The sequence below is a fragment of the Micromys minutus genome, assembly GCF_963924665.1.
Source record: "Micromys minutus genome assembly, chromosome: 28".
Classification (NCBI taxonomy): Eukaryota; Metazoa; Chordata; class Mammalia; order Rodentia; family Muridae; genus Micromys; species Micromys minutus.
The window spans coordinates 37,970,432-38,258,789 of NC_137963.1; the positions used below are offsets into that span (position 1 = coordinate 37,970,432).

General features: G+C 42.2%; 4 protein-coding genes across 12 annotated transcripts in view; 2 read left to right on the plus strand and 2 right to left on the minus strand.

The window, feature by feature from the left end:
- ZBTB5 (zinc finger and BTB domain containing 5) overlaps positions 1 to 14,079 on the plus strand; it is a 20,290-nt gene extending 6,211 nt beyond the window's left edge. Inside the window, exon 2 of the mRNA XM_080940131.1 lies at positions 9,611 to 14,079. Coding sequence (XP_080796257.1) covers positions 9,615 to 11,627 — 2,013 coding nt within the window. The 5' untranslated portion in view covers positions 9,611 to 9,614 and the 3' untranslated portion in view covers positions 11,628 to 14,079. The remainder of the gene's footprint in view (positions 1 to 9,610) is intronic.
- Positions 14,080 to 14,244: 165 nt separating this feature from the next.
- GRHPR (glyoxylate and hydroxypyruvate reductase) lies at positions 14,245 to 22,425 on the minus strand. 2 transcript variants are annotated; one of them, XM_080940132.1, is made up of 10 exons: positions 22,302 to 22,425; positions 20,945 to 21,075; positions 20,422 to 20,494; positions 19,825 to 19,941; positions 19,085 to 19,173; positions 18,439 to 18,516; positions 18,140 to 18,244; positions 17,140 to 17,275; positions 15,768 to 15,898; positions 14,245 to 14,545 (listed from the first exon to the last, which is right to left on the minus strand). In XM_080940132.1, exons 1-10 carry the CDS (start codon positions 22,382 to 22,384, stop codon positions 14,424 to 14,426), a joined length of 1,065 nt encoding a protein of 354 aa, XP_080796258.1. In that variant the 5' UTR covers positions 22,385 to 22,425; the 3' UTR covers positions 14,245 to 14,423. The 2 variants fall into 2 exon arrangements, with proteins under 2 accessions (XP_080796258.1, XP_080796259.1); XM_080940133.1 differs by lacking the exon at positions 18,439 to 18,516 and having other exon boundaries at positions 14,255 to 14,545.
- A 45,944-nt stretch (positions 22,426 to 68,369) lies between these two features.
- ZCCHC7 (zinc finger CCHC-type containing 7) lies at positions 68,370 to 241,117 on the minus strand. Of its 2 annotated transcripts, none has more exons than XM_080940365.1 (9): positions 241,068 to 241,117; positions 235,555 to 236,179; positions 109,541 to 109,584; positions 108,117 to 108,242; positions 107,251 to 107,421; positions 93,955 to 93,990; positions 76,729 to 76,824; positions 73,721 to 73,838; positions 68,370 to 70,110 (listed from the first exon to the last, which is right to left on the minus strand). In XM_080940365.1, the coding sequence occupies exons 2-9, from the start codon at positions 236,153 to 236,155 to the stop codon at positions 69,674 to 69,676; spliced, it is 1,629 nt and encodes a 542-aa protein (XP_080796491.1). In that variant the 5' UTR covers positions 236,156 to 236,179; positions 241,068 to 241,117; the 3' UTR covers positions 68,370 to 69,673. The 2 variants fall into 2 exon arrangements, with proteins under 2 accessions (XP_080796491.1, XP_080796492.1); XM_080940366.1 differs by lacking the exon at positions 241,068 to 241,117 and adding an exon at positions 240,931 to 241,027.
- A 43,070-nt stretch (positions 241,118 to 284,187) lies between these two features.
- The window catches only part of PAX5 (paired box 5), a gene marked incomplete at both ends in the record, with an annotated part of 170,199 nt that continues 166,028 nt past the window's right edge, over positions 284,188 to 288,358 (plus strand). For all 7 annotated transcript variants that reach the window (XM_080940037.1, XM_080940039.1, XM_080940040.1 and 4 more), the window contains one exon: positions 284,188 to 284,233. In XM_080940037.1, coding sequence (XP_080796163.1) covers positions 284,188 to 284,233 — 46 coding nt within the window. The remainder of the gene's footprint in view (positions 284,234 to 288,358) is intronic.

The following is a 288,358-nucleotide window of genomic DNA, read 5'->3' on the forward strand; positions in this document are numbered from 1 at the left end:
TTAACTAGTGTGGCTTGGGTCATTATAACTGTCCTCTGTGGTAGCATCAAATTGGTCAGGCCACTCTAAATCAGCTGTCAGGACCTTGGGCATGTGACCTTTACTACATGGATCAAGAATGGGTAGGAAAGGGCTGGATGTACCTCAGTTGGTAGAATGCTTACATATCCACAAAGCCCCAGGTTTGATTCCTGGTATATACCTTAATCCCAGCATTCTGGAGGTAGAGGCAGGAGTGGTTACAGTTTGAGGTCATTGTTGGGGAGGAGGTAGCTACACGAGACTGTCTCAAAAGGGGAGAAGGATAGGAAGCAGTTTCTTCCAAAGACATAGTAGACAGACAGACAGACAGATCAAAGAGCCTTTCCTGCCATTTGGGATACTCACCTCAGAACTTCATTTAGTTATTTCTTACAGTTTTAGAGGATTTGTGATTGTCAGTGTCAGACAGCTGCTGAGTCTGAAATCGTCTTGAAGTCAAGCTTACAGTCTAGAAGGATTCTGAAAGCTGACCTTCAGCTGGGCTGGCTTCCTTGCAGCTCATGTATACAGTGGCCTGCCTGCTTGTATGCCTGTAGGCTAGAAGAGGGCATCAGATCCCATTACAGATGGTTGTGAGCTACCATGTGGGTGCTGGGAATTGAACTCAGGTCCTCTGGAAGAGCAGTCGATGCTCTTAACTGCTGAGCCATCTCTCCAGCCCCCACCCCACCCCCTTTTAAATACTTCATAGCTCTGCTGCTAGAAAAGGCCAAGGCTGAATTTGCCATAGAGTTGGACCCTAGCTTGGCTGCAGTTGATTTCCTCTTCTGCATCTTGGTGTCAGCTTCTCCAAGCAGCATAAATCTTTTGCACTTGAGTCCCAGTGTGGTCTGCTGTCGGGATTATAGACAAAGGCAGCATGAATCAAAGCCTCCTCCATATTCATACTCTTGGCTTGCTGCTGAAAGTCACAGTCATTCATTACTCTTTCCTCTTGCATTTGCAATATCGACTGGTACTCAGAGACAGTGAAAACGTAGATTACCTGCAGGCTTGTTTGGTTTAGCTCATGGCTCTGTTTCTACCTTTATGAGTGCCAATGTAAAACACAGCTGTTGTTCTGAATAGTGTAAGAAATGGTTTATTCTAAGTCAAAGCAGTGAGCATAGATTATTTACCCTGAGTAACATACCCTGCTGAACTTTGTGGTCACAGAACAAAAGAAAGTCATGAGTTAGTGTATTTATCCTACACACCCGTGGGGACATAAGCAGAGCAGGACATGTCTTCTGTACACTTTAGATCTTTGTCACTCTTGACTGTGGGGTTAGTAGAAATCGAAGGGCTGTTAAATATGACAAAACATAGGAGTTGAGGGCATAGTGGTACATACCTTTAATCCCAACATCCAGGAGGTGGATCTGAGTTTGAGGCCATCCTGGGTCTACACAGTGAGTTTCAAGACATCCAGAACTACTTAGTGAGACCTTGTCTTAAAAATAACAGCAAAACCACTCTAGATGTTTTATTTGTCTATTGTGGGTAGGTGCTGCATGTACCATGATGCATGTATGGAGGTGAGAGGACAGCTTTGTGGAGTTGGGGCTTCCCACCTTTGTGTGGCTTCTGGGCACTGGACTCGGGGCCTCAGGCTTATGTGGCAAATGCCTACCCTCATATGACAAGTTGTACCTAATAGTCAGAAGAATGCTAGGTTAGATACAGAAATTGTTAGTAGATGCCTATTGAAAGGGACTGATGGCAGGGACTAGAGAGAGCTCAGTGCCTAGGAGCATTTTCTCCTCTTGTAGAGGACTGGCCTGTGTTAGGTTCCTAGCACCCACGTGGTGGCATATACTGGTTCATAACTCCAGTTCAGGGGATTTAGCGCCCCCCTCTGGCTTCTGAGGGTACCAGGCCCATATGCAGACAAGACAATCATATGCAGAAAATATAAATAAATCTTTTTCAAAATGGGGGGCGGGCATTAATTCAAGTAGCCCAAAAATCTCTTTTTGGAACAGTCCATTTCTTCATAGTCTAGATGACCTTCAGTGCAGATGTAGCTTCTCTTGCTGCTGTTATCGTGGGAGGGTGGTTATTTAGATTCATGAGACCACTGCTTCTTGAAGAAATTGGGAAGCAGAGTAATAAAATTAGTGGTTGAATAATAAAATTAGAATAAAATAAAATAGAATAATTAAATTAGCAGAATAATTAAATTAGTTAAAATTAATGCTTATTAATGGTTGAGGCAAATTCTTACTTTCACCTTTTCTGAAGAGTGCTACCCGTTTACAGGAAGCTGACACCACGACAGGGACACACCTATGTTAGTATAAATTGTCAGTACTGTGAAGTTTTCTAGGGAGACAGGTGGCTCTTCTAGCTGATAGCACAGGGTTGGCCCTTTCTCCCATCGTAGCATTCTTGAAGACAGTTTAACTTCTTTGGGGTCTGTTTAACAGCACTTGATAGCCAAGTGGAAGCACACAGTGTGTCCCTTTTTAAAAACATACACAAACAGGTATTTTATGTGCGTGGGTGTTTTCCCTGCGTGTGTATCTGTCTATCATGTTCATTCCTGGTGCCCTCACAGGCCTGTAGAGGGCGTCAGGTCTCTTGGAACTGAAGTTCTAGTTTTGGTGCTGGGAATTGAACCTGGGTCTTCTAGAAGGGCACTAAGCCCCTACCTTGTCCCTTTCTTTTCAGTCTCTCAAACTGATGGCCTCTTTTTCTTTTATTATTACTACTACTACTACTACTACTATTATTTAGATGTACAAATATATTAATACAACCTGCTGAGACTTTTGTTGTTGTTTGTGTGTGTATTAAGGTCTGAACATCTGTATTAGCTAACCAGTTAGGGTCAGCCCTGGGAAAGGATATTCCCCCTCTCTCTGTGGTCGTTAATTGCCTGTGGATCTTTGTCTGGGAGTGGGATGCTGAGATGTTCAAGTAGCTCCTGAACATCCTCTCCTACCAGAGTGATTCCAGTTCCCGCTCTTCTTGGATTTTAAACCTTAAACTTGAGGAATTGGAGTGCTGTGCTGGGTTTGGTGTGAAAGCTCCTGGTGTATGCCCAAGACACATCATACACAGAATACGAGTGGGAGCCGTCAGAGGGTGTTGAGTTAGTGTCAGGACAGTACTGAGAAGCATCTCCCTGTAGCCTCTTAGCAGTTCTGGGACAATGACAGGCTCTCCATGCGCAACACTCGCTGGCTTCAAGCCCACAGGGACTTAGTGCAGGTGCTGAGATTGCTGGCAAGCACCACCATGCCCAGAGTGAGTTTGGTTTATCGGCCAATCCCCCTTTTGCCATAGTATAGTTCTGTCTGAAAACACGTCACTGACTCACTGAAGGATGACGCTGGATTCTGGAGCGCGAAGCATTCTACCGTCGACCTACACCTCCAGCTCATCTACTTCAGTCAGGCCGTACGTTCTCAGGGACGCTGAGGTGGGAAGACAGCTTTGAGACCTGCCTGGGCTATGTAGGGAAACTTCTTTTTGGTTTTGTTTTTGTTGGTTTTGGAGACAGGGTCTCTCTGGCCCTGGAATTGGCCTGTTTCTGCTTCCGAGTGCTGGGATTTGAAAGGTGTGCTCTCATACCTGGCCCCAGTTTCTCTTTTTAAAGTGTGCCGTGTTTTATCTTCCACTATTACTTAATCCTTCATTGTGGGTCACCTCAGCCTCATCAGTGGCCTCCTGTTTAAGTCTGTGGACCATGGGAAATTTTCTCCAAACAGTGCTCTTGGGATCCCGGTTTTGGTTTGTATGTGCTCTGCAGAAAGCGGGGTTGGCAATAGCCCTTGACATTTTAGCGAGTGACCTTTTATAAAAGTGGTGTTTTCTTCTCAAAATTCTACTGACATTTGAAAAAGTAAGCAAATTTTCCTCACAACTGCTGCTTGTTGAAAAGGCACCGACTGTCCCTTTTTCATGGTCTGGGCTGATGCGCTGTAGTGACACAAACCTTTCTTTAATCCCAGCACTCAGTAGGCAGAAGCAGGTTCAGAGTAAGTTCCAGGACAGCCAGGGCTGTTATACAGAGAAACCATGTCTCAAGAACCGAGCCAAACCAGAACAGAACAAAAAGTTTGGGTTGAAATACAGTTTAGTTGAGCAGCAGTGATTCCTGCCTGTAGGCTGCAGAGGATTATGGGTAATGTGGAAGCACTTAGTGCTGGGGAGAGGGCCCCGGTGTAAAGTGCTCCCTGTGCGAACAGGAAGACCTGAGTTCAGATCCTCAGCTTCCTAATGCACAAGCACTCCTGAGGCACGGTGGGAGGTGAGACAGGGATCCCCTGGCGCCTGAGTCGGGAACGAGACACCATTGTTGAAGTGATGACCAATCCTCAGCGTTGCTCTCTGACATCCCATGTGAGCTGGGGTTCCTGTCATCAGTCTCGCACAGGAACACACAGATTAGAAAATAGTACTTGGCACAAGGGCGGGCAGATATGCCAGCACGGGGCTGGAGTGTAACTGTTACTCCAGTCCGTCTGGAGACTGATACATCACTGCTGCTGTGGTCTATAGGATCCAGATTTACACTTTCTCTTAGTCCGTCCCTCCCTTTTTAAAATTGATTCTTTGTGAATTTTATATCAGGCATCCCAAACCCACTCTTTCCCCTGTCCCTCCATGTCTACCCTTCACCCTTGCAGCCTCCCCCTCTTACAGACAAACAGAACCTTGCTGTGGAAGCTGCAGAGTGTGTTGATGTGTCACACAGTGTGCCTTTTTGTCCAAATAGCTGCTCTTAGTTCTTTCTGCAGTGTGTATCCATTTTCTCTGGGTGGCGGGGACGCCTTACCTGTGCTCAGTAACTACATTGTTGGCTTACTTTAGTTTTGGTTTTGGTCTTTTGAGAAAGGATCTCACTGTGTAGCCTTGGCTAGCCAGGGATTTCCTATGTAGATCAGGCTGGAGCTCATAGATATTCACCTGCCTTTGTCTCGCTAAATGCTGAGATTAAAGTACTGGCCACCACTTCTGGACCAGTAATTACATTTTATTTACTCTCTCCAAATCCTTACTCTTGGCCCTTGGTAAGTGGGTACAGGTCTGGGGTGGTATGTGCTAGCTACAGCCTGGCACTCTTGGTCTTGGTGGTGCACATAGAGGCATCGCAGTGACTGCCTTTCCGGGACCGGAGAAGTGTGTATGTAGATAGAGTTCTCTGTTGGAAAGTCCGCAAAGGTTAAAAACAAAGGGGGTTAGGGTTAGGGTTAGAGGGTGTGTGTGTGTGTGTGTGTGTGTGTGTGGACACAGGATCTCTGTAGTTCTGGCTGCCCTGGAATTCCCTATGTAGAGCAGGCTTCCTCAAACTCAGCGGAAGCCTCCTGCTTCTGCCTAAAGAGTGCTGGAACTAGAAGCATGAATGTGATCACGGGTGTGTGTGGTTTAGTCCCGTGGCTCCTTCAGGCTCACAGCTGTGAGACCGAATACCAGCAGGGCCTTTGGTCTGCCCTTCTTCCTCCAAAAGTCTTACTCCTCAGAGGCAGCCCTTTTCAGATATTTGAGTTGTCTCTCCCCATTGACTTCTGAACATAATTTCAGTGATTTTGAAACAGGCTATCACATGGCGTTCTTACAGGGAAGACCTTTATCCCAGCGTTTCTCTGCCCTGCCTCCCTGCACATTGCTCCCTCCCAGTGTCTCAGATACGACCAGTGTTCCTAATGTCCGGACTATAGATACTGTCTGCATTTGAACAGCACCGTGTGATACACTGAGCAGCTGCTTCTCTCCCAGAATACTGCCTCATTTTACTCTTATTTCCTTTAAAATGTGTGTGTGTGAGAGTGTGTGCGTGCTTGTCTTAAGTCGTCAACAGACAACGTCAGATTCTCTGGAGCTAGTTTCAGGCAGTTGTGAGCTGCAGAAACTGAATTTGGGCCCCCTGGAAGAGCAGCAAATGCTCTGAGCAGAGTCAGCTCTGCAGCCGGCTGCCCCCGTACCTTGTGTTTTCAGTGATGCATCTTCATTGGTGAAACTGTTCAATCCTTGACGTTAGCTACATCAGAGCTGTCCATTCCATTACCTCTTAGAAGGATTACTTAACAGTTGACCGCTTGTCCCCAACAAGCCAGTTAAAGAGAAGAGTAATACAGAAAAAGACAGAAGATGTATTTGATGTGGCCACAGTGGAAGAGGAACACATAGAGGTTCAGTGACTTCCAAGTCCATGTGAGGGTCAGGTTTACACACAGCACGGGTGGCATCCAAAGTGAACAGCCCTAGGTCTAAGTGTAGTTGTCCACACCATTGGCCCATCTCTGTCGGGCTCTGTCCGTAGTTCTCTGGGTCTGTGGTTTCAGTAGTGTGACGGCAGCGCCTCCCTGTCTTCTCTTCTGCCAGGCTAACACGCGCTCTTGTTTCCTGTACTGCTCCTTTGTTATTGGTTGGCTTCGTTTTCTTAGCTTCCGTACATCCTTTAGGAAGGTTCTGAGCCGGGAGAGGTAGAGAGTTCCTGCTTCTCTGAAATGCCTTAGTATCACCATAATTGATTAGTGGGCTAGGAGCGGAGCTCTGTTGGAGATAATTTTATTGGAGAATTTTCTCCCAGTTCTTGCTCCCAGACTCACTCTTTTTTATGTAAGGTTTCATAATCTTGGTGATCTGTGTGTTTGTGCACACACAGTCCAGAGGACAACTTGCAGTCGTCATTGCTGTCCCCGGACTGAGCCCAGTGGCAGGAAGTGCCTGCCTTCCATGCCGGGCATTTCCCGAATCACTTTCTCCTCCATCTTCTGTCTTTGAGTTCCTGAGGTTAGAGTTAGGCTTCATCAGCTAATCTTCTGTTTGCTCTTCAATTTTGTTTCTCCTCAGTCATTTTCTTCTGGTTTTATTAACTTAATATTCTTTGCCATTTTGAACTTCCAGTTCTTTTTCTTTCTCTGCCTTCCCCGCTTCTGCCCTTCTTTCCTCTTTTCCTTCTCTCCCCTCCCCCACAGGCGAGCTTTGTCTCAGAATGCCTGATTCAGGTTCCCTAGTGCTAGGGTCACAATCACTGGCCTCCACCGGCATTAAGTGGGTAAGAGCACTAGCTGGTCTTCGAGAAGATCCGGGCTCAGTGCCCAGAGCCCATATGCAGCTCACTTCCGGCTACAACTTCAGTCCAGGCACCAGTGACTTCTGCCTCCACAAGCACCAGGCACGCCTACAGTTCACAGATATGCATGTAGACAAAACATCCTTACACATAAGACAGATCGCTTTTTAAAAAAGAAAAATACTTTTATTTCATGGATGTGCTGTCTTATCTGAGGATATTGATCATAGGTGCTTTGTTTTGACCTCAGTTTCCCCCAAAATCACGTTTGTTCCAAACATTCCCCGACACTCCTCTGTTTATTGGGTACTCAGCTATCATCAATTATTATTCCATCTTATGTGTTATGAGAATGTATGTCTCTGTGCATCACGTGTGCCTGGCGCCAATGGCGTCCAGAAAACTGTCAGGTCCCCTAGAGTTGTTTGTTTTCCTTTCCCGTGTGTGCTGTTCCTTCACATTGACTGGTGGGAAGCAGAGTGGGTGGGTTGTCTTTGAGGATGAATGTGTTCTGCCCTACAGTTTGCTTATTGGCTTTCCAGTTGCCCTGCACACACAGGCCAGTCTCCCCGGGAACAGAGAGCCTGGCCACTCACACCCAGTGAGAGTGCTGCAGGAGGGACTGCAGACATATCCGACCTCCTCCTCCACTCCTTGCTCTCCGTGCCCTCTGGAGAGTCTGCTTCAGCACTCCAACCCTGGAAGAGTTTCCCCAGCAGGCCTTTAGCACCCCTTTCCCGGCTGTCAGAAGCAAGAGCCCCGTGTTTGTTCCTGTCTTCCTAACCATGGTGTCTATTAGACTTTTCTCCCCGAGGCTCCTTTTCTCTATAGTACTAGACATGCTAGTGTTCTGCACACGTCTGTCTCAGGATTTGTGCGCTGGATGGACTGTTTCTGTGTGGGGCCTCTAGGAGAACACAGGAGCGCCTCACTGGGGTCACTGACCCTGTCTTTTTACTACGGGGGGGGGGGCAGGGCTCACACCCTAGTCCGAGGTAGACTTGAAATGAGTGGGTAGCTACAAAGTCCCTAGATGAAAATAAGCATGTTTTCATTTCAAATAATTTCAAGATGTAGATATTTACTAGGTCCAGACTCAGCACTAAAAGACCAAGTGGGCCCTTCTTTTTCTCTTTGAATTTGTTATAGTAAAAACTTTCAAATATATTTTAAAATTTAAAGTAAATTTACTGTTCTATATCTTTAAAAAACCCTACTTTTTAATAACACATGCTATCTAAAGGAAGAGTTACTTAATTTTATCAACTATAAGTGAAATTGTAAGCAGTCATTTTGCTTAGTTCTGAAGGTGCCCTGTAATTCCCGAAAGCATGGCTTTGGGTCAAGCTTATTTGTGCCCTCACTTCCTTTTCTATTATTTTCTATCACTTTTAAGGTACAATCGCTTGCTTTTTTGCATTATAAGGCATTCCTGTAAAACATTTTGTCCTGCAGTACATGCGCTTGTGGTAAGTTTGTAAGTCATGACACTAGGGCACAACTGAACTGGATGTTTTTGTCACACACTGGGGTCCCCCATCCCAGCTCCAGTTCATTATTAACCACTGTACCCTGGTTTTGTATTTTAGCTTTTATTTTTATTTCATGCAAATGAGTGTTTACCTCTACATCTGTCTTTGTACCGTGTGTGCAGTAGCCAAAGAGGCCAAAAGAGGTCATCAGTTACCCCTGGAACTGGAGTTACAGAGGCTGCAAGTCACATTGTAGGTGCTGGGAATTGAACTGGGGACCTCTGGAAGAGCAGTCAGTGTTCTTAACTGCTGAGGCATCTCTCCAGCCCTGCTTTATACCTTAAAAAACAAAACACCCAACCCCTCCAAGACAGCGTCTTTGGTGCTGGCTTCAGGCCTGCAGTAAGGGTGTGGGAGGGAAGTTTGCAGTCTGCTCCTGTCTATAGCTAGTAATCTTCTCTGCTGTGGATTTGCCCTTTTCGCTAAGGTTGCTAAGGCTGCTGGGACTCACTGTTCTAGGGAATGCTGAATGCTAACAATTTCACTGGGGATTTTCTAACAGAGACCTCAGTGTTATAAATTACATGAAGGGCTAATGGATCCAGAGCTTGAGCTAAAACTGACTTTTGCTCCTTGGTTGACAAGGTCTTATATGGTGGCCCGCTATCAGACATCACAATTTTACAAGCTCCAAGTGTGGCCGGCCATTCTTTATAATTGTTTCAAATCGCACTTACTTGTGTGAGTACATATGTCTGTGTCCCCTGGTGGGTGTGTAGTGGTCACAGCACAGCTTTTGGGAGTTGGTTCTCCTCTTCCTCCATGTAGGATGGAACTCATCAGGCATATTAACTGGCTGAATCTTCTTGTCAGCCCACCCCCCTCTTTCTGAGACGAGGTTTCTCTGTGTAGCCCTGGCTGTCTTAGACTCACTTTGTAGATCAGGTTGTCTTTGAACTCAGAGCTCTGAGTGCTGGTATTAAAGGCTTGTGCCACCATGGCCTGGCTAACACTCCTAGTGCATCGATGTTCTGGTTCTGGGTTAAGCTTTGTTAGGTCTTAACACTTTTTTCCTTTGTGTCTTCTCTAGGACAATGGATTTTCCTGGTCACTTTGAGCAGATCTTTCAGCAGCTGAACTACCAGAGACTTCACGGGCAGCTGTGTGACTGTGTCATTGTAGTGGGGAACAGGCACTTCAAAGCCCACCGCTCCGTGCTGGCAGCATGCAGTACGCATTTCCGAGCACTGTTCTCAGTGGCCGAAGGGGATCAAACCATGAACATGATCCAGCTAGACAGTGAGGTGGTGACGGCGGAAGCCTTCGCTGCCCTGATGGACATGATGTATACCTCCACCCTCATGCTAGGGGAGAGCAACGTGATGGATGTCTTACTGGCAGCCTCTCACCTGCACTTGAACTCTGTTGTCAAGGCGTGTAAGCATTACCTGACAACGCGGACGCTCCCCATGTCTCCCCCCAGCGAGCGCGTTCAGGAGCAGAGTGTCCGCATGCAACGCTCTTTCATGCTGCAGCAGCTGGGCCTGAGCATTGTGAGCTCGGCTCTCAGTTCCAGCCAGAGTGTTGAGGAGCCGTCGGCCCCCATGAGCTCGTCCATGCGCGGCAGCCTGGACCAGCGCACACCCTTCCCCATGAGACGCCTTCACAAGCGCAAACCGTCCGCAGAGGAACGGGCCCGGCAGCGCCTCCGGTCCTCCATGGATGAATCTGCCATTGCAGATGTTACCCCAGAGAGCGGGCCTTCAGCAGTTCATTCCCGAGAGGAATTCTTCTCACCGGATTCTCTGAAGATTGTGGATAATCCCAAACCCGGTGGCATGGCTGACAACCAGGACGACAGCGCCATGATGTTTGACCGGCCTTTTGGTGCTCAAGAAGATGCCCAAGTGCCCAGCCAGTCCGACGGCAGTGCTGGCAACATGGCCCCCCGTGCCACTCAGGTTGAGACTAGTTTTGAACAAGAAGCTGTAGCCGAGAAAGGCGGTTTCCAGTGTGAAAATCCTGAGGTTGGCCTCGGGGAGAAGGAGCACATGAGAGTGGTGGTGAAGTCCGAGCCCCTCAGCTCTCCCGAGCCGCAGGATGAGGTGAGTGACGTCACCTCCCAAGCCGAGGGCAGCGAGTCCGTGGAGGTGGAAGGAGTGGTCGTCAGTGCCGAGAAGATAGACCTCAGCCCCGAAAGCAGCGACCGGAGCTTCTCAGATCCCCAGTCGAGCACTGACAGGGTTGGGGACATCCACATCTTGGAAGTCACAAATAATCTCGAACATAAGACTTCTTTCAGTATTTCTAATTTTCTCAGTAAGAGCAGGGGGAGTAACTTCAGCGCAAGTCAGAGCACCGACGACAACCTCCCAAACACCACCAGTGACTGTAGGCTCGAGGGCGAGGCCCCTTACTTGTTGAGTCCAGAGGCGGGGCCAGCAGGTGGGCCTTCCTCTGCCCCTGGTGCCCATGTAGAGAACCCGTTCAGTGAGCCCGCAGACTCCCACTTCGTCAGGCCTGTGCAGGAGGTGATGGGCCTGCCCTGTGTGCAGACCTCAGGCTACCAGGGAGAGCAATTTGGGCTGGACTTTCCCAGGTCTGGCTTGGGTCTCCACTCTTCCTTCTCCAGAGCCATGATGGGTTCCCCAAGAGGAGGAGCCAGTAACTTTCCATACTACCGACGAATAGCTCCAAAAATGCCAGTTGTAACTTCGGTCAGGAGCTCACAGATCTCTGAAAACTCAGCCAGTTCCCAGCTAATGATGAACGGGGCCAGCTCCTTTGAAAACGGCCACTCTTCCCAGCCTGGCCCTCCGCAGTTGACCAGGGCGTCTGCTGACGTCTTGTCGAAGTGCAAGAAAGCCTTATCGGAGCACAATGTCTTGGTTGTGGAGGGAGCTCGAAAGTATGCCTGCAAAATCTGCTGTAAAACCTTCCTGACTCTGACGGACTGCAAGAAGCACATCCGAGTGCACACGGGAGAGAAGCCGTACGCCTGCCTCAAGTGCGGCAAAAGGTTCAGTCAGTCCAGCCACCTCTACAAGCACTCGAAGACGACCTGCCTGCGCTGGCAGACCAGCAACCTCCCCAGCGGTCTGCTCTGATCTCTCTCCTCGGGACGGCACACGGGCCAGTTCTGCACCGACATTAAAATTGCTGTTGGCAGGCAGCTATGGCCACTGGACGCGAGGCCTCACTGTCCGGTGGCTCCCGTGAATTTCACCCAGTAGTAAGCAGAGAACCGTTAGGCGTAGCGCTTACCCTGCGCATTTCTTAGGGTGGAGGAATGCCGTCATAAAGTAGTTTGTCATTGTTGTTAAAGAGTGTCACATTTAAAAATGGAAGTGCAAAAAACATTTGAACACTATTTTAAAGCTCTGTGAAGCATTTAATTACGTTTCCTGTGTCTTGCGATGGGAGTATTCCAGCTCTATACAGCAACGCAAAACACGCTTCTGTGTAACCAGGTGACTTGGTGCTATCTGAGAAAGGGCCCTGGAGGACAAGCCTGTCTGGACAGATGCTTAAAGTGTATCCTGAGCTAGTCCCAGGCCTCAGAAAGTACTGTTTGTTTAATTTTTGTCTGAGCTGCCGTCGCAGGCCCTCTGATGGTGCTTACACTGGGTCCAGGTACTTGTGCCCTTGGACTAACAGGTGTACATACTTTTGAATACATCTCTATGGCATAGATGTTTTTAGTGATTTTTTTATTTGTTTTAAAAACTAAAGCTGTAAGTGGAGTATGTACTTGTAGGGAGTGACAGTGAGCTGTTTCTGTACGTGCCGTGCTAGCAGTGTTCTAACCAACGTGTATTTCTGATGCTGTATTTGTTTGATGTAAGTGGGAAGCTGGTGTTTGTCTGTGTTCTGGTGATATGGGGTCCTGTGTATGGGTTCTCACGGTGCATTTGCCTTTCACTCCATCCGGATGCCCAAGGCCACCCAAGGTCAGCTGCTCACGACCTTGTCCCTTCTCACTCCCAGGCCCCAGTGAGCACCTCTGCCCGGGTAAGCAGGCTGACCAAGCACAGCGGCCCTGCCGCGCTGTTGTTCCCGCTCTCTGCTAGGCTCAGAGCTGCGCCTCAGCTTTCGGTGGTGCTGCTCCTTGAACTCGGCATTGAGTCATTTGAACCTTAAATATAGGAGTGTTCAGTTCTTTCCAGGCTCTGGAAGAGTCGGGCAGCCCGCAGCATAGAATTCACCAGAAATATCCAAGGTTCTCAGTGGCATTCTCTGCCCAGGGCCTCTCTGACCTCTGCCTTCCTGTCCCCTGATAACCGTGCTGGGAGCTGTCGCATCCTGACATGCACCCAGACTAGCACAGGTTCATGCGTATCTGTAAGCTCAAGTTTAACAAGATTCTTTTCACACTTTTTTCAGAGATACCAAACCATTGTACACAATTCAGAGAAACTGATTAACTTTAGAGAGCATATTTCTGTATATTCTAAAACAAAAAACGAGCATGTGTCTCCTCTTAGGCTGGTGTGACCATGAATCTATAATGCTCTGAGGGGGCAAGGCATCTGAACAGATTCCCAGGGACAAAGGCCTGAATGGGAAGCTGGCCTCCTGCTGAGCAGCTGTGGGACAGAGACCATTGAAGGCTATGGGGTCACTTGAGAAATTGCTGTGTGGCTTACTGTCAACAGTCCTGTTGGGTCTCTCCATCTACCTTCATAGGGACCAGTGGGAGTCAGGTGGGTCAGCATGGGGGACCAGAAATGTCCTGCTGGGTGAGGAGCCAATGTCACAGGCACAGAGTAGCAGTAGTCCTTCCTGTCTTAGGACATGGTGCTTCAAGTCCGTTCCTCAGCTCAGCGTCAATACAAGCGGACTCTGCTCTGGGGCCTGCCCCTCTGCTGCTGGGTGGACCTGGAATCTCATCTACCTCGTAGTCAGTCTCTCCATGTGAGAAGCAAAGCTTGAGACCAGTGACCTCCCACAGGCTGTAGCACTTAAAGATGTCCAAGGGTCCCTGGGAAACTAGCCCAGGGTTGCTGTGACCTGGAGCTTCTCTGGGACTCTAACTGGGACTGGGGACCTGACTTTTGAGTTTTTTTTAGCCTTAATTACAGCCCGGCATAATCATGTACAATCTTGTGGAGATGGTATCAAGTGTAGAATCAAACCTGCCGGGTGCTGATGCTGGTCAACACAGATTTTAAAATTAAAAGTTTGTCATATCCATGCCTCTAAGCACACGTTCTCCTTTGCTGTGGTTTGGGCTGAAACAAAATGGAAGTGCCGCTATACTGACCCGCTACTTGGTCGTCTTCAGAATCAGTCAAGCCTCTAAGATAGGAATGTTCCCATCCTTGAGTTACTTGAGTGTTCCTGTGGCTGCCTGCCTGTGTTCTGTGCTTGTAACCTTGGGGAAGGGTGAAGGTGATTTGAAAGGAGCGCCTACATCCCCGGAGCACAGGAGCAACAGGTAAACACGGCGCGGATCAAGACTAGAATCCTGACTTCGCTGCTGCTGGCCAATGGTGCTGACTTGCTCCTCCCTTGCAGCTTTCTCCCCCTTTGCAGTCTGCGCTTTCACCGTGGCCATGGTATTCAGGCCCTACGTTTTTCTGGTTCTGCTTGTTCCTCCTCAGGTAGAGAAAAGGGAGGGAATTTGGTTGAGGGCAGTGTGGGAAGCAGAGCCAAGCAGATCCCAGATGCCCTGAGCAAACACAAAAGATGCTCTTTCTGCTAGTGCCCCACGTCATAGGCCTAGACACCGTCAGGCATCGTTTAATGTTAGAATTACAGGCTTTTGGCAAATATGTGGCAAACCCGCCTGCCCATGTCCTCGGAGAGCACAGTAGAGGAGGCATGCCCCAATCCCGTCTCAGTCCGAAATCCGGCTTGGGTCTGTCCAGCAAGATGTCTCCAGCCCACGAAAGCCCGTCTGGCTACAGCTTCAGTTCACTGGGCATTGGCTCTCCTCTTAGGCCAGCCAGCAAGTTGTTAGCCGCCAGCAGGGACATGGTGTTGCGAGTTTTGTAGGTGGCGCTGCCAATGTGGGGCAGGATCACTGAAGGGAAAAGGAAGCGGCATTCCTACCAATGCACCTTTCCTTTGCCTGTGTCCTACACCTTGGAAAGGCAGATATTCCCCATGAACCCCATTCCTTCAGGTTGGGGGTTCAGAGGGGCAAAGGCTGAAACCCATTTGGGTCTCCCATTCTTTTCCCCCCACATACACACAAAAAAATTGAACCCTTAAAAATATGGTAGGCAACAGGGAGATAGTGAAAGCAGGCGCCAGGTCAGCCTGTCAGCTGCCACATCCTGCACCCTAAAGGGACGGCTTGTGAGTTAGAGGTAACTCCGTGATGGAAGGCTGGGTGACACTACAGATGCCTCTGGTTCCAATGCAAAGCAAACGAAATTGTCTCCCAAGAGCTGCCTGCCTGCCTGCCAAAGCTGTATGGGGATGTGAAATGGGGATATGGCCTGTTTTCCTGGCTGTGGACAGTAGCCCACACGTCACGGCCAACATCCCCTGTAGGCTGGCCACAGCAGTCGGGTCAGGAGGATTGCTAATGGGTGCCTTCACTAAAGAGGCTGCAAGGACATGTCCAGGACGCAGAGGGACAGCCATAGCCGAGGCCTCTCAGGAGGTTGGAGACAGAGGAAAGGCAAGCACTAAGGCCTGCGTCTCAAAATATCGCCAGGGCACCAGCATCCTCAGGACCGGTAAGTGCAGTCTCGGGCTGCGGCCCAGACCTGCAGAAGCCCTTAGGGGACCTGACAGTCAGTGACTATCCCTCCAGGAGACCGTACACAATACTAGAGCACTTGCAATAGGGCACGCTCAGAAGCCTCTAGGTCCCTCAGGGACAGAGGGGGACAGAAGCTCAAAATGCCCAAGGCTGAAGTGGGGTCCAAACTAGGAAGATGTCTGCGGGGTTGATGGCTGGTGAGCCAAGCTGGAAGACCTAAAGCAGGCTTCTCCGGCCACAACGTGAGTGAGCCATTCCCAGAAACTCCGGGTGGTGTCATGACTTCACCATACACTGCCCACAGCCATTGTGTTTTCCCACAAGTCGCTACAGGAGTCTGGTCAGCCTCCCTTTAATAGACCCCTTCACTTCTTGGATCTGTCTGGGGACAGGGACCCAGCCGAGCGTTGCATTCCTGTTAGACAACCCTCACTATTGTACACACTCCCAGGCCCTGGCGGGTTTAGCACTGCCTCGGAGGCCAGGCCTGCTCCACAGGGCAGCTATGGTTCGCACTGGGAACAGCTCTTACCGCAGTTCTTGAGGGTCAGCAGGGGGTGACTTGGAGGCAGTGGTTCTGGGGTGGTCACATCCAGTCCTGCTGCTGCAATCTGACCACTTGCTAATGCCTGGTACAGGTCTTCCTGGTTTACCACATCTCCTCTGGAGGTGACAGTGGGGATGGGGGGAAAGGCTCAGATACTCCCTCCACCCAGGCCACCCTCGGGGCAGAACAACTCACAGAATGCATTTCTCCACACACAGCTGCACTGACTTCTAAGGCAGGAGCACTTCAGGGAGTTGAGAAGCCGTGTCCTGATCAGATCCCTGCCACTCACTAGTTTGTGACAGAGCTGATAATGTCTACCGGTTCCTCAGAAAGCCCTAACTTCCAGGAATTCAGTTGTGCTGGGCTGACACAGGCGCCTCTGATCTAGCTGGACCCTAGACCGTGGCCAAGAACCACAGAATCACACGTTTGGCCAAACAAGGGCATAGATACCTACCTACACCCATATGAGCTACCAGTGAAGTCAGGAACTGGCTTTTGGAAACTTCCCATGGTGCACTCGGTAGTACTTGAGCGATGGACTATCAACAGGTGGAACCCTATACAGCCCGAAGTGCATCCTGGTGCCGGGCATGCGGAAGCGGCGGCAGCCATGGTCGTGGGCCCTGCTCTGCTTTTCAGTCCCGCCATCAGGTCACGTTGTGGCCAAGTGTTAGTAACTTCAGGTAATACTGGGAGTAGGCAGACATTTGTGGAGCACGTGAACCCTTGAGGTGGTTTCACCTAATCTTTCTCAAACCTGGTTCAAAGGGGCTAGATATGGTGGCACACGCCTATTATCCCAGCCCTTGGGAGGCTGAGGCAAAAAGATGACAAGTCCAAGCCACCCTTGGCTGGAGTGAGGCTGTCTCAAAGCAAGGGTCAAAGGGTGCCAACCAGAGAAGTTAGGGGGGTAAGGATGGGGCACTGCTCTACCACAGGGTCACTGCTCTGAAGTCACTCAAGTCACTCAAGCCCACACAGGTTCAAATCATCAATAAAGTCAGGCTCAGTGACTTGGAAGACTGGCCTCTCAAGGATCCTACAAAGGCCCCACCCTTTGTAACAGGGAAGTGGGCCTTTGGGGGCCCCTGGTGAGTTGCTCACAGAATCACACTGCTGCGAGCCAAGGCCTGGGCAAAGCTGGGAACTAGGGAACTGCAGGGAACCAGAATAACCCTGTGCTGACTGATCTTCCTCCCCCATTTCTCAAAAGGCTGTTGGTTTACAGAGGTTGACATGTCACCCTGAGCTCTCTCATCACCAATAGAGACAGAGACTCCCAATCACTGCATTGGGCACACCCCTCTCCAGGAGTGCTTCGGACTCTGGGATGAGGACAATCCTCAGCTACCTGCTGATGTTGATGAAGACAGCCGTGTTCTTCATCTTCTGGAAGAAATCCTTGCTGCAGAGGCCCCTGGTAGCAGGTGTTAAGGAGCAGGCCACAACAATGAAGTCTGACTCTGCCGCCAGCTGAGCAACAGGCACTGAGGGGGAGAGAGCTTCATCAGAGGCTGACCACAGCGAGGGGCGGCAATCTGGAGCAGCTCCCATCTCCCACAAACCAACCTCCCAGGATTCCAGGCATGGTGGCACACACCAGTAATTTCAGGACTCGGGGACTGAGGCAGGAAGGCTACCTTGACTTAAACACCAACCAAAGCTAGCTATATGGTGACACTATCTCAACCAACAACTGTCAAGTGCCCCTTGCACCAACATAAAAACCCAAGTTTGGATTTCCAACACCCACCTAAAAATCGAGGCAAGACTGGAATCCCAACCCAGAGAGATGGAGACCAGTGGTCCCCTGGAGCTCCCGGCCCACCACGCTGGCCACATCAGTGAGTTCCTGGTTCAGTGAGAGACCATGTCTCAAAAACTATGATAGCGGGGCTATAGTGAGGGCCCCACAGTCAAAAGGATCATGAGAGCCAGAGCTGAGTCCAGCACCCATATAACAAGCCATACATAAGTATGCCTGCGGCGCTAACTGAGGTGAGCAGAGACGGATCAGTTACCACCTAGAGGAGAAAACTTCAGGTCCCAAGACAGACGTCTGTGTCTCTGACTGGTCCTTCATGTCTTAAGTAGGTCAACTACATAACACATAAGGATCACAGAAGCCCCCAGACACCTCAAACTCCTGCGTACTGTCTGTAAATCACACACACACACAAACACACGCACACACACACTCACACACACGCTCCTGCATTCTGCCTGCAAATCTCTCTCTCTCTCTCTCTCTCTCTCTCTCTCTCTCTCACACACACACACACACACACACACACACACACAGAGTACACAGCACAGGTGGAATTCAAGAGAAGTCAGGGTTTTCTTCTTACCAAACTCTGCCTGGAACTCTGCTGCTTCCTGAGGCTTAGGCTGGCGCCCCGTGTAGAGAAATCTCTGGACACCAAATGGTTTCAGTCGTCGGGCAATGGCCTGACCTGGAGGCAAGGAATTCATGGCTTCCTTCCACCTTCCAGAGGGCAGGTGCAGGTGACCCGCAGAGGTGGGTCCCTTCCCTGCCCCAATGTGACTGGACCCCAGCCAGTTACACTGCCCTCAGGGATCTAGAGGCAGAGGATTGGCTCACACTGGCTTCACATGGTCCCTGTCATCTTGACAGTCCCTTACTGACCTTCTCCAAGAACTGGATGTGTCATCTCTGAAGATAGGGGTTCAACAGGTCCCCTCACTCCTTCTGAGCCCTCTGCTTCTGTGAATGCAGCCCTACTTCATTTGACTTTTCATGGCACTGCCAGCTGCCGACCTGCCTACAAGACCTACCAGAGCTTTTCATCCACGCACACAGGTGTGGGCACTTGGGTTCTCAGACTTGAACACACCCCAGGTTACTGGACTCCTCCAAGAAGCTCCAAGGATCGCTGGCTGTCCAAACATGTCACCTTCCGTCCCTAGCCCCAGGCTGCCTCTGTGCAGGCAGACAACAGCAGCCTAGCCTCCCGCCAGGCTTCCAAAGGGTCAGCGCTGAGGGAGAGGGGGCCCTCAGCTGCAAAGCCCGCCTTCCAGAATGGGGGTTCAAGGTTGGTGCAGGCTTTCCCACAGTAACCCAAGCCCCACGGCCAGCCCAGCATCTTAGAGCCTTTGCTCAAATGGCTCTCAGCGAGCTGCCCCTGCAAGCCAGAGTTCTGGTGAACTCGAGCTTGCCTTTTTATTCCTTTAGCCGCATGCTCAGCCTCGCCAAAGGACGCCCATTGTCCAGGCCTATGGCTTTAGTGTCTCAACCAAAAGAGAAAAGCCGGGAGCGGGAGCGGGAGCCTCACCGATGCGCCCCAGGCCTACAATGCCCACAGTACTCTGCGAGAGTCCGTATCCACACATCCATAGGGGGTTCCAGGAGCTCCAGCCGCCGCTGTGGGGAGAAGGACGGGGGGCAGCCAGAACTTGGCAAGAGATGAGGGACCACACGCGACCCACACCGGGGCGCTCCTAGTCTTTCTCTAAAGCCAATTCTGCTTCCAGGTCACGGGGCAACAGTGGCTGACAAAAGAATAGATCTTTTGAAGCCAATGGAGACACCGGAAGTGAGGCGACACGGGAGCTGGGAAGCGTAGATGTAGGGCAGATGGAAACAAACTTAGACCTGGGGTTTCCCATGCCGCCGGCGTGGGCCAGACTCGGGCTTCTAACCCAGAACCCTTGCGCCTGATGGGAAAATGCTTTTCCTGTTGTGCCCACGGTGTCCCCCACGTGATGCCCCCCTGGGCATTCTGGAGAAAGATCCCTGTTCCTCACATTGAAGAGCCATGCCAGGGTGGTGTGGGCAGCCCTGACTCTCAGAGCGACTTCTAGTCCTCTAGCTTGTGCGCCCCAGCATCGGGGTGTGCAGCGTTACACCCTAAAACTCCGGGGTCCAGTCCACTGCACCCAGGGCGGCAGAACGTGTTCCTCCCTCAGCCTCATCCTCTCCTTACCCCTGAGACAAAGCCCATCTGGACCGGGCCGCCCCGAGCTCTCAGGCCTCACTGCTGAGCACACCCGACTTTCCCAAGCACCCACTTACTTCTTAACTTCCTCTATGGCCTCCGGCAACCGGCGGCACGTGGTGAGTAGAAGGGAGACGGCGAGTTCCGCAGTGGCGTCTGTCAGGACACCCGGCGTGTAGCCCACCCGGATCCCTCTGGGAAGCAAACATCTGGTTGTAACACTGGCCTCAAACCATTTCACCGCTGTCTCCCAATGGGGTCACTGCTATGATGTTCTGCCGACTGCCAGAAAGCTCAGAACTGTAAATGGTCCCCAATCCCATCAATCCCGCTCTGGGGAGTCTAGGAAAGGAGCCGATCAGGGTTCGCGGTTTGCAGTGAGTGACTACCTAATTGTCCTAAATTACTTCATTGGAAAAAAAAGACAGAACAAACAAACAAACTACTGGCCTTTTCTTCTTCCAGAATATCACAGAGATCAGAAAAGATAGCAACCGTGTCAGGGTATGGTCACAGGTCACCATGCCTTCTAACCTCCTGGGTGTAAGTGGCTCGTGCAGTTGTGGCTACTCTCCAGGAGGCACGGAACGCCGGGCGAGCAGAGAGCTCTTCTTGCCCGCTCTGGTTCAGCCTCGCCCCCAGCAAACCCTGTCCAGAGCCCCGGCTGCACTTACCGCTTCTTGATTTCATCTAAAGCCAAGTGGTCGAACCCCACAGACAGGGTACTGATGACTCTGAGGTTGGCTCCTGTGCAGACAACACGCAGAAATCAAAGCCACGCTCTGGGGTTGATCTTAGGAATCCCTACTTATCCTTTCTCAGATGTAGGGGGAAAGCTGTGATCTCTGTCCCTAGTATTGAGCTGAGCCTTCTCACCCACCAGTGGCTTGGGTCCCTTTAGCTCGGCACAGACTGTCCTGTAGCACATGGGCCCAGAGAGATCTCAAGGTCACAAAGCGAGACTAGAGGCACAGCAGAAAGGTTCAGAGCCCAGGATACCCTCCTCCGCCCCCCAGCCCCCATTCCCACTCAAGTATCACATGATCTTTGCCCTCTTGGAGCCTCCCAGGAACTTACAAGCCAGATCAGGGACGTGTGCCAGGTGGATCAACTGCTAGGGGTGCCCTCAGGGGACAGGGAAAATCCAGCTACAGCAGGCTGGTGAGCTTACCCGGCAAGACCCCCCTCAGCACATACCTGCAGCATCCAGAACTTTCTTGTCCACACGGTCAGTGAGACGGCAGAGCAAGCCATGGGCCCCCACCACACCTTTTTCCAGATCCTTGCTGGGGATGGGATCATCTGAATTCCACTGCTCCACCTCACAGCTGAAGGAAACAGAAGCCACTATAGCATGCAGAGCTGCCAAACACGGCCTTCCACCTGCCAGGGCCTTAGGCTAGTCAGAGTTAAGGCCACTGTGTGGGGAACCCCAGAACTCTCTGAAGTGTAGCTGGAGGAGAGGACTGCCAACATGAGGAAAGCTGACAAGAGCTAAAGGCTCCCCTGGCCATCGGAGCACTTGAGTGGGTTCCTTAGCAACCCAGTGTGAGGTGCTCCTCCAAACCCTTCCACTGAATTCAGAAGTCCTGGTGTGTGCACACAGGAGACACTAGGCTGTGGTTGGCAGGTCCCCAGATACATTTGTTACAGCTCCTCGGGACCAAAAGTCCCAACAAAACAAGTCCTTAGGAAAAACTGTATTGTGCTAGAAAATTTTCAAAACCAAATCACATTCCCCGAACCACCAGAATTTAATTCCAGCACTCTAAAGGCAGTGGCAGGCAGATCTCTGTAAGTTCGAGGGCAGTCTGGTCTACAAGACGAGTTCCAGGACAGGCAGGGCTGTTACAGAGAGATATCCTCTCTTGAAAAACAGAAAACAAACAAACAAAAATTGACTGTTGAGCCCTCTTACCTCCTCCCAAAATGGCACAAGCTGTCAGGACAAAGTGACTAGCCTGCAGTGGTACAGGCCCATCCAGCCTGTGTTTCCAAATCGGTGATACAGAAATTCTAACGCTGACTTCACAATATTGGAAGGACAGAAAGTCTGTGTTCACAGCGCCTGGCAAGGCTACCCACCAGACAAGGTTCAACAGGAAGAGAACAGTCATCAAACGGCCCCATCGAGTATCCAAGGAGGCAAACCAATGACTGTCACAGTCCCTGGACACTCCTGCCTGCCAGCTAACCTCGGAGGGTAAACTTCACGGTCTGGACCTTGCCTCCTAGGCAGTCTCACTGAAGGCTGGAACCCAGAGCAAGCCGCCACCCAGAGAACTTTCTCTGATACGGCCCCAAACTCCAAGCCAGCCCCGTGGGGACACAGCTGGCAACTCCTGAGCAAAGCCCCAAAGCGCCAGCGCCACCCTCTCGGGTCCTGGCTCCACTTTGAGGTGGCCCCCAGCCCTGGGACAGCTCCGGAAGCCCCAGCGGCGTGTCTGGAGACAGCCGACCCTCCCTGCGCGGGTGCAGGGGTGTCCGAGGTTAGGTGGACCGGACAGCGAGCCAGGGGCTCAGCTGCAGTCCCCGTACCGACGCAGGCGCTTACTCGGTGGCCTGGGCGAGCGCAGCCCTGCCCTCGGCCGGCAAAGGGCCAGTGACGAACACCTTCATGAGTCTCGCCGGTTTCATAAGACCCGCAGCAGCAAACAAGAACCAGCCAGACCTTGCAAAAGGCGACGGAAGTGTGGGCGGGGCCTGCGTTGGGGGCGGGACCGGCGCTGGGGGCGGGGCCGACTTCGGGCCCCTTATCCATCCAGTATGGCTGGGGCTAGGGCTCTGCAGACATGAGAAAGAGGCCCTGCGCTCCTGTGGGTTGCTTGTAGGGCTTCGAGAGCCTTCTTGGGGGTGTGTGCTTTCAAGAGTAACATGGCCTCGAGACTGTCAAGCATCCCTAGGAGCCTGGAGTGAGCGGCTATGGATATGTCTGTCCGACTGACAATGCTGTCAGAATGAGGAAAGGGGAAAGTCCTGATAGCCCTGTGAGGCCTGTCTTAGCCACACTACCCCAGGCAGAGGCTTCCGGTTAAACACACAGAATTCTAAGCCAAGCCTGACCTGCATGCTCTCAGGCGGCTGAGGGTAGAGGGTCTGAATCCAGACATTATAGATTTAATACCCGGGATGATTCCCTACACAGACTTTACAATTATTATGATATTTTAATCACTGGCCACCCAGGAAGGCTGGACACCTGCTGACTGTCTGGAAACAGTTCCTGAGCAAGGTAGGAACCAGGTATGCAGGATCATAGGTGGATCCAGGGTTTGCTGGTAGATGGGACAGAGACTGGATCTTGGCTAGAATCGAACCCTTTCGAGATGTTTAAACTTGAGATGACATCCGAGCCCTCATCTGCATTCCCACCCCTACCTCTTCAGGCACAGAATGAGAATAACATTTCCAATGAAGGTTGTTTTCACTACTGAACGGGGTGCTTAGCCGGAGGGTGGGAGAGCTTAAGATGTAGTTCCTAGAGCCAAATGACTACTTCACCACCATGAGCAGTTATTGAACTTTGTGTGCCTCAATTTCCTCATCTGTACAATGGGGGTTGGATTAATATTTTCCTCTTGGCTTGTTGAGAGATGAAGTATGTACTGTGTTTGTAATACAGACTGAGCCAGACTTGGTGATTATGCTTATAATCCAGCCTTCGGGAGGTAGAGGCAGGGTTGCAAGTTCAAGGCCAGCCCAGACTTCACGGCAAGTGATGTAGATCCCGAAAGCAGTGTAGGACTAGCTGAGGGCCTGGGGCCTGTCCTTCAGTTCTGCAGCCTCGTTTCAGTCCGAGGCTGCTCGATGACTTGCTCTCTGGTCTGGAAGGGCCCCAAAGGCAACACAGTGGACTCTTACTGATTTTTGTGGGGACCCATGAGGACTCCAGTAGATAATGCATACAGTGTTGACAGGTGTCACCTGAGCCATTTGGGGAATTTATTTATTTATTCGAAGCATGTAGTTCTCACCGGCCTCCAACCCACTATAGAGCAGAAGTAGCCTTGAACTTGCTGGAACTACATGTAACTTCCTGTGTGCATCTGGGTCCAGGACAAGTCATTACACTACCCTCCCTGTCCTAAGTTATACATTAATCTCTCCCCTACTGACCCTTATGTGTGTTGCTGCAGGGACAGAAAAGATCCTGAGTCAAACATTGACACAAGAAGGTGGTTTTGTGCCCCCAGGTCAGGCCTGCTGGGTTCTGCTCAGCATCCTCCACATACCCAGGACAGGCAAAGACAGTGGGCACGGGATGAGTATGTCAACAAGGGGTCATGGGTCCCTCCTTCAACGCAAAGCATCACCTGACATTCAGAGGGTTTCATAGGTTGGAAGGAATGAAAACCCAAAGCCAGCCGAAGGCCCTGCAGCCTGCTTTCCGCTCAAGAGAGGATAAAGCCAAAGGTCATTGAACAAAGTTTATGAAGGCCTTAGTAAGCTCAGAAGACCGTGCCAAACACTTCTCCTGGGAACGCCCTAGTGGCCATGATTCCCAATCTACAAACCAGAAGCTGAGGAGAGTGGGAGATGCTTACAGTCACACAGACACTTAGAGCTTACAGTCACACACCACTTGGAGCTTACAGTCACACACCACTTACAGCTTACAGTCACACACCACTTAGAGCTTACAGTCACACACCACTTACAGCTTACAGTCACACACCACTTAGAGCTTACAGTCACACAGACACTTAGAGCTTACAGTCACACAGACACTTAGAGCTTACAGTCACACACCACTTGGAGCTTACAGTCACACAGACACTTAGAGCTTACAGTCACACAGACACTTAGAGCTTACAGTCACACACCACTTGGAGCTTACAGTCACACAGACACTTAGAGCTTACAGTCACACACCACTTGGAGCTTACAGTCAAACAGACACTTAGAGCTTACAGTCACATAGGCACTTAGAGCTTACAGTCACACAGTCACTTAGAGCTTACAGTCAAACAGACACTTAGAGCTTACAGTCACACAGCCACTTAGAGCTTACAGTCACACACCACTTGGAGCTTACAGTCACACAGCCACTTAGAGCTTACAGTCACAGACACTTAGAGCTTACAGTCACACGGACACTTAGAGCTTACAGTCACACACCACTTGGAGCTTACAGTCACACAGACACTTAGAGCTTACAGTCACACGGACACTTAGAGCTTACAGTCACACGGACACTTAGAGGCAACACTTGGACTCAAGCCCTCGCCTTGGCTCTATTCCCCACTCTTTGCCACCCAGAAAGTGTTGTAGGAAGAGGGTCCAGGGCTCCAGGGAAGAGCAGCTTTTGCCACTGGCTTGGGAGAGCTCTCAGAGGGGCATCATTGTGATTAATCTAGTATGGCCTCTGTAGCCCTTCCACCCTTTCCTAGCCACCTGTAACTTGCCTAGGTAATGTCGTGCCCTGACATGTGTTAATGTTAGAAAGATCAGGCACCCGGTGTGGTGTCCAGTGTTTGGAACCACAACTCAGACGGCTGAGGCAGAACTTTCATGAGTTTGAGGCCAGCCTGGGAACCTGGGCTGGTTCCTGGCTAGCCTGAGACACAAGGTGAGACCCTGCCTCAAGAAAGAAAGAAGGAAAGATCAGAGTAAAAGAATTTATGATCCCTAGTGGCCAGCTATCTGGCAAAATGGGGGATAATTGGCAACGTGAAGTTGATCAAACTGATGCAGCTCGTGCATTTGTTGTTGATCAGTAAATTCTGACCCTGTAGAAAGACATGGCTCTATGCTCCTGCTTTACCATCCTGGGAATACTCCACCTGGACCATGTTGTGTCTATGGGTCAACATGGGATCTTTCCCAAACAGCTAACAAGTTACTCAACAGCACCTAAGGTTGTGTAAGCACAAAGAGAATGTCTCGGATGTAACTGACCCATGGTGCAGGGCCATGGAGAAACCAGCATTTCCCCACAACCCTCCACCAAGCTCTCTCATACTATGGCCTCTTTTCAGAGGTGGGTACTATTCCTAGTTTCTTCTACAGGTTTTTTTTTTTTTTTTTTTTTTTTTTTTTGCAGTGTTTATGCCAGGCAGTGGCGGTACATGAATTTAATCCCTGCACTCGGGAGGTAGGTGGGTGTCTATGAGTTCAAGACTAGCCTGGTCTACACAGTGAGTTCCAGGAAAGCCAGGGATATGCAGAGAAACCCTGTCTTGAAAATAACCACCAGCACCACCACCGACAAAATAGATAGATAGATAGATAGATAGATAGATAGACAGACAGACAGATAGGTGATAGATAGGTAGATAGATAGATGATAGATAGATAGATAGATAGATACATAGACAGATAGATGATAGATAGATGATAGATAGATAGATAGATAGATAGATAAATGATAGACAGATAGATGATAGGTAGATGATAGATAGATGACAGATAGACAGATGATAGACAGACAGAAAGATAGATGATAGATAGATAGATAGATGACAGATAGATGGATGACAGATAGATAGATGATAGACAGACAGACAAGAAACGAAGCTCCACTTTATGCTAGGCATCCATCTTGGTACCCACTAGCCTCTGACTCCATCCCAGGAAGATGTTTCCAGTAACCCTGACTCAATGACTCCCACCCAGAAATGTGTAGCCTTGACCTTCTACTTGCTGTGATACGTCCAGCTGCTTTTTTTGCTCCTGAAGCCTGTGTGTGCAGAGTCAGGGCTGGTCTGAGGTTGTCTTGTCACCCAGTCACTGCTGAGCGAAACAGCTCCTGGCTTGCTTGTGCTGACACTCAGGGTCTTCTTGTGATTTCTCCTTTAAGAACCCCTTCCCTCGTCCCTTTCTCACAACCATCTTGGGTTTGGCTTGGAGATTGTTGTCCTGCTGGCAGTAACCAATAAATCTTTTCATTATAATTTGATTGAGTCTCTGGTCTTTTCCCAGGGACCAGGAACTCCGTAACAGTCCGAGCTTGCATAACTGTATCTGTTTAAGTTCCTAGAAGTAGAATTGTTGGGTTAAAATGTGCACTGCCGAAAAGGAAGGAAAATTGGGAGCACTAGAATTCCTGATAGATCCTGCCAAATGCTCTTCATGAAAACTGTTCAATTTAATTTCCTCAGAGCAATGAATAAAAGCACCCATTTCCCAGGCTTGGTTCCCAGCACCCACGTGGTGGCTCCCAAATGCAGATTAACTCCAGTTCCGGGCGATCTGATGCTCTCTTGGGGCTGACCATGGTGCACATACATGGGTACAGACAAAGACTTAAATACTTAAATTTTCTCTGTCAAAAGAACCACTTCATGTTCCAGAACCCGTTGATACACGTGGCTTCTTCAGATGGGCAGGCTGTGTCTGTCTCGGGAATTGTAGCGCACTGAGGGAATTAGACGTTTGTCTGCGGTCGGGTTGCCAATATACAACATGTCTCCCAGCTGGCCATTCATCTTGTGATTTTATCACTTCTTGTCTCCCCTCCTTTGGGGGTGGGCTGGGGTGATAGGGATGGACTCCAGGCCCCCACAGACTTTAGGAAAGTACCCTAGCACAGAGCCAGACTCCCCCACGCCTGATTTTATTAATTTGTTTGAGAGGGGTTTTGTGTGGTGCTAGCCAGCTCTACCTTCCCCATTCTGAGGTCACAGTATGGTCCACTACACTTGGCTCTTGTAATGTTTTTCTGTAGTGAAGAATGTTTTTATTTCGATGACTCCCTAGACTTTGTCCCATGGATTCACTATAATTTATCTATGTTGCAAATAAATGATCACCCAAACGTGGTGGCTTAACGCAACAGCCACCATCTTACTGTTGCTTACGGTTTTCGGGGTGTCTGGGACTTAGGCTGCACATAGCTGCAGGCAGGTAGTGGCTGGCTGAGGCAGCTGAAGGCTTTTCACACTCGAGTCTGGCTGCTGATGCCAGTCAGCAGCTGAACTGTTGAACCAACATCTACACAGGACCTCACTGCGTGACTTGGACGTCCTTAGGGCCCAGAGACTGGGGTTCTGAGCATGGGCCATGTTGAGAGTCTGAAAATAGAAGCTTTCAGGTTCTGAGGTGTGAACCTGGGAACTACTAGGCCAGTGCCCACCTCTGAGCATCTCCAGCTTCAGGGCTTTCTTCTGATGGAGGAGGGGCAGAGACCCAGAGTGTGTGCCAACACTGGACTGTACTTCCAAGGCAGACCATACAATTTCTGTTGTTGTTGTTGTTTATTTTGCTTTGTATTGTTTTTCAAGACAGTGATTCTCTGTGTAGCCTGGTTGTCCTGGAACTCATTCTGTAGACCGGGCTGGCCTTGAACTCACAGAGACCCACCTGCCTCTGCCCCCCAAGAGCTGGGATTGAAGGTGTGCTCTGCCCCCAGACTCCTCCCCTCTATCCCCAGGCTGAGTTTAGTTTTGTAAAAACAAACCTAATGTGTTCTTATTCCGGAACTTTTTTTTTTTTTAAATTTTTGTTGTTGTTGTTTTCTGAGACAGCACGGGCTATGTAACTCTGGTTGGTGTAGCACTATATGGACCAGGCAGGCCTTGAACTCACAGACATAACTCTGCCTCCCTGTCAACTTTTATGGCTCTTGGAGTTTTGAAAAACTTGTTTTTATTTTTCAGACAGATAGCATTTGTTTAATATTTATTTTGAAGTATTTTTTTCTGTCTAATTTAAAAATTTGGGGATGGATGTAGCAGGAAAGGTAGAGTGCCGGCCTAGCACGCAAAGTCCCAGATACAACCCTCAGCGTCTTAGAGACTGGGTGTGGTGAACTTGCCTGAAATTTCAGCACTGTGGAGATGGAGCTTGGCGGGACTTTAAAGTCATTTTTAGTGGCATAGCCTGGGCTACCTAATACCCTCTCTCTAAATAAGCATATAATGGAAGCTTACCAGCATGAAAGGAGCCGCATCTCCTGGGATCTATCTCTAAACTTTAGGTTGTCTTCTGCAAAGCTCTCGGTTTGTCGTAGCTGTTGGTGCCACAGCAGGTGAATTATTGTACATTTGTAGTATATTGAAAATATCAAGATGACTTATGGAGTAATCCCCTGCGACTAAATTCTACAGTCTGCTTGCGTTCCCTCTGTTGGACCTGACTCATCTGTCTGCTCAGCCCACTAGCATTTTTTGGCCATAAAATCCATTTGATTGAAAATAGTTTTGCTGTGTAACCCAGGCTGATCCAACTGCCTCACCCTCTGACTTTAGAAGCACTGGTAGGCACCACCATGTCCAGCTTAAAATTCATTTTAATCTCAAGTACAGCAAGTCCCCGGGGAAGAAATGTTAAAAGATGTGAACACCTCCTTCACAGAAAATCCCTGTTTTGTTTCTGGAAGCAGCCTCCTGTGGAGAGAGTCGTGTTGAATTGAAGACCCCTTCTCAGTGCCCACATACCTCTAAGATGCCTGAGGCTGGGAGTTCCTGTACCCCACGCTGGACCATGAGATTCTTGAGTTCAAAATTTTTCTCTTGGTCACCCTCTTTGAAAAGCAACATAGGGGCTGGAGAGATGGCTCAGCGGTTAAGAGCACTGATTGCTCTTCCAGAGGTCCTGAGTTCAATTCCCAGCAACCACATGGTGGCTCACAACCATCTGTAATGAGATCGGATGCCCTCTTCTGGTGTGTCTGAAGACAGCTACAGTGTACTCCCATACATAAAAATAAAAATACATCTTTAAAAAAGAAAAAAAAAGAAAAGCAACATAGTATCCAGCAGAAAGGACCCCGTTTGTCGGTGATGGGAGGGCAAAGGCTCAGATGAAGGGACACAGGACCTGTCACTGCCCAGCCAATGAAGAGTAACAGGAAGAAATCGCTCAGGCAGAGGTTAGGCATGGGTCTTCCAAGGCCTTGTGTGATTCCTCAGAGTTTTAAAGTCCGAGGCACAGGGCAGGTGGCTGTTAGCTGTGGCCGGAGGAGCCATCTTGAAGCCAGAGGCAGGACCACAGGGGTGTGGTAGATCCATGGGGTATGAGTGGGGAGGTGGGATTCCAGGGTGGCCTTGTGTCAGTGATGGGCGGGCATCTAGAGACCGACCGTGGGGGGGGTTTATCTCCAGCAAGCCTACCCTAGCAGTTAGCTTTGAAAGGTGCAGCTTCGGTCGCGCTCCTGCGGACTGTGAGGACATGACCCTCTGTGTGGCCTGTGGAAAGGTGCTGCTGGGGCCTCTACTGAGTCACAAAGTGTGCATTGTGCTGGCAGCGAGCTTCTTCTGGGAGACCCGAGATCCGAATAGACCCAGGCTCCTGACTGAAGGTGAGAGGCAGAGAACTGTCAGTCTAGGGATGCCGCCACAGGATTTAACGATAACCTGGTGGGGTATGTGGGCGTGTGTGCAGGGTGGGGTTGGGGGCGGGGTATGCTGTTCTGTGGAAGCAGCCAGCCTTTGTGACTTGTGTCACAGCTGAGGGAGGCATCGTGAGAAGTTGGCTGCTCAAAGAATTGGGGCCACAGACTGGCTGGGGGACATCTGGCAAAGGCTCTTCTGTCTAATTGGGGGAAATCACTAGAATCTCTTCGTGGGCAGTAGGCGCCAAGCCCTGGCTGCACAGTCTTCAGGCTGCACAGGAGCCGGTGGCACAGTGGGATTGGCTTATACCGCACCCTGCTGGTCAGGCGATGAAATACATCCTTGGCGTGTGCCTAGCCTTGCTGGGCTCTGCCGCCTCCTGGTGTTCACTGTTGTGACACATGCCCCCGCAACCCCTCCTCTGCAGGCAGGCCCTGGATCCCTCTGACTTTTGTCAGAAGTGCGGAGGGATTTGATCACCCAGCTTCTGTTAGAGCCTCGGACTCGTCTCCACCTTCCACTTCTGAAATCCGGAGGCTTGAAGGTTCATAGTAATCCGATAGCCCTCCAGCAGCTGTCCCAGAGTCCCGTGTCACTCTGGTCTCCACTGCCCTCAGCTCGGTCCAGCATCTGTCCCATTGCAAGACCCCAAAGCTGTCCCTGTCACCAGGTTTCTCCTTGCACTCGCCCAGAGCACACTCAGACATAGAGTAGCCGAGCTGAGGCCCTTTGCCTAGAGACAGCTGGAGATCTAGCTCAGCTCAGAGACCATGGTCTGCTTTCTCAGAAAGGCAAGGGGCTGCAGGAGGAGACAAATCGAAGATACGTTTCAATACTAGGCGTGCACAGGCACCTGTACATTCCTTAAGAGGTTAAATCTCAGGTTTAGAATTATGTACTCCCCAACAGTTTATTCAGTACATGGTTAACATGGTTAACAAAAGGACACACTATCCTGATGTATCCTAATGTGCTGTTTGCGGTAACATTTACTACCTGCATGAAAGTCACTCATGCATACTGTGGAGGTTTGAATGAGAATGGCCCCATAGCCTCATAAATCTGAAAGCTAGGTCCCCAACTGTTTGGGGAGGATTAGGAGGCGTGGCCTTGTTGGAGGAGGTGTGTTATTTGGTGTGGGCTTTGAGGTTTCAGCATCCCATGCCAGCCCAATCCCCCCCCTGTGTGTGTGTGTGTGTGTGTGCGTGTGCGTGCAGAAGATGGGAATGGCTTCTGCCGCCTCTGCTGCTAGGTCCGGCTGGGCGCGTGGGCTCAGGCAGAGAGGGAAAGCCTCTGACAGGGAACCGATTCCGCTGTTTCTGCTGCTGGGTTTGGCCTGTCCCTGTTTCCACCGCTGCCACGAGGTGCCGTGCCAGGCTTAACTGAGCAAGCAGGAGGCTCCAGTGTGGGGTGCAAGAAGCTTCGGGAGAGGAAATCTCTTCCTAAACGGCGGTGTTAACAGCTCTTATGACAGGAGCTCTTAGCCAGCAGAATGATTCTTGCACATCTCTATTCTTGAGCAGGCCCCCTCCCCTATATATATACAGTTTTTTGAAATGGTTCAGAGTCTGACAACAGGTGCTTCCTATTGGCTTGGCCTGGGGTCTTGGGAAAATCTTGTCTACATATTTGTGGGTGGTCTTGCTTCTGCCTGGAGCTTATGTGACCTATGGTCACGTCTTTACCTGTGGAGGAAGGTGTGGCCAACGTCACTTTATGGGGGGCAGTGAGGTGCTTATGGCAGCATGAAGGGCCCTGATTTCTCAGGAGACTTGGAAGCTTCCTACCGTCTCACTTAACATTCCTGGGGCTTCACTTATCTTGACTGAGAACCAGGGTTCTCTTCACTGCCCGCCAATTGCCCCATAGCCTTGGTCATGGTGTCTCTTAGCAATAGGACACATGCCGCTCCAGTTAACATTAGCACCTATGTGAATATCTGTTATGCACATGTTAGCAGAAAGAACCCATTTCTTCCAGGTCCCATCCACATCACATTCTGTGATCAAAATTAGCTTTTATTTGAAGTAGAACTTAAAATGAGTTTTTGTTGTTATGGTCATGGTGGCTTTTGTTTTTTTTTTTAAAGAAAGGGTCTCCATATAACCTAGACAGTGCAGTCAACATGGCCTTGAACTCCTGATCCCCCTGCCTGTGCCCATCACGTACTTGATTTACAGACAACTGAATCTGGCTTGCTTTTCTTTTTATGTGTTTTATTTTTAAGGCAGGCTCTATTTTCCCTGGCCTAGGCTGGCCTCAAAAATATTGATTTTTTTTCCTGTATCATCCCCACGAGAGCTGAGGTCATAGGTAGGAACCACCTTGCACATCAAGATGTAAGATCATGCCATAAATGTTTTATCACCACCACCACCGTCATCATCCACTGAGTCAGGTTTTCCTATGTTGTCCTGTCTAGATGGGAATTCACTGTATAGATCAGGCTGGCCTTGAACTCATGGCAATCCTCCTGCCTTTACCTCTGGGGTGGCCATCACTACAAATCTTGGAGTCACTAACCTTTCAACAATGCTCTCTCCAGACACAGAAAAGACAGAGAGCAATTTGAACCAGGGGCTGACTGCAGAACTCAGGGTTCCTTGGGGACTTTGGACAAGACACTGACCGTGCTTCCACAGGACATGTGAAGCAGAAGCCTTGTAGCAGAGATCAGCCCACCTCCTCCTCAGAGGGCTGGATAGTAAATGTTCCCAGCTCGCAGCCCATGTGGTCTCTGCTGCAACTCCTCAGCACTGTGGTTACAGCACAAAGGCCGCCTCAGACAAACCCGATGAGTCCCAATAAAACTTTATTTGTGGCTGCTGAAATGTCCTCACCACCTCTTTCTCGTACCACAAACTGTTTATTAGATTTTTTTTTTCTGAGCATGATCTATTTTTAATATGGTAACTTACAGGTGACCAGAGTTAGCCCACAGGAATCCTTTATCCCCAACGTGCTCCCGACTTCAGCATGCGGATGAGTTATATTGGGATCTTGTTCAAAAGCAGATTCTGAGGCTGGAGAGATGCTTCAGAGGTTAAGAGCACTGACTGCCCTCCCAGAGGTCCTGAGTTCAATTCCTAGCAACCACTCTGTGGCTCACAACCATCTGTAATGGGATCCGATGCCCTCTTCTGGTGTGTCTGAAGACAGCGACTGTGTACTCAAATAAATAAAATAAATAAATCAAAAAAAAAAAAAAGTAGATTCTGATTCAGCCCATTCGAGGAATGGGGAATCTGCTTTTCCTGTGAACTCCACGCAACGTTCTGAGTGGCGAGGAGATGGACGACCATCAGCTTAGCCTCTGGGAGGATGGATTTTGTAATCAGTCCCGTCCCACAGTCAAGTTCCATTCAGGCAACATGGACACGCTGGGCGCCTGCTTCATCTCCTTTCCTTCTCTTTTTGTGTCTCCCTCCAGTTTGCCTCCGCCAACTACAACGTAAGCTCCCGGAGAGCAGGGGCCTCCCTGCCCTGTTTGTCGGTCCTACCCGATAGCCTTGTACCGAGCCTCGGACTAGCAAGCATTTGCTAGCATAACTGATGTGGTTGAGGATGTCATCGTTCTATCGCCACCTAGTGGACACTTTTCCAAACTGCTGGGTTGGGAGGAAGATGCTCGTGGTCGACCAGGCTGGAGGTAGTTGCTATGTGCCTTCGTATCTGCGCATGTCTATTCCTTGGAGCAGAGACTTCCTGGAGGAGCAGGAGCAGAGGAAGGTGCCAAGAAGAAAGAGGACCGGGGACAGCTGAGGTGGTCTGAAAGAGGAGGGAGAAAATGACAAACGGGAGGCGGAGAGGCCCCAGGAAAGGGAATTTCCAGGATAGTCACTGCAAATGCATTAAGGTCATTTAACCCCACAAAGTCCAGTGAGGCATAGAGTAGGGTTCCTGTTTTACACACTTGGAAACTAAGGCGCAGTCAAATGAAGTGGCTTCTCCAGGCCTCAGATCCTCTCGGAAGTGGATCTGAACGAAGACCGTCTTTGCTTGTGCTTGGGGACTGTGGTTTGTTGGTGGGTACTGAGCATGTGCAAAACACCCTCAATGCAAGCATGAGCACGGAAACCCAGGGTTGAGGGCTGGGGTTTACAATGTCCAGCAAACAGCCTGGGTCGGTTGTCGTGAATTCCGTAGTCTCAGGCAAAAAACCTGGCCCCTGACCACAGAGGGTAGCAGATAGCATTGTTGGAACCCAGTAGTGTGCCCAGACCTCTGAGAATCACGTTTGGGTTTCAGTTCTCGGTGATGCTCGTCCCTGGGGGCAGCGTGTGTGTACAGAATGCAGGTGGCGTGGGGGCTAGGCCTCCCAAGAGGGAAGGGAGCCAGCAGGCCCTACCTCCGGGCTCTCCAAGAGAGGTGTGGGGCACCCAGCTCCCCCAGTCCAGCCGCAGAACTGTGCAGCCTCTGACTGCAAACTTGTGCCGACATGTCTCCACAGTGGAAGTCAACTGTCTCGCTCTTCTGAGGAGCTCTGGCCTGAGAAGGTTAGAAAGAGAGTCACATTCTCACAGACAGAGACAGAGCTCTGGACTATGATGTTCACCCCCCGAAAGCTGAGGGTATGCCTGGTTAGAAGTCTCACTTTTTGTTTCTTGGTAGTACCAGGGTTGAACTTCTTGCAAGCTAGGGACGCACTAACCACTGGGCTACACCCCAACTACTCTTCACTTTCTATTTTGAGATAGTCTGGCTCAGTTGCCCAGGCTGGCCCTTGGACTTGTAACTCTCTCTGTTTTGCCTCTTGAGTACCTGGGATTGCAGGCCTATGCCATTAGGCATGGCTGAAGTCCCACTGAGGCTCAGAGAGCCAGAAAGACACTCAAGTTCACCAAGTTTAAGCTGATCTGAAATCCAAGTCTAAAAACCCTGACACATTTGACCACAACTCCAAGGACTTTTCCAGGCCGCTACCTCCCTAAGCCATATCCGAAGCCACCCATCCCTCCCCATCTTCTGGGTATCACTGGAACATACACTTCTGCCCAGGGCCTTTCTGGCTTCCGGTTCCCCCCCAACAAGATCCACACCATGTACATCTGACATCCCTGTCCCACCCTCTCTGTTCCTCCATGTCCCCAGTGTGGAGCTTGGGGTTAGCGATCTGAAGGCAAGGGTGGGAGTGGGCAGGGGAGAGCCGTTTTGAGCACCTGATGTTCTGAGTCCTGTAGGATGTGTACTTGTAAATGCCCTTTTACTTACAAGGGAATTCTTGTAGTGGTGGACCCTGTCCCCTCCCCCACACCTTTTTTCTTTTGGAGACAAGGTTTCTCTTGTATCCCTGGCTGTCCTGGAATTCACCCTGTAGAGCAGGCTGGCCTTGAACTCACAGAGATCCACCTGCCTCTGCTTCCCCTGTGCTGGGCCCTGTCCCTATTTTTAAGTGAGAAAGCTGTGGGGTTAGTAGGGGACAGGGCCTGCTTGAATCCTTGCAAGTTCCAGACAGAACAGCAACCTATACAGTCTCAGCTTCCTTACAGGGGGGAGGGTTAGGGAGGTGGATACTTGATCTGACCCAGTCCCCCTCCCCCTGGCCGTTTCCCAGGGTCCCACACGTGCATCCGATAGCCAGAATCTCTTTCTGCCTGGCAGGGCCACCAGCCCAGCAAGTGTGGCTCAGGGACACCCCAGGAGCTGACTGCAGCGGCTGGATTCTTAGAGCTTCCTAGTGGGAGCGCGTTCCTTCTGCTTGACTTCTGACCCAGCTCAGGGCATGGCTGGGCTGATTCCGGGAGCCGCGACACTGCTGTCATGTCCACACAGATGCCTCTCTTTTCTCCGTGATCCAAAGGAGCCACCACAGGGTGACGATGGGGAGCTAAGACCCAGAATCAGGAGAGCCACCGCTCGCACAGGGCTCAGCTCCTGTTCCTACATACGGAACAATATGGCCCAGGGAGCAAAGGTGGCAGAAAGCGCCTACGCAGGCTTAACCATGGGCCAGGACAGTGGGAGATGCTGTCTTCCAGATCCTAGCTGGGCATGGGTCCAAGAGCAGAGGCTTCCTTGGCCACCAGCATCTCAAGATGGCTTCGCACTAATAAAGGGCCCCATAGGAAAGCCTGGGGAACGAGAGAGATGTTCAGACACCACACAGAAGTCCCATTCCACCTCCGCGCTCCATGGCGCTGCAGAAGGGGCTTCTCCCAGCAGGGAAACCACAGCAGGAAGACCGTACACCTTTCCTCAGCGTTGCCTCTGTCTTGAATTTAGTCTAAATCGGGAGTCCCCAGAGTTGTGCAGGTCTCACCCGACCCCTTCTCTGCCCTAGACCTGCCGAGCTCACCACACGGCTTTTCCCTCCGCTCCAGCGCTGGCCCTGCCCTGCTCCAGACTCTCCGGCTCAGTTCCCCTGTATTTAGCTTTATTTTAGGAGAACTCCAAATAAAACCAGGATGATCTTTCCACAATCCAAAGGCTCGGGGGAGGCTCTTGAAGCTGAGGGGTCATCTGGGAGGCAGAGCTCAGCTCCCCAAAAAGTTCTCTGGGTTCCACCTCTCTGCACACCCAGAAGCCCTCTTGTTCCCCTCCCTCCAATCCCCGCCACCAATTTCCATGCTAGTCCACTGGTCCAAACCACTGTTACCCCATTACCTCTGTAGCTGCCTCTTCCTGTCTCCCTGCTTCTGCCCTGGCTGTAACTGACCCTGGATAGACCTAGTTTCCATTTAGGGCAAACACTTCCTCCTGGAAGCGCTGGAGACTCTTTCAAGCCTCCAGTGAAAGTGTTCCCGCCTTCTTTAGCCTAAGACTTTCTTTCTTGCGGTGTTAGGCCTGTGATAGCCCAGTGGGTCCCTGAGTCACAACCAGAGAACACCTGGGGACTGATTAAGCTCAGCTTCGTGGGGCTCGCAACCACCCCAAGGTAGTTATTGTCACCCCATTTTACAGATGAGCAACTGTGGTTAGAGGCTTCCCCCAGACTCCACGGCTGGCATCACAAAGTGGCTTCTCCTGAGCCCGATGGCTGGCCAGGGTACTTGGAGGCTGCATGGAAGAGAAAATCTGCACGGCTGGGCTGAGCACACAGTAGGTGCAGCTGCAGCTTGTGTGTGTCCGTCCACAGCACGTGAGAGCCCACCTGCAAGTATGTGCCTCTTTAAACCATACCTACAGGCAACCTGGCCATGGCCTGGCCTTTGAAGCTGTGCTGTGGAGAAAGGGAAGGCAGGGGCTTTAGCGGCTTTTTCTGCTCTGCGGCTTTGAGCATACCTGCCTCTCACCCTCTCCTGGGAAATGTGACTGTGGTCTGGTTTTCCATGCCCAGCCCTGTTTTTGCTGTTCTTCACCATAGGTCATATAGCTCCTTTGTGGTGTGTGCCTCAGTTTCCTTGTTAATATGGGGTACCTGTCTGAAAGGTTGAAGGCAAATACTGCAAGAGTTTGGTATAGCCTGACAAATCTCTCTCTCTCTCTCTCTCTCTCTCTCTCTCTCTCTCTGTGTGTGTGTGTGTGTGTGTGTGTGTGTGTCTGCACATGTGCGCACAAGTGTATGTACAGCTCCAGACACCTACACTCAGAGAACTCAGGTGTCTGGGGGTGGAGGATAATGAGTTTGAGACCAACTTGGGTTCTGTAGTGAGGCCTAGGCTACTTAATGAGTTCTCACCACAAAGAAAACAAACCACAATAAAACCCCAAGTCTATGGAAATGCAGACACATGAAGATGTGGATGGCAGTGTGCCTTATGGTCGAGGACACACTCGGTCAATGGGAAGATGCTGAGTAATTTTGTCTGAATCCTCAACAATTCTTCAGCTAATAAGGATCACAACCCCTGTTGTGTTTTATTAAAAAAGAAAGATCCAGGATATGTTTGGTAGAAGCTCAGTATGGTTGGGTGAAGGAGGTACCCCTGCAGGCCCATGCTGAGGCATCTCTTCCCCCTGGGGTACCAGCCATACAGATAAATATGGAATAGGGTTTATTTAGGGCATGGGGAGTTGAGGAGGGAGTAGAGACAGAGAGGGGCAGAGAGAGAGAGACAGAGAGAGACAGAGAGACAGAGAGAGACAGAGAGACACAAACACACAGAGAGAGAGAGAGAGACAGACAGACAGACAAAGACAGACAGAGACAGAGAAGGAAAAAGCCAGCCAGGAATTTGTGGAGGGGGGAATAGGGAGAGAGGGCAGAGAGTAAGAAATTAAGAAAGAGATTATTAGGAGCACAGGAGAGCGGGGGAGGGGGAGCAAATAGCCCCTTTTATGGTAAACCAGGCCTGTTGCCAGGTAACTCTGGGGGGCGCCTAGAAGGAATGCTAACAACCCCGGTTCTCTGTGAAGACTGGTGAGGTTTATGTGAACAGGTCTCATCACAGAAAGAAACATCAGGACCACAGTGACAGGGATCCGCTGTCAGAGCCTTCTTCTCCTTCTCTGCTTGTTTCTCTAGCACTCGTTCCTTTGGTAGGGGGTGGGGGGAAGGGCAGTATTTATTCGTGGTAGAGAGTGGGGTGAAGACTAATCGAGGGGAGACTTCTACAGAGGCTAGGGGTGGGTGAGTCTTCTAAAGTGGAACCCAGGGTGAGGAGCAGCCTTGGGCAGAGAGAAGCAGAGGAAGATTCCTGTTGTGTACAGACTGTGAGACAGACAGACTGCCCTGGTCTGCCCTTTCCACCTACCCAGGGCCTCTGGGATGTCCCTCCTCAGACCCCCTAGGGAGACATGGAAGTACCCAAGCCCGGGCTGCTCTGACTCTGGGAAAGGCCCGCTGCATCCTCGACCCATGAGGCCCTTTGGGAAAACCCTGGGAAACCTAACACCTGGTGCAGGTGTGGGCTGGCAGGTGTGGGCTGGCAGGTGTGGGCTGCTGCCTTTTTTGTTTTTAGTTCCTTTTTAGTTGTAATATGGAAATTTTCTACTATGCAAACTTTGCTGGAAATATAACAAGCAAAATTGCTTCTATTGCTCGGCTTGGGAAATAAAACTTTACAGGGCGGGGTCTCCAGGTGTGCCTACCCCAGCTCTCACCAGGGTTCCCCAAATTCAACTTCAGTGTTTGTCCACCAACTCTACACAGCACTGACTTTCTTTTGCTACTCTCCACTCGAAACTGTCTTTAAAATTACATTGTGTGTGTGTGTGTGTGTGTGTGTGTGTGTGTGTGTGTAGCTGTGAGTGTCTGTGTATGTATATATCTCTCTGTGCATGTACCTCTGTGTGTGTGTGGGGGGGGGGACGTGTACCATGGCATGTGTGTGAGGTTCAGGGAACAACTTCATGGGATAGGGTCCCTCTTTCCACCAGGGGTCAAATTCAGGTCAATGGGTTATGTTGTGTCTCAGTTTTGCTCACTGTCTTAAAACACTGACCGAAAGCACTTGGGGAGGAAAGGGCTCATTTGTCTCCAGCTCACAGCCCCTCATGGAGGGAAATCAAGGCAGGAACTGAGGCGGAGGTCAAGGAGTTACACCGCTTGCTTCCTTGCTCCCGAGCTCACATTCAGCTTCCTACCACCTTCCTTCTTTCCTTCCTTCCGACTTTATCCCACCGTATGACTGCTTCAGTTGATACTTGTATGTGCACCTGGTGCCCAAGGAGGTCAGGGGTCAGAGAGAACTGGAGTTACCGATGGTCATTGAGCCACCATGTGGGGGCTGGGAACTGAACCTGGGTCCTCTGCAAGAGCAGCAGGTGCCTTTAACCACTTATCCATCTCTCCAGCCCTCTTGGCTGCCATTTTAATATACACCCCAGGCCTGCCTGCCCAGAAACACAATCTCTACCCCACAGTGGGTCGAACTCTTGTACATTAATTAGCATCCAAGAAAACACCCCTAGATATGTCCTTGGCCAAAGGTGCCAACTCCTCAGCTGAAGCTTCCTCTTCCCAAGTGTTGTCAAACTGGCATCCATATTAGCCACCACGCGTGTCTCACCAGCCTCTGGACTGCTGTAGTCTCTGGTGGAAAGTCACCCTTCCAGATGCTGGTTCTTTGCTCATCCATCCCAGTGTCTTTGGATGAGGGTACCGCATTTATTCTTCCGATTGTTTTTCTCTTCTTCTGTTCCAACGGCGTTACCCTAGGCAAATATCTTTCTGTGTACATGCTAGCAAACTCCTGAGGCTGAATCCAGACCGTGCTCAGCCAGATTTAGCCAGAAGACGCCAACAGATTCTCTGAAGTCGTTACAACAGTGGCTCCTGGAGGACCTGGGCGTTCCAGTCCCCTCCCCCACATTCATCGCTGTCCGACTTTTAAAAATACTTGCTAATCCATCCTATAGGACACTAGACAATGCTAGGCTTGCTTTTTTTTTTCCCTGCCTGTTGGTCTTATGTCTGGGAATCTTCTTAACCAAATAACTGGTTTGTAGCTCAGGGGACCACCCTGGATACAGCAGGTAAAAACACCCAACCATTTCCTGCCACTCTTCAATTCTAGAAGCTTCATCCAGTCCTCCCCCAACCCGCTTACTCCTGGTCAAGAGACTTCCCAGAACTCTAGGGAGAAGCCGGCCTGCTCGAGTACAGTGCCTCCCCTGTAGATAAGGTTGAAGACGTCTCCTCGATTGAAGAAATGCAGCAGAAATTCAAAGAACAAAACACAAACCGAAAGAGGACACTGACTTCTGAGAAACAGAAATTCCAGGAAAGCAGAAGGAAGAAAGTAGTTAATTTCTTTTTTCATGTTTCTTAGAATTGAAGCACATGATTACTAAGACCAGTGAGAGAAATAGACTCACACAAAGAGATGTCAGGGCACTGGGGACGTAGACCATGCCCTCCAAGTGTGCAGAGAAAATGGTGACTCGAAGAGTAATGGATGGGAATGGATAATTTTAGTGCACCAATGGAACCAGGGTACAAGGGAGAAATGTGTTCGAGGTCTGAATAAAGAGGTTTGGTTAAATCTGTGGCAAAGATCAGATCAGGCCAATGAGAAGCTGGAGTCAGTTAAGTTGTGCCAGAGAAGAAAGCCATGGTCTCCCGAAGACTCACTGGACAAGAGAGTTAGCGGAGATCGACTTCAAACTCAGAAACTGTAAAAGCAAAGCCATCTGTTGGGGATCTAGGAGTGGCAATTAGGGGTCACGGGTTTAGACAGGGCTGGCCACTCGGGACAGCAACAGAGGACGCAGGAAATCCAAGTCACATGGGAAGGGCGGTGGGTGCAAAGCTTACCCGATCGGCAGGTGCCTTACAGAGCCCGAACCCACCGTGGCACCCACCTTATCCCGCCAGGCTTTGCCAACTCCATCACGGGCTCTCTCGGGTCTACCCATTGGAGGGGTTAAACGGCTTTTCAGGGTTTTGTGTGTGTGTGTGTGTATGTAAGAGTGTGTGTGTGTGTGTGTGTGTGTGTGTGTGGTTTTGTTTTTCCAAGAGAGGGTCTCACTGTGTAGCTAATCTGGCCTTGATCTCACACTGTTCTGCCCCCCAGCTTCTGTGGCTCCCTATTTTTACTGCTTAGTTCCCATACTTTGCGGCCTCCACCTCTCCTGTGAGTTTATTGTTGTCTCGTGCCCATATCTGCATGGCAGCTTCTTTAAATAGCACCCACTGTGCACCCCACAAATCCTGTCCATGGGGGACTTCTCCTTTCATCCTTTCAGTGGCTCTCTTAGTATAAGGGGGTTTTCATTCTTTTTTTTTTTTTTTTAAAGAAGTACTATTTGTTTAATGTACACTGTCGCTGTTTTCAGACACACCAGAAGAGGGTGTCAGATCCCATTACAGATGGCTGTGAGTCACCTTGTAAATGCTGGGAACTGAACTCAGGACCTCTGGAAGAGCAGTCAGTGCTCTTGACTGCTGAGCCATCTCCCCAGCCCCCTGGGTTTCATTCTTATGTAGCTGGTCTCACTTCTGAGCGTGTTTTGCCTTTGAGTTCTTACCCATGATTCTTCACCGGTGCCTTCCAATGATACCACCCAACCACATTTCCCATGTCTCATCTCTGAGATTCCATGGTATGTAGGCCGCAGCTGTTGCCTGGGTACCACTTATCATGATGGGTGGAATGTATCAGTGACCCAAACAAAGAAAAAAATCAAGAGGTCATAGTAGCGCACATAAGTACCTGTCTTGTTTGTTTTTTCCCTTCCTGGGTCAGATGTCATTTTCAGCTTACCTTGTAAGATGGGGCCATGGTGTATGTGTGATAGAGCCCTAGATTCCCTGTGAGATCTTCTCTCGGCTCCTGTCCAATGTGGAGGAGCTGCTGAGTATGTGACAGGTGTTGGCAAAGACGGAGACAAGGCACTTCCTCCTGCAGTGACCAGACGGGAGGTAGCAGCTAGCTGGGATCCCCATTGCTCCATGTGGAAGTACTGCACGTTTATCGAGGTAACCCTTCTGGAGACGTTGGGTGACGTTTGTTACAGCAGCTCGAGTTATTACCGAAAGCCTCTCTGCTCACTGGGGCGGCTGTTTCGAGTCCTGCGAGCTGGAAATCCGTATAGTTTTGTTGGTGTGATATCAGCTCTTGATTTCATAGATGCACCTTTCTCTCGTGATCTTTCTAAGAGTCAGATCTTGGTGTTGGAGCTATGTGAGGTATGTAGAGTTAGCTGGGAAAACTTGAGCTTTTGGCTAAGTTCCAGGAAAGGCTGACGGCACTGGGCTAGCTGACAAAGCCCTTCCTTAGATCGGCTGCCTGTGGCTCTTTACAACAGGTGCTTTAAGGAGCCGCACTTTCTTCTTCACATTAAGTTTTGTCATAGACTGAAGTGCATTTTCTCCGAATTCACAGAGGAAGCTCCAACAGCTCGGGGGACCATGTGTGAGGATAGGGGCTACAAGGAAGTCATTCAGGTAAACTGAGTCATGAGGGTGAGGCTGATGTGTGGTGAGGTTCTCATGAGTAGAGCTATACCAGGGGCTTGGGCTGTGGCTCAGTGGTAGAGCACCTGCCTAGTATGTGCAGGCTTTGTGTTCTGTTAGGTGGGGAAGGAGGAGAGATAGATACAGAAAGAGAAAGAAAGAAGCAGAGAGAAAGAGAGAGACAGAGAGAGGGAGGGAGAGGATATGTTCATAAGGAAGAAGACCGTGAAAGCTGGCTATCTGCAAGGCAAGAATAGAACCTTCTGGAGACCATCAACCCTGCTGACCCCTTGAACTTTGCTTTCTAGTCTCTAAAGCTATAATAAAATAATTTTCTGTTGCTTACAATATCCTGACTGTGGTGTTCTGTTACAATGTCCCCAAAACAATAATGTAGTCTTTATGTAGTCTTTTTTATAGTGATACAATGTAAACAATAAACAAGAAATCCACTCATAATTTCACTTCTTAGGAATAAGCACTGGAAAAGTTTTAACTGGATGTGGTGGCACACACCTTTAACCCCAGCACTCAGGAGACAGAGGCAGGAGGATCTCTGTGAGTTCCGGGCCAGCCAGAGCTGCACAGTGAGACCCTGTCTCAGGGAAAGACAAACAACGAAAAGCATGAAAAGGTGTTGCGGGTGTTTCCAAATGTGGGGGCCATTCTCTGTGTTCACATCTGAAATCTGCTTAACGTCCTTTCCACATTCTATTTGCAAATATTTATTTTTCAGATCCTCACAGTAATAAATGTTCATCCGAAAATATTCAAATACCATAATATAGAAAGCAAAAACCTTCACATTTCCTCTATGATGACTGGTTTTTTTTCTATTGTGTTTGAGTCAATCTATTAAAACGTTATTATTGTTGTTTCTGTTTTTGTTCGTTTGTTTGATCCTTTTTTGTTTGTTGAGACATGTTTTTCTTCTATATAGCTCTGGCTGTTCTGGAACTTCCTATGTAGACCAGGCTGGCCCTAAACTTATCGAATTGGTTACAGTCAATCTTGTAGGTAGTCTTCCCTGCCCCCACCCCGAAACAGGGTCGCTCTGTGTAGCCCTGGCTGTCCTGGGACTCACTCTGTAGACCAGGCTGGCCTTGAACTCAGAGATCCGCCAGCTATTGTCTCCCCATCCCAAGCCAGGACTAAAGGCATGTGCCGCTGCAAAAGGGAGGACTCCCTTTCTCAGCAGAGACTCCCTTCTCTGAGCACAGACAAAATAAAAATAAATCTTAGGGCATGATGGCTCACACTTTTAATCCTAGCACTTGGGAAGCAGAGGCAGGTGGGCTTCTAGAAGTGAGTTCTGGGTCCATCTGGTCTACATGGGGAGTTCCAGGCCAGCCAGGATGATGTAGTAAGATCTTGTCTCAAAAAAAAAAATCTTTAAAAATATTAATCATAGAATTGTGTTATGATTCATAATTCCTGGAATTCCCTGGGATAGTCAGAGGCAAAGTTTCCAAGAGATATTTTGATTCAAAACACTGTTTCACAATAGTACAGATGAAAGCCAAGTGCCCATTAGCAAAGGCATAGATGAACTGTGTCATATCAACAGACAAGGGGATATTATTTGGTCTTAAAAGGAGGGAAATTCCAGAAGGCTCCACAACATAGGCTGACTGTGAGGACAACCTTCCTAACGAGATAAGCCAGCCACAAAAAGACAAACACAAAAAAGACAAACACAGACTCCATTCCGTGGGGCCCCAGGAGTAGGAGCTTCACAGTAGGGCGGTTGCTGGAGGAAAATCTGAAGGTGTTAACTGTGAGGTGAAGGGGCTTTGGAGGTGGGATGTGGCCGTGCTAGCCTAACAGAGGGCTGTGTTCACTGCTGCAGCCAGGACCCTCGAATGCAGTAACGTGGTAAGGGTTTGTCGGATCTTCCCCAACGACTAAGAGAAAACCTGATTCTGGGCTTTCTCATTGTCCAGGCTGGGGAGTTGTAAGCACCACACCTGGACTCATGGGCAGAGAGGAGGGCAGAGATGATCTCTGAACTGCCCACCCTGCCTACTGCCTCAATTCCAGACCTGAGCTGTTTCCCAGGAAGTGAAACAGACCACCCACAGCTCCTTCCCAGCACCGAGAAGCTCAGATGAGGGTGAAAGTGGAAACAGGTACTTTTTATAAAAAGTAGAGAATTAAAAAATTCAATCGAAAATCACACTCAGTATTCCAAGATTAAAAACATTCTTTAGAATCTGGCTTATTAGAAGACACGTGTCCTGCATCGTGACCGCAGGAGGGGGGCAGGTCAGCAGGGCTCTCGGTAGGGGGCAAGCAGGTGAAATGATTATAAAATATGTCAAATAAATGGTCCTTTTTCTCTTGCCAGGAGATAAGAAAAGGTAATTTGGTCTGTCAGTTGCACACACAGAAGACGTCATGGTCAACTGCATTAATACTGAATACTTTGTCCAGAGTCATAGAGCTAAAAGAAATTACAGCATCTCGCTGCTGTGAATTCTGGCATGACTCTCAGCAGGCCTTCCCCACCTGAATTCACAAGAGACACTAGGAATGAAAGGCGTCTGAGACTTCATTTCCCATCCACAGCTAGTCCCTTCTCCATCCTTCTGGGTCTGATTCCGGCTGGACACACTCCCAGCTGTTTCTCAGGACTCCCCGGGGACCACCCGTGCCCCTGGCCTCAGACTTTGCTGGGTCTTTTCCTGCCTGTTTGTTCTTCCTTAATGCATCCCCTGTCGAAGCGACTTCTTCGGGGTACTGTGCAGCCCCCTCCATCCCCTACCACCTTTCCTTCTGTCCCTGTGCACCCCACATGAACACCCAGGGTTTGCTCGGATGAGAGACTCCCCGGGGCGGCCCAGAACCTAGCAATGCAAGGGTCAAAGAGGTCTCTAGAAATCGCATTTTAGAAAACGGCTTGTAGCAAGATGTGTTAGGAGTTTTAGCTTCCAGGAATTGGGGTTGGGTGGGGGTGGGGTGGGGTCGGCCCAAAGATTAGTTTGATTGATTGTGAGGGTGGGGGGTGGGGTGGGAGGAGCCACATTCAAAAATGAAGTAGGTGCTGGTGTGAAGCTGTAGCAGAGGATACCACCTCTGGACCACCTGACTCTAAACTCCTTGGAAGCCAGCCCTCAAATCTCTAGTCTACACCCGAGGCACTGGCCAAGAGGTTGGCTGTTCTAATTCTAGGACCCATAGTCAGGAAGATGTCCAGCTCGGCCTGGGGTGAAGATGCCCAGAGGCCATAGACGCTCATAGTCAGTGCCTTAGGGGTCATCAATTAAATTTGGCTGGTGCCAATTTTGAAACTGTTTTTAACTAAGAATTTTTTTTTCCTTTTAACATTTCTAATGGTTACAAAAATCAAAAGGAGAAAAACCATTCTGTGACTCATGAGGATCATAAGGGCTCAGGTTTTGCTGGACAGTGGTGGCACATGCCTTTAACCCCAGCGCTCAGGAGGCAGAGGAAGGCAGATTTCCTAGATTGAGGCCAGCCTGGTCTACAGGGAGTTTCAGGACATTGGGGCTACACTAAGAAACCCTGTCTCGAGAAAACCAAAACCAAACCCAAACCAAAACAAAAACTAGAAATCAAGTTGTGTCGGAACATGGCGTATCTGCCTTACGCACACAACTCTGTGTGTGGTTACGAGGGCTCCAGAGCAGCTGTGAGAACTTGTACCCAGAGAAGGGTCAGCATCGGTGACCCAGCCAGTTACCCGCGCTCTGCACACACTGGGCTTCAGAACCTCTCTGTGGAAGTCTCAGAGGATTTTAGAGATTTAATTCTAACTGTGTGTGTGTGTGAGGGAGGGAGGGAGGGAGGGAGGGAGGGAGGGGAGGGAGGGAGGGGAGGGAGGGAGGGAGGGAGGGAGGGAGGGAGGGAGAGAGAGAGAGAGAGAGAGAGAGAGAGAGAGAGAGAAGCTCATGGACACCAGAGGCATCTTTCCCTGGGAACTGGAGGCAGAGGCAGCTTCCAGCCTCCCAGACTAGGGCGCTGGAGAGTAGTAAACACCTTTCCAGCCCACAAGGGAGCTTTCTCAGTGGCGATCTGAATGGGACATCCCAAATTATTTTGAGACCTTTGGTTAGATTCACACTGAAGCACTTTCTTATTTGGGTACTGGGGAAACAGGGAATTCAGAACCAGTCTCCTTCTCGTTGATGAGGAGCACATAAACCACCGCACAGCGGGTGTGTGAAACGAAGAAGAGAAAAGAGCTGTGGGGGTCTACGTTTCAGAGGTCTCAGACCAGGGTCAGTTTGTCCTGTTGCTTTGGGTCCTATGAGAGGACAGCATATCATGACAGGGAATAAGAAAAAGGAAAGAGAAATAATGTATGTCCTACAATCCTTTCCAAGGGCAGGCCCCAATTAGGTAAAGACTTCCCAACTGGCCCAACCTCCTAAAGGGTCCCTGCCAAGAGTCCTTTGGGTGTTCCTTAAGAGCTATTCTTTCAGGGCACAAGCAAGGCCCTGGGTTCGAGACCAAGTACTATAGAAACAAATGTAAAGATTCTAACTATAGCTGAGGGTCTAGGCCTATGGTAAATGTTAGCAAACAGTAGGAGGTATAGAAAGTGTAAGGTTGGGGAGGTTGGCTCTGCCTTGAGAAATCTGAGGATGGCAGTCCTCTGGCAAGACTGTGTACCATGCCAGAGGGGCATCCCTCTGTTACATGGTGCAGTGCTGCAAAAGTTCATGGGAGCCCTGTTAAGTGGGCCTTGGAGAAGTCTGGTTGTGAGGGAGAGGCCATACCTCTGCAGATCGTAGGCGACCAAGGAATCTATTGGCTTCAGGGAGGCAGAAGTCTGTCAACCAGGCCTGGCTGGTGACAGGGCACAGGCACTGTCTGTGAGCCTCAGAGCCCACCCAAAGGGAATCGGGGCTGGAGGGCAGAGCCTCCGTGGAGGGAAAGAACAGCTCTCCAGGAAACTTCCAAACAGTATGCATATCTACTCCAGAGAGTAAGAAAGACCCTTCTAGGCAGAGAGGACAGAAATCCATGACCTGGACATTGCTCAGAACTCTGGTCTCAGGCCTTTGGGGGTGCGGGATGCTGCTCTGAGCTGGGCTGCTGGCTGCCCTTGCCCAGGCAGCAGGAACTGCTGACCTCTGAACTCAGAAGTGGAAGAGAAGGCAGCAGCCCCTTCCCCGGCTCCTACTGCACTTGGAGCCCCAGGCTGATCTTTACAAGTTAGGCTTCCTAGTGCCTTGCTGCTCAGGTGACACTGCCCGCTTCCAACCACAGGAATTAAATTTGTGCAGTGCATCTAACGGACAACGAACATTGTCCAAGGTCACAGATACAAGACAAGACGCCGAGCAGAGACCAGCAGCTCCACAGCCCGTGATGGCCGCACACACCACAGCCCGTGATGGCCGCACACACTGTCTGCACCTGGAGGCGCAGAGCTGACACGGCCCTGCGTGCCATCGGACACGGTCCTGCGTGCCATCGGACACGGCCCTGCGTGCCATCGGACACGGGCCTGCGTGCCATCGGACAGCCCGTCTCGATGCGCCCTGCTTGTTCTGTACGCGGTGCCGCATCTTTGTGTTTTGATATTTTAATTAATTCTTTAAGAATTTCATACAGTGGGGTTTGATCATATTTATCATACATCCTGTTCCTCCCTGAAGCTCCTCCCAGATCATCTACTAGCTTCTGTACCCTAAGTTTACTTCTTCTCTTCTTTCTCCCCCTCATCTCTCTTCTCCCCCTCCCTTGTCCTGCCCTCTTCCTCTCCTTTTCCCTCTCCTCTCCCCTCTTCCTCCCTTTCTCCCTCTTCTTCTTATTTAAAAATTTTATTTATTGTATTTATGTGAGCACACTGTTGCTGTCTTCAGACACACAGAAGAGGGCATCAGACCCCATTACAGATGGCTGTGAGCCACCATGTGGGTGCTGGGACTTGAACTCAGGACCTCTGGAAGAGCAGTCAGTGCTCTAACCACTGAACTATCTCACCCGCCACCCCTCCTCCTTCTCAACCTTATAGATTTCCAGTTATGCCGTTTATACAGCCGTGGGTGTGCTGTCACCCACTGGAGTTTGTTCGACCTACCAGGGACAACACTGTCAAAAGAAAACCGAATCTCCCTCCCACCGAAGCCACCAAGAGTCAGTAGTTAGAGGTGGGCGCTCACATCAGTCACTTTTCTATCGCTATGATAAAACACCGTGACCAAGGCAACTTACAAAGCAAAGAGTTTGATCCGATGTATGGCTCCAGAGGGTTAGTCCACCCACCCAGGCTGGTGGAGCAAGAGTGCAGCAGCAGGAGCAGCTGGGGGCTCACATCTCAGCCCACAAGCCGGGGGCAGAGAGCACAGCGAGGATGAGCCCGCACAGTGCCACACTTCCTCACTCCAAACACCTCTCGGTCTTTCCCAAACAGTTCCACCCACAGGGGACAAAGTATCCAAACGTTTGAACCACAACAGGCTCGTGAGCCTTCCACCCCCACGCTGGACTTCTGCCTGGCTTGCTCTTGCGCAGGTCTTATGCGTAGCTGTTGTGAGTTCCTGAGTGCAGTGGTCCAGACATGTCTGCTCTGCTGCGCCCCAAACTCTGGCTCTTGCAGTCTTCTCTCTCTTCTGAAACGGTCCCTGAGCCTTGGGGAGGGGGTGACACCCAGTCCCATTTGCAGTCACGTGCTGCATTGTGCCGCTCTGGTCAGCTGTCAGTCTCTGTTAACCGCCATTCGCCATTCGCTACACTGGGAGCTGCACTGACTTATGGGTAGAGAATCGGACTTAGAGGCAGGTTGATGCTGTGTGACTGAACTTCTGAGAGGTGGGCCTTGGCGGGACCAGCATGCTCCTTTCCTCACACAGTTAAAACACGCATAAGGAGACCGCCTGGCACATTTGTTTTTCAGATCTAAACAGCACAACCCGAGAAAACCAGAGAGCCAGTCCATCCAGTCCTTTGATTTGATGGATGGGGAAGCTCAGGCCCAGAGAAGACTCCAGGTCGTTAATCCAGATGCCAGGACTCCAAGGCGGCCTGAGAATCCAGCCTGCTGCAGTTGAGTTCCCAGGAGAAGCACTTAGGGGCTCTGTATGGGGTACTGCTTCTGAGGGGTCTTAGGGATCCCCCCCTTTAAAATTCAGAGTGGGAAACACTGCTTTTCTTGACCTCAAGATTAGGGCTACTAAGTTGTTCACTTCTGTGCTATTAGAGACGAATTTTAAGTAAATTAAATGTAACCTACATTTAGGAGTAATCTATAAATTGGCAAACTCAACAGCTATATAAAAAACTGTTGGCTATGGGAATATGAGCTATGGGCTATCACGTGTCCCTTTCCTGCTTCCAGCCTGGCTTTGAGACTCCCTGGCTAAGGGTCTGGCTAAGGGAGGCAGGCTCAGACTTTTCCGTGGTCTCTGCTGCCCTGGCTAAGGGAGGCAGGCTCAGACTTCCCTGTGGTCTCTGCTGCCCTGGCTAAGGGAGGCAGGCTCAGACTTCCCCATGGTCTCTGCTGCCCTGGCTAAGGGAGGCAGGCTCAGACTTCCCCGTGGTCTCTGCTACCCTGGCTAAGGGAGGCAGGCTCAGACTTCCCCGTGGTCTCTGCTGCCCTGGCTAAGGGAGGCAGGCTCAGACTTCCCCGTGGTCTCTGCTGCCCTGGCTAAGGGAGGCAGCTCAACTGTTCCATCAGCATTCTTGGCCCCATCTAAGCCAGCTCAAATCCATTCTCCCAAACTCCTCCTCCCCCGTGGGAACCAGGTGAGGAGGGTCTTCCTACGCTGACTGAGACTCTGGTCTCCTTCCTATAACGCTGCCTTCACCTACGTTCATCTCTTTGTTTAAACTCTGAGGTCAGGGTCCGGCGTCACACAGAATGCATTTGGTTTCCCCGGTCTTGCCTCAGGGACAGTAACAGAGCTAGAAATAAAAGGGAAAGTTATACAGAGAGAAGCTAGAAACCGTCACTGCTCATCTCGATAATGTGCGGATGAAGAGTTTGTGTGTGGTGGAGATTTGGTCCTTTGTCTGTTGACAGAACAACTGCTTGATAACGTGAATGACTCGTAAGGAGGCTTTTGTTTTGTTTTAAGTGAGGGTCTCATAGACCCCAGAAGGGCCTCACTGTTGATATGTAGCCGAGACTAACCTTGAACTCCTGACCTTCCTGCGTCACCTCCTAAATCCTGGGATCACAGGTACTTATGAAGAGAGGTTTGATCAGCTCCTGATTCTGGTTGGCAAGTCTGACGACACAAATCCAGACCTTGCAGGAGTAGGCTCGGCCGGCATGAATGTCCTCTCTGTCCCCTGGACCAGCTGGCTTGGCCACACTCTAGCTATACAGGAAGAATACAGTGAGGAACCACCAGAGCTGTGTGGAAATGTGGCAAAGAGATGGGATGAGAGACAGAAAAGGGAACCAAGTGGCCGGCCTTGTTTTACAATACCCTGCTCAGTTACTAGACTTCCAGCCTGTTCCTGAGGACAGTAATCCACACGTGGAAATGGAGCTCAGAGATGCTTTTACCTTCTCTTACTCAGTTCCTTTCTAAAGATTTTACTTCCTCAACACGGATTGCCACGCTGGGCTCTGAGCTTCCAGCACATTGAGGCAACAACTCACGTCTGTAGCCGGCAACAAAGCCAGATGGGACCTTGTCTACAGACACATTCCCATATTCTTCTTGTGGAGCTAGAGAGTGACCAGGCTGGGGACAGAGGGGACACCCATGCTGGCTGAGCCTATTTCTGCAAGGTCCGGATGGTGATTGCTTCTCTGGCCTGTGGCAGTTGTGTGACGGTCGCTCTGGGTCACCATCTTGAGGACCCTTTCAGCATCCTCCCAGTACTGCTTTGGGATGCCGCCTGATCTGTCATGCTCTGGGAGAACCGCTAGGAGAGGCGGTCAGAGGAGTAGGAGAGCCCCAAAGGACGGTCACCACTCAGTGGCCACTGAAGAGCCAATTAACTGTCTTCTGTTCATTTGGGGGTGTTGGCAATGAGCCCCATCTCTCCACATATTCCATCCGGCTGGGGTGGATTTAGTAGCTGAAAATGGCTCAGGAACAATAAAGTTTGGAAACTCAAGAATGGCAAAGAGAGATAAGAGTCTTGCTCCTTTGAAACTTTATTTTAAGCTCGGCCTGGTGTTTCATGGCAATTCAGAGTCCCCTTAGAGGCCCTGTAGCCTCTAGGCCTCCCTATGGGCTTAGTCTAAGCAGCCACTGCCCTGTGAGTCAGCTAGCCTGTCTCTGACTAGCCAGCCACAAGCATCCACACAGCAACCTTACATCCAAACACCGGGGGCGGGGCAGGTTCAAAGACCTGGTTAAGCATTCTTGGTGACTCCGGACCCCAAAGGCCAGCCGGACTGCAGAGCCTCTGCTTCCGTTATCACCCTCCCTCTTCAGCAGTTAACAACACTCCGTCCAGCCGCCAGCCGCCCTTCTTGGCCTCCTAGATGTTTAAATTGGACACAGTCCTTTGGGAAATGTAATTTTATTCATGGAGACTGCCCTGTCTAATTTGAATACAGAATTCTGTACTGGCAAGATATGGTAGCACCACTGGCTTCTTCTTTTTTTTCCCCCGCTTATGTGCCCAGCCTGCTTGAGGGCACAGAGTCAGAGGGAAAGGGACACTCCATCGGGTAAGGAGGAACATGAATGACAAAAGTCAGCATGGCTGCAATCCTAGTGGACTTATACAGCCTCTCGGTACGGTTTTCCCATCCATAAGTGGCAAGAGCTCCAGGCACGTGGGGCTGAGGGACTCAGATGGCATGGGAACTCGGAGCAAACGCTGCACAGAATACGCTCATATCAAGCCTTGGAAGTGTTGGAGACAGGAATTTAAAGCAGTATTGGTTTGGGTCCCCTCCTCTCCCCTCCCTCCTCCCCTCCCCCTACTCCTTTTTGAATTGCAAATATCAAGTCTGGAGCCTTATGCAGGCTAAGCAACAGCCCTATCATGGACCCACACTCCGACTCCCAGACCTGTATTGTAAAAAAAAAAAAAAATTTAAGACAGGTTTTATGTAGCTCAGGATAGCCTTAAACTGTCTATTTAGCTGAGGATGATCTAGACTTTCTGATCCACCTAACTCCTTCTTCTGAGTGCTGGGATTACAGGCTAACCATGCCTGCAAATGAACCTTACCAACTGAGCTACTTTTCCAGCCTCTAGATAAGTGGCTGGACAAGGCTGCTTCTGGGCTGTGTGCTCTGAGTTGGAGAATCAACCAAGTTTGAATAGGACCAAGAGGAATCTTCATAGTGGTTCTGTTTGGGAAGCAAGGATGTGCCAGCCCTCCAAGCCAGTGGAAATGGAGCACTAGCAAGGACAGGCAGCCTTTGGGGTGGGCGCTTCCGGGGTATGTGTCAACACTGAAGACATCAGAGTTCCAATCAGGGCAGGCCGTATAAAGACACTGTAATCCTGTGAGGATTGCCACATGTGGTTCTATGATGGGATGTGATGGGATATGACATGTGCCAATCAATGCTGGGGGAAAAGACCAGCCAGAAAGAAACAGCTTCATCTGTGAGCTTCAGCTGCCCTGCCAGGCACTGGGGGGCTCAGAGCAGGGTGTCAGGCACTGGGGGGCACAGAGCAGGGTGTCAGGCACAGGGGGGGCTCAGAGCAGGGTGTCAGGCACTGGGGGGCACAGAGCAGGGTGTCAGGCACTGGGGGGCATAGAGCAGGGTGTCAGGCACTGGGGGGCTCAGAGCAGGGTGCCAGGCACTGGGGGTCTCAGAGCAGGGTGTCAGGCACTGGGGGGCTCAGAGCAGGGTGTCAGGCACTGGGGGGCACAGGGCAGGGTCTCAGGCACTGGGGGGCATAGAGCAGGGTGTCAGGCACTGGGGGGCACAGAGCAGGGTGTCAGGCACTGGGGGGCTCAGAGCAGGGTGTCAGGCACTGGGGGTCTCAGAGCAGGGTGTCAGGCACTGGGGGGCTCAGAGCAGGGTGTCAGGCACTGGGGGGTTCAGAGCAGGGTGTCAGGCACTGGGGGGCTCAGAGCAGGGTGTCAGGCACTGGGGGGCTCAGAGCAGGGTGTCAGGCACTGGGGGGCTCAGAGCAGGGTGTCAGGCATAGTGGGGTTGGGGGAGATGCAGAGCCAGATTAGTAATGTGTTCCTTTCTCAAAGTGTGTCTGGCAGGGTTGGGGCAGGGGCTGGAGGAGGTCAAAGGGCAAGTCAGAGGTCCAGCCTAGTCTACTGGATCAAAGCCCACCATGTTCTCGTTCCTCCAGCCTGCTGAGCAAGTATCCCTTTCACAGCCTCCTTGTTTCTTAGATGGAATAAACTGATTTTGGGGTAAGTTTTTCCGCCCACAAAATAATGTTACTTTCACTTAATTAAAAAGCGTTGTTCAGTGTAAGTAGGGCCTGATTAGTCCAGTTGGGGAGTGAGCATTTTGGCCAGCCTCACTACGGTAAGTCTTAGTACTCATTCGCAAAGGGAAACACAAAACTGGGGACGTTGTCCCTCCTATGGGTTGGAGGGCTGGGTCACTTCATGGTCCAAAAGAAAGGGCATCATAATGGGTCTGTCCTGGAGAATTTCAGACCTGGTTGGAGGCTCCTGGGAGCTCTGAGTGGCAGGAAGACCAGCCTGCCTCCCGTGGGGCTTGACCTGCAGACACAGGGCCCTGGCTCCTTGGGAACAGCAGGAAGAAACCTCGAAGGGAGGGGGAGTCCGCAGCAGGCACCCATCTGACAGGGAAGGCTGCCTGCTTTCCTCCTGTGTTCTCTGTTCCAGGAACCCTCTTCCAGACCCTAAATCAAATTTAGTTTCCCAAGGCTCCGCCTCACCCGCTGACCACCGTTTTTGCTGAGTGCTCCTGGTTTGGTTCACGCCTTTGCATCCTCACCAAGTCGCTACACTCGGAGCTGCATCTCAGCACCTGGTAGCAGAGCCGCTGGAGCAGCTCTGACCCTGGTCTCATCCTGCCCGGGCTCCTGAGCAGGCGATGCTCACATCGAGAGTGCGAACTAGGAAGGGCTCTAAAGGGCGAGTCTCCCACTGGTAACCGTTGATCCTGACACCTTGGCCAAATTAAGTTACCAGACCGACAGTGAAGTCTAGGGAGTTACAGAACACCCCTTCTGGGAGGAGGGCCCGCAGCCAGCATGGGGACGCGGGGAGGGGCTGACCTAAGCCTCCTACTTCCACACACCACCTCAGCTCTGCTGCAGCCCTGGCTCTCCCATCAGCGTGCCCACCCTGCGCTCTGCTTCCTTCATCAGCACAGTGTAGTCTGCGCCTCTAGGGGGATAAACTATGTCACTATGTAGCTTAAAGGTCTCACCTTCCTCAGAGCGGTGGCCTTCCTCTTCACTGGGAGCACAGTCATGTGAAACTGGGTCCCTAGCCGAGTTCATCATGAAAGTGAGTGATTTCGTCACTGGCTGTAGAGTCTTACGGCAGTGCTGTCTTATACAGGCCTATTTTCATCAAAAAAGTCATTATGAGGCACATGACTAATTGAAATCTAACCATTAACGAACGAATTGAAACTCGGGCTTGCGGTCTTGCTCTGTACAGATCAGGCTGGCCTTCATAGACCTAGTTTCCTTTGTTGTATATTGGAGTGTCTCTGGGGTATATGCCCAGAAGTGAAATAACTGGGTTCTCAGGTAGTACTATGTCCAATTTTCTGAGGAACCGCCAGACTGATTTCCAGAGTGGTTGTATCAGTATACAACCCCACCAACAGTGGAGAAGTGTTCCTCTTTCTCCGCATCCTCGCCAGCATCTGCTGTCATCTGAGTTTTGGATCATGGCCAATCTGACTGGTGTGAGGTGGAATCTCAGGGTTGTTTTGATTTGCATTTCCCTGATGGCTAAGGATGTGGAGCACTTCCTCAGATGTTTCCCAGCCATTCCATATTCCTCAATTGAGAATGTTTTGTTTAGCTCTGTACCCCATTTTTTAATAGGGTTGTTTGATTCTCTGGTGTCTAGCTTTTTGAGTTCTTTGTATACCTTGGATATTAGGCCTCTCTCTGATGTGGAGTTGGTAAAGATCTTTTCCCCATTCTGTTGGCTGCTGTTTTGTTTTCTTGACAGTGTCCTTAGCCTTACAGAAACTTTGCAATCTCATTAAGTCCCATTTGTTAATCTTTGACCTTAGAGCTTGAGCCATTGGTGTTTTGTTCAGAACAATTTTCCACAGTATAATGTGGATATTGGTCTTGAAACTGAGTGACACTGGTCCTCCTTGTTAGTAGAGTCATTCCTGGGTGTTCTTGCTTAGGAATGGCAGCAGAGGAACTCTACAAACCTTAGCACCAGCCACAGCCTCCTAGAAAGAACCCTGAGCAGTAGGAGGGGCCGTCCTCGAGTGTAATGCGGTGGCTGGCCCATGTAGGGTGAACGGCTGGCCCATGTAGGGTGAACGGCTGGCCCATGTAGGGTGAACGGCTGGCCAGTGTTGGGTGAGCAGTACCTTCCGCATGCTGAGTCAGTACCCTCTGCTTGCTGAGTCAGTACCCTCCGCATGCTGAGTCAGTACCCTTCACTCTAGTGTCCCGCCGTGGCTACACATTTCATGGACTGAGATACTACAAAGTCGGCCACAGCACTTCAGAATTTCCGTCCCTCACACTGGGCTCAGCAAACTCAGACCAAGAGTCTCCAGTGCTAGCCCAGGCGCAGAGCCTTGTGACTGACCATTGCCCACGTCTGGGCTTCACTGGGGTGCCGGGCTTACCCTTGCCCGTTTCTAACGCATATGTGTTCTCGTCCCTCTCCTCCCTTCCCTCTGGCTGTGGCCAGTGGAACAGAAGCACACGTTAAGGAGTGAGGACCGAAACCGGGGAAACTTCAGAACACCCTGTTAAAAGGCTACCAGTGCAAAAGCACGTCTGTAACCAAGCCAAGCCAGACTCCATAAGAGTATGAGTTGCTTCCCAGACACAGGCAAGAGGAAGGGGCCAGGGAGTCGTGGGGTCAAGCCAGAGAGCTTTCCAGAAACACGCAGAGCCTCTTGGCACCAACATTTGTGTTTCTTGTTTTTCTCTTTTCTTTTATCGCCCGGCCCATGCTTCTCTCTCCCTTCCTCCTTTTTCTCTCTTCCTGTTGGGGCTGAGCCCAGTGCTATGTCCCTGCCGGGCTCTCTCACTGAGCTCCTGACAAATTCCCAGCCCTGGTGTCAGTACGTCTTTATGTCCCTTTATGCTTCTCCCTCTAGTCACTCTTTATAACACAGTCCCGTATCTGTGCTGACCATAACCGCACAGTTTTACTCCCACTTTTACTAAATGCGATTCTAGAGTTCATTTTGCTATCCTGACACCCACTGTTTGGAGCCCGGTGAACAGCTGGGGACCATAGAGGATGAGGTGGCTCCCAGTGACTATGGAAATCCCATGGAGCCCTTGCAAACCCCCATGCTGCAGACCCTAGGTACAGGACTGAGGCAGTGCACAGCCCTGCGTCTTGGTCACGGGTTTGCACTGGGGAAATGGTTAAGGGGCTCGGCATTCATATGGAAGCAGACAGTGGAGAATGGTGGTGTTTAGTCGGCGAGGGGTCAACCCTTGAGCAGGTGAGGGTGGGCTTAGAACCTGGCTGGTGTTGCTGTCCCCTGTTTAACACACCATGAGGGGCAGGTCATTGGTACACTCACTTCCATTTTGACAGCTGTTGCTATAGAAAACGAGAAGCCCTCTGCATGGGAATTCACCTAGAGCTAATCTGGATAGTTGAAAATACCCCACTGAAACTCAGAGGGAAGCCCTGCTGATCCCCAGGCTCAGCTCTGTGATGCTCAGTTGGCACTCAGGCTGTTGCTGGCCTAGGGCCTTCCGGGAAGGGCTGCTAGATGGCAGAGCAGGGTTCCTTCTGAGGTTCTGATCCTGGCAGCTCCGGTGAGCTGGGCCGCTGGCATCAGCCAAACCTGGAGAAACTCTTGCCCTTGCCTGTTGGGTCCTGTGAATTTAGCTTACCAGATTTACTAAAGACTTTTCTCCCCCTCCCCTCCCCTCCCCTCCCCTCCCCTCCCCTCCCCTCTCCTCCCCTCCCTTCTCTTCTCTTCTCTGGGCCTGAGTGTTGCCCTCTCTGTAAATTGGGATCAAGGGGCAAAGGGAAGATATAAAACGAAGCGAGGTGTTATCTCAAATGGTCCTCCCAACTGAATCTTATTAAGACACAAAGCAAACAACCCCTTGATGGTGGCACATGATTTTATTCCAGCACCCTGAAGGCAAAGAGGCAGGCAGGTCTCTGAATCTGAGGCCAGCCTGGTCTACAGAGGGAGTTCCAGAACAACCAGGGCTGCACAGAGAAACCCTGTCTCAAACAAACAAAACTAGGACCAAAGCCAGGCAGCAGAAGGAGAAACAGATCGACCCGAGGCCTTGCGTTCCCTGGCCTCCACTGAGGTCTCAGCCCCAGACCCTGTTCTGAGGCCTCCTTACTTCATCCCAAATCTACCTTCATATGGCCCCAAGGTTGAAGGGCCCAGCGGCTCACCTCCATGCACAGACGTGAGACTCACGGCCTCGAAGCCTGTTCTGTGTCTCACTTATCCATCTGTGTCTTCAAGTACAGAGACCTGGGACCTCGGCTTCCTCACTCAGATCTGAATATGACAGCATTTCATTATCTTTCCTTACACAGCATGAAGCTTGACCCTCCTTTGGGTTAATCAATAATAACCCAGGCCACCCTTGGTCAGCCATGCCAGGGGTGGGGGAGGGAGGGCGGTTCCTGCAGCCAGACGGCTCCATCTGCAGTCAGGTGGCCCTGTCTCTTCTCTTGCTTCTCCCAGAATGCCTCACACCACAGTCCCATCAGGACTTCTAAGCTTCCTATCCCTCTTCTAAGGATCCGGGATGACCACGGGTGAGGCGCTACCTTCTCATTCTGTGCGCCTTCATCTGTGAGCTGCCTCCCCGATTCCATTCTGTCTGCTGGTGGCTCCCATCCTGTACTAACCATAGTCACACGCAGACTGCAGTGACTGTTGTCTGAGTGTATATCAACTTCCACGCCTTTTACGCTGCCGTTTAAAGCGGTTATTAAAATAAGCACATGATGAACAGAGTACTCCCATATTTTCATAACCAGTGCTCAGGGATAACTAGGCCAAGTGTCATGGTGGGGAGTGATCTGCATGTAGGTAACCCAGAGGTTGGGGCCCAGTGGTTGGAAACAAATGGCCAGCATTTGGGGGTGCAACTGGCGAGCTCAGGATAAGGTCTTTCATCCCCAGCAGGTCTCTGAGATGTAGAATATTTCCAGCAACCCAAAGGCTCCTCACACCCCATCCCAGTCAGTCTCTCTCCAAAGGAAGTGCTGACCGCACGGATAGCCTTGGCTACCTTAAATTTGGCAGAAGGGCAACCTAGTGTGTCTGCCTTCCTTTTCTCGCACATCCCGTGGGAGCGCCCTCCATGCAGTTCCGTTTTGCTGTGAGCGTTCCATCTCACGGATGTGCCAGGACCTATTCGGCCATCGTCTGACTGAAGGGCATTCTCACTGTGCACAGAGGACAGAGCATGCACAGCTTCGATGATCTAGGTAACTTAATGGCTTCTTCTTGCTCTACTGAGTCAGTTACTCCCATTCATTTCTCTATTCTCTCACAGGCAAACATTCTCATACTTTCAATTACGGAACTACTCTACAAACATGGCAGGTAATTCTTTAAGGACTCCTGGTTAACCTTTTGGGCCAAAGAGTCACTCTTTCCACACACTGTAAATGGAACTGCCAGGCTGCCTCAGGAACCCACCACAACTTGAGTGGTTCCAACCACAGAAACTTAAGGTCGGGGTGACAGTGTGTGTGAGGGGTGAGCTTACCTCTTTCTTGCAGATGGTGACCCTCTTGGTTCCTCTTCATGTGGAAATCCCTTTGTGCTCCCAAGTATCCTGTGTTCCGTCTCCTGGTCTCCCAAGGATGCTATTCAGAGTAGGCTGAAGTTCCCTCTACCTGTTCCTGCCCCATTAAAACTTAATCCCGATTTTAAAGGTACTCTTCAAGCACACCCCAACACCCCCTCCCCCGTTCTGAAGTACCAGGGAGGAGAACATCAACACAGGCATCTTCAGGAGCACAGTTTACCTCATAACAAAGCAAGTCCTGAGAGCCCAAGCCCGTGCAGCCCTCTCGGCTTCTCCTAATTCTAGAACACACCATGGTGCCAGGACTTTTGTCTCTTGTGCCCACTCATGCCCCCTTTTCTGTTTTCATCCCCTCAACCAACCTACCGCCCACTGATTGGCATCATGGTGTCTGAGACCCAGACTGACGGGTCCTGATGTCTCTGGGCCTGTGTTCAGGCCGGGAGTGGAGCATCACAGTGGATCAGACGCCGCTGGCCACTGACGATGGCTCTGGGCCTCACTCTTTGCAAAGTGTGAGGCAGACAGCACAGGGGCCGTGTAATTATCCTTTCCAAAGTCAATTACAGCTCCATACTCTAAAGCCTGTTTTAAACTTCCCTAAGCAAGTTCATTTTAAGCTTGGTGGTAATTTGGCTCTTTTGTTAAAATTAAGTCCTTAAAGTAAAAATTAAAAGACAAAATGGGAAAACCATTGGGCATAGAAAATCCACCCCGGGTTTAATAGGGCTTCTTAAGCCGAGGACTCAAGTAAGGTTTGGGACGCTTGCTGTACATTGTGGTCCTCGACGCTTATGTTCTGTGTAAGCTTCCTCAAGAAGGGGATAAAAGCTCATTTTCATGAGAAGCCTGCTTCTGTGGTGGGGTGATTAGGAAACTATTGTTAAGTTCGGACTCCTCCGAGTTTAACACCCCAATCTCAATGTTTGCAACAAAGAAAGTTAAAACCCGTTCCATCCATGGGTGGGTTGCAGACACCCACAGCTGAAGAACCCGGAGACAGAAGAGCGCCAGGCAGTGGATGTCACCACCATGATGAAGTCCAAGAACAGTGGGACCAGTCTACAGCGACCCGAACGGCCTCTGATACGCTCATGTCTCCGCAGGAGGGACAGATCCTGAATCAGTATTTCTGGGAGACCTGGAGGAGAGAGGGGTGTAGGCGACTCACCCAGTTCTGAGGATGCTTGAGAGAGTGAATCTGCTTCCCAGCTGTGCCAAGCTGTGCCAAGGTCCCTGCCCGGCCCTTGCTGGCTCTGCCCCTTACTCTCTGCCCAGCCAACTCACTTGCTGCTGTACCCACACGTGACAAAGCCTAGGGACATGGATGGCCTTTCCTGTGTCAGCACAAGCTCTGTTCCCTGCTCCCAGGATGGCATGTGTGAGGCACACACGTTTTTCTCCTGTCTGGTATTGGCGTATCTCTGTCGTGGGTGGTGTATCTGTGTCGGCGATGCCTGGTAAGGCGCTGCTACCGAGATAAGAACTTAAAAAACGTGGTCTCTTACTGTTGTTTAGGGTAGCGAATGGAGACTCGTGAAGAGACATTCTGTTAAAGCCATCTACTTCTAATGACATCTGAGACAAGGGCAGATGGGTGACTTCCAGCGACTCTTTAGGGACTTCTTTGGCTGGCTGGGGTCTGTAAGTACAGTTCCTAGCTCCAGGGAGAGCATCAGGAGGGGTCTATGAAACAGAGGCCAGGATGTTGGAGCTGGTCTAGGTAAAGGAGGTTGTTGAATGAGTGCAAGCCAACAGTTACAAACTAGGCTAAGGCCCAGGTGAGGTAGAACACAGAGGCAGGAGGCGGAGCTGAGAGACGTGGATGCTGTCCAGAGTACCAGGGAAGTTTCCCACACTCAGTTTGCTCCTCCACAAATTTCACGTCACAGCGTTTCTTTCGCCTTATTACCACACTGGATTCCTTTTGGACCCTGTGCTCTCTGATGTTTTGGCGTCACCGGCCTCTAAGCTCCGCTTCTGAGCTTCTAGCAGGGTGTCCGGGAGAGTAAGGGAAGGAGGTATTTCCATCGGGAACTATAGGGACGAGCAAATTGCCACCCAAATGTAGGCTTCTAAAGGCAGAACCCAAGGCAGAGAGGCACGGGGAGAGCAAACGGGACGTGGGAGCTCATGAAGCTTGTGATATTGTCTTAAAGAGGGAATGTTCCTAATAAGGGGTTGTCTTGTTCAGCCCACAGAAGAGGCCTCTGGGAACCCAGCAGCCTTCGGAAGGCCGGAGTCCCTGCAAGTACTGCTCGGTATTTGAGGCTTGCCCACTGTGGAGGGAGATGCTGTTCCTCTCACCTGCCGCACAGCCCCAGTGCAGAGTGTGTGGGAACCCCAGCCCCCGATGGTCTGTGTGTGTGAGCAGTTGCAGGTGCAGACCGGAACACCACGGGTGATTTGCATGGGCTGGAGAACACATTTTCAGTTTCCTCCTCTCACAAATGGCTAATTTCACTTTCACAGCCTTTCTGTCTCTTTACACCGGATTCCTTTTGGTGTCTCGAGCCTGATGTCGCAGTGTAACCCCTACACTGTGACATTTCTGTTGTCACCGGCTTCTAGGCCGGGTTGCAAAAGCTCAACACTTAAGCATCGCTGCGCCTACTCCCACGGCCGATTTCCGGCCACATGGAAAATCCCACACTGAGAATCACCAGCCTGGACCCTGCTTCTGATTCAGTGTGGGATAAGAGGCTGTGTCTGAGTGTTGGGTGGGATTCCCATGTGTACTAAGGAAGTTTCTGGGACTGGTAATCCTGGAGTCCTCCAAGCTACGGGATGCGGTGTTGTGGCAATTTCCTTGGCTCAGAGACCTCAGTAGGTGACAAGTGTCAGAGGTCTTACAGGAACCCTTTCCTTGGTCTGTACCTCTCCCGGCTTGCTTCCCAACGGAGGTCTGGTACCTGTCCCTTGTGCTCACTGGGTCCTTGGTTCGTGTAAAGCAACTCTGGGAATTGTCATTCCAGGGGTGCTCATTACGTCACTGAGAAAGGATGGAGCCCCTTTGTGCCCGGGAGCTGATCCTTCCTCCTTCGTGCCCCTACGCCACCCCCCAGTTCATGTTCATGTAGTCTGTGCTGTGGATGTTACAGGTCGCTGCCACCTGAGCAGGAGTTTGAAGGGATCGAGCCATTGAGGCTCAATACTGAACCTTTTTCGTACTCCTGACCTGTTGAAGTTTTCAGAAAGCATTTTCTGCTGATGAGGTTCAGCAGAGAAAGGCAGAAGGGCTGGTGGGAAGGCCTCCACGCCTGACTTGATGTGTGAACCTGGAGAAGGGGGCGGGGTAGACTGTCTTTTTCAGCTTTGTTAGTGACCAGAATGTCATAAATCCTGATGTGACTGAGAGCTTGCCCATCCTTGTTAAGGTGGTGATGCTTATGGTCTTGTTGGTGGGAGAGAAAGGATTAAGATGGGCCTTGGGCAGCACAGGCAGGCAGGGTTTCAAGCCTGGGGATCCAGAGTCACCCAAGAAGCCAGGGTTAATTGAGGTGAGAAACCAGAAAAAAAATCCTGAGCAGTCAAGTGCAGGAGGGCTGTCATGCAAACCCCCAGGGGAGATGATTAACTGGTTATAGGCACAGAAGACACGTGGCTGGTGACCCATGACTTGTCTAGGATGCCTGTAGGTCCCCAAGTCTCTGAGGCTCCACTGGGTGGGTGGGAAGAAGAGCCTAGGGTATGAAAGGAGGCCAGGTAGAGACGAGTCTGACATCTTCCCAGAGAGTGAACCCGGGCAAGCCTAGCCATGCGATGGCTACTGGGAAGAATAAAAGAACATTCAGACAGCTTCAGTTTTGGGTGGTCCTGCTCCATCCCTCCTCCCCAGGGCACTGTGGTGATGGGGGACTTTTCTGAAATGTTTGGTTAAGTGTGGATAACACTTCTGGTACCCAGGGTTTTGAGTATCCACAGAAGGCTCAGGGGAGCTCCTTCTGGCTTCTGGCCTACTCTCCCTGGAAGCGGGATCTCCTCCACAGACCTTTGCTATCAAGAGAATGACCTCACTGTCCTCTAAGTTTCCTTGTCACTGTGGCTAAGCTAAGGTTGTTCAGTCAAAGTACTGAGGGTGCTGGGCAAGTGCTCTGAGATGTGACTTCATCTGAGGGCAGGGAACCAACCTGACAGGTCACGGCAGGTCATTGGGCTTCTCCCATAAGCCAGTGGATTCTGACTGGGAAGCAGTCTACTGCATCCTCTTTCCCTCTTGCCATTTGTCCCTCCTTCCTTCTGTCCCTCTGTCCCTCCCCACCTCAGCACAGAGCTATATAGACTTGGAGCTTGAAAGCTATGGTGTTTTTTGATGTCTTCCCTGGGGGGATTTTATAGGTACATTCTTATTTCCTTATACAGCCTTTTCAAGTGTATCATTAGTTTTCCTCCAGCCTTCTTTCTGAAAGGCCAATAGCAAACATCTTCATTTGGAAGTCCATCCCCTATTTTAGTAATGTCATACACAGAACAGGGTGGGGCCAGCTAGTTAAATTTGCTTGCTGAAGATTATCCCCTATGATGAGCAAGGGCTAAGAACAGAGGTGGCCTTAACTTTTGAGTCTATGAACAGCTATTTCATCCCCACTCGACACCTAGAACCCTGCTCTTTGAGTATTGGGCTCACTTGTGCAGTGTATCTTTTACACAAGCTACAGCCCCCCATGTTGTGACACCTATAATCTGCCACATCCATGTACTGAGTTCAGGGTAGTGCCTGCCCTCAGCAGATAGTAATGCGATGTACGGCTGTTGCAACCCTGAAGGAGAAAGCCAGAGCTCATCAGTGTGAGATGTGTTACAGGGAGCCCTCCAGAGATGATCACTCAGTTCATAGCCAATTGAAAGTTTACTCCGGCAGGCAGGAACTGCACTCAGGTATTAGGGACCCAAGTGTAGCCCAGTGTGAGGAGGTTTTTGAAGGCAGAAAACCACATCCTGTATCTTGCTGGGCAGCTGCAGTGGGAGGTTTGCACAAGCAGGCAGTTTAACAGAAGCTAAGTTAGCTGTGGCATCTTGACCTTGGGTTTCGAGAATAAAGTTTGGTAATTTTCCATGGGATTCTCCATCAAGTGAATCAAATTTACTTAAACCTGAAAAAGCCTCAGTTAGAGTATTAGGTGGTGCTGCTCAGTGGTGGTAATCTCAGCACTTGAGAGGCTCAGGCAGACAAATCTCTGAATTCAAGGCCAGCCCGGTCTACTGAGTTCCAGGACAGCCAGGACTATACATGGAAATTCTGTCTCAGAAAAACTAACAACACTAAATGAAGCCACGGCGACGATGATGACTACCACAAAATCTCCCAAACCCAAAGTGCCAAAACTAAAACCCAAAAAACCAAAAACCAAGATTTTGGAACTCCTGCACTGTCTCGGCCCGTCACAGACGCTTAAGTGTTGGCTGAATGGCCCTCGGTGCCAGAGAAGCCCAATATAGGTCATTCTAACTGGTGCCCAGGCTGTGGCATACACTTTCAGCTCTTTGTAGCTTCTCTGATGCCTTGGCACCAAGAATTGACGGCTCTTGTTTATTTGACTGTTTTTCTCGTTTGTATGTGTAAGTACGGTGCAGTGAAACCAGCAAAGTAGACTGTTCCATGGGTAGAAGGAAAGTTTTTCAAACAGCCAGGGCTGTCTCTTGGTGTTCAGAGAAGATAGCAAAAATGGCCAAGAGAGTCCTGTCAGAGGTAAAGGGTTGAGGCCAGCGGAAGGTGCATCTGTTGGAGGCTTTAGTTAACAGGGAACGAGAGGTCCTTTCTGGGTATTGTAGGGGCAGATAAGAGAGTAATGGCTTGTCCTGGCAAACAAAACCCACTTCGCAAATTTTCTGAGGAATGCTGAGTGCTTACGGGTGTGTGTGTGTGTGTGTGTGTGTGTGTGTGTCAGTCACTGCTCACTGGCACTGAGCCAAGAGTGTCATTTAAGATATTGTCTGTGGTGCTGTCATTTCATGGGGTTAGGACCTAAACATTAGGTGAATGTTTGAAGAGATTGAAGACAAGATCTACGGAGAGAGCCTGCTGCTGAGGCGTGGGGCCAGTGAACAGCAATCCAGACCCTGGGTGGACACTGGCCTTGTACTCCTAGCTCTGGCTCCACACAGCAAAGTAAGAAACAAAAACAAAGAGGGCTCATGGACCATGGGATGAATCTTGATCTCACTTAGATTTTCCAGATTATTTCCAATTAAGTAAAAAAAAAAAAATGTTTTCAATAGAGTGAATCTTTGAAAGTGACTTTTTAAACTTTGGCTTTTTGAAGCTAACACACACACACACACACACACACACACACACACATATACACACACATGAACACGCACTCGCACCCCCCCCCCCAGCTTATATAATCATTTTTTCTGCCTCTACTAAGCATTCCTGGGTCCTGGAAACTGATGCTGTGCATTCTGCTGCTGTTTAATTAATAGTTTCAGTAGTATTTGGTTGAGTTACTATATTGGTAACTGGTCATGCTGGCTAGTCTCATGTCAGTTTGACATGTTAGAATTATCTAAGAGGATATCAATTGAGAAATGTAGGCAAGCCTGTATGGCATTTTCTTAATTACTGATTGATGTGGAAGCCCATTGTGGGTGGTGCCATCCCTGGGCTGGTGGTCCTGGGTTCTATAAGAAAGCAGGCTGAGCATGGGGAGCAAGCCAGTAAGTAACATCCCTCCATGGTCTGTGTCAGCTCCTGCCTCCAGGTTCCTGCCATTTGTGTTCCTGTCCTGACTTCCTTCAATGATCAACAGTGCAGGCTGGGAAAGTATAATCCAAATAGCCCTTTGCTCTCCAACAGCAAGAGAAATCCTAAGACACGGGTGTCGGTGACTACAACTGTGAAGATCCGACTTGGTTACTTTGCATTGCTCATCAGGGCAACTGCCTCCCACCCCTTTTTGGGACCTTACTGTGTAGACCAATGTCTGGTCTACAGCTCTGCATCCTCCTGCCTTAGCCCCCTGAGTGCTGGGATTATAGTTGTGTACACCATTGTGACTGGATTGAACCCGGGACTTTGTGCATGCCCTCTACCAACTCAGTTACATCCCCAGTCCTCCCAGGTTTTGCTGTTGATCCCCTTTAAAAGCCTTTGTGTACACACACGTACACACACACACACACACACACACACACACACACGCCAGGAGAGGGCATACAATCCCTTAATAGATGGGTGCTGGGAACTGAACTCAGGACCTCTGGAAGAGCAGCCAGTGCTCTAACCACTGAGCCATCTCTCCAGCTCAGTTAGGCTATTCTTAACTGCTGTCTTCCTAGGGGGTCGGTTCTCAGCACTCATGTGGCAGCTCACAACTGTCTAGAACTCCAGTTCCAGGGGGACCTGACACCCGCATACACGCACACCAAACACCAATGCACATACTAATAAAATTTAAGAAGCCTTTTACTTGGTCATGGTGGGCAGAGAATGAAACGTTTGGCCAAAATCACAAACAGCTTTATCACAGGGCTTGGCATGACCAACAAGCCATGTCTTCCAACCAGTGGCTGCTTCTTTAAAACGGCGATAAACGGGCCTGAGCTTTTTTTTCATGGTGATGTTGCCTGTAACTAGTTACTGTTATTGCTTTGGATAGCACCTAGCTGTGTAGCCTAGGTTGGCATCAACCACAATTCTTCCCTTTATGCAGGAGGCTTAAGTGTGCTTTAGATTGTTCCATGGCAGCCGCCTTTCCTTCTTCCGTACTCACTTATCCCTAACACCCGACTGACTTTGCAGTTTGTCTTTCATTCACGCGTGTGCACCATGCACAGGGCTGGTGTGCTCGGAGCTGAGACTGTCAGTCTGGAGTTACAGATGGCTGTGAGCGGACATGCAGACGCTGGGAATTGATCCTTTGCACGAACTCTCCCGGCTCAGCACTTATCTTTAACCCCTCCCACCCCCAGCACCACTGTATCTACTATTCTTGGTCATACCTTTAAACGTCTGAGTGGCACACAGACGTCTACTCTGCAGTTTCATGTCGCAGAACTGGCACTGTTTCAGTTGGATAGGATGTGTTCAGCACATGTCACAAGGCTACATCTGGCCAGACTGTGGGGAGACGGATGTGAGGTAACACTTTTAGATTCTTCTCCCTGGATACCTCTGGCAGCACCCCAACTGAGCACCCTTCGAGGAGGCTATCAAGACTCCTTGTGTGGGGGCTTTTTGTTGACAGATGAGTGGTATTTTCAGCGGTATCCCAGCGTGAGTTACCTTATTTGGTACCAGATATTCTTATCGTCCTTTTAACAGTCTCCAGCTTTCTGGCCGGGGTTGCTTATCTGGAAAGATTTGACTTCCTTTAATTAAGTGCTCATCAGAATAGCTTTCTACTCCCATTTCTCCCCTTTTTGAGATGGGCTCTATCTTCTTCTCAACAGGTGACTGTCATATTGCTAACCCTGTCTAATTACATGGAGTACACAGCAGCCCTAACAAAGCATGTTCCTCAGAGTGGCAAAGCAAGAAAGGAACATGACATACCATGTTAACGACTAGGAGAACGGGCAGGCATTCTGGCAATGTACAGCTAAGCTTCCATGAAATAAATGCATGTTCTCACCTGAAAGTTCCATTTTTATTAAAGGTGAATAGATAGAGAAGGTATGAAAGAGAACTTAAAAATAGTAAAAAATCAGAGACATCCAAAATGCTCAACAGGAAATGAGTAACTAACAAAGCAGGCACAGAGAGAAACCCAAAGGGCTGGTCATTAAGTGTTAACTCCATCTGTGGGTGGAAGAATCATGTCTGTTTTCCTTTACATAATGGTTATGTAATGTCAGTCACTACGCAGACACAAAGGGCTGCATGTTCTGTAAGCATGGCCAGCACTGTGACCCAAGGGCAGGCTTGCCACCAAGGCAGCAGGAGGTGGTGGCTTCAGGCTCTTCAGGCTGCTGTGATCAAAGTGGAGCCAGAGGCAAGAAGAGCTTTGATATCCTAGATGATTATATAGAGCCCTTTTGTTTCAGACTATGGGTTTTCCATTGGGTATTTGTTATGTAAAGCGACCTCTTGAATGTGCATCTGTTTTGACTTCTTCATCCTTGTATGCAAAGAGCCCGTGTGTTAATAAGCTGAGTTAGTGACAAATTTCACCAGACACTCAGGTGTAAAGACCCAGGAAGGAGCTTCTGTTTCTGTTCTTCCTTTGGCAGAAAAAAGGCTTATCTCTATGCCCACCTGTGAAGGTGCTCAGCCTCTTTCCTATCAGAAAAAGAAGGTGTGTCTAGGGCGACCTGTCTAACCCAACTATGCTCTCTGGGAGCCAGGCTCTCACTGTCTTTTGTAACAATAAACACATTTACACATGGTTTCAGGCATTTTATTTTCCTTATTCTAACATCAGGTTTTCACAAGTGTAAAAAAGGCTCGTAAGTACAAAAGATTCTAAATAGCTTTGCAGTGTTTAAAAAGATCTGCGAGAGCAAATTAGGTTGGTAATATTTATTTCTATTTCTTGAACTATGGCTGTTACCCAGTAAGAACAGTGCCCTGCGACTGCACTGGAGTTTGAGGACGCCTCTCACACTTGCGTGCCCACACTGCACACGTTGTTTGTGTGCTTTGATATGGCCTCTCCTCCACCTCCTCCAGGTTTCAATGATGAAAGATTACTTTACGTGCTGTTCTGTACAGAGAAAGATTCCAACAGCCTCTGACGTGAGCAAAGCTGGGCTTGGATTTTCACTGATTTTTCAGTGCTTTTTTTTTTTTTTTTAAAGAATATTTTAAAAAAAGTGGTGACTTTAATAATAATAAACTCTCTTCCAATGAGCTTTTAAGTCCTCAAACATTGTAGATGAATTATATCTGACGAGCTTGCTATTTCTTCAAAGCATTTAAAAAGGTTTTCTTGAAAGAACAATTTTCTACCTCAAGTTTGCCTTCCTACCTAAGGACACCCTTTGGACACAGACCTGAGCTCTCTGTGGCCTCTGTGCAGCAACTCCAGGAACGGTGAGAATTCAGCAATCAGATCTCTAGTCTCCCTTCATTTAGCAGATATGAAAGCATTCCCAGAACTCTGAAGCACGGAGAGCAGGTCAGAAGCCACTTGGCTTAGGTTTCTTCTTCCTTTGCTTAATAAGCAATAAATCATCATGGCCGCCATCCTCTGCGCACTTCCTTTTCTTCGGTTTGCCCCGCTTGCTCTCTCTGAGAAGCTTCTCTTCTCTCAGCCTGTGGTAATGGGATGCATGGTGGAGGGACCGGGAAGGCTTCTGGTTGTTAACACTGCCAGCAGAGTTGAGTTTTGAGCCCCTGGGGAAGTCTTCGTCCTCATCTCGAGCCTGGTGCCTCCTGTGCTTCTTCCCTTCTCTGCCACTGGTCTTCTCTGCCTGCGCCTCCTTACCGTCCCGAGGCCACCCACTGCGCCTTCTGGAGGAGTGGCTCTTTCTCATATCATGGTGGCGCCTCTTATCTGCCTCTTCTATGTGTGGTCTTTTGAACTGCCTTGTGAAATCTCCATTCTTCTTGATATCTGTAAGGTATAAAAGTATTTGTCTATTTAGTCCATGCAGAGTTCTTGCATTCGTAGAAGTGACTCAGCAGACAGAGGAGGAAGGCATTCAGACACGTGAGCAAATGGTATCCCTTACAATCCTGACTGCTAAAAATGGGGACACGTCCTCAAATCCATTACTCTGACTGACAATGCTGGTCAGTGAGGCTCAGAGTAGCAGGACGTCTGGGAAGAGTCAGCCTGGCCATCTTTCTATGACATCTGCGGTGGTGTCTTGTTAGGACCTGATATACTGTCATGAGCATCTGACAGAGGCACTGTGACAGGAGTGAGCGGCAGCTGGGACTGAGGTGAGGAGCAAAGACAAACAGACCCCTGGAACATCACAGAAGTGGTCGGGAGAAACTTAGCCCAAGCTTAGGCATAAAATAAGTTCCAAGGATCATAATAAGCCTCAAAGTGTAAAACTAGCTAACAAGAAAACAACTAATCTTCCCACATTATAACTCATAAGTGCTCACTGCCAGAGTGCAGCCAGGCCTTTAACCTGAGGACATCTCAGGCTTCTCTGGCGATCTCACTACTGAGTCTGCTGGTCATGCACTAATTTCTCTACTGTATGAGTAACGTAAGCCACATAGATGAGTAGGAGCATCATTTAAAAAGGCCTGAACTCAAAAGAAAATAATGCCAAAAGAAAAAAGTTAAAAATGTTAAGAGTCAGTAAAGAATTCGGAGAAAAGCTTAAAAAACGATTTTATCATGAACAGTGAAGGAAACCTGGGAACACATCTTGATTATACCAAGAAAGAGCAAAGGCAAAGAAAACAGATTTGAAATTTAAAAATTATTTATTTATTAGTTTAGGTCATTACTTTTAATTCTGTGTAGGGACGCATGTCTGCAGGGTCTATGCACTTGAGTGTTGGTGCTTGTGGAGGCCACAGGCAGGCATCAGATCCCCTGGAGGTGGCATTACAGACGATGGTGAGCCACCGTGTGGTGTAGCAGCCAGTGCTCCTAACCTCTGAGGTGAGTGCAGGCACAGAGCGGGCAGAGGACCTGGGGCCCTGCTTGGAATGGTGAACTGTGAGAGGCTCGGTGAGGGAAACCCCAGGAGTCACCAGAAACCCATGTTTTATGAAAAATATTTGACATATAAAGGGGAGATAATTATTTGTCAAGTAGAAAAATTTCAAAGGAATCATTATCTCTGCAGAGACAGAAAAAATATTCTTAAAAATATCCTTAAAGGTTTCTGAAGTGTTCTTTCTGAGAAAAATAATAATTGTGACTAGAATAGGAGTTTTGAAGTAGAGGTTTGGTTTCTGGAGCGCGAGAAAGTTTTAGTTTTTATAATTATTAAAACTGTTTTTGGGGCTGGAGAGATGGCTCAGGGGTTAAGAGCTCTGACTGCTCTTCCAGAGGTCCTGTGTTCAATTCTTAGCAACCACGTGGTGGCTCACAACCATCTGTAATGAGATCTGGTGCCCTCTTCTGGACTGCAGGTATATGTGCAGGCAGAATGCTGTATACGAAATAAATAAATCAATCTTTTCTTTCTTCTCAGTGTTTTCTGGCCTTCTAGTTTCCAACCAAAGCTGACCCTGCGCTACAGCTCTCTCAGAGGTTCTCCCAGAACCAGGAGGGTAGAACTGGTCCCCAGAGGTGCTGACACACCTGAGAGCACAGCAGGGTCAGGCCACTGTCAGACTCACAAGACCAGCTAACAGGAGATAAGCAGATGGGGAGAGGTAAGTCCAAGAACCTAAGCAACAGAAAGCAAGGCCACTTGGCATCATCAGTACCAGTTCTCCAAGCACTGCAAGTCCTGAACTCCCTAACACACCAGAAAAATGAAGCTCATGATGATGTTAGAGGATTTTAGGAAGGTCATAAAAATACAGGACAACACAGGTAAACGGATACAAGTCCCTAAAAAGAGGAAACAACCAAACAGGTAAAGGAATCAAACAAAACCATTTAAGATCTAAAAATGGAAATAGACACAATAAGGAAATCACAAAGGGAGACAACCCTGGAGATGGAAAACCTAGGAAAGAGGTCAGGAGTCACAGACACAAGCATCACCAACAGAATACAAGAGATGGAAGAGAGATCTCAGGGGCTGAGGATACCATAGAAATCATTGACACAACAGTAAAAGAAAATGCAAAAATATCCAATACATACAAAGAACTCAAGAAGTTAGACCCCAGAGAATTAAATAACCTTATTTAAAAATGGGGTATAGAGCTAAACAAAGAATTCTCAAGTTAAGAATACTGAATGTCTGAGAAGCACCTAAAGAGATGTTCAACATTCTTAGTCATCAGGGAAATGCAGATCAAAACAACCCTGAGATTCCACCTCACACCAGTCAGAACGGCTAAGGTCAAAAACTCAGGTGACAGCAGTTGCTGGCAAGGATATGGAGAAAGATGAACACTCCTCTATTGTTGGTGGGATTGCAAGCTGGTATTTCCATTTTGGAAATCAGTCTGGAAGTTCCTCAGACATAGTATTACCTGAGGACCCAGCTATACCCCAAAGATGCTCCAACATATAACAAGGACACATTTTCCACCATTTTCATAGCAGCCTTATTTATAATAGCCAGAAGCTGGAAAGAACCCAGATGTCCTTCAACAGAGGGATGGATACAGAAAATGTGGTACAGTTACACAATGGAGTACTACTCAGCTATTAAAAACAATGACTTCATGAAATTCTTAGGCAAATGGATGGAACTAGAAAATATTGTCCTGAGGTAACCTAATCACAAAAACCCACACATGGTATGTACTCACTGTTAAGTGGAAATTAGCCCAAAAGCTCAGATTACCCAAGATACAATTCATAGACCACATGAAGCTCAAGAAGAAGGAACAAAAATATTCACAGGAGGAAATATGGAGACAGAGTTTGGAGCAGAGACTGAAGGAAAGGCCCTACCAGGAGATCCAGCCCATATATAAACCACCAAACCCAGACAATATTGCTGATGCCCAGAAGTGCGTGCTGACAGGAGCCTGATATAGCTGTCTACTGAGAGGCTCTGCCAGAGCATGACCAATACAGAGGCGGACGCTCACAGCCAACCATTGGACTGAGAATGGGATCCCCAATGGAGGGGGTTAGAGAAAGGATTGAAGGAGCTGAAGGGGTTTGTAACCCCATAAGGACAACAGTACCAACCAGCCAGAGCTCCCAGGGACTAAGCCACTATCCAAAGAGGACACATGGAGAGGCCCATGGCTCCAGCTGCACATGTAGCAAAGGATGGACTTTCTGGGCGTCAATGGGAGGAGAAGCCCCCTTGGTCCTGCAAGGCTCAGTGCCCCAGTGTGGGGGAATGTCAGGGCGGGGAGGTGGGAGGGGGTGGGTGGGTGGGGGCCCACCCACAGAAGCAGGGGGAGGAGATATGAGATAGGGGATTTGTGGAGAGAAAACATTTAAAATGTAAATAAAATATATCCAATAAAAAATAATTTCATACCATTAAAAAAAAAAAAAAATAAAGTGTTTTCTGTGCTAACCAATAACTTCCAAAATAGGCAAAGATAGTTTAACAAAAATTTTTTGGAGCTGTTGCAAAAGTGACCTAACCAGAAGTTTATTGACAAACCTTTCAGTTTTCGATTTATTCTCCGATCCCTTTGTTGGATGTCGTATTTGGCATCGTAGCAGTGTATGAATGGAGATGTTGGGAATGTCTGGTTAAACATCCGTCTCTCTGTGCATTCCTGCAATTGCATTTGAAAGAATGACAGCACAAGTTTGCATTATCAACAAACCTTTTCACGAGCTGCTGGTCTACCCTGAGTAGAATTGAGTTAGTCCCACCCCACTAGCATGGCATGCAGTGGCTGCTGAGTAGTCCTTGCTACCGTGGAAAGGGACCAGCTAATCCAAAAGCCCTACTATGCGCCTGAATTTCCTCCCTTTTTAATGAAGGAACTAAGGAACTTAGTTTTCTCTGCCAAGCTCCTTCCCCAGTTTGAGTTAATAGCATTGGGGGGGGGGGCACCAACTCGATTTGTCTTGTCCTTTCTGGAGTTTTTTGCATTATATGAATGATTTGTCTGTTTCTTCCAGTAGCCTTCACATCAAATGCTCCTTCCTGCCCTCCTGCTCCCTAGCCTCAAACTGTCTGGGAACTGTTCTTTTCTCCACACACATATGCCATCTCGTTTTAACTCTACACTCATTAGTTATGGGGCAGTGATTTCTTTACTAAAAATGTCTTATGGTATGTACTGCGTACTGAGCATAATCTTTGCTCCCTCTGCTTTCTTTCTTTGCTTCCCTTCTCCTCCTGTTCCTCCAGTCAGTCTATGGCCTCCCATTTGTCCCCTTTGTCCCGGGCTAAGGGTTCGTAGGGTAGTAGTAGGCCAGATCTACCTGGAAAATGTTCCAGGGTAATAGACCCTCTTTTCTCTGCTCCCTCAGCCACACTGAGATCAGTCCTTCCGCTGTCTCTCCTGTGACTGGTTTCCCGTGTCTATTTCCCAGTCTCTGCCCTTTGGCTTTAACCATTCCCCATACACGAGGTGATACCAATGGATACAGCAAGAGACTTTCCTCTGGGGCCTTCTCATCTGCTGTCTAACATCTTGCATGAGACTTCTTTACTAATGTTCAGCATTTCCTAACTAAGTACTTAAGAAATCAGAATGCTTCTAGGAAGCACATGAAATAACCACACAGAATTTAGCTGGCTCATCAATAAATCATAAGTTACGGTTACATCAGGAGTCCTAGAAATCTTGCTATATACTAAGTTGGTATCCATGACAACAGAACCCTTTCACTCTCCCAGCCCCCTCACCCTTCCCGTCCTCCTGGAACATCCTATTTCTCCCAGTGCCTGCTGCTATCCTTGCCTCTCCAGCTAGAAGGAGTGGAGTCAGGGAAGGCAGGCAATACAGAGAGATTCAATAACCACATCTGAGGGCTGAGTCCCTGAGACCGACAGGGAGGAGCTTGGCCACCTTTCACTACTGGGGCAGTCTCCTATTTGGATACTGTTCTATCTAGACAGATGTAACCACATAGAGCCATATCGTCTCACAAATGTTTCCCAAAGCTACATGTAAATGATATTTTGATTATCCACATCGCTGGTCTCCTCCATTAGCACAGATAATTGATAGCTGGTATATAATTTATCTTCTGTTCTGGATTAGCCACACCAATGATCTTCTTCATTAGTGTTGGATAATCTAGAGTTCCTTCAACTATGGCTGCCAAATTTGTTTTACTATAAATTGAAATTTGTCTAAGTCTAGATTTCAGGAATATATTCTAAATGCTCTCGATATTCCCATCTACATTAACAGCAGTGACCAGTAAGCAGGAAGCATCCAACTGTAACTGTTTTTCTTTAATTGAACACAAATGCTAAAAGTTTACTCTTTTGCTTTAAAGAGATAAGCAAGCATATAAATTAAATACCTGTGTAATGTGTGTGGCAGTGGATTGCTAACATGAGTGTTTCCTAAAAGAAAACTGTTGGCAGTAAGAGGTGTGCACAGAACAACAGAAGTCCCAGGGATGGTGATTTTCTCCAAGACTCTTCTGTACGTAGGTTTTTGGTGCAAGTCTACAAAGGTGATGCCAAGTATCCCAAAGGCTCTCGCTGCCTACAGTGAGTTTTCCTACATGAGAGACAGCATCAGAATGTCGGTGCTATACAACTTCTTTGCCTTGGAGACAAAGACTGAATGCCACAGGGGAAAAGAGTAGTTAAAGCCCCTGGCTGCTGCCCTCTGGTTCCTGAACATGGAAGAGACGCTCAGCACTTTTCCTTCTCTTAGCCTTTCTGTCTCTTCTCATCTGTAGGACTCCTAAGGCACAGCTGTACCAGAAAGGCGCCTCAGCTGGAATCCAGAGCTCGTCTGCAGCACTGCCCACTCTATGGCTTGCCTCTCCCTCTGCTCTGAGACGTCCTGAGCTGCTGCCGGGTTTCTTCCTCCTACCATGGGGTCTGGTTGATGATTACTTGGTTTCTAGGTTGTTAGAGCCTATGTGGGGGACAGAAATCCCTTGCACAAGGATTTCTACTCCCTGGGCCCGTTTTTGCCCTTCATCTTTACAGTTCCCACAGTGCACAGGTCTTAGCTCGCGTGACCCACTGTTTCACGCGTACTGTGGCAGCTGGCTAGCGGACACTCACCGCCTTACAGCTCTTACACCCATCACAGGGCCTGGACTTTCAGTCTGGACTTGCAGTGTTGGCTGGCAGGGGATGTGGGTACTTGGGAAGTAGGTGTGTGAGCCAGTGCTGCACAACCTCTGTTTCTACTCAATGTCACAGCTTGCATGTGAATGACAAAAACACAAGTGAGTGTGGTACCAGGGAACCCAATAAATAGTTTAGTAACAGGCCATGGAAGGTGCAAGAACTCACTCTGCCTCACTAACTTTATGAGCTAAGCTTGTTTTATATAGGAATATGGTTCAGCAGTTCTGTTGTAGGAATACAGGAAGTAAATTAGTTGAAAACACAAGTCTCACTACCGAAGATTACATACAAACAAGTAAGTATTCCGAGTGACATCCATTTGGGAAATCATCCTTTCAGCGACCACTCACTAACAAGATGCATTACGTTCAAATGCTGCTCAAACTTACATGTCCATAATGGCCTTCCTGTGCACAGTTGTAGCAGTACACTAAGGCTGACTGTCCAGAAGGGGTCTTGGGCTTCTTAGGAGGTCCAGGTTTGGTCTGCAAATAAATATTTGTGAGAAATTACTACATGTTAGAGGAGAAGCTAAGAGCCCATCCTTTCTAAAAGAGTTCTTAGGTAAGAAAATCCTTAGGAATATTGCTTCTTAGAGTGTAGCGTGAAGTGAGAGTGGCTCATGATGGAGCCCAGGAAAGAACATGTAAGGGGCAGACAGAGCTCATGAAAGGGACAGAGAAGGGAAGGTTCAAGGCGGAGGAGACACAAGAGGACAGAAGTTCAGACTTAAAGGACACTTCCAAGGAAGGTCTGACCTACACTGCCAAGCACAACAGAAGCCTAGCAACATGAGGCACAGCCATGTCATATGCAACCATCCACAGGGCCTCACTGTGAGAGCCTGGGAGGGCAGAGCAGGGTGAGCACTAAAGGGATACCGAGAGAGTTATGCAGCTATTATCACACAGCTAACTTATTAAACTATACCTCAGGCATTTCCATACGCACACTGTGCTACACAAGAAGAAATGCTAAGAAATTGAATATAAACTGACGAAAGGGAGTAGGCACAGGTTATCATTTTGAGTAGCACCAACAAGAAAGGACAAGGTAATGAGGCAGTGTTTGTGAGGAAGCGTTAGTTGGTGGAGTTTTAAACGGGAGCAGTTGGCTCATGTAGGCTGAGATGGAGAACTGAGAGGAGGGACCAGAACAGAGCACAAAGCCAACCTTTAGAAGGTGGCGGGCTCAGCCGAGAAAAGGAAAAGGCCATCTTTATTTGCCCCCCTTTCTCCATGCAGTTTGGTAAACCCCATCTCTCATGCTATAGGGCTTCTGTAACAGAGTGCCAGTCTGCGGTCACGTGGTTTGAGCTTGCAGGCATAGGGGAGAGAGGAGTCCTTGACACAGAAAAATAGTGTGTGGGTAAGAAAAAACTCTAACACCTCACTGTAGCTCTCATGTCTTAGAATATAGAGCTGTATGGCCAGCTGCTCTGTGTGATGAGCACAGCACAGGGCTCAAGGGAAGACAGTGTACTTCTCTCAGTCTGTCATGGCAGGGAAGGTGCAGAGCAGCTCACAGTGCAGCAGACAGGAAACAGAGTGGGAACAGAGGCCATCAGGGCAAGACAGAACCTCCAGGAGCACACACACCCTATCTAGCTTTGCTGACTTTCTCTATCTCCCAACAGTCTATTCAAATTTGACTCTAGCAACTGATCAGACCCACCTAGAGGTATGCCTTAGTAAGTTACTAGTTGCTATTAATTCAATCAAGTAACAAGACTCATCATTCACCGTTTGAGGAAAATAAAACCTGACCAGTCTTTGCTGCTGAAAATAATCAAGGCACATATAGCAGCATTTACAACCTCAGCTATCACGAAGTGCTAAGTGGACTTTAGCAGGGAAGCATGTGCAGACACGTGTCACTGCAGTGGCACAGACTTTCCTTTAGGTGGTAGAGCTCCAGAAGTTATTAAATTATTATACAGAAACATTTTTCCTCATCTGAAAAAAATGACTGTTGTTTTAACAGGAAATAAAACTGCAGAGCATACAGAAAGAAAACAAAATCAAAGACATATTGTAACTTTTTAAGGACAAAGCTGTTAAAAGCTATTCATGGTTTGTGCTTGGTGACACACACCTGTGATCCTGTACTCGGAGGTAGAGGCAGGAAGATCAGGAATTCAAGGCCAGCTTCAGTTACACAGTAAGCTCCCAGCTACAGGAGACCCATCTCAAAAAACCAGGAAGAAGAAGAAAAAGGTTAATGATGTGCTATCACTTAAGATGGAGCCTATGAAATACACTGGACTTACAAGTCAGGGAATTGTAGGTAATGGAAACTATTGAAAGCAATTTTACCTGAGTGTCTGGGGCAGAATCATTTGCTGTGAGTTTATCCTAAGTACAAAGACAGTGAAGGGGCTTAGCTGTGAATGGAAGGGGAAGGGAGCTTGGAGAACAGAGCACAGTCCACGGATGGCTCTAATGTCTGTCAGAGTCCTGAGCATGTGGCACAAGTACATGCAGACATTTGCAGCAATTCATTACAAACAGTAACTGCAGAATCCATGCAGACATTGTCCTAAGGTCTGATAGTGGAGATGTAGCAACACAATAAAATAGCTGCTTACATTTCTAGTGAGGGGAGAGATAAAGCCACCCCCCCCCAACTCCTTCCCTCCCACACAATACACATTTGTATAAACAAGAAATTGGAATAAGAGGGAGTGAGTCACTGCTGGTGCCTGAGACTGGTTTGCTGATGGGGACCCTAATGCTGAAGAAAATCAGGCATGTACTTGTGCTGACTGACCAGCACTACTCTCTGCAAAGTCCCAAGGCAAGTCCGGGCCTGCCATCTTAGAGGATTAAAACCAACAAAACAACAAACAAACTCCTGTACCTTGAGGTAGAGTAGGCGAAAGAGTGGAAGAGGAGGTGTTAGAAGGTGAGGAGGGTCAGTCACCCAGGATTCTAAACCGAAGATGGAGATGCGCTGCCTCTATTTTAAGTGACCCGGTACGCTAGCAAAGGACTGGAAGCTAATGGTAGGCAGGCAGGTAGGTACTCAGCAACCAGTCGGCAACTTAGCAGGGTGTGTAGCTGATGATAAATGGAACAGCCAATTTCCAGAATAATAAATGTTTTCTTACAAAGGTACACATCTATGCTTGCACATGGGATACAGGATATACTCTATCACTAATGTAGATTGGCTTTATAGTGTATACACACACACACACACACACACACACACACACACACACACACACACACACACACCTTCTGCTCACCCTACCTGTGCTACCGGACCATTCACCTTACACTGCATGATTAATAGAGCCTTATAATTGGTCTGGATGCCTCTTTCTTTGTAGCCAAAATTATTCTGGTTTGTCACTCCTGTAACAGCCTCTCTTTTTACTCACTAAGACCCAGAATCTTACAGAGGGTCACAGCCTTCCTCCCTGTAGCTGCCTGAGTGCCTTGTGTGTCTTATCACCTCACTGGTTTCTTCGGTGCTCGACACTCCACACAAACGTCCTTCTATTGAGAGTTTAGTACCATCCATTCCACATGGGAATGTTCTCCAGACACAGAGAACTCATTATCCTAGTAAGGCCTCCAAGTGGCGCTCCCTATTCCCTTCCCTTTGTCAAACAAATCCCCCAAAACACGCCACACCAGATATACTAAATAGTTTGTTACCTCACCTATCCAGTCCTACCCGACCCAGCAGTGAAGGACAGTTGCTCACTGTGGGCCCAGCTCCTGGAGCAGAGCCAGGCGCACGGTGAGAGTCCGGTCAGCAATGTCTGAAGGATGAGGCACTACAGGTGCGGAGCACACGGCTCACGGAAAACTGGTGAATTGTGGGTATCCTTAGTCACACTTGAGATACTTCGGAAACTATTATTTTTGTACCCCCAAAAGGAAATCTATGAAATCATGCAATGAAACGTTAAAAAGCTTGACTAATAGCATATTCTCCTTGGTGTTTTTCCCACTTCACGTTGAGAGTACGGCACATCCTTGGAAAACCAGGAGGGATTGGTAACGCAGAAGAGGAACTCCGTCTTCAGGGAGACCAAGAGATACTTCTCAATCGAGATTTGAAAGCATGTTTCATATCGACACTTGTTACTTTATTTAGAGAATAATCTGAAACACTGCCTCAGTGTTCATTTATGCCTCTGGATGGAGCACAAATATTTGATGTGCATTCAACTGAATAATGTCACTATTTAAAAACTTCCATTATTACTAATAAAAATAGCAGCAGTATTTATATTGTTATGAAATTCTACACTGTTTCACAATAATTAATTAGTAAATGACTTGACAAACGTTATCTACATGCTCTCATTTTAATAAACTAGCATGTACTAGGACTTAATAGAAATGGAATCAGCCTAGATCTTACCTCGTTAGAGAACTCTGTATTAGAATACAGTAATGGAAACTCAATAATGACTTCCATTGGACATGTTTTTACACTAAGACTAAATACAAATCTTTAGGCTATTTCAAGTATTGGAAATATAAAATTTTGACCCAATACTTATACATTACCTCTTTTTTTTTTTTTTTTCTCTTTTTCTCTCTCTTCGAGACAGGGTTTTACTTTGTGGCCATGATGTCCTGGATCTCACTAGACCAGACCAGCTTCAGGCTTACAGAAACCTGCCTGTCTCTGTCTTCTGAGTGCTGGGATTAAAGATGCACACCACCACTCCTGGTCCACTTGTTTCTCCATTTGTAATTACCAGCAAATGTCCAATTGAAAGTAGGCTATGCCAGCTGGTAAACTCTAGGTCTAGGTGCACCATGTGAGTTGGAGTTACTGACAGAGCTAGGGTGAGCGTGTGAGTACAGCTTTGTCAAGACTTCTGGAAGTAAAAAGTGTATCAAAGACCTTCACCCAATAGATACCAAACAAACTATTTATGAAAGCAGGCTTTTTTTTTTTTTTTGTTACAGACATTTAAATAATCTATATTTGTAGGGTGATATCTTGGAGATTACTTTACTATCAATATATAGAAGTAATAACCTGGTAGACAGCATTACCTATGAAAGGTCCATCCCATCTGCTAGTGTTGCTGAAAGCTTTTCATGCATCAGTAAACTCAGTAAATATCAGAAGATAAGGCATAAGCCTACCACGCCATGGATTTACTCCTAATGTCTCCTCAAAGTGCAGCCTGATGCAACGATTACAAATGATTTTCTCCTAATGTCACTTTACATAACCCTTTTTCTGCATGAACAGTTAGTGCGGAATGAATGAATGAACGCCATTAGAACAGTTAATCATTACCGAGACACTGGCCTTACTCCCTTCACTACTAAGAATCTCCATGACAAAGGCCAGGAGATCATAATGCTAGAGCGGCCTCAGTGTCCTAAATCTAACAGTAGTTTTTATGCTAATGAACCTGCTGGGCATCTCCCCCTGTGACCTTGGGCTGACCTTACCTACACTGACTTTGATCCAATGAGGGCTAACATCTAGTTGAAGCTCATTACTATACAGGATATGCAACTGATCTTACTAATTCGAGGCAATTTCCTACTCTTGTGACTGAAAATGGGTTTATTTTTATAATCACACATATACTCAGAGAAAAGACCGTATGTTTTTACTTATCAAGCCAGTTTTCATACGAGCATATTGTAAAAAGCACATTACATGGCTGGGGTAAATGTATTCATAACCAAACCCAACACCGAGAAACAGACAATAGCCAAAATCTTCCTTCCGTATGAATACTTCTTAAATGGATGGATTTTCATATTTGAGAAACACCTTGTTAATTCCAAGCATTCACAAATAATTTTAATCTTTCAACAAATTAGTATCTGAACCCCTTCCTTAATAATGATATATTTTAACAAACCTAGCCCTCAAAATCAAATAGGCTGTCTCAAGAAAATGTTATCCCAAACCAAAGTGGCACTCTTACTCAAATTCCATTGGCTGATGTGATCTTCTGGCATGTACTTGACATTTGAGCAAAACAAGCTTGAATTTAAAATGCACTTGTTTCCTGGTAGTGCTGCTGAGTTTTGCTGGCTCTCTGTGTTGTCTTTAGCTTATAGCGAGTAGGCATGGAAGAACAGGTGCTTCCCCTTTCCTCTGACACTCAGATCATACACCAGTAGCTAAATCTTCAGCATCCAGACAAGGGAGAACATCACTACTGTCGTCACCATCAGAGGCAGGAATGGAAGAGGGCAAGCCATATACATACATATATATAAATGTAAATTAGAAATAGGAAACCAAGGCAGAGCTTGTGATGAACAGCTGGGACCTCAGGCACTGGCGGTGCGCAGGCTAATACTTTCTGCTCTTGGTGTCTGGAGGCCGATCCTCCACGGTGATGTCCATCATGGTTTTGAAAAGGGCCTTCTCTTGGTCCATGTTCTGATAAATATTTACAGCATTACTTTTCTTTGAGGAACACTGGGAGATATTTTTGCCCCAAGCTAAGACAATGTTTCCTTTATGAAGGTTTTAAGCTTTAATTTTCTTACTGAGAAAAGTAACTCTATTGCATTCCAGAGAACATTACTATTAATTCTTCTAAGTACCATATATAATAATATACATATATTTCTTATGTATTAAAACTATATCATATACCCAACAGACTCCCAATTCGTCAGGTAATTCCTTAATTAGGTGGATTTGTGAAACATGCATTATGTACACAGCAGACCGGAACGTCTGTTTTGGAGCGTTTTCCAGTCTATCAGGTGATTACATCATTAAGCCACACATGCTACGTAGAAAAATCCTTATGAAAATTCATAAAAAATGTACAGCACATCATTAGCACACAGCAGGCATGTATGCTTTTTGATAGTTTTCTGCTTAAAAAAATACATGAAGTAATTAGTTGAGGTCAGGAAAATATGAGAATAGCCCCAGACACTGGCAAAAATGAAATTTACAAAAAAACTGCATCTCTCATGGCTTGGCTGAGAGTAATTTGCTTTCCTGGAAAATGGATCCTTGAACAGTGTTAATTTGAACCGCAGCAGAGTAAGTGTTGCTATATTGATCTGATATTTCCAACATACATCTAGCTTTCTCCCTGCCTCTTTCTTAGACATACTTGAGTTTTACAAACCCATGGGTCAAAAGGTTGCAAATGTCCACTGGTAAATCCAGGAATTATTCAAGGCCTTGCAGTTCCAAATGCTTACATATTTATGCCTTCATTTAACGTAATCAAGAGTTTATTACATGGGCTTTTCATTTCTTGATAAGCAACAAAAAAATGTTAAAGATATGTATGTTACTAGCATATACTTTAATAGTGAAATTACATATTGACTACATTAAAAAAGCAATAGGCTCTCTAAAAGACATATATTTAAAGACTAAGATAAAAGTGTAAGTTCCATAAGAGGGAACTATTAAACTGACCACTTTCTAATCTTTCTGTAAACAACACACTTGCCACTAAAACCCCAGCAACAAAGCAGGAAGAAAAGCGCAGACCTGGAGAACAATGAGCATCTGCACGACAGTGAGGAGCCCACGCTCACTCCAGATGCTCCGTCTTCCAGGCTTAAAAAGCCCCCCATTTCCTCTAAAGGTAGCAGCGTCTACTCACTGGGCCATGGCTAATTTTACATGGAATGCAAAAAATGTTAGTTTAAGTTTAATTTACCACCCTATTTAAATATTTCCAATGTAGCTCTTCAACTGCAGAGCTATCCCTCCGTCTATTTTAATTTTAAAGTAAGTTAGCATAGGGCTTCCTTCTTAATCCCCAGAGACTACCTACATAGTGACACAGATGCACACATTTATGACGGCGACATAAATGCTCTGCTCTTCTGAAGTAACATTAAGTGAAAATCGTTTCCTGGAAAGATATTATAGGTATCTATATTTTATTTGCCATCTTAAACATATCTGGGTCTTTATGGCCTTATTTTAAAAATGTATTTCCTTTTTATATTTCCTGGTGCAAATGGACTGCATAAATAAGCGATGTGCTATGAGGCTTCAGACCAGCCGATAAAACCTTTCAATTTTCATGCCAGCTTCTTCTTTTGTAATTCAAATCTGCCTGGAAACTGGCAGCTCTGAAAACTGAAACAAGCACTGCCACAAATACCTTGTAATGCTATCGACCTTGTCTGCCCATGCAGTGAGAAAGGGGGTGCGTATGTGTCTGCAGCCATCCAGATAACACAACTCATTTTTTTTGGGGGGGGGTGAGGTGGGGATAACAGAAGCCAGCCCCAGACTGCACCAAAAGCAGTCATTACCAGGCAGGCTGGAGAATAAGTCTCTTCAAAATACACAGTGCATTTAAAAACCACATATGAGGCTGAGCCACTGCTGTCATTACCAATTTTAATTTAGCTCCTTCAGTTTGCCAGCCAGATAAACTCTTTAGTGCAGTTTTTTAATCTATTTGCCACATTTATGTTTCAGATTATAGTAATATGGATAGGAGAAGGAATCACTTTTAGAGGAAATAAAGCAATAGATCCGCTTATCGGCACCCATCAGAAAGTTCATTAATCAGCTAGGCTTTGTGCCCTCTAAATTGAAAGGTTAAATAATCCTCTCAGGAGTATTTCTCAGCCCCTCCACCAATTGTCCAGAGAGGAGCTGCCATTCATAGCACATGGGATCAGTGACAGGGTATCTTACCACTGTTTGGACCCCAAACAATGACGGACAAATGGCCTGGTTTACAAAGAAACCTTTTAGTACACAGATGGAGAAGGACCACAAGCTTTGATGTAGGGGAGGGCTGAGGAGGGTGTGGAGACAGGACATAAGGGAAGGGACAGAAAAGAATACACACGTGTGTAACCCACAGACCCTTTATCTGCAGGTTTACTGGGGTAGACTGTAAGGCACGGGAATCACGTTAAATACACATCTTCCAACCATATGAGATGCTTACGGAAAACTCCACTGATAATTATAGATCAGAACCATAGCTCTACTGTATTGATTAGTTAATAAATGGGGACCCAAATAAACCTCAAGCTTTTAATTTTGATTATAACTCCATGTAACTTCCCTCCCAAGCTTGCTTATTTGACTAGAGCACTGTTCATAATTGCAAGGACCTATCTTCAGGGTATGAAGTAAATGGTCTGGTTTTTTTTTTTAAATACAGTAATAGTCTTTTTAAACTTTCATATTTTAAAATTTATTTTATGTGTGTGGGTGTTTTGCCTGCACTTATTCTTGATGCCCACAGAAGCCAGAAGAAGATGGGTGCTGGGAATCAAACCCAGGAGCAGCCAGCGCTCCCCAGCTCTACTCTTTGATTGGATAATACATTCTGTCTTAGCCCTTGCTTATCTTAATATAAGGAACATGAACTTCCCAGGACATGTTCTTCAGAGGGCAAATATTGCACATATCAAGGAAGTGCCTAATTCGATGTTGACTTTTTTTCTGAAGCCACACACAACAGGAGGATTGCAAAGCTCAGCCAGGTCTCACGCTATTCTATTCTATTCTCTCTGGCTCATTTCTGGTACTGGTCGTGTGCAGGCACAACTAGTTTTATCTCAAGTGCAAATCCCTGGTATATTATTTGGTTTCCTTTCCTGTCTTATTAAAACTACCCCTCCCTTGTATAAGGCACTATAATTGCTGTGTGCTATTTGGTTTCATATTATTCTCGTTTTAAAGATGTACATAATTTGCTTGCAGTAACTAGTCATAGGACATTGAAGTATCAGTTAAAATTATGTGCACAATAGCTTAATCCAGGTATTTTAGAGTGATGTCATTCCTTATTCCCATCCTTCCTTGCTTCTCCGCTTCCTTTAATGGTGGAGATTAAACCCAGTGGTAAACATGCACTGCATTCTTACATATGAAATGTACTTCACCCTGTCACTTTCATAGGAAAGGAAGTCACTTAAATCTTTCGTGACACAATCTTAAGTGTTTATGCTGATGTCAAGGTAAATCAAATTAAGAAAATAATTTGTTGCAGTACTTAATTAAGAGTTACTCACCTAAACCGGGCGTGGTGGCGCACGCCTGTAATCTCAGCACTCATGAGGCTGAGGCAGGAGGATCTCGAGTTCCAGGCCAGCTTGGGCTATATAGCGATTCCAGGCCAGCCTGGGCTACATAGCAAGACCCTGTCTTGGGAAAAAAGAAAAAAAAAAAGAAGTTACTCACCTACATTTTTTGAAACAAGTAAGACAAGTATAAAAAAGTATAAGTATTTAACTTCAGTAACTGTAAGGAGGAAACATTGTTAGGAGGCTAAGAGAGGTGATTACAACCTCCTCACCTTGAACAGAGGCACTGCAGCAGTGAGTCTTGGTGCGGGCGCCCACCTTGCTCTGGCAGTGCTTACCTGGTTTAACCTGCTTTATGAGGAGCTCTGAGGCACTGCACAGCTGCAGACTTACAAGTCCTGTGGGCGTCACCACCCGTTTCACACACAGAACTAAGCCTCTTCTGAGTGAAACACTTTAACTACCACCTCTGTGCATATACCACACAGAGGAATCAAACTTGGAACCAGAGCACAACCTTACACTGGCATTCTTTTCCTTCACTGTGATACAGAACATTGGCTCATTGGCAAGCCTGCCCTTCAGTTCAAATCTCAAAGCATCTTTTGCTAAAGAAACACGAGCAATAAAACTGTAAAACAAAGGACACGTTATAGACCCAAGACATAACAAATGGAGACTTATATTTATAAACAAACTTAAAGCACAAAAACTTAGTTCTCCTGACTGCATATTCATATGACGGCATTTAGCTGGGAATGGTAGTTCATGCCTATAATCCTAGCTCCTTGGAGGCTGAAGCAAGACTTTGTAATCCAAGGTCAGCCCAGACTAGTTTCATAAAACCAACAAGTGCAAAAAATGTAAGTGGGTATTTATAAGATCAGACATTACAAAATTATAAAGATGGCTTTATATCTAGTAGTTTCAGTTAAATTTGTGTGCATGTGTATGTGCATGGTATATATGATGTATGATATGATATATATATATATATATATATATATATATATGATGTATATACATACACAGTTTTTTTTTAAAGAAATGAAAATAAAGCTGGGCATGGTAGTCTACGCCTGTAATCACAGCAGTAGGAGGCTGAGGCAGGAGGAACGACCTGTCTCAAAACAAAACCAGAACAGTCTGGTGGCCTTACAAGTAACTGGTGTGTGTGTTTGTATGTATGAACTGTTTTTACCAACATAGATTTCTGACCTCTCACATTAAAATAATTCTTATTTTTGACAAAGAATCTATTTATATGTTGGTAAGCCAGCTAAAGTGAAGGTATAACTTAATCTCATATACATATATGCATGTATGCATGCACGCATATATTCATATATGTACATTTGGTTTATATAATAGCTATTAAACTTTCTTTTAATTGTTCAATATCTTCCAACTTTGTAGCATTTTTCTTCGTGTAAATTAGTAATAAGGGCCAATTCTTAAACAGCTAGAAGAAATATTCACGATGTACAGATCTACACATAATTCTCCTGACTTTCTAATATACAGTTAAACTACCAATGCCTTTCAAGTCTAAACTCAGGTAAATCTGTAAAGTAATTCACGAATTTCTAGTCACTTAAATAATACTATTTTTTGAAGTCTTAGTGCCAGCTTAATTTGTTCATTACAGAAGCATGTGTAAAGTCAAAACCAAGCTCTGGCTCAGACCCTGCTCACGAAGAGGCCTTCCTGAGTCACATCCAATGACTGAGCTGACGCTAAGACTAATTGGTGCGGATCACACTGGTTTGTATACCCTGTTTACATTGATTGCTGCACTGGAATATCCAGAAAAGCACACAGCAGAGTCAGCCACTTAGAAAGTACTTTAAGAGTGGCATAAGCCACCTGTTTATCTAACGTATGAAGAATGTAGTAAATTATACTGCATGCTATCTCTCTGCTCTGAGGTAATCTTACGAGATAGAAGCTGATGAACACCTCAGATGTGAAAACTGTAGTCTCTGGTGTTGGATGGCATATGGCGGTCATCTATAAGTCTGAGAAAGTTTAGTTCACGGGTTTTATTGATTCATATTCACTCTCACTGTAAAGTGGCATCCTTTCCAAGAACAGAGCCATCAGTAAAAAGGATAGAATGGAACTCATACATATGTTTTACTAAGGAGACAAAAGGAAAAAAAATTCAAAGTGTACCACATTTAAAATGTAAACACATAGAAATAGACTTTAACTAATATTTAATTATTAATAACTTTTCCCTACAACGATTAAATATAGTTCATCTGTAACTAAAGTGAACACAACAATGGTGGGAAGAAAAGAATAATAAAATGTCTAAATGTAATTTTCTACCTCTCTGTTATTCTCAGGAAAAATAGACTGGAAAATTAATGAGTGCAAGAATGTCTTTAAAATTTGAAGCAAAACTCAAACTAGAAGTTCAATGGTGAGTGTGTAAACCCTGAGTGTGCTGGCCATTTTCTCCAGCACTGTGAGGCAGGTGAAAAAGTATGGGCACCCCCCTTTGTTTTAAAAAAAAAAAAAGCTCAAATGAAGAAAATAGTTACCAACTCTAGTAGATCTGTGGCTTAAACTAATCTATCACTGAGCAGCACTGCTAGCTAACATGGAGTGGGGCGGGCACACTCAGAAGGTGGAGTGGGCGGGCACACTCAGAAGGTGACAAAGCACAGGCAATGCACACTTCTTGCTTCACAGTCTCAAATGCTTGTGTCTACGTCAGGATCATAAAGTCTTTACAGTATTCAAATATATTTAAGCAAGAACAAGCCTATACAAAAAAATACCATACTGATTTCCTGTCCAGACAAAATTACTTTTGAATTAAAATATTAAAAATCATGTGTGTTGTAAAATCTCTGAAAGAATGGGTAACTCATATTCCTTCAAAAGAAGAAACTTTTATATTATATGCATGTGTATATGGCCTGAAGTAACATGAAAGGAGAAATAACATGTATTAATAATGCACAACTTTGACACTTGTCCACTTTCTTTTGTAGAAAGCACTTTAGCAAACTGCTTTTTGGCAATTTTTCAAATTATATTTTTTAAAAATGAATCTCATTTATTGGGACTGATAATTCCAGGTTTCACCCTCTTTGAAAGTACATTTTCTTATTGCTCTCAATGATTAATTCTGACATGTCGCTGAATTACTATAAAAAATCAGTTAATCTAACTCGTTAAGTATAGTCATCTCTCTTTGTATATTAGGCTAAAAATGATAAGACTGAAGTAAAAAATGATCTATCATAATTTTGACATCAAGGGCAGTACAAATACTAAACCATTTCAGATGAAAATTTCACGTGAAAAATCTTTAAAAATGATGTCATGTTACTGTCCAAATATATTTTCTACTATAGAAGTCATCAATGCTTATCAAAAAGTCTTATTGGTGCGAGGGCACATACTTAGCAGACACAATGCCCTGGGTTTAGACCCAGTACCTAAAACAACCAACCAAACCTTGTTTTTTAGGTATTAAGCAACTTGGAAAGGAAACAAAGCGGCCTGCTACACTTCAGAGCCTATGGAAGAATACATCCCCAAGTGCTGCAGACAAGGTGCGCTCCGCACCAGGTCACAAGCACAGAACTTCAACAGCTTCAGGACTTAAGGGGATTTTAAATCAAGTTGAATTTCTGAAATTTAACAAATATAATGTCTTAATGGCAATATAAAATTCACAACATGGACACAGCAGCACCTTAGAAAAATCCCTATAAGCTATGAATATTCTCGGTTCTTAAGAGTGGATTGCACTTTGAATTTATAAAAATGTTTTTTATGATCATTTCTGTCAGGCCCTTAAAGATGGTACAACATTTTTTTGCTGTTGTTTATTTTTTTTAATAGTGAAAATGAGGCAGGCCTCCCTCATTGTTTTGGAATAGATAGTTCTAATGATAATGCCCAATCAGTTTTATTTTCTTAAATACACACTCGGGGCTGTTTCCCCTGGTAACGTGCAAACAAACACAGGAAAGATGAAGACTTCTCAGCTGGGCAGCATGTAGACAGTGCTCTCTCACGGCTGTCAGGTCTGCCTGGGAAGCTAGCAAGTTCTCAGAAGCTACCCAACACTCTCAACATATACTCCTAACACATTTAAAGGAAGTTTCTTTTTAAAAAAACATGAATAGAAAAATTTCTCCACTGTTTCTGTTAAAAACTTTTTGCTCAGGATACTTTTTTTTTTTTTTTTTTTTAAAGAAAGACATGGGATTTTAGCATTAGGCAGTTAGAAAACTCTATCCTGCCTTACACGTCAATCCCAAGATAAAGATATTTGAATGGCTGCAGCTTCAGCACCTGCTTCCTTTCTCTTCTTCTGGGCTGCAGACAGTAGTTCTAAAGTCTGCTGATGCTTGGGCACCATTCTGTGGCATAGAGCATGGAATGTCTTACATAGTAAAAGTCATTCTGTGAAAACTCAGAGACACACTGCTAGGCAATGTTTCCAGGTTAGGGGAGAATGTGGAGTGGAAAAGGAAACAGAGTACTGTTAGCTGCAGTCTGTAAGGCAGACTCTGCCATTCAGTGGGTTCAGGGTCCCACTCTTGGCCAGAAAGGAAGACAAGAAAACGTATTTCCTCTTCTTTTTCCTAGCTAATAAAAGTTTCCATGTTTGAAGTGTAAATTCTAAGCACATCAAACATTATGACTAAATATATCAAACTTCACCCCCATATAAAAATTACATATACTTTTTTTATTCTGAATTTTTAGTTAAATAAGAAGTAGTAAGGTTGTAATGCATTTTAAGTACAAAAAAATAAAAAATAAAAAAACCAAGCATGAGATTAAACATAAAAGAGGCATTAACTTTCTTGGCTTTTAATATATAGAGCGCTAGAATTGCAATTTTCTGATTCCTTTTTAGGTTGGCAGGTTAAGAATGTCTAACTCATGTTAAATCATAGTTTCTAGTCAAGTATAGAGCTCTATCTGTACCACACCAGCCTCCTTTATTTCTACCGTGACAAGAAGTGAAGGGGTGGAGAAGGGACTCTCTTTTCTCACTGGGACGTAATCTACAAGAGGTATGTGAATGAAAAAAAAGACAGGGCTTTGCTAAGTCTGCAAGAAGAAGTTACAATGTAAAGAATAGGGTTATATGATTAAAACATGTAAAAACTTTTTAACTTTTTTTGGGAGAAAGTAAAAGTATTAGCTATTGGAGGAAATTACATAATTGTTAATTTCTCCCCTCATGTTTGTCTCTAGATCAGCAAAGATATCAAAAGGCTCGATTTTTTTTTTTTTAGGAAAGTGAAAGTATTAACTATTGGAGGAAATTAGGTAATTGTTAAATAATTTTTTCTCACGTATGTCTCTAGATCAGCAAAGATATCAAAAGGCTTGATTTTCTATCAGTCACTGGGATGGATGAGGAGACACAGTAAAGCCACGCGCTCTGCTGGGAATGTGCGTCAGAGCCTCGCTATCGTATATCTTTTTGGATGATACATTTGGCTTTTATAAATGTATCGGAGTGAAATTTGTTAAAAAGCTCTTTGTTTAGATATAATCTATTAGAGGTCTCATTTTAGCTTTGATGATATTACTGAAAATAGCAAAAACTTTTTGTTTGAAATATTATTTCATAATATTTTAAGAAAAATCTGAAACTTCATAAGGCAATGTTAATTAATTTCATCCTTCTTGCATGTTTATAAAAGAGAGGCTTCCTAGGCAGGCTCAGTTTTGTGGCTGCTCACAGTGTACTTGTTCTGGAACTGATCCTGCAGATCTCGCAATTGAGCTGAGAGAAGTCTAACTCCAAAGTGCAGCTCATTTGGGGCTAGATGTAGATATCGTTTGGTGAGAAGAGAAGTGAATATACCACAATGACCCGTACACTGCTTTACAGCCTCAAGCAGGCTGAAACGGGTACAGAGGCGACTCAGACTTCGTTCCTCTGCGGCCACTGCTGTGGCTGACGCCACACTCACATGTGAGGGCTACTCTGAGTCAATAGATGGCAGTCCATCGCCTAGTAAGAGGCTTGAAGATGCTAAAATCAGCACAAGGTTGCTTTCATTCAATATTTAATGCTACTGAATTACAGGCATTCAAATTTTGTCCATATACCAATAAGGCAATTTAAATAACTGGAAAATGATCATATTTTAGATGGATGGATAAAACTATTTACACATTAATAAGCATACTATTGTTATAGTTATTCTTGCATAGTAAGTCATTATTAATTAGCACCTGGTAGTTGTGAATTACAATGATTACTTCAACATTTTCTGAAAGAAAATCAACCAGGTTTCCAGATAAAGAAATTTTCAAATTGAATTTGTTATTCTTACAGATAGAATATAATATATTCTAATAAAGATGAATTTATTTTCTTTTCATTTTTAAAGATCTATATTCTCTTTATAACTTGTTTCCGAATAGCTAAAAAAAAAAAAAAAAAAAAAAAAAAACCTCAAGAAACCTTTAAGTACTTCTGTTACATTTGAAGCTAATTTTTATTGTTCAGTCATAGTCACATAAAATTCTCTAAACTAGTGGAAAAGCCAAAAGAAAAACCAAGTGAAACCCACAGCGACATCACTCAGTGACGCTAACGAGTGCTGCCGCGCCCACACGGAGACTCCGTGACCCTGAGACACACTGTTCTTGTCAGGTTAGGCTGTAGGGGCTTTACCATTATTATGTTACCAAAGAGCTGCCACAGTGCCAAAATATAACCCATCGACTACATTTGTCACACGTAAATATGACACAAAAACTTTAAATCAATCTCCAGATACACCACCCCTGGCCTGACAGACAATGGGGGCTGAGCCCACCTGTTGGCTCACTTCATATTTCTGTGAGAGGAAAGCAGTAAGAAGATATGAAAACTGCCCTTTCTCTTTTCTAAAACGTATTATACAAAGTCTTTTATATACTAAACTTCAACAACTATTAATCATATTACACTGTTACATTAAAAATGACTAGTAGGACAATACTGAACTGCTGACATCATAATATTGAGAATTAATCAATGGATTATATATAACAGCAATAGTTATTTTCTGCTTTCACCAAGAGTAAAATCACAATAAATCAAAATTGAATAATAAATCAGAAACTGATTATTAAGTATATATGTATAAATTCAAACAAGTAAAGAGAGTTTTAAGGATAGGAGAATTAAATTGTCCTATGTGAAGGGTACAGGAAGCTTTTTCTAGCTTCATTTAAGAATGACTAATATTCCAGGAAAAGCAGAAAAATGATAATGGATGACATTGTGGGCTGTATGCTATGAACTGTGGTAACACAACGTTATAAAGACACAGATTATCTCACTGCTTTATAGCTTCTAGAATACCGTCCCCTTTGATTTAATAATATAGTTTAAGCCTGAGACTATCATGATATAATCATTTAATGACATGAGTAATAAAAACCAGTTGAAATCTTTTAAAAACAGGAAAATAAAGAGCAGGCAGTGGGCAGGAGAGAAGGATAGGTGTATTATCGCTCTTGGTACGAACTCTCCAGATGTTTATTATCTTGCTGCAGAAGATGCTTGTCTATATTTTATGGTCAGCAGTTCAGAGAAGGGTAAATAAAGGGTCTTGGGGAAAATAAAAAGGTGTTTTTACTCACCGTTAGGTGATACTGCCTCCAGATTTCTGGGCAAGCCTGGAAAATAAAAATATTGATCAGCTGGGAGCATGAAACAAGGTACTTTACAGCCTGTTGGTTTTGGCATAACCCAGCATCCACCGGTGTCGGTCACAGGAAAATAAGAAGCTTAACAGAAAGGGTCTGCATTTCAGCTTCAAAAACCTGGCTAGACGGTTTAATTGAATTTTACACTGCTTTAACACACTCCCGCCATTGTCAGGAAGCCAGTTACAAAGTTTCTCTCTTTCTTTACAGTTTAAAGTTTGGGGACTGCGGTGTGCAGGGCCATCCTAACTCAGTTAAAGTGGTAAATCAAGAGCAGTGGTCTAGATCTGTAAGGCTAACCCAGCCGTAACTGTCTGTGTCCTTGTCTGTAATGTCTGCTGGTGCTAACATGAAGCTTAATGAAGAAGAGATTAAAAAAAAAAAAAAAAAAAAAAAAAACCAAGCCAAACCAAAGCACAATCCCTAAAGTCCATGGCCTTCCTCTTATACATCAGAATTCTACATGTTCATATTTAAAGAGAAATAATCTAAAAACAAAACAATGAAACCTCAAAAATCCTGACCAAGATGAATTTACTGAAATCATAACAGATAACACCAGGCAGAAACTCTTTCCCTGCGTCCCACCCTGATCTCTTTAGAGGACACTGTCTCTGACAGCTCCGCCTCACTCACCAGTTGACCATCTATCTCTGCAGAAAAAGAATGTTGCCGACAGTAACTATAAACATCAGAATCTCTACTAAAAACCACGGAAGTGATTAGACAAAAGGTCTGTAACAAAGGTGAACAAACTATGCACTGTAAGCTTAACCAGCTCGTGCAACTTTCTATAGAAAAGTACGTAAATTAAAATGTCCAGTGGTCGGTCCCCTTCGAATTTCTAATGGTATATTTGTAAAATATATAGTGTCTGAGAAAAATCACTACTTAAGAAAATGATTTCTGGATTAGTAACACTAACTGAAAAGAAAGATGCTTTTAGAAAATTAAAAGTAGCTTCAGGAGGCAAAGACAATGTCAGTACCACATAAAAAACAGTTACAGAGTGATTGGCTCTCAGGTTCTTAAGGATGACACACTGAGATATACTTACAAGACCTAACGCGTGATATGTCTTCAAGTACTACTTCCTGCCTTCTAGCACAGACCTTCTGCTGTGCACATGTAATTTAAGTTCGATTACTATAGAGATAAGCAAGCAGTTATTTATACATTAGTTATGGATAGTTCTTGATTACCACAGTATCTTCAGAATAATACGGTTGAAAAATCACAATCCCTGAGTTGTCATAGACTGGCAGAATGCCAGTCTACCATGTGACCTTTTCTGGTGTAGTAGCAATTTAGTAATAGAAGAAAGAATTACTTGGTTTTTGAACAGTCATCTGATGCTCTGTATGTGAGAAGGCTGACTAATACATGAGACTTCTTCGATTAGATAACAGTACTACTACAATTAAAACAATCTAGCTATTATGTAAGTACTTTTGTTTAACAGTCTTACGTACAGATTCACATCACTATTTTGTATATAATACTGTGTAAAGTAAGGAAAAAGACTTCAAAGCAGGGGTCAATAGAGAGCATACATGATAATTTTAAATACAAAATGTATCATCAATCAAAAGTTAAAATAACATTTTTTTTCTACACACTAAAGCTTTGGTGGCTTCTTCTTTTTCAACATTCCTTAGTATTATACACACATAGATATTTTAAAAATTCTCACCAAGCAGAATGGCAAAGTATTCAGGTTTATATATGTTTTGCATGGAAAATTTAGACAGAATAAATTTCTAAAGAAAGAAGCTAACTATAGTAAGTAAAAACTTGATCCAATTAAAACATTTACACTGAGCGTAGTCAGCTGTGTGGCTCATCTACAAAGCATCCAAGTGCACTGCACTGCTGCCCCACCTTCCCGGCACTTAGGTAGATGAACCCAAAGGGTACCGTCACGTCACACACCCGAACACACACAGCGCACTCACTCATGCATCTGTCTCGGTAATGTGCTCCGCTGTTTGCCAACTTCTGCCCAACTAGTTTAGCTATCTATTGTACTTTGGATAATAAACATACATGAATAACTGAGTGTTATTATTCATACAATTCAAAGATGAATCAACACACTTTTCCATGCCAGATGAGCTGAGAGTTTATACTGTGCATTCCGACCCATATTGAATTGTATCAGGTGCTAATTATTGTTTTACGAGAACAACGGCTTAGTGCATCTGTTTAATTCCCACTTCCCTATTCTCAAATGCGTACATCAAGGAAAATAAAACACTCAATCTTAAACAGCCCTGACAGCAGACCAAGACTCAAGTGCTCAACAGACAAGGCCCTTGCCACCAGCTCTCATATTTCCACAACAATGAACAAACACAAAACAGCGCTAAGCGGCCTCTCCTCCTCCTCAGCTCCCCTTGGCCAGTTGTCTGCCTTGTACTAGAGAGAGCCCTTGAACGCAGCCCTGCTGGGAACACAGCACAGGAGAAAGGATTAGCCTTACTAACATGCTAGCATTTGCAAAAGGGAAGGAAAAAAAAAAGCCCAGTACTGTATTTGGTATATGAATAACCAAAATGTATGAGCTGACAGGAGAGCAGGACAGGCCTGTGGCTCCCCGGGAGAAAATGTAGCTGTGATGAGTGACAGCGCTTTCAGGAAATATGTTCACAATCACAGACAGTGAAGGCCATGACCTAGATCGTTTAAGAGCTTGTCTTGTCAAATTATCAAAAGCTCCTTCCTCTCTGAATAAAGAGTGACATAAGTGAGTGTCAGGAAGCTGCAGGCTGACAAGCCAAGCATACAATAACAGAATGCACGTCACATACACGCTCAGCACCGCCACTGCTAGCGGCAAATCTTAATGAGCGCGCGGCCAGCCCAGGAGACTTGGGTCCCTGCTGGCACAGCTACTCATCTCACAAAATCCTTCAGCTCCAAGTCAGTTAGGCTCTGACACGACAACTACAATTATGAAACACAACTTTTTAACAGAATCCTCTGGTGCTTTGTCAAAGCTCTGTTGTTAAGAGCTGGCCCCTAAGTCACTGCAGCAAAACAAAAGATTTAATAAAACCAGCAATGCTCATCAATGGTGAATAACTTACAGAGGAAAAATAGAGAGAACCCCGTCTCTGGATCCGAGTGTCAGTGTGAGTCCCCCCACTGCTTTGGGCACCTTCCACTGCGAAGGACACCCCTAGGCTGAAGCCCGGTCAGCAGACTCTTCATACTTCCAAACCCTGGCTGGCCACTGCGAATGCAAGGGATTCTCCACACATTTATGTGAACTGGAACTTATCGTAGGAGGAAATAAAATTAAGTGGATATCCTAATATTTACCCTAAACCAAAATTCTACACAAAGACAGCTCTAAGGTCTAACACTACAGAAATCTACAATTAAAATTCAAAATGTTTAAAGATTGTTTACTATATTTCTATTCTGCATAAAAATGGCTATTCTTGGTAAGGAGATCAACACATAAACACAAATAGGTTCAGATGTATACACAACACCTATATGTGGCAATGTATACAGAATCTATATTTTTTCAGCAATCAGTATGAAAAGCCATTCACTGATCGCTATCTCAAAGCTGCTTCCAAAATGAACCTGACTCCATTGATCCAAGGTCAAATTTTAATCAGTTTTTATACTCAAAATCTTCTGTAATTAGGAAAACTAAAAAGCTATTTTTTATTTTTTGCAGAAAATACTTTTTTTTTGCATTCTAAGTTAAGTGTAGTTATAAGGGCAAAAAGTTTGTTAAATCATATTTCAGATTTATTGGAAAATGCAATTGTCTTATTTTACAGAAAAATATATAAAAGACCCTCAGTACACTCACAGGAACTCAGTTCTCTTAAGTAACATTTTCTTTTGAAAAGTATCTTTTTTTAAATAAGGAATCACAATGTTTCTGGAGATTCTCTGATTCCAGATGACTGACATAAGCTTATTTTACAAAGAGCTGCTGTTAGTTCTAAACACACTGTTTTTAGCTAAGGAAAATGAAACAAAGTAACAGGAGAAAATAAGGACAATGAATCATGTGAGCATATAGCTAAAATTAGACACGTCAGAACCAAATAAAAGGCTAGTTCAAATCCTGGCCCTGGTTCTTACTGTCCTAGGAAATTATATACTGCCCTGGGTCAGCTTTCGTATTAATAAAACAGGGCTCCCAGAATTCTCTCAACATGCTGTGTGATGGTTAGAGCTGATAAGATTAATTCTTAGAACAATGCCCGATAAATAGCAAGGCTCGACTGTTATTAGTTGTGACTACAGCCACGTGAGAGCAGCTCTCTTAACCTTATCGAAGATCAGGACAAATGGATATCAACAAGGCAGCTGAGACTCTCCTGGATAGTGGTCAAGCTTGGTCGGAAAGCAAAGACTCCCAGAGACAAACCCAGAAAGAACAAACTACATTTCATTCAGATGTAGCTGTTTGTGACTCCCTTCTTCATAGTGGGGCGGGGAAAAAAATCAAATTATCACCTGAAAGTTATCCATTTATTTTTACATTCAGATGAGGTCTACTTAATGTTTTTAGTTGTTTAGAATGATAGAAAAGGATACTGGATCAGATAGTATCTGACCTTAAATTTCAGAGTTAACTTCTGACTACAAAAATTTTAAACTATTTTGGCCACTGATGAAAACCAGAAGTGTTTCTACCCCATTCTCAAAGTGACCTGTCGGTGGCTCACTGTACTCAAACTCAGCTCAGTTCTTTTCCCTACAATGTCTACCAATGATGGGCACAGCATTTTCACCAGCATTTCCTTTTTAACGCTAACCAGAAACTTCCTTCCAGGAAACACTTCTTTATATACGTATGTGTGTGTGTAGTTTATAGCTGGTGCCTCATGCCCTGGAGCTGCAGCTGTAGACGGCTTGAACAACCATGTGGGTGCTGGGAACTGAATTTGGGTCTTCTGCCGAGCAAGCACTTTCTTAACCACTGTTCCATTCCTCCATTTCTTTTAAAAACAACCTTTTACACTCATTCATCTTGTGTGTGTGTGCCTGGAAGTGAACATGTATGTGGAGGTCAAAGGGCAACTTGCTGGAATTGGTTTTCCCTTCTACCATGTAGGTTCTGGGGACTGAACTCAAATCTAAGGCTTAGTGGCAATCTTCCTACCTTGCTGAGCCGTTGCACTAGCCGAGAGGCTTCCTTTCTTCAATACTAACCTCCCTACCTCAACAATAACAGATTGAGGTTGACGGTTTCCCTCAATTTTGTCACGAGCACTTTGATAGTGCCCAATAAACAGCGAGTCTCTGAGTGCCGACACCGACAGACACTTGCTATTCTATATTTACGCATATAAAAATAAAAATATGAGCAACCTCTCAAATGACAAATACCTAATGATACAATTTATTCCCTACTTATTAAGCTACTTCTATTCATGACCATGTTTTATCATTCAGTTCCAGTTATGTAAGTATCATGGAATAAATTCTTCCTTGGAATTACCTTATCTTTTTCCCTCAAGATGCTCATAACTTCCAGGGTGTGTTAGATGCATGTGCTATTTGATGCTGTCACAATTATAATTTAAAAGCTCATCTTAAAAAAAAAAACATTATAAGGATTAGGGAGCTGCTCAGTTGGTAAAACACATGAGGACCTCAGTTTGGATCCCTAGAACTCATGTAAAAAGCAGGGTGTGGTGGCACACGCTGTAATTCTAGTGGGGGAGCTGGAGCAAGAGGATCTCTGGAGCTTGTTGGCCATTCAGTCCAGCCAAACCAGGGAGCTTCAGCCAGAGATCCTGTCTCAGAAAATAAGGGGAGAAGTGGTTGAAAAAGACACTTGACATTGGTCATAGATCTCTGGGGCCTACGTGCCCCCCCATTATTATAAAAGTACTCAACATTCATAAGTTAACTATAGTTGTAACACTGGTGAACCACTGCAAATATTTAATATTTTTCTATACATAAGCAATAAATGAAAAGCAATTTGGTAAAAAGAATGGCACAATTCCAATAAAAATGTGTAAATCTAAATATGAAGAACATACACATATTGGGATCGTCAAAATTCTTGTAACATAAAGCAAAAAAAGCTCAGAATAAAGTAGTAAAAAATATTGTATTCTTGGGTTAAAACACTCAATATAGTAGAGTTTAACTGCCCCTATCGTAATCAATATATTAAACACAGTAATCAAAATCCAATCAGGATTTATCTCAGGTAAAAGAGCTAACTTAAAATCATTTGGAAAGAGAAAGGAAATAGAGAAAACAAAGTTTTAAGAAACAACAACTATCTGGATTTATGACTGATTGTGGGACATAGTAAGAGTTGGGTGTCAGTATTGGGGCAAATATATAAAGCAGAACATGGCATAAAGTCTAGGTATTAATCCATTTAAGTGTGACTATGAAATCTTGAACAAAGACGCAAAGAATGGACTTTAATGGATGATGAAAACCAAGTCATCCCTATGTAAAGACCAACTGAAAATGGACCAGCAATCAGTATATGAAACAAAACTACAAGATGCTTGGAAGAATATACAGGACAAAATATTTATACCCCAAGGTTGGGAAGAGTTCTTAGAAATGCAATAAAAAATATAAGCCATAAAAGACTGGCAAGTTGTACTTCAAATTTACAAATGAGCTGTTGATTGAAAAAAAAAACCTTCTGGATCATATAGGTAATAAAAGAATATCTGAAGTAATAATGAGAAACTAAGGACCACAGTTAAAAGTGGGAAGGGATGTAGACACTCACCAACGACGATGACACAAGAACAAAAACGAACACATAAAGGATGTTCAGCAGGTTAGCACTGGGCACACAAGCCAGAGCCACAAAATGAGCAGTTGTATTATGCAGTTACTAGAATAGCTAAAAACCACTCAATAGGACTAAGACCTGGTTACTGACTACACTATTCCCAAAGAATTTAGGACATACAATACTTATAAGTAATAGAATAGGGCACATTACACCTTGAATACATAAAGTAAATAAAATAAATACAAGTCACTCTGACAAAAGGAAATAAAGACCAACAGAAGTACGAATGCAGCTCTGAGTCTTGACATAGCTCCAGTAACATTAACCGCACAGCCTGGTATGTGGCTTACCACAGAGCCACATCAGCAACCCTACCTGGGGCATTTTCCTAGGTTCTCACTAAGCTGCCCAGGATGGCCTTGAACTTGGTGGTCCTTCTGCTTCAGCCTCCTGAGTAGCTGGGTTACAGGCTATAATATCAAGTCTGGCTTAAACTGAAGTTTTCCAGACATAATTATCTTTTTTTCTCTTAAAAAAAAAAACCTGAATTATGGTAAAAAGTAGAGAGAAACTAATTATATCCCTTAGCCTGTCTCTATTCTTAGTGCACAGAGGAAAATGAAAACAATAACCTGGTATGTAACCTTTTATTCTATATACTAGGATAAAATGATACTTATAAATAAGCACATACACCAACCACAGAGAAATGAGCCCATTTTTAACTTGAAATTATTCTGCAGATATTTTAAAGTTCACAGAGAAATCATGTAACACTTTCTGATGTGTTTAGCATGTAGTCTACATGCCCCGTGTGCCCAAAGACAGCAATGAATGTGGGGTAATAGAACACTGTAAAATTCCTTATACACTGAGGGTTTTTTGTTTGTGAACTGGATTTTATAGTTCTGGATGGTGGACTGTAGGGATGACAACGTACCCTTTACATAGGATGGTGGCCCTGGAGGATGGGGTGTGTTGCAATGACAAAAGGCTGGACACAACTGCGTGTTTAAATGCATTAATTAGTACATAAGTGTATGGTGTGAAGATCTGCAAAACGCGCTTCAGAAGCTATCTGGAGTCAATGAAGTTTGGGAAAATTGACCTTGGTTTTCAGTACTTAATTATGTTTGTACCTCACAGGCCATTAGTGTGGATCTGACTTCCTTAATTTCACAGATCAATTGTATCAGAATTTGTCAAAATTAGAGATCTAAGAATGAAATCCAAGTCAACTGAAGTTTAAAAGGTGAGGTGTTCAGTGAGCCTGACAGTGACATTTCTGTGCCAGTCTACTTTGTCACAGCCTCACACAGGACTGAACTAAGAGCAAAGTCAACTTCTAAGGCCCACATACTTCTCAGTGACACCAAAGACTCAGGACACTCTCCCTTCTAGAGAAAGAGAGCTGTCTCTATCTTAAAGAAATCCTTCCATTAAGCTGCTAGGCTCACAGTGGGGCCAAGCCTGCACCGGGAGGCACTGGGAGGCGCGTGCTATAAGGCAGCTTGGGAGGATCGGGATTCTTCAGGTTAGAGATGCTGAGAAAGGAAACCATTTAACACAGTTTCAAGAGAAGTCGTGATTCTCCTCCAAAGTTTAAATGTGTTTAGTTAGGTACATAGCTTCCATTTAAAATGCAGAAAAAATATATGCAATACTAAAACGTTCAGATATTCATTCATTAGTTAAGTGGCTTGGGAACAGTTTCAATGGATGATTAATTCTTAGCTTGAGATTTATTCTCTTAACAATGAACACATAAGAGATTCTCACTAAAGTGAGGAGGACAGAAGTCGGCTGGGCAGATGGCTTCATGTCTAAGGACACAAGTTCAGTTTCTAGGCCTGTCTAAAAAGCAGATGCAATGGCATGTGCCTTCAGCGAGCACGGCTGTGCCCCTCACTCTGTCAACGTGACACATGCTCAGGTCGTCTGCGAAGAGGGGATCTCAACTGAGAAAATGCCCCAAGTCAGTTTCGGTCAGTTTTTTCTCACAACAGAGAATCTAAGTAGGGCAATTACTGTGGCAAGATGCGGGGAGGAGACAGGAGAACCCCCTGAAGCTTAGGGGTCAACCTGGAATGCATACAGCAGTGACTCCCCAGAGCTGTCCTCTGACCTCCTTCCACACAGCATGCACCCACACACACCTCTCATCCCTAAATTAACTGGGACGAATAGAAACAAAGTGCAGGGAGGGGGCTGGAGCAACAGCTCAGTGGTGAAGAGCACTGACTGCTCTTCCAGAGCTCACAACCATCTGTGATGGGATCTGATGCCCTCTTCTGGTGTGTCTGAAAACAGCTACAGTGTGCTCAGACATTAAATAAATAAATAAATCTTAAAAAAAAAAAAAAAAAGGAAAGTGTTGAGGTGAACCTAACTTTCATATTAGTCTCCTGGGCCTCTCCCCTAAAGAAGCACTCATGAGTCCGTCCAATGGTTATCTTTAGGTAAGGAAATCAATCTATCCTAGTCATGCATCTTGGCTCCAATATTATGCTTAAATTAAATTAAACAGATGTGAACAGGAGATAAAAATATATCCATAGGGAGTTCCATTTTTCTCTTTATTCTCCAATTGGTGTGATGATCATCAAGAGGACCACACATTTATTTCAATCAATCAATCAATCAATCAATCAATCAATCAATCATTCTGAAACATTTTGGATAATTTAAATTATTTTATTACATTTATTTATTTATTTATTGTACATGTGTGGTGTACCTATCCCACAAGTGTGGTGTGTGTTTAAGTCATTAGAAAACTTTCAAGAATTGGTTCTCTCCTTCTACCATATGGGAACAGGGAATTGAACTCAGGTTGCCAGGCTTGGTGGCAAATACTTTTACTCATGGGCCCATCTCACCACTCAGAGGTGATTTTATTTTTAAAAATAAGCCCTTTCCTTCCTTATTATTATATATCTAAACTATTTTGTGGCAGCAGAGAAAGAAGGTGCTCTATTTTCATCTGGGAACCCTTGCTAGGAGACGACCACATCTTATGCTGTACTTGTTTTCTTCAATTTGTGATCATCTTTAAATCAGTCAGTCAACATCAGCAGTCAGTCTTATTTTCAAATAAACTAACAGAAAAATGGACACAGCATACACCACAGTGGTTTTGAGTCTTCCGAATGGAACCCAACAGTTGACAGGCCCAAACTGAAGAACTGACAAACAGCTACAGCATTTATTTAAAACACAAGGATTTAGGAAGAGTATGTGGTAACGAGGTAAATGTGTTTGAAAAGAACGCAGACCTAAGATTACCTGGAGAAAGACAGAACGGAATGCCTTTGCCTTAGAGATGTCCCTTTACTTTGGGTATGCTACAGGCACGCTGACTTCTGGAAAGTCTACTGAAATGGTTTAAACTAGAAAAATAACTAGGTTTACCTTGTTACCACCTAAGCTGAAAATGTCCCAGCGGGCATGTTTAGGTGCAGCGTTTGACAGCTCTCCAATTCATTTAACTGGAGGCTGGTTACACAGGATCTAGCATACCCAACCATTACCTCACTATTCAAAGTCCTACTGAGCTCCAGTGGTACAGCACTGTCCTAGAGACTACAATTACCATGACGAGTCTGCTGAAAACACACAGGTAACTCATGTTCAAAGTAAAGGACAGAAAAGTGAATTCAGTGTAAGATGTGAGTGTTAAGGATGAAAAACATAGGGCTGGAGGGATGATGGCTCAGTGGTTAGGAGCACTGACTGATCTTCTAGAGGTTCTAAGTTCAATCCCCAGAAAAATCACATGGTGGCTCACAAACATCTGTAATGGGATCTTATGCCCTCTTCTGGTGTGTCTGAAGACAACTACTGTGGATTTATACACATACATACAAACATACATACATCTTTGAAAAGAAAAGGAGAAAAAATAGAATAAGAGGCAAGGAAAGTTGAAGGTGTAGAGACAGGCTGTTTGGGGAGATGCAATAAAGATGAGGCAGTAAGTTCTTGTGGGTAACTAAATGGAGAAGTAACAGGATACAGAGAAAGTTCATTTAGTCTTTCAAGGAAACCATCTAAATAAAGTCAGCTACAGGGATTACTATGGCCAAGAAGTCGGAGCACACACAGCCAGGTGCAGACTGTATGAGCCTGAGCTTTGGACTGATGTAAGCTGAGACATGTTTAAAAAGGATTACTTCAAGAAAGGCTTGGTGGTACATGCCTAATCCCAGCATTTAGGAGGCAGAAGGCTATGCTGGTATACACAGCCAGCTGCATATCTTGCCAGACACTAACACAGAAATATAAACAACAACAACAACAAACCCAACCAAACAAGAATGACTGCTCTAACTGCCTACTGAAAATAGAGAAAATGGCAAAGTGGGACCTGCTCTCAATAGTCCAGAGTTAATACTCACAGACTGGGCAGGAGAGTGACAAGTGTGATCAAAGTGGTTAAGACTCTGTACTGTGGGGGTTGGGGATTTAGCTCAGTGGTAGAGCGCTTGCCTAGCAAGCGTGAGGCCCTGGGTTCGGTCCTCAGCTCTGGAAAAAAAAAAAAAAAAAAAAAAAAGACTCTGTACTGTGACGGGGTTTTTCACATCGGTGCTAAGACAATTCAGATTCTGATATAACATTATAGCCTTTCAAGACTGGATCAGACAGAGCAAAGAGAAAAACAGTTCAGAACAGCTAAACTTTCTCAAATAGGATTTTGTATCTCTACGTCTACATAGTAAGACCCTATCTAAAAACAAAAGAAGAAAGCTATTAAAACCAGGCATAGAATGTCCAAATGTGCATAAATTATCCCAGTATTCAAAAAGCAGGAGGACTGGGACTCAAGGCCAGCCTGAAATACACAACAGGACTCTTGACTTAAGAGTTTTTGGGAAGAGGACAGTCTGGCAGTGTGAGGATGGGAATCTTTTCCTACTCTACAGTCTTGTCATTTGAAGGCAATAACCCCTGGTGCAGGCTGGCTTAGGTCTTACTGTGTCCCTGTCCTTCCCTTTATAAAGCAGGGATTTAGTCAAACGGCTTCTGCATTGTTGTTACCTAAAGAGGTGTTTCAAATACAGCAAGTCTGAGCACAACTCACCAGTCTCACGGTGAACTTTCTTTGCATGTAGGTATCTGGTTCCCAAGAACGGCCATGGGAAGAGAAGGTTAAACATGGTTCATCTATTTAAATTTAAAAAATATTTATTCAGTGTGTATGTGTGAGTACGTGCTGTGGTATGGAGGTCAGAGGACAACCTGTGAAAGTCTGTTCTCTTTCTCTACCACATCAGTTCTGGGGGTCCGACTTGTGAATCAGGTTTGGTGTGCAAGTGCTTTATTCACTGGCTCCCACTTGACCTTTACGCTCATAAAGTGTTAAAAGGCTCAGTATTCAACGAGGTTCCAGAGCCTTCAGTGGAAGGACAGAAAGTGGAGTCGGTGAGAAGGTGATAGTGGATGGGTGGACAGTCGTCCCTTCAGGTTAAGCGTGTGACCTGAGGCTTCTATAGAGACAGGAGGGAGGCCTGCAAACCGTTCCCAAAAATGAAGAAGAAAGAATTGGATTCCAATAGCTCAGAAGTCCCTGTGGGGCAGTGGGTTGGTGTGGGCTTCTGGCACAAGCCTGGAACCTCAGCACCGAGAAGACAATGAGGACTGACCAGGGTGAGCACCAGCAAAAGCGTGGGACGTCTCAGCAATGATCAACTTAGAAGTACAAAACAGGCACCTGTCACTGTAGGAATAAGTGTGATGAAGCTTAAGTGACAGACCCTTGGTGACACCCATTAGGTAAGGAGCAATCCAGCAGTGGGAGCTCCACATTCCTTATCAACGTCATTAGCCTTCCTGGGCTCTGGAATTGTGGTTAGAACCGACAACCCTTCAATCTAACACATTTACAACAGGAGGGGCAGGTCCAATGCACCGTTTTGATTATGCTGCAAGTAACTGAAATGTTTTCTAAATTACTTATACTTTCTTAATATTAACAAGTACATACTTTTTGAGACAGAATTTTGTTGGTCTCAAAACCTGAAATCCCTCTTGACTAGAACTCCAAGGTGGTGGAATTAGAGGCCACACTACAATGTCTGAGTTACTCTTTAAATATATAAAAAGACCTAATAAAACAAACCTATTTAAAGTACTTCTCAGTCACAGACTATTTATTTTACCACTAGTGAAATCGCCAGTTTTCACATGCACATCTGTATAAAACGTGTTAAGTGTACATTCTTACAGAGCCAGCTGTGGTGGCGCACACGCCTTGAATCCCAGCACTCAGGAGGCAGAGACAGGCGTATCTGTGAGTTTGAGGTCGGCCTATTTCACAGAGCAAGTTCCAGGATAGCCAGGGCTACAGAGAGAAACGCTGTTTCAAAAAACAACAAACACACCTACCAACAAAGGCTCTTTCAAGTAGAATGGCTGAGGGTTATAAATTGCTACACTGCCCCAAGTCTTGACAATTTAGTTGCATTAAAAATACTTACGTCAGCATAGTGGCCTATCATGTCACATCGGTCGCATCGTTTTCTCCAGGAGGATCTTTCAAAACATCTGTGGGCGGAAGACATGGGCAAAGAGCAGTCTAAGCAGTAACGGGCTGGACAGCCATACTGGAGGTGTCCTCTCTCCGAGCAGAGGCAGCAGGGCCGGACTTTCTATATGGCAGACAAACACAAACTCTTTTTAGCAAAGCCTATCAGTCTCAAATGGCAAAACATTGGTTTTCTATCCTATATGAAAAGCTTTTTCTAACTTGAAACTCAGTGGCGGTCCAACCTTCAGCAGAATTATAAAAGCAGACAAATGTCTGGACTCAGAGCTTGAACACAGCTATCAGTACGTGGCTGCCCAGCAGGCACATACTTATCACATCTTATCCCACAGAGAATAGTCACAGAGTAGAGATGGCAAGGATACTAGGATGGGGATGTCTGGAAATCAATTCACAGGAGGGACAGACAGAAGCAGTTGTGTGCCTAGGAAGAGCCGCTCAGAGGTACTAGGTAATGAAAGGACTGTGAGTACAGAGCCGCTACATACCGCAACGCAGAACTTCAGTTCTATTTGTTCCAAACAGATATGCTTGCTCTGCCATTACTACACATACAAATCTCTAACAGTGAGAATTATCCCACAGTGAAAGGTGCTGTTTACAGAGGAGAAGGTTTCCAAAGGAAACCACTGCACTCGGTCTTCTCCTCTTGTGGACGGAATGTGTAGGCACAGAGCGTGCCGGATCTGCACAGTCACCCAGCTCCCGGAGCTTGCAGACCCTGCAGCCATGCCAGGCTCAGGCGAGGCCTGACAGTCTGACTTTAACATAGGAAGGAGCATCATGCATCTCACGTACTTGCGGTAAGGGGCAGTTTTTTGACAAATGTCCACGTTTATCACAATTTCTACATGTGACATTTTTGTTGACTGAATAGTATCGGTTACTCCACCTTCCAGATGATCTGTTATTATCTATCTTGGCCTAAGGGTAGGAGGAAAAAAATCAAGAATTAAAATTATGTCAGTCAGTTTAAGGAAACCTACCTATTCTTCCTCTTAAAACTACCAAGTAAGAAACAGTAAATTTTAAGTTGGTTCCATCACATTGGTATAACAAAAGAAGGAACAGACGTCTATGTTCAACCTAACATCTAGAAGCAGACTCCATTCCCGAGAAAGTGGGCACAAGGACAGCTCTATTCCCTCAGCGCCTGTCCACGTACCCCCTACCTGTCAGTCCCCACCAAGGGCTTAGGTCTAGCAGGAATACTGACATGCTTCATTTAGTTGTCGTTAACTCGTGTATATAAACATACACCAGTTATTTTTGAATGAGAGGCTTGCTAAGCATTTTAGTTAGGAAATGGTATTTTTATGATTTTGTGCTGTAAAGCATTATAAAAGCATGTAACTAACAAGTATAACCTTTTGAAAAGCATGGGGCTACCTCCACTGCCTATAAAGCTCATCATAAGTTCTGAGAGCCCGAGACAGTACCCTCCACTACTGGACACAGTGACCAGTTCTACCTGTCTCTTACTCTAGCCAAATTCCTATTACATATGAGAGAAAACGAGCAAAGCACATCATATGAAACACTTAAAGAGGAAGGTGCAAATTCCAACCTTGCGCTTATCTTGTTTGGCAGAATTCCATCTTTAAAGTTAAGCATGGCGGTTCATGCCTAATAATCCCAAAATCCCAACACTTGGGAGGCCGGGACAGGAGGATCGTGAGTTCAAGGCCAGCCTAGGCTATGTAGGAGACCCTGTCTCAAAAAAAGAAAAATACATAAATAAATAAATTCCATTTTAAAAAAGCTTCATGCCTTTCCAATCTAGTGATATCTTAAAACTTGACTGTCAAGTTGAAAACCACTTTCAGTGTTTTAAGTGTTTGCTACAATAAGGTAAAAACGGACACAATCGCTGCCACGTTCTGAACATAGACGGACATTTCCTTACTCCGAGGAAACAGTCATTTCTGGTGCTGGTCTTAGTGGCTTTAGGCTACAGGGCTAATAGGACTGGTGAGGCAGAGAAGAAACAAACAGAAGGATGATTATAGCTACTCATCAGCTGACAAAAACCACAGTTGAATTACATTTCTGAAAAGTTAAATTAATACATACTAAAAACATCAAACTTTCTTTTCTAAGCTATGGGACTATATCTTTAAAAAAAAACTTATACTTTTCAGAAAAACGGTGAAAAGACAAATGGAGATACACAGACAACACTGACCTACTATTCAGAGTTTTAAAAAAATAATTGATTTTACCTCAATGTCTTTGTCACTGATGAACCAATTTACATCATCTTCTCCTAGAAAGTAAAGTAAATGTTACTTTTAGTGCCACACACAGATAGACAATGGTTCTTCAATTTGTTAGTATCCAAACTGGTATAAATGAGAGGCGTAAGGGAAGGTAGAAATGAAAAGTGCTAAACACCTGAAATTCTCATGCAAGGTTAAAATGTCACTTTTTAGACTGCATTTATTTGAAGTTGTGTGCCCTTGCATATGAGTGCATATGCCCCTGGATGCCACAAGAGAGTGTCAGATCTCCTGGACCTGGAGCCTCTCCATGTGAGTCCTGGGAAATGAATTTTGGACCTCTGCAAGGGCAGCAAGTGTTCTTAACTGATGAGCCTTCTTTCCAGCCCTAAAATTTGATATTTTTTTGTGGTGATGGCTTTGAGCATGCCAAACAAAGCACCGATACCACTGGTTTTGTGTGTCAGGATTTCTATGGGGCAGAGAGGATGTTGGCACCCTACTTGCCAGCACCTACGTTCTTCCTTTGAGACAGCCTCTCTCACTGGCAGCAGACTCTGCTTCTGCTTACTCCAGCGCTAAGGTTACAGGTACGTGTGTGCCCATGTCCTACTCTATACACGGGTGCGGAGGATTTCAGCTCAGGGCCAATGCACCAAGTGCCCCCCCTCCACCCCCCCTGCACCCCCAGCCATCCACTCAACACTGACTTAAAAAGCCTTCGTATCACTTGTGTGACTCTCAACAATTAATGAAATCACCTGTGCCTGTGAAATAGGGATAACAGTATTTATAGTATTTGCCCTGCCTACCTAAAATCTGTACGAATCAAACGAGATTTGTGAAAAATGCTTTGTATCCCAAGCTCTATAAAAAACCCAAACAAACAAACAAACAGCAAAGGACCCAACAGCAGGTGCAGAAATAAATGTTAGTTTCCTTATCTGACCAAACAGAACTTTTCTTAGAGGGAAGGTGTTCCAATGGTCCCAGCCCTTTTATTTTTCTAAACCCCAGACACTGGGACTTTCCAAACCATTTTGTAAACAAGCCTCAGAATTGTGTTTTTGACCCTCTAAACTGGGCTCTTTTGTGAAGTTGGTATATAAACTGTGACCACTATCCATCTAACTCTTCAAGCTGCTAATTAACGAGGCCTCCCAGCAATGTCAGACTTCATCCTATCTTCACTTCCTCTGTTTGGTGCTGCGAAAGTCACATGACCCCATTTACATGGAAGTTGGTAGAAGAGAAATTCTTTATCTCAGCATCAGTATTAACAATGTTAACTGTTCTCTTCTAGATGACTTCTACAACATCAAATACCTTTGAAAGTATTATATATTTACTTGGTTTATGTGCATGTTGACGTCGATGCACATGAGGTTAGACAATTCGAGGGAGGTGGTGGGATCCAGGGCTCACACTTGGGTCATCAAACTTGTAGGCAAGCAACTGTACCTGCTGCTACTCCATCCACTAAAACATTTTAAAAACAGTCTCCTTTGTATGTTAGAACTTTGCATCCTGCGCGGGGTGACAGGCGCAGGAGGCAGAGCAGGCGGCTCAAGTGCAGCTTGGCCTATATAGTGAGCACACAGACTACATAAATGAGCTTAGGCTAGCCACAGATGCAAAACCCTGCCTCAAAACAAAGACAAACCCCAACCCCCAAATATCTATAACCCAGTAAGTAATAATTTAAAACTACAACTGTGAAACTTGAGGACTGGCAGCATTTTTCCTGGGTCAGCTATTTCCTTTTCTTTGCATTGCTCTTTACAAACCTGCAAATGCCTCCTATTCCTTTGGTCCCTCTGCGGACAAGAAGGAAGGGACCTATGACTAATGCAGACGCTAAGGAGGTGTCAACAAAGGGCTAAAAGCCGACTTATGATTTCCTCCTCGTCTAACCTTACCACTTTCACCTATCTCAAAACCACAAATCAAGCTTGACTCGTTTCTCTGAAAAGAATTTTGAAGAGACATGAAGTAATCTACATTTTTTCAGGCCTACCAGGGTAAAGTGTCTAGAAACTTATTTTAAAATAAAATACCTGTACCAAGAAAAAAAAAATGAGTCTGCTCTACACAAAGGTCAATCCACAGGCAGGCAGAGGCGCCGTGCTGCTGCTGCTGTTCTTTGTGGAGTCTGGAGGCTGCACACGCACAGAGAGGGAGGACATATTAAACAGCAGCAGCACATTCCATCCCACCACATTCTTCTTCCATTCAAAAGGTGCAGAACATATGGCCTGTCGTTTTCAGAGCTGCCCTAAGTATCCCAGTGACAGTCATCACTAAAATCTAATGGCTCCTAGTAATCACTTTAATTACAAAACTCAAACTCATTTAATTTTGTGTGTGTGTGTGTGTGTGTGTGTGCACGCAAGTCTGAACATGCCTGTGCAGAAGCCTGAGGTAGACATCTTTTGTCTTCTTCGTTATCTCTCTACAGTACTTTTTGAGACTGGGTTTCTCACTGAGCTGGGCTCATCAATTAGGCTCCAGAAGTTTCAGCATGGAACTGGGGCTCTATCTGCCTGTCTTCACCTCCCAGTGCAGGGACTGTAGGTGCATGCTGCACCTTAGTGTCTGCATGGGTGCTAGGGATTGAGCTCAGGTCCTTGTGCAAGCACTTTGCTGACTAAACCATTCCCAATTCCACAAGCTAACTTAATTCTGTTCTTAAAAAATTAAATGCAGGCGGGGCATAGTGGGGCATGAAATTAATCCCAACACTTGGAAGCAGCCAGATCTTTGTGAGTTTCAGGCTCCAGATTGGACCCGAACCCCAACAACAACAAAAAAAGAGAATGAAATACAGGGCTACACATCCTTGACTTTCATTCTTTTCGAGACTGTTTAGGCTATTCTTTGATTGTGGTATATATTTTAGAATAAACATGCAAATTTCAGTTAAAAAGTCTGTTGGGATTTTGATTGGTATTGTATTGAATCCGCATAGCAAGTTATTATAACACCAAGCCTCAATATACAATTATATATCTCTCAATTTACTTTGGCTTAAGTTTTCATGGTACTACTTTTCCAGTTTTTTATTATTTATAAAATATAAGTGACTTTTATATACTCATATTACATTGTCTAAATTTGTTGTGGTCACTTAGTTTTAGAAGCTTGTGTTGCATGTTTTTGACAATTTTCAATATACATGTTCATATCACCTCTAAGTAAAGACAGTTTTACTTCCCTCTTTTTTAAAATTTTTATTCATTTGCACACACATATACACACACCTGTATGAGGTCGGAGGACAATTTGTGAAACTTGGTTCTTTCCTCCCATCATGTAGGTCCCAGGGGTCTATAGCTCAGGTTCTGTGGCAGGCTTGGCAGCAAGTGCCTCACATCTGGAACATCTTGCTTGCCCTGGCTCTCTCCCTGGCAATTCATACGCTTTCTTTCCTTCTCTTGTGTTACTGATTCTCAGAGGACCTCCTACAGAAGGATGTTGAATATAGGTGGTGACAGCAAACCTTTGTCCAATTGTTGCGGTAAATATTAAAAGGATGGCTTAACCTTTTATTGGCCCCCGTTTACCACAAGTTTCCAATCGTAGGAAATAAAATACATTTTCTTTTACAACTAACTGCATATACTATTTTTTTCCTTTGCCTTCTTAGGTTTCTTCTCTGTTTTTCATAAAAATTTTACAGCCAAAGAAATTTCTTTTCCCAGTTTGCTGAGGTTTTAATACAAACAAGTGGTAAATTTTATCGAATCCCATTTTTTGCAATAAGTTGAGGAGTCTATGATTTTTTCTATTACTTTCTGAATGGCCACAGTAATTTAGTTTCAAATGTCAGGCTGACCTGTATTTTGGAACTAACTGGGTTAATATCTAGTATCTTTAAAGAACAAATACTTGAAATAAGTAAGACTTTTATAACTGCATTCATGAAGAATTGTAGGTTAGATGTAAAATGACCCCTGGAGGCCATGTTTTGAACACTTAGACATCAGCTAGTGGTGCTGTATTGTGAGGCTGTGTGACTTTAGGAAGAGGAGGGAAAAGTAGGTCACTGTGGGCAGGCTTCTGAAAGTTAGGGATATCTCAGTGTCTCTCTCTGCTTCCTGTCTAATGAAAACCTGCCAGGGACAGAACTGTTGGGCCATCACTGTAACTGTGACGGACTGAAAGACCCTAAAACCATGAGCCAAAATAAGGACTTTTTTTCTAAGTTGTTTCTATTCGGCACTTCATGATGCAAAGTAACTAACAAAAGGATATTGATTTGAGTTTTCTTATGATATCTCTGGTTTTGATAGGAGTTTAAAACTGGACTCCTAAGAACTGAGAAAAAACTGTGCCTTTCCTTAAACCTGTGATGGAATTTAGCAGTTATCTGGGTTTGGCTTTGTGGGTCAGGAAGTTCACTTGTAGAAAGTCTTTAAGAAGGAATTCTATTTCTTTAGTAGATATGGATCCATCTATATCTCTTTTCTTAATTGGGCCAATTTTAGTAATTTGTGACTTTTAATACTTTTCTCTTATTCTTTCTTTATCTAACTTGCACTTCAGCTCATCTACTTATCACTTAGCCGTCCCGTTTGCTCTTTGACAGTTTCATATGCATGTAGTACAGCTAACTCTCTCATCTCCTGCCCTTTCTGACAAGTCTCCACAGCCCATTCCCCTCGTCGTTCTTACCTTTTTTGTTTTGTTTGTGACTGAGTTTAGCTAGGACTATCTCTGTGACCAGCAACCACTGGAGCCTAACAGCCTAGATTCACCAGACCACCAGGTAGTTCTAGATCTTGTCAAGTTGACAACTAAGATTAATTAGCACAGCTGGCTTCCAACTTGTCATTCTCCTGTCTCAGCTTCCCACTGATGAAGTCATAGGCAAGTACCACAATAATGGTTGACTAATTTTTTTTTTTTAAGAAGACAAAAAGCCCAACTGGCAGTGGTGATGCATGCCTTTAAATTCCTGTACTTGGGAGGCAGAGGCAGGCAGATCTCTGTGAGTCCAACCTGGTCTACAGAGTGAGTTCTGGGATAGCTAGGGCTGTTTTGAGACAGAGAAACCCTGTCTCAAATAAGCAAACAACGAGAAAAGGTTCAATATTATTTGGAAAAATGGGCCAATTAGCAAAAAGTACTGACTTCTACCAACAAGTAATTTATGACAACACCCAGTCTTTCTTTTGTGAAATAGTTTGTAAATCTCTTCACAACTATGAATTCATATACTACTATATAGAGGGAGCTAGGAAAGAGGAAGGGAGGAGAAAGTCAATGATTAGCATAAACCTACAATCCCCAAAGAACCAAAATCTGAGTCTTTTCCAATATTTATTTTTCATTTGCAGTATAAAGCCAAATTTGACTGCTCTGAAACAGCACAGTTCCACAGTTGAGTTGCCAAGGAAACAAAAAGAACCAGGTGGTAAAGGTCAAGTGTACGGCTGTTAGCCTGTTGGAGGGCACAAGGTAAGATTCTCACCATTATAAAGTAGGAGCTTAAGAGTCTTCACCCATTGCTCCCTGTCTGAAACCCAGTCGTGTTTCCCGACTGTGCTTGCTCATTATCTTCCTGACTTCCAAACTCTCTTGCTCATTCCAATCAAGTTCAAATCTCAGCTCTGTAACTATAGTTCTGATCTCAAAGTCAACAGGAACAGATAAATAGTCAATACTGTCTTACTTCTTTGGTGACTCACTCTCTGGCTCTTGTCTTCCTTTGTAGTCTCTTCCCCTCATCAGTATCCTATATGCTCTGCTTGACTTTTTCCTCCCAGAGTATGCCAACACGCCCATAATGGAAACCAGCAAATCTGTCCTTCTAAGCCAGGTCATTTCTTATATAGTTCCTTATACAGTCCAAATCTTCACGGGAGATTTGAAATCGAACACGTCATAGGTAGTTCAGATCCAAAGCATTAAAAGTTCTTTCTTCCCCCCTCTTGAAAGCTCATGGGTAGAGTGCTTGCTGAGAATCCAGCACTGGGCTTAATCCTCAGTACTATAAACTAATAAACAACTAGACATATAAAACAAAAAGTGCCCTAGTTTTTCTTTTCCTCCTGATATTCGACAACTTGTATCAAGTCAGTTTTTCCTAGTCAGAAACCCCCAACTCTTCTCTCTTACCTAGAGCTTAAGATTACTCACCCAATCCTATAAACTGTTTATCCTAAATAGCCTTAATACTATTATTTTAGCTCTGGACCACTTAATTTCTGACACATTATTAAAATAATGTCACTATCATAATTTCCATCCTGATATCTCCTCAATCAATGAACTAAAGGGGCTGACGACAGTGAGACGATGCTGTGGCTCAGTGTTTTGCGACTCTTCTGGAGTACAGTTCCCAGCACCCACATCGGGTGGTTCATAACTGCCTGTACCAGCACCAAGGGCTCGGTGGCGTACCTACTACGTGTGCACACACCCATACAGACATGTAACTACAGTATAGATAAAATTTCAAAAACCAACCAATAAGTAAACTAAGCAACATTTCTATTCCCACTGATTTCCTTTTGTAAAGTCTTTTTCACCCTCAATGATAGGGTAAAAGCTTATTACCTGCATCTTTTAGGCTACTATGCATTTAAAGCCCTAAATTAAGGGTTCTACTAAGAAATAATTTATTCATTTCTATGTCAAAGCTGTCTGTGGACCGAGACTACATCTGTTTTATCCATGTATCCACTGATGACAGTATCTTGTATAATTAAAGTTAGAAAAAAAATCAAATTTAATCATATGTACTATTGTATGAATAAGCACTATTCTGAATTGAGAAATGTAGCTAATACATAACTTAATTGCCTCTACAATTGTACTGTATTGATGGACAGTAAATGTTTAGTAAGAGTATTTTATGGCTAAGAAAGAATAGAATTTTTAGAGGAAAAACTTTAAAGAACTCAAAAGAACTGAACAAACAATTGCCATTATTGAGTAATAAACCAACAGGCCCAAGACGGAGTTAATTGACAACAGAGCTATCGTGTTTATTGTCACCTCTTGCCCTGAGCTAACTCTAGGGCTCCAGATCCCCTCTGGGAGCTTCTCACCACTAGTAAGCAACGGAAACAGCCTCAAGTGAACTTAGGATTCCAACTTCAGAAGAAGCATCTGTTACTTCAACGGAAACTTCTGAGAAATACAATGCCACACTAAACCCCTGAGGGCACAGCCATTTTATTCACTTGCATTCTTTTCAAACTGTGCACTTGTGTGCAATTTCTATCTTTCCTTTTTTATGATTTTTCATTTTAACTTAAATCATAATTTTGTGCTATATAACTGGCAACTGCTTAAGAAAAACATATTTTAACATAAGAAAAAAATGCTCATCTTATTTTAATCATATTAAATTTACCAGAAACAGCTATACTTAAAATTATGCATAAAAGATAAATGAGAATTTGACTTTTCTTTTTTTAGAGACAGAGGAGGAAGAAGAAAGGGGAAATAAGTGCAGGTGCTTAGCTTGAGTCACAAAGAGCTCCCAGTCTGTACAGAAAAATGCTTTGTATACGAAATACAGAGTCTACTGCCAGAGGGAACAGACATAAAGACAGTTACCAAGTACCCTGATCCCTAAACCCCAATAGTTCAGCATCGAGCTACGGGTTAAGAGATTGTCATTTAGAAATTCAACCTGGGCACGGTCACTTAGGCCTATAATCTTAGTCCTTGGGAGGTAAAGGCAGGAAAATCAGGAGTTCAAGTTCATCCTCAACTACATAGAACGTTTGAAACCAGCGGGAGCTGTTTAAGACCCCATTTAACAAACAAACCCTAAGAACAAGCAACAAAATTAATTCTAAGCAACAGAAGTGGAGTGCACAAACCACCAACAGCCAATGGTACAGTGGAATCAGTCTTTTTCTTCTTGTAAAATGTGAGCAAAATACCCCTCCTACTAGAAAAGGTATTAATGGAGGAATACCTGGTTTCCGCTTCCACGTCCCCCACCTCCCTGCCCAGAATATCTGTGTAAATTTAAGCACAAATAAAATGATTAATCCAGTGGCTCCTTTTGAAAAGGCTTTGGAATGAGGCACAAATGGAGGCTGTGAAAATGTGTCAGCCCTGTGCTGCTGTGGGCACGAGCTACTGGAGACTATTTCGTTCTGTCTCTCTGAACACTTCCTTGTCTTATTCCCACTTCTTTTTTCTTCAGTGTCTGATTCTGTACTCACTCTCTCCTTGGTAGAATAAGTCACTAAATCTCTCTCTAGATGTTAGATCAAATACACCTACACTGACATTTATGATTTTTCCTTTTGCTTTTTTGATAGAACCCCAGGTCTTAAAGCATGTTGATGTAAGCCATTATAAGCATAACATATCCAAAGCCAAAGTCATCTTTACAACTTTATCTTAAAGGGCTCAAATGTAGCTTTCATTCCAACCCAATAATCACTCACTATCCAATCAGCCTGGGTCTTATGTTGCACAGTGTATTTCTTTCCTTGTCTCTGGAGGGCAGTTACATTTTCTGTTTTCTTATATTCTTCAGAAGTTACTCATTCCCTAAGACTGAAGGCTGCATGTTCTGTTGGTATACCTTCAACTTCTTTAGAAACAGAATAGATTATTCTCTAAACTATTTTATATTTCATTGTGAATTTTTATCATGAGTTTTATAAAAAATCCTAACAATACTAAAATAATATATGAAAAACAACAGCAATGAACTTGATATTATACTGACTGTTCATCTAAAGAATCATCTAAAATCTAACCATTGATTTATTCATTCAACAAATATTTAGCTAATTATTTCCACATAGCAGACATCATTTCAGGTGCTCAGAATATGTCAGTCAACAAGATAGACACTGATTCTTTAATAGGACTTAAATTTTAGTAGGGGAGGAAAACAATACACAATAAATGATGCGTGCCACAGGGTCATAAGCGCTTTGGAAAAACCAGTAGAGCATGTGGCAGAAACTGTGTGCTGGGTATGGGTTACAATTTTATGTAGAGCGAAGAATAGGTTTCACCAGCATTTAAGTGAAACTTATGCATTTCTGGGTAAGAGCATTCCGGGCAGGAGCAAGTGCCAGGGCACAGTGCTTGTGAGACAGCTGTGTGCAGTGTGGCTGGAGCAGCGAAGGGAGGCTGTAGGTGAGGTCACAGGTACAGGCACACCTCTGTAAGGGTTAGGGCATCACACATACTTGGGCCTTCATTGTTAGTCAAAGGGTTGTCACTGGGGTATGGTGAGCAGAGATATGATTTGACTTGAAAAGAATTCACTCTGCTGAGAATAAAACATGGAGGCAGGTATGTGAGTAGGGGGACAGTTAAGAAGAAGCAACTGCAATAGTTTAATCAATAAATAATAGGGTCTCTGATCAAGCTAGGTGAATAAGAAGTACAGCGATGCACTTTGAATACACTGAAAGTAAAGCTGGTAAAGTCTTTGGGAGAATTAGATATAAACATAAAAGAAAGGAATCAAGGGTGACTCCTTAGTGTTTGACCTGAAAGGAGAAGTTACTGTAACAAAACCTGCAAATAACATGTCGGGGGAGCTAAATTTAGTTTTGGACAGGTTAGATTTCTGATAGTATTAAAATATTGAAATGAAGAAGCTGCTAATGACTCTATGAAACTTAAATTTAGGAGACAGAGGACTGGAAATTGAAATTTCCCAATTGAGGCATGGGGATCATATTCAGCCTAATTCTGGGTGAAGAATAGCAAGGGTCTGGTTCCAGGTCAAGCAGAAAGCAATGAGCAAACCTGGGAGAAGGACCCATGCACTTGGGCCAATTTGAGACTTAATGAAATAGTCCCTGGTGAGCGAGAGAGGCTGGATGGAATGTGACAAAAACCCAGCTAAAATGAAAAGAGAGCTGAAGGAAGGACTCATGGACAATAGGGACAAGCAGCTGTCTGAGAAAAATGGTCACCAACTCTAAATACTGGCACCCTATCAGCTTAAAGTTTGCATCTTTGTGAGAGGGACTCAGCCAGCTCCATAAGTGACTCATACAGCAATTTAACTCCAGGAAGAAGACATGACTAAAGTGTCCTTCAATCCCCAAAACACAAGCCAGACAGAGGTGGCATATGCCTTTAATCATAGTAGTTGGGAGGCAGAGACGGCTACATAGCAAGTTCCAGGACAGCAGGGTACACACCAAACAAATAAAATTCCAACCACGAGTATCTATTAATGTACCTACAATAGTTATGACGTGTATAAGCTGAGATTTCCAGAAAGAAAGCAAAAGGCATGAGACGAAAATCATATAAGACCGTGTTCAAAGGAGAACTTACATTTTTGATATAAATGTACAAAACTTCAAAGAAAATATTCACTAGACCTAAAGAACACATCTTTTCAAATCCCCAGGTAGAGAGTCAAGACAGAAACAGGACACGGTACATAAAACACATGTTGCTGATAATCACCTCTGCAAGATTGTCTCCTTGATCACACAGTACGTTCAAGTACTAATGGAACTCAGCTCTACTTTTAACACAGAATCACATTCGATAGAGCTGTGAACGGCACGTGAGGGGCAATGCCAGCCTTCTACTGAGGCACCGTTAAGAATAATGCCTCCGATCTGCAGCTGTGACTCCTCAGGGTGAGTCACCATGTTAGACCGCATGAGCAAGTTCCATCTCACTCTTAGGGCTTAGCACTTGTCTAGTGTCCACTGTATAGCAGGGCTTCCACAAATAGTATTTGTAAAACTAAGTGATTCTTAAAAAAGCCATTTTATCAAAATGTTTACTTTTACATATTTTGTTATTTTTGTGTATGCATGAGAGCACACATGTGAGTGCAGGTCAGAGGACAACTTGCAGAAGTTAGTTTTCTCCTTCTATGTAGGTTTTGGGGGCATGTCAGCAAGAGCCTTTACCTGCTAAGCCCTTTAGCTGGCCCTATACTGATCTTTACAGATCATTAGTATCTTTCAGGGTATTGGTTACTCTTGCACTTACATGAGCAGCAACTGACAACTGTGTGATCAGTTTGTAACTTGCTAAAATATCAGGGTAAGTACAATTTTGATTTTGAACAATATTCAAAAAAGAGTACTGTAGGTCTTAATGGAGCACATGGAATAGTCAGACAAATCTCTTACCTACCAGCCTGTTCCTCATAATGCTATAACCTACCAGCAGTAAGAGCAAGATGTCAAAGAAAAGACAAAGCACAAAAAGAGAAAAGAAAATGTCAGAAACAGATTAAGACACTATTTCTAAATATCTCCAGATAAAAGAGTGGCGAAAGTACCATGCAAGGAAAGAGTTGGTGTGGACCGAGACCTAGGCTCCTTATGTGACTGCATGCTAAACATTTTCTTTCTTGAGATTCCAATGTCCTATTTGTGAGCATGAAATCTAGCTATCACATAATCTCTAAAATAAACCCCCCAATCAGTTTTAAGTGTCTGCTGCCTCAAAGTCCCCGACAAAGCCAGTCACTCCAGATCCAGAGAGTTTTCTCTATTAATATTATTATCTTTCAAAATCTCTTTATGTTTTCATTCATACTACAGAAGGTACATAAGAAAATTTTGATAATAGAATCTTCAAATTACAAAGGAAAACATTTTAATTATAATTTAATTTTGTACATAAAAATACAAGTGAAATATTTGTCAGATAGTCAGTCACACCCCGAGAATACATACTAACTTCCACTTCAGAAAAGACAGTGTCTACTTATAATCCATGTGCAGTACGCACTAGTGAGGTCTACTGGCAGGGTTTTAAGGCTATTTTTTCAACAAGACTCACAAGTCCTGAGGTTAAATACACATGAATTAAGGATGTTTAATCCACCTTAAGATACCATCTTTTCATATTTAAAGTAGTTTGCATTAAAGAGAAAAAAAATACAAAATACATGAGCTATCTCCAAAAATAAAGCTTCTACGGGCGATATTAATATAAACTAAAAAAAAAAAAAATCACTTAGACTCATATGGTGTTTACTTTAATTTCTAATATGCACACTTTTATATTAAAAGCAAAATAAGATTTAATCAGAAAGCTGCATAAAGAAAAAAAATTCTCTTACTTGTCATGTTTAGACCCATGCTGAGCTGTAACCACGGCTGACTGTACACCATATGAAAGTGTAGTTTTTGGTGTGTGTGCACACAAAGCTCTAGTATGCACATACACAGAGAAATAAACAGTTAAACAGCTTCTACCTGTTTTGTGTATTCCCTTTCAGATTTTGTCCCCTAGAGCTTTGGCCTCTGTTGCTGTCTAACTTGAATCACAAAACTCAATGGCTCATGGTTTTCAAAGCTCAGAACAAAGTCGCTTTCTCTCTCTCTCTCTCTCTCTCCTTTTTGGTGGGTACAAGTATGGGGACCACAGGAACAGTTAAATTCATGGCATGGCTGGTCTACCACACAGCTGGGGGAGTTCTTTAAATAGAGCCTGTCACTCTCTTGGCCCATCAATGGGATTTCCTCCTCGAACTGCTGATTCGTTCAGGTACACAACAGAGGAAAATTCAGTTAACCTTTGTTTCACCCCAGGGAAAAATCTGTCTGAAAGTATAAAATGAATAGATTAAGAAAAAAAAAAAAAAAAAGCTGCTCAGCCCAGGGCTGTTCTGAGCAAGCACTGCAGCTTAAGTTAAGACAGAAAGGGACAGGGGCGCTGAGTTCCCAATGGAAATGCAAAACACAGGGTATCCAGTAGGCCAGACTTCATTTTGATGACTAAACCAAACCAACCATCTTTTCTGTTAAATAAAGCTGAAATCCTCCTTCTGATAATCTTGCGAGTCAGATTTTTCTCATGTCAGCAAACCACTAAACTGCTGTAATCTAAATGTCTCTAACCAAAACAAACTATCTCCAATCTCCTTACCAAAAAAGAAAGGACTCTTAGGAACAATTTCAAACACCTGTGAAATGTGGGCAGTACCAGGGTGCTGGATGAGAAAAGGGAACCAGCTAACTGAGAATCCTGTTGAACTCTTCTATTATTCCTTTCAAAATAAAAAATTCCAGGGAGAAGGGACACACAGAGAACCCCCTGGAAGCAACAGTTACTGGCGAGGCTGGAGTTGGCTCTATAGATGTAGGAAGTCACAGGTGAAATAAGTTAAGCTACTTTGACCGTCTGATATTAAGATAATTTAGCTCACAGACTATTGAAAACATGAATATAAATTCTGAGGTATGGTGATACTGGATGCCTATTTCTACCAAATTACTCCGGAAGCTAGTGAGACAGAAAAGCTACCGTGCTGCCAATACCCTTTATATGTTTAACCTATTATAATTACAATATGTTGACTATAAGCTGTTGGAGCAGCCATCTAAATAAAAAACAAGACCAATTTTACCTCAGTGACCAATGCCATTTTTCATAAAATAACAACAAAAGTATTCATTGCATTTTGACTTATTTTTCTTACCAGTATATGAACAAATTCTATTTTTAATCGACACGCTGTACACTGATAGAAAGGCCTGATAATTTTATGTCCATCTAAACTGTTAAGGGTCAGATTAGGTCTCTTCATGTTAGGAACCTTCCCTCTACCCAGTTATTTGAGAGAAAACCACCAAAATTCCCCATTCTGTGCTAGGCTTGTTTCACTTAACACAATGCCTCCAATTCTACCCTGCTGCTGTGAATGACCAGATTTCAATCTTTGTGGCCAAATAATATTCTATAGTATATACAGGATACTTTTCCTTTATGCATTCACCTGTCAATGTACATCTTGGCTGGTTACCTTTGTCATTATAAATACTGCTTCAATAAACAGAGAGTACAGATAACTGTCTGACATCCAGATTTTCTTGGACACACACATCTGGCAGTTTTACTACTATCCATTTTTAAATCAAAAAGTCTGTATATATCTAAGTAATAAAATTGTCAGATTTTACTGTTAATCTTCTTAATATGGAAAAAAGATCTATATAATTATATACTATAATAATCTATGACCTAACAGCTTATTTCCCTCCCCATCTTAGATTGTATATCAACCCAGAATTTTATATTTACCTCTCTTAGGTTTCCAACTATGTAACCAAGTAAGGCAGAGGTAGAGTGTGGCCCTATGAAAAGCATATAACTTACAATCTGAGAAATTACATCACTAAAGAAACTGAAAATAATACAGACTAATGTATAACCAGGACACGCTAAAACGCTCTTCCTTTTTTGAGTGACAATCTGAACTAGAGTGTTAAGACAGCTAATGTGGCCTGGCAAGATGGCTCAGTAAGTAAAGATGCTTGCCACCAGGTCTGACCCTGGGACTTGCATGATGGAAAAAATGTCTTCTACCTTTCATATTCCATGGCAAGCATGCCACATCTGTGTGTGCATATACAGCGTACACCCAGGAATCAAAGGTATATAAACAGGTAGCATATGCCATTCTAAGATGTGCATGGTATCTGAGCTTCTCTATAAGCCTGAACAACAGCACTCACAAAACACTTTACAGTTTCATTTACAGTTTTTCTTCCCTCTCCTGTAATCCCAATGGCATGCTAGTTCTTTAAACTCTGTCCAATGGGTTAAGACATTAGAATGTATTCTTTGAAAGTATGCTCTAAATTATTTTTGTTTCTCAGATCAGGTAAATTTGATCTCTCAATTCATTGGGATTTTACACTTACTGTTAAGTGTTTCCAGAGAATCTTTATTTCAGAAAATATGTATTTTAGTTCTAAATGTTCTATTTAGTTCTTTTATAGCTTTTTTTCTATATGGAGATTTATATTTATTTCATTATATGCTTATTTTACATCCCTGAACAAAGTCATAACATTGGCTTTAAAGTCCTTGCCCGCTAGTACCAAGTTTGGTCATCACAGTGTTTACTGAGTGTCTCTTAAGCAAGCATCACATTTTCCAGTTTCTACATATGTTTGGTAATCTTGAATTGTGGCTTAGATATGAACAAGACTTTGTAGAGACTATGTATTCTGTTTCACTCTTCTGAAGAGTGTTGATGATTTGTTAAAGGATCAAACATCTGGCAAACATATACAGGCAGAATTTGGTGTCTCTTTATATTGATTCCCCTTCATTTTTAAGTAAGGAGTTTACTGAGTTCTCAAATTAGTAAAAGTGGAACTTTACTTCTTGGTCCTAATCTTTAATAACTAACTTCATGTAAAAAAAAAAACCTGTATAAAACCATGAAATCTTATCTAATGCAGTTTTTTTTATTGCCAGTGTTGACTTTCTATCAGTTTCTGATAGATCTGTTTCCAGTTCCTTCAGATGTATAAGTATGAAAGTTTTCTTTTTAGTTATGTATTTACATAAAAATAATTGTAATTTATGTTGTAAATGTTTCATATATAGTAATAAATATGCTTTGGCTACTGAATGATTATCTGTGGAAGGTTGGTTTTTCCTATTATTATCAGAAGAGGACTTTGGGATCAAAAGGTGCATGGTGCTAGAATCTTTTACAAAGCCTTCTTTTTACTTAGCTTCACCGAGGTAGGATTGAGTTTATAGTTTTCAGTGTTTTGGTGCTAGCACACTTAAACTGATATATTTTGTACAATTATTGTCAATGAATAATGGAACAAGAGAAAAGGAAAATCAATCAATAAGCACTAGAAAGTTCCAAAGAGTTGAAGAAGGATCTTTGGGCTAGAGTGACTAGCAATTTAAGAAAACTTGCTTTCTTTCTGGAGGCGAAGAGATGTACCCTGGCTTGGTTCAGAATCGGATGCAGTGTGTATAGGTCTAGAATTACTCTAACTGATCCCTTCTTATACCCTAGATAAGATACTCAGGGTTTTTAGTATTCAAGGATCCCGTATTGATTGTAAATTCTTTTCATCAGAGAAATTTTTACATTTTAGTTCTCTCGGCAAATTAATTATGATTTACTATTTTAGGCCACCTTCTAAATTCCTAGGATAATTATATGAGAGTCTAATTTCCAAAACATTCATTTGCAAATAGCTCATGAATACTACGCAATTTCCCAAAAGGCAGGATGAAAATGAGCCCTAAGTGATGGGAGACAATGATCATGTACGGAGGCCGGCTAGTGATGGGTGAGAGGAACAGCTTCATCTTGCTAATGCTCCAGAGGCTATATGGTAAGGACGTCATCACCATCTATCTACAGGTTAGGACAGTGAGGCCCAGAAGCTGGCCAAGGCCACACAGAAGGTCACGTGTGGAGCATCAACTCAAATGTCTATTAGTGTATGTATGTATGCATGTATATATATTTCTGACATTTTCACAATGCATACAATGCACTTTGATTACAGTTATCTGCCATTTGTTGTCCTGCCTCCCCCGATACCCTTCACTTTTCCAAATAGTCTTTTTCTATTTTCAGCTTTGACTATACTGAAATTAAGTAATTATAATCTGTCTTTACCAAAGAAGACAGACAAATGTCATTAAGATGGAGAAAGCAAACTGCAGAATGGGAGATCTCTGTCCAACATGTAAAGGACTCACGCTGAGAACATGAGTCACCCTGTGAGTTTGTGACACAAACAGAAGACGACTGAGCCCAGAGCAGACAGGTCCTTAAGAAGATACTGATGTGACTCAAAAAGTGCACATGGTATTCCACTCCATTTAGTTATCTTGCATATGGATATTAAATCCACAGTAATTAAAATGCTCCTTCTCATCTACCACAAAATAACTAGACACACCCATACCAACTGTTGGCAAAGGTGTTGATGTTGGGAACTCTAACACACCGTCTGTTATAGTGTAAACTGGCACAAACACTTTGGAAAAGCATTATCGTAATGCACTAAAGTTTGAAGATAGACACGAAAAACAATCAATTCTACTCCTCAGTGTGCATCTAAAATAAAAACAAAACATTCATGTTAAGAGAAATTCAAAGTGAAAATGTCCAAACAGAAAGGAGCATAAACTGGTAGTCATAGAAGGAAAGATCCTATATCAGCAAAAGCAGACAACAAAAAGACTATGCAATATTTATATAGAAATATTAGTAATATTTATCTTGGGGTAGGAAGATGGTTCAGTGGGTAAAGTGCTTGTCACTCAAGTGTGAGCATCAGAGTTCAGATCGCTAACACCATGTAAAAAGCCAGGTGTGTGTGCTGGTCATCTGCAACCATAGCACTCAGGAGGCACTGATGTGCAGTGTGGGAGGTGAGCTATCCAGCTAGACTAGCTAGAATTAGCCGGTTCTGGGTTCTTAGAGAGACTATGAACACCTGATGTCCTCATGCATACAGGTGCACCCCTACCACACACATCGACACTCAAAGTTATGAACGATGACATCATTAAGAAATGAATTATGCTTGGTCGTTTATTATGAAGTCATATTAACATAAATGAAGTTGAGACCGATCCTACTGCTATGTAACAGCACATGTACTCACAGTAAATACACCCTAGAACAGCTAAACGTCTGCAGATACCGCCATGGGGAGATGGCTCAGTAAGACAAGGTGCTTTTTCTGCAAACCTGTTTAAAAATCTCAGAATTTATAAAAGATAGATGCAGTAGCCTAAGTGTCTGTAATCCCAGCATGCTCCTATGGATGGGAAATGGAGACAGGACAATCTCCTGAAACTTGCATTTCCTGAATCTCCTAGCTTGTCTAGCCTATAAAGAGGCCCTGCCTCAAACAAGGTGGAAAGGTAAGGACCTACACAAAAGCATTCATTTTTTGAATTCTTACAGAACACACACACACACACACACACACACACACACACACACACACCCAGAGAATACTAAATACATAAAATTTAGTGATTCTGAAGATTATCCTAGAACTTCATAATTCTAACATAGATGTAAATATAACTAAAAGCAGGAAATGAGAATATCGGAATCAGCAAGTTTTTCTTAAATGGCTGGGTAGCACACATTTCAGGCTGGTTCTGCCACTCTAGGCTCAAAGTGCTCCCAGAAAGCATGTGAAACCAGGCATACCTATTCTGTGAAAGTTTTACTTTAATCAAAACAGGGAAACCTGTCTGTGAGCCATGCCCTAGCAAACTTTCTCTATAGATATACCCATAAATGTACACCAAGAACACTTTATCACTGCAAAGCCTAACAACCTAAAGGTCTATCAATAGAGGATTAAATTCATTGACAAAAGGGTCATATATAGAATGCAGCTGTATAGGGGTACATGTTGAGACTGTGGTGTGAACATTCTAGAGTGTACTTATACAAACATAGTTTATATAGGCCATTTGGCTCCTGACATAATCATGAAGTGAACTATGTGACGCTTTACATACATACATACATACATACATACATACATACATACATACATACATACATATATGGAATGATACACACACACACATATATATGGAATGAATCCAGCGCTAGCTAGATGGCTTAGCAGGTAAAAGTGCTGATACCAAGTCTGACAACCTGAGTTCAATCCCTGGAATCAACAAGTTTTCCTCTGACCTCCATATATATTCTATGACATGTGTGGCATACACATGCACGCACACACATGTACGCGCACACACACACATAAAATTAACTAGGACCAAAAATGTGGCTCACTGATAATGTACTTGTCCACCATGTACATAATCCTAGGTTTGATCTCCTACACCCTGTGGTGAGGCATGCTGGTCTGTTCTTGCAGCCAACACTAGTGAGGCAGGACAGGAGGGTCCACTTCATTCTTCACTGTGTAGAACTGGACGACAGCCTTGCATGAAAGAGATCCCACTTTAAAAAAATGAAAAGGAAACAAAAAGAAACCACAGGCACTACGAATAACCTTAATGAGTCTTCCGGATGGGTGCAAACTGAAGAAAACTTCAGAACGTTCACATGGTAGATCAATTTATATAATGTTTGAAAATATGCAAAATTATGCTATACACATTTAAGTGCATAGTGAGAAAAAATGCACAGGAGTAAAAACAAATATATTTTTGAGATGTTAAAAGAGAAACAAGAAAGTGATTTCACAATAGAGATATCTACTGGCAGGGTCAGGAGGAAGGAAAAGGCCTGGGGTATGAAAAGCATGTGCTTCAAGGGAATTTGGGTCTCACTTCTTGGCTTCAGTGATGGTTACATAGATGTCCATAATTGTCCTTATAAATCTTATGTATGTTTTGAGTGATTTTGAATATCTGTGGTAATAACATTCATTGAAAAGATAAACACACGCTACACAAATGACAAGGCAAGGCGAAGTGACCAAGAGAAGGTTACAAAGTAACGCATTTGCTTTAGGAAGAGCCTAAGTAAGTCCTATTTCAGTTAAAACACCAGACTTGGCAGATCCTTATGAAAATCAAGGGGATAAATCATAGAAACAAATATTGAAGTTTGGTTCCCTACTCCTAGAACTTCTGAAGCACGGCCTGTTTCCTCTACAAAGCCGATGCTTACTCTTCTCACTATCTTTTTTATTTGTATTTTTTTAAATTTCAAACATACAAAAGTAGAGAAAAGAGCAAAACAAAACAAAAAAAAAAAAAAAAAAAAAAAAAAAAGAAAGAAAGAAAAGAACTCCCACAGACACAGCCCTAGCAATTATTGACCCACTGACAATCTCTGATCACATCCATTATTCTTATCGGCATCCTCTAGGATATATATTAATTAATATAATTTATATTATATACTTATTATAATATGTATTATACAGATAATTAATATAAAAATTCAGTATGTTATCTCAAAAAGCCAGAACTCTTTTGGATATAAGTAATCATGTTAACTAAGTCATGCTATTAAAATTAATCATATCAGTGGTACACATCTGTATTGAAATGTCTATAATTAACTCAAAAATGTGTAAGATTATAAAAGTTCCACTGTAATAAACTTATATTTATGTCTCTGGATTTATGTATTTTCTCCTTCCATATTTCTTCTCTTCAAACTTCTTCCTCTTGTTCCCTGAAATTCTTTGTTGAAGAGTCTTTATACTCCCCCATTCTGGATTTAGCTAATCATATTTTTATAGTGCACATCCTTGAATTTCTTAGAAACAGTAGTGAAATCAAGTTGCCTGACTCCATTTAGATCTGATTTTTACAACTTTTTAAGAATTAATTCTAGGGACTCATGCACTCTTTGAAAAGCCATGTTGTCTAGGTTAGCCTTTTTGGTTAAGCTAGCAGCCACTGTGAATTCTTTCAAATGTTATTTCATTAGAAGCTATAAAATGTTCTCAAACTAGTCTCTGTTCATCTTTAAACTTTAGTCCTTCCTTGAAGGGGAACCTCCTGACGTAAGGTAACTAATATCTCCTTGTTCCCTAAGGCTGAACAGGATATCTTAAAATTTCAAGCCACACAGTATTATCTTTGCTTCTTCAGAAATTAAGCAGAGATTAAACCAGTAGTTCCTCTTTCAATGAAACTATCTTTAGAGATACTTCCTCAGAAAGGAGATGGGAGAGAAAAATGTCTTACATTTTAAGAGGCTTCTTTCAAGGCTGAAATCTTTAAGTATGCAGTGTCCCAGGTGTTTTAATGAAGATGTCAAGAATTTGACTATTCTGGTAATACAATACAAATAAATATTGAGTTTATGTCAAGGTCTGTCTTGGTCACTGTTCTATAGCTAAGAGAAGAGGCACCATGACTATGGCAACTATAACAAAAGAAAGCATTTAATTGGGGCTGGCTTACAGTTTATGGTGGTAGCATGCTGTCAGACATGGTGTTGGGGAGATAGCTCAGAGTTCTACATCTGGATCCACAGGCAGCAGGAAGGGAGACTATGGACCTGGCTTGAGCTTTTGAAATCCGAGTCCATTTCAAGTGAAATATTTCCTCAAACAAGAGCTATTCCAACTAGGCCACACCTAATCCCTCTCAAGTAGTGAAACTTCCTGATGTCTAAACATCCAAATACATGAGCCTAGGAGACCATTCTAATTCAAACCATCACAACACCCAAATTTAAGTTTTTAATAAAAGCAATGCACAAAAAAAGTATATATAATCTTAAATGTGAGATTGATAATTTTGAAATTTCTAGAAGCAAGGCTAGGGCAATGAATCAACTGTGGTGGAGAGGGTGATTGGGGATGGAAGTGGGGGGGGGGATAACACTTGTAAATACAAAGAATATCCAATTTAAAAAAAAAATAAGAAGAGCTGAGTTCAGATCCTCTAGAACCTACATTTAAAAAACATCACGGTAACAAAAAACCTTGGTATGGCAGCAGGTGTGTGTAACTCCCAAGACTGGGGAGGAGACAGGAAGATTCTGTGGCTTCACAAATGGCTAGCTCCAGATTTAGTGAGAGATTTTGTTTCAAAGCAAACATAGAAAAAGGATTGAGGAAGACATCCTGATATTAATTTCAGTACTATAACTGTGCCTGCATGGATGAGTGCATCCTCATACACACACACACACACACACACACACACACACACACACACACAGCTTTTAGTAGCTCCAATATTTGGTAGTGTATATTATTACACAATGTATCTAAAATGTCATTTAGTGTGTAATAAGGATAAAACTTATTAATGACTTTATATTGTTTCATGCTGCTCTTAGAGTATAGCAGATTTCATTGCAGAGCAGATGAATGAATCCAGTGAATGCCTGCTATATTGAGCAAAACACCTCCACACGAAGAAAATCTAAATGAGACCGCCTATATGTGTTTATGAGGAGAAACCCCTCTTAGGCTGACTAGTCCTATAAACAAAGTCTCTAGGTTCCTCAAACTCAATCTTATAGCACTCACCTTTCTAAACTTTGTCCCCTTCCCATGTTTCCATACATTATGACATTTTAAAATAGGCAATGTATAATAATAAATCTGGAAAATATTGCATTCTTCGTCCTTATCGATTACATAGAAGTTTTACTGACTCCTATTGATTTTACTTTCAAGCATAGCAATGAATTCATTCCCCTCTCGCTGTTACTTCACTACAATAGCACACCAGACTCACAACCGGTCTCAATGTACTATATAGCCACGTGAAATTCTCAATTCTACAGCTTTAATGAAAAATATAAAATGACCATGTAGCTACTATAACACACCTTAATAACTTGCAACTACTCTAAAAATAAAGATGAAAAAAATCTTAACATGGGGCTGGAGAGATGACTCAGAGGTTAAAAGCAATGGATGCTCTTTTAGAGGTCCTGAGTTCAATTCTCAGCAACCACATGGTGGCTCATAACCATCTATAAAGAGATCTAGTGTCTTCTTCTGGCCTACAGGCATACATGCAGACAGAACACTGTATACATAATAAATAAATAAATCTTAAAAAAAGCCTAGCATGGTCTTTAGTGTCTGCAAGTTTTGGCCTTGCCTGTGACATGTGCTGTGAGGTATCATAGAGAACAAAAAGCCAAAAACCATTCTTGCTTTGGGAAACTCATAATGAAGTCAGAGAATAAAATGATACATACAACAAGATAAAGATAAAACTAGTAAATGAAAAAGAAGTTGAATGAAAGCCATTACGCAGGGTTCAAAGAAGAGAAGACCCAGATTAGTGTCATCGGAGATTATGAAATCTGATAAACTGAAAATTATAAAAATAAAAAGGTAGGAATATATCCACCAGGAGGGATGGCAGAGAACAGAGTAGGCTTTGTTCAAGAGCTATGTACCTCATTTTAGCTACTAAGCAAAGAGGTTTTATCTCAACTTAATGATTATGATATCTCTAAGGAACAAACTAGGCCACCAAATTCATCATGTTTGGACACCATTCCAAGAAATGTTGATGATCAATGAAACCTGTTAGCCAGATTCCAAAGCCTAGAAATGAACAAATTAAGTGTAGCAACTCCATGAGCTCTTTTCACAACTTTGCTCCATCTTTCAATGTTTTCTGACAAGTATAGAAACAGGAAAACTATATGCTTAGAATTTATCTCTTAAGAATTCAGTATCCACAAGAAAATCTGTGCACTGCAGAGATGCAGTTCAGTGGCAGAGCAGCCGTCTAGTAAGGAGATGATCCCTAGCAAAGTGTGTGTGTCCGGGGGGAGGGGGAGACAGAGAGAGAGAAAGGGGGAGGGTGGGGTGGGCAAAAAAAGAAACAAAACTTGCAGAGGCAGTTTACAAGTAGCATCTGGAAAACATTTTGAAAATGTGATTTACAACATAATACTGAGTGTCACAGAGTCTGCTACAAATTGCTTTTACCCTAATATATTAAGTTCTTCTGCTGATACTTGATTTCAAAGCCATCCAGTTCAAAACCCTAAAATGTTAAGTTTTCACAGACTGCTCTTAACCATTGGGGTGTTACCATCACTTCCTAAATATGGCAACGAAAGTTTACATGAAAACATCTGCATTTGGTATGTCTTTTGGTTTTCTTGGGTGAACTATAAAAGTATACTGGGTTATTAACCTTTTGAGTTAAAGGGTGGTGATGGTGTTAAAGATTTCTTCTGTTTCTTTCTTTTCTTTCTTTCTTCTTTCTTTCTTTCTTTCTTTCTTCCTTTCTTCCTTTCTTTCTTTCAACTTTTATTAGGATGTTGGAAGTACAGTTAGTTCCTTTTCTTTGAAGTCTGACCTTAAAATCTAAAGGTAGATTTATGATAATATTCTGAAGTCAATGTAGGTAGGTATTCAGTGTGCAGGGAACTGGAGAGGGGATGAGAAATAGAAAAAAAACAGAGCTCCAAGAGAGACCTGATTTGAAGATAAGACAGTAAAAAGTAGAGACTGCACCTGACTCTGCCTGAGAGTGAGCACATAGCATACAGAGGCGAAACAAACAGGGGCTACCATGGGGCTCCAACAGGCTATATTTAACTCTTACAGTCAATGGGCAGTCCTTTAAACAGCAGTCATGACAAAAAGACCTATTGTACAGCAGCAGGAGTGCAGCTGAAAGCATCAAGATGACAAAGTAAACAGTAGGATGCTAACTCCTCTAGGTAAAGAGGCAAGGGTTAACAGTGGGGAAAGATGGAGATGCAGGTTCTTACTTCACCCTTTTTAGAGAAACATATGCAGAACTTGACAATATCACTTTAATCAAAACAATTTATAAACAGAATACTGCACAGAAGAGCATGGCTAGAAATAACTGATGATTTGGGGCTGACTGGTGTCGGAATGCTGATCTTTAAGTAAGCTTATTTACAGTTCTAAAAATAAAATAGTTTAGTTCTAATAGGTCTGACTTAAACATCAGCCTACTTTGCTTTTTTATTTGACGGTATGAGGACAAGTGAAAAGGATTCAGTACCATTCACAGGAACAAAGTCATGTGATTCCTGCTCCTCCTGCTGAAAGACTCCTGTCTCAAGAGTATTATCTAAGACGAGATTCCTAATTGCTAAGTGGATAGCTATAGTGCCCGTTCCTTACCAGGAGGAAGAACATCTGTTTTCCTCCTGAAGGGATACAGGTTTCCTAGGCTACCAAATTTATCCTCTCCCCTCCACTGCCACATAAATACATAAAGGCAGAAACACACTCTCAAATGTAGGAAAACACAAACTATAAAGTAGCCACCAAACATTAGAAGAAACTGCTCTTAAGTCTCACATATGTGGCTTTAGCCTGTCTTTTCAAGGAAAATTTCCAAGGTTCAAGTCTAACTGCCAGGGGAGGATTAGAGAAAACAATGTACAAAATGCAGGGTTTCTAATTAATAAAAAGTGAGACCAAATCTGGCCATTCTAAATTTTTTGGTGCAACCCCTGTATTTATTCAGAAATTTATCCAGAAATATCAGCCAAAAAAACCTGGTGAAATAAATACAAATGTATCAAACACAGACTTTCCTATTCTTTCTATTCTTATCAGAAATAAACCAGGAAAAACAAGGTTTAATGAGGAAAAAAGAGAGAGAAACATTTACATCATGCTATGGTCTTGTTTGCAGGCACACATAATAGAAAATGTAGAAGGGTGGATGAATGTTATACAGTTCTGTTCTCCACCAAAACTGTTCATCAAGATATAGGTTTGACACAGAAAAATAATTGTTATTTTGAGAAGAAAAGTCAGAACTTAAGTCTAACTTAACATCAGTTTAAAAGAATTAAGAACAACTAATTTATAAGTAATACTACTTTATAGTGTATACTATTTGATAGTTTAAAATGCTTTTTATTAATATTTTGATGTAATCTTCACAAGTACTCTGCATGAGAATTAGCATTATTTCCATTTCTTCGGAAAATGAGATTCTTTTTCTTTATTATTACCATCTAATGAGGAAGTGGTACCGGAGGGCTTGATCAGGTATTAAAACACCTCAATTACTTTCCTCACCAAGGGGAGAGATCTTATTATTCCTAAACTTTGTATGTGTTGGGAGTACATTTGATTAAGAAGTCTTCAGCCTTGTTTATTCATGGACAGCAAGTTTAAGTTGGGTCTTGGCTATCCATAAACCTTAAGACAAAAAGCAGACAACTGGGAGGGGGTGAGGGGCACCTGCCCAGTCCCTGCTGCAAAGAGCGCCTTCTCACAATTTTAATGCGTGTTTTTGAAGCTAAGTTTAAAAGTCATACTTTCAGTTTTTTGCTTCACAAATAATTTTCAAGTTTTGAGTTTGGTTTTAAAATTTCTAAGAACAAAGCCAGTTTCTTGTTTTAGGTTGAAACTGAAAAAAAAATTTCTATATAATTCAAAGGGTTGGGGGGGATCCAAATGTCCTTTTTTTTAAAAAAAAATTACATTTATAGAAGTTAATTAAGAAGATACCTACAGGTTTTGACAGAAAACCTTCCTATAAGTGCACCGAAGTAAGCAATGTGACTGGATTCTGGTAGCTGAATTACACAGAGGAAGATGAGTGAAATGGAACCCAAATCAACTTTTAGATACCTGGTCAAAGGATAACCAGTAATTTTTTAATCTTGATTGTTTTAATTTTTATCTGCCAATTTTCTTACAAATATGGTTTTTTTTTCTTTTTTTAAAGCATGCAAACACATTTTTATAAGGTTATAAATAAGTATTTGTGGGTACCTATACATATACATATGTATATATGTAACAATAATATAGGAAAAGAGGTTATTAATCTGAGGAGATAGGAGAGAAACTGGGAGGGGCTGTAGGAAAAAAAAGGAGGATGTGATACAGTTCTATTTTAATTAAAATATATTCTTTTTTTCCCCTTTTTTCTTGATCTTCACACAGTCTGTGGGTTGTTTCTGGGGTGTTCAGGGCTTTCTGGGGTTAGTATCCCATTATCAGTGACTGCATGTTATGTCTGTTCTTTTGTGACTGGGTTACCTCACTCAGGATGATATTCTCTAGATGCATCCATTTTCTTAAGAATTTCATTAGGCCATTGTTTCTGATGGCTGAGTAGTACTCCATTGTGTAAATGTACCACAATTTTTGTATCCATTCATCTACTGAAGGACATTTGGGTTCTTTCCAGCTTCTGGCTATTAATCCTTGTGAGTAGTCTTCTTTAAGTATAATTTGCCAAGTAGAAACAATGAGACAGCTTAGTAGGTGAAGATGTTTGCTGTCTGAATTGAATTCAACCTCCAAGATCTACATGCTGGAAATTGAGAACTGTTATTTTCAGTAACAAAATAAAAATCTAAAGTGAATTTTTACCAATATGCTGGTATTGGTTTTATTAAGTACAATAACTGGTATTAATCTCAGAGGTCCATAAAGCCAGAGTATAAAACAAGCCAAGGACGGGCTTAGAAGAAATAACACAATAATCTAGAATAAAAAAATCCATAGTAATTGGTTTTAAGAAAAATCACCAGTCAACTCATATGCCTCATGAAACTGAAACTTTAATGCCCATGTAAGAAAACATGTAAGAATATCTTCTAAAAAAGAACATCATGGGGAATCCAATCGCCTATAAGGTCTTTTGGAAACTATAACCTCTAGAGACACAGACTCACAAAGGAATGAACCTGAAGAAGTAGATGAAAAAAGATAGCACACGGCACAGTTAAGGCTGATTCAATGGTGAAATTACAAGGAATGATGACCAGCCATGTGCGAGAGAGAAGGCGGTCATCTTTCCTGTCAGCGTCCTTCTAAAGAAGGAAAGGTTGGCATCTAGGACAAATGACACATCTAACAACTTGGCCATATGTCTCATTTCCTTTAGTCCCATTGGGAGTTCTATATGGCACAGACGACCAGGAGAGGGCAGCTCACCACTACAGCTACAAGAGAACTCTTTAAAAATGTGAATCTTTCTTTGCTACCAAGGGGATAGTCTACTTATATTGAATTAATGAGAAAATTTTGCTATTAAAAATTGTAAACATCAGACAAAGTAGTAACAGCACAAGTCATTACAACAATCAGCTAATAAATACTTCTGATATATGAATTGGAACTCATAAAATGATGCTAAAGTTTCTGCTTTCCTCTGACAATTGGAAATATACAAGAGCTACAATTATAGTCATTATGACCAATAATATAAAATTACTATCTTTTCTTACTATTGTATTCTTTTGATAATAAATTATTAACAGCTTATGTAAACATTTACTTATCTAAACTCTTTACTACAATAAATTCAACATTTACAATAAATGTGATCAAACATAGTCTTTCACGTATTAGTGAATTTGTGGAGTTGGGGACACAAGCTCCTTTTATGAATACATTTTAACACTTGGTATTTTTCTTGGACTTTACTTATCACCAATGCAGGTTCTGTGTATAATCTATGTTGTTACTGTAGCCTTAATTAAATATGCAGTTATGTCCTTAATCAGACCAGACTTTCCTAATGCCAGGAGACAGGCCAGTTCCCAATTTACTAACTTCTTTTGTTTTTGAGACAGGGTCTTGTGTAGCTCCAGCTGGCTTCCTAGCTCTGCCCTAGAATGCTGAGGTCACAACTGCACACTGCCATACTTGGGTAGTCATCTGTCTGTAACTGCTCTGGGTCTTACAACAAAGCAACCGGAGCAAACCTATCTGACTCTAAGTCAGTGTTTATCAGTGTGCAGCCTGATAATTAATGCTTATTTTCAATTCAATGACAAGAAAAATACCATAAACATAAAACCAATAATGATTAAATATAGATAAAGGTCGTTGTTTTAACTATATAAAACCTAGTTACTGTTTAAATACAGAATTTCATTTTCTTTTGAGTTTTTAATTTGAGGTGTAAGGCAGTACTTCCAATCCCTTTTCATGTCATAAGGTTTAAACAAAATAAAGTTTGAACAACCTATTAGGATAAAATGATGAGGACATTCCATTCAGAGACAATCAACTCAGAAGCCCAGGATACTCATGACCCTACTGGGCCACCATGAGGATCAAAGTAGGTCATGTCTTGATCACCTGACACATCAGTCACCAAATTCTGATGTGTATCTCTGTCCAAGGGTAACAGGGTAAGAGAGGATGAAAGCAGGATCTTCAACCCTACTTCAGTGATGAGATCATTTTATAACACTGAAGGTGGCCAAGTGTAACCTTGCCTTTCTTTGCCTTCGAATGCACTCCCTGCTTCAAATTCTGTCCATTTTAACAAGGTAACTGCATTCAATTAGAGAAACTTCTACAAAAATTGAGACATTAAAAAAGAAAAAACCGAATAAGAAACATAAGAAACCTATCTTGGTTTGAGTCTTGAAGACTTTCTCTGACAAAGGCACAAGAGTAAGAGAGTGTGTGTGTGTGTGTGTGCACATGCGTGCGAGTTTGGGGGCTATTAGCAATGCACAGAACTTTAGGTGCTAGCACTGGGGACCAGCAGGCTATGAGTGAACATAGTCAGAGGCGTAGGGCAGAGCTAAACAATAATTATAACAATTCAGGGTTGAACCCACTCCTTTAATAACAACCACAGAAGTCAGAGATAATACAACTCAACTCATTTTAAATGAATAAAACATTTAAAAGATAAATATAAAACAACCCAAGTATTTTTAAGTAATTTGAACTTCCCATCAAAGGTCTGCCTCTTCGAATCTCAACCTGACCCTCTGTTACAGTGCTAGGGATTAAAGTGTCCAAAAAGCTCTTTAATAAGCTGTGTGCTTTATTCTGTTGGATAAGCAGGCAGGGCCAGTTTACTAAGCATGCAACTTGAGGGTTTCCTTCCAGCTTGGGATTTTGCTTGACAGAATGCTTTGTTGCTACCATCTTTAATTGTTGATAATTTTATCTCTGAACTTGTTCTTTCTATGTGAAGAACAGAGCAGTGGAACATGACTACAGTTCTGAAGGTGTCTGAATATGGATTAAGCAATTGGCCTGGCTCAAATGTGCACACCTAGAGTGATAAAGGACATCAAGGGCCCTCAAGAGGTACGGTTAAGCCTGGATTAGTGCTAACAATGGTGACAGTGGCCCCAGGAAAGAGGTGTGGCATTTCACTAAGACTATGCAATAGAAAGCCAGCTCTCCTGTCTGTAAAAACCTGAGCACCAAGTCAGGAAGTGCTAGTACAAGTTCATAAAAAGACACGAACTGACACAGCATGCTAGGGACTCAGCAGAATTCAGGAAAGCACTTATAATCTCTGCTCGTTTGTTTTTAAGTTGCACACTGCAAAGTAAATACAGGCATCTCTTAAAGAGAATAGTATTTTATAGAATACTTTCTATATTTAGTTTCAGGTTATCAAGTACTAATTATCAAGTAAGACAATTTTTAAATTATTTTCCACTTAACTGAAAATAGCAATGTAAAATAAATCAAGAGATTATTCTGAACTGCATATAAATCAAGAAATCATTTGACTTCATGCATGGCTTCCAAGCACAGAGGAAGTATTTAAGTTCTACTGTATAATTAAACGTCATCACAAAGAGGCTGGAGACTTGGCTTAGCTGTTAAGAGCACTTGTTGCTCTTGTAGAGGACCTTGTAGAGGTGTGGCTCCTAGCACCCACATGTGACTCATAACCATTCTCCAGGTCCAGAGCATTGCCACCTTATTCTGAGCTCCACAGACACTGGGCACATACACACACACGCAGGTACAACACTCTCACACAAAGTTTAGAAAAAAAAAGAGAGAGAAACAAAGAGAAAACAAATCTAAAGTTACATTAAAATTATAAAAAATATTTGTAAACATACACTTGCTACAAGTGACTATTATTACTTTATACTAACTAAAGTTGTCTAAAGTATAAAGTTTGATGATGTAAGAAATACATTTGCAGAAAGAAAAAGTAGAACATTCACAATTCATCAAAATGTCACAGTTATAAAGTATTTGCTATATTATTTAAAGTTCTAAGACCTTAAATCTTGCTTTTTAAACAAGGGTCCAGCATTTTCATTTTGCTAAACTGTATCTCTTAAGTTGTAATAACCAGCCCCAACCCCATAGTTTCTTCTCAATGGTTGGCTCTTGCTTTGCCAAACTCTTCTGTTTTTCCAGGGCCAACAAACCACCACACCTCAACAACTCTGTCCCTGGTTTACTTCTGGTTACCACGGTCTATCTGACCTTCCATGGTGAAAGTTTTACTACATGTGTAAAGCCTGTAACCCAGATTGTAAATGTCTCCTTTCTTAAGCATTTGTATTTTTTTTTTCTCTCTCTCCAGCCTATAATATCCTCAAGTGAGCTCAGAATAATCTTGAATTAAAGGCTGGCATTCAGCCAGCCACTATCTAATCTAATCTAATCTAATCTAATCTAATCTAATCTAATCTAATCTAATCCAGTCTAGTCTAGTCTAATCTAATCTAATCTGTAACTATCCCAAATAAGTTCCTTGAAACCTTCCATTGACAGGCAGTTTAGCTCACACAGAATCTTCGTAAATTCAGGGTTAAAATTGACTTATTAAAAATATGGAGAGGAGTCCTGATCAGATATCCTCCTTTACGTTCCTATTTGGTCTTTTGCGTCCTTTGAATTTTTCAGAAATTTCTGAATAATTTTTATTAGAAACGACTATTGCCTAGAACATAAACTACAGCCCTCCAATACTTAAAATTTTAGAAGCAGCCACCATCTTACTGCAAACAAAGTTGTAATCTTTAAACACATGTCTTCTGATACCCTGTACTCTCTGCTTCATGACAATGCTAAGAGATCTTACAGCTTTGCTTACCTAGCACATATCTGTCCATACACAAATCTCAACTGATTCATACTGTCTCAGGTAACTTCATTATTCTCAAAGAATCATCCTGTATTACTCTGATATCTATAGAATTTATGTATGTTCTGATAACATACACTGCATTCTGATCTTAGGTCCCATAAAGATCTATATGCATTCCTTTCAGAATATTAGAGATAAGTTTTATAAGAATGGGAAGGAAAGAAACAAACAATAAAATCAGATGTAGGTAACAGAAGCAAATGCCATGGCAGAATATGTAATCACTAGGATAAAAAATAGGAAATCAGGCACGGTGGTTCAATCTCAGAACTCAGGAGGTAGAAATCAGGATATGAATCTGTGAGTTCTAGGTCAGCCTGTTCTAAGTAGTGAGTTGCCTGGTGGGGGGGGAATCATAGAATGACACCCTGTGCTAGTTAATATAGAAGATAAGTAGGTGTTCCAAAAAGATTCAATTAGGGCAACCCTAAAATGTCTGGCCACACTGGAAAGAGATTTAAACAAGAAAAAATAAATTTTGAGTTGATTTGGTTGTAAGCACACAGAAATCAGATTAAATCTCCTACCAACACTTGGAGAGAGAGGGTAGGAATATTCCAGGAGAAAGTCATGCTCCAGTTATTCTACATCACATGCACTGCCATCAGTACATCAACACTGGCTACGCTCAGACTGAAGTAACAATACAATCACATAGCAACCAGTGTCTGCAGGGAGACAGAGCAGAGGAAGATAGGAAGATACACCAAAACTGAGAAGCCAAGAGGTAGTAACAATGGGGAGCACCAGAAGAGCCAGCTAGCAGAGAACCCCACACTGGGGAAAGTGAAAGAAATGGTAGGAAGGAGCAGTAATAACAAAATGGTTTCAAGCTGCATGAAAGTCTAACTTTATAAAAGTCATGTATTGATAACCTTTATTCTCACAGTAAAGATATATCTTATGAACTGGTAATAATGTCAGGTGGCTAAATTCTAGCACTGGGAGGCAGACACAGGAGACAGCACGTTCAAGGCCAGCCAGAGCCATAGGACACTGTCCTGATAAAACAGCAAAAAACCAGCTACAACGCTCAGGATAGAAATTGGCAAAGAGATATGATAGAGACCATGCAATCCCTTTTAACAAGATGTGAGCAGTGGTATGGTTTCCAGGTTCTGGCACTAAGCATCTGTGCGGACGGTGTTAACCAGATCAGCAATGTCAGAGAGAGCAAAGGGTAACCACCGAACACCACCTTAGGTCTCTTCCCAATCAGTCCTCACTAACTGCCACATTTGCTGACCCTTAGGCTCACACCCCTATTCTGTCTTTCGTCAATGTTAGATAGAGGGATTCAGAGCCCGAGCTCAGAGCATCCCCGAGCATCTTCTGTGTCACTCACTAGTCTGTCTCTCATAGGTGTCCATTCCTCATTAGGAACCTCTGAGGGCTGAAGAAAAGATTATTATCTGGAGAGATAGATTAGTCAGTAAAGGGCTTGCTGCTTAAGCACAAGGATCTGAGTCTGATGTAGAACACATAAAAAGCTAACTGCTAGGGAGGCAGAGCCAGGCAGGAGTCTTGTCTGCCAGCCAGTCTTGTCAGGTTCCAGAGGAGACTCTGGGAGCAGGTAAATAAAGGAATAGATGCTATGTTCTTTGATCCTGTGCCAAACTCAAGGTATGGTAGTTTCCTGAAGATTTATGATCATATAAAACTTGACACTTTACACTTTGGATTTTTCACTTGTAAAAATGAAAGAAAAAATCTCAACAAAAACATGATAAAGCAAGGTGCTTTTTAAAATGTTTTCAGGAGGCCCCATGTGAAACAGGACATAGGGAAAATTCTATCTGTGACGTGGAGAAGGAAATGGTGCTTCTAGAGCAGGTGAGGAAATACCAGATTGGGCTGTACAAGGCAACTCAAGATTCAAACCATGAGGTTAATGAGCTGTTCTCTGGACATTCCTACTCTACCAGTATCTGCAAGGCTTGTGACATGTAACTGTAAATAAACTGCCCTCCTGCCTTCCTTAACCCTCCAACCCTCTCTGAAACCGGCCCTTGAACTCCAAGTCTCTTACTTTCCCAGAAACCCTGAGTAGGAATTAACAGACTCATGCATGAAAAATGCTGCTTTACTGAACGTTGGACCTCCATTTCATCGTACAGAATAGTTTAAGAGTATTGAAGTGTTGAGATTTAGTTTCTTCTTAAATTCAATCTGTTGTTGTGCAACAGAGTCTCATGTAGCCCATGCTGGCCTGGAAATTATGTAAGCGAGGCTGGCCTTGAGTACTTGATACTCCTGCCTTGGCCTTCGGAGTTTTAAGATTTCAAAAGTCTAACACCACAACCATTTTTTAAAAACTAGTTTCATCCAAAAAAGGGCTTCTGGGGGGGGGGGAGGTTGGGGGGAATGTGGAGAAATAATGAGCATAGTATTTCTGGTAAGATCTGATGCAATTGTCTTGATTTGGGCCTTGAGCCAGCAGGCTTAATCACTACTGCTTTTGTCAACACAATGAGAAGGCTAATAACTCTTCTTATCATTATGAAATAGATTTGAACTTGAAGAAACAGACTCAAGACACCAAAGGTTCTCACTACCTTAGGCTGCTGGCTCATCTAAGAAGACATAAAACTGACCCATACTTGCCGTGTATTTTTGACAATTTGGAAAGAAATACAAAGACCTCAATCTATGATCAATATTTTAGTGATATATCAACCTGAAAAGAATGGAAGTTTTTCTGTAAAAAAATCTAGTCAGTTAATATGGCATCTGATTACAGTATCCTCATGTAAATGATGAAAACATTGCTGCTTTAAGAAAATGGCAAGACTTATTAGAGAGTCACCGCTCGGTGGCCAGAGAGATGGCTCAGTTGTTAAGAGCACCTTCATGGATGCAATGGGAAGAGGAGGGGAAAGGGATAACATCCAAAATGTAAATACAGAGAATATCCAATAAAAAGAAAGAAAGGAAAGAGTACATATTGTTCTTGAAGAATCCCCCCAACCCAGTTCTATTCCCAGCACCTTTATCAGGTAACTCACAACTGTCTGTAACTTCAGCTCCAGGAAACTCTGAAGGCCACTCTGACTTCCTCCTCCTCCACCCCCACCCCTCTCTCTCTAATGTTTTTTAAAAAGTCACCTATGGGGCTGGAGAGATAGCTCAGTAGTTAAGAGCACTGGGTATTCAGCCGCCTGTCACAAGTTCTATTCCCAGGCCCCACTCAGTGATTAACCCTCTGTGACACTAGTCTCCAGGAATCTGATACCTACCTCACGCATGTAGTGCTCAATTTATATGTAGGCAAAACACTCATTCACATAGAATAAAATTTAATTTGAAAAGGCACTGCTACAGTTGATCAACAGTCATTATCTACTGAAAAGAAATACGTATAATATAGAGAAAAAGAAGAGTAAGGAAATAGCGATACTCATGAATTTAGGAATTTACGAAGATCTTAAGACAATTCACTCTCCACTATTAAGAATATGGCTGACAACTAGATGATAAGACCCTACTGCTGAAAGTACTACATACATTTTGTTTCAGGACACAGAGAAATCAAGCTGGGTTTGGAGACTTCCTCTCTGCTGGCTTTCACTGTGCTAAAGTCAAAGGTGCCATGCAGGCTACCGAGGAGAAAAGACATAAACGGTGTGACTCAGTGCTGAGCGAGAGTTAAGGAAATAACCAACTGCTTTCTGACTGGACCAAGGTCTGCTCCAGAGGAAGAAACTGATGTTTGGTACACTACACTCCATCAAAAGTCAAAGGGAGGGAAATTCGTAGTCCTAGAGGAAAATCTAGTAGTGATGTTTTGCTAGCTGGTCAATATCAACAGCCTTTAATGTTCGTAAGGATACCCACAGATCTTTGCTTGTTCTCAACTTTTGTCAGAGAAATCTCTTTTTTTGCAGAGGGTAATAGTTAATGCAGAGACTCATAACTGATCATAAGTGACTGAGTCCTCTGAGTGTTCTAAATGGGACATCTAAACTATTCCTCTTAGGACTCAGTCTAGAAGTGGAGACAGAAGAAAATGTAAGAGCCAGAAGACAGGGAGGACAGTGTGAAGTGCTGTCTGGTGGATAAAAATGGCTATTGTACTCATGAACTCAAATCAGCTGTAGTTACCTGCCCTGCCCAAGTTCAACCTAATTAAAAGTCCAGGATGCAGGAGGGAGAGCCTCACAGGCCTCACTCCTGACTTTGCTATTGGCAACTAATGGCTGGGTGAAAAGGAGAGACATTATTCTTTGGGGATGATCTGACCTTTAGTAAGTTTCCCAAGTTTCAATGGCTCTGCGAGGAGTAGAAAAGAAAGGGAAGAGTGAATATAATCAAAACTTATAATAAACATATATGAAATTATCACAGAAAAATGTTTTATTTTTAATGTAAACTGTGGCTGGCAAAGAAGTTGAAGTTTTTATTTTTATATTACTTAGATTCCAGACCTAACATGTCATTTAGAGCAGTTTTAATAAAGAGAACTAAGACAAAGGCTAAAACCACATAAGTGGATGTACTCCTAGAATAGGGCACCATAATGCTTACCTATCAACACCTATTCAGCTAGTCATACCTCCTCCAAAGTAACCACTTACCACTTACTAATGCTGGCAAATATGAAAACAGAAGCCTATCAGCAGGATCGCTCTGTAACAGTTATAAGGCATCAACAGTGATTTTTACTTGAATAGTATCACTTATTATTTGAACCATTGTTTTTTGTGAATGCATAATTTAATTTTTTGAAATACTTAACATATCTTAATTTCATGTATGTAGTATTGCTAGAAGTAGTATTTTATGCTTTTATAAATAGTTAATAAACCCCAATGGTTTTGGCTGTTTTATTGTTCTTTCTTGAATTCTAGAAACTGCAACTCTGTAGTCAAGATCACTTCTCACATTGTGTGTGTGTGTGTGTTTTTACTTCTGTAAAAGTTTTTATTATACATGAAAGCTGTCTGATCATTGCCTAATAACAATAGTCAGAATAGAAACAGCTGTTATAAATTATTTACTCAAGTGACTGTGAATTCTCCAGATGCCAGCAAAGTAAAGCAAATTCTTGTCATGTAGTGGTTCAGTATAATAAGGAGAGAAGGGACTAAAATAAAGGTTACTCTAAAGATGACAAAGTCCTTAAACTATACAGATAGGACTGAGGTCAAAGGATATTGACAGATTTGTCCAAAATGGAAAGGTTCTGTGGTCTTTATCAGAACTAAATAATAACCTGCAGGGTCCATCTAAGATAGAATGGTGGTGAGGGTTCCTGTTCAACACTTATTTGGAACTCAGCGTGGTGCTGACAAAGCACACGAAGCTGAACTTTGTACCTCACTGATAATCTGGAGCTGGAGAGAAGGCTCACTGGTTAAGAGCACTTATTTCTGCAAAGGTCTGGGGCTTGGCTTCCAGCACCTGTATGGTGGCTCAGAACCAATTCTAGTTCCAGGGGATTGATGCCCTCTTCTGGCCTCCTCATGCAAGCATGCACATGATACACACAGGGGGAAAAAAACACCAAAAACTAAATATATTTGAAATTTAATTTATATTCATAAGAAATAGCCTGAGCTTTCTAATTTTTCTAGGTAAGTATTAAATCAACAAGGTTTTTGCACATTAAAAATAAAATTTATGCTTAGCAATGGGATAGCATTTGATACATACATTGTATAATCAGGTTAAACATAACTGTCCTCAAGCATTAATCTCTTTATGAGAAAAATATTTGAAGACCCTTTCTGAGTGTTATAGAGTGGAGAGAGTGAGTGAGGAGGCTGCGTCTGGCTCCCACTCTCACAACACTGCAGTAGACTGAGCTCCACAGAGACAGCGCCCGTGCAAGCGAGAGCCAGACGGGCACTGGGCAACTCTGTGCCTAGAGGAGGAAAATCAACTAAACATGGGCAAAGGAGATCCTAAGAAGCCCAGAGGCAAAATGTCCGCATATGCACTCTTTGTGCAAACCTGTCGGGAGGAGCACAAGAAGAAGCACCCGGATGCTTCTGTTAGCGTCTCAGAGTTCTCCAAGAAGTGCTCAGAGAGGTGAAAGACCATGAAAAGAAAAGAGTAAGTCTGAAGATATGGCAAAGTCCGACAAGGTTCTTTATGAAAGAGAAATGAAAACCTACATCCCCCCAAAGGGGAGAACAAAAAGAAGTTGAAGGACCCCAATGCACCCAAGAGGCCTTCTTCTTGTTCTGTTCTGAGTACTGCCCCAAAAATCAGGCGAGCATCCTGGCTTATCCATTGGTGATGTCGAAGAGAAGCTAGGAGAGGTGTGGAACAACACTGCCGCGGGATGACAAGCAGCCCTGTGAGAAGAAGGCCGCCAAGCTGAAGGAGAAGTAGGAGAAGGATATTGCTGCCGACAGAGCTAAAGGAAAACCTGATGCAGCGAAAAAGGGGGTGGTCAAGGCTGAAAAGAGCATGAAAAAGAAGAAAAAGGAAGATGAGGAAGATGAAGAGGATGAGGAAGAGAAGGAAGATGAAGATGATGATGATGATGAATAATTTGGTTCTAGTGCAATTTTTTTCTTATCTATAAAGCATTTAACCTCCCTGTACACAACTAACTCCTTTAAAAAAGCAATTTGAAATGTAAGGCTGTGTAAGATTTGTTTTTAAACTGTACAATGTCTTTTTTTGTGTAGTTAACAAACTACCGAATGTGTCTTTAGATAGCCCTGTCCTGGTGGTATTTTCAGTAGCCACTAACCTTGCCTGGTACAGTCTGGGGTTGTAAATTGGCATGGAGATTTTTAAAGCAGGTTATTGTTTGGTACACAACACAAATTAGTTTTTGGTTGGAGTTCCCCCCCACATCTTCAGTTGTCTCTGATGCAGCTTATAAGAAGATAATTGTTGTTCTGTTAACTGAATACCACTCGGTAATTGCAAAAAAAAAAAATTGTGGTTGTTTTGTTGACAGTCTAGATGCTTCTAAGTAAATACAATTTTTTTTAAAGCAAAGAACTTCCGGTTTTTATTTTAAAAATTATTTAACAAGGAACACAGTCAATCAAGTCTTTAAAAATTAGAATGGATTAATTTACAATACAACAGTCAACTTAAAATATTAGCCCCTTCCTGAGGGCCACAGAGGCCAACAACTCTCCTTTAGACAGCAGGGTTGGATACTTGGCGTTGACCTATATTCAACAGCACAGAAAGACAGCCAGACAACTTCCATCACTCCCCTTCTTTCTCTCCAGAGTTCAAACTCTTGCTTAGAGAAACACTCCTATTTTTAAAAACCAGTTAAAATTTTTTATTTCATTTTTGATACTAGGTCTTACCCTGTAGCCCTTTAGGTTTGAACTTGCAGATCAGGTTGGCCTTGAACTCACAGACATTTGCCTGCCTCTGCTTCCCAAGTGCTGTGATTAAAAAAATGGGCCACCATACCGGGCTAACACAATTTTTTTTTTATTAAAAAAAAAGTAAGACCCTTTCTCCTGGTTTTCTGAGAAAGACAGCACATAATACTGTGTGGTTAACTGCACACTTGACTATATTTTAGAATTTCCTATGTCTTTGTAATTCAAAAATAATACAATAATTTCTTATTCATGAATTTTCTCCATACCAATAAATAACATGATTGTGAACTCACCATGCTTGCTCCAAATCTATTCTATTTTATTTTATATTGGTGACAAAGTCTTTTTTCTTAACTATCAAAGCCAATTCTTAAAATTATCTTAAGCCAAGATATATCTACAAAGGCAGATGAGTCCCTGCTGCACAGATCAGTCAGCATGACAACAGTTAATGAAGAGCCTGCCAGGACTGGCATGATGGTTCCACTGTAACAAGTGAGTTGTAACTATTCTGGTTGTACTTCCTAACTACAAGTTCCAAATACTTAAAATATAGAGATAGATTTGATATTGGCACTATTATTAATAAGTTCTGCCATAAGACTTCAATTACTAATATCCCATTAACAGTCATATATTATGATTACAGAAAAAGGGAATTAAACAAAGAAAGGCTTTGTGCTTCCCATTTTAGTAAAACTCAATCAGCAAGATCTAAATTAGCTTTCTGGTTCCTGATTTTTAATTTAAAGCTAGCAGAGGCCAAATCTACACTATATATATATATATATATATTAGAAGAACTAACTCCTAAAAGTTGGCCTAGGATCTCACACAAGAACTGTAGAATTCAAGTGCCCACATATTCTCTCCCAATGTCTTTCTCCCTGTCTCTCTCACATACAAACATGCAACATATGTATATATAATATTTAACATATATAGTGTGTTTATATTACATGGGGAAAGAAAATGCTTAATTAAAAAAACAGACTATCAGTAAAGTTAATTGAAAGCTATTTTTAAGTAAAGATATTTTTATCTATGAGCTTTAAAGAGTTTGTTCAGTCTTTGTTGAGCTGTTTCCTCTCATACTTATGCTACCTGCAGGCCTTCAACGATCAGAGTGAGAGGGACTCTCAGCTGAAATGTAATGTAACATTTCTATGCCAACCATCCTGGCCCTACTATACAGATGTTTACATCACAGTCAATCTACGTGAATATACATGACATATAAATTTAAACTTGTTTTCTACTATAATTTTAAGCCATTTACCATGAGTTTGGTCAAATATTTGGCATGAACATTAAGATAAAGTAAAAGGCAAGCTAGGTAGAGTGGCACACACGTTTAATTCTAGCACTTGAGGCAGAGGCAGACAAATCTCTGCTTTCAAGGCCAGTCTGATCTACATTATGAGTTTCAGGACAGCCAGGACTATATAGTGAGACCCTGTCTTGAAAACAACAACAAAAACAACAAAAAAGCAAAAGGCAATTAACAATCCAAAAGATTAAAAGCCATAAACTACAGTACTGATCTCTTGGATTTGCCAATGCTCGCTAGTACAGCAATTCAATTAAAATTTGCTTTGACACTCCCATCTCTATTTATAAATCTTGTATTTCCCCCACCAATCTTTTAAGAAGTCATACTTGAATTCTCTCATAGAAAAAAACCTACGATAAAGAATAGCACAACCTGGCGATTTTTACTTGTTTTCTAGGAAATGAGAAGTCACTATCTCTGTCCTTTTTATTAGCATAAAGGGTAATTTCTCCAATAAAGATCTTTGTCATTGTGTCAGCAGACCTCTTTGTAATTGTGGACATCCAGAAGCTGTGCTAAACTTCACCAAATTTCCTCCTCACCTCCCTGTGTGTTTTCCAGTGATATTTTAACTTTATATCAATGGTTATGAATTGTCTAAAATATAAAAACTCACTTATATTTTAATGTGGAGAAAGAGCTAAGTTGCTCTTTTTAATGAGTCTGTTTCCCTGTGAGACTATGAAATTATTGGTATGGTACAATATCCTGTCGTCTTCACTGAACGTGTCTTACCATTGGGTAACAAACATGAGCTACAGGCAGCTCTGTCTAGCACAAAGTTAACTGGGTTGAGTTGACTGCTGATCTAATTTACAGCTAATTTTTGCAAGTCTATTACTACTTTACCTTAACAGTTGTACTTCAAATTTCATATTTATACTATCTTGAAATCGCTTTGCATTTTCCTCTAGTGACTGTAAGAGACTGCTGAGTTTATATTTTATAAGTAACCACAAATAGTTTCTTGAAATACATAAATAAGAGAAAGGCTAAAATTAAAGAATTCTAAAATTGGCTATTAAAATCATATTTAGTATACTAAGAGTAATAAATTGGACTCACTGGGCATGTACATTTTTACTTTTGCTTTGGGTAAAAACTAAAGACAGATTTCCTAAAAGTATGGAATTTCCTGACCCAATTTTTTCATTGTGTTACATACTGTTTTCAGATAATTAGCACTATAATCTTTTATAACCAATAATTACAGGAAAGCATCCAACTATTCAATTTGAGATATACTAGTGAAGCTTCAGAATAATTTCAGAAAATCACTTTCAAGATCTTCCAATATATATTTCATTTTCATAAACCTAAATTCCCTCATAATTTGGTGTAGCTTAGAAAACCTACAATAAATATATTAGTGATTTTTTTTCTCACCAGCAAGTTTTAAATAATTAATTGTAAGTTATACCTAGTTTTTAATGTGTTTTAAAAAGGTAGAGCAAGAACAAAAGGAAGAAAATGGGACAAAAATTAAATTAAAAACACTAATATAGCTAATACTGCTTACACATGAACATCAAGATGCCAAGGGACCCAATACAATCCTCAGTCTAACATTTCCAATGGCACAGCCTAGTGATCACACGATACTGGTGATACTCTCTAGTTACCCCTGGCAACCTTTCTCAACTGTAACGATGCTACCCTACAATAGGTTTCAGTGGGCAGCTTTCTCTTCACTTAGCTGAATGCTCTGGGACCATCTGCGTCGGCAAGCATAAAAGGCCAGCCTGCCTGTGGGCCCGTCACTCTGAACACCACCTCTCTGACCCTGATTAAATACAACTTTCAATCCTTTTTGTCCTCCCTGTTGACTTCTCCTATTAAGGGAGGCCTTTGACAAAGAAAGCGGAAGAGTGGACTAACTGCCCCCAAGAAAGGTGATGTCTGATACTGCTCAACACAAGGATTAGCAAGCCAATACATAACAAAAGCAAGTTTGGGGGGAGGGGAGAAGTAAAAAAAAAAAATGGTTTTAGCTAGAGCTTTGACTAATTCAGTAGGTACACAATTCAACAAATAGCCATACAAGAGGCCTTCTTTGAGAGAAATAGCTATAGCAGAATAACAATTTGGAGAGATGCTTTTCAGTATCTTGACATAAAGCCACGACACTAACAAAAACACACCAAATAGTTATTTTTCAGTTAATTTTTAAATTAATAAATGAACTTATAAGTGAGGACAAAAGATGGTGTAAAACTCAGAAACAAAGATAACTAGAAAGCAATCACAATTATAAACTACTTTCTCATTAGGACACCAGACAGGTGACCTATAAATAAACTAAGCTATTATTTGGATATTGAAGTATTAAAATAAAGCTGTGAAAAGTACCAATACTATTTTTATAACTCATCCTGAAAGTTTAATTTTAAAAGCCAAGTTTACAGACTTAACTGTTTCTGATAGAAAGAGCTTGTTGAACTATGTCTACTCAGACAGCTTGTTCAACATGGCCAGAGCCTTCCCATCAGGCCATGCAGTCAGAATGATCATTTGTAATAATCCACCACTTTCTAAGTAACTCAGTGTCATGCTTCCATTTCAGGACAATTAATAGTTTGGCTGGTCACAAGACAAGTCAATAATACAACTCTATAACATAACCTGAAGCATTAAGTAAGAACACCCTAAAAAGCAAACAAGAACGAGCACCTACATATGACCAGGATCTACCCATGGCTATTTAAAATCTACCTCACAGGACACAAGGGGCAGCTCTGTGGTAGAGCATATCCGAAGTCAGCAGCTGGAAACAGGGTCTAGGCTGAAGTGACTCCGAAGTTAAGAGCACGTGTTGCTCTCTCAGAGGACTCTGGTTTGAGTCACAGCACCCATCTGGTGGCTCACAACCATATGTAATTTCAGTCCCAGGGAATCTGGTGCCCTCTTCTGACCTCTACGGACACCAGGCATGTATGTAGTGCACATGTATACATGTAAGTTGAATATTTACTCATAAATAAATGTAAAAAACAGACTTACAGTAAAATTTGACTATTCTTTATTCAAAGAATGAATGGCTAACACGCCCAGAAAATCAGGTGAACAGAAGAGGAGGTGCCTACGATGCAGAAGTCTTTCAGTGTTAAACCTGGGAAAAGAACCAAGTGGTGCTGATGAGGAAAGAGGGTAGTGAATTTTTGTGGCTGGTTCAATAGATGTAATTTGACATAGGTGCTAGCCTCTGAGGCTTCTGCCTGATACTTGAAAGCACCCTGGTATGTTCTGCTAAGAAGTGTGGCTTGGTGGGAGAAGAGAGTGATCCCTGTGCCTTTCAGCCAACGGAAGAGTAGAGGGCACAAGGATAGCCCTCTTCTCCCAGCTACTGAAGCAGCAACAAAACTCACCGCCCTCTTCCCTCAGCACCATCACTCAGCTCTTTCATGACACAAGCTTTCATGTGCCACAGGACTGCCCTTGGAAAGAAGACACATGGCTCTCTTGTGGAGATAAAGGGAGCGTAACAGTCATGAACATAAAAAGGGAAAAACTTTCAGTGAAGTGAAAAAAGTGGAAAGAGGAGGTCTCTCATAGAACTTGAAAATAATACAAAATGTGGGGAGCAGAAAAAGAAACAGGTGACCTGATTGACAGAGGTGAGTGAGTGAGCAGTTGGTGTGGGAGGAAGAGCGTGTTGTAGAGCAGGGATAATATAACCAAGCGCCATTTTAACACATCAACTTAGCCAAGGACAGAAGCACAGTATAAACAGCAGGCTAAATCTTCACAACATTTCCTCCAAGACTTTAAATATAGTCTTCTTTCGGAAATTCCAGCCTAAACATTCAGATATACTCCAGCTAAAAACTAAAATGGTTCCCTATGTATTAGGTATAGAACCTAAAATAGCTTGAACTCAAAAGGTAACATAATAACTTTGTCATAATATCGTCTGACATTTTTTAAAAATAAAAAGAATAAAAGCAAAAAAAGGAAAAAAAAAGAAAAAAGAAAAAAGAGACCCCTGTCTCTCCCAACATACAGTTAAAATAAAAAGGCACAGAGAATTAGTACTTCTATAGGAAAGGCAATGAAGAAGTGACAACGTGAGACCTGCACGAAAAGACAATAATGAAGGCTGCCCAAGGTAACGTGGAAGCAAATAACTCAAGTAACAGTTACAAATGACATCTGCAGAAAGAACGTTAGGAATGCTCTAAAATCATTACTAGTTTGAGCAGTGTCGAAGCTTTACAAATAACAACCAGTTGAACTGAACCTGAAGGCTCACTGAGTTCCTGCAGATTAAGATGAGATAAAGTAACACAGCCAGGGGCTGGAGAGACGGTTCAGTGGTTAAGAGCACTCACTGCTCTTTCAGAGGTCCTGAGTTCAAATCTCAGCAACCACAGGGTGGCTCACAACAATCTGAAATGGGATCCAGTGCCCTCCTCTGATGTGTCTAAAGACAGCTACAGTGTACTCATATAATTAAAATATATAATTAAAATAAATAAATCTTTTAAAAAGTAGCATGTATGAGCAACAGCAAAAATGGTTAAGGTTGCCAAGTATTTGATATGTGGGTGCAATTTAGCTGATTACAGCAGGCTTTTACTAAGTTATGTTATGCCTGTCGATTCTAACGTGATGGAGTCATGTGAAAGTACCTGCAGTGTCTAGCTAGACATGCCACAGATCCATCTAATATTCTCTCCAAGAAGCTTCTAAGCACTATGTGTGATTCTGTCAACCAGAAACTCCTGGCTCCTGATCACTGTTATAGTGTAGAAAATCTGGATTGTGTATAGCTGCAGAGTCTAAAAGTATATGAAGAAACATTTGGTTTAATTTCCCCAAAAATACAGAAATCCCTGCTTGGAAAATAAAAAGAGGCAGGAAGGCAGGAAGGTAGGGAGGAAGGAAGGAAGGAAGGAAGGAAGGAAGGAAGGAAGGAAGGAAGGAAGGAAACATCCATGATATTATTTGAATTTAAAAATTTAAATTATTTTTTACTTATACACAGATTATATATCTAGAAAATGGGTCATGTAATAGGAAAAACACCAAATCTTAAATAAGTGGCTTCATCTTCCAAATTAATACCTTCAACCTAGAAATTCGATTAATACCCATCCTGACTATCCCTTGGAGACACTGAACTTCTAAGTGAAAGTACCTAAACTGCAAATACATTTTAATACAACTTCTGTTGGCTTACATACACACAACAGCGAAAACAAACTCTAAAAGAGATATCTCTAGAGGAAAGGAAACAACCTAACTACGCCAGCCTTTAGGGTTAGGACTCATTGTCAAGTCAAGCGGCAAGGAGACCATCAGGTATCCCATATTTCTAACTTCACCATGCTAGAGCTGGGACCACGGTTTTAAATCCTAACATTCTTACTGTCATTTTAGAGATCATTCACAGAAGAGGATGGCTTGTGCATCCTAAGGGCTGTACCCAGAACACAACTGGCCCTAGAGCAGAGCAAAGTGAAACAAGGGTTGGGGAGGGAGGGCTGGGTGAGAGTGCACTTGTCTAGCCTGTGTGAAGTCTAGAGTTCAATCGCTAGCTCAGGACAGGGCTATGTGTACATAAGGATTCTTCACTGCAGCCCACACAGCTTCCGGGAAAACGTCTGGACTTCCTGTTGTAAGTCTTCCACTAGCTATCTCTCTCTACCCAGGTCTATCATCAGTTTCCTCCTGAAACTTTCGAGTGGGCAAGGCTTAGGGGACAGTTAACTGATGAGATCACTAACTGTCTTTAAGCACACATGGAGACCCATGGCTCCAGGTGCAGATGCAGCAGAGGACAGCATTGTCTGGCATCAATGGGAGGAGAGGCCTTTGGTCCAGTAAAGGCAGGTTTTTCCAGTGTAGGGGAATGTCAAGGTGCTGAGGTGGAGAGGGTGATGGGGAGAGGGAGCACCTTCATGGAAGCAAGTGGAGGGGGGAAGGGGAAAAGCTAACATTTGAAATGTAAATACAGAGAATATCCAATAAGAAAGAAAGAAAAAGAAAGAAAGAAAGAAAGAAAGAAAAGAAAAGAAAAGAAAAGAAAAGAAAAGAAAAGAAAGGAAAAGAAAAGAAAAGAAAAGAAAAGAAAAGAGGAATCCACAATGTCTACTTGGTATGAAGAACTAAGAACTAACAGAATCTAGAGAATTGGGGGGTAAAATGGTGGTTACTAGGGCATATGGTTCTGTTGGTTGAAAGATACCTTTGTTCTTTTAGTCAGTTTAAGACTATTAAGTTCAAAAAGTACAGTGGGAAGTGAAACATTTACTAGCAGGCTTTGGCAAACCCACAATATACACATTTTACAAAATAAGTCAGATAAAGTAAGTAAACTCTTTTCAAGATGAAAGGTAGTATAAAATATTGAAACATGTGTATATGCAAATACAGTGCCTGATAAAGCTCTTTATCCCTCCCTAGTTATTATTGTATAATCTTGTTTGAGATAGGTTTGCTGTGTAATTCAGGCTAGCCTGGACTCATATATGTAGCCCAGGCTGTCCTTAAACTCAATAGCTATTCTCTTGTAACAGCTTTTCAAGTGTTAAGATGACAGGGGTGAACAATTACTTTTAGCTTACTCATTCTATTCCTAAACTGCAAGCAAAAGAATCAAATAAAAAACTTACTACTAACAAATATTAGTATAACCAAAGGTTCACTGCAACAAGTTGTTTCTCTGTTCCAAGTGACAGCCTGATTCACTACACTAACCTTTTCATGCCAGAGCAATGTGTATATGACATATACTCTCCTGTTTAGTAAGGAGTTCACAGCACAGCCACATCTATCTCTTGTGGCAACACACACACAATGAACTGAGTGACAGAGACTCATGTTGATGCTGGAGATACACATGTGGGGACTCCAGCTACTTCTACGCGCACACTCCTCAACCCTGCCCCTGGCCAGCAGCTTCCCTCCTGCTTAGTCCTGTGCTCACATATCCCTCTGCTGTGTAGGAATCAACAATTACACAGCCCACAGGCACAAACTAATGCTGACAGCCGGGCTTCCTCCACAGCAGTCTCTGTCACGCTCACCTGTTAGCTCACACCAGCTGCTGCTGTTCTCCATTCTTTCACTACAACATTCATTTTGAAAATGTGGCTCTGATCTTAACTCCAGTCTACAAAAATACCATCTTCAAACCCTTACATTTTCTGACCATGCTTCTAAAGACCTTTATAACTTGGTCAACTTATCACTGCACATTAATCTTCAACTCTTCTCCAGTGCTTTTAACACTCCAGGGGCCGGCCAATCACCTTTTTTGATCAAACCAGTATTCTTGGGCTACACATACCTGCTATTTCCTACAAAACACTCTGCACATTCTGCCTGTTTACATAGTTTTCCAAAACTGAGTTAGGCCTTCCTATGTGTACCCATCAAGATACACATGTCTGTTTGCATTGTAAATAGTGTGTGTCTCACTCCCTGCTGAATTGACTTAAAGGCAATACTGTGTTTCCACTTCCTAATATCATCCACCACACAGCTACACAGTCAGTAACAATTGTTAAATGACAGGTTTATTTAATGCCTGCCAAGAAACTAGTTATAAATAATTTATGCTGGTGTTTTAAATTATAATTTTAACTGCTTACATGTCAAATCCTTGCTCCTACTTATTTCAATCATTTGCTTGTTTATTGTGGTTCTGGATTTGAATCCAGGACATTTCAAAAAGTAGATGAGGACCCTACCACCAAGATAAATACCCTACCCACAATCTGTAGAAATCACTACCTCTGAAACACTGTAGAAGGAAAAATGCCGAAAGTAAAGAAAGCTACCCACTCAGCTGGAGTATCTAAGGACAGAATAAGCATCCAAAAAATACTCTCACTGTACTGTAGTTATTATTTAGGACAGGCAGATAGGAGTATCTATACTGTCTGCACAATCTGACAAATTAATTTACCTAAAAATGATTCATCTAAAAAGTTAAACATTTTTTGTCTTAAAACTGAAGTCATTTTGTAGAAGAATGAATCGCCAATTTTACACTTTAAAAATCATGAGAAAATAGAAATTAATGAGGCCATACAATAAAATATATTATTATATATTATAAAATATGTTATCTATTACTTCATAGATAACATCCCTGCTAAGTGATTTATAAATATATAAATATATATGATGTTTTAGTGAGCTTCCTTCAGAGAAATTAGATATTATAAGTTAATCAATGCAATAAATGTTCTTCCTTATTCTACACTATTCAATATGAAAAATAGAAAAATTCAGCACTGGTGTCTCTTCTACAGTGACGCACGCACGCACGCACGCACGCACGCACGCACGCACGCACGCACGCACGCAGTGGCCCTCAGATCAATCATGGTAGAATAGTCTAGGCATAAGCACAGTAGACAATCAGAGCAAAGCATCAGCTCACCTAGTGTTTTAACCAATAGGATTAGCTGGGTTTAAAAGGAGGAGATGTCGGTAACAGTAACTCTCTGTCACATCTCCTTCATTCACCACATTTACTACAAATCAAATGTTTAAAACACCAAGATGTCTTTTAAAGAACTAATGGGCATTTTGTTTTAAAATCTTTTTATTAAATAAATTTGTGCTCATATTTTTGCAGTAAATTGAGCCATTTAAAAAGGCTATTCTATCTAAACAAAACCTAAGTGCTATACTCCAACACGCCTTGCTGTAGAGCGGCTTGTTTACATCAGAAACATTCTTGTTGGAGAAGTAGGGACTGGGGCAGCAGATTGTGTTTTGCTGTGTTCGCTGTTTATTTTTAAAGCCAACCCAGCACAGTGGACCCCTGGCCTCGTTCTTCACTCCATAAGGATTAGTCGGACAAAGAGGCTAGGGCTGTATATGGGCTAGAACAGGGAACAGGAAGACTGAGGTTCTAAGCTAAGCCAAGCAGGAACCTTAAGAGGCTACAAAGCAGTCTTGGTAAACAATAGGCATACCTAAAATGCTTAGGTTAAGGTAGCCTCTTACTGATGAACACACAATAGAACAGAGTCACAATGTACAGGACTGAAAGTTCAGATGCACAGCAGACACATGAAAGGCCATGCCACACATCACAGCAATTTGTTTCTACCACACAAACATGAAGTGCATACTTTTCTCTGCGAACTAACTGCTGAGGAGACTGAAGGGAAGCTAGAATGGGAATGTCTGCATCGGACTCTGGCCAGCATTCTGCTGCTACAGTTCTGCGTAGACTGAAAGGGTTTCAGGGGACTGCCTGGATCATTTTTGCTGTTATTTCCAATCAACCTGAAAAGAAAGCTCACAAACTATCCTAGCACAACCCACACTTTGGTTTAAATGGCTGTTCAGATATTTATAAATGTGTCTAGAAATGCAGAAGAATTTCAGCATAAATGTAGATCTTGACAGTGCTTTTTGTGGTACTTATAATTTACTAATAAAGTACAAATGGCGGCTTTCAGAACAGAATAAAGGATCAAGCCACATGTTCCCTTCTGAAGCAGGTTCTTCTCAAAGGATGGGTAACACTTTAGGGAGCACACCATCGGGGGCAGGGGCACATAGTGATGAAGTGACTTCAGCATTAGAGCACTCACGGCACTGATCGCTCACTCTGTAATCACATGCTCAGATCTTAGAGCACACTTATGAAACCAAGATAAAACACACACACAGTTTAAATTATCCCTTAGAATGTATTACTCACCAACGCCTTAAAGATGAACAATATTTTATGTTAGAAACCTTGCTAAAAAATCATCCTAAGATTCCAACCCTAACTCTTCTCCCTACTTTGGCTCAAAACTTATATTTTTATCATAATAATTTGAGCATTTGGTATCTCTGAATATGCTGCCTTCCTTCATCCTAATTTGTAAATGTGAGGGTCAAACTTCTCAATGAGCCTGGCCTTCCTTACTGTAGAACGCGTGTTCAGTTTGCTGACAGAATTCATTCGTTTATGGAGCTCACATGTAATTTCATGCTTTTGTTTAAACATATGTAAATCTTTTAATTTGAAGGCAATTTTAATAGATAAAATTAGTATGTAAATGTAAACTGTAAATATAAAATACATAATTTGAAATAACTGGAGGCAGTAGGCTCTAGCTTTCCATTAATATCTCTGCAACAATTAGAACACGTTTTTAATAAGAGCTTTACTCTGTCATCCTGTCATCTTGGCTTTTTTGTATTAATACACGGAAACGCACTGTCTGGAGGACATGCAAGAGCACTGCCTATAGAGAACACAAAATTGGATAAAGACAGATGGCAGCACGGAGCAGTAACGGTATAAATGTAGCATGAGAAATATACTGTCCAAGATCACGAACACGCTTTGTATGTTCCACTGAGAGCATGGAAAAGTACTATGGAAGCAAGGACATGCTTCGTACACAAAGCACAGAAATGAAACACCCGGTACACAATGAATCCATGCACAGCCCTCTGGCCAAGGCCAGACATCACATACACATTTCTATCTTCCAGAGAAACTAAAAACTATGCTTGGAGCACAATTTAGCAGAAATCTAAACAAAGAACTTAGCCTTTGTTTGAAAATTTAAGTAGACTGTATACAGACTGTGCCCAGACTTATTTTCCAAATGCTTGTAAATTTTCTTACGATACTTTCCACATGTGGCAGCCAGACAGGAAGGACACGAAGAGCAGCAGCTCCGTGCCCACCTCACTGTTTAATCAAACAGTGCAATGCTTAAAGACTAGACTGCCGGGACAGAGGTAGAGGCGAGGTGAGAGCGGGCTGAGGGAGAGCTCCACCGACATCAGCCATCTTCATCCTACAGATGAATGTTTTATAGCAGTAGTCAATTTGGAAGATGTAAAATTCGTGTTATTTGGGTTTGGGGTAGGAAGGTAGCTAAGAAAATGAGTGAAACCTTCAGAACAAGCAGCCTGCACTTCAGGATCTCACTGGACACCAGGAAAGCAATACTGCAAAGAGCGGGCCACCGCGGAGGATAGTTGTATTTTCTGTGTTATCTAGAGAAAAACAGGTTCATCCATGCAAAATGGACTGTTTTAGAAGATACTGCTGCTAAGAGGAAAGACTTTTCAAAGGGAAAGTGATTATTCCAGATGAAATGAGAAGCTGCAGTGTCAACCGTCCTTCCTGAATCAGCAGAAATCAAAGCTTTCCTCAGAATAGGAAATTGGAGATTTTCTTTTAATTTACATATCTTTTTTGCTGAGTATGTTTTAGCTGAAATATGAGAGAACTTCCAGGAGACAGCACTTCTCGCTCCCAGCCATGCTTTGCTGTGGCATTATAAATACTTCTACTGGGAACTAGGAAGACATCAATTATACACTAGTATAGAACACCAACGTGGAAGAGGCAGAAACAGTGTTCCATCTGGGGCACTTTGTTATACACTCGCTAACCAGCTAGTAGCAACCCACAGGCCAGCTGCAGCACAGAGTCCGACTCTCACTGGAACTATCTGAGCTGCTTACTGTTTGACACGTCAGACCAAACTCCTACGCAGGCCTTACAATAATAACAAGAGAAAGATTTGACTCCTTTACCTTATTGTCATGCATACATAAATGTATACATACTATTATATGTCTGAATTCCTTGATAAACAAAGGAAAACTGTGCTACGGTAAGCTTTACAAATTATTCTGTTAAATGAACTATATTTTTAAATGTGAAAATTTATCTAATATATCATAACCCTATCTGTAACAATATCTTTATTAAGATCAGTAAGTGTATCTAAATTGTATGATTTACAATTATCTACATAATTGAAACAAATATAAATTTCCTTTGCATCAACATTTGATTTTTATTAAATTGATTTTTAATCCTATTTGGGTGAAAATTGTGTCTTAACAATAAATATGCAAAAATGCTATTTATTGGCTAAAAGAACAAGTTTTGTCCGTTTCTTTTTACTGTCTACAAAATGTCTCCAGTAATACAAAGCTATAAAACTATATAAAATTTGTAAACTGAAACAAAAATACACTGGCTTCTCTCACTGTGGTGACAGTAAGAAGCCTAGCACTGGTTTTCACAACCCAATCGTGGACAAGGGTGGTCGAGATTCCTGTTTGTTTCCTTTACATAAAAGGTCACAAAAACACTGACAGGCTCAAATGTATAATGTAAGATATATTAATGATCTTTAGGTCCTGACCCCTACACAGCAATTTATCTTCCACTGATGCATAAACCAGGTTTTCATGTAGCTCACCATGGTGATAATTACCTTGTAATACATGATTTACCCTATGACGCCTGAATACTTCCTGGGCTCCCACCCCAGGTGCTGGCCACACTGAGCTGTCCTAGAGCGTCTCTCCTGTGGCACAGGTGTTGGTGCTTACATTTACGTCTCCTGGCCACATCTGAATGGCTCCAATACATTTTTTCTTCAATATTGAAATAAAAAAAGAATATTTAAAAAAAAAAAGTCTGTTTCAAGGACATAAAAACCAGTGTCACTGCAGACAAGGTTGAAGCACGAGCAGCCGAGAGGCAGGCTGCTCCCAGACCGATGCACGGCTACACGATGCAGAAACCTGACAGGCCTGGCGGAGCAGTGGCCTAACCTTACAGCACTGCTTCCTGCGCGGAGCTGGAACATAGGCTGCTGCTTTCTATGCCCTTCCTTCTTGCCTTTGTTCAGCTCTCTCGCTGGGTTCAGCCTACTAAAAAGTCAGAGGACTAGAACATGGGGTCACCAAGAAAGATGAACAAGCCAACAAAGCAACATCGCAGGGGAAAATTAAGGCATTACAATAAGAATCTCATTTCAACAAAAGGACCGTCTATATAAAGTATAGACTTTTATTTTGGTAAATGTATTGATAATACTCTGAATATGAAATGAAACGATATCCATTACTAATTTTCAAATTCAAGTTCTATAAATACAAGGAGACAACCTCTTGACTAGGAAGCAGTACACCTAAATCTACCTTTGAGTGACAGCATGCTTTAATCTGGGCTCTAGCTCATTAATAATACACTCCTTTCAATCTATATACAGCACTGACTCCTCTTATCCACTGTGCTGTTTCAAAGTTTAAAATGAAGTTATAAGAACCTGGAGCATAAGCACTTCCATTGGAAACCCATGGAGGAAAATGAAAATAATTTCATAATTATTTATAAAATGTAGCCTTTTCTGGTTTTATTTCCAGGATAATGCAAAGAGGATAAAATTTGATTTTAACAAAATCAAACCCAAGATTTACTTTCCGGGGACAGTTTAAAGGAAGGCGGACATCAGGTGGGTGGAAAAGACGACTCTCAGGCAGTTCTTTTGGTAACATAGAAATCTATTCGTTCAGTAAGATTTTTTCTATCACACCAATACCTATCTGAACATAATGAAAACAAAGATTCAAAATAGTAAGATACAATTCTGTTAAAGAGAAAAATTATTTATTAAAACAGTACAATAGTTTCATATACTTTAGCAGGTATCCTGTCCCCAAAGCCAAAATCACTTTATAGAAACATTTAACAGATATAAATGATAAGAAATCCAGAAATAGTCAAAACTCACAAATTTTCCTTTTTTTTTTTTTTTTTTTTTTTTTGGTGGGAGGGGGCAGAAGGAGTCCTGTAATAGTATTATAAAAAGCCATTAACAAATCTGGTCAAGCAGGGTAGGATCAGTGCTGACCTGTCAGGGCAGCTGCCAGAAACAAGAAATCTCTCCTTTCTTCTGGAGTGTTAATCTCAATACAAAAGACCACAGCAGAAAAGTCAAGATTGATAATTCTGTTTTCTGATCATCAAGGAAACCAGAAAACAGAACAGGACTTTGAAAGCAGCACAGGAGACTTTCACATACCCACAATAAATATAATCTCTACTGATTCCTAGGTTTAGAAGCAAATGAGATAGAACAAAACACCTCTTAGACAACAGTTTTTCCCACCAAGAACTATACATGTGACACCGGTCATTACTGACCTTCTTAACTGACCATTAAGCTAAAATATACCAGTAATAATCCACGGCCACTGGGGCCACGAAAGCCACCCTGCTTTCCTCAAGTGAAATGCCCTTCCTTGAGGGATCCTTTTATATCAGACATACATGTAACATAGCTTCTAAAGGGTTAAAGCTCTTCGACAGCAGGAACTGTGCTTCAGTTCTTATTGTGTCTGCCATGATAGCGAGATGATATCGGAAATTATTTAAACTAATCTCCAAAAGTAATACTTACTTGACATTTTGTAAAAATACACAATAAATACAGAGCAGAACTCCTGAGTGTGAGTCTGTAACAGGATTGAATAAGTGAACATATAAAGAAAAGGAAAGGTAATTCTGAAGGGCAACGTGAGACAGTGTCAAGGCAGGAAGCCAGAGGATGAGGGAAGGATGAAGGGTGAATGCCCAACATGTGACAGGCTCCACTACATACTCAGGAAAATGTGAACTGGAAACCGTGATTCCAGTTAGGTCCTGTGCACTGGGTGGTTTGGATAAGGCAAAGTCACACATTTCTCAGAGAATTATTTTCATGTAAAAACCCAGACTACATTATTTTAGTGAGATTCTATCACAGGAGGAAAGGAGGGATTATTCTCCTTTTGAAGAGCAAAGGATATGTTGGCCCATCTCTTTGGGTTTTCTTGTCCTGTCCCCTTTTCCCTTCTTCTTGGAATTCCAGGTTGGGGGCTCAGTCCTGAAAAAGCAGTTGTCCCGCATGACTAGTGTGGTTCCATTAGAAATGCCTTTGGTTAGAGGACTTTCTTCAGCAGCCAGAATGGGAGGAGCCGAAATAACAGCCATAAAATAGTCCCTGGAGGCGAATTCTAGGAGATAGGCAACCCTCTTGAAGAAGCTCAGATTGAAAGCGGTTGACTGAAAGCATGTCTATGAAACAACCTCAAAGGCAAGAGATTATGAGACTCAGGAGATGAAGGGTGTTTCTGAAGCAAAAATGTAACAACTGGAGTGGAACTGATAAATGATTTTTCAACTTAGCCTTTCATCCTTCCAAGGTAGATAAATTGAGTAGCCTGCAAGTGCTGGGCATGGGTCTTCCAGATGAAGCTTACTCTATGCTTTGTGTAGACATTTAAAATCCCAGAGCACTTTAGATAAATAAAAAGGAGAGAGATACCCGGTGAGGCTTGGTAAATGTTTTAAAATATAACTCAGTATTTCTTAGCTTGCATAAATCCTCTAGACTGGTTATTTGAGAAACTGAGACAAAATGTGGAGAAAAAAATCACTTTTAAATAATCTTGAAATATAGGCGTCTACATAAAAGTTTTAAAGTTATTTTTCAAAAAAAAAATGTAGGCAAAATAACATAACAGGTATCCAATACATTGTTGAAAGAATGGCCAAAACACCGTAACTTTCATACAGTTGCACTGAGAAACTTATCTGAGATGTATAAAGGTCTGGATTCCCACAGGTGCCACACGTGTATGGAGCAAAAGTCAACTTTGGAATGGTTTCTCAGGTGCCATCGTGTTTTTTGAGACAGGGTCTCTCACTGGTCCAGAGTTGACTGGGCTGGCTGGCCAATGCCCCACCAGGTCCGTTTCTTCCTCTAGCACTAAGACTGTAAGCAACAGAGCTGGGATTTTAAACACACGCTGCCCCACAGTGTTTTCAAGCCTGGGGATTGAACTCAGGTCTTCATGTGTACAAGGCCAGCACTGCTGATTCAAACAGTTTCCCAGTACCTCCGCCATCTGCAAGCTATAGAGACTATTCAAGTATACTTCGGTTTTAAATGTAGCCTGCAACAAGTATATAGTATGTAGTTTCACATAGAAGCCATTTGTACTAAGTCCTCCTTAGTATTTGCCCCATTTCTTCTGGCAACATAACAGTGTCTTACTGTACAGCTACCCCATAGAGTTTGGACACAAAGTCCCAGCCCCAGTCTACTGCACCTCTTGGATATGAGGTAGCCACATATCCAACCTCAATGCATACGTTCTCTGTATCCACTGGGTAGTTGCATATAACACAAACAGAGCGGAAGAAAGAACTGTTCAGCAGAGTACTTTTCTAGCATTCCCAGGACTGGGGTGCCTTGACAAAGCCTCTGAGACAGAGGTACTAAGGCTCACATTTTTCTATAAATAGCCAGCTTAAGGAATAATTACCCAGCACAGAGCAAAGTAGAACTAAGAAACCTGGTATAAGTGAAGTTTTAGAATGATCCAGTCATGTTGAAGTCATACCAATACCCAAATTTCCTAATCATATATTAACAAATGAATCATCATCCTAGTTCTTCCTCTAAAACCACTGTACCTTCTCTACCATCCCTTCCTGTAGTGGCATCCTCTGCCATTCCTAACAATTCCTGTCCCACTGCAGTACTGAAGATGACAGAAGAAGGCCTGAGTGGCATCCTCGTTCTGTCATCTTTCTTGTTACCTAACTTTGCCACTAAACAAAGGATCTGGAGACCAAAGTCTCAAAGTCCTACAGGAGACCCTCACTACCAAGATCACACATAGTAGTGATTCCAAACTCGGTGAGAAGACAAACAGTTACAGGAAGCTCCTAGGTTCCTTCATGAAGAAGTTCAGCCACAAGGAACAACTTCCATAAGCCTACTATAACTCAAAATCTAAAAGCCAAAGAAAGGAAAAAGAAACAAAGCCACGAACAGCAGCAGCATACATCCAGATTATTGCTTAAAATTCGCCAAGGAAAAGGGTAACATTTGGAATATTTTAACTCCTACCCTTCTAAGTTAGAGTAAAATAGGATACGCCAAATAGAAACACAAATACACAAAGTCAAAACTGACTCTACCCCACCATCCCTAGAGAAATCCTGTACGTGCTGTGGAAATTTCATTGTCTAACTTGTTAAGTAAGGGAGTCTTTAATAAAAACTTTAAATTCAGCCTTAAAATAATTTACATTCAGATGTACTTTAATAGCTGAGGCAGCTTCTATTTTGAAGCTAGTAGTGTCCTCAGGAAAATTCATCTATAGCAGCCAGTGTTCAACTGGAAATGGGATGGGAAGTTAAATGTTACTTTAAGTCACTAAGCCAGTATCACCAAATTCAAAATTTTGTTCTGTGAGAAATGATAATGAATAACTTTAAACAGAAAGCACAAACCACAAGTTTCTCATACTTTTAAATGATTATTAAAGTAACTTCTTTTCTTATATATCAAAGTAACAAAAAGATGAATTTATACTTGTATCAAAAGAGAAGTGGTAAGAGATTAAAGATTTTAACTATGCATTAAAAAGTCTCTTGGTCCTGTCATCTTAGCACTTGTAGACTAAGGCAAGAAGAAGGCAAAGTCTGAGGCCAACTTGGGACAATCTTGAGAGACGAGGTCAGGGAAGGGGAGAGAAGCGGAAAGTCTTTTGAGTTTAAGAAAATTTCAATCAGAGGTGGGATATGGGTATAGAACACCTGGCCCAGTATGCACACACAAAGCTCTGGATTTAGCACCACTTTAGGAAGGGGGGGCCGTGAGAATGGACCAGGATATATGATTTCACTTATAGATAGAATTTAAAATTCCAAGGGATTCTTACATCAAGAACTTCCCTAGACAAGGGTAAGGTAGGAAGCAAGGCTTTAAATTATCCAGATGATTCTGATGAGTATCCAAAATTGAAGGATACAGAATACAGAACCACCAAGTGAAGGATGTACAGCTTCTTGAGTTTTAGCAAGAGAACTACTCTTTCACAGCCTTTAAGTCTCTGCATTACTGATTTATATGCAGGTGCTTCGCATTAACTTTCCCTTCCTTCCTGTCAAACACTGCATTAGTGTTTCAGACACATGTGACTAACAGATTTCTTTTTTTAGTAGAAAACACATTCCTCTCCTTTACAGAACTCAGCTGAAGCAATGGGGCACCTGCTGTGCCAGCCTGGAAACCTGAGTTTGATCCCAGGAACTCAGACAAAAGTGGAAGAGAATGCATTCCCCCAAGCTGCCCAAGTCACATGTGCATACAATGCAATTTACAAAGTAAAAAGGCATAAACATTAATGAAAATCATATTAAGAGAAACATACGTGTTCAAAATAGCCACAAACATAATAAAACTGTTTCCAGGAAAGTGACTACCAGAGAAACAAAACAGCACAACAACTCTCCAGGATTATATATAGGACAGAGGAAGGGATGAAAGAAAAGCCATGGAAATGACGTGTGGACTCATATGACAGATGCCAGGCATGGCCATCATCTTTCACCTGTAACTATGGCTCAAAATCATTTCCTGAGGTTAGTCACAACACAATTCTTAAAGCCTCTCCAGGATTCTGGCCTGACGTCTTGTGGGGTAGATGAGATGCTTACCTAGATACTATGCATACATCTGAACTCAGGGTCTCTTCAGACTGAAACAGTGAATGCTTCTGTCATGTCAAGAACTTCTAGAATTAGCATATAGAAAAAAGAACAGCCAACTTCTCAACCATAAAAGTCATATATTTTATAAGCTCTAAAAACTTTCATTTTGGGGCTGGAAAAGTGACCAGTGAATTAAAAAGTGCCTCCTATCAAGCTTGGTGACCTGGGTTTGATCCCCAGAGCCAATGCAGTTGAAGGGAAGAATCAATCCCTGCAAACTGTCCTCTGGCCTCCATACACGTGCATGTCATGCATGCAGCCCCACAGATACAATCACACAAACTTACTCACAAATAAATGATACAATTAAAATATCTTAAACTTTTTCATTAATCAACTTCATGCTGAATTAAAATATATGATTTTGAGTAAGATAGTCTAATAGATAAATATATAAAGCTCAACAATCTGAACATCAGAAAAATAAAATGCAAAAAGGAAACTGGCAAGTGGACACAGGAGAGTAAATAAAGATATCACAGCACAACCCATCCTATGTGACTGTCTAGTGCTTTGGCACTGAAACTGAGCCAGGAGTCTTGCACATATCAAGAAAGTGACTTCAAGTTTAATTTCCTAGTGGCTAATGACCTAATTTTTCATGAACATTTATGCCATTTGAGTATCTTCTGTGGTAAATATCTCTAAGTCCTTTACCCAACTTCCCCTTGACTGTCGTCTTCCTCTTGTGTTGTGAAGCTCACTGTGTCTTCTGGACACATGTCCTTTGTAAACACTTTTTCCAGGTCTGTGGCTTGTGCTTTCAGTTTCTTAAATATTTCTCAAAAAGAAACATTTAACATTTTCTGCTTCTAGTCTGTGCTTCTTAGGTCTTGTTCTTCTAATATGTGATCCATCCACAGTTCTCCACTTTGTCTTTGGGTCTTTAGCCCTATGAGATGTTACAAGTCGAAGTCACTCACACCCTGTGGTGGAGACACCAGTCTGTTTTCAGCATTTTAGCTCTCTAATCGGCTCAGGACAAGTCTATCAGGACGCCTGTCGTTTCCTGGTTGAAAACTGGTCCCATGCCTATGTCACACGATCTTCACTGTGTTTCCAAATACAGCATCATCAGCTCAGATAATGCCACTCAAGTGAAAACAAATGACACCCCCTTCCCTTTCAATACATATACTACGCATTGCTTTACATTTTAGGTTCTCTAATTAATCTATGTTTTAGTTTTCAATATAAGCTATTACCTACCTTTAGTGATGACTACTCTCTACATATTTTTTTTAGCAAATGGCATTTAAAAGAATTAGTTTATTATTCATTGATAATAAGCAGAAACAATTATTTTTATATGACCAATCCTACAAAATATGGTAAACATATTTGTTAAACTCTTTTTAAAAGATGGTATGTGTCTGTGCCTATACGCATGCTCACACATGTAGCCTCAGAAGCCAGAGAGGGTACTGGGTCCCCCGGAACTATCAGGCAGCTGGTGAGCTGTCTGCTGTAGGCGCTAGGAACTGCCTCAGGCCCTTGGAAGGACTGGCAAGTGGCCTTCACTACTGGCCAGCTCTGCATCCCACTGCAGTTATCAAGGTAGATTATGTCAGCTCATTACAGACCATCCTCACTTCCATCCATTCTGCACACGCTCACTTCTTCCTTACGGCCCAGGTAACAGTATGACACAGAACAGAGCCTCTGAGAAACAGCGGGTGCAGAGTGAAGTCTTGTGATGTATACCACACATTGCCTACAATATTTGGAAATGGATTTACAGAAAAACCGCATTATAGAGATTTCTCTTACACACAACACAACTTTTCTTTTCACCTTTTTGAGTATTCTTATTGAGGACTAGAAAGATCATTATAGAAGCAAATGTATCCAATATTAAGACAATTCATTTGCTTCCATAGTAAAAAATATATTGACTATAAAATATAAGCCTCCAAATTCTTATTAGTTTCTTTTTCAAGACACTGTTAAGAATGGGTAAACTTAAAACAAATAAAGAGTCTTTCTCTTTTTTTTAAAGAAAAGAGAAAAAAGAGGAAGGAAAAGTAGGAAGGAAAGGTAGGAAGGAAGGAAGGAAGGAAGGAAGGAAGGAAGGAAGGAAGGAAGGAAATCTGATGGGGGATATCGCTGGATACTTTAAACAAATGGCAATAAATTAATACCAACATTACAGAGGGCCCGTATCTACCACTCAGCGTGAAACACTCAGCATTTTCGAGGCCCTGGGCTTGACCCGTAGCATTGGGTAGTGCTGGTGTTGGGGAGTTGGTGCTGGTTGTTAAGATACATCTACCTTAATACATAAGTGCATTTTATAAAATTTACATATTTTCAAATAAATTATGTGACTTCAGAGTAAATAATTTTATATTGTCTTATCAGAAATTAAGATTACCTCTAGGCTTCAGAATCAAAACTATTTAGGAATGTGTTAAAATAAAGAGGCTTTCATAGCAGCTAAAACACTATCAAATTACCAAGAATCTTATTGTTAACTGGCCTATGAAGCATCTTAACAGATTGAGGCTATTGTTCCTAAGAGATAAAACAACACATATTTCCTAACTATTTGGGGCAAATAAAATTACAAATAATAATAATTAATAAAATGTGCTACAATTTTTATACAATGTAAGAAACGTTTGTTTCTAAGATATAATGTCATAATACGCACTTTTACGTGCCCCAGAAATATAATAAATACAGAGCAAACCAAACTATCTAAAAGATAAGAATGGAAGTACACAACAGTCTATGTGGCTCCATAGTTGAAAATATTGCAATACCAGAGAAAAAGCTGACAGCGTAGACACCAGAGACAGATGTAATAAAATCTACACCACTACCTTGTTTGTTCTGTGGGTACAGAAAAAGAATTATCGCTGATCCTTTAACTGTGAAAAACAGTTTATTGAACAATTTTTAAGTCAATTTCAACTATGACCACAAAAATGGCACCTTCTTATGTAACAAAATGAAAATGTTTAAAATTGTATACATATTAGCATACAATAAAATCAGATTACAAAATGATTTATTCAGTAAAGGTATCAAGTATTTAGAATTCATTTTTATTTTAATCTTAATTGAGTAAGTCCAACTGTGGTTCTTCCATGTAGGTATCAATTAAAAGTGGTAACATAATTTCAAAATGCCTTTTCAAATAGTTGGGCTTCATTCAGAGAAAGAAGGGTGTTAGAATGAGGTTAAGTGCTTCTTTTGTCAGTAACGGATGTTGCTCCCTCTGGCCTCATAAACAAGCTGCTGCTTCCTGAATACAGCAGACCTTCAATTTAAATTTATGGAAAGACTAAGCAGGAGAGCCTGCACTCACAATTTTAATAACCTATTAAGTTGCGACTTCAGATTCATTTTATAACCATGCTCCTCAGGGAGCTAAGCTATCTGGATAAAGATAAAAATTTTTTCCTTTAAAGATAAATAGCATCATTAATCTGCAACATTTCTTTTCTATTATCTTTCGAAATGAGGAGTTATTTTGTTCTGATCTTGAGGTAATTAGCCTTCATTCACTAGCCTGAAAATGTCTGTGTTCTGAAAATTAAAAATGTGTCATTAAGTGGAATTTACCATAATGTCATTTATCTTTATATAGTTCATCAGTGACAGCAATGGGCTTGGGAATCCATCAGCTTTTACCAAGGAAGCATTAAAACAAATTGAAAAACAGAATAATCCCAGGCACTCTTTAACACAGTCAAAGCCATTTGGGTAATTAAATAGTGGTATTTAAAGTTTTAATTTAGATTTTCCCCTCTGTTCATCAGTAGTCAAATGAGATGTTCATATTCATAACTGTTTGTAATAAAGGTTTTGTAAAGCAAGCAGAATATCAATGTTATTAAAATTTAATATAACCTATAAAATAAAGTTCTTATTCTCTTGACCCTAATTTCTGAGACTACAAAAGAAATTTCCCTTTCTCCAAGTACTTTACTTGTGAAATTAGCTTCACAAAGGCTAATAATCCGGCCCCCATAAACACACACACACACACACACACAAATACACACACACACAAAAATACACACACACACACACACACACAAACCCTGAATGCTTAGAAATTAAACTTCATTACTGTCAATGTTGAAAAGAGTCTTTATGCCTTAAGTTAGTTTGTCACTACCTATTTCTTCCAACAATTAATGCAGAATTATGAAACATAATAATAAAAATTCTGAAATAGCACAAGAGATTAAAATTAAGTCTCTTGGTGATAGGACAGTCCAGAAACATTCATTCTGGTAAATCTACTTCTAGTCCTATATTATTGATTAGGGAAATAGCACATTATTTCTTAAAATCAGATTTTCAAAAAATCATATTCTTATTTAAGATAGTGATATAGTGAATGAATTTTAAAAATATAATATCATGAAGCAAATCTACTGGGAAGGCTAACATCTCATTACAATGATTCACAAGTATAAGACTTTCAAATTGCATAGGTCTTCAAAATACCATAGAAAACATTTTCTAAACATCTGGAGACAATATCATCTCTAAAAACTGTTTTCTTATTGTAAGCACAATTCAACAACATAAAAATTAAGTCAGTGCAGCATTGCTCACTAATACATAATTCATACTCTGAACTTATACAGCATACTCAAATATGTTAATGACTGTTACAGTATGATTTTATGTTAAACTACTGGATAATTGAAGTTTAGCGCTTTGCCACTTAGATATGTAAATTTGAGTTCCAAATGTCTTTTGGGGAAGAAAAACAGAATAAATAAATGATATTTTATAAGATATCTGTAACAGAAAGTAATCTTCTTGGTTGATGGTTGATGAATTCCAGAGCACTTGTGCGCGCGCGCGTGCGCGCGCACACACACACACACACACACACACACACACACACACACACACACACACACACACAGCAAGTATCATATCATACCAAATGTTGGTTAAGGACCAAAAAACTTTTAAGTAAAAATGCTTTTCACACGCAGCTCCCTCCTGGCTTTTCAATGCTGCGGATCTGTTCTGCAATAACTTGGGGAAATGTAAATTTGAAGACAGCCTTATTAAATGAATGTATGATTATATCACACATGCCTTTAAAAAATGTGCAAGTTAATAGACCAGAACACTGGAGAACTGAAAGTTTAAAAAAAAAACAAACAATTCAAGTATACAATAAGTAGAAGATTCCCCAGGAGGTAACCCTGGCGTATTTGTACAACTAGTCAGCAACAGGACATCTCGAACTAGAATCAGGCCTATTTTACAACCTGCTTTGCAGATAAATGAATCTAACCTTTACTTAGTATCTAAAGATGCATCGTTATCAGATAAATAAGCACATTTCAAAACTAAACTTCTCTTCAGATAGCTTTAGGATCTTTTTATCAATTAAGCAATTTATTGTATAGGTCTGTTTTATGTTTTACCTGTTTTTTAAATTAAAAATATTTCTTAAAATAGTCTCTTTACCTACATAATTTATAAGCATTTCTTTCTACATTCAAGAGACCTGCAGGGTTTTTTGTAAAATTTGTCTTGCTTGAAATAGTTGTCTGTCTCCTTTAAGCCAGGAGACACCAATCAATTCAAGTTGAGCAGTAACAATGTTTAACTTCAAATTGTGTGGAGGCAGTCTTTTGTGGTATAAAGTTATCACACAGTCTGACATGAACTATTTGTCAAATGCAAACTCCATAAGCAGATCAAGAGCAGACACACCCTGGCCCGTCCTCATTACTCCTTAGCACTGAGTACAACTGAACCGTTTCCCTGTTAGAAGACGAACGTTACATAGAATATTGTTCAAAATAGTTTTTAAAAGTTGAAACCAACTAAGTATATAAGCATATAAGCTTAATGCATGCTGGCACATGCATTAAAAAGGAAAGTCAACGTCTGGGAAAACAGCGAGTGTTAGGAGTTTTTGCCTAACACAAGAGAGGCCCGGATTTCAATCCGCACTCTGCCCCACCCAAACCCTTCACACACATGGATTAAAAAAATAAAGCACCATATTAACCAAAAATATTTTAGTGTAAAAGTGAGAAAATATACTTCAGAGAGGTAAGTAAAAGTAACCAACAAATTACTATGTATGTATTTCATAACATACTTTAGTGTTACCTTAAGTATCAGCACTGTCAGCAATGTGTTTGGGTGATAAAGCAGGTGGTGGAAGGGACACAGAAGAACTTTTTTGCTTCTCTGAGACAGGGTCTTACCTTTGGGCCCAAACTGACCTGGAACTTTACTGAGTAGCTCACAGTGGCCTTGAGTTTGTGAACCTCCGGTCTCCATCTTTCCAGTGCTAGGACTGCAGCCTAAAACCATTAACTGAAAGCACTGTTTTCACTAACCTTCAGTAGAAAGCAGTTCTACCAATAAGGTCTATTCTGATCAATGGTGATTTCTGAGGTCAGAACTGAACTGCCTTAAGTTTATACAAAAGCTTTCAAATTCCACTTTTGGCAGAAATATTCACGAATTTTTACTTCATTTCATCGATACTGATACTTAACAGATATAAGGAGACATATACACAAATATAATTTCCAAGCCTGCCAATGGGAACTCACTGTGTAGACCAGGCTAGACTCAGACTCAGAAATTATTCCGCTTCTACCTCCAGAGCGCTGAGAATAAAGTTTTCAAGAAAATGTTTGTTCAAAAGGCTTTAAAGGGAATGACTAGGTTAACTAAATTTGTGAGACTGGACAGAAACATTAAGAGTTTCTTTATAAAGTTACCTTTACAAAGTTAAGGATAAAACATTATAGTTCACCTTTCACAATCTTGGGGCTACAGAGATTCCGTAGAACAGGACTTGTATGAGTATCTTCTTGTTTGAGAAGCCAGCAGTGACTATGCCACCTCATCTCTACCAACCAAAACTGTTCAAACGTTAAAATCAAAGTAAGTAAAAAGCCTATGGCCTGGAGGGGGCAGGTCACTTGTGGTTCAGCCACAGATTTCCCAGGAGATGACTGGGATACTTGATACATGGGTGTTTCCCTTTAAGACTTCAGAGCATCACCTATGAGCTCACTTTCCACGGTGAGAAATACCAAGCACAGCCGCATCAGCCACTGATACCCTACTCTAAAGCATAGACCCAGACCTACACCATTTCCAGGGCTGGCTCGATAGCTCAGTGGATAAAAATGCCACTAAGCCTGTCAACTGGGACCCACGAGTTTGAAAGAGATGGCTGACTCTGGACATCCCCCGTGTCCTCTTTTTCACACATACACACACATACACGAACATATTCAGAGTAATACAAATTAAAAATAAAAAAATACAAAGAAGTGTCATTATAAAATACTTTTTATCTACTATAAAAATAATTTCTAATATCAGACTAACTAGCTTTAGAGTACTATGTATTTTACCAATAAAATAAAAGGAAAATAATATGAACTCCTTTAAAATGTATTATAGTTATTAAACATTTTCAATAGTTGTTAGAAATTTATAGTACAGTATTTGTCTAGGAGTTAAGGAGAAAAAAAATCAATTCTTGGGATAAATATAACTTTTCTGTAAAAATTGAAACAACAAAACTTAGAAAAGCATAACCTACCTCAGGTATCAAACAGTTTGCTTTCTTTTTAAATAACACCAGGTTAAAATAAAATGCAGTATTAAAAACATTTACACACCATCCTACTGACCATCAACACTTTGGAATACATTCATTCAAACGATGTGGACCTAAACTGTCACACTACTGGTGGCATTAAGAAAACCTAGTATGTCAATGGGGACCAAGGAAAGGAAAGCCACAGCAGGCAGGAATAGTGTGTGAGCAGACAGGCTCCTGAGAGAGACGGACGACAGAGAGACACACGGACTTATCATTCAGGCACACAAATGGAGTCACTGACATGTGTACAAGAGATTAGAACCTGAAAAAAGAAAGAACTTGAGACTACTATACCCTCTCCAAGACAGGCCTGGAGAGGCCGTGAGGAACTGTGAGAGCTGGAACACACAAGGAAGGGAGGGTTAGAGGGAGGCAAGGCGCACAACTTTGGAAGGTAAGACTGTGTTGGGGACAGGGTGCTATGAAATAAATGCCCCATGTATTGGCTACGGTGTTAAATTACTAAAACACTGCAACTGTCACAACAGGAGAAGAATCAATGAATGTAAAAAAGAAATGGATGGAATAAATCTTGCTAGTTATTAGCTACTAGTCTTCAAATTTCATTATTTGTCATGTTTTATTTATTGTATAAAAAAGATCTGTAAGACGAAAACCATATATATAGAATATATATACAGACCCTTCCATAGTGGCTACATCACCCTTAATCCATCTTATCCCAGAATCACACAAAAGCCACACACACTACCATAAAGACTAGCTGTTCATCAATACAGTATTTCAAAGCACAGCTTCTCACATGAAAGGCCATCACTGCAACGCAGACTGTTAACTGTCAGTCTCTATGTCAAGTAGCAACCAACAGTCGTACCAACTGTCAGTTTGACACGTTCTCTTTCGGTATTCAGAGATAAAGTGCACGTATGTAACACCCTTCCTGACAAAAAAAAAAAAAAAAAAAAAAAAAAAAGAGGACAGGGAGATGAGAGCCAGTCACCATTGGGAGCAAATCAAGCTATGAGGAAAACTGGAAAATGGCCACAGCAATAGCTCAGAAAGCAGGAAGGCTTGCGTACCTACTCACTTCCTGACACTATCAAGAGCTAATCTCAATCTCACAGCAGAATCAAATAGGTAAATGAGGGAAGAAACTTTGTCCAGTGTGTGTGTGTATGTGTGTGTGCACGGGCGAGAGAGAGAGAGAGAGAGAGAGAGAGAGAGAGAGAGAGAGAGAGAGAGAGAGAGAGAGAGAGAGAGAGAGAGAGAGAGAGAGAAACTTCCTATCCTGAAGAACCAATTTAACCACTTTCCTTACTCATGTTGGTGTATTATCAGGCTTTCCTCTTACCAGTTTAACTACTTCGTACCCTCACTGTATTTACTCAAACATTTAGTGAAAAGATACTACCTAAAAGCTGGCCTGGCAATGTGACCTGTGACCGCAGCACTCAGGAGGCTGAAGTAGGTAGAATGTCACCAATTTGAGGCCAACCTGAACTTCACAGGTTCACAGCAGATCAAACAAGGCTAAAGATAAAGAGTAAGACCTTGTCACAAACTCACAATTTCAGAATTCATGACCCTCCTCCAGTCTCTAGACATGCTGAATCTAGCTAACTGTTGGAGGAAAAGAAGAATAACCTAGAAGACTGTTGCAAAATCCAAACTACAGGATGACTGGCTCAGTTAAGATGCTAGTGTTCGGAGGATAAGAAGGCTTTAACATGACAAGCCTGCTGCTAGTGTGGATGTAGACTACTAGAACGCAGTTTGGGTAAGGATGCTGCCAGCCCACACTCCATACAGCGGTCACACATGCACCCCATTTTTCCTAGTCAGTCTCATTCCACATGGCTACATCTACTCTTACTCTTGCACTTCTTTTCTACATTGCATATCATGGCTAAGATTGGGAAAGAACTGACTGTACACAAGCCAAGTACATGTATGTAAAACAGAATCTGATGTGAACACAGGCACAGCGCAGGAGCGCCAGTGCCTAAGGACGCACATAAAACAAACTATTCACTTGTCCGATTGTAGAAAGAGAATGATAATCAAAACACTGTTAAAATAAAGTTTTATTCTAGGAATGATGGTCATATTCTTTTACTAAAAACAAATGGGGATTTTTCTCATAACTAACCTTTTAAAGACTTAAGGAAAAAAGATATTCCACTCCTTGACAATTTTAATAGTAAAAAAAAAAAAAAATCTGAATGGCATAGTCTACCCTAATAAATCTGTTTTTGGAAAAACTATAGTTTCTTTTAAAAAAAAGTTAAAAGTAAGATTTCTGGGTCTCAAAGTCATTTAAAATACAGTAAAACAAATGCAAATGTGAAGGTCACAAAAATTACATATCTATCATATACTTGGGAGGCAAGGAAAAATCACTATGTAGCCCAGGCTGGCCTTGAACTCTCGCTCTTCAGTCTCACCTATCTGAGCCACTCCACCTAACTCCTAAGATGCATTCCTAAATTAATTCAGTTACAATATTTCTCTTCAGGTAACAAACTAGAAACTCCAAATAAGGAAAGCAAGAGAATTCAGAGTATAAAGAGATTAAAACCGATTATCAAGAGTCAGTTTAGACTCCCAACCCAAAAAGATCTCACTTAAAAAACATCAAATATGACAATTCTGAGCTTCGTGCATAACAATAATGCTTTACTAATACATATGCAACTGTGCTAAATATCAATTTAAAAGAGAAGAAATATATGCTGTTACTTTTATAAAAATATAGAACAGTTTTTTTATGTAAGGAGCTCGTATACAGTAACTCTTTACTCCCTCCAATATTTCAATAACCCCATCTTAAAGATTTAGAAACTAGGGCTGAAAACGTTTAAATATGGTCAACTGTCAGCTCTGAAAAACAAACAAGTCTCTTTGGAGCATAACTAAATCCAAAGACCCTACAAGGTATTATTTTTAGTACCAATCAAACAGCCCCAAATTAGCAGACATTGTAAATGTGGCTTTTATTTCCTCATAATGGCTTGAGGTGAGAGCTGGACCCACGCTGTGAGAACAGAAGGCTTAGGCTGAGCATTTTTGTCTCTGTTCTAAATATCCCTAAGCCTAGGCCTGGAAGCTTCTAGCCTCTGAATAATTTAATCTTCCAAGATGGCCGATTCAGTTTAGCTTCCCTCTACTTCTGGCCTTATTCTGACTTTGGCAACCTGTTCTAATCTCCTGGCCCCTTCTCTTTCTCTGGCTAATTCCATCTTCACCAGACACACACCACACCACCACCTCTCCTCCCTGCCCTGCCCACTCTGCTCTTTCCTGTGCTGTTCTCATGTGAGCTGCTTTTCCAATCTAAACCTTCATATCCTATCTCTGACTCATTCTGTCAATGTTTTCTCTGATTTGTCACTTTGTTTGTCCCTCAATTAGAAGTCACTTTTAAATACAAACCAACCTTACCTTCATTGTTAGGTACTAAAGGTATGTGCTATGGGCGTGCCTGTATTCCAGGCTAATCATACTGTAATCCAGGGCGTGTCTACATTCCTCCTGGATCATATAGACCAAGAAGGTCTTTGGATGAGATCCTTTGTCAAACCAGCCATGCTGCCGGATTAAGATTCCTCTACAAAACATACAACAGAAGTTACCTATGCACAAAAGAATATACAACAATCTATGGAAAGTGACTCCAAATAGCCAAGATGTTGCACGATTAATAGCAAGGACTAAGCTATAACAATGCTCAAACTGAACACAAACATGCTTCTATATTTTTAGTTTCTAGTTCAGCAAATTAGAAACAGAAGTCACCACTTTCTCAGGCGTGGTAGTTTAAGCCTGTAAACCCAGCACTCAGAAGGCAGAAGAGTTCAATTCAAGGTCAGTCTGATCTACAAAGTGAGATTTAGTATTCAACAGATAAACAGACACCTCAAAAGAAATAAGTCCTGTGACAAAGTATTATCCATAAAAGGAAAGGGACAGGCAAACAGAATCAAACTAACTGAAGGAAAATGATGAGACTTGAAGTCTCCAAAGAACCAATGCCCTGGTGGGAAAACCTAAGCTGTAACCTGTAAATGGCTAGAGACAAGACGCCTTTACAGGTTAAAAACTTTAGAGGGACCCAGTCATATTAGGACATCTAGACCTTTTTGAGTTTGATTTCTAAGGCATCTATCCAAGAAAAACTGCCACATACAGCCATCAGGGAGGGGGTAAAGAAAGCATTTGAAAGAACGTTTAGCACAATTTTTTCCTTAAAGAAACATTTAGCAACATTTGACTTAAAAGTGTCATCAGCATTTTCCCTACCTTGAGGAAGAGCAATGCCAATCTCAGCCCCTGCTAATCATTTGGTCTCCTCAACGGTGGGGTCAGGACAAGCCCCAGAAGCAATAAGGAAGATCACAGCCAGACACAGGTTTACCTAAAGACTAAAAGTTATAAGTGCTTCTCCTACCCTACACTGCAGCATTATCTTCATAAAGGCCTGCTTATTATATAGTATTTTCCTGCCAGACAATTTATACTATTCAACAAAAAAGTTAGAACGCGTATTAAAAACAAAGAAAAAACAGTTTAAAGAATCCAAACAAGCATCAAACCCACTGTAACACAGCACAGATGTTACAAATATCACATTGGGAATTTTTTAAATCCTGGTTAACATTCTAATGGAAAAGGCAGGCATTTTGTAAAAGAGCAGATAGGCAGAGATGAAAACTTTATAAAGGAGTCAGAGAAGCTACAAATAAAAACTGAGGACTGAACTTGTAATGCTCATGACTGATTTTATAAGGGCTTAAATACTGCCAGAAATAGCAACAATCCAGGCACATGTTTAAAGAGCTGTCTTTCACTTTGCAACCCACTACTGGTACACAAATATATCAACATTTACTTAAGTGCATTTAGGCCAAAATAATACAGTTTTCAATGAAAATATTTATATTACATTATCATTAATAATGGCTGTACAGAGTAATTAAGTACTCTATTTTTGTTTTTAACAATTAGCCCAACATTAATACTTAGTTAATGTTTTTTTACAAGTGAAAAAACCAAGCTTGAATGTGTTAAATAATTTGTCAGGGTTAAACAACAAAACCTAAGGTCTGTTTTTTCTGGAAAATTCACACTGAGTTGAGGGCACACTGGTAAATGTTATTAGTCTGAATTTAAACTGAGGAAACTAAAGGTCAATGGGGGTGTCCAGCACCCAGGGGTCACAGAGCTCAAAGGAAGGCCAGCTGTCTGGGGCTCATCCGAAGCCAGAGCTTCCGATTTGTTCAGTGTCAGCACCTCTTCATGCCAGTCTCATCTGTGACTTCTCAGGGCTCACTGGAGTGGAGGCTCTATACAGCTATTTTTGCCAAAAGAAGTCATTTTCCTGAAAAACCTCATTTTCCTGAAAAAGCCACTTGGTAATTTGAACTAAAAATCTTACTTGTGCTAAAACGTAGATCTAGACAGTTCTTGTTCCAGAGTTTATAGACATAATGCAGCATATGCAAAAAGAAACATAAGATTAAAATGTACATCTCTTTAATAAGCATACAGTCCATAATATTTTTTACTGCTTTAGTTGTCAAGGTTAAGATTTAATGTAATGTTTACAGACAGGCATCATTTCATTAAATATTCCTAAGGGAAGCAGCTGTGCCCATTTTACTTTTAATCTTCTAGTTCATGCATAACTGTCTTTATTTCAGTCTATTTTAAGTCCTGTCAAAGTAGTATAAAATAGACAAGAAAGTCTAGTTTGTAATAACGAACTGAATCTATAAAATACGATTTTTTTTTCTACAGCATACTCAGCTAATTTTATCTATCTATGCACAGCATACCAAAGACTTTCTGGATTGACTGTGGGATCAAATGATGCTATATGTTAGCAGTATTGTGACAACCGGGACTCTAGGAGACCACCATATAAATGAATCCTTATTCGTGTATTCTTTATTTTCCACAAGTCTACACAAACTCTTAAAGCCAACACTGGATTCACATAAGGATGCGTGAGTTGAGAGTGTGAAGGGGAAGATGGGGGACGGATGGAGAAGTGGTTCTGCAAAAGCCAATGCAATGCAATGCCATGAGTCTTATACAGCAGCTCTGTCTCTACCTTTACCAACAACTAGTCTGTGCCTTTCACATCTTGTGTGTGGTGATTTGCTGTCGCCTCTGCAATGTTTCCAGACAAATCCATAAGTGCCCTATGTTGGTCCAAACACCCTCCACTTTTAAGTACTGCAGAAACGCTCGATTCTATAGTCATTATCCATTATCACCTTTCCTATATAATAAAAATTGAAGATTCTCATTTATTCTTTGGACAATACAACAGATAATGCAGTGACTCGAATGGGGTCTTGCTCTTCAAATATAAAACATCAAGACTGTTACAACGGCTGGCAGAGGAGGGCAAAGGGATGAGGAATGGAAGGGCCCAAGTACATGCTGCCCGAGTCCCCTTTTCTCTTTGATCCTGCTCATTTTACTTCAAGCCTGAGAATGACTAGGGAGCCACTACACCATAAAAACATCACGGTACAAAGAAGTTAACAGCCAACAGAATTCATCCCTTTTAAATACAAATAAGCCAAAGGCCTTAACGAGTCAATCTCTTTGGGCCATTTTTTTTCTTTATAAAAAGATATTAAGCGAACTTCCTTCTCCTTCAATTAAAAAAAAAATCAATGAATTCCATGTGAAAAATTATAAAATGATGCTCTTCTCTGCATGGCTCCTTCTACCCACTCTAGCCTGTCACTTTCCCACTGTCCTTTACAGCCAAATCAAAATTCCTGCTCACAATCTAAGACTGATTCAAACAATGTCTAGAAGAGACTTAATGTCAGGACATTTGCATTTCTGAAAGGATCAATTAAACCACATAGATTTGTTTTTTTCTTTTATACAGGCTAGGTTGGAGATTCAGGAGGATTTGAGAACAGGTCTCAAACACACAAGTTACCCAGGCTTGCCTGGAACTCACTACATAATTCAGACTCACTTTTCACTTTAACCCTAAACTCCTCCAGCTACACATATGTATCTAATTTAAACCATGTAATAAATAGGACTTGATGCTAGATGTGAACTGGATGTTTCAGCAGAGAAGCCCCCAAACAACACAAACTTTACCTACTCTCCCTGCTTCTCAATCATATTTCTAATTCACTTTCCAGAAAGCATAATTTACAACTATAATGTCCTCCAGATTTAAAAAAAAAATTAAGGATATAATTAAATTACTTTGCCTCTCCCTTTCCTCAATCCAAACCCTACCATATACCACTCCCTGTTTTCTTTCAGACTGAGGGCATCTCCTTTCTAATTAATTGCTGTTACTGTGTGTATGCATGAATATACACTCCTAAATATATAAATATGACCTGGTCAATCTATGATGTTACTCATATAACCATTCGGTATTAGATAACCAACTGGGGTGCTCTTCCCTGAGGAAGACTATTTCTCCTGCTCTCAGCAGTCCTTAGTTGCCGGCAGTTCTTCATCTAAGGTCGAGGCCCTGAGCTTTCCCCCTCCCATGCTGACATGTCAGTTGTATCTGTTCAGTTCCTGTTTAGGCAGTTGTGTTGGAGAGACGAACAGTGTCATTCTGACACTCTGGAGACACAGTCTCACAACAGCTTTCTTGATTGGCTCATAACAATCTTTCTTCCTTCTCTTCTGCAATGCTCCCTGACCCTTAGGTTCAGGAGCCTCGCTGCTGTAGATATTTATCAGTATCTACAGATTCTGAAGATATTACCAGGCTTGGGCTCCACAGCACTGCATTTTGATTTTGATTGGCTGTGTTTTTCTACAGTGGTCTCCATCTGTTGCAGAGGTTTCCTTGATGAGTCCAGAACACTGGTAATGAAGACTACACGTATCAGGCTAGACTCTGGACAAAAGTGTACAGGATTTCCTCTAGTTTTTTATTTGAGTCTTGTCTTCCTTTTTGCACTGACTCCTGTTTCTAAGAAGCAGCAAATACTTCAGGATTCATCTTTACAGACTGAATAAAGCACACATATTAAAACAAGAGCAGGTTTTGGAAGGAAAGTAATAAAAGTGAGCTGACAGTAATATTTGTGTAGTCGAGGCATATGAGAGGAGCGGTGTTAGGGCAGCGTGGGGCCAGTGCATGCTCCAGGCACCATGGAAGCAAGTGTCAGCTGGGCCAGAGACGGGAAGGACCATGTCTGAAACTCGACATACACCAGGGGTGGGAAAGGGAGACAAGGTAAGGGTAACAAAGGCAGAAGTGGGGATGTATAATGAAACTCAGAGAAAAGGGGAGCAATGACAGCCCGGGCAAAGCTCCACGCTCCATCCCAGGACAAGGTGGCACATGCCTGTGGGGGTGGGACAACGAGAGGAAAGGGGAAATGGAGAAAAAGTAAGACTAGGAAGCAAGAATGAAAAACAGGATTTTACAGAGACAGTGAAAAGTTACAAAGAGCTGAAGTGAAGACCAGAGAAGGGATCCCAGCCACAGCCAGAACTGTCTTTCTCTTCTGGTTTTTAAAAACAGAAAACAATATGATGAGAGACTGTGGGGTGTGTCTTCACTGGCCTTTGAATACACTGTCAGGAAACAGAGCCCCAGTACCTTCCTCCAAACCACGAGGTTGACAGTGAGGCAAACAAGACAGAAAAGGAAGCAGAGGTCAGTGGGCACCTGGTGTCAGGCTGCACAACTACACAGGAAACGACAGACTGGGTACAGAAGAGAGAGAAAAAACACAATAAGTATCATCAGTGAGCTTAATGTAGAACCTATATATGGAGCAAGCTCTCTAGAACCTTCTCCTTCTCCTGTCCTTCACCCCAGCTACCCCAAGCTTGGGCTCCTTTGCTTTGGAAACAGGGTTTTGTCACAGACCTACAATCTTCCGCTTCCGCCTCAGAGTGCAGAGTCTACTCCTGCCCAACCACGCACAGTCTATAGCTCTTTTGTTCATTTTAGAGAAAGGATCTGATTATACGGCTTAACCTGATCTTGAACTATGTATGTAGTGAAGGCTGGCCTTGAACTTAGACCCTCTCACCTCCTAACTGCTGAGAGAACGTGTGCACCATAATGCCTTGGCAAACCTATTATAATTTGCAAAAATTATTATAGCTATAAAGTTCTGAAAACAGGGAAAAACAAAAGGGTCTCAAGGACAGCTCAGGAGGTTAAAGATTGATTTTCATCTCAGGAACCACGGTGGACGGACAGAACCTTTTCCTGTAAGTGGTGTGCTCTGACTTCCACATGAGTGCTGTGGACGTATTCCCTCAGCTATGCACATGCACACACAAGAAAGATAAATGGTAAGTAAATATAAAATTAGAAACAAATGAAACAATGACACGAACTAAGAATCCGCAGAGCTGATACTTGAGCTGGCCTACGGAGTCTGCAGCCGCCTCTTTCAGAGCAAGCACATACCACAAGGCAATGAAGCACACCGAGACAGCGTGAAAACACAAATGGACCTCACCGACTCTACAGTTAGTGGGAAGTCCAATATGGCCGGAGGAGATGGTATTTAGAGGAAAGAGACAAAAGACTTAAGATACAGCCTTGGGCTTCATTATGAAAAGCAGCTACAGTTTTCCATTTGGTGAGAAATTTTGTGAAGAACCCCTTCCTTATCATCCACATTGTGTCACATCACCAAGTGGTGTCAACGTCCCTTGCTCATAGGTTAAACGTGACACTGCCTCTGTAATCCTATTTTAGAACATGTGGCTTCTATGTCAGAAAGACAATCATGCTTGGCGCTCACTGACCTGATCCTACAAATCATATTCTTAGGATATTTTTAAACAAAACATTAAAATATGAACTTATTAAGTCCTGATATCGGTGTGCTGATTTTCTAAACAAAAAGGGTTGCCAAGTAAGAAATAAAAGCCACAATATTCATTAAAAGGACGGCTTGCTTGAAATTATTAGTTTAAAGCAAATTATATTAACAGTGAATTCTTCAGAGAATAGCACCCTTATCGACAAATTTACATTTCTGAATTTAGGCTATTGGAGGCTGTGGCACTTTAAAAAAGATTTCATTGTGCATTTCCTGCCAACTTCATACCACTCAATACAAGCGCCATGGCGGGCTTTAAATAATACTCTCAATAATGTGAACTCTGTTCTTCTTATACTCTGCTGTAACTTCCTGTGTCTCTGACATATTCAAGAAGTGAAACTCATGCATAGCATGTTTATATTATTCTCTCCTTAGTGAAAGCTCCCAGACAATGTCAGGTCTGGAGAGATAAGAGCTGCACCAGGACATGAATTCTCATGAGGATTAGGCAACCACCATCTGGGGCTCCAGAGTTTATCTGTAGCAGCTGCCTTCAAAGTATCACATCAGAAGTGGGGGAGACAGTCTAATTCTAAAGTGTTTAACAAGTTGCTTCAGCCTGGCTTTGATTGTTCTGGATTGCTTTTTCTTCCTTGTAAAAAAGAATAAAATATGAATGTGGCGACCACTCCCTCCTAAAATACAACCAATTGAAATCTGATATATTAAAATTGGCTCTCAAATGTTTGCTAATATCTAATATGAACACTTAATATGCCACCAATGTGTGACAATAAAATATTAAAAATTAACCCTTTTAATAATTATCCAATAATGACCTAAAATTGTTTACGATAATTAAAGATTTGGTTTTGAGACTATCTTAGATATCTGGTAAAAATTCTTTTAATGCCCACAAGACATGTTAAAACAACCATAATAGGAAACAGAAAGCTTCTGATCAATATTTATATAAAACAACAAGGAAACTTAGCTGTAAAACATGATGGAGGAAAAAGTTATCTTTAGATTCTCAGTTTTAAATAGCATCCCACTAAAGCTGACTGTTACATTTGGCTTTCCTGGTGCCAAAAAAAGCTAGATATAAAAGCAAAATAGAAAAAAATAAATGAACATATATTTTATACAGTGTAAGTCTCAAAACCACTACCTCAAAAAATATTGCCTGATTCTTTAGTTTCTCTTTGATTTCAAACGTTGTTCCTTTATCTGCTATAGAACCTTAAGCAGCATTAGTTCATTTGATCAAGACTTTGCAAAAGACTTACTGTGAAAATTAGAAGACAATATTGTTACCATCAGAAAGCTCACAAAGCGGCTGTACCTAAAGACAGACTTTCACTATATGATGGCTAATACTTCATTCTTTCATTAGTTGCTTGAAATATACAACCTATTTCTGCACTGGACAGTATAAATTAGATAAACAAAAGGCAGAGATTTTTGGCTGTGCCAAAAAATGTTGGAAGATGGTATGATTTTTGAGGATTCTTCCAGAACCAAAAATACTACATATATTTGTATCATAGCCTCTGATAACCTTCTACTCCTTCTCTTGAGGCACCTTCACAATGCCTTCTCTGAAATTCAAACAGTTTGAACTCAACTCATTTAGACCCCGGATCCTCTTCCAGCCTCCTTCAGCTGCCAGCAGTAGCCTAACACTGAAAAGTCATTTTGTAAAATGCAACTGCTTTTACTTCTTTCTTGGCCAATATTTTTAATCATATTATCAAGTCTTAAGAGACTTTTTTTTTTTTTTGTATTTCTTGGTTTTATTTCAACATTTAAAATATTCACGGGTGGAGTAATAGGGCTCATCGACACCTCCATGGAAGATGTCACAATGCATACAGGCATTCCACAACTACAGAATCACAGACGTCTCACCATATGCACGTTTACACTACAGTTCATCTGAAAAATGCGTTTCTTATGAAAACATCTTTAGTGTTTCACTACATTAATTTCCATACAAAGTGACGCACAAAGAAATCCAGACCCTAAGAGAATTTTACTTCAAAATAATTTGGGTAATATTTACTTTCAATCCTATAATACCAGTCTACTACAAACTATCTCTGGGATTTCGGGCTATAGTAAAACGTGGGGCAGGTTCTAGTAGCTAATGCACAGTAAACACATGACATAGTTTCATTAGTCACTTCCTCAAACCCACTCACTCACACTGGTCAGCTTTTCACGCTTGAAGTGCACTCACTCTCTCCACACCGCAAATGCCTTGGATATGAGAGTTTTCAGGATTCCAACTTGTTTCCTCCCCATAAAATGAACCATATTTACACCAAAATGTGTCCCTTCACTAAATGCTAAGTTAAAGACATACAACATGGGCTTATGTGATCATGTTACAAAAACTATTGTCTGGTAGTAGTTTCATAGTTCTGGTGGAGATAGAAAAGAATAAGTAGAAAACCAACAAAATCCACTTTGCCTTTTCTTCTGTTAAATGCTCACAGTCACTAACGAAATAACCAACAGTTGGGAGAATTTTCAGCCAACCCTTTGAGGCGTCTCTTCACAGAAGGTATCAGAATGCAGGAACTGTTTGTCTTGCTAGAAACCTGAGCCAGCAGTGTTATAATACACAGATGTCATCTGGATATAGAATGTCTAAATAATAATTCCTTGTAATATTAGCTATTCTCTTACAAACTGAATTTTTTTTCTCTTAAATTCCTTATAAGTATTTATTAGAGATTCAATTTGTTACCCAAGCTGTGGATTTATGGGATTTTCGTTCTTAAAACCAATTCCAGCATAATTTCACACAAAGCTTTTCATAAGTTAACCAGGACAACACCCAAAAAAAATCTTTTCTTTGAAAAAAAATGCTACATGATAACAATGAAGATGTCACTTAGACATGAAATCATGTTGTCTGTACAAGTCCAAGTTCTGTCTTATCTAACCTGCATATGAATTACCTTTCAGATGTCCTTTCTCAGGACTGTTTAATTAACCCCTACACTGAATCCTGCTTCATTGTTAGCTTCGTAACCTATAGGATCTATGCTTCTTGCCTGAGTCTCTACTTAACTCCAAAGTTCCTACCCATTTACGGAATAGGCTCTCTGAACTATTTCCTCACAGTGGGATAAGGTTCTGCAATCTAGGTTCTACCATCCAGTCTTCTGGCAAAAGCATCACCTGAACCAGAATAACCCTCAGCATGCTCAAACACACTACAGTGTAAGGATAAACATGAACAGAGCAGCCGCTATCCCACTTTTCAGGGCCTGACCGTAACATATGCAGATCTGTATAAAAACCCAGTTTGGTTTCAAATGTCAATAATCTCCTACCTGTGATTCCTCAGTGCTGGGACTAATTAGAAGTGTGATCCACCATGCCTGGTCTAAGATTTATACCTGAATTGCCATAAATAAATGTATGCCCTCCAGAAACGTAGATATCCAATGTGGCAGAGCCAGAAAACATCTGCCATTTAAAGGTGGTTAAGTTATTAGATGAATCTATTATCACCTTCCAGGAACGAATTTATCCAAAGAATAAAGTGTTGTTCTGTGCTATTTTTACTAGAAAACCAGAACACACATCCATCAATGAAAGCAAACAGAAATTTTTATTTAAAAAAACAAAAACAAAACAAACAAACAAAAAAAACCAAAAAACAAAAAACAAGTCTGGGGGCCTGAGGAGATGGCTCAGTTGGAAGTGTATGTGTAAAATCACGAGGACTTGAGGTCAGAGCTGCACAACGATATGAAAGCTTGGTCTGATGGTGAGGTGGCAGATACACGAGCTTGCTAATGGAGATAACTAGTCAGAGACCTTCAAAAACAAACACAAACAAAACCATAAAACAAGATGGATGATAAGTAAGATATCCACACAGACACACACACACACACACACACACACACACACACCACCACCACCACCACCACCACCACCACCACCACCAACAACAACAACAACAACAACAAACCCAGAAAACAGAACTCTAGAAAGCAAAAACAATCCAGGAGTTAGGTCCATTGAGTGCCTAGGAAGAAACTCTAATGTCTTGAATGCCAGTCTGAGAAACAGGGAAGTTAGCAGTGGTCACGAATGGCTTCTTTGTATTTCAAAGAAACTGAACAAGATGACTGAAACACTAAGAGCTATATGCCATGGGATTCCTTATACAGCAGGGAAATATTCTAATAATTACTATATTCAGGAATTCAAAATCTGCTAAAACTAATATGCATAATTACATGATATCATAAAATTTGATATAATGACATCATGTGTCATGCTTATACAAAATAATTATGTTGTGGAGCAAATAGCAAAGTTCTTACATAGGAAATGCTTTTAAAACATGACTAGAAAGGTAACTAGAGTTTCTTTAGGTGCAAACAATGGGGTGATCAAGGAAGTAATTAAGACCTGATTTGGAGAACTCTAGTGAGATTAGAAGGTAGAAAAGAAACGTTCAACAAACAATAAATTCTAAATTCAAAGAGATATATAGTAAGAGTAAGCAGTTCTGATTCCAAATACATGCCCAACAGAATTAAAATGTGTGTGAAAAAGATGTTCAAAACAAAAATTATTCCCCATAGCCAAAAGATGAGACTAATGACAAAATGTGACACACGCATGCAAAGTGCCCGTGATTCAGCCTAAGTGGCTACTGTACCACAGGTGGCTCTGAAAAGCACTGGAAGGAGCAAATCCGAAGACCCACACTGTCCGAGTCTCTGTCTCCGAGCTGCCCACATGGGCCCAACAGAGGCAGTGGTGAGGACCCAGACTGCTGTTTCTGTACCGGGCACAGAGCGGACATTCAATGCCAAGTCAATGCTGCTCATTGATCTTCCACATCTACTTCTATATAAAACAACGGAAAACCCAAAGCCTAAACAAGTTAGGGTAGCAAAAAGTTTTTTAAAAGGTTATCTTCTCCGGGCTGTGGTCTGACAGAATATAGTGCAGGTCCACACGTGCAACTCATGTCCCCAGAGAAACTCTCTTCCAACATTTAACAAGTTAAACTGCTGCTTTTTATGAGACACAGGATAATTATTCTCCTAACATAAAAAGGAGGACTTCCTAAAATACCCTTTTCCAGCCTGTTACATGTAAGATTTTCTACTTGAAGAGTACAATTACTGTTGATAAGAGTAATTTCACTGTAACTATCAAAAACATAGTAGTCACAATCCTTCTGTGAGACATTCCAATTATAACACATATTAACGCATTTGCTCAGACAATAATCTTTTTAAAAGCTGGGCTAATACAAAGATAATGTAACAGTGAACTGAAACAAACAATTTCACATTCATTGAAATCAAGTCAATAGATCATTATACAAAAGCATATGTTCATCAACAAAAATAAACTTTCATTTCTAGAAGTTTCTATTTGAGTCTAAAATCCTAAAATAGCCCCTAAGTTGCACCACAATTCAGCTACTAAGAAAAAGCTAAGTAATGCTTCCCATGACTAACTGGATTAATTCTTTAGCCCAAACACAATTACTGTTCTCCACACTGTTCCATTGAACATCTAAATAAGCATCCCAAAGCTCATTTTATTCAAAGAAAGATCCAGACCAAAGAATAATCCCAAATTTTGTGTAAAGTTTGTTTTTCTTAAAGGGGAAAAAACTCTCTAAGTGGTAATCAGGAAAGGAGTGAGTCGTCCCAGCCAGGTGTGGGGATTACATCTACGACTCAAAGCTATCTTTGTTGAAGGAGTGCCCGGGAGATTCCAGAAGATGTCTTTTTCTCAAAACAATTTTCTTGACTTAGACCTTGAATCTAGACTTCCCAAAGCTGGCACACATACTAGCACTAAAAGCAATGTTTCAAGAAGCACCTTTTGCACAGAAAGAAACGTTTCATCTGAATGTGTTTTCCCCCTTGCTGCAGAATTCTGACCTCAGCATGTCCAAAGAATGCTGCTGCTCTGTAACCCAGTTTGTGAAACTTTACTTTCCAATACAAACCCAAAAGCCTACTATAATATACACCTGCTCTAAAAAGGAGCTACAGTGGAGTCAGGAGAAAGAGAACGAGAAAATGTGCTGTGCCTGAGTAACTGTGACTCAAGGGGTGAGATGGAAGAAAACAACGTCTCGTTTACTAATTTCAGACAGAATCCGCTAAAAATGACAAGTTATCTGTCTATGTGGCAGGCTGTCTGTCTTCTTAAGGCTTGCTGTTACTAAGACAGCTACCTAGAAACCTACATCTCCACTGTGCTTGGGACAGAGCACGGCCATGAGGTGGTCTAGATAACCTGTGGAGATCCTTCTTCCTTTTAAGGCTGATCATTAATCTAACCTTCCTCACCTGGAATTGTGGAGTTGTACCTGTCTTGTCCTGTGCACACTGCCCCTTGGAGACTGCTATTGTCTAAGTTATCATAACCCTGGTTATTACAATGGGAATTTTTACCTCTTTATAAAATTGTGCATTTAACGAAAGGATTATCTGCTGTTAGGTGGTCTTCTACAGTTCTGTCTCAAAAGACTCACAATCAATCCAAAAAAATTTTTTTTAAACAAGCTATTTAGTTTTGGTCTCTTAATGAAAGCTGTATTAAATGGCAAAGCTTTTTCTTGCATTATTAAAAACTGTATGGCTGCATAAAAACAAAAAAGTGTGTGTGTGTTTGTGTGTGGAGGGCTTATTTCTCCCTTATAGCAAAAATAAAATGCAAAATTCCTAACTAGTTTTGATTCATGTTTGAGTTTATTAGCAGGGGGTTAAATAGCCTGAGCTTCACATTTAGCAAATGCAGGTATAATCGGATGAATTTAAATGTTTATTAATGCCCTTTGGAATTATAATTAGCCAGAAGGACAGCTGATACAGACAGCCTTTTGGAAGGAGGAGTGTTCTCTCAATTCAAACTCCACTCAGACTAGCACCCTACAGAATTCCACCCACCCACTTGGGAGTAGTTCAGAGGGTGGTAGGGAGGGGTAGTAAAGGTCCTGAAGAAATACAAAAGTTAGAAGAGAGAGAATTGATTTTGACGATTTCCATATTTTTCCCTCTTTATTTTGAGACAAGGTCTCACTCTACCACCTAGACAGACCTTGAACATATAGCACACCTCCTACCTCAGTCTCCCAAAGACTGCCATCACAGATTTGAGGCACTATGATCAGCTTCAATATACTTGCTAAAGTGTACAGTTTTAAAGAGACTTAAAAGCAGAGACAGAGAGAGCAAGATCAAGAGAGAAGACAGGATGAGCATGCAAGAAACCTACTGTGCGTCTATTATTTGCAACAAAGGCTTTCTAGAAATAATTATTAAGACACTTAGACTATAGGAAACAAAAGGATATTTAGACTAGAATCTGACTTAGGACAAATCAGAAAGTCTTAAATATAAAAGTTCTTTTTCACTGAGGAAAAAAGATTTCAGAGTTTAAACTTGAGGTAAGCCGAAATAAGCATACTCTTTCTGTCTTTCTCAGATAGGATACACAAAGCAGCTTACTAAGTCAGATGTGAACTACCATCAAACGGAAGCAAGTTTAACAGTTTCTTCTCTGCTGTCCCCTGGCCTATACTTTAATACAGCCAAAGTCCAGAAGTGCACACTGAGTGAAAAACAGAGAGAGCTCCAGAAGCAGCGTCTAGTTCTAGTCTGTGGACCAGGAGAGCATCTCCTAATGCTCAGAGGGAAAGAATTCTTCGCTTCTCTCTGTGTAGTACATGTTTTTGATGATGGAGGGTACAATAGCCACAGTGGCAGTGGGGCCCACACACTGCAGGACTGAGACACTTTAAACTGTCAAATCTTTTTCTGTCTTTCTGTTACTTGGCATCAAAAGCTGTAGTGCAGTGGCTGGGAAATCAAATTGGAGAAGTCTAGGCAACCAAAATATACCAAGGATATACTAAAAGGAACCTTGGGAAAGTGCTCCATAAAACTGCTCATACATTCCTGGGCTTACTTTAACCACCACTCTAAGCTGTGCGTGAATTCACAGAGTTGATGTTAAAGGAGCAATCCAAACACTATGCAGTTGTCAGACAAACCAATACATGGCATACATGCATAACAAACCTGAATAAAACGATAAGGACTATATAAAAGAAAGTGGCATTAAACTGGAATGCACAGCAGACGGGTGGTTACAAGTTGTTACCTAAACCCAACCACAGATTACCTCCTAAAAGCAAAGCATCTCAACAGTCACCATAGAACTAAGTCATGGCCTCACAATCGTACATAAATTCTTCAGAAAATAGTCCAAAACACTTTGACACTTGAAGACCAAACAAATAAAAAATGAAACTAAACCATAAGGAAAGACAATCTATGCCAAAACGATGTGTCAGATTTACTTGTCAATGACCTTAGCATCATTACCATGAAAATGTTCCAACAAAGTAAATTCTCAATGTGAACACAAAGATGAAGTTTTCTTTCTTTGCTTTTAGGCAAGTCTTGGTTAGCAGAAGCTGATACAAATGTTTGACCCTACCATTTTCCAAGTGTTGGGATGACAGGCACGTGCCACCACAAACACACCCAAGTGGAAATTTCCATTAAACAAACAAACGTGAAGAACCGAAGGGAGATGTGACACTGAGAAAGTGCAGTATGGAAGGAGACACTCACTGGACAGACTCCACAGCAAAAGGAAACTGAACAAGAATTTAGCAGTAAGTGCAAAGGCAGTGATTAAGGAGCTGAGCACTCCTTAAATTAAGCAATCTGAAGGGAAAAGGAGAGAGGAGCTAAGCCTCAGGCCTTATGGGACAATAACAAAATAGGAAAGGACAAAGAAAACCTAGAATGCTCAAACCTCAACGTTGAGAATCTTAAGTTTCAGCTGCATTATCTATAGTAAGCACAAGTGGAATAACAAAATTCCTTCTTAGAGCCCACTAGGATGAGCTGTGGCCTTTTAAGTATTTAGAGTAGAATTCCTATACTCAGAGAAAATGAAGGAAAAGCTAAGGAAATCACTCACTGCTATAAAAGAATTACTTCTTCAGAGATTAGTTATATAAAGTCAAAAGAAAACTGGAACTCTGGATGGGGGAAAACAATGGGTCCTCCTTTTGACACAACTCAACTTTTTTCATTTGGATGTAGAAAGAACACAAAGGCTTGAATGAGATATGCACTGTAAATACAGAGAGGACAGACACATCCTAACACAGGACAGATAGCTTGACACAGCAGACTTCCTAAAACTGCTGTCTGCAATTCGAATGCATGCATTCTTCCATTCATTCTCTCACTGAGAACACACCTGGAAGTCAGAAGGAAATCTGGGGAGCCAATCCCCTCCTTCTGCTAAGGTTCCAGGGACTGAACTTAGGTCGTAAGACTAGGAAGCAAGTGCCCTTTGCCACTGAGCCATCCTGCTAACCCTACTTACAACTTTTTGTTTCTAATTACAACTTTTAAAAAGAGAAATCAAAAAACCAGATACCCTTAGATCTTTAAAAGCCAAGCTGTCTTGCATTTCTTTGCTAAATTTGCCCTTTTCCTTAAATAGAAGCCTAAACATAAAGCAGCTCCTCAGCTTCTACTAGTGCAAGGTGACCACAACTGAAAGATGCGCTCTTGTCTTTAAAATGTTGTGATATAAACTATACAAATTGATAAGAAAAGAAATGAAAAAAATGAATTAAACATGGGCTGAAGAGATCATGGGCAAGGATTTAAAGATCCAAATAAACTTTATAGCATTACATAATATACTTGTTTGCACAAAGAAAAGCCACGGAGGAAGGTTCGCCATGGCACTGTTTTGGCACCTCTTCTTTTAGAATGTCAAGCTATTCCTGACAAAAGCACCTAAACACACCTACCTTAATAAGTCAGAACATCTTTAAAGTGAAAGTGGGAAAGAGATTCCCCTTTATAAATTTAAGTTGTTGAGCACACACACACACACACACACACACACACACACACACACACACGAAAAGTATGTATGTGCATGCCTGTGTGTTGGGTTTATCTCTTATGTATTAAAACCCAACACAAGAAATAAATCATTTCATCCTTAATTCATCTTGTTAGTTCTAGCAATATAACTTTTGTTTCCTTTTAACTAAAGTACATGATCTTTAATAATATTAATACATTGTTAAAATGCAGGCAAACCTGCGTTATTGCCAACTGTCCATGATGTGTTTGTAATACCCCAAAGATTAAGCAGAATAATGTCATAAATCCTATTATAGAAAATAATCTCTAAATTACATTCAAAGGGATAAAAATATACAGCATATTAATATTTTTACATTTTCATAACACCCTTTACACTGAAAGTATGAATCTATCTCATTACTTTGGATAAAAGTTTATGAAAATCCATCTCTAATAGATATTAAGTAAAATATATCCTGTTCGACCTTAGAATTTACTCTGAAAATGATCTGTCTTGGAAGTGGATTAACCTTTTCCATCTCTCCTGTCTAAAATTTCAAGACTTTAAATGCCATACACAAGAGGGGGGGGGGGACGACAAAAAAACAAAATCCTTGAACCCAAATAACTTGGAATTCTGACTTAAAGAAAGAGTGTAACTCTTTTTTAACATATGGAAAGGTGAAGCCAAATGCTTTCAGTAATGTTTAAAGCTTTGTTGTAAGCTGGGTGTGTGGCACAAGCCGGCCATCCCGGCACTCTGGCAGGAAAGGCATGAAGCTGTGTTGGATGCGACATAGCTGGTTGACATCAACCTGGGGTGTATGACAACCTTCCTCAAACAAACAAACATTAGACTGTATTGAATTTTTTTAATGACATTTTAGCACATAGAACTATTAGTCTTATCTGGGATTAGGTTCTGAGAAATTTCACAATGGAGAACCATTAAAGTAGTAGTAGCTAGGAAGTGAAGTTCTCAATCTAGTGTGTTAAAATTACTGTTATGCTATGTATTCCAAAGCTTTAGGAACATCCATATTACACTGTAGTCAGTTATAAATAGGAATCCAAGTACTTAATTTAAAATTAGATATTGTACTTTCTTATTCATAAGCTTCCTGTCCTTATGAGTTCTCATCTCTCTGAGACTTAGAAGTGTATGTATTGAAGAAGTTGGATTTTATCCTATGTTAGTGTATTTTACTGACGATGCTCACTTACAACATCCCATATATTCCAATACAGGCATAATTCACTAAGAAGTCAAGCTGTAAACACCAACCATTGAGCACACAGAGAGACCCATGGCTCCAGTTGTATGTGCAGCAGAGGAGAGCAGTGTCTGGCATCAATGTGAGAAGAGGCCTCTGGTCCAGAGAGGGCAGGGTTTCCCAATGCAGGGGAATGTCAAGGCACTGAGGGGGAGAGGGGGATTGGGAGTGAGTGCACCTTCCTGAAGACAAGTGGAGGGGGAGGAGGGGATGGGAGCCGGGTGGGGGGAGGGTACAACATTTCAAATGTAAATACAGAGAGTATCTAATAAAAAAACTTATTTTATTAAAAAAAAAAAAGAAGTCAAGTTTACTACCATTCTATAGGTAAAGGGAAGGAGTGAAACAGCAAGAGCCAAAATGGGGCTTCAGATTGCAAAGTGCCAGAGACTTTGGGAACTAGAGCAAGTACAAAGGGAACATTCACAAAGTCTTTTAAAAATCTGTGGTCTGAAGCAAGACCTCTTGGGTTCAAATCCTGAGTATCCCACTTGCTGAGCATATTCTTTACCCATATTTAACTCATGATAACAGGTAACAGCGCCGACTGTGCTCTCAGTACTGCCATTCTTACCTGGTAAGCTGACACAAATCACTATTAGTGTGAACCTCATAAAATTACTACTGTTATGGGCAACTTTAAAATACTTTAAAATTTGGACATGTTTCTATGGCTCAAATTAATCAAACAGTAGTAAAAAACAAGTTGCTAAGAATGTACATAGCATTCAAAATCTACAGCTATTGGTGGCTGGGAGGAAGGCTCAGTGGCTTTAGTAGTTTGCCACCATATCTGATGACCTTCGACCCACGTTAGATCTATGGGAGGAGCTATATGGAGGAGAGAATGACCTCTGACTTCCACACATGTACCTTGATACTCAAATACCCACATTTAGAAACGTGCATGCAAAAGTAATAAGTAAATACAACTTTAAATTAGATGACTAGAGCTAACCCATTCACACAGTAGCTCTGAAACATAACTGGAAGTAAATGATTTCTGTAGCAGGTTTAAAACACATCACACACTTCAAGTAATATAACATACAACCCATTATGACTGACCTCAAAGACAGCCAATGCTCAACACTGGATTGATTCGGAAAGCTAAAAGGATATTTTATATTCAAATAGATGACATTTTCCTCTGACTTAAAAAATGAGTCTTACCACAAGCTCTAAAGGTATATACTGTATTCTTTATTACCTATATTCCAAAAATTCCCAATTTTAGTCATGTGAACATTTTACAAAACTAGTGCTAGCTTGTTAACACAATATCTGCCAAATTTTCAGTCAACATAAACTGTTAACTAAATACAAAGAATATATTTGCATTTTTCAAAAATGTGCCTTGATTTTAATATACTCATTTTTCTAAATATTCACCATGGGCAAGTTTCTCTAATTTAATGACTTATTTACAATCTAAGTTGTTATCTACAACCTCCCTACCAAAAATGAGTGCTGAGATCTCAAAGCAAGGACAGCACTATTTCACAAGAGCCTGATTTTCCTCGGGGCTGTCTTATGAATATCTTTTAAAAATACTGAAAGAAAACTGTGTTTTTTAAAAGATGAGTTATATAAAACCAGCAAAATTGTTAATAATTGATAAATATTGATAAATGGATTAATGAAGATGCTGCTTTAAGAATGCAATGTCATCACCACCTCGCAAGTCTACTCCCTTTAGTCCCTGTCAGTCCTCCTAGCAGACAACGCCTTAATTAGACAAGAGAAGAAAGAACAGTGACACTCTCTGGCAATGATTTCCCAATCACTCCGCAGCTTTAGATTTTCCATCTACTCCTCTTCAATTACTATCAGTTACCGTCCACGATGTGAAAGGCACATTCAACAGGCTTCGTATAATCATAACTCGTTTGGTCATAACCACTCATCATAAAGCATCATCTATACACCTATATACCATCTGCCCAACTGAGTCATTCTCCATTTTCTTTCCTGCTAATCCCTGGCAACCACAAACCTACGCTGTCTTCGTGAATTTCCCTATTTGAGACATTTCACATAAATAAAATCATAAAACACAATCCTGTGAGGCTGAGCTCTTTCACTTGGACTATTAACAAGGGTCACCTATATCACAGTATAGATATGTATTTCGTTTTTATATAGCTAAATATTTATCCCCAACCATCTACACATTTTGTTTATCCTTTCACTAATTAATGGCCTCTGGGTTGTTTCTAAGTCCTGGCTATTATGATTACCACCAATCTGCAAGTTCTTAAGCTTGCTTAAAGTTCCGTGACAATGTCTCAAAATTACAGCAAACCACAGAACAACTAGCAAAAGAAGTCTATGAAGGTCTATGAAGGTCTATGAAGGTCTATGATGGTTTATGAAGGTCTATGTAGGTCTATGTAGGTCTATGATGGTCTATGACGGTCTATGACGGTCTATGAAGGTCTATGTAGGTCTATGATGGTCTATGACGGTCTATAGCAGTCTTAACGGCAAACTGCACAATAATACAAAGTGTGTATGACGCACTGAAGGCTTTGGGACACTTGAGGAAAGAGTCTCTGATCTCAGTTTTTTCAGATTTTAGAATATGCTCGGATGTAATAAATATGTGCAGTATAATATATTATTATACTCTGTCCTTTGAGTTACTCACTCTATTTTAAGATCATCTGAACAGAGGAGACAAAAAACAACTTGCCACCAGCCCTCTGCCAACCATGCATGAACATGAACAGACAACAACAAAGACGCCGAGACAGACGACACCATCTCCTTTTCCTACTCTGACACGGTCCTCACCGTGCTGTCCATGCTGGCCTCAGACTTGGGATCCTCCTGTCTCAGCCTGCCAACAAGTACTCTAAATTTCTAATATTTATCAGATAATGATAAAGTCATCTGCACTGCAAAGGTAGCTGAAGTGTTTAGATCTGAATTCTCCATCAGAAAGCTCAGAGGAGACAGACATAATGATATCTATACTCTCCTGAAGCACCAGGATAAAATGGATCTCGTCCTAAGAACCAAGCCTCACCACATGTCCAAATCAACACCGATGAGATTAAATAGCCCCATATATTTGGAAGCAAAAATTAAGTTAAAAAGCAACTAATTTTTGAATAATGATTAAAATTAACTTGATTAAAAAATCTCAAATGTATACTTGAAAAATAATTTTTTCATATGTAGCCAAAAATCCCTAAATGTTACAACTGAAACAAAAGCCTGAAATTTACTTACTATTTGCTTTGACTAAAAGTAGTATCAACAAAATATTATTATTCTTCAATTAAATGACGAGAAAATATTCTACAAAGAAACAGCATTGAAACAACTCACACAAATATGCTCAATTTTATGTTTCACATATTTCTTAAAAACAAATGTTAAAAAGTTAAGGATAACACTTTAAAGACCGTTTTGAGACTATGCCAGACTGGTCTAAGATAACTCTGTCTTCCAGCACTGTGACTGCACTAGTCAGAGTGCTCAGCCTCCATGCTTCTTAACCACAGCTTCCCATTCCAGGAAGAAAAAGAAACAGGGGAAAATGCCTACCTAGAAAATGTGTGTGAGAGAATTCTACACTTAACACCTTTCAGTGGATTCCTAAAAGAAAGAAATCAATCCTGTTTTACAAATGAATGTTTAAAATATAAAATCTAGAGTTACATTTGTAGGATATCAAATACACTCAGGGCCTAATTTTTAATCAAATTCAGTAAATTTGCTATGCTAAGCACTATGGGTTAAAGAAAAGGGAAGGAAGGAAGGAAGGAAGGAAGGAAGGAAGGAAGGAAGGAAGGGAGGGAGGGAAAAAACCAAACCCCATTCTGGTTTTCCCTATCTTCCGTTTCCTTTGTCAGTGTGGCCAACACAGATAATGACTTGATGAAAGATGCCAGCAGGGAACAGTGCCCTCATTTACTACGCACTGCCTTAAATTCATACTCGTGGCCTCTACTCAGAATTCAAATAAACACCAACTATGAAAAGGAATTCACGAGAATCTGTTTTTCTGTAGGGCACTCATCACTGAGGGGTAAAATTTTTCTCATATGCATCATGAAGGCAGATCCTTTTTCCATGTTGTTGGCAAAACTGTCAATCATCTTGATGAGCAGCAAATAAATGAATGCCCAATGATGGGATTCTGTATTATCCTTAAAAAAGAAATCCATCAACTAAACATCAACAGGTAAATGTTTATACTCGACAGCCATCAATTTCAGCTATCCATGCACAGAGACAGGTGAGCTGGACTGGTAAACCTCGAAATTAGAGAGGCATTAATCGCCTGCTTCCAGCCAATATAAACAGATGTTATTTTTAAACAGGCAAAATCATCTCTTCCACTGAAATTTATTTGCAGCAGATAATGTTCTGTTACATTTTTAATCAAGCAGATGAAGTTACATTTAAATTGAAAATCTGCTTCACTCAACTAATCAGGCAAGTAAAATTCAGGATGACTGAATGGCATTCCACGGCACACTACTGCGGCAGGTAAACTGGGAAATTTACCTGTCACACCACACAGTTCATTGTTCAGTCGCTGCGTCTGCAGCTCAGAAGCAAAGCACTAAGACAAAAAGGAAGGCATGTTAAACAGACTATAAACCAGTTATATTAACACTGCCAGCAAAAAATAAACTAATAATTTTTTTTTTTTAAAGAAAAAGGAAGAAACCCACACCACCTCTTAGAGACGTAATGAGGACACACAGGGTTGTGTTTGTCTGCATCATGTAAATAACATGCCTGGTGATTTTGAAGATCATGATATAACTAAGACTGAGAAAAGCAGTAAGTATCATAATATCAAGGGCAAAGAAGAAACAGTGAGTATGTAATGCCAAGAAAACAAAAGGAAGGAAGGGAGGCAGGGAGGGAGGGAGGGGGAGAGGAAGAGAGGAAGAAAGAGAGGAAGAAAGGGAACAGCAGCTATAAAACAAAGGTGAATCAAACCTTCCAGAGAACAAACAAAACATCACAAACACAAATCATAAGATGAAATGACCATTACTCATCACTGTGGACCATTAAAAAATACTTTAAAAAGATACTTAAAAATACCTGTTTCTTTTCAGTCCCTTATAGTTTCCTACATGGGTGAGTAGGTAGTAACATTTCTAAAAAGGCCTTTAAAGCTTTATCCACAAATTAAAAAAAACAAAAAACAAAAAAACAAAAAACAAAAAAACAAAAAACCAACAGGTTTTTTTTTAATTTTATTGTTTAGTCTCTATAGGTCAAATGCTTTTGAGGCCACACTTGAACATCATAGCCCTGCTGATAAGACTAATGATGAACAGTTCCAACACTGTTAGATCTTTTCCATTTTAATTATACTAGCAGGCACTGTACCTTTTCTGGCTCTCCCTCCTACTCCCTCTTTCCTAGTTGACATTATCTTTTTTCCTTTATTCTCTTTCTTTACTTTTTTGGGGTGGGATGGAGTGAAGATGGCTAGAAACCCTGTGAAAGGGTTAGTGAAGCTAAGTAGATCCATTATGTATTCATCACAGTGTCTTAACTACCAAGACATCACTTCAGCAAACTATTGTTCTGTCTTGGTTCACTTTGAGTCATCATAACAAATACCTCAAACTGGGTGTGATTTCGTTAAAAAAGGGGTGGGGGGTGGTAGTTCTGATAGTTCTGTAGGCCAGGAAGGTAAGAAGCCACGTCCATATCTAGCTGAGGGTCTTCTCACTGAATCATAGCAGGATGATGTTCAGACAAGCATGAGCCAGTGATGTAACAAATGAGGCCCCGTGCTCATTGCCTTGTGTGATCTCAATTGTCGACCAAAGGTCTCCACTTCCAAATCCCAACACACGATTTTTCATATTTTTTGGGAATTAAAATTCTAATGCATTAACATCCCCACCATAACAGGCTTTAGACAATACTTACAAAGTTCGCGTCCCAGATGCCCATCCTGGTCCCCTACTGCTTTCCTCGTTAGTATAGCAAGTTTGAAAGATTAACAAACTAATACTGAAACTTCGTTTATGAACCAAAGTCCAACTTTATGCAGATGTCATCAGTTGCTACTAAAGTTTTTTTTTCCCCTGTTCTAGGATCATATATAAAACACATTATATTTACCTGTCATATTTCTTTAATGTCCCTCTAGGCTGTGAATATATCTAAGACTTTGTGATGAGCAATCAGTTGAGGAATGCTACCTAGGTATTTCATACATTTGCTGCACAGTTCAGGTCTACTTGATGTGTTCCTCATGGCAGGAACAGTACGGCATCCTTCTCTACATCCTGAGTGCAGGTACTATCAATATAGCTTCTTGTCATTACTAGTCTCCACAGCATTCATGTTCTAACTTAACCTCAACCTTCACAAAAACTACACTTATATTTTGCTTTTAAATGGCTATTTTAGTTTGCTTTTTTCCCCTTGTATCTGTGTGTGCATGTTTGGAGTGTATATGCAAGTAGGGGCCATAAGCTGACATCAGGAATCTTTGTGTTCTCATGTACTGAGTGAGGCAGGTCTCTCACAGATACCCAAAGCCACTGAATTGATAACCAGCTTGCTCCAGGGAGCCTGCCTTCCACTGGCTGAATGAGCAGATTACAGAGAACCACTATGCCTCTCAGGTTTTTGGATTCCTACCATGCCCTCATGCTAGCATCTTTATCTACTAAGCCATCTCCCTTGCCTCCTTTTGCTTTTTATTGAGACAAGTCCTTACTATATAGTCTAGTATATAGTTCAAAGCTGGCTCCAAATTTGGGGCGTTCCTGCTTCCGTCTCCAGATTGATGAGACTTCAAGTGTACACCTCCATGACTGTCATATATTTTATTTTTCTAAACTTCAAAACATTGTTAATAATATACTGCTATCCATCATTGTTTGAGACAACAATTTTAACTGCCATTCTCTTTAAGTGTGACTGAAAGGGACAAAGAACCAAGAAACAATACTGCATTGTTTCATGTGGTGCACAAAGAGGAGTCTTTTATATACAGTAGCTTTTCTATGTCTTTAGCTGTCTACGTTCAAAGTTAGCACAAGGTAGAAGGTTCATGACTTTGGCTGAGTACTAAACTTTTGCAAGAGCTTTTAAAAAATTGTATTTTAATCAGAATTCTTAATATAAGACTTGTATACTAACAGAGTTTTTTTTTTTTTTAAGTAGGTAGGTTATCCTAATACAAACAGTGTAAAGAACCACAGGTTCACCACCTCACTCTACACTGACTGCTACAGTGCAGGCTGATCTGTTTTCCTACTTACATAACTCACACTGATAATATGTTGTTTAGGGTTCCATTTCTTGTTCAGTTCTTTCCTACACTGCTCAGTCTCAAAAGAACCTATACACTTCTCATCACAGGATATTTAAACACTGGAAGATTAAGAAAAGCTATCAACACTGAATAGCATTTATAAATACTATCAACGATATACATCTATGTACTTTAAAACCCAGGCAGATGACCTCCCAGGTTAACTTTTAAAAAGTATATTTATCTCAGAGCCAAAGAAATCCTGTCTTTAATTGCTGGAGATGTAGATCTGTTGCCGACACCACAAAAGAAGAAAAAGAAAAGATCAGAGAGAGACAGAAAGGAGGCTACTTCCTCTGAATCACACAAAACTGACACAGAGAACTTCAAGAGGTACATACTGTATTCTTTATTTACTACATCCTAAAAATGCCCAATTTTGATGTCAACATTTTAACAAAACTAATACTGGCTTATTAATTAAACACAAAACCTGACAAGGTTTTAGTCAATATAACTTTGTTGACTACATACAGAGAATGCATATACATTTTTATAAATATTTACCTTGATTTTTATTAATATACTCTTATTTATAATTTACCTTAGAATCTGTAACCTTCCTACCAGAAATAAGTACTAAAATCTCAAAACATAGTACAATTTCAGGATAACCTGATTTTCCTCAAAGCTGTCTTATGTATATCTTTAAAAATTATTAAAATAAAACTGTGTTCTTTAAGAGATGTAAAGATACAGGATGTGTAAAATCATACATAAAAATAATGTTATTTAACTTCATTCTTCACATTTCCAATGATAAACAGAAAACAGGCTTTATTTTAAAAAAAAAAAACTAAGAAGCTACTTTTAAATTTTTATCAAATCTTAAATACTAGTGCCTAAAGGCAACTAACTGTCAGGCAGGGCAAATGGTCTGACAGTCCTACATAGTGCAAGCCATAAAACAGTCAGGTGGGGATGACCTGTTGAGTGAGTGGGTGAGCAGAGAAGCAGCCATTAGGAAACACAGGAGATGAAAGCAAAGCCTTCCAAAACAGAAAAATGAGTGAGTCCTTAACTGGAGCTGTGTTCCAAGTGAGAGATGCCTTCTACAATTTTTACATGTCTAAGAAAACAAGGTAACAATAAGGAAAGAGGCATTTATAAATTCACAGGGTAAATTCACAAGCTAGTTCGAGGGTCCTGATTGTCCAGTAAACCACAGAATCAGATATTCTTCAGATTGTTGTATTAACTTTCATGAAGCAACTGTCACATGACAAAATTTGGTTAAAAACCAAAACAAAAGACGATTTTCCTAAGCAGGAAGAAACTTCCAAACTTCAAATATACTCCTACGTACGGCTCACCTAGAGAAGAATACACCACCTCCTCTCTTTGCCTAAGAGGAAATCATTAGTTTGGTAGGCTAAGAGAAGAATCAAAGCTATGCATGTATGTCCTTAAGCATAAACTTGTCATAAACATCCTTATTCAGTATCAATAATGAACCACCATTATTTATTACCTAAGATAACCATTTTTTAGATTTTACTTTTCTACCTAACATAAATATTTTCCCATAATAATGAAACTTATAACAATTATTCCATTTCTGCTTAATGGTTATTTCTTTTTAAAAATAATATGCATGCTCACTGAATTCACACGCCATTGATATAAATATAAAGCAGTACATCAACTCTTAGAAATGTTCAGCAATTTCTTTACACACACACAAAAAAAAGTTGAGATACTACATAACACTATACACCTGGATGCTTGCATAGATCAATGAAGACTGAAAGTCACAAACACCTATATAAGAATGTTTACAGCAGCTTTACTTGCAAAGGACCAAAACTGAAAACAATCTAATTGCCTTTCAGCAATCAGATTAAACTGTATGCATGCATACTAGAGGATATAACCTGGCAATTGAAAAGAATGAACTAATAATATATACACAGACTTGAATGAATTTCCAGGGAATGCAAAAGGCCAATTCTAAAAGGTCTCACTCGTACAGTACAATTTTATTAATATAAATTTAAAGTTATAGAAATGCTGATTAATGGTTGGTTACAAAGGGTCACAGAAGACAAAGGAAGTTGGGTTAACATTATGGCCCTTTATAGTGACAGAAGAGTTTTTATCTTGACCTTATCAAGATTCATATTCTATAATATAGTTTTGTAAGATGCTACAACATAAAACTCATGGAAAAGTTACATTGTAACTCAATATTATTATTATTTAAAACTGCCTTTGTGTTAGTGATCAATGAATACCTAGAAATCTGAAAAGGCACTACTTTTGATGTGTCTATGAGATTTCCAGAGAAAGAGTTAATACTCAGTCTGAAGGAACAAGATGAAGAAGATAATCCCCATGTCCCTGGGGTTAGGCACTATCCAACATGCTAAGAAGACCAGAGAAAACAAATACAAAAGTCAAACTGCTATCTGCCCAGAGTGGACAACACTCATCTCCTGCTATGGACATCAAAACCCCAAGTCATCTGGACTTTGGGTTCCTTCAAATACGTAGAATTTTTGCCTCACTGGTTCTACAGTCTATGAACTTAATAGTTGAAGCCACATTACCTGCATCCAGGTCTGCATCCTGTTGACTAACTGTGCAACTCAACTATGAAATGTGAGCCAATTCCTTCAATCAATCAATCAATCAATCAATCAACTAATCAATCAATCTTCTCCTATCTCCCCAAAAGTTTTAGAAAATCTGACCAACAAAGCATCTAAATCAGTAGTTATTTCTAAGTACAACTTTAATTAAAAACCACATCCTGAAATCAGTAATACATTTCCCTGGCATATACAAGGCTCTTGGTATTGTCAAAACAAACAAAAAGAACATTTGTTATACATAATTTTTCTCTATCTCAGATTACTCTGTAGATTTCTGGATCAAAAGAATCAACCATGCTTTAACTTATGTCCAGGGGAAATGCCTTTCAAGATTGTGAGCAGACAGAAACTACTCTACTGCTCTGTGACCTTCACAAATGTAATTCAAGGTTCTCTTCTTTTCCTCTGTGCACTGCATTTTCAAGACGCTCCTCTTGCTCCATAGCAACCTTCCTGTACCATGCTTATCCACAGTGTTCCTTAATCATTGCACAACTGATTACTTGTCTTTCCCTGACAGAAATACCTCTTTTATCCAGGTACCACTAGTTTCCAACATATAGTACCTTTAACTGGATGAATAAATGAATTAACATACTTTCTCACTAGTGAGTCTTACAGTGGTTAGTCTTCTTAACCGAAAATGATACTATTGATACATCTAAGACAATTTTAGTATTAGACATGCTTATAAGGAAAAAGAGTTTAGCTAAGTTTGTAATATTCATCCATACAAGACATACAAAATGGGGTAACCCCAAAAAGCTGACCTAGACTTTGGATATCTATACAGAAATGCTATCTTAAACAGGGAGAACAAGAAAAAGACACACGTAAAGATCGGTCAATGTTTAAATTATTTTACCACAGACAATTTTTAAAAAGACAAGTCTCATAGAACTGAACACACACATAAGAAAATTACTATGTACTTGTTAAATGCATGTATGAAGGAGGTAAAAACCAATGGAAAAAAAACAGTAAGTAAATACCACTGGCCTAATAGCCAAATGGACAAAAATAACCAATTTATATATAAATATATAAAAAGATTTTCAATCTCTTCCACGATAACAGAAACACATAAAAATGATAATGACAGGGTTTCTCTGTGTTGCCCTGGCTGTTCTGGAACTTGGTTTGTAGACCAGGCTGGCCTTGAACTCACAGAGATCTACCTGCCTCTGCCTCCCGAGTACTGGGATTAAAGGCCTATGCCACCATACCTGGCTAAGAAGTTTTGGTTTTGCTTTTTAAATATTTATTTATTATGTATACCAAGTTCTGTCTGCATGTATGTCTACGGGCCAGAAGTGCGAACCGGATCTCATTACAGATGGTTGTGAGTGAGCCACCATGTGGGTGCTGGGAATTGAACTCAGGACCTCTGAGTTTCCAGCCCCAAAACTCTTGTTCTTAAAACAGTTATCAGAAAGAGCATGGACAAAGGCTTTGTAAAACAAGCACTCTTGTTTATGGGTGGGAATATGAACCTAAAAGCTATCCTTTGGTGGACGTGTACTTTTTTTTTGTATGAAGCCCCGTAGGTGGTGAAGGATTTACAAGTAACTTACATATCCTTCTCTGTCCTCAATCAGTTTTAGACTGTTTAGAATACCAATACAGTAGAAACATTATAGTTTTGTTTTGATGTTTATGATTCTTATTTCTATACAGTGTCCAAAATAGACTAATATACAGAAACAGAAAAAAATAGGTCCAGAGCTCACATCACCAAGGGACAGTAAATACAAGATGCAATGAGTTTTGATTTATTTTCTAAGTTATAAAAATACTCTAAAATTAGGTTGCACAATTCTGTGAAAATTTAAATTATTCAGATCCTACTTTTAATGAGTGAATGTGGCATGGAAAGTGTATTCAAACATATATTTTAAAAAGTTTTAAAGAAATAACTTCCTGATTGTGTGCTCTGCTCTTTCTTCTTGTTTGGATCAGTGGTTAACAGCACTCACTGCTTCTGAGGGTCCTAAGTTCAATGCCCAGCACCCACACCTTCTGATGCTACTGTCTGGTGTACAGATGTACACTCAGACAAAGTACCAATAGACATAAGATACATCAATAAAAAATGCAGAAAGGGAAAGAAAACAGTTTCTGCATTGTACAACTGAAGGAACTGAGACTTGAAATGTTGAAACTTACTTACACAAAGAAATGCATTCAGTGTATACTTCATATCTGACTCCAAAAATCAAGATTAAATACCACAAAACAACCACAAAGATTCTATCCAGAAAAATAAACATCATGGCCACTAGAAAACAGAGAAATATAATGCTTATAAGTAATAATAAAGGCCAAATGCAAGTTTAATTTCATGATGTATAATGGATGTAGACTACCTGCTGTTAATCAGAAGGCTGAGTTTATCAAAAACAAAATGTGTAATCAGATTAACCTAATTAAAAATTAAATGTCCTTTCATCCAAGAGAAACATGTTCTAACATAATATGACAGTATTTAGCTTTCTAGAATGTTTGCTTCTGAAAAAGTTAAGTTTTATAAAAAGATTATATACAATCAGATATCACAGAAAGAAAAGAAAAGGATGGCCCGAACCTATAACCCAGCATTTGAAAGGCCGAGGCAAGAAAACTCTACAAATTTGACCACAGTCTAAGTTATAGAACGAAACCTTTTTTTGTTTTTGTTTTTAACCTAAGCTGCATGGGTTTCAGCTATGAACAGCCTTTCTTCACTTCTAATAAGAGCTACAGACAAAGGGCATGTATATGATAAAAGTACCTTATGTTAATTGTAAAAATGTTGAAGCCTATTAAGGTGTACAGTATTATACACTAAAAGACCAACATATATAAGAGTCAGTGAAAACCAAATAATCAGAATTTTTAAATGAACTGTCTGATCCTAGTTTTTTAAAATGCTTTTTTAAATTAAATATAAGGAAACTCCCACAATCCAAAAAATGTATAGCTAATACTGTATATACAATGATGAAAGAAGATGCTATGTAATTACTGAAATCAGGAATAAGACAAGGATACTCACTGCCACCTACCCAACAATTTTGATGTCTCTATGCAGGACAATAAGACGAGGAAAATAGAAAGGTCATCGGTATAGTTAATAGTCTCTATTTGTATTTGACAAGTGAGTCAAATTCAAAAGAAATCAACAAAATATTTTCTCCAACTAATGAGAGATTTCAGCAAAGACATGGCAACAAAGACTGATATACGGGGAAAATGTAAAGTATCATCACAACAGTATCAAAAACCACAAGACAAGACATTTAGACATGAATCTGATGGTAGAAACTGAAGTACAGAGTTACAGCAATGCTCATGAACTGAAATACTCCGTGCTCTTACCATGTCAATCCTCACAGACCCTGTTCTCCTCGCATACGTGTGAACAGAAGAGGTGTGGAGCCTACAGAACTTGAGGCACAGTGCTTGTGTGCAGACACTGAACTCATCCTCTGTGAGCGTCAGTGCTTTCTGTCTTTGAGTAACTGTCCAAACTTTAAACATTTCAAATCTTAACTGGCAAATGTTCAGCACAGTATTTTAAAATCCGTAACACAGTCTTTAGAAGAAACTGATTACTTTAAAATTTTACACAGAAATGCAAAGGTCCTAAACCAACCACAGAAATTTTGCAAACTGAAGTTCAAGGGCAAATACATTCTCAATTGATAATCATGAAGCTACAGAATTAAGATTGTAAATGGAGGGCTGGAGAGATGGCCCAGAGGTTAAGAGCACTGATTGCTCTTCCAGAGGACCTGGGTTCAATTCCCAGCAACCACATGGCTCACAACCATCTGTAATGAGATCTGATGCCTTCTTCTGGTGTGTCTGAAGACAGCCACAGTGTACTTATAATATTTATAAAAATAAATAAATCTTTATTTTAAAAAGATTGTAAATAGAAAATAGATTCCAAAAATAGATTCTCCATATAAGTAGTAATTTTTGTTGTTAGGATTGATTAGGGCCTTAAATATGGAGTACACACAAAACGGTACCCACCTATAGTTCTAGCACACAAGAGGTTGGGCAGAGAGGATCATAAGTTTTAGGCCAGAATGGGCTACATAATGAGTTCAAGGGCAGCTTGAGAGATATATTAAAACCCTACCTCAAAAAAACCAATGCTTGTCTACCACACACAAGTTCAATTCCCAGCACTGTAAATGCAAAATAGAAAAGAGACACCTCGCTTTTCATCTAAGTGCTGAGATCTAAACTCTGGTCCTCATGCTTGTATGCAAGTATTTAGCTGAGTTATCTCTTCAGTCTCTTATATATAAAGAAAAACAGCATAATTCTTAATGAAAGAAGAAACCAATTGTTCCAAAGGAAGAAGGGTATGGATCAGCAAGAGACAGAACTACCAAAGAGGCATGGGAGACTTCTGGGAGGGGTTTTATGGTACTAGGGATCACTAGAGCCCAGGATCTCAGCAATGCTCAGAAAGGGCTCTTACACTAAACTATGTATCCACCTGCTATTACTGAAGAACCATTCAATGCTAAAATAATGTCTCAAAGAGTCATAGTCAAAACTTTTGGTTCTTAGAGGTCTGAATATAGCTATGACCTGAGCTCCAAATGTGCTATTAAAAACTGCAGCTCTCATGAAGAAAGAATCAAACTGAATATACACTGGATGCCACTGTACTGAAATGTTCTACTTAGGAAAGCAGAGTGCTGCCCTTGCTATTACTTGCAATCAATTTGTGCCACTATAAACCACTGTGAGATTCGTCAACAATCTAAAACTTCATCTGTATAAGTGGTATAATGCTTATTTTTCTTGTCAACTGATAGATTGAAGAACAAATAGATTATTAGACACACACAAAGGTGTTTCTGTGAGGTTCTTCACAGAGAGAATTCACTTAGGAAAAACTGATTTTAAATGTGGGCATCATCATAGCTGCAGAGGTTTCTTTCAGTCCATGGCCACTTTGATCTGTGAGGTTTGGTTTGTGGTGAGACAGAACCACAGCAGAGGACAAATGGTGCAGCTAATCAGAAAGAAGATAAACCCTTCAAAACCATGCCCTTAGTGACCTATTCCCCTCAACTAAATCCCCCATCAAAATTTTCCCACTGCTTCCCAATAATGCTACCAAGGTATTACTCCATCAGTGGAGTCTGAGGCCTCATTATCCAATCACTTCGAAAAAGCCTATCAGCTAGCAACCAAGCCTTTAATACAGGACCCTTTAGGGGACATTTAATATCCAAAGCATTAACATAGACTGTGATATTTTCAGAACATCCTTCACATTAGCTGCTAGTACAAAACAGCATTTTTAAAAAATTTAAAAATATTAGTTCTTTCTATTAACAAACTTTTTTATTACTTGATAAATAAATGCTTTAAATGTTTATGTATCAAGTGATCATATAAAATATGCTTAAATATTCTAGAAATAGATTAAAATTCTTCATAGCTAGTAGCATTCATTGACTTACTGCAGGTGAATCCTGAATTTAGACTTTATCCTAAAATTTTATTAAAATTCTGTTCCTCTGGACATGGCAATTGAAAATCTATTTCGAAAAGATTATACCAATCAAGGAAAAAAAGAAAAATATACCTGTTAAAGTATGAATAAATGTGAACAGCATGCAAATTGCCTTTTATCTTAAACTTTATTTCTGGCTGTTCCCCAAACAGCCAATGATTTAATACCTTGTGTGGTTTTGTGCCATCAGGCAAAGTAACCTAATTCTTTTAATTCCTAGAATTGGCTGCTGTTCCAAGACTAGAAAGATTGTACTGAAATGGCTATGGCAGACAATTAATACACTACAGAAAGAAAAATAAGATTAATTTGCCAAACTTAATATCCTATATTAATACCTGTAAGCCAAGTATACACAATTATTAGGTGGCCTGTATTCCCTCATCTATTGTATATTGAATACAGATTTATTCCTCTTTTCTGTTAAGAACAGATCATTGGAAAAATTGTAAGATGAAAATATTACCACACTGATTTTATAATTTGTGTATATTTTAAGTAAACATTTTAATTAACCCGGAAACAGAAAGCACTTGTCTCCCCATCAGGTGAGTAGATGCACTTGTCATGTTCCTTCCTGTGAGTTAAAGGGTACAAAAGGGTACAAAGGTTTGCACTTTCTGTCCCTTGAGCACATACTCAAAGCTGGTCTTAGGTTCTAATTCTTCCACTTCTGCCTTACTCATCGGTTCTGTCCGCCCTGCAAGCTCTTAAACCACGACACAACTTTCATCTGACATTAGTCACTATACACTGAAACATAAAAAAAGAAAACTCTATATATGGACTATATTTGTTCCTCAGAGCATTCTGACTGGTTTCTATCTAGAAACACTGTATATTCTCAAAATGTCAGAATATTCACAAATCTTTTCTTATTTATCTTATTGATCAATGCTCACAACTAATTTTATACAACGTACTGAAGATACAGAACACTTACCTTCTCTTCAGTTATTTTACAAGAATTTTGAAAACTGTATTTCTTTCCCCCTTCACTGTCCATTCAATTCCCCTTATCCTAAAATATCCCCTTCCTCCTCCTTCTTCCCGCCCCACTTCTATAAAGTCTACAAGTAACTTTAATATTTTCCTTCCCAATGAAACCTTTTAGCTTCCACTCAACAAGAAATAAAAACTCACTCTTCTCTAAGCACAAAGCTTTTATACACTCGATTATTGTTACATCTGAGTCATGTGTGCCTTTGCTAGGTAACTGCATCTCAAGCTTCTTTGCGTCAAGATTTTCTACTCTTACCCATTAGTGAGCATGTCATAGTACACACGGCAGTGCAGACATAGCAATGTAATGGATGAACAGATCAAGCGAGCCTCACACAGTCAGTGCTCCTAACTGCTGAGCCATCTCTCCAGCCACTGAATTTTCTTTTTAAGATGCGTCTTATTTGTAAATATGTGTATGTGTCTGTGTGTATAGGTGGATATGCATTTGGATGCTCTGAATCTAGAGTTACAGACAGTTGTGAGCCACCTGACATGGGCCCTCTGAAATAGTAGTACATACTCTAACTACTACACCAACTCCCCAGGCCAAATGTGGTTTCCATCTGTTTTAACATTCCGTGCATTATAACATATTGTACTGGTAGAAAAATACAAAGAAAATCTGCTTTCAAAGATAGGTAGTTAAACAGCTGGGTAGAGAGGTCAGTTGGTAAAGTACTTGTCTTATAAACAAGAAGATATGTTGGGGACTAAACATGCATACATTTGAACGCATACACATGGACAGGCATAGTAACACAAGCTTGTAATCCCAGCATGAGACCTGTCTGAGCTACATAGCAAGACCCTGTCCAAAACCAAACAAAAAACTTGAGGAAAATTTGCTAGAATAGCTTAAAATTTTTTAAAAGTTCATTAAAATAAATATTGAGAGAAAATGAGAAAAGTTGGGAAGGAAAAAAGAATGTCTGAAAGAAGGAAAGAACAAAGGTGAATCAGCCCTTAAATCAAAGGAACCAAAGACAAGGTCGGAGGGTGAGGTCTAACTCATCCCAATGCAGAGACTATGAAAGATTTGAAGTGAATCTCCACAAAATAAGAGCAACAATAAAAATTAAGAGCTAATAAACATGAACTTCTAAGAAAACCAAACTGAGATTAATTAAGGAAGTCTAACCCAGGAAAGTTAGGACCACTTTCCTGCGTACCCTGAGAGCAGACTACATGGTAGTCTTAAGAGGAACTCCAGTCTTACTCAGCCCCACAGGCTCATCTAGTGCCTACGGAAAGTACCCAAGAAAATCTGTAAACTAATGCGCACTGACCCCTCAGAAAACTGCCAAACACAATATTCTGAACTCACACTCTGAGCTATGACTAATTAATGAGATACATGCAAGTATAAGAAGAGAATAAAGGTGGCATATTTTAGGTACTAAAAAATGGGAAAGACTCTGAAACTTGGTAAAACAAAACTTTTTAAGATGAAAAGAATTCTGTCTGGTTCAACTCCTCAGAACACCAACAACAATTTACAAAGAGGATTTATTCACATGATAAATCTAACCACTCTCCTAGAATTTAGAATAAAGAGCTATTTTAATGTTAGAATCAGATAACAGGACTACTTAAAAATATATTAAAAAAATCAAACATTACTATCAAAACTTCTAGGGTATAGCTCAGTAATCAAGTACTTGCCTCAACATAGCCCCCAAAACTTCAAAAACAAGGACAAAATCCAAATTAAAAGTATTGTTACTGTAAACTAATAAAAGTCAACTTGGAAGACCTAGTTATCACCAAGTGAATTATGTAAATATCATCTTAGCTTGCATACTTATATTTCTTCCAATATCCAGTGTAGCTAGAAATTCAAAGTTTAGTAACTGCCATCTCAGAAAGCCAGAAAGGAAGAAATGACTAGGAAATGGTGAGGGTATAAATTACTGTGTGAAGAGGGGAAGAACGGATGAGGAAAGTGGTGTTTTATGTACTCTACCCTCAAAAACACAAAGCCGAGTATGTCACTGCTCGTAAGCATGAGTTCATCTCCGAAACCCACATAAAAGCGGAAAGAGATAACCTACTTGTTGAGTTGTCCTCTGACCTCCACATACGTGAGCACTTCCCCAACACAGACACATACAGTCTTATACACATACATACAATTTAATAAATACGACAATTTTAAAAACCTAAATACTACCTTAGCCAGATGACCGAGACTATTAATGTCAATAACACACATGTATAGTACATACACTTGAAGAGAAGCAATGAGAATGGCACTGTCTGTAAAGATGGGAATATACAGCACATAATAATCCCTACATAATTCCTAAAAGGTTATTTGATCTTCTGTAGATACTCAGACATTTCTCTTTAGAGCTCCTTGGGATGAGCATTCTTTAATGTCTTCTAACATAATGCCCAGTACTACCAGCCTGTTCTGATTTAAGCCCAAATTCTCAGTTCATATTAGAGAACTACTTGCCTGAACTGTTCATTGGAACATTTTACTTTGTATCAGACAGAAACAGCCCATGCACGATAAGCTAACCCTGAGTAACACAGAGCTCTGATGTCATCTCAAAGAAAAATCACTTTGAAAAATATTTAGCATATAAAATGACTTTATTTTTCATAAGCCTACAAAGCTAAGAAAAAAAAAGCAAAAGCTAGCCTTTTCAAAGCCAGTTTTAATTTTTTTTTAATTCCAAGTAAAATTAAGTATAGAAAAATCATTCTAACCTAGAGATTCTCATGGAAAATAGACAAAGTATACCAGCCATTTGTTTTTTGGCAGCAGGGCAGTACTGGGAACTGAACCCGAGACTTCATATGTATGCCAGGAAAGTCTTTACCACTAGGCTATAAGCCCTTAGTCCTTCTAGAAATTTCCAACTTTAACTGGAAAAAGTTCAAGAAAACATAAATCACATTCCTATTAATCTCAGTACTATAGGGACTCATAGGAAAAAAAAAACTCACCTGCTCAAAAAGGGCTGTTATGGCTTACAAAACAGGAAAAGCACTGTGCAGACACTGTGCAGACACTGCAACACAAAACACTACACAGACGGCAAATGGTATTCGTTAAACACAAGTGTTTAAGAAGAAATTGAAAGGAAGAAATTTCAGTAACTATTTTAGAATAATTTCTCTCTGTCCTCTACCCCCACCTTTTAAAAAGAGTGATGCAGTATCTTTTAGATGCTGTTATAATGTTTGAGGGGAAGCAAGCTTTTCTGTTCCTAGTCTAAGAAATAGCTGTTTCTAGCACACATTTATTATTTGCCCTCTTTTGTGATGCAATCTGATTTACCTGCAGAACACATCAAGGGAAATTACTGTCACCATAGGAAAGAACAATACATTAAAATTAAAATTAAAATACAGGATCTTCAGAGAAGAAGTGGAATTAGAATTTAAATCAAATTTCAGATTTAATATATTAAAACAGTTTAAGTTAAATTCAAAGAGAAATCACATTTCCAAATGCAAATAGTTAAGGCTGACTGTTTTTTTGGCCCTCAACAAATCTAGAGTTTGGTCTATTTTTTACACCGAACCCTAAAAATCCATCATTTACATCAGTGACAAAAGTAAAAGTGTACAGGTGCCCACTGCTCTGGTCTACTCCCATTCCTGTCTCCTCTCCATCCCCCTTCCGCACCTGATTAAAAACCTAAAAGGAGCCCAACTGAGAAGCTCCAGGCTACACACTGGGCATCACAGTGGTCCCAGAGGTCCTCTGCTCCTCGGGAGCATTCATTTCTAAAACCCTAATGACACTCTGTCACTTTCTCTGAAAAGAGGAAAAACTGCCATTAAAGGCTGTGTTCATTACAGCCAGTGACTTCTTAAAAATGCCTGCAGTCAGGCAGTGGTGTCTTTAGGACTTCTTTCAGCGCCTCAGTCTTTCAGCGGCTTCTCCTGTTTCAGGGTTTCCACACATGGGAAATTATTACAAGATGCTTGCAAATGCTCAGAACTTAAAGAAGCAAAGCAAAACAAGAACAAGAAAACAACAATGATGCATTTTGGTTCCTGTTAGTCATTTAAGGTACCCGTCAATCAAATGAAAACTGTTCTCTATGATGGCACAAGACCTGTGCTGAGCATCAAACAGGAACAAGACACTGGGAGGACCTGTAGAGATGCACTGAGATTATACTGAGTATGACAGAAGCAGATAATGTTATTCCCAACTTGACCCCAGGATCAAAATATCTCCCATGAGAAACAGTAATTTCTGAGGAAATTTAAAAGCTTGGATAGATTTCAGAATGTATATAAAATCAAAGCCACCAAATTTTTACTTTGGTCAGTTTTGTTTGATTGGTAGGGGAAAGAGATTTTTGTTTTTAAGTATTTTTTAAGAGGGAAGGAAGAAAAACTTATTTTCAATGCCCCCTTTCCTCCAAAGATTATGTTTGAGATATTCAGTAAAAATATTCTTAAATTTATGATACATAAAGTATGGAATATGGAACTAACATGTCCTTATAAACATTAAGTTATAAGGTAAGGTATTTGTTCTTTGTTTAGAAGTCCCTGAACTTATGAAACACCCTCACACAATCTACAAGATGACAGAGGTTCAATTTCACTGCAAAACTGCTGACAGAAAGTGAAACAGGAAATCCTAAAGCAACCAATTACACAAGGCCTTGACTACTCTCTAGAACCCTAGAAAGGAGATAGTTATAAAATGAATAATTAATCCCCAAATGGCTCCCTTGCCACCCATATCCTCTGGGCCACCTACTTTTATGACATCAATCTGAATATTGGTCAAAGAGCACAGATCAATTTAAAATATTAGCCTATGCTCTTCTTTATCAAGTTTATCAAGATGATAGGGATCAACTTAAGAAAAATGAAGTTTTCTTATACACCAATCAAATCTGTGGCAAATCCCAAATTGGCAACAAGAAACAGTAGCTTAAGTACAAAACCTTTCAGTGCCAAAATAAGAATATAAATATAATAATTTTTAACAAATACTGCAATGTTCTTCTCCAAATTCAGAAGCCTTATCTGAAGAACATGTGTCCTGTTAGAATGATAATCTACTGTCCCCTGTCCCCATAGCCATTTATGACACTGTATCTCTCCCACACACCGCTAACACTCAAGAAAAGTGTTTTCTCTCTGCTGCACCTCTAGATTTTTCTCCTGCAAATCTTGACTTCTACTATGCTATAGGATCTGTAAAGTCAGGCTCTATACTTGATCCCTCTCTGTACAGACCAGGACATCTAACTGAGTGACGCAGCAGGCCCTGATTAATCCTTGATAAAATGCGTGGATATGAATCTTATTTTTGGTTATTATCTGTTGTCTCAGATTATTTGTCTTTGTTCTCAATCAGTAAAAGATAACCAAAAGGTTTATAGACTTCATAATTAAATCCTTAAATAATAAAAACAACAAAGAAAAAATATATTTTGCTAGCCCAATATGAACAAACAATTACAGTTAAAGACTCAGACAAAAAACAAATATCATTAAGTGGAGCTTTACAATTTTAAATGGAGCAAAACTTCCTTTTTAATCAAACTCCAATGTTAGACTCTAGAAATAGAATAAACTTTGGTGAAAATTAGCTGATCAATGGTGATTTTCAACTCTAAATGTTGTTCAAGAGTCCTGTTGGCCTAGTTGAACCATTTCACAGTGTATAACTAGCTATCTTGTGCCTGGTACCTTTCAAACAATGTACTAAAAAAAAAAAAAAAAAAATTAAATAAAACCTACAAATATATACTTTGTTATGAACAAAAACCACAAATATTTGGTCTTCATTAAAAAGCTATAAAGAATCAGTTGTAAGTTCTATATACTAAAACATTGGTGGTATTACAAATTTAATCAAAAGCACAGTATGAACTATAATGTTTAATTCTAATAGAACTGTCATGCCTTTTATAAAGAAAAGTCATTTGCATGGCAGGAAACAAAACCCCTAAGCATTAGAGATTGTACATAAAAGTTTGCCTTTGGATTTAAATACTAACCCTGTTTTTATTCTATTCATCTATACAAATCTCATTTATCTTCTTAGATTTATATTTTTCCTTTGTCTTAATTTATATAATAAAAATGAACTTACATCTCTATACCACCCAATATTAAACATTTTAAAAGTTGTTTTGCAAAATTTGGTAGAGTTCATTTGGTTAAATAGAAAAGGCATCATATAAAAGTAAATTTTATTTAGCAGAGCACTCACCAATTACAATAAAATGCCTATTATTTCAAGAACTTGATTATAAATCAAACAATAATCTTTAATGGCCTTAAAGTGAAACAGTATTACTTTAAGTTAAACTTGCACCAACTTTTAAAAGTAGCCTGGCTCGAACCAGTTTGAACAGCACAGTACACAACACAAAGAGGAAAACAACCAGGGCAAGCATCCCTCACGTGCCTCATCGACTGTATAGCATCACCACTGCATGAGGGGCCCTGAAGGAGCAGAAGCCCTAATGAAGTGTCTTCACTACAGCTCATCCTTTCATAATACAGTTTTTCATTTTCTTAATTAGCATCCAAAATTAATGAGTTTTCTTAATGCAGTGTCGCGTACATATTTAGTTGTGGTTGGTACCCAGTCCCACTCCACCCCTGTGTGTTCCCTTCCCATGTCCAGATCACATGTGCTCTGCTACCCTCCCCGCACTCTACACTCAAGGTCTATGTCTCCCTTCCTGGCATTTACCCACGCTCATCCCCACCTAAATACACATACATAAAATTAGAAGCTAGGACGTCTACGAGAGAATATGTGGTACTTGACGATCTGAGCCTGGATTACCTCATTCGATATGTCATTTTCCAGTTCCATCTACTTTTTACATTTCCTGTTGAATGCTAATACTTGGATCTACTCTCTACCAGGTACTTAAAAGTTAAACATCAAATTAAAAGAGAAATAACAAAGGGTTGATATTGTTTGCTACATCTAAAAAGTATTACACAGAACAAGAAGAATATTAATTTCAAGTGAGGTGGATCTGAGTTGTAACTTAGAATCTATTCTTTCCACTCCCCTTAACGTTAAATACAGAGTAGTAAATGAGACGCTCGTCTTCACACTGCCACCGGTACACTAATGAGTCCTCGCTGGTTCTCTAAAGACCTTAAGAAAACACTGGTGGGTCTACATGTTTCGTCCGAAAAGAAGCCACTTGCTTTCCCATGCAATGAATGACAAATCACAAGGGGAAGGAACTGATTTACTTCCTGTAAAAACCTTCAGGTCACTTTATATAGCTACTATACACTACTTTTCAATGCTTCCATTTGGAGTATCTGAACATTTTTCAATTACAATTAAAGAGAAAAGTAAGAAAAATAGCATATGTAGATTTTTGTAGAAATTCCTTACCCAAAAAATTAAATACACAAACCTTAAATTGCAAGGGCTAGCCAAAGTGGGTAGAGAGACAGCTGTTATTTCAGAAACAGTGTATTTCATAGCTATCTGGATCATAAAATATTACATATTCTATAGTAATCTCAGTACCAAAAAGTTAGGCCCTATAGCAAAGGTCTTCAACATAATTGTATAATCTGACACTTCAAACAATGTGAGGTTAAGAAATTCAACAATTCAGTTAAAGTAGTAATCACATTTACCTAAGTTGCTATTATAACTTACAATATTTAAACTGTATAAAGCATTCATCCACTTAACACTGAATGCAATATGAAAATGTGTATTGCACACTTCAAGTACAAAGCTCATATTGTACTTAAATATATATTTAATATATGTAACACATATTTATGAACTAGCAAACAACTTATCTTTTAATCTGGGTTATAATCCTTGTTTTTAGATGAAATGACCATAACCAATCCGATCTGCAAGAACAATCTGACTAAAAATTTTATTAAAATATTTCAATATGCTAAGTGAGGAATTACTTGATGAAGCACTAATAAGAATTTTTACTTCACAATTTTAAAAGCAATCATTAATGTAATAATCAACTAAAAAGCTGGGTATGTTTCTTTTTTCTAAACTCATGAACCTTGCCATTTTTACTCATTTATAACAGCATAAGGAATTAACTTCAGACCCTTCCCTTCTAAGTTAAGGTTTGCTTCTATTTGGTAATTATCTTGGATCTAGAATTCTTATGTTCTGCTTTAAGAGCTCAAGTGTAGACACTAAGAAGGTTTTTACCTTGGGGGTTTCTTCACACACATTTCTCCTGATAAATGACATGTTCATAAAAAATGAACATAATCTTAAGAAATATGGATACAAATATGAAGTAGGCTTCCAAAACCATGAAATATGATATATTAAAGTTAGCCCTTTTGGGAGACTACAAAAAAGAAAACTTGAACACCTAATTTAACTTCCCTACTTTCATGTCAGTTTTCAGTATAGTCCATTTTTTAATCAAGAGAAAAAAATCTCTGGAAAGTTAACTTTATTACAATTCTTGAACAGCAAAGCACCGCTAGAAACTTCTTTAGTCCATCCATCCCTTTAAATAATCAAACAATCAAACAGATATTACAAGAACAAGGCTGACAAAAAATCATAATGAACCTCTCAGATGAGAAACTAATTGGTACTAAGTACACAATGGCTTACATTTAATCCTGTTAATAACCACACAAAAAAAGAAATAAAAGACTCACTTTTCAGTCATCTCTCTGGACCACTGGGCTAAAATAACAGCATGACTAAATCTGACATTGACCCCGTGGCCCTGCTAGGAGTTAAAAGAATTCCTTTGAGCCTTCTGAGGCCTGTTTTCAACTGCTCCAGAAGGGGTGGGCTAGTCACACACACTTGTTAGCCTTCTCTACAGTACCAGGTCAGAGTAGCAATGGCCACAGACACTGCAGTACAGAGCAGCACTCACTTTACAGCTGCCCAAGAAAGAACATAACGTAGTCTCAGCTCATAAAGTATCTTGATGACTGAAATATAATCACCACTATGAGAATTTGTCCAAATAACATTGAAAATATTTGAAGTATAAATAAAATATAGCCAATAAAATCAGAAAAAAATAAAATCAATACCAAAAAAAATGAAGCTTTAAAAACTAAATTCAGAATAAATCCAAATTAACAAAAAACACTAAGTGACATTCAAGAACACTAAACTATAAAAAATAAATACATTTCACTAATTTTTTCTAGATTAATCATGTTTTAAGCACCCAACTGAAAAAAATATATACTTTGTGAATTTTCACAAGCTTTCATGATCTGAATCTTCAAAGACCTTTTAGAGTCAAGATACAAATTTACCTGAGAGCAGTTTTCTATTTCATCCTTTTCCAAAATACAATTTACCTCCCATCTCAACAAAGAAACCAACACCACACTAGTAATGGGATAATCAAAGATACAATCTGCTACACTTCACAAGGCTTTCTTCTAGTATTGCTAATTATGCATCTATATCCAGAAAAAAAAATACCAGGACTATCTTTCTGTTTCACAAAATGTAATCACAAGAAAACTTTAAAAGCCAACTGCTAGCATCCATCCTGTTTCTTTCATATCTGCAATTAAAAAAAAATGGCTCTAATTTATATCAATATTTAAATTTAAAGTTCAAAATTTTGAATGCTGAAAAGTGATATCCTTATAACTCAAAGAAATAAAGTATGTATTTATGCCTGAATGTATATATGTATGTATGCCTGAATTATAAGTAGTTTCTAGAGCAAATTATAAAAATCAATTTTTGTGATTCCATTTCTGTACTCTTATAGACCTTATAATTTTAGATTTTCATTTTAATAAGCTTTAAAAAAATATAAGCAATTATTAGACAGTAATAAGTTTCAAAGCTTTTTTGCCTATTTTTTAAAACCTATATTGCTTTAGAATAAAGACTAGAGGAAAAGTTATTAACACTTATCACTATCAAACTTTGTCAAATGTGTTCAATCCTTTTAGTATTTTAAATGGAGTTCCAGCACCCTGTCTCTGAAAACTATGTTGGTCTGCAGGCCTCCCCACCCCCGTCAGCTGGATCACTTGGAACAGACGTTTTCTTGCCCCTTCCCCCAATTTTTATTCTGTTCTCATTTCTTAATTTCTCTCATATCACCGAATATCATGTTTTTAAAAAATGCCAACACTCAATAGGAACACAGAAACAGTAATAGAACTTATTTCATAAGTTGCTCCGATTTAAATTCTAACTCAGAACAGAAACTGAACAGAAAATTCCAAAGCTAATCAGTTTCCAAACAACTCATTAATTAATTAAATTTATTCTCATTAGCTTACCGTCACAGCATTTTCTGGCCTAAAAAAAAAATCGTACATAAAAGTATTTCCATTATATCTTAATAGTTACTATACAAGTTTACCTACTCAGTTTTAAGAAACACCCCACCCAGCACCCAAGAGAGAGAGAGAAAGAGAGAGAACAAAAAAAGAAATACCACAAAAAAAAAAAACGAGAATTGCAAATAAAGACTGGAAAAGGCATCAGGCATTCATGACCTTTAAAAACGAAGGCTGTGTGACAACTGCCTGTGAGGACTCAGCAGCACAGCACTCCCCCAGCTTCTTCCCTTGGTACATTTCCAGCCTAGCTGTGCAGTCCTGTGCTAGCATGTTCACAGACAGTGAGATTTACACTTCTATGAAATGTAGTCTCAAAGCTGCACACTTATATTACTTTCACATCATAGAATATGCCCTGATTTGGTGTACTATTTCAAATTGTTGTATTTTGCAATTATTAGATAGAAATATCAAAGGCCAAGTAAAAAAACCTTTTAAAATACCCTTCATTCTGTGAATAATTTTACAAACTGAACAAGATTACAAATATACAATCAAAAGGTTCAAATGTCTATTTAGAACAGTCAACAAGTTAAATATCAGGATTTATTTTCTTGTTCTGAAACAGTTTTTAAAAGAAATTTTTTCTAAAGAACTCATTTCATACAAATCAAAATATCAGGGTAAAATCACAATATTAGGGTAAAATCAGAACATTGAGAAATGATAAAAATAGCAAAATTACATAAAAATGATGTTTCTTGGTAATCATTAATTTTGTAATTTAAGACACTAAAATTATCAAAAAATTAAAAAGAACACCTTTAGTAGACACAGGATGGCCATTCTCCCATTACCAGAATACCCATACAGAAAATGACTAAATATCCAATTGCTATAATGTATGATCACTTACATTAAAAATTCCAAAATGACAAATTAACACAATGAGCCCCCCCCCCATTAACAACAAATGAAGGTTCTTTTCAGGCTGTTAAATGAAAGCACATCACAACATCTTCCTGAACCAAATAGGAAATCATTACCTTTAAATGGTCAAGGACTTTTTTTTTTATTAGAGTTAATAAACAATACTGTTTATGTCATGTTCATAAACAACTCTGAGACAGAAATCGTTTTAGTCCCATATACTTTAAAAACCTTCGTACCTGGGGAACATACTTTGCAGAGCTGTGAGGACCAGATGACCTGTTCTATTTACAACAGAAATGACTTGACAGTTAAACTGCCGTAGCACACTTTCCCAAAGACTCAGCATTTGACAGCGTAAAGCTGTTATCTCATGAAACAAAATTATTCACATCTGAGAAGAAATAAGCATATTCTATATATTTTTTTAAAAAAAGACAAGTTTATAAAAAGATCTCAAGGTAAAAGTGCACTATTCCTAATCAGGTAAATGAACACTCAAATGTTTATAGGTGCCTTGGACAACAAATTTTCAATATAGATAAAATGACATATGCAATTATAACTAACCTCAAGTGTGTGTCTTTATTATATAATATTCCAAATAAAATTTCATAATAAGACTCCTTACTGACAATTAGTATTTTTACTATTAAAACTTAACAACAAATAATATTATCATTCTAACAGTAAAATTATTAAAAACAGAAATTTACAGGATTAGTAAGTTCCATCAACTTCATAAATAAAGCTAACATTTTAATATTTTAAGCTTCTCAGTAGTTCAGGAATTAAATTGCTACTGTTAATAAGAAAATAAAACCAAAAAACAAAAGTACTTTTTCTTTCTACTAGTCCCCATAGATCTAACTACCATAAAATTCTTCCGTATCTGTCAAACAAAACACAGAAAAATATGCACTGAGAAAAAGAAATAACAAAGGAACAAGTGTAGGATTTAAAATAAAACAAAACAAAACAAAAAACCCAACTCTGTTCTCTTAGCAATCAAGAAGAAAGAAAAAGTAGAAAAGTCTCAGAATATATGACCAAGTGAGCATGGGCACTCTTGCAGAAAACCAAGTCTGCATCCCAAAGCCATGGGGATGTAAATGAGCAGAGGACGGCCACAATAGGACTGCTGAGCTGCAGGTACCCTACGGAAGATCCTTCTGAGATTCCCAAACTTTATCGGTTTAATCCATTTGTAAGAATAACTTCCAAGACTAAAAGAAGATTAGGTTTTTCCTTTTTTTGCTAAAATACGCACATGCGTGTAATATATTTAAAGGAAGAAAAAAAGGATTCTCATTGCTTAATATTGCTTTAAAATGCTGCACACAAACTATAATCTTCAAGGTTTAAATGATGAAAGGAATAAAAAGTCTAATGAAGTGAAGCGTCTCTGCTGTCCCTGCTATCCAACAGCCAGCACAGCCTCCCCACTCACACACAACTATGCTGTAGTCAGTTTAACTAACCAACACTGTTGAAAATGAAATGGTCTGAGGTTGGAAAATCACATTTATTTTGTGAAACCCAATGATAATGATGGTTCTCCAAATGAAAATATTTTAAACAGAAATTTTTAAGCACAAATAGAACAAAAACACAAACACCTCACAAGCTACTACCTGATGGATTTTTTTTTATCAAGAACTTAAAAGATTCAGAAACATTTACACTAGGAATTATGGACTTCACCTATTAGACATCAGGTTGAATGATTATTAGGCAATATTGAAACAGAACAATATTTCAGTTATATTTATTACCATGTATCTAAAGCAAACCAAGCAAGCAGAAACAGGCAGAATGATCAAAATACTTGGCTATATAGAACTGAAGCGATCTTTCAAGTTCTTATTGTAACAAAGACATTTAAATGACAATCAAGATTCTCCTTAAATGTATAAAGTAATAGTGTCTCTAAAACCCTATGCTTAAAGCAGACAATGTAACACATAACAGCTAATGTGCTTTGCAGACTGACTTCAGGGTAATGTAGCTCCACAACTCTTCAAAAACCACCTTTCCTTGGTTAAATTTATCTGCCATTATCCTAAATTTCCCACTTTTTAAAAAGCACTATTTGAATGACTTCAGCAAACATTTATCAGCATAGCCAAACTTTACTAGTCTTTATAGAACTTTATAGAATTTCTCATTAATAGAAATATGGAGTGTTGAAAAGTTCTCTAAAGGTAGAACTTTCTGTCTGGTGTGGGCAAGTCTGTTACAAGTGCTATTTAGTTACAAAGCAAAAGCAAGTGTGACCTACTCCCTTCAAGGGACTTTCCAATAAACACTTTTCCTGGATAACCAACCCTGAACTTCTCAAGTGCAGCTCTCTCGCCTGGGGGCAGATAACTAGCTTAAAGCAAGGGTGTGCGAACCGTCTCACTACCACACAGACCCACTGTCCTTTAAAATGCGTTTGCGAAAGAGATAAGAACAGCGAATTAATTTTCAAAAATGACAAAAGCTAGAATTCTAGGGTTAGGAATTCGTCACAGAAATCGAAGTTACACGTTTAACATAGGAAGAACCCCTTTAAATAATTTGTCTCATCCATTACTTGAATCCAAACAAAGTAAATTTTATCTCTAGAATTATTCCAGAGACATCATAAACAATGTGACTGGATCAAGGCTCAAATGAAAATCAAGTCAACGGGTATGCTTTTATGTCCTCCGTGCTGTTTTTAGAAGAAAATGCCTTACACATGGTGGATGCTCACTTAAAATGTCTATCTCTTATTCTTAGCAGGAGTGACAATAATCAGGCATGTAACCGAAAATGCCAAAACCATAACCACAGTACCTTTAATATACAATCAAATACAGGTCAGCAAGGAGACAAAGGAAACTCTGTAGACTGAGCAACTTCCATCAACACTTCATTTTCAATCACAATGGGAGGAACATTTAAGAAAGTAACAAATTATTTGAAACTAAACATAAATTTAGCAGTCTTAAAAGTAAAATCTATAAAGAAATTATCTGAATAGCCTTTATGCTCATGGGAGAGAAAAGTTCTCCTGTATTTCTTTTGAAAAAGGTTTCATAATCTAAACATGCCATTCATATAAAATTTATAATCTAACCATAAAAACATCCTTTCAGTTATACTTAATAACCTTATACAAATGATCTTTATAGGCAATAGATTATTTTTATAGCAAGAACCTATGTGAAAAATAATTTAACACTCTACCTAAACACATCAGGACTCAAGTTCCTATGACAAGAATGAAAATATTGCCCACTTAATTTTGTGCTTCCCCATTCCAAAGCAGTAAGCAAATCTATAAACTAACTTTTAAATCGTAACTATACTAAGTCATTAGTTCAATAAATATATACCAAAGTAGTTTTCCACATAACAATTTCTATTCAATTTAGTGTAGCTATAAAAAAAATAAAAGCTGGTCATTAATGTTTTTTCAAAAGCAAAATTTAATTTTCTTCCTCAGTACTGAACAAGCTATTTTTTTAAAACAACAATAAATAAATTTAGACTGAAAGTTATAAAGTGACTTTGAAAGAATACATAACAAAGTTGTTGGTCTATAGTAAAATCAGTGACACACAATATCAACATTTCAAAATCTTATTAAAATTCAACCCAAGGCAGCCTTGGACTTCATGGGTTTCCAATAAGATTTGTAGTCTGTGGAACAACAGCCACAAGAGGCTTTTAACCTTCAGCCCATTCACAAGTGAAGCTGGATCTGAACATTTTTATTTTTTCCCTTCCTATGACAACTCCACCATGCAACACTGAATAACACAGCTCAAGCCATTATGCTAATTAGAAATTAAATAAAAAATGATGCCCTTACAACAGTGAAGTGGAAGGTGACATGTACAACTAGAGACACAGCTGAAAGCAGCTTTAGGAACCGTGTAGTCCATGCTTACAAAAGCTGGACACACTAGGAGAGAGCCCTTGCTGCTCTTGGTCACCGGAGCTCTAGCATGTGGCTACTTTTTAATTATACGACAGATACTAAACTGTACATCCATGAGAAGTGTGTCAAATGGCAACTCATTTTTATAACCAATTAGGCCTAGGATGTCACAAGAACTGTAATTACCAAAATTAAGTTGATAAAAGGAGGAAAATACTACCTTAAAAAGCTGAAGAATTGTTTAAAATAATGCTTAATTTATTAGTGATCCCTAAAAACTAAACAATTTGGTTCCTTTACTATGCTCAAACAATTAAGGAAGACAACAACCTATTTTAAAAAACCCATATTATGTTTTTTAAAAAAATGTTCTACTTTCAAAAGCTCTGCATAAAGGGGCTGGAGAGATGGCCCAGAGGACTAAAGTTTGATTCCCAGAACCCACATGATGGCTTACCATCCAAGTTCCAGGGCATCTGATGCTCTACCACACACATACATTGTACCCAGGCATACATGCAAGCAAAACACATACAAACAAAATTAACAGTAATTTTTAAAAGTTTGAAGACCTCTGTAAGATACTCCTTAAATAGCTGTTCACATTCCTTAACTATTCACAGCACCTGATCCAACTGCAATGTAGAATCAACACTCCAACTGGATGATATACAGACACCTTGTCCATTAAAATGCACAGGCTGGGAATGTTTTATAAATAAAATATCCAACTATATTTTCTTTTCCTTTGTGTGTGGGGGGCGAGTTTCAAGAAAGGATTTCTCTGTGTAGCCCTGGCTGTCCTGGAACTCTCTGTAGACTTGGCTGGCCTTGAACTTAGTGACCCACCTGTCTCTGTCTCCCAAGTGCTGGGAATAAAGGTTGTACTACCACTGCCTGGTTCCAACTATATTTTCAAGAAGAAAAAATGGAAGAAATAGAGACAAGAAATAGGCAGAAACGAAAAAAAAATCATGACCAAAAAAATCTTCCACAGCATTCTGAACATACCCAGAACCTAAATTTATATTCTAATCTCAGCTATGAAAAGACATGCTATTAAAATGTTCCCTCCTATCTAGCCATATACAAACATAAATGGTACCATATATTCATGTTTCTTTCTTGCATATCACTTGAACTTTTGAACTTAGTCTTGTGATTTGCCTACAAAAGTTTTGGAATTCTGTTCTGTTCATTTGTTCCTTAAGACAGGGTCTCTCTATGTAGCCATGGCTGGCTCTAGAACTTACTATGCATACCAAACTGGCCTTGAAGTCACAGTAATCCTCCTGCACAACTCTTGAGTGCTAGTATCAAAGACATGGACCCAGCTGTGCACTGTTGTATGAGACAAGGTTTTAGTATGTAGCCCAGTCTGGTTTTAAACTTAAACCCTGCCCTAGCCTTCCTGAACTGGTACAGGCATAAGCCGCCATACCCAGCTAGTGAGCTTTCTCAATGTCTGCACTACTCTCTCCCGATGTCTAGGCATGTTCATGTGTAATGTGCATATATATGTGTGCACATGCAAGAAGGCTCGAGTTCAACCTTGGGTGTTGTCCTGTTTTTTAAGACAGGAGCTCTTTTTGGGATCTGATGTTTGTCAATTATGCTAAGCCAACAAGTCCCAGGGATCTGCCTGTTTCTGCCTCCTCAGTGTTGAAATGTTAAGGACCTACAATCATACCAGAATTTTTACTCAGGTGCCGGAGATCAAAATTATGTCCTCATGCTTTAGGGCAAGCTTTACAAACTGAGCTTTTTATTTTTTTAATTATTTTAGATTTATTTTATGTGTATGAGTATTTTGCCTTCATGTATGTATGGGCACCATCTGCATGCCTTGTGCCCATGGAAGTCAGGTGAAGGCTTTGAATTCCCTGGAACTTGAGCTACAGACATAAACAGACACATAGATTCTGGTAACAGAACTTGGGCAAGAGCAACAGTTCTCTTAACTCCCAAGCCACCTCTACAGTACCTGGAACTTTAAAGAAATAATAATAAGTGTATTATATTCATCTAGGATGATTGTGTGTGGTGCTGCAACATCTCTTGTACTTCAAGAAATGCATTTTAACATCAGTGAGTTTTCCATATTTTCAAGCAATTTAAGGCTTCTAAAGGCAGAGACCACATGACAGCTCTTGAATCCCAATACCTTACTAAGTAAGTGGCTTGCAAAGTAGCTGTTTGTTTGTTTTTTTGTTTAAGGTTTAAGAATTAAGACGATCTGATAAGGTAGTAGTTTAGAAAATGTCATCAAATCAAATAAAATGTATTTAAAGAAAATGTCATACTTGAGACAATCAAAAAACAACTTGGGTGTTTTGTTTAAGTGACAGCAGGTTACTCAGTTAAGTGACTGAGAAACCATGACCATGACTTCATTCAGTAACTAAACTGACAACTGAAGGGTGAACAGTACCAGGCAGGCAAGGCAGAGACTGATCCAAGAAGAAAAACTGTATGTAGAGACCCAAAGTGAAATTTGACACACCAAAACTGTCAGTTTCTTATTGTCCTAAGTTACAGTGTCATAAATATGTCTCAATTTCAAAAATCCATAATTCCATAGTAACCAAGCCACAATTTCATTTTAACTTCAAATAACTATGAAAAGAAAATAATATTAGTAGCAAAGACAGGAATGCACTTACACTCTTTTTATATCTGCGACATGGGCCAAACTGGATATGCTAAGCATTAACATAGAACTTCTAGACCACCACAGTCACAAACTAGAAATTAATATGGCTTCAACTTTAAAATGCCATAATTTTCATTCTTCGAGGGATATTTTCTTTCTAAATCCTGAGACTACTTAACTTTTGCTAAATCTGTAGCTTTCAAGACTATGACATAAGAAAGAGGCATAAACAGTGAGGACAGAGCTAAAGCACGCTTCTCCAGTTATAACTGAACTATTATTTATCTGCTCTTCATTTTAATAGTGTAACAAGTTTATCATTCATTGACCATTTTAAGTATTCTTTACTAACATTCAGAAAACACTAGATATCATTATTAGCATGGTTCAGCATAAGAGATGCAAAAATATTCACAGTCTTATAAAGAAGAAACATCTTTACATGTACATAGCAATAGAAATCTAGTTCCATTACATACTATTAAAACTTGGTAGAATAGTGTAATGGTGTGTTCTCACTATTTAACAAAGGAAAAGAGAGAGCACAAAGATACAACTGGGTTTTGTTTGTTTTTATTTTAACATAAAGGACAAAGCACTGTCGTGTTTTGCTTCTTATCTTAACCTATATCCATGAGGGCAAGAGCAGAAACAAGGGGGAGACTTAAACAATAGGTTATCTGAACAGGCTTTACCTTATTTTATTGATTTTATAATTATATAAAACTAAATTATGGACATAATTAGAAGACAACATTAAATTTTAAAGAGATAGTCTTTCCCAGTATAGTTCTTACCACTCATCAAGAAAACACGTGTTTGCAACAGACAGAGCCCACTACAGAAACTACAACAAGCAAAACACAGAGTTGAGCCCAGGCCCAATGGATACATCAATACAACTCCTGCACCTAAGGCTCCAGGACCGCTGAAAGAGGAGGTAGAAAGACTGTAACCACCAGAGGATTAGGGAATTTACTGTGAGACTGTCTCCTAGGAATGTCAGAAGCTATACTCAAGAAGTCTCATCAAGACACCCTAAACATGAGCCGTACAAGGAAAACAGAAACAAGGAAGACATGCTTAAGTGGAGGAGTGGGAGCGGAAGAGTAAGCATGAAGCCTCAACCTTAACAAGGAACCACAGGTAACTTAAGAGTGGGAGACAACAGTCTTCTCTAGAGAAGGGCATACCAGCTGATTGTCCAGTGGTCACCCTGAAACCACACGCAGAAGTAACATATGGGCCAAGCAGGTTGTATTTATATATCTACGGATACAAACATACATACACAACAGCAACACACATATATAGCAAACATTAAGAGAAAAACGGCATACATGTAAAAGAAAGTGGTTGGGAAGCATGGGAAGGTTTGAAGGGAGAAATAATGTAATTATACTATAATCTAAAAATGTGTATTTTAAAAGGCAATTGAAAATAAGCATATCGAAAGCAAAATGAAACAGAGGAACCTACGTATCAAAGGTAACTAAAAGGAAAACAAGTCATAGGAAGTAGGAAATACAATAAGATATATTAAACAAAAAAACATAGATACAGGAGATTCCAGATGGAAAGCAATACAATTAGTGTGCCTACATTATAAAAACTTTAAAAGAGCAGAGGGGATAAAGGACAACTTATAAATGAAAGGACACTAAAAACAGCAAGAAACTGAAGAATACAAACCAGAAATTTTTCATATTAACTCTAAGGAGAAAAAACTGGGAGTTAGCCCATGATTTTCACTGGGTATTTGATAAACCAGTTATTGGCAAATTGTTTGGGGGTGATAATGTCCCCCTTTTTTTACCCAAGAAAAATAATTCCTAAAGTACTTATTGTCTTTATTAGTCAGCTTTCTATGCAAACCAGTGAAAACATGCTTGTTTCTTTTGGTACATCTTCTCTCCCAACAGCAGACATGCTTTTCTAACACAGAAGTCCTATATCTATCCATGGTCTGGTCTCCCAAGTGTGCTATACATGGTCAATTACAATCTGAAAAAATATTAAATGGAAAATTCCAGGAATAGCCAATGCAGTCAATTGCCAACCGTATGCCATTCGGAGTAGCCTGGCACCATCTTCCACTACCCTCTATTGGCTCATCCCTCTGCCCAGCTTATCCATGTTGATACATCACTGCCTCCGAGTCAGCCAACGGCACTCTCAGCTCTCAGATCAGCCATATGATATCACAAAAGTTACATTAAGTATCCCTAATTTTATTTAACAGCAGCCCCAAAACTCAAGAATGGTATTACTGCCAATTGGAATAAACCAAAAAGAAAATTTTGTAAAGTCCTTCCTTTGAACAAAAAACTGTAGAGGTTCTTAATGATAGAAAATGTGTATATTGAGATTGCTAAAAATCCACAGCAACTATGAATCCTCTATCTGTTAAAATATATCTAGAGGGAAAATGAAGAATGCATTTATATAGTCTTCCATACTTACATACTAGTTCAAATTCACTAATTCATTTATAAAACACAAAATTTCAGTAACATTATCAGAATTTTCAAAGACTCAACTCCAATGGCAGAGACTTCTACAAGATTACTCAGCTTCTTACTGTGTTCATCTCTACAATGAATTGCTCTCTAGTTTAAAATAAGCACATGTCTGTGTTTATTTTAAGCATCTCTCTTCCTCAGGGTTCTCAGGCTGTATGTTAGTCTATTAGCACCACCTTTCCTTTTCATGCCAACACTTACAAAATTTTAGTGAATGAAGACTGAGTGTGGCAGCTCAGCAGGAAATTGTACAACTCTGAAGACTGTGTTAGACTCCCAGGACCCACATGGTAGAAGGAGAGAACTAATTCTTTCTTGTAAGTTGTCCTCTGGTCTCAAGTGTGCCACAGCATTTACATGCCCAAACTTATGCACACTCGTGTATGCATGTGCTTATATATACAAATTAAAAACTAAAAATGTAATTTTTAATAATAAAAAATTGACCAAATAAATTAAACCTTCTTTTCTCGTATACCTTTTCTAAGCACAACCTGCCTTCAATCCTGTCTTATAGAAACCTTCTCTCCAACTGAGGGACCAGGGAGAGGCAGCCCTGCCCCCACACCCTGCTCCAACGCCAGTGCCACATCAAGTCCACTATGGACATACCATCAAGCTACTTCCTATTTGTCCACAACATTAGCAACTTCTCTTTCTCAGGGTCACCCTTTCCCATTTCAAGTTCTTTCATAAAGTCAACGCCTAGATTATATTTTCAGAAAGTATCTAAATACTGCATTATCTTTTACCATCTCTGCTGATACTTAAACCAGCAGAGACCTGTTACAAAGTAAAAGCAATCTTCAGTATGTGAACAATAAAGGCACCAAATGTAGATACTCAGCAAAAAAAAATATACACAGGAACATGAATAGAAACTAGTTCAAGAGAAGATCTTTAGACTACCAAATATTTACCAAAACAATGGCACCCTTTAAAATGAGTTTACTACATTCATATCATTCTAATTGTGACTGAACATTACTTCTAAGCAGTCTTTATTCTTTTACTGTTGATGAATTCTAAGCTCAGAGCTTGAGACTCCTGAGGAGTTAGGCAACAACAGGTTGGGTACTGAGTCATGAACTGTATAAAGACCATCTCCCACATATGTGTATTAACAAAGTTTTTAGGAGAGCATTAGCAACTCCTTGTTAACACACTTTTTCAGCTACCAGACTCTAACACAGAACTGTAGTCACAGTGAGACCCATCAAACTGTTCTATACCAAGATCTCCTACCGTGTCCACAGCACCTGTCCTTTCCACTCACCTTCTTCCCTCTTCCCAAGAACATCATACAAGCCTATGTTATTCCCTCATCTACTTCAATCCATCAGAATGTATAACTTTCTTCTCTACCTCTACAAATATTAGAAGATTTGGCAGTTAACTTTAAGGACTAATAACATATATAGCTAATCTCATCTTACAAAACTTCCCTGACCTAACAAACCAGTTTAGTCTCTGTACATTTTCCCTTCCAACCTAAAAACATCATTTCTCCCTTATTCAGGCAGAACTTAATTTGATTTGGCTGTATAACTACATTATTATTATTTTTTTTTTTTACTGTTGTCAAATCCTGAGGCTCAACAAACTATAGCCTGTGCTTGCCCCATTTTCTTAGAAAGATCCTGTTGGAACAGCCGCCCCCAAATCTTCCTATACTTCTTTCTAAGACAGGATCTCCTGGTCCTCCTGCTTCCACCACCCAAACACTGGGAGTACAGATTTATATGGTGTCAGAGCAGACCCAGGCCTCCACACATGCTAGACATGTATTCTACCAAATGAGCTACATCCTCACTCCCCATTTCTTAAGTATTATGGAAAGCAACTTTCCAACAAAAGGTTGAATAGTTTAAAAAAAAAAAAAAAAAAAAAACTTCATAGCCTGGAGTCCTAAAATACTGCCCACCTGATTCCTCAAAAAAAAAAAAAAAAAAAAAAAAAAAAAAAAAAAAAAGTTGCCACTGCTTGGAGATCCAAGCATGGTCTCTAATGTCATCAGTTCTTCAGAAAACAGAAGGGAGGCAGTAAGGTTTTGAAACATCAGCAAAGTACCATGAGTCACAAAACATCTGAAGATCTGAAGACTCCTAGTGTGCAGAGCAGGTTAAAAGAAGACCAATTAGGAAGCTTGTAAGAGACTCGGCATAAAGGAAGGGAATGAAGGGAACGTTAAAGACTGTCCACTGATACCAGATGACTGTATGTATCAGAGGGAGCAAAACCTAACACCAAAAGTTCTGGACTCAAGAATGTGGTGCATCAAGTTTGAATTTTCTCCAACAGTAATTGTGAGCCTGCCCTCTCTCCTGTGTCACAGAGTCTGCAGTTCCTGAAAGATCAATCCTGTGTCCTGTTTTCTGTGCCCTAGACATTCCATATGCTTCCAAGAATTGGTTAAATAAGAGCACAAAGCCAAGCAGACAGTACTCACCTGTGTTCACAAAAAGAAAAGAACTAAGATTTCCATCTAGAATGACTTGAGCCAAACACAAACAAATGCTATAAATTTGCTCATAGGAGCAATTTCCTTGATACTTTAATATATTCTTTATCACATGCAGAAAAAGCACCACTAGGGTAGTGAGTCTCATGAGAATAAGACCAAAGCATGAAACTAAATGGATCAGACACTCGTCTTTACTGAGGAAAAGCAGTCCTCCTTTAATAAAGATGTTAGTACTTTCAAAATAGTGATTATGAGACTAACCTTCAGCATCACTGTTCTTACATCCCACCAGGTTGAGAAGGATGTCATTGTCTTTATCATCTTTTTCACATCCCAGGAGCATCCAGCTTTCCACATTTTCATTCTCTGAGATGGTGCTTTCTTCCTCCTCATTTGAACTGAGCTCTATGACCATGACCTCTCGGATCACACCTGGCCTCTCTTCGGATTCCGGCTTCTCATTATTCCTCTTGCATTTCTTAGCCACTTTTTTAGAATGAAGAGTAGCAGGACTCTGGGTCTTTTCTTCTGCTTGGACTTTAATATTTCTTCTTTTACATCTATAAATACTATCTTCATCTGATAGTGTGATGACCTCTGATGTATCTGATAGCTGGATGACCTCACTATCTGAAAGGACAATTAAGTTCTTCTGGCTTGGTTGACTACTCAGAGTTTCAGCATTCTCACAGCTCTTTTCCTCATACCCTTCCTCCTTGTTAGCATTATGAATATTCTGGGCATAATGGACTTGGCTGTAGAGCTGAAATTCCACCTCACTATCAACACTCAGTTCACTAGATGAGTCATCACGATAAAGATCATCTTCAAGTGCTTCTACAGTCTCATAGCCACAATACATTATGGAAAGTCAGTTGCCTTAATGCTGTAAAAGAGAAAGTCATAAAGTCATATGGTTTTAAAAGTTAAAATCTTGTTTAATAAGTGCCTATCACCCCAGAGCTGACTTTGAAGGCCACCACTTTTCCCAACATGCTAAAATATTTTTTCCTTAAGAACAGCACTTTCCCATGCATTTGTAAGTCCTGTTATTGCCCAGTAAAACAGTGGTTCTCGACCTTCTACTGCTGAGACCCTTTAATAGGGTTCCTCATGCTGAGATGACCTCCAACCATAAAACTATTGTTGCTACTTCAAAATTGTAATTTTGCTATTGTTGTGAATTGTAATATAAATACCTAATATTCAGGCTATCTGATATGTGAGTTGTTCGACCCCCGAAGGGACTGTGACACAAGGGTTGACAACTGCAGCACTAGAATTACACTCAAACTCAGACTGAACTGTATCAGTGCAATATCCTAGAAAACAGTGTGAGATCCACCGCTAGGCAGTGAACACTTGTTCTCTAGAACATTAAGACTCCTAAAAGTACCTCTCCCTATTCCATTCATCTTCTACTCCTTTTCTTCTTTTAAAACAGGGAGTTGTTATGTAGAGACCAGGCTAACCTTGAACTTAAAGTGACCCTCTGTATGCCAAGTTGCCTAGCTCTATTATCTTTTTTAAAGAAAAAAAGAGAGAGGTTTATTATACTAAAAGAGAACAGGCACAGCAGTAACAGAAGAACTACCAGCCTCCATCCATCTTCCTCTCTCTCTCCTTTCATTCTCTACCACTTCTTTCCAGGTACACTGTCTTATACAAGAGAAAACCCTCTTCACACTTACTGTGAATGCATTTATTCTCAATTTAAAACAGACAAGGGCCCAGGAGTAATGTGAGCCTCTATGTGAAATGACCGTGGGTTGGTTCCCAATGCTGCAAGTACTATCTATTACTATGTCTACTAGTCATAATAACCTATCCTGTGGCCTTCAGATCTTGGCCAAAAGAATTCATATAACACTTGATAATATATTTATTCCCATGTTCCAAATAGCTAAATAAAAAAAAAAAATCACAGCTTTGGGATTAAATGTCCAAAATAAGTTTCTGCTGTGCATATATACTTTCAACTCAGGTTTCACAGTATTTCCAACAGAAAGAATTAAGTGCTCTACTTCAGAGGTTTCCATGGTACTTTATAACACATCACATTTCTAATTATTTATTCAATGTAAATGTCCCAGAAGTATAGATCACAATTCCAAAAAGACAAGGCCCTTGTGCACTCTGTTAAATAGATCACAATAGCCAAGCAAACCAGCTAGTATTTGGAGAAGTTTATAAATGTTTGAAACACAACTTCCATCATTAAGCCTTTGTTCTTTAGCACCCCAAAAAGCCCAACAAATGTGGGGAATACAGACACTGTGACAGGATAATTTCCCAGTTGTCAAAGACTAACCTAAAGTTGACACAGTGGATGTTTCAATTATCTACCAATGGAATTCGGATCAAAATAATAGCTCTGGGGACAGTAAGGCACACCTGTTTAAAAACTAGGAGCACCCTAGATGAGAGTTACAGTGCCAACTTCCTATTCCTTCCACTTTTAGCTTTACAAATACAATGAAGAAAGAGTGGTTGTTTCCTAGGTTTGAGTTTCTGCCAGAACAGCAAGGTGTTGTCTGCTTGTTAAGAGAACCAGTAGAATCCAAGAACCTAAGAGCCGAAGTTGTACAGCACTCAAGCTAGAGTTTGGCTGTTGTTTTCCAGAAATAGATGACTTCTGGTGTAATTCCAGATGGAAGCAAGAAGACAGGGAGTTCAAGAATATCCTCAGCTACAAAGTAAATTCTGAGCTAGAAGACACTATTTCAAAAAGAAGCAAAACAGAACAAAGCCAGATGAATCTTTCTTTACGGATATAGTCCACTAGTACACTTGCTCCCCTCCTGGTCCTCTTTCAGGTCGCCAAGCTGTTATTGTCATCCGAGTTGAATGTGGCTGTCTGAATAATACTACTCAGGACATTTATAGGTTTATATTGAAATGTTAGCCTCAGAGGAATTCAAATGAAAAATGAATTCTTCCCTTTTTTATTTAATAGGTAAATTAATTCTAAAGAAGTAAAGGAATTATGCTTCCTTCAAAATCCTCAGTGGATCCATCCTGAGGATCCAGTGTGGACTTAAGATAAAACCTAATTCCAGGGCAGCACAGGAAAAAAAAAATGAAAGAGCTAAATTACAGAGTTACAAATTTGTACTACTCTTGGAGCCATCCCAAAGGAAAGGGATTAAGGATAGAGCCATAGGCACACCTGCGAATGTATGCCAAAAATAAACTACAGAGTCATAATAAAAACTGACTTCCTTGGGTCTAAGGATTTATCTCTTCCCATGAAATGTAGAAAAATGAATTTAACAATTTAACCCCTATGGCAGTTAAGAGGATTTTGTTCCTTCTGCACTTGAAAATTGTGTTCTGACATAACACACACCCTTGTATTGATGTTGCTCTGGAATGCCAAGGTTACGGTTTGCCTCAAGCAAGCTATTTTGGTCTGTTACAACTCTAATTACAATCAAATTCACTTACTTTTTAAAAAGTATCCGCAGAGATAAGTGTGAATATATACTCGTATGTATTTGTATGCGCACACACACACTCTTTGACTCAAAAGTCTTTCTCAGCTTTTGTTCATTCAACTTCCCAGCATACTTAACCAGGTAACCACATGCTTCTGACAAACATTTAAATCTAAAAGGTACCTGTAGGATTTTTTCACAAAGTCCCCTTTATATGCATATGAAGATATAATGAACCCTCCCCAAAGCTGGATACTTGGTTAAGAACACAGCTAGCATGACTTACATGTCCCTGATCTAAGCCAGTCATTACAACAAATACTGCTCTATGTGCACTGGCTAAACACCTAAATTTATCTGATGAATATCCATTAACATCCCATAGGAAAAAAAAACCTGAAACAGACATTTTAATCAAAAGGAGAAATAGACATTTAAACTTACAAATTTACTATTTAATAACCTAACTAGTACTAAAAACACTTTATCAAAGTTCTGGGGGGGGAGGCACAGGGACACACAATAATCCTAGCATTTGGACAGAAGTTCCTGTCTCTTAACCCTAAGCATCCATCCCCCAAAAGTAAATAAACAAGATGTTATCAAAATACACACGGATTGATCATATTTTAAAATCTAAAATATCAGAAGTGGGAATGAAGCTTTTCTAAAGAAATGACATAAAGCCACTTACTGTGTTTTAAAAAAAAGGAGCAGTCAGTCACCAAATTACTTTAATCTAAGGAAGGCTAATTAGGTTTCCAGAATTTACCAAGACTTTAAGGCCAATATTTCCCCTTAAAAGATTACCTACTGGTCATTCTTGACATTTTGCTCTTAATTTTCTTCTAAAGTATTTCTAGCTTAGAGCTTCCTTCTGGGTGCTATAGGTCATCTGAGGTAGATTTAAATCCAGAATTTGGTCTTACTAGTTTAGCGGTACTGGGGACTGTATCCAGGGTCCTGGGCATTCGAAGCCAGTGGAGCTAGCCCCCAGCTTGATGGCTGAATTTTTAAACCCACAGTTGTTAATGGATACACTGATTAATAGTTTATTCTCAATTTAGGTCTATAACTTAAAAAGAATAGCAGTGTGCTACTGATTTTGTGAAGACTGAAACAAAACCAATTACAAATGTTAAAAATCTCTGCCCCACTTTTCAAATGTTACTGCCACTTCCGATCAAGTGAGGTAAAGAATCCAAATGGGTGACATCAAAGAGAGACAATGGGCTGGTCTCCGTGGAAGAGAGCGGAACGCTTGCTTAGGATTACTTCCAACTATCCTCGAGACTCTACTGGGAACAGTGCTCTCCCTATTTTTCCCATGCCCTGCTAACCTTGTAGCTATCACAATTTCCACTTCCAATTCTTCCCTCAGATCATTCCCCATCCTCTGACTAAATGACATTAACTGTCCCTAAAGCAGAACACTGTCTTAAAATACACACGGTTTAAATGTTCAAAATGAAGTCGAAAGCTTTTGAAGGGAGCCTGGTCGTTAAACTGAGGGTGATTTTTTACACTTAAGAAAAACAGGCTGTCACTAAACTGAGTGATTTTATACTTAAGGAGAAAAAACGGGCTCAGAGAAAAATTATCCACTGGGCTAAAAGGCCCTTAAAAGTTTCTTTCATTCAACCCTGAAGTCTGAAATCACAGTAAACTCAGCCTAAAAGTTTTCTGAGCGTCTGCGGCTCCTCAGTAATGGCTGCAACAGGGGCCTGCCAACTCCCAGCCTGGATTTTCCCACAGTAAAGGCTGCTTCTGGCCTAAAGTTGACTGAAGCTGTCTTCCGCCAGGGTGTGTGTTGGAGGGTGGTAAAGGATTATCTCAGGATCTGCGTCTCCTGGTTTCCTATAAGGAATGGGGCACAGTTCCCAGATTCTTTGTGTCTACTTGTGCAGCGGCTCCTTGACAGCACAAGCTTAAAGTGGGCCCGGACTGGACGCATCCTTGAGGACCAGGTTACCCTGAGAGAAGGGAGGCCTCCATGTTTACGGACTGGCCCACTTCCCCAGGACAGGCGAGCCGTAGGAGCGGGGGGTAAAGCACACAGAAAAGCCCGTCAAGGCCATCGCCGCCCAGCCTTCCCCAAGCCCTGGCCTCGGGTAGAGCGGGTCAGGGACCCGCCAGACCCCAGCCCGGCCGCTGAGCCGCGTGGGGCCGCGCCGAGCGGAGGCCATGAGCTGCGCCGCACCGCGCCGCGCCCCGCAGGACCGGGACGTGAAGGCCGGAGAGGGGCACGCACTAGCTCCACAGCTCGGCTGGCGAGGCGGAGAAGGGCAGGGGTCCCCCGGCCGCGGACGGCTCGGGGTCCGTCCCACACATACTCACTGCCGCGGCTGCGACCAGGAAGCACCAACCAGGAACCGAAACACGTAGAGGGACGGGGAGGGGCGAGGACAAATGAGGTAAGGAAGCCGCGGCCGCGCGGACTCCAGGGAGGAGAAGGTACTTCCGGGGAAAACACAGCCCTTGAGAGCTGTCTTTCCGCCCAACCCGCGAGTCCTCCGAGCGCATGCGTAACGCCTATTAACCCTTTGTTTTCCCCGCCTTATCGACTTTGCGTTTGGTTTTGTTCTTTTTTTCTTCGTCCTTCTGAAAAATACTTCGGCTGAAAAAAATGTGACGCATATTTTATCTGATTGAGTTACACAAACTGGATGATACCTGAAGGGCAGAAGTAAGTGTGAGTTCACTTTCTCGGGCTCAGGAAAGAAAACTACAATTCCCATGATACCTTGGTCTGGTGGGCAGGGCTGTCTCTTTTCTAGCTCTGGGTGACGCCCTCGTAGTAACACGTGGCGCAGAGCAAATCGGCCACTTCTGATGGAGTTCTGAGTTAGTAGGGGTTTTAGTGTTAGTAGGTGACTTCGGAGAGGGACCTTGATAATGTCAGCGTGGGAAAAGGCATTTTTGAGAGTGTCTGGTTTTGGTTTTGGTTTTTCCGCTAGTGTGATAAGTGACCTCACGGCTTTTCCACCCTTAGGTTATAAAGTGCACTCATGGGTGCTTCCATCTTTTTAACCGTTTGTGAACTGTGAAGAGCTGCACCCCTGCAACGTGAAGTCAGTCCTGTTCTTTCTGTTACTACGAGACGGTGTTCACCGCCTCCAGCACTGGTTCCTCTGGTCACGCCTTTAAAAACCAAATCTTCAGTTTTAAGGTTGGACTTGTAACCCAGTTGGTAAAGCCTGCTTACCGCATAGAAGGTCCTGGGTTCATTCCTCAATTCCATCACACAAGACGTGTCCTAGCACCGAGGAGGTGGGGGCAGGAAAACAAAGAATACAAATTCATCCGTAGCAACAGTAAGTTCATCAATGCAGTTTTACAAATACCCAATTAGGGACTGACAACATCCCTGATAGATGAGTTTGATTTTAAGTCTTTTTGCCAACATTTATTGAACATATTAGGAGCCAAGCTGTCAGCCTTCTACATTATTAGAAAAATAAGCCAGAATTTACTTAAACTAAAAAGGGGGGGGCAGGGAAATGTCAAGCTATGCTAGAAAGTCTGGATAAAGTAGAACTCTAAGGTCTTGTTACAGTATTAGAAGTTTGAAAATAATTACAAAAATTGATTAGCATTATGGTTAGGTACTAAGAGAGAAAGGGACAAGACACCGAAAAAAGACAAAATTGGAAAAAAACTATTTGGGAGATGAAGAAAGTGATATAGAAGTGGGTCACATATGTCTGGACTGTCTGGGGGAATATGATAAAGGAATACGGTGTTTGTGTGTGTGTGTGTTTTATAAAAACTCTCCTTCGTGTATTTTTTAGTTTACAGCCATTCCACTTGAACTCATGTACTGGGATTACAAATTAGTGCAACCTAGCCTAATCTAAAAGAACCTGATTTTTAGTATTATTTGTGTTTGATTGTTTGAGACATAATCTCTCTACTATGTAGTCCTGTCTGTTCTGGAACTCTATATGTAGACCAGGCAGGCCTTGAACTCAGAGATCCCCCTGCCTCTGCCTTAACTGAACCACTGGGACTAAAGGCGTGTGCTCAGTGATTATTTTTGTTATTAATGCCAACCTCTATTTACACAAAAGGGGAACAGACTCAGATTAAATGCCAGAGGCAGTGAATATGGCTTAACCTTGAGTATCAGCTCACTGGAACTGAGAAGCGCTGAAGAATCCACTGGGTGTTCTGTGAGCGTGTTTTCAGTGAGGATTAAAGAGGGACTGGAGGGAGTTAGGTCAGGACCTAAATGTGAGCTGTACCTACCATCCAGGTAAACCGGGCACCCAGGTGTCGTTAAAAGGAAATATATAGAGAGATGTGAGCCAGAATAAATAAACTGCCCCTTTACATTGTTTCTCTAGAGAATGAAAAGCTAATTAGCATAACCCTTCCTTAATGGTTGTGCCTCTGTCTTCTCACTATTACTGAGGGAAAGCTCAGTGGGTAAGGTCACTTCCTGAGTTTGATCTTTGGAACTGAGCCGACTGACTCCCATAGATTATCCTCTGACCTCTACATGCATGGTGTGACACATGCATGTGTATACACATATTTATAAAGTAAATCCATATCAGTTCAAAGAACGGAGTGTCGTTGAATTCTGAGCAGTTAGTCGATAACACACTATGCTCTCCCACATTGTCTTTATAGCAACCCCCTCTGCCTGTGAAGTACCTCTTAGCCTCTTCTGTTAGTCTCAAGTCTTCAGAGAAACCTTGTTCATATACACAGGATAGGCTTTCTTTTCCCAGAGGATTTCCTACCTGTTGTACAAACTTCCCTAGGGATATATCATTCATTACATTCTTCTCGCAGTTTCTATCCCAGTTGGGCTGTGAAACTCTTTGGAAGTACAAATTCTGATGTTGTCTTTTTGGGTTTATCAGCTGATCCAATGCCCACAGAAAGCAAAATATTTATTAACATTTTTTTTTTCAATTAGAAAGCAATTTTCAGATGGCTTTGTCAAAAAGTAAAGGATTGTTCAAAAGTGGAAAGTCCAAGAAGTCGGGACAGGGACTGAAGAGATGGCTCAGCGAATGGGTGCTCGATGATCTTCCCGAGGACCAGAGTTCAGGTCCTAGCAGCCTTGTCGGCAGTTCTGTGACAGCTGCCTATGATTTGACGCCTGCACACACAGAGCAGAGAATCACAGGCACACCCACACATAAAAATAAATCCTCTAAAGCACCGAAGACAAAAAAACCAAAAAGCTTACACACGTTACAGAAATAGGTCACCAAAAAGATTCACAAAAGTTCAAATTTAGACTGAGACGTCTCAGTTGGTAAGTGCTCGTTACACAAACAGGAAGACCTGAGTTCAGGTCGATGTTATGCCTGGAAGCTGGAGGAGGCGGTACAGGAACATAGGCGGGCCCCTTGAGTTCACTGGCCAGCAAGCCGAGCTGGTTGATAAGCTCTGGACTGACCAAGACCAGGTCTCCAAAACAGGTAGAGAAGACTGAGGAAAGTACCCATTGTCTCTGTCTCTCTCTCTCTCTCTCTCTCTCTCTCTCTCTCTCTCTCTCTCACACACACACACACACACACACACACACACACAGAGAGAGAGAGAGAGAGAGAGTACATATGCCACATGCATGCAAGAATGTATGTATGAATATAGCATGTATAGAAAGATTATTTCTTTTTTTTTCCCCTAAGCTTCAAGTTCACCAGGTGTTTATTTCATCTGTTGTTCTGCCTCACATAGGAGGGCAAAGATACAAAGTTAGAAAATGGGACCCCAGACACTGCAAGGCGACTTTCACAGGTGAGGAAGGCACTGGCGCCGTGTAAGCAGTGCGGTGGGGGAAGCAGAGGAGAGCAGCTGCCCAGGGAAAGTGGAAAAGCTTCCCAGAGGGTGCATTCGAATGAGCCCTGAACAGATAAGTAGTCGGCCAGAGAAAGAAAACGCATCATTATACCAGCAAAGAGTATTAGCTGGCAACTCACAGAACACGAGATCCAAAAGGTCACGGAGCATGCGTGTATGACAAAGTATCCATCGTCAATAATGATCAGAAAAGTCAAAGTTGTAGTGCATGGGAATAAAAACTAAAAATATGTTTTTGGTAAAGCTATTTGAAAATATGTATCTAAATGGTAAGTGAGCTGTTTTCTGTGTTTCTTTTCTAAGGGTAAAAGTAGTGTCTTTATTTTTCCTGAATAAGGTGTCCGTGACAGGATGGGTGCTGACACAGGTCTTTAATGCCAGCCCTCAGGAGGCAGAGGCAGGCAGATCTCTGAGTGTGAGTCTAGCCTCATCTACATAGGGAGTTCCAGGACAGCCAAGGCTATATAGAGAGACCCTGTCCAAAACCAAACAAACAAAGCAACAAGATAATTTGATTTTCAGAATGGAAAACATTGATGAATAAGGAACAAAACACCTGATAATGCAGCCATACAGTTGGAAATGACAAGACCCCATGCTGCCTTTAAAAGAGAGATGACTCGACCCTAGAGAGGTCAGGGGATGGCCCAAGACACAGAGTTAGGTGGAGAAAGGGACAAAGTTCCTTATGTACTTAATATTTTATTAAAACAAGTATGTGCCTGAATACAGGCTTGTGTGTATATAATTGTGTGAGGAAATACAGTGTGGGTTCCAGTGAACCACAGTGATTATCTTCCTCCTAGTGGGAGGAAGTGAAGAGAGAGAGAGCCCCAGATCCGGTGATTTCCTTCATCACTTCTGTGGTATTCCCACATTTAAAGTAACCCTGAGAAGATGGTCAAATATTGTGCCAAATATTCAACTCTCTTCACTCTCAGCATAAGCATCAGCGTGGGGCCGGGGAGACAGCCCACTCAGAGTGTTTGCCTGGCTGGAGAGAGGAGAGGCCGAGTTCCATCCCTAGCATGGGAGGAGGAAGGAAAGTAGGACTGGGAGGAACAGAAGGAAGAGGGCCGATGAAATGGAGAAGAAAGGAGCAAAGTGTCAGTGTCCCAACACAGGAGCTGCACTGCATGAAAGCCCCCCCCCCCCGCCCCAGGAGACGTGATTAAAGAGGCATGTATTGCATGATCTGGGATTTCCTTTTGCTATAAACAGGCTTTGGGGCCTTTAGCCACTTTCAAGATGGCAGTACTGAATCCATGCTGAATCCTGGTTTTCATATTTGCATCGTGGGGTGTAAGATGCCTTTATTGTTTTTTTTCTCTCTTGGATGTGCATACATGTATTAGTCAAGGTTCTCTAGAGTCACAGAACTTATGGGTAGTCTCTATATAGCAAGGAATTTGTTGGTGACTTACAGTCTGTAGTCCAACTCCCCAACAGCGGTCAGCAGCAATTGTTAAGTCTAAGGATCTAGCAGATGCTCAGTCACACAAGACAAGCAGGCAAAGAGAGCCAGCCTTCCTTCTTCCAATGTCCTTATGTAGGTCTCCAATGGAAGGTGTGTCCCAGATTAAAGGTGTGTACCACCATGCCTTGATCTGGTCCTTACTTTGTCCCAGATGACTTTGAGCTCAGAGATCTTGCCTTAGTGTCCTGAGATTCATAGCCTCTCTGCCTCAAGATCAGGATCAAAGGTGGGCCTCCCAATTCTGGATTGTGGTTCATTCCAGATATAGTGAAGTTGACGACCAGGAATAGCCACTACAACACAGAAGTACCTGGAGTAAAGGGGCATCATATCTGGAACTAAATTGTTACAGCGAGAACTGAGACAGGAAGGATCTGGAAAGAAATTGGCATTCTGGAAGGATGCTGGGTTAGGAGGTCTACAAGAATTTTGTTCTACTTGGTCCTTTTTCTCTAAGTCTAAAATTATGCTGAAACGTAAAATTAAAGGGGATGGGGGATAAAGAGAATGGGTTTTCAAGACCAAGAAGGCAGGAGAATCTTCTGGTAAAGAAATAAAGGAGACTTGACAAATTTGTAGAGAAAGATCTGGTGGCCCTGAGTGTCCAGACTGTATCGCTGGGGGAGGGGCGGGGATGATAAGTGGCTGACTTAACGTGGAGATGTTAAGATGCCCGCCATCTACACAAGAACCTAAGGGTATATGATACCTTCAGTCTACCTGTGCGAAATGAGTAGCACACACTGAGAAACCCCCAGGATCGTGATTGAAAGCGACTGTCTAATCCAACACACCCCTCCCCATTTTTCAGAAGGAGGAACTAAAATCCAAAATACAGAAGTGATTTTCAGGTTCCCAGCTAGAGAGTGCTCAAGCAGGCTTCCGGTTTGCAATCCATCAGATTCAGCCTCACCAGTGCAGGGATGCAGCGGACACGGAAAGCTAGCACAAAGGACAGGGCGTTTACCCTTTAGAGGTCGGGTGTTTTTCATTTGCCCAAATACAGGCTTAACGCTTGTACAGTCTTAAAGTAAATGTAGACGCCAATACGATCTCAGCAGCTGTTGTCACTTAAGGCTGATACACTGGGCCTGTAAGTGACAATTCAGGCTCCTGAGTCCGAGGCCGCAATCAAGGCGATTGTCAGGAATTCTCAGTAACATCGGTACCCATCTGGATTTGCTGAAAAGTTTTAACGTGCTTTTTTATTATTCATGATTCTGCAGTTCTTCAAATTGCAAGGTGATGGAGAGAGCACGCAATTTTCAACCAGACTATGAAATCTTCCTTGAAAATTTGGACATTCATATAGATAGATGGCTTTTAATTTTTCTTGGTGACTGAAATGTAAAAAATGCATATACCATAAATTAAGTCATATATATGATAATATTTTCATTACAACAGAGTCCTAGGGATAAGGGACTACTATGTCACAGACTCCATTCCCACTTCTGTTATTCCTAGTTGAAACCATATCACTCAAAGCCTAGGTCTCAAGGACTCCGAAATGAGCATCAACTCATCAAACTAGTGCCATTTTAATGTGTGTGAGAGCCTTAGGGCTGGAAACAGAGTTCCATGGGAGGGTATTTTTGCACACACTCAAATTCATATGGTAATAGTAAAAATTGGGAACAAATATAATGCTTGTCAATAAACAGCTAATTAAATCATGCATGGTAAATTGTAATCGACAATATGTGCATTTATTGATTTAACTAAGCTGCTGCAGCTCTTTTGAAGCTGTCGTTACAGTGTATTGATAAATCTCTCATCACTGTGAACTTAGATTTGCAATACTCTTTTTAAAAAGATGTATCTTTTTTTATGTGTATGACTGCCCTGCATACATATGTCTGTGCTCCTGGGTCTGTATGTGAATCTCCATCCTCTGGAAGAGACACTACTGTTCTTAGCCCTCTGCAATATTCTTATATCATGCTGTATAGTTTTATGTCTACTTGACCCAAGCTAGAGTGATCTGAGAAGAGAAAGGCTCAATTAAGAAAATGCCTCCGAGAGAGAGAGAGAGAGAGAGAGAGAGAGAGAGAGAGAGAGAGAGAGAGAGAGAATGGCTTTGTAAGATGGAGCTATGGCCCAGTCTATAGGGCATTTTCTTATTTATTTATTTATTTATTGATTGATTGATTGATTGATTGATTTATAATCACTTTACATCCCAATCTCTGCTCCCTCCCACAGTCCTTCCCCCTTCCCCCACCCTTCTCATTTAAGAGGGTAGAGCTCCTCCCATATCCCCCACCCTGGCACATCAAGTCTCTGCTGGGGGCTCTCCCACTGAGGCCAGACAGCACAGCCCAGCTAGAAGAACACATCCTACAGTCAGGCAACAGGGGACAGCCCCCACTGCAGTTTTCTGGGATCCACCGGAAGACCAAGCTGCTGCCTATGTTCAGGGCAGAGGGTGGGCTAGATCCAGCCCAAGTATGCTCTTTGGTTGGTGGTTCAGTCTCTAAGAGCCCTAAGGGTCCAGGTTAGTTGAATCTGTTAGCATAAGCCCCTCAACCCTTCCCCCAAAGAGTCCCCTACTATTTGTGGCCTTGGAGGCTCTCAGAGGACAGCCATGCTAGACTCCTGTCTGCAAGCCTAACAGTATCATTAGTAGTGTAGGGATTGGTGCTTGCCCGTGGGATGGGTCTCTAGTTGGACTGGTTATTGGTTAGCCATTCCCTCCGTCTCTGCTCCAACCTCTGTCCCTGGATTTCTTGTTGACAGGATAAATTTTGGGTAAAAAGTTTTATAGGTTGGTTGATGTTCCTATCACTCCACTGGGGTTCCTGCCTGGCTAGTGGAGGCGGCCTCTTCAAGTTCCATATTCCCAGTGCTGTGAGGCACAGCTAAGGTCACACCCATTGATTCTTGGGCATCTCCCCATCCCAGGTCTCTGTTGGGTCCTCAAGGTGACCGCCACCTTACCCACCCCCATCAGTCGCAGATTTCCATTGGTTCTCATGGCCATCTGGCTCTCTATCCTGTCCCTCCCCACACCTGATTCTGAACCCCCTCATTCCCCCTCCATCCCCTCTTCCACCCAGCTCTCTCCATTTGACTCCTATGACTATTTTATTCCTCCTTCTAAATGAGATGCAAGCATCTTTTCTTGGACCTTTCTTTTTGTTAGCTTCCTTGGGTCTGAGGGTGTAGCATAGGTATCCTGTATTTTATGGCTAATATTCCGTTATAAGTGAGAACATACCATGCATGTCCTTTTGGGTCTGGGTTACTTTACTCATGCTGATAGTCTCACGTTCCATCCATTTGCCTACAAAAGCTATGATATCTTTGTTTTTAATAGCTGAAAAATATTTCATTGTGTAGATGTACCACATTTTCTGTATTCATTCTTCAGTTGAAGAACATTTGGGTTGTTTCCAGCTGCAAGTGTCCTTGTGGGATGGTGGAGCATCTTTTGGTTATGTGCCCAGGAGTGGTATAGCTAGAACTATTTTCAGTTTTCTGAGAAACCGACCTGTAGGACATTTTCTTCTTCTTTATTTTTTAAAGACTTTCTTTATTTATTTATTTTAAGTACACTGTAGCTGTCTTCAGACATACCAGAAGAGCAGAAGAGGGCATCAGATCTCATTACATGCTAGGATTTGAACTCAGGGCCTCTGGAAGAGCAGTCAGTGCTCTTAACCACTGAGCCATCTCTCCAGCCCCAGACATTTTCTTAATTGATGATCAATGGGGGAAGGCCCAGCCCATTGTGGGTGGTGCCACACCCGGGATGGTAGTCTTGGGTTCTGTAAGAAAGCATGCAGAGCCCTAGGTGTCCTCTATGAACAGAGAAAGGCCCTGAACGAGATTGATGCAGGTGTTTGTGAGGAGATGACCTATAAAGAAATTCAGGAACACTACCCCGTAGGACCAGGATAGATATCATTACTGCTATCCCAAGGGAGAGTCCTATGAGAATCTGGTTCAGTGTCTTGAACTAATGATAATGGCGCTAGAACGTCAAGAAATTGTGCTGGTGGTCTGTCACCAGGCTGTCATGCAGTGCCTCCTGGCATACTCCCTAGATAACAGTTCAGATGAGCTGCCCTATCTCAAGTGTCCTCTGCATACAGTGCTCAGCCTCACGCCTGTGGCTTATGGCTGCGGAGTGGAGCCCAGCTACCTGAATGTGGAGGCTTCGAACACACAGTGGGACAAGCCTGAGAATGTGGACATCAACTGTGAACCCAAGGAAGCGCTGGACACTGTACCTGCCCATCACTGAGCCCTTTTCAAGTGATCAGATTGTCTCTGTTCTCACCTCCTTCCTCCTGAAGGAACTGCTGCCCTAGTTCTCCTTAAGCAGACTCCTGGCCTGAGAGCACCCTACCTGCAGTGAAGAAGTCCTAGCGGCTCCCAAACTTGTCTCAATTCCTAGCCACAACTAAGGAGTCTACCTAGTTATGGATAAAGTTATTTTTAAATAGTCTCTGATGAATAAAAACATTCATTCCTGCCTATAGGACAGGAAGGGGTTTGAAGAAAAGAAAAGGAAACCATGCTGAGCCAGCCATGAAGAAGCCGATAAGCAGTGTCCCTCCACAGGTGAACTGCTTTCGAGGGTCAGCTGGTAACATGGAACTGTGAGTGAATAAACACTTCCTCCTGAGTTGTTTCTGGTCATGGTGTTTCACTGCAGTGCTAACGCTAAGACAGAGGATATTTAAGTCAAATCCCAGTCTTAAAGTTAATGAACAAACCACTTTTTAATTCTTTTACTTTTGATCTGTATTTATATAAAAATCTATCTGGCTGGGCAACCCTTTTCACCAAGATGGCGCTGAAAGTGAAGAAGGAAGTTCCTTCCCCTCCCAAAGCCAAAGCCAAAGCAAAGGCCTCGAGAGCTAAGAAGGCAGTGCTGAAAGGTGTCCACAGCCACAAAAAGAAGATCGGAATGTCACCCACTTTCTGGCAGCCCAAGGCCCTGCAGCTCTGGAGGCAGCGAAAATATCCTTGAAAGAGTGCATCAGGAGAAACAGGCTGGACCACCATGCTATTATCAAATTCCCACTGACCACTGAGTCAGCCATGAAAAAAAAATAGAGGACAACACGCTTGTATTCAATGTGGATGTCAAGGTCAACAAGCACCAGACCAAACAGGCCGTGAAGATGTGGCCAAAGTCTGATAAGGCCTGACGGTATGTGTGCTTGGCTCCTGACTATGATGCTCTAGATGTTGCCAACAAGATTGGGATCATCTACACTGAGTCCAGACGGCTAATTCTAAATATACACCTTTTTTCACCATAAAACAAAAACCCCATATCTTACAGACAGAAGATGACTCTGAACTTCTGAAAAAGATAAACCAACAACTGAGAGGAAATCCACAAGCATGCACACAATGAATGGCTTTATACTGTATTATCCAGAAGCTCTTAGTGCTCTTCAGAATGCTGTGAGCCACTGCCACCTCTGCTGTCCTTCCTTCCTTCCTTTCCGTTTCTTTTCACCCTCTCCCTCCACTCCCACAGGACATTCCATACTTTACTTAACATTATCTCCAGTTCTGTTTGTGTTGATGCCAATTTTGTCCTTTTTGTGGCTGGATACAATTCTCTTTTATATATATAAAAGACATATATATATTATAGGTCTTAAGATAGAAAGAACAATTCCCAGTTTTCTGAGAAACCGACCTGTAGGACATTTTCTTCTTTTTTTCAAGAATTATTTATTTATCATATATAAGTGCACTGTAGCTGTCTTCAGACACACCAGAAGAAGCATCAGATCCCATTACAGATGGTTGTGAGCCACCATGTGGTTGCTGGGAACTGAACTCAGGACCTCTGGAAGAGCAGTCAGTGCTCTTAACCACTGAAACATCTCTCCAGCCCCGGACACTTTCTTAATGATAAATGGGGGAAGGCCCAGCCCATTGGGGATGGTGCCACACCTGGGTTGGTAGTCTTGTGTGTGTATACACACACACACACACACACACACACACACACACACACACACACACACACACACACACATCATGTTTCTTCATCCAGGGATTTACCAGAAAGTAACTATAGCCATCTGGTCGTAACCAGCATTTTGCCCATTGGGTGGCCCTGGCTCACATTCTAAACCCTACAGGATAAAGCAAACGACTACAGAGTCAGCTGAACATTTTCTGTTGTTGACTGACACCTGGACTGTTTCTTAAATGACTCTTGACATGTTAATAGTTTTCTGAGGCAGCCTAGATACAGACTAGAGAGATGGCTCAGCTGCTAAGAGCACTTAGTTCTTGCAGAGGATTCAGGGTCAGTTCCCAGCACCCATGTGGCAGCTCACAACTGTCTGCATGCAAACCAACAACTGTATTGTACACATACAATAAAAACAATGTTTTGAGAGAGGGAGAGGGAGGCAGAGAAGAGGCAAGAAGAGAGGAGGGGAGAGGAGAGAGAAGTAAAGCTTAGGTACATTCTGGTTAGCTGCTGGGGGTAGGACGAGAAAGAGAGAGAGAATTGGGAATTCTCTTATCTGTTTGTTTTGAGGCAGAGTCTCATGTAGCCCAAGCTTTCCTTAAACTTGCTAAATAGCTAAGGACAATGTTGAACTTACGGTTCGACCAAAGGCTTCTTTATATACACCTTTGCCAGCATTTGTGAGACTTTCTCTTTTTAACTGTCATTCTAACTAGGGCTGAACACTACCTTTTGAGATACTATTCTTTCTCCATTGACTCATTATGACACTATTGCTGAAAATTAATAAACCACATATGTTTGGGCTTGCTTTTATACTTCTCAGTTTTGTTGAATATGTGTCTATTTTTTTATCCTATGACAGCACCATGCTGTTTTGACTACAATAGCTTTGTTGTAAGTTTTATCAGGAAATAGGAGACCATCAACTCTGAATTTCTATTTTAACATTGCTTTGGATTTTTAGAGCCCTATTTAAAACTCCATAGGAATGTGAGTTCCACATCTATAGATTTCAGTGGACAACATGAAGCTTTTTTGCAATACGAAGTATCTTTCCAAATAGATCCTCTTTAATTTCTCTCAGTATATACAGTTTTCTTATCTTTTATTCCTAGGGGTTAAGGGTATAAATCAGTAGTACAGTGCATGCTTAGCAAATGCAAAACGCTGAGCCAGTCTGTGCGCATACATGCATATGTGAAATTGTTTTGTTTGTCATTTTAAGTAGAAAAATTTAATTTTTCCTTTTGAGTTGCTCCTTAATGGTGTATAGAAACTAGCAATTGTGTGTTGGCCTCATTCTCTGCAGTTTGGTTAGTTCACATGTTGGCTCTAGTAGATCTGTGACATGTCCCCTGGGATCTTCCTCTATAAATCATGTCACTTGCAACTGTAGATTGTTCACCTCTTTCTTGGCAACTTGGGTGACAGTTATTTTTTTTTTCTTTGTTGTTGCTGTTGTTCTCTCTCTCTCTCTCTCTCTCTCTCTCTCTCTCTCTCTCTCTCTCTCTCACTCTCTTTCTTTTTTTCTTTTCTTTTTCTTGCCAAATTGCTCTGGCTAGGACTTCCAGTGAAATGTTAAACACTGGAGATGAAAGCAGCCACCCTTGCTTTGTTTTGCTCCAGGGGAAAGCTTCCATTCTTTTCCTATTGAGTATGATGTTAGCCATGGGTTGCTCACGAATGCTCTTTGTCATGCTAACAAAATTCCTTTGATGCCTAGTTTGCTGAAAAAAAAAATTTTTTTATCATGAAAGGATAATGCAATGAATTTTGTTAAATGCCTTCCTGGGTCTATTGAGATGGCGCTGTGGCTTTCCTTCCTCGTTCTATTAATATTATGTATTACATCAATTGGTTTTCCCATGTTGAACCAGTCTTGCCTTCCCAGCATAAATCCCATTAGTCATGGTGTATAATCCTTTTAGTTTGCGGTGGGATTTGGTTTTCTAGTATTTTGTTCAGGATTTTCCTGTCTATATTCATAAGGAATGCTGGTCTGTCATCTTCTTTTCATGTAGTATATTATTTTTTGGCCTTAGTGTCAAGGAATGCTCATAAAATATATCTTCAAGTTTTTGGCAAGTCTTTGAGAAGGATTGGTGTTACTTCTTCCTCAAGTGTTTGGTAGAATTCGCCAGTGACATCAGCTGGTCTTGGAGTTTCATTTATTGGGAAATTAGTTTTTTAATTAGTATTTCAGAGTATCCTACTGTTACAGACTTTTAATAGTTTCCTTTTTTTCTTGTGTCAGTCTTGGTAATTTTTGTTTCTAAAAATTTTTCCCTTTTATCTATGTTATTATTTGCTCTGTTGCTGTACAATTAATTGTCTACAGGTCTTTCTCATGACCCTTCAATTACACAAATTCAATAGTAGTTTCTCCAATTCATTTAAGATTTTAGTTATTTACCTCTTTTTCTCTTCTGGGTATCATTTCAGTCTTTGTCAGAATCACTGAAAGTACAAGGTTGGGAATATACATTTCACACAAATAGTAACAAAAAGAAAACGGAGTGGTTGTATTTTTTTTAAGATTTATTTATTTATATGAATATATTGTTGCTGTCTTCAACCATGCCAGAAGGCATCAGTTCCAATTACAGATGCTTGTGAGCCATCATGTGGTTGCTGGGAATTGAACTCAGGACTCCTAGAAGAGCAGTCAGTGCTCTTAACCGCTGAGCCATCGCTCCAGCCCGAGTGGTTGTATTAATATCAGACAAAATCAACTTAAAAAAAACTCTCAACTATGAACAGGGACATTTCATGTTGTTAATAGAGACAAGAGATGAAGATGATACAGTTATATCCACCAAACAGTGGAAACCTCCAGACAGGAGGCAAACTTATTGATAAGTTTAAAGAGAAACATTCTTTAATACTTCATTATGACCACGAGTTATACAGCGATTTGGTTAAGCTGTGGGCAGTCAGAATTGGGACTGGATATATGTCTCCAGTGATGTTCTGGGGGGATGAACTATGGATGGGGGGAAAGAGGCAAAGCAGGTTGCACGCCTTGGTGTGGGTGCTCTCATACAGCAGGCAGCATGTTCACAGCACTTCAGTTTCCTCCACCCTCTGGGAGTAACCATTTATGTTTACATGATCACTGACAATACAGAATCTCTTTCTGACACTTTGATGTTTTTCTCTATTCTTCATCTTTCTCGACTCCCCCCACCCCCCATCCCACCAATGCGTCCTTTGTTTTGTAAAGAGTACAATATGGCTCCTGTTTCATCTGTGCCGTGAATGCAGAGGACCAAAGTTGAGACCATGTGTCTTCCTTGATTGAGCTCCACCTTATGTACTGAGGCCGACTCGTGTTAAAGTGGACTCCATTTCTGCTGGTCTTGCCGGTCAGCTTGCTCTGGGGAATCTGTGTCTCTGGCCTTCCCCACCCCCTCACATCCACTCCCTGCGTCTGTGATCACAAGCAGGCTGCTCTGCCCACCAAGTTTTCACATGGTTCTGCAAAGCTGGTCTTCATTCTAATTCAACCAGTACTTCACCTGCTGATCCATCTCCCTAGCCCGTCTTTTGCATATTTTAAAAATTGTCTTTTCATTGATTATTATTGGGGTTATGTTATAGTTAACATGCCAAATTTATATTACTTTGGTTTTAATTAATATTCACTTAGCCACATGCCTTAACTCTACCCCATTTGCCTCTGGTCTGCCCCCCATTTATGTTGGTATAGCCACAAATTATACCTTTATACACTGTGTTCTCATGGGTATGGCTATAATTTTATCTGTTATAGTTATTAATAACATTAGTTGTAAAGGCTGATGAAGTAGCTCAGTTGGTAGCATGCTTCCCTAACACATAAAAAGCCTTGAGTTTAGTCCCCCAGAACCCACACTTATAAAAGCCAGGTGGGTGTGATGACTTACTTGTGATTCCAGTACAGGGAAGCAGAGGCAGGAGAATCAGATAGATGTTCACCATCACCTTCTGCCTACTGAGTTTTAGGCTAACCTAGATACATGAGACCCTGTTCCTAAAATAATAATTAATAATCAATTATAAACACTATTCATGTAGTTGTCTATTCATAAAAAAAAACAAAAAAGAAGTTACAAATCAGAAATAAAATAATAGTCATTTTTAGAGTTAATTATTTGCTTACATTTACCAGAAATAGTTACTTCTTCATTTGTTTGTGTGTGTGTCCTTTACTATTAGCCTGAAGAATTCTTTCAGTGTTTCTTGAGAAATAGTTTTAGTAGGAACATTCTCTTAGCCTTAGGTTTTTTAATATTTTGTGTGTGTATGTGTGTGTGTGTAAGTATGTTTTCAAGTGTGCACATGCATGAAACATGCTGGCACATGTATGGAAATCAGGTGACCATTTGTATAAGTTGTCTTCCTATTATGTGGGTCCTAGAAATGGAACAAATGGCCAGTCTTGGCAGAAAGCACCTTTATCTGTTGAGCCATCTTGCTAACCCCTCTCTTAGTTTTTGTTTAGGAATGTCTTATTCCTCCATGGATTTTGAAGAATAGTTGGGCTAGGTATAAAATTCTCGGTTAAAAGTTTGTGACTTCTTTGTCACATTTAGATGTGACTTCTAAATCTCATCACTTTAGATTGTCTGATGTAGACATGTATTCCCTTCAAGACATCTCTGCTCCTGTGAAATGGCCTTTTGCATACAACGACTCTTTTCTTCCTTGTTCCTTTACAGCTAGAGTTGGTAACTTTCCCCAGCAACTACTAGCCTTATTGAATTACACCATCTACCAGTCCCTCCTGAACCCAGTGCACTCACACTGCTTGATACCTTTAAAACTCTCTTCAATCAGTCATGCTGGTACTCCAGTGAAAAGATCTACTGCTTAGGGTGAGCACATGTCTCTAGGCTAAGGTTGGTCAGCAGCAGCCCAGTAAGAATCCTAAGGGAATAAACTTATCGGTCACTGTGCAGAGTTTTTTCTTCCTGGGTTTTAAACATACACAAGTTACATTTATAACATACACAGGTTTAGTTATAGAGATAGATCTTAGTCAGTGTTCTACTGCTGTGACAAGACACCATGACCACAGCAACTCTTAAAAAGAAAATCATTTAATTGAGGCTGGCTTACAGCTTTGGAGATTTAGTTCATAATCAGCACACAGGGAAGCATGTGTATAGGCAGACATGGTGCAGAAGTAGGTGAGAATTCTACACTGGGATCTGCTGGCAGCAGGGACTGGGGGGACTGGGCCTGTCCTGAGCTTTTGAAAGCTCAAAGCCTATCTCCATTAACATACTTCCTCCAACAAATATTTTAAAAACTAGTGCCACTCCGCAAGCATTCAAATATATGAGTCTATAGGGTCCATTCTTAAACCACCACATGGTAGAAAGAGTTTCATGGGAGACTGAGCCTGCACAAACTATTAGTCTTTTTTTTTTTTTTTAAATCCAAATCAAAATCACTGGATTGAATATTTAGGATTATACTTGAGATGGAAAAGAAAGGACTTTAGGATGATGTTATTATAAAACAAGGTGAGTTCAGAAGCCTGTCATTGGATGAGAAGGAAGGGTAGGCAGGGAAAAGTCTAGGGAGGAGAGGGGAAGAAGAAGCAATATAGAGGCAGATGTTGATGTTCCTCTCTGCCTATCTCTGTATAATTAATTACAGGTTGTTATGAACATTTTATAAGGGATGGAATTGTACAGGATGATCAGACTTATCTAGGTGGGCAAATTATATCATACCAATTGGATCAGAATTTATTGTGTGGTGTCTTCCTTTGGGGACTCAAGGCCAAGGGAATTGTGGGAGGGTAGCCACTGCTGGGACCAGGGGTAGCAACAGGAGAATGTGAGCAGAGTTCCTGGCTTTCTTGGCTAGCAGAGAGTCAGCTGGGAGAGATACCAACAAAAGGGGGACAGCCGCTGAGATGAATTAATGATAGTTCTATGTGGCCCCATGGTACTGGAACTAGTGTGAGAGCGACCACACGGGCCAGAGAGCTGGGGGCAGCACAGAGCAGTAATGCGGAGAAACTGGTCACAGTATCTTGTAATATGTACTGCAACAAAGGAAGGAAGGAAGGAAGGAAGGAAGGAAGGAAGGAGAAGAAAAACCTTTCCACCTTTGTTTCTGACTCACTGCCAATATTCTGGTGCCTTGATCATCTTTTTGTTAATATAATGAAATACCTGGGACAGGCTACTTAAAAAAAAAATCATGGGCTGGAGAGATGGCTCAGTGGTTAAGAACACTGGCTGCTCTTCCAGAGGTCCTGAGTTCAATTCCCAGCAACCACAGGGTGGCTCACAACCATCTGTAACAGGATCACATGCCCTCTTTGGGTGCATCTGAAGACAGCGACAGTGTGCTCACATACATTAAATAAATAAAATCTTTTTTAAAAATCAGAGGTTTATATTAGCTCAGGGTCCTGGAGGTTTCAGGGATTAAAAATGGTGATGACTGTCTCATTGTCAGGGCTTCTAGGCAGTGTCACGTGACAACAGAGGGGGACTTTCTGTATGATCCCTCTTCTCATAAGACTACCAGGGGTTATTACTGGTGGAAGAACACTTGCATAGTATGTGTTGACACCCTGAGTAAGATCCTGTGTGTGTGTGTGTGTGTCATATGCACACATACACACAGATAAACAGGCTCATAATTTAAGGCATAGGCACATTGTCTGCCTAGAGTACCTGCCTGACATGTTGGAAGCAATGGATTAGATTCCTCTTGCATTGGGGCTGGAGAGGTGGCTCAGCACTCAAGAGTATTGGCTGCTCTTCCAGCAGACCTGGGTTCCAGCACACACACCAGGCAGCTCACAGGAGATCCAGTACTCTCTTCCAGTCCCTATGTAAAATTAGATTCCTCTCGCACATAAAAACCAAGAGTTGGGGCATGTATCTATAGTCCCAGCACTCGAGAATCGGAGACAGGAGGATTAGTTCAAGACTGCTTTTATGCACATAATAAGCTCGTGTCCAGCATGGAATTTATGAGACCCTGCCTCAGGAGGGCAAGTTGGGGAAGATTCAGACAAGAGCCCATACTAAAATAGACTAAAATTTAGACTAAAAGTTAGACTAAAATTTCTACCTTCTTGATACTATTAACACAACGATTTCCAGGATTTCCTTTCCAGGCCATGAGTTCTGCAGGATGAACTCAGATTGGTACCAGGGCTAGCTCCTGGCAAAGGCACTCCTGGGCTTAGGGCTACTTAGAATTTGATTCCAACCCAACTCTTGGTCTATAATACTCTAAAGCCTTTATGGCCCCAACGTCTCTTGGCCCTGGGGAAATACATGTATTAGCGACATGTCCATATTTGTTTCCTAGGGTTTGCTGAAGCAAATTACCCAAAACCAGATGGTTTAAAATAAAACAAAATATAAATAAATATTTTAAATGTGCTTTCTTGTGGTTCTTGAGGCTAGAAGTCCAACGTCAAGATGTTGGCAGGTCCACATTCTCTTTAGTGGATTCCAGGGAAGAATTCTTCCTCATAGCATGCATGTAGAAACCAGAGGACAATTTCTAGGAGTCAATTCTCTCCTTCTATCATGTGGGTCCTGCGACCAGACTCTAGACAGCAGGCTTGGCAGCAGGTACCCTTACCTGCTGAGGCATCTCCATCATTTTTTACTAGCGAGGGGACTCAGCTAGTAAGAGCACTTGCTGCACAAGCCTGACCACCTCACTCATCCTGGAGACTCATGGCAGGAGACACGTGACTCCCAAGTGTTGTTCTCCCACCTCCCTCCCTCTCCCCCTCTCTCTCTACACACACACACCACAATTTTAAAGGTGTTTTAAGATCATAGACTATCCTTTTCCAAAGAAAGCAATAGATGAGAGGTAAACAGAGGCCTGAGAAACACTTGTTCTCTTAGAGCTGGGGAGGAGGAGATAGGAGAATCCTTAGATCTCACTGGCCAGGCAGCCTAGCCTACTCCAAGCCAGTAAGAGACTGTCTCGGCTAAACAAGGTAGATAAAGCTCTGGAGGAATGCCACCTGAAGTTTACCTCTGGTTTTCATGTGCACATACAAGCACACATAAATGCACATGTACACAGCCCATGCTCATACACACACACACACACACACACACACACACACACACACGAGGCAGAGAGACAGAGATTGCTCAGCGATAGAGCATCTACCTAACCCAGATGAGGCTGTAGAATCAATCCTCAGCAATGCATGGGTGGGGTGGGAGTGAGAGCCAAGTGTCTTTGTTTGCTTCCTTCGCTGTGAGAAAACCACAACCCAAACTAACTTGGGTAGAACATGGTTTACTTGGCTTATGTCCCAGGTCAAAGTCTATCACTGAGGGAAGCCAAGACAGAAATTCAAGTAAAGAAGGAACCAGAGTACAGGCCATGGAGGCGTCTTGCCTACTGACCTTGGCTCTCTCAGCCTGCTTTCTTCCACAGCCCAGGACCACCTTCCCAGGGATGTTATCACCCATACTGAGCTGGGCCCTCCCATATCCGTCACTAATCAAGAACCCCCTTCCAACACACAGACTTGCCTATAGGCAATATGAAGAAGGCCCTCCTCAGCTGGGAGTCCCTCTTCCCAATACGGCTAGATTGTGTGACGTTGAGTACACTAAGTGAGCGAATTATACTTCAGGTGTATCTAGAAATATTCCCAAGTCCTTAAAGTAGATCTTATGAGGCCCATGTGATGGTGACATAGAGAAAGACATGTTTTAGAAATAGAAATCTTGGAAACCATGTGACTGTTTACTCATTCTGACCGATCTCTGGAGTGATGCGTTTTGATGAGTTCTAGCACAGAGCAGGAAAACTGAGCTACTTTACTTCATTCAGAATCATGTGTGAATTTTACACTTAGATTTATTGTTGATGTTATAAAAGTTCAGCAAAGAGTTGGCTCAGTGGTTAGGAGCTGCTCTTTCAGAGGCCCGGGGTGCAATTCCCAATGCACACACATGGCTCGATATAACTGTAGTTAGAGGGGATCCCAGACATGCTTGTGCTGCACGGACATATATCCAGGCAAGATACTACACTAAGCACACTGAAACTAAGTGTATTATTGTACAATTATGTCTTAAAATATACTCATTAACTAAATAATTCAAACAATAAAAGCATTGTTGAACATATTTTAAAAATGAAACATGAAAGCTTTATCTCTAGGATGCTAAACAAAGGTAAACAAACACCAACACACACACACACACACACACACACACACACACACACACACACACACACACACACACACCATGGCTTGGCTTGGGGATTGAAAGCGCTGTTTCATGCATTAAGTTTTCTTTACCCAGACGCTCTTTTATTCTGATTTGACGCTGTTTACCTTTTCTCCTTTTCTTTCTTTTTTCCTTCCCTCTCCTCTCCCTCTTTCAAGACGTCTCGCCCTTAAGGAATTCACATACCCAGCGATCTCTCACTGCAGGAACACATAAATAGCTGACATTATGTAATGCTTTGACATTTGACATTCCCAAGGCGTTACCCCACCCCTGATGCAGAATAAGTTGTCAGAGCATGAAATTGGTATTTTTACATATTCTTAATGTACAGATGTCAGTCTGAAAACCATTCACTAGTATTATGATTGCATCCTTTTGTCTCATTTTCTGTCTATGCCAAGATCTGTTCTTGTGATTTCTTTCCTTTGGGGAGTTTCAAAGAAGGAAGATAAAACTTTAATGATCTAGTTTGGGATTCTGCCAAAAGCTAAAACTTTTAGGACTCCTGCCACATCCGGCAATGAGGCTTCTGAGGCAGGTGCAGTGATGTAACAAAAAGGACCAGATGAAAGCTGAACGTGCAACAGTGACCAACTTGATGGTGTCAGATGCCTCGGCCTCTTCAAACCAAATATGCTTAGCAGTTGGTATGTTTTTTTTTTGTTGTTGTTCTATTTTAATGACATATGTGATTAGCATAGGCTGGGAGAGGAATAGTTTCTAAGAACAATGTTATAGAAAACATCCGAGGTGAGGAGGGGAGGACTGTGGGACACTGACTGGTGCTCTATTACTCTGCCATGTCCCTATAGGATTCCTTTTTGGGTGAGCATCTGGCCTCTAGACGAACATGGCCAAGAATAGATGTCCTACTACGTCACAAAACAGTATATTTTGTCTTTGTACTGTTCGGAAATACTGTTCGGATCCTTCCCTTCTTCCAGCGACAGCACCACCTTCCCCAGTGGAACTGCTGCTTCCTCATCCACGGTTGGATAGCAAGAACGCTCAGGCTCCTTACCCAAGGGGATGGATAGGAAAGGATTCCCTGGAAAAGCCCTAATCTTCCTAGTAGCCACTCTGGGGTCAACCTGGTCCTTGTTCCCAGACCACACGGTCTTCTTAGCTCTTCCCACCCTGTGCAACCCTGCCCTGCTGCAGCTGGGACCCATGGAGTCTGCCTCCTTCCCCGTCCCCACTGCGCAGGGCTGTGGCTGCCTCCTGTTGCTTTCTCCACCTCTCTCCAGACTGGTTTGCTTACTCCCCTCTCAATTCTCCCCTTTGAGAAGAGAAGTTGGCTGGAAGCATTTTGACCCTCTCTGACGCAGAGGAACTTTGGGTGACTTTGTTTTAGAAGCCTCAAGATCCCAGCTCAGTTAAATAACCATCCCTCCCTCACAGGTGTGGCCGGAGGCTTGTCTCCTAGGTGACTCTAGATTTTGTCAAGTTGGCCATCGGTAGTCCTCATCCTTTGTGGGCATTGTCATCCTCAACTTTTCCAGAGAGAGAAACTCAGACTTGGAGTGCTTGAACAACTTACTCCAAGTCATACAGCCAGGAAGAGGTGAAGCTGAGGTTTTCAGACATCTGAAAAGGGCTGTCCCCTCCCCTGACTCTTCTCTATGACTGTCTAGATATTTAGAAACCAGAGAGAGAGAGAACCTTTCCCTGCTGCTAAAGCCTGAGTATAGATTTCTTGTTGACAGAAATCCAGGAGATTCTGTGTAGAGTGACTGGGCTGTTCGAGTAGGCACAGGTATCAGATTTCTGCCAAGAATGGCTTTTAAAGGAGGAAGGAGAGGACTCATCAAAAAAAGTGTAAATCCAAAATCCTTAGCCCAAGTGACTTTGGATTTGATCTGCAGAGTGCACTGATATCTGGACATTGTTAAGAACCTCAGCCAATGAGGAGGAAAGGTAGGGGCTGAGCCAAGAATGTACCCAAGGGCCTCTGGGCGCTGACTGGGAGTTCCAATGTCTGAGTAGAAAGGGAAGGAGCTGAGTTCAGTCACTGGTGTGTGTGACACCTCACGTCTCTTATAAGGTCCAACCACCTGCTCTCAAGAACCTTCTCCTCTCACTGGGTAGATCCTTACATGTCCCACACAAACTAACCAGTTCAGCACAGTGTAGGTCAGAGTAAATAGGTTGGAAAACCTTGACTCTAGGAAACCTCGAGGATATTCTGTCCGAGAAGGTGATGCTCCACTAGAGACCCGAGGGTGAAAGAAAGCCAGGCATGAGTGCAGAGCGTAATTGTAACCCCAGCACACGAGGCTGAGACAGCGAAACCATGAGTATAAGTCTGGTCTGGGTCACAAAGAAACCCCTGCTCATAATAAACCGCCAGAAGGAAGATCATTCCAGGAAGAAGGAATACCATGAGCTGAAGTTCTAGTGTGCCTGGCACTATTCTAAACAGATCATACATCACCTCCATTTACTCTTCACGGTAGTTCCAGAGTCAGGCACTACCAACGCCATCTTGTAAAGAGAGATGAAGCACAGCATAATTAACATGCCCAGCCAGTAAGTGTGACGCTGGCGTGGGCCAAGACATCCGTGCAATCCAGGAGTGATACGGCTTATCATTTTGCTACAAGGACAAATTTGGGGCTTAAACTCACTTCTTGACACCCAAAGGGCCTTCAACCAGGAATTCTTAGAATCAGGAAATTCACCCAAAGGAGCCTTCTCTGGGTCTAGCGGCCTGGCTTTAAGCCTCTGTGTTGTTTCCTAGGTGTGTTATTAGTGAAGGAAGCTCAGGAGACACGGCAAGGAGGGAATGACACTCCTTTGGGGCTATTTGGGGCCTGTTAACTTTCCCTAGAGCAGTAGTTGTCAATCTGTGGGTTGCGACCTCTTTGGGACTTGAAAGTCCCTTTCACAGGGTTATCTAAGATCATCACAAAGCACAGATATTTACATTACAATTCATAAGAGTAGCAAAATTGTAGTTGTGGAAAGAGCTTTAAGGTTGGGGAGCCACCATTATTACATGAAGGACTCTACTGAAGGGTCAAACATTAAGAAGGTCGAGAAACACTGCTTTAGAAAGGCACAAACAAGCAAATATCACCACCAACAGACCAAAGGAGTAATTCTCCCCAAGTCTAGCTCGGTGAAACATAAGTTTACTTGGGGCAGCTTGCGGGAGCAGCCTGAGGAGTCCCCAGAGTGAGTTCACCAACGAAGAAGCTTCTTTCCCTCCTTGCACATCCTCAGGAAGGGTTGGCCACTGGACCTACCTCAATAGCTACTTCTGAGCACGCCCCCCCACCTGGCCCCCCACATACACACCAGGGTCAAATCTTGTGACGCTCTCCTGTGAGTAACCACAGCTTCTCTGGTGAAGAAAGCAATACCCATGTCATACCCAAAGGGCAATGCTCTATAAAATAATATAGGTTTTGCTGAAAGCTCAGGGTTATGGTTGGCTCACCTCAGCAAAACATGGCCAGAGCCTTGGCCATCCAGTTGCAGGTCATGGGTCATGGTGGTGATGGAGATTATCTAAGAAAGGCTCAGTTGTGTGAGGAGAGCTAGGACCTAATCTCTCTTCATGGCTAACAGCCAAGAGCTCAGCTTGAAACCTATATAGCCTCCCCCTCCCTGTTTTGGACTTCATACATTCAGTCATACATTACTGATTCAGATCCTATTGGTCACTCAGTCATTCACTGAACAAAGGCTTTCTCTTGTGACAGGCCTCCAGACCTTGATACAACCGACACCACGACAGAGGTGTCTTTCTGAGCAGCATGTAGGCCCCAAGGCCTGCCAAAAATGAGAACGAAGACCCTAATCCATCAGACGCCTAGTCCGTAGTTCCAGGAAAGTCCCTATGTAGCTGCGGGCCAGAAATAAAGGCTTTCTTTTCGGCTTTGAGAGTATCTGTGTGGGGGTTCCTGGTGGGCTTGCACTGACCTGTCTCTTACGTGTGTCGGAGCCTAAGCGAGTCCATGGTGATAAACTCAAGCGTTGCTCCCTGTGCTAGAGGGGCTCACACTAGAGGGGCTCACAGTCTGCTAGGATCCGATAGGGCATGGTTTAGAGAAGACTTCATGGGAGAGATGGTACTGAGCAGAGCCCTTGAGGAACAGCATCTGCCAAGCTTCATAGATTCGAGAGAGCTTGACTCATTCGGTTAAATGCAAAGCGCTTCCGTATGCCTACAAAACCTGAATATAAATGGTATGAGTATGCAGGGACCTGGGCATAGCGGGGATACTCCCCCTTACTGTTGGGCAACTGTAATGTAACCCATGGATAGGACACAAGCCTGTAACCAGAAGATGCCAACCTGAGTTCTGCAGTGGTTGAGTAGGTGACCTTGGGCACGTCCCTTCTGTTCTCTGGACTCTGACCCCCTGAAAAATGACGAGGGAGGATTATGATGATGTCTTAGGGGCTCTCTTCCAGTTCTATCACTCTGTGATTCTAAATCCCTTTATAACAAACTCTAGGAGAGGAGCTTTGCTCTTGCAAATGGAGTGTAAAGTTAATCCTGCCTGTGCTGAGGCTAACTAATGTGTGTGTGGTTTATCCTACTTCATTAAACCCCAGCTCCCCACAGAGCTGTGCACATGGTAGGTAATACCAAAGTGTTGCTGAACTGGTCTCCTAATGGAAAAAGATTTCCCCTCACTTTTTCTCTGGTTTATCAACACAAAGCCTGTAATGTTCATTTTCCACACTGTTACCTGGCCATAGGTGACAACTCAGACCTGAGCCCTGGGCCACGCTGGTCTCCCACCTTTCATTTGTGAGTGTGCCCTGCCCCGCCACAGACTGTGCTGCAAACCAGGCCATCATTTTACTTATGAAGGGACTGAAGCCCGTGCAGCGGGTGGTATTTGTTAGCGGAGGTATGACCCGCATGCCGTGCCAGGTGGGGTGCTCTCTGGGAGTGGGGAAAGGGAGTGACGGGGAGGCACGCGGAGGCAATCGTTCCCCCCAGTGACCTTGAAGACACAAACAGTTTGAGACCGCCTCTGCTTTTCCTTTTTTTGTTGGTATGTATAACACATTCTGGAAAGCGAATACTGGGTGTGTATATAGTTAAATGAGGAACTAGAAGCCAGTACTGGCAATTCCCTCTCTAGAAACAGAGTAAAGCCTGGAGTGAAGGAAGTAAGCCAGGGTGCTTCTGTGTGACACTGCTTCTGGGGTTCTGAAGCTAGACACGCTGAAGAGCACCTGGAACGGGGGGGGGCACCGTGAGGGCTGAAGCAGAAGAGACTGCCTAGGGCTTGGGAAGAGGGGGGAAGTTAGTGGTGAGGACAGCAGCCTTTGTGACCAGGCTCTATTCTCCTAAGTCAGCAAAGGGTACTTTCTGTGCATCTGAATGGATCCAAAGATGTCCTCTCTTGCTGGCTGGTCACTTACTCTGTCAAATCTCGTATGTGTGTGTGTGTGTATGTGTGTGAATGTATGTGAGTGTGTATGTGTGAGTGTGTGTATGTGTGTGTGTGTGTAAAAGGTTTCAGAATATGAAATTAGGCTGGTCCTGTGACATTCCCAGCCCTAAAGCCCTTATTTTCTTAACACAGAGACTAAAAGCACAGAGTAAAGTGACTTTTCCAGTGGCTCTGGGTAGCCAAGAGCACTAGAATGTAGGCTCCTACTTCCATAAATTGCTCTGTTTCTTGTCTCGATGCACATAGATGTCTAGCATTTTCTGAGATAGATGCTTAAGGCCACATTTTTAAGGATTTCTTTTCGTGTGTCTGTATGTGCTTCTCTCCGTGTGGGCCTGCATACTCATGCGCCTGCTGGCCAAGGGGCCCTTGGAGCTGGAGTTACAGGCAGCTGTGAACCTCTTGATGTGGGTGCTGGTTTTCTCTTAACCACCAAGCCATGCCTCTAACCCCAAAAATGACATGTTTTAGTAGTCACAAAATCAGAAGCAAAGGCCTGTGAAAGATATTAACGGTGATCTGTCTGCTTCATAAGCTCCAAACATGGTTGGGTTCAAGTCACCTGATGAAGGTTTTTCTTCTGAATATCACAATAGTTTATTTAGCAAAAAGTTCCATATGAAAATGCACATAGCCTAATACCACATCACAATCAAACAGGCCTTTGGGGAGGGATGTGGACACACTGCCGAACCCTGGTTAGACTCCTTTCAAGGCTTCTGCTGGTTCCTCGGATGACCACCGTCCCAGTGTTGTTCTGTGGCCCACTGGTCACCATCTCCACACGTTCATCAATCACAAGGTTCACGAAGGGATCAAGGCCCCGCAGTGTTCCCTGTACACGCCTGCCACCGTTTAACTTCAACGGTTACTGCGTGTCCATAAACTTCTTCAGTTCGGGCGCGTGGGCCTTGCTCACGGCGACTCCTCAGCGGGGCTTGGTGAAGTGGAGTTGTTTTTTAAAAGCAGAGATTCCAAAGCCAGGCACGGCGTCATGCCTGGAATCACTTCCAGCATTCCAGAAGTAGAGGCAGGAAGATCGGGACGTCAAGGCCAGCAAACAAGCAAACATCACAGGGCGTTCCGTGATAGTTTCAAGGCTTTCGCTTGTAGGTCTACTACTTGTGAGGCAGAGACAGGAAGAAGTTTAAAGTCAGCCTGGGCTGACCAATGGGACTCTGATCTATAGAAAACTGAAGCAGAGGACAGGAAGTCCAAGGCCAGCCTAGTTTATGTCGCAAAACTCTGTGTCAAAATTAACAAAACAAACCATGGTAATGATTAACTTCACAGATTTTTAGGTTAAGGAAACCGAGACCCAGGGATTAGTGTTGGTGGGCCTAAAATGACCAGGGTTTAGGAGAACTGCCTGCAGGTGTGAGTTCTTACGTCACCCATGGCTGCTGTCCACTTCCTGCTGACGCTCGAGTAACACGAGGAGTGATACAGTCCCAGTGGACACAACTCTGTTCTATTACAGGTGAAGAAGCCGAGTCCCAGATTAGGGGCTGGACAATGCTTATGCAAACTCTGAACTCTTCAGTTCGCCAGGACAGAACTAGGCGAGGCCGCCTGGCTAAGAACCTTTCTGACATATTAATAGTGATTTCCCACAGTATTGTTTTTTGCGGCGAGCATGCTTCATTTTTTATTTTTTTAATTTTTGAAGCAGCTTAAGAGATTCCCAGCCACGCTGCAGGGCACTCAGATTTGGGCAGTGTTTACAATGCTTTTGTTGTTCATTAAACAAATTTACCCAGAATAACCCGACATGAAAGAAACTATTGTGTTTACAGTAAGCTCCCGACAAAAATATGCGTAGCAAAGACAGACAAACACACATAAACCTCATTGCCGGGTGGGACATCATTTGCTGCCGGATCCAATTTTTCTCATTAGAACTTGTTTTATTTGAATATGACTCAGTACCCCGTGTAAATGCGAGGTTGTTAATCTTATTACTATATGGAAAACAAATTAATTAGTATGCATGCAACTGGAGATGAGCTGTTAGTTTGGTATTAGAAAGATTAGAAAAATACACTCATTATTCCAAATGATATCTGATACACACGTCTGACTCCCGCTTTAAGATCGGTACCAATATATGGGCAACAGATATGGCTAATAAAAATCTGCTGAGCCTTTGTGCTCAGCATCTAAATACTGGTGTTGGCCAGAGCTACACATGCTGCTACAGGCCAGGTTCCTTTGTTTTAAAACAAAGCTCAGTGTGCTGAGTAACTGCTGCCACCCACCAACCAGAGATTCACCTATACCAGCACCTGCTCAGGTTCCTACCCAAACCTGCTGAGAATGATCTCTTTCCTCTGCATGGCCACCTACCCAGCACCTTCTTCTGTTTGTTTGTTTTCAGATTTCTTTTTATGGAGGCTGGAGAGATGGCTCAGTGGTTAGAGCACTGACTGCTCTTCCAGAAGTCCTGAGTTCAATTCCCAGCAACCACATGGTGGCTCACAGTCATCTGTAATGGGAACTGATGCCCTCTTCTGGTGTGCGTGAAATAGTGACAGTGTACTCATATACCTAAAATAAGTAAATAATTCTTTTAGAAATATTTCTTTTTATTATTTTTATTGTGTGTGTGTGTGTGTGTGTGTGTGTACAGATGTGGAAGTGCCAGTGCCTTTGGAGGCCAGAGGTGTAAGATTAGGTGCTAGAGTTATAGGTGGCTGTGAACAGAATATAGTCCCTCTGCCAGAGTGGCAAAAGCTTCTAACTGCTAAGCCATCTCTGCCTATTTTCTGCCTTCTTTCAGTTATAATAAATGCATCTCATTTTTCCAAGGGCTCATGTGCTCTGTGTCACAGAGACAATTTCTATTTGGAGAGTCAAGGCATATTGATAAGATACCCATACCGCAATGCTGGCTGTGACGTCACACAGCTGTAATCCTGGCTGAGGCCAGATGATCTTGAGTTTCAGGTCAATCTGGGCTGTATAGCAAGCAGAAGGGGGAAAAAGGCAAGCAAACAGACAGACAGACAGACAGACAAACAGAAAAGCCTACTTCTTTCAGTACTGGTGTTGGGCAATCAGTAAGGTGTATTGTCAGGCACATATATACGGAATATCTTTGCATATACACAGCACATAGGCAACACTGACTACCAAGGTAACCAGGGAGAGATGTTGGCTAATGGACAGGCGGATGTTGGTAAGACAGATTGTCTTTCAGATTCCTGCTGCCTCTTTTGACTTTGAGCTGTATGCACTTAGTTCTTTCTCTTAAAAGGAAGAAATAGAACAAACAATGAATTTGAAAACAAAATCTTAAATTAAAGCAGCCAGAAACAAATAAAAGGGAAAAACAGTCATTTGGGATATAGAGCTTTGGTAAACAAAACTCTTGTTTATGTGGGTTTTTTGTTTTGTTTTGTTTTTAAGTCAAGGTCTCACATAGCTCAGGCAAGGATGGCTTTGAATTTCTGACCCCCTGCCTTTGCCTTCCCGTGCTGGGATTATAGTCATGGTCTACCAAATCTCCCATGTGGATCCAGGGACCCAAGCTACAGTATTCATCCAGCTTGGTGGCAAGTGCCTCTACCTGCTGAACCATCTCTCCACCCATCCAGTGTTTCTCAGATGGCTTTTTGACTATGATGTCTTATTTTTTTAACGTTCATTTACAAGACACATCTCTAGTAACCCACTCTAGGCTCAAAGTAACATTTTCAACCTGAAGGTTGGATCTCAACTCTGCTTTCTGTTCTGTGATGAACCTAGGCTAGCCCTTCCTCCTCGGCTCCATGATGAACCTAGGCTAGCCCCTCCTCCTCATCTGGGCCCCTGAGACTCCATAAGCAAAATAAAACAGTGGCATGAAGCTACACCTTTGTGTCTGAAAGTCAGGTCTTGCAATGATGTACCAAAGGCCTCTGCCAAAGGATGCTCACAGCAGTGAGAGGAGCAAAAGACCTATGGTATGCAGGGCGTCCATGTTGTTTCTCTGCTTCTCCACAAATCCAGAAGAGGTAGGGATGAGAGGGTGCAGGGATATAGCTCACCGGCAGGACACATGCTTAGCGTTACAAGGCCCCAGGTTTAATCCTCAGTACCAAAACTGCAGAGACTTTCCCAGGAGTTTATAAGAAACCAACAGAAACATTCTTGGTCCATATCAGAGTCTCAGAGTCTCGGGACTTCCACTTAATCACTGGCAGCCTTGAGCAAATCCCTGAGCCAAGACTCAGTTTCCTCAGCTATGAAATGGGTCTAATAATTCCAGACTTCCTCAAATTCTTGGGGTAGATATCTATGACAGAAACTGATCTAAGAGAGGACAGCCCATAGCAGTTTTGTCAAGCTGTTTTAAGTGAATGAAAAGAGTTACTTATCCCGTTTTATTCCATTGGTTAACACACTTTTCTAGGCTGTTGCAAGGCTACAGCATAAGCCCTGATAACTGTCATCACCAGAGTCAAGATACATTCATACAAAGATTTCCTCATATATACACATCAAGAATCATACAGGAACGCAGGCCCCTTGACCCAGAACACCTAGATCTGAGGATTTTAAAGAAACGACACAAATAGAGGAGAGAGGTATGCAGACGCTTGGGGTTATCGTGGGAGAGGAGAATCGGAGTCCTTCCAAACGTGCACTTTAAGAGGGTGTCAAGCAGCTAACAAAATTGTTAATAAAGCATTTATTTTTAAGCGGTCACCACGGAGAGCACGTGGCGTTGTGGGGACGAACTGCTGCATGAGAGAGCCGACTTCGATGACGTGCACGGATGAATCACCTCTGCAAACCCACCTTCCACTAAGAAAGGAGCGACACGGAAGAGCTCATCTGCTAGGACGCCAGAGTTATGAATAGTTTTCTTTCCTTTATTGTTCAAATGCTGTGAACTAAATTTTAAAAAAATCTGAGAAAATTCACCGTAAGCAACAGATAGGTATACTCTGTTGTAGCCTTTGTAAATCCCTCCACTGGAGAGAGGGATTATATATGGCTTACTATCGGGAATCCCCAAATAAGACCCACAGATTGCATTTCCTCTAGACCCTCCTAAGAAGAAATTATAAACGGAAGATTTTAAATTTCAGGATTGTTTCATTATTCTATTTCAGACACAGAAAGCAAAGAAATACATCCTTTCTCCTTTAGATTGAGAGCTTCCTCAGCCAACGCTCTTGGTCTGCTCTTCCACCTTAGCAGAGCCTGGGTCACCATTTCTAGGTCACATGTTTCTTAACCTGCTAGAGACTGTGGTGATGCTGGTCCGGTTGGAACGAAGAGACCGGATAGTCCCTGCTCTGTGGAATGAGCGTCTAATTTTGCCTGAGACTCGGGCTTCTGTCAGGATTCCTTAAGGACTTTGCAGGAAGAAACAGATGTTTAGATGGTGGTTCTTTAAAAGATCAGTGCAGGCTGGAAAAGAAGGATTCAGCTCATGGCTAGAGGTTTGTCTAGTGAGACCCTGGATTCTGTTTCCAACACGTTGGGGGAGGGGTTTGGAGAGGGTCGGTGTGACGCTGGGTATGAAGATGCTGACCTGTAATCCCAGCACCTGGGAGGTGGAGGCAGGAGAATTAAGCCTTCAAGATCAGCCTGGGCCAGATAAGGTCAACTCTCAAAGAAGAAATCAGGACGCAGTGTGATGTAATGGGGAGGGACAGAGTCAGGCTGTGTCTGAACCTCAGTTAGGGTCTCCTCTGCGAAGCATCATGAGATGCTTCATCACAGATGTGAATCATCATCAGCCTGCACATGGAGACGGACTGTGGTAGTAAGAGCGAGGCACGTTCAGGACCTACCGGTTCTACGAGAAAGCAAGACCAAAGCGATGCTGTCTACAGTCCTCTACTGAAAGCCCAAGACAAAAAGATGTTCAAGGCAGGTTGGGCTACACAGTGACCACTTAGAAAAGAAAGAAGGGAAGAAAGGGAGAAAGGAAGAAAGACAATGTCAGTTACTGTGGAAACAGAAAACCCAGAGCTTCGCCCTGTGCTGTAGCAGTGTCTCCCCTGTGCTCTGCTACTGAGCCACACGCCAGCCCAGCAATGTCCCATTAAGACACAGTTGTGTAGAAGTGTGTATGTCAGGAGGGCACAGGCACAGGGAGGACCAGATTCTATGGTTTTCCTGCCAGGCAGGCTCTTGGCCCCATGATGTCCATGAGCCACTGCTGCCTGTCCTCCGGGTATGCTCCCTCCAACTCATCTTTTCAACTCCCATGCGTGTTCTGAGGGGTGTGTGTGTGTGTGTGTCTGTCTGTCTGTCTGTTTGTATGTGTGTCTGTGTGTACTTGTGTGTGTCTGTGTGTGTGTCTGTGTCTGTGTGTGTGTGTGTGTCTGTCTGTCTGTTTGTATGTGTGTCTGTGTGTGTGTCTCTCTGTGTGTGCTTGTGTGTGTGTGTCTGTCTGTCTGTCTGTCTGTCTGTGTGTGTGTCTGTGTGTGTGTGTCTCTGTGTGTGCTTGTGTTGTGTCTCTGTGTGTGTCTCTGTGTGTGTTTGTGTGTGTCTGTGTGTGTGTCTTTGTGTGTATATCTGTGTCTGTGTGTCTCTCTCTCTGTGTGTATGTGTGTATTTGTGTGTGTTTCTCTGTGTGTGTGTCTCTGTGTGTGTATGTCTGTGCCTGTGTGTATGTATGTCTGTGTCTGTGTGTGTGTATGTCTGTGCCTGTGTGTATGTATGTCTGTGTCTGTGTGTGTGTATGTGTGTGTCTCTGTGTGTGTGTCTCTGTGTGTCTATGTCTGTGTAGGCCAGGGGTGTGGAACTTCTTTCACATTAGTTGAGCAGGTTCTTCCAAAAGAACCTCATAGAATCGCTTAAAGGTGGAACTAGGAACAGGGACAGTAGGTATATGGAAACCGACTTATTCGTAAAGGAAAGGACGTCCTATCAGATATCCCAAAATGCAAAGGGTTAAAGAGCTTACTGTCCCTGAAATACCTATGGGCTGAACATCTGTTTACTGGGATGGAGCACAGAGCAGCAGACAGTTCAGTCTAATGTGTTCACTATCCTAATTCCATTGCTGTTAATGAATTATTTATCAATTAATTGTCACTTGATTAGCAGGCTATTAATTGGTAAACTACTGGTTATAGCTTTTGGAGGCTGTTTTTAGCTTTTTTACATTGTTATAGCCAAATATCTGACATAAACAAAAGAGGAAAGGTTTTGGGAGTGGCAGATGATGGTTTAAGAGGATCCAGCCCATCACGGCAGAAGCTTGGTGGTGGCAGAGCAGAGACGGATCTCTACATATGTCCTATCTCTGAGGAGTAGGAAGCAAGAGACAGAGACCAAGACTCTCGGTGTCCCCAGGCTAGTGCCCCATTTCCTCCAGACAGGCCCCACTTCCTAAAGGTTCCAGAATCCCCCAATCTGGAGATTAGGAGTTCAAACACATAAACCTAAGGGGAAACACTTCACATTCAAACCACCTACAGAGTCTCTGCCTTGAAGAGAATGCCCATTACAAAGTGGAGTCGCAGACAGAATGCCCAAGACTCATTCTTAAACCTGCTTTTTCGTAGTGTGAAAATCTTTCCTCAATTTCTAGGATGGTGATAGTGATGTTGGTGGTAGTGGTGATGGTGGTGAAGGGGTGGTGGTGGTGGTGGTGGTGATGGTGTAGTGGTGGTGAAGGGGTGGTGATGGTAGAGGTGAGTGTACCTATACATGGTAGAGATCACCTCACTAATGCGCTATTGACTGCTATCATGTCTTCATTTCCCTCCAGGATCCCAGGCTTTCTTCCTCCCCCAGCTCTGCCCAGCTGTGTGCTAACCAGCAATGCTGCTGCACCCGACATTGTCTTTTCGGAATCCCAGCAGCAGTGCCATGACAGCTGTTAACTTCGCAGCCCTCAGATGTGCTTGAGTTGAATTTCTTTGCTCTCTTCCTTCCCGCACGAGAAAAGAATTCTTTCAAAGAAAACATACAATTTTTTTAGCACATGAGTTCTGTCGGCCTTTTCCTATACAAACCTCACTCTTTGCTCCCGTCAAAGGCTGGGCCACAGGTTCCTGAACTAGGGGAGAAATATATCTAGTCAACCAAGTAAACTTTCTTTACAGCACCAAGGAATCTAAGCCCATCCTTAAAATATTTTGTAGAGGAATTAGCCAGTTCTGTCATTTGCTTAGAGCAGCACTGAAGGATAAGTTGGGGGCTTAGTTATTCCCCCCATTATATGCAGGTTAGCAAACTGGGAGCAAAGAAGTTAGATCGTGTTTCAAGGATGTGGGGTCATCAGGCTGTGGTCCAGAGAATGTTTATTCATCTGTGTGACTCACCAGAACAAGCGGGGTGCTGTTTCAGGAATTGTAGAAATGGATCGTGCCCTGTGAAGGCGAGGAAGCCAGGGAGCTGTGACAGTGTGACAAATGCACTAGCAGAAACATGGACCCCACCAAAGAGCCCATGATCTATAACACATGGTGGAGTCGAAAGCCCAGGAAAGTACAAAGATTTGAAGCAAGTTCTATGATTACATGGCTGCTACTTGGAACTGGGGGTAAACGGGCCAAACCTCTTAGGATGAATACAATTCTACCTTCTGGAGATTCTGTTTCTTTACCAAGGAACTTCTCCATCTTCCTGCCTTGCCACAGGTTAATGTCTTCTTCTTCTTCTTCTTCTTCTTCTTCTTCTTCTTCTTCTTCTTCTTCTTCTTCTTCTTCTTCTTCTTCTTCTTCTTCTTCTTCTTTCTTCTTCTCTTCTTTTTTCTCCTTCTTCCTTCCTTCTTTCTCTTCCTCCTCCTCCTCCTTCTTCCTTCCTCCTTCTTTCTCTCTCACTTCTTCTCCTCCTTCTGTTCTTGCTCTGTCTGAAGCTTCAGGCTTATCTCATCTTTTCCAACTCACCCTTCCACAATCCAGGCCAAATGCAGTCTCCCTTCAGAAGTCTTTATCAACTAGGTGTGGTGATGCCTGTATTGCCAGCTCTTGGGTGATAAAGCAGAAGGACCTGGAGTTCAAGGCTAGTTTCAGCTATATAGGTAATTTAAAGCTAACCTGAGTTACATGAGACTGTCTCTTAACCGACTGTGCCCTGGAGATCTTTATGGCTACCCCTAATAGGAGAAAGGAAGGATCTCCCCATCATTTCTTTTCACTCTATTTAGTTAATAGCCTAGTTGAATTCTCCCATATCACAGGCTTATATCTGCCTCTGACCATGTGTGATTTTGTGCAGGGCAGGAGGTTCCCACCTTCCTGAAACACCAATAATCATTGAGCTGTTTGCTGAATGGAATCAAATTAAGATCAGGAAGAGAAAACACATCTATCTCCAAAGTAGGATGTTTCTTTAGACCTTTCTAGGCAAGTTGGAATTAAGTGAGTGAGTCTGGCTGCTGGTACTTGGGGTTGGGGGTCTGGATGCTGCCACTCTGCTAAGTCCCAGGATCTTGATGTTTGCACTGTTGTAGACCTATTAAGTGAGGGTAGGGGTGAGGAGGCAATCAGTAGATATAGTCTTCCCTTGAAAAGCCTTCCTTCTCTTTTTTTCTTTTCCTCCCCCTCTCCCTCCCTCCCTCTATCCCTCCATCCCTCCCTCTGTCCCTGGCTAGCCTCAAACTCATGATCCTTCTGTCTCAACCCTCCCAGTGCTGGGACCTGCACCTCCCATTTAGCATTGTTCTGGGGACATTTCTAAGTCAGTGTTCCTCAATAGATGTTAGGTCAGGTGCGCTCTGGCACCTGTCTGCTAGCTTGGGGGAAGTCATGAAACACTAATGCTTTGCCCCTAGTACTAGCCAAGCTCTCCAGAATCTGATTGCCTTTACACTGAAGGTTAGAATCTCCTATCCAAAGGGGCTTCACCAGCCAAAAGAGCTGGCCCATGAGGAAGAGGCCTGCTTAGGATCTTACAATAGAGGAGGCTCTCTGAGGTTAGAACACAAATCTCTCATCTCCAGACCCCAGGGTGATGGAAAGAGAAGGTTTCTTCTGCCATGGCTGCCACGGAGGCCTAGCAGTCACAGGCTGTAGCTCTGGGAGGGTATCTCACCACCTTGTGAGGCTGTGGTAATGTGTGGGTGGAGAGTGTTTGCTGGCTTCTCAGAGGAGAAGATAAAAAGAAACAGAAATGAACCTTTTCACCTGGCTTCGCTCTGGTCCTGAGGTCGGTCCATCATCTTCATTTAATTCACCTGGAGAAAGGAGTGGGCAGCTTTGGGGTACACCAGGGACCTCCCCCACATAGCCAGCTTTCTTTGCTCTGCTCCCTGAGTTCCTTTCTTCAGAAGTACTTGGCAATCACCCTCACATCTTTAGTTTTAGCCAGTGTTCCCCCCACACACACTTTGCTTGCACATTGATACCCGGTAACCTTGTCTGCAAAATGGGGTGTGAATTCTATCCTCTCTGCCCCTATTTATCCAGAGAAGTCCTACTAACTCTTCAACATTCTTCGTACTTCCCTCAGCTTAACATCTTCTCCATCACCCCCTTCAGAGTCTGGCTTGCCTTCCTTGCTGTCTTGTCCCAGCATCCCTTCTTGTTTGCAGCCAGCCCCACACTCTTTTGGCCTGCCTCCCTTTTGGACAGGGCCTGGGGCTCAAACAACTTTGTTCCTTGGCTTCTGACTGAGTATGTGCAACTCTTCTAGACAGCCTATGAGAATCAGAGCATCCGAGGCCACCCGAGGCCCTCTGAACAAAGGTTCTTACTCTCCTCCTGGGCTCTCTAGATACTGGAACCCATTAGGCAGAGAGAGCAAGGAACTCCAGTACCTCAGGCTGCCTGCCTGGCTCAGGGAGAAAATAAGAGGTACCCGTTTGGAATAGGGCTCCTTTAAAACTGGCAAGCATGCAAACACCACCCTTTCTCCCCGTGCCAATGAGGAATCCTGCATAGTTCTGCATGTCCAGGAAAGCTTTAGGGGCAGAGTTTTCTCTGGATCTTGAAAGCTGCCCTGGCTGGTGTAAAGCAGATAGCCAGCTAGCACAGAGGGTCTAGGAAGTAAGGGAAAAACCAAACGCTAGCTCCCTAAACAGGCTTTGGTGAAAGCAGCCAGGACAAAAACCCAGCTCCAAGCTTAATTAAAGAGTGCTTAATCCCTCCCCCAACAAATGCAAATCAGCCACAAAGCAGACCGGGAACCCCAGTGGCCAGCCAGGAAGACCCATGGCCTTATAAGCAAGTACTTTCACAGTGCTGGGCTGCTCAGCTATGATCCTGATACAATGACTATTGTCAAAGAAGGCTGTTTTTCCATGTTTTTGTATCCTTTTCTTCGAATTTTCTTTTGCTACCTAATTTCATGCATCAGAGGTCAAAAGACAAAAGGTCGGGCTAGGTTTAGAGGCGGCAAACTCCCCACCGTTAGGAACGTGTGTCTAGAGGAGTGCTCTTGCAGGCGCCGGCAGGGTTTCATCCTTGCCGCCTTCTCTTTTGTCACTTCCCAGGGGGACAAGAGTTTGTGCTCCAGTGGCATGAGAAATGAGGTACCAATAGAGGAAAAGCCAGCTCCCCTTTAAGTTCGCCAAAATGTTTCCATTTTTGTATAAGAATTTGTAGGTTAAAATAAACCTAACCCATCCAAGTCCTAAACCCCTCAGCATAGAAGGCTAAAGACATGTGTGCGTCTAAGGAGATGTGTTTATATAGTAGATATAAATGTGTTTTATCAATATGAAAGCTGAGTGCGTTGTTCCTTAATTATTTTTCTGGGGGAATTTTTGAAGATTTCTCCGGAAAGTTGCCAGCACCTGTTTTTTTTTTTTAAACTGACTTGAATAAAAATCGTAGAATTTTAGCATGAATAACCTGACATGATTACATTAGCATGAATATTTTTATCTTTGGACCTCAAATCTTTTCAGTGTCCCATCTTGGTTTCTTTGATCTTGGTGGCTGCAGGAGTTTCCTTGTGTTGTAAGTAAGCTGTAGGCAGACTCCTGGGCATTCATAAAAAGAATACCACGTCAACATATATATGTCTATGTATATATATGTATATGTCTGAAATTTTATTTTCAGAGATCTTTAGTTTCTTTCTTGCAGATTAGTGTTTTAGGTTTGACTGATTTGGGGAGGTCTAGCTGCTGCCTACTGTTAACAGCTTGACTGACAGTGGTATGGTTCCAGTGCTTCCTCAGAGACCCTTAGGGTCCAGCTTTACTCCAGTTTTCCGTCCCACTCTGGGCTGAGTTCTGGAAGCCGCTATCAGCAAACTGCTGGCCAAGATGCCAAAACCAGGTACCCACTGAAAAACTGAAAGACTTAGAGCACAGCTTTATTGCTGGCATGTCCTCAAACCCAGACATTATATACTGCAGTGTCCGCCACCCCCCACCCCGTAAGACATTTCCCCATAAGAAAAAGTAAAAACCAGTCCACAGCCCACCTGGAAACACTGCAGATTCCCTTTCTAGGTTTCAGGAATGTGTTCCATCTGATTGTGGTCCCTGCCATAGCTCTTGAGTTAATTCAGAGAAGCAGAATAAAGTGAGAACATTAAAAGGCCTGCTTAGGGGTGAGCTTTGCTTCCGTTTAGCATTAATATCGGCATTGAAAAGCAAAAGAGGATTTTAGCCTGGTGTTTTTACCCTCACTGCAAACCGCCTATGAAGTAGACACTTTTATATTTCAATACTTCATGGAATCAAATTACACCACATTAATTTTTCACTAGTTTAAAACACATTGGATAAGTGTTAGGTCTGGACTGGTGTATGAATATTTAAAGCTTATCAAAAAAAGAAAAAAAATGTAGAAAGTGTAGTAGAAGGTCCACATTTACAAATACTAACAGAAATAAAACCCAGCCTTCTTTAGAAAAATATGCTTTGTTCCTGACAATTCTGGTATTGTTACTTAAAGAGAAAAGGAGAAACTGAGATACAGTTGTTTTCCATCACAATCCCTGAAAAAATCTTTGAAGCCTTAGGTAATTCTGAACTGCTGGGACGTGTTGGCAAATTTTAAATACGTCTGGCAGTTTTCATATTCATATATTGCCAAGTGAAACTTTAGGAGAGTAAATTTAATCTCAGAATTCTCTAAGAGTCTCTTTCAAAGCGGGTTCCTGTGCATATGTATATAGCATACCCGTCTGACGTCTGCCATGTTTTCCTGCGCGCTGAAAAGCAGTGGTAAAACCGAATTTTACTATTTGATTTGAGTTGAAATGAACCCACCCAAAGGATCTCGGTCTGCACACTCTTTGAGGCTTCTCTCAATAACCTTTATTATTATTGTTATTATTGAAACAAAATTAACAGTAAAGAAAAACAATTGCGATAACCCACCATCACCATCCGTTCCCCCAGCACACAGCCCCATCGTGTATTCCCCACTACCGGGAGTATTTCCAGACCGCGAGTGGCTGGCACATGGTACCCCAGCGAACCAACAGCCAGAGCTCCAGAGCTCGAAGGTCCCTCGAAGCAGAGGGCCTCAGCAGCAACAGAAATGGATGTTTTGACTCAAACCAGCCCTAAAAACCTGCCATGGCAAGTGGCTGACGCTGCGTTTTGCGACCCAAGAATTGAAGGCGAAGAGCGACCCTATTCATCCGAGTACTGTCCCTAGGCAAGCCCCCGAGGTTATCACAATGACCCCACTGGTCCCGACCCGTGTCCACTTTCCTTGTTGCCAGTCTGGGCCTGACACACTGCGCAGGGCGGGGCTGGGCTTTCCAGGCGCCGCCTGCTGAAGGTACCGCACCACGTGCGCGCCTCGCGGACTCGGACTCGAGCAAGTCCAGCTCCGGCCACCAGATCTCGCTGACCTGGGGTCTCGACTTTAGGGCGGGGCCTCTTCCTCGCCTCCTGCCTGGACATCTGCTCCCACCCACCATCCTCTCCAGTTCCAGAGGAAAGCCCTAAAGCCTGAGTCGGTCCGGGTGGCTGCCCGCAGGGCTTGTCCCGGAGGCCAAGCGACAGCCAACCCCAGCTAGCATCCCAAGATCGGGAAAGGGAGATCGCCCGGCCAAAAGAATCCCAGCCTAGGCTTCTGGACGGTGTTCACTGGCCTAGTGGAGGAGCTCAAACTTGGCCCCTCTTGGTGGCCTCCCCCTGCCTTGACTATAACCTCCTAGCCAGGGGGAAGCTCACAGTGTGCCTTCCACAGCCCCTTCTGCAGCTCCTTTCTTTTCCTGTCACTCCGCTCGATTTCTGCTTTCTCCCTCCCACACACTGCCCGAGCACGCGGGGGGCCTGAGGCAACCTCAGCACCAGCCCCTTTCCTGGGCCTCCAATTTGTCTCTTTCCCAGCCTCGTCTTTGCCATCCTGTTTTTCTCTAAAGATTCTCCTCACATTTTCTAGCCCGCTTAGCTAGCATGACTCTCACTCTACGTGCTCAGCCCCCACCCCCAGCCCCTTCTCTCTGCTTGGTGTAGCATTAAAACAACACAAAACACGTTGAGGTTAGTGTATTGTTGAAGCAACGTGGCTAAGGGGGGAAAGCCTTATTCTGTCCTCGGAACATTTCCGGTCACTACGGGGTTGGTTTCCCCTCCAGGCGATGCCAGCGCTGGTTCCATCTTACAGGCCTCTGCTGCAGAGCCCGCTGGCTGGCTCTTTCTAGCTGTATCCACATGTGTTCAGTTGTGGATACACCGACCTATGGTTGCAAACAAGGCGCGCCTCGGAGCTGAAAGCTGAACACCGGCTTCTAGTTTTAGGCCAGGTGTTTTCAGGGATCCCGACGCATCTTTGCGCCTAGACTCCACGTTTCTTGGTCCTTTACTAGTATCTCTAGGGCCGCAGCATCCATTCCGCGTCCTCCGAAGTGGTTTAGTTTGTCACCTGCTCCGCAGCGGGGAGCCGCCTCTGCTGTTCCGCGTTGCTGGCAGGGGGGTTGGAGAAGTTGAAAGCGCGCTGAGCGGCCGCAAGGAGATGTCAGGCCACAGCTGGGCGAGTGGGCAAAGGAACCGCGAGTAGGCTTGGGTACCGCGGAGGGGATTCTGAATTGCGTTCCCAGCATCAGGACCGCAGGACCCCGGAGTTTGTGGCTTGCAACGGGCGCCCCCTCGGGAACGCAGCGCACGTTTGTTCCACGCTGGTCGGAGGCACACATAGAGCAAAGCCGCGTCTGTCCCCGAGTCTGGTATTTTTCGGAGTCTGGCAAACCCGCCGCCATTCTGTGATGTTTGGCCTAATCCTGGTTCCTGGCCAGATATAGGCAGGAACGAAATAGTGGTCCGTGTGTCCTCCCTTAATCCCAAAGCCCGCACAAAATCAAAATATATACACGAAACTCACCAAATCGTCGCACAAATACGAAACTAGAACCAACACAGGGAGGCAAACTCCCATCCCCCATCCAAAAGCTCATTTAGAAAACCAAAATCGAAGAAAACAAAATAAATACGTTTATCAATGCAGGACACAGAAGGCACTAACAGAAACCGAATCAAAGCATGTCAAAGGACTGCTCAGAAGGAAAAGCCTGGCATAGGACACAGGAGACAGTCTACAGGGGCAGAGTACAAAACCCACACAAAATCAAAACCCGCAATACAGACAATAAAACCCACCCCGGAGCTAAACCTGCAAAAATCAGTTCCACAAAGAGGGTGGGGGGGTGAAAAAAAAAACAAAACGCAAGAAACAAAAGGTTCACAGATAATGAAAACTCTTAGGAAACAAACAACAAAACAAAACCCTAAATAGGAAGAAAAGAAAAGCCAACAACTCCAGCCCCAGCCCAGGGTGAACTGTCAATTCCGAAAGGGCTTTTGATCTCCAGGCGCAGGCAGGCCGCTCCTCCCCAGCGCTCTTCTCCGCACTCGCCAGGCGGAAGGGCGGGAAGCGGGAGCCCAGGCCCGGGCGCGGACGACAGTCTAAGGCTTCAGGACCGCCAAAAATCAAACCGCGGATGGGGACCCGGACCCACAGGCTGCGGGGAGGAGGTGGCACAGGGGACTGCACAGACTGCGGGGGGGGGGGGACGCCCGGGAGTCCACAGCTCCGTTTCCAATTGAGGCGAAATCCTGCTCAGTGGATTTGCGATGTCCGGTGTCCACTGACCCCTCCCCCCATCCTCGAACTCTAGGCTCTCTCCCCCTAGGTTGCAGCCCAGCCTCGTGACCAACCCCCTCCAAAAAAAAAAAAAAATCAAACAAACACTCTCGGAGGACGATTCACTTTCCGAAACTGCCATTGTCCAGCGGTCCTAGAGCGCTCCCCCGCCCTGGAGAACCTTCCCCTGCGACCACCCCTCAAAGGGGCTCCATAGGCTTCCTGTGGCCAAACCCAGCAGCTTGGACTTCAGGCTGGGGAGGGAGCAGAGTAGGGCAGGCTTGAGCTCGGAGCGCGGGGAGCGAGGTTGGGCACCACGCCTTTGCCTAGTCCCTCTGCACCCGATTTTCTCTCTGGAATCAAGTCTGGGGACTCGGGGACGCTACAAGGTCCCCTGGCCCGAGGGCAGTGGGATTCCATTTAGGGGCCTGGGTAAGGAGTCTAGAATTTTCGCCTGTTTCCGAGCCTACTAGGATGGTTCTGCTTGGTCCCGGTGCTCCACAGCAGAGGTCCGGGTTTTATCAGCAGCCTATCGGCTGAGCCTCTAGACTCTGGGGTGAAAAGGGCCGAGCTGTAGAGGGAGAGGTCTGGGACCTGGTGGCTGAGTGGGACCTAGGTACTGTAGTGATCCGAAGCTGCCATTGAAGAAGAGCCCAGCAGACCTACGGAGGTTGCAATAGAGCTGAAGGTTGGGTAGTTGGGAACCCGAGAACAGGCGCCGCCCTAGGGGTGAATCTGAGGATGTTGGAACGTCCTCTGTGGCTGACAGTTGTGCTGGCCCAGGGTTCAAAACCACCTGCTTGGCTGAATTGTTCTTCCTTTAAAATAAGAAATAAAAATAAATTGGGCCTACTGGCGCTTACAAAGCAGGGTTTACGGGTAGAGCAAAAGCGCACGGGGCCGCGACCCCCCAGGCGCAGGATTGGAAACAGGTACGACCCTAAGACTCAGGTGCTCCTTCCCTTAGGCGTGCGACTAACGCCGGGCGCAGTCTGAATCCTTTCTTCCCTCCCCCCAGCCCCCTATAAAAGTCCAAGGCGGCACCGAGGCAGCATTGCTGCTCCTCAGGCCTCTTGCACACCTTCGGCCAGGCCCGGTCCGCCCCGTCTGGCACTCTGGGCAGGCCTCAGAGCTTGCACCCTTTCCCTGGTTCTTGGCCCGCAGTGCGGGGCGGTGCGCCGGGGGCGCGACGTGTCTGGGGACATCTTGTGATGTTGGCGAGAACAGGACATGATCTCACATGGCGAGAAGCTCTTTAGTTCCTTAATCATTTCACGGTGCCTTCGGACGCTTTTTTTCCACCTAAAACGTTTAGTTTCAGCTCAGTGATCAGCTACCCCAGCTCGGCGGGGGAGCGGAAGGCTTCAATTATTCCGACTTGTGAGCGGCCCCGGCACCAAAAAAAATAAAATAAAATAAAAAAAAAGAAAGAAAGAAAGAAAGAAAAGAAAGAAAGAAAAAGAAAAAGAAAGAAAAGAAAAGAGAGAAAAGAAAAATAAAAACAAAGAAAGAAAAAAGGAAAGAAAAGGGAAAAGGGCACCAAAAAAAAGGTGGAAACTTTTCTCCCTGCCCATTTCGTCAAGTCCTGAAATATCAAAATGGATTTAGAGAAAAATTACCCGACTCCTCGGACCATCAGGACAGGTAGGAACATCGCGAAACGGGAGTCATAAATGCTAACACTGCCCAGTGCTAGTACCCATGCTGAGATCCATGCAAGGAGAGGGGTCTCTGTGTGTGGCGTTTTCTCAGGAAAAGGCCTGTCCTTTTACCATATGTATGGTTTTCACTAGTCTGTCAAGGTGTCCTCAAGTAGGCCTGTTTTCTTTGGGTTTTGTTTGTTTCCGTTTCTGATACTTTGTGTTGGTGTTAATCTGGAGGTGTGCAAGTTTGGATGGGTGTATTTACTTGAGGAGATGAATGTGTGCACAAGTTTGTGTGCCCCCAAATAGGTGTTTAGTTTGTATCTTTATTAGCTTGTTTCTTGCCTTGAGTGTATTAGCATGCGTTTATGAGTTAGTGTGTGTTCTTTTTAAGCCTCCAAGATGTGTGTTTGTGTAAATGTTGTGTATATAATTTGAGAAGCATCTCACTCACTGGACATCTACTGCTCGAGGGTCCAGTCATCTCTATATCTCAAGTGATTCTGCAAGTAAGACAGAGGTGTTTCTCTGAACCCTCCATTTGCAGATGTCAACAGACGCCCAATGTATACATACCCATCTATAAAAAGTGCCTGTCTCTAGGCACAGGTATATTGCTGGGGCCTGCTAGGGGTATCGTGTATAAAACACGAGCTGCCAGGCCTAGACCTTATAATATTGAGAGACAGAATCAAAAGTGATGGGAATTCAGGACAATTCAACACTCACTGTGCATTCTGTGCTGTTTCAATAGCGCTGTGCCATAGCATTTGTATACAAGGATCTCCTATAGCAGATACAACTTTGGTGGGTAGGAACAGTCTGTGGGTTACTGATGACATTGTGACTGTGTACACACACACACACACACACACACACACACACACATTCCAATCACTTGCCTTTAGGCTAACACCTAGACTCGCCTCTGACATTGTGTGACTATATATGTCACACTGTGTGCTCAGGCTTTGTCTTGTGGGTGCTGCTCCACTGGAGGACAGCACAGTGGGTAGATATATACGCCTGGCCTGGTCATTCAGCTGGGGTGACTGTATTACACAGGGCTTCATGGCACAGTGCCCCTATGTCTCCCAGAGGCCCAGGCACTGGGTATCAGAATGTGTTTGTGTCTGAGAGGATGTGGTAGGCAGTAGGCCTCAGTCTACCCGAAGGCATAGCATGATATGTTCCTTTTTGCTCATCAGGCTCTTGTACCAACCTGTGTACAAACACTCTGAACAATGGCAAGAAACCCTCTTCTGTCATTTCTGGGTCGTCTATGAGACCCCCGAACTACTCAAGCCTTTAATAAAGTCAGGGAGAAGAGAAGTCTTAGTTCCCAATCCGGGGTGACTTCCTGGCATAGCTATGGGTCCAGAAAATCCATGACAGAAGAAAGTGAGAGTCCAGAGGCAGAAACCTGGAGTTCCCAGACGACCTTCCTTTCTCCACGTGGTGGGATGTTCAGAGGTTCCTGTGCCCGGGCTGTTTATTGTTGGAACCGGGTTGGATGCCTGTGAGCCAAGAGAGGGGTCTGAGTGGCTGTGCCTCCGACGAGCTGTCTACTACGAAGAATGTAATTCATGGCGGTCGATGGGCTCTTTGATTAGTTCAATCGCCTGAATAATCGTTTAATCAATAAAGCATTTCACTCTTCTGTGCTGTTAGACTGGGTGGGGTTTGTATAGGGGAAATCCTAAGGGGGGTTGGAGCTTCAAATCCTGAGAGCCACGCCCCTTAATGATGAGTTAGGGGTAAAAGCCACCTACCTGCTTGGGAAGGGGTAGTAGCTCAGGTGTACCCCTCTGCCTGTCTTCCAAGTCCTGGGGTCAAGCCTAGGGAAGAGGAGGGAGAGGACTGAGAGGCTGTCCAGGCACTCAAAGGCCATGTAGGTCTACTTTCGGCCCTGAAATTTTAGGTCTTTCATGGGCCACCAAACTGTCCCTTCTTTCCTCCAGAGTCAAGTGGCAGTCCTTCTTTAGAACTCAGCTTAAGCAAGGTCAGCACACAGCAGGGAGTCACTTAAGAAGCTTCTTTGGAAAAGAGGAGGGCCAGAAGGCAGAAGGCACTCCTGACACTTGTCAGACAGGACTGGGTCTAGAAGGGGAGAACAGCACTTCCCATGCATGGAACAGCATCTCACAAAGCTCTGGGAAACAGCTCAGAGGCTGCTCTCTGTGTTCCAGGTACAAGAATTCGAGGCCTTAGGAGAAAGGACTATGTCCTCTTAAGTCTTGGGAGAGAGACCATCCTCAAGCTCCTGGTCTGCAAGGGCAAACTGGTAGGAATAACAATACAGCAAGTGTGCGGTTCTTGAAAGAGTTGGTCTAACATTCTCTCCAGTGGTTTCTGCAATATGCCCAGACCAATAGGATGGATTCTTGATCCACTTTCAGGAATCAGACAGGCATCTCTACGCTCCTCCATTTGCTGTGCAATCACAGACCATTTGCTTTTCCTCTTTGATACTTTTATACAAACCAGGTTAAAAAGGAACCCATCAGGTTAGAAGGGCAGTGCCCAGACAGCTCTGATATTTCCCAATCAAGCAACCAGTCTTGTTTTATTGGAAGAAAGAGCAGGCAAATGGGCAGGAATTGGACTGCAAGAGTCAGTCTAAGGCCAGAACTCCATGGGAGCGCCAGCACTCCGAGGGTCTGTAAGCTGGAGGGTCTGTTGGAGAGCTGGGGGAGAGGAAGTGGGGATGGGTGGGCATGGTGTGTGACTCCCATTAGGTAAAGTCTCCAAGTGTAGAGATAGAGAGACAGACAGACAGAGAGACAGAGACAGAGAGACAATCAGAGTGACAGAGAGGGATGGGGAGGCTTTTACTCCAAAGGTTTCTAAAACACTCTCAAAATGGTCATACAACCAACAGACAAAACTTTCCAGAGCAATTGAATTTAAATAACTTGTAGGTGTTGTTTGTTTTTGCTTTGTTTCCCCCGCCCCTCCCCCATGATGGTTTTGTTTCACAGATCCCTCTGTGTAGCTCTCTGCTAGCTCTTCCTGGTCCCAGGTTGCAGATGAAGGCAGGAGTTGAGGAATGGAAGCCTATCCCTGCAGGGGAGTAGCTGTGCGATCTCAGGCTGCTCATCTAACTTCTCTGGGCCACTGTTTGGAAGACTGAAAGGCTGGACTAGGTGGTAACATTAGAGCTGTTTACTTCTTGGGGATTTGAAGTTCTCAGAGCTTAGGAACTCCAGGAGTGGCAAACAAAATCACTCAGAGGGAAATTTCCTCTGACCTGGGATCACCAAAGGCCTTCCTTTCCTTCATTGGCTAGGTAGAGTCATACAGAAGAGAAGACACTCAAAGCTGAGCAATACCTACTGTGTAAAAGGGGAGCTGGGTTGTGCCTGTTGGAATGGTATCTGCAGTTTCACCCTGTCCTCAGAATGCTCTAAGGATTTTGTCCAAACAATCCAGGACAACCGGCCTCTTTAGGCATTGTCCAGATGAATTATTTGGTTTGGTATGAGACCATCTTCCAGCCTCTGGCCTTCTTTCTATCCCAGACTTGCTCTAGTATGACCTCAGATAAGTTGAATCCAGTCTCTTATCCTCAGGTTCCAAATCTGTAAAATGGGGAAACATTCTCTCAGAACCCTTTTAGTTTTAAGATTCTAGATCAGGGATTGGAACCTCAAGGAGCAGGCTTGGGAACTTGAGGCACTACTGACCGACTCACAGGAGCAGCTTCTTGATGTCCATAGTGGGAACGGAGAGCCAGCCTCATAACTGACTTGGAACTCAATTCTTGTGCTATGATCCAATGGGGACTGTGGGATAAAGCAAATGGAGTCTTCAGCCATCTCAGGCCTTCTCCAGTTGTAACCTCCCAGCGTTAAGGAGGTAGCTGTGGGGCAGCAAAGATCAAGACCGGAAGGGGTTTTGGAAAATGGAGAGAGGAAGACACCACTCCATTGCCTTGTACACCACAGCTTTCTGAGTCCCCAGAGACCAGCCTTGGCTGTTTTCCTGCAGCTGTGCCCCGGTGGGGGGTGGGGCTGTCTCAACCAGGGGAGACTTGCCCACTGGTCAGGGGCAGCTTCAAGGAGACAGCTATCAAGGGAGGATCCACAGGCTGACCTAGTGTGCAGATGGTAGAAGCGGAGCAAGA

Bases quoted from the DNA above. Each gene is read 5' to 3' on its own strand.
- GRHPR (XM_080940132.1), bottom strand. From the start codon at position 22,384: ATGAAACCGGCGAGACTCATGAAGGTGTTCGTCACTGGCCCTTTGCCG. The intron at 20,495-20,944 runs GTATGTGCTGAG...TTGTCTGCACAG, and splicing joins GAAAGTTCTGGATGCTGCAG to GAGCCAACCTCAGAGTCATC. The intron at 15,899-17,139 runs GTAGCTGAGGAT...TGTCACCTCCAG, and splicing joins GTCTTCATCAACATCAGCAG to AGGAGATGTGGTAAACCAGG.
- ZCCHC7 (XM_080940365.1), bottom strand. From the start codon at position 236,155: ATGTATTGTGGCTATGAGACTGTAGAAGCACTTGAAGATGATCTTTAT. The intron at 109,585-235,554 runs GTTAGTCTCATA...TTTACTTTCTAG, and splicing joins TAAGAACAGTGATGCTGAAG to GAGAAGATGATGTAAATTGG. The intron at 108,243-109,540 runs GTAAAATCAATT...TCCTACCCTTAG, and splicing joins TCAGTGACAAAGACATTGAG to GCCAAGATAGATAATAACAG.